The sequence below is a fragment of the Canis lupus genome, chromosome 9 (genome assembly GCF_048164855.1).
Source record: "Canis lupus baileyi chromosome 9, mCanLup2.hap1, whole genome shotgun sequence".
In the NCBI taxonomy this organism is placed as follows: Eukaryota; Metazoa; Chordata; class Mammalia; order Carnivora; family Canidae; genus Canis; species Canis lupus.
Window position 1 is genome coordinate 44,082,697 of NC_132846.1, and position 231,441 is coordinate 44,314,137.

A 231,441-nucleotide genomic window follows, 5' to 3' on the forward strand; every position below is an offset into this window, starting at 1 on the left:
TAAAAATAGCTTTGTCTGGTCCATCGAGATCAGACCCAGGAGACAGGCGCCTGCTATTCTAATCTCGGTTTCACAAATAGCTCTCTATGGGCTCAAGCATCTATCAACACTTCCAGGGGTCTCTAGTCATAAAACAGGTCCAGGCCTTGGTACCTAGAAAGGTAGGCTCTACTTGACTCTCCTGAGCCGTCTAGGAAGTCAACGTGAGGCCTACACAGTCCTGTTCCCGCTATGGACCACCAACTGTGGCTTGAAACTGGGAAGCAGTTAAGAGCATCCCCCACACTTAGGGTATCCTGCATTTCCCAGGCCAGAACCTACAAAAGCTTCCCTCAAACAAGGCTGGTAAACAGGCTGCCCATCCCCCTCTTCCCCCCACCTCTCCCCCATGCTGTCCCCTCAACCCCCACCCCCAAGCCCATCTTGTACTCTGTGAAAGACCATAGACCCTGCCGTTGCCAAGGGAACCAAGCCTTTTATTCCATCCCAGTGACTGGCTGGTTGAGGCTGAGGAGTAGGGTAACAACTGGTGCCCAGGCCTCTGCAAGCCCCCCCAACAGACCCCCCCTTTTTCTCAGAGGGGGAGGGGTGGACTGTGCCCCCAGTGCCTTTTCCCCCACCCCAGCTGGGTGGGACGGAGCCCCTGGGCTCTCAGGAACTCGCTGACTGCGAGCTAGGGGAGACCAGTGCTCCCCCAGCCCTCCTCTGGCCCTGGCCCTTTCCAGAGGACAATAGCCTCCATGCAAGGAAGAATTCCATCGCCCAGGGTTCAAGTCTCCAAGGAGCTGCCGGGGCCTCTGTTTGGCCTGGAGTGGGCTCTGAGGAGCCGCTGCAGCTGCCTGGCTTGTTTTCCCCCTTGCTGTGTTTTATTTTTAACCCCTGAGCTGCCAGGGATTGTTTTCCCCCCAGTCAGTGCCTGGGAACTGAGGGAGGAAAGAAATAACGCTTTGTTCCCTTTGGGGAACTAATTGGGAGAGACAGGCGTTATGGCCAGCTCAGTCCCATTAGGGTGTGAGGCTCCCACCACCCCGACACACAGGGTCCGCTTCGGCCCATGTCCACCCCAGGGGGCTCGGAGAGGGGGTGCCACGAAGGAGGCCCCAGGGCCTGGGGCACAGGCAGATTCCAAAAGCAGCCCAGAGCCACGTTTTGGAACTCAGAAGACATTCAGGATAGAGGGATACTGGGAACTGGAAAGGTCTACTCTTTCCCATTTCCTAACCCCAAACCAACCAACTCCCACTTTTCTCTCCCTGCCGTTTCTACCCAGATCTGCATCAAAAAACTCTGGAAGAAAAGTAAAGGACCTCGGAGAGAGAGAGAGAGAAAAAAGGAAAATCAGGACATGATGCTTTCAAACACTAGGTTAATAAATGGGAAACACCACTAGCAGTCCCACTTTTAAGTTCACCAAAAATTATTTTTACTCAGGAATTTCGTTTCATCGCAAATCAGTTTAAAATCAACGAAAACTTGGTCCATTGTCATTTTGTTTTACTATGGAATGGATTCTGGGCAACCCGGGTGGCTCAGTGGTTTAGCACCTGCCTTCAACCCGGGGCATGGTCCTGGAGACCAGGGATTGAGTCCCACGTCGGGCTCCCTGCATGGAGCCTGCTTCTCCCTCTACCTGTGTCTCTGCCTCTCTCTCTGTGTGTCTCTCATGAATTAAAAAAAAAATTATATATATATATATAGAATGGATCCCAAGCAGGGATCAAAAAAAATTTAAGGATTATTTTGATCCCATTTAGAAACAGAGCACATTTTCTTCTTTTTCTTGTCTGTGGGGGGGGAGGGGTCATAATTATTTGTATTTATTGAATACTAGCTTTGTGCCATGTGTGTGTATGTAGGGGGCAGGTTTCCCAGTCTTACTGAGATGTAATTGGGGGCACCTGGATGGCTCAGTGGTTGAGCAACTGCCTTTGGCTCAGGTCATGATCCTGGAGTCCTGGGATCGAGTCCCGCATCAGGCTCCCTGCATGGAGCCTGCTTCTCCCTCTGCCTATATCTCTGGCCTCTCTGTGTCTATCATGAATAAATAAATAAATAAATTTTAAAAAGAGATGTAATTGATATCAGAGCAAATTTTTCAGAAATCATCAACCTCCTCCAATTCTAGCAACCCAAGTAATTATTATGCATCCAGGTACATTCGAGGAAGGACAGCTCATCTATCCACCAAGAGTAGGTGAGAAAAGAAAACGATCTGGTGGCACAGCAGAACACAAGCCAGGCCTAAGCCGTGGCTAGATGCAGGGGATGGTCTGCAATAGGTATCTCAGTACTGGGCACGTGTGCTTCACTCCCTGACAGAGGGTCCCCAACCCTGGTGTGTCAGCAGGTGGGGAAGAGGACAGAGACAAAAGGTTACATTGACATTGGAGGAATGCAGATTGGTGCCTAATGCATAGACACATGCAATAGAAATAACAATTTTATTAAAACTTCGGCCTTGTTAACTTCACACATGCAGCTGCAGCTCTGGCTTCCCCTATTAAATCCTGCTGACTCAGGGTCCCCACACTGTGGATGACCTATCCTTCCTCCAGTGTAGCAAGACTACATTTTCAGGAAGCTGTTAGGCCCAGTGAAGCAACTCAGAGCTCAGGAAAAGAGTATCATGCCTTGTAGAGCTGGGGTTTAACCATCCCCCAGGAATTTCCCAGCATACAGACAAAGGCTTTGGAGTGAGAGCAGCAGATGGAGGGGTGAGTCAAGCTGAGACCCTGCACCCCTAAGTCTGGCTGAGACTCCCCTCACATCCTCCCATGCGCCATGTCTGCATCTGGTCTAAGTTCATGGAGCCCCAAAATCCTGCACCTCAATCTGCATTCTCCACGACATCAGTGGCCACGCCTGGGATGGCTCCAGGGCCCACCACACCACTCATTCATTCATTGTCTTTGAGGAGCTGCTTGCAGCCCTGCACCAGGCCTCCTCAGACCCCCGGCTCCCTGATACATATAGCCTGTCTACAAAGGCTATATGCCCCCAACAGTATTGACTGTGCATTTGAACCATCTGTATTTTTTTTCAGATTTTTAAAAAAGATTTTATTTATTTATTCATGAGAGACACACAGAGAGAGTCAGAGACACAGTCAGAGGGAGAAGCAGGCTCCATGCAGGGGGCCCAAATGGGGACTCGATCCTAAAACCCTTGGATCACGACCTGAGCCAAAGGCAGATGCTCAACCACTGAGCCACCCAGGTACCCTTTGTCAGATTTTCTTAACTGACAAACTGGCAAACTACTGGCCACTCAGAGACTGGCCAGGAATAAGATGGCACCTCAATGTGGCCATTTTCACAACAAAACCCATGGCTGGTGCCAAATTCTTGAATCAAATAGGAAGGAGGAACCCATGAGAATAATAATAACTAAAAGTTACAGAGGAGTGGCACACCAAGACTGTCCTGGATGTGCCTTCTGTGTTTTAATTTATTTTCATCTCATGACAACCCTATAAGTGAAAGACTATTGTTTTTCTATTGTATGGCTGAGGGAATCAAAGCGAGGTTGCAAACCAGGTGATCCCAAGTGCAGTAGCCTCCCAGGAAAGCCCTATCAGGAAGCCTGGACTATGTGCCCAGGGTCCCTCCCAGCATGCCCATGTTCGTCCCCCTCCTCTGCCCCCCCACCCCGCTGCAACATCACCTGGCTTCTGTACTACAAGAAAGATGCAAGGGGCCCCTCCAGAAGCTTAAGGAGATAGGCGTGTGGTTTAAGTGAGCAAATGTGGCTGGAGAGCCAGGAGAGCCGGGGCCCATCCGCTTTGGCCCTGATGCATAGGAACACTGGCAGCTGTTCTGGCTCTTATGCTCACGCTCCCCCTCGGGCAGCCACAGGCCTCCCAGCCCTCCCGGGTGCCCACCGGCCTCACATGCTACGCAGAACCATGACAGGCCGCACGTGTCGGCGCGAGGGCGGCCCCAGACAGCGCAAACCTGACAAATAACCACTCGCCTCACACGTGAGCCTTATGGTGCACTTTTCAGTGTTTGGGGAACTATGTGTTCTTTTGAAATGTGTCTGTTTGGGCCATGAGTAAGTATTGGGGGAGAGGGGACGGGTGCCTTTTTCCAGTTAATGAAGAAGATTTCATGGAAGAAGAAGATTTTCTTAGTCACATTTCCTGTTTCACAGTGACCTTTTAAAAGGAAACCCACAAATAAAGCTGTGCCAAGGCCTGCTTACAAGATCTACCCACAGGTATAATAAAGATGATCTAAATAAAGACTACAGTGGGCCAGGCTTACCCTGAATCAGTGGAAATAATAAGACACTAAAGAGATATGATGAGCCAAGGTAGAGGGGATGGTGGTGCTCTGTAAACTGCAAAAAAAAAAAAAAAAAAAACCACAACAACAACATCTAAGAGACTGGCCTGAGTGTTCAACAGGGATCCGAGCAAGGAAGGAGAGAAACTGCATGGTGATCTTTTCACAGGTCTCTATGTACTTAGGGCTTAGCCTCTTGTTATAAAACAGAGGCTTGAGATATGGAGAGATGCTCCGAGTGATTTCCAAAGAAGTGTGATGACTGGGTTGTAAAATCGGCAATGGGAATCGAGATCATTTAGTCCGGCAAGGAAAGAAACAAGAGATCACTGAAGAAGTGTAAAGTTGGCCAGCCCTGATTGTTCAACAGGCGACGGTAGAGGTGCATTTCTCTAGCTACTGGGTGCAGATGGACAGGTCCAGACGGGAGCATCCACGTGGAATGTTCAAGAACGCACTGAAGATGACTGGAGTGTGGAGCAGGTTACCACAGCTAGGGATGGCCTTACCTTCTCCAGGAGAGTTGGACAATCAGATTTCAGAGCCTCAGTCCTGATGGGATGAAAGGGACCAACTATTGCCAACGTTTATATGTAGTCAAGAACAATTCCACAGAGATTTTAGGCTTGGAAACCTTTGTTTTGCTTTAACGATGGAGGCCTGGAATCGGGCTCAGGTTGAAAATCAAGCAAGGAAAGCCATGAAAACGTTAGCAAAAATGGAGTAGGAGCAGAGAGAGGAGAGGCAGCTGATGACCTTAGAGTTAGAGGGTTTGGTTGTTGATTTGAGGGTTTGGATTGGTTGGGTTTTTTGTCAAAAATAAAAAAGTATATTTTTATTTTATTTTTTGGATAGGTAATATAACCACAGGATCAGAAATAAAAACACAGAAGGGCACCTGGGTGACTCAATCAGGTAAGCATCCGACTCTTGATTTCAGCTCAAGTCATGATCTCAGGGTTATGAGTTCAAGGCCCGCATTGGGCTCTGTGCCGGGTGTGGAGCCTGCTTAACATTCTCTATCGCCTGAGTGGCTCAGCAGTTGAGGGTCTGCCTTTGGCTGAGGGCGTGATCCCAGTCCAGGGATCGAGTCCCACATCAGGCTCCCTGTGAGGAGCCTGCTTCTCCCTCTGCCTGTGTCTCTGCCTCTCTCTGTGTGTCTCTCATGAATAAATAAATAAATAATCTTAAAAAAATACAAAAGGATTCTCTCTCTCCCTCTCCCTCTGCCCCTCTCTCCACCTCACTCTAAAAAAAAAAAAAAGAAAGAAAAACGCAGAAGGTAATAGGTCATGTCTTCCTCCTATCTTGTCCCCCATCTGTCCAGTTCTTATACCCACATCCCTATCTTTATTCATTTCTTACATATTTTGCTTGTGTAGTTACAAGCAAATACGATTACAGATAATTCCTTTTACATTCCTTTTTTTTTGCACTGAGGTAGCATAATACCATGTATACATGGTATTGTGCCCCAGGCTTTTTCACCCAACAAAGTATTCCAGAATTCTTACCCTATCAGTAGGTAGGGAGCTTTCTGATGCCTTTCTGCTCAGGGAGAGAGCGCGAGAGCCCTGAGGTGTTTCTGACTGGAATACCTCCGCGTTTCTACCAGCTTCCATGTCTCTCGCCCAATCAACTCCATTCCTAGAATTTTCATCCAAACCGAGTTCTTTTGAAATCCTCCACCGGCCTCAAGTCTTCTTCAACCCTTCTGTCCACCCCAGCAGATTTTGCACGCAGGCACCATATCCGGCAAAATCCCTGTAAAATTTAAAACAGTCTGCTTGACAGAGAAGAAAGTGATGTTGCAGAGAGAGAACTGTCAGGCCTCTGTGTCCCCAGAGGGCCCCTGGACCTTCGCCACCAGGATGGCACCTTCCTCTGCCAGAACTCAAGCTTCAGGTGGCCCCTCACTGTGGGGCTCTGTGCCACAAAAGCTGAAGCCCAGGGCCTCACTCATCATGAGGAAAACCGCCCCCCTTCTGGGCTGCCCCCCCCACCCCTTGTGTCCTCAGTGCCCTCCTCAGTTCTGTCAGACTCGGCTGCCCTCTTCCCACACCTGACGTCCCAGGTTGCTTCCTGTCCTCCTCCAGCCCCAGTCAGCCTGGAAGTGGAGCCCAGGGGATGCCGTCTTGGGGATCTGGAGGCTTCTCTCTGCCAGCCTCAGGCGGGGGAGGCCTGAGAGCTGGTCAGATGGTGACTACAGAGCCCGCGCTCCTCAGCAGAGCGTGGTTGAGAAGGAGGGAAGGCAGGAAGGAACTCTGCTGGGCCACCATGCCGCATCTCACCGGGCCCATAGGGTTATTCCCAGGCCCATACTCTTCGAGACCACCCTTCAACTGCTTCATGTTCCCAGGGGGTCTCCATCTGCTGGTCCGTAGCTCTCCTTGAAAGAACATTTTGAAAGGTGGCCTGTGTGGTGGCTATGAGCCCTGGGTTTAGGGTCAGGCAGACGCAGGTTTGTGTCCTGGCTCTGCCCCTAACAGCAATGTGACCTGCCCATTAACCTCTTAGAGATTGAGTTTCCTTATCTCCAAAACGGGAATAATACCTGTTTCAAAGGATTACTATGGGAATTAAACTAAGGTGGTTCTAGGAAAAGTCTCAGTCTGGCATATCACCTGCTCAGAGAGTGGTCACAGTCATCTCTCTCCTGCCCCTGAGCACTGGTGACAAGTGAACCCCTGGTCATGGGCACAGGCTGACTTTGAGGAGCCTCACACAGGTGGCAGCTGCAGGTGAAGGAGAGCATCAGGTGGCCAGTAAGTTGGCAATCTCAGTATGGGCCCCTCCATCCTAAATTTCAAGGGACAGAAAAGGACCTTCTGCTTCTCGCTTGGTGTCTCCAAAAGCATCACCACTAAAATAAAAATAAAAATAAAAATAAATAAAAATTAAAAAAAAAAAAGCATCACCACTGCCGGAACCCATGAGGCTCAGATGTCAATTTAGAGGGGGCCCCTCAGACAGCCCGAGTGGCTCAGCGGTTTAGCGCCGCCTTCAGCCCAGGGTGTGATCCTGGAGACCTGAGATCGAGTCCCGCATCAGACTCCCTGCATGGAGCCTGCTTCTCCCTCTGCCTGTGTCTGTGCCTCTCTCTCTCTCTCTCTCTCTCTCATGAATAAATAAATAAAATATTTAAAAAAAAATAGAGGAGGCCCCTCCTTCTATACACAGCCACGACCTGCTCAGCCAGCTAGTTTTTTCTGTAGCCCTGACATGCAGGTCTCGAGGACGATCAAGCCTGCTATGGTATGGCCACTCTGATGGGGAGCAAGGGGCCATGCTCCTCTGGCACCCATGATATCCCTCCTCTGCTGAGCCACCCAGAGGTTGTGAGGTCATATGCTGGCAGGGTCTTTACCCTGCCCATGCCCTGCGCCCAGACCAGACCCTACATAAAACAAAACAAAACAAAAGTACCTACAGTGCTCATATCCTACCACAGTTAGATAAAGTAGCCCCAGGAATGCATCCCCATCCAGGATCCTCCCTATCACAGCCTCTTTAGCAAGTGAGAATGGAGAGAGACCCACAACAATCTAATGCATGAGCACTGCCAGGGTTTGCCCAGGATAGGAGTCAGGAGGACCCCCAGTCCAGCTGTCTCCCCACAGGGTCACTCCAACATGCTGTACGTCCAGGGCTGTAACTGGACTGGATGGTAGGGAAGCTCCAACAGAATCTGAACAGAATAAATTCATGTGAACCCCAGCCATTTTTATCCTTGGATTCTTGCTTCGTACATTTACAAGTTACCTTAGCTTAATCAATTCTGTACCATTTTAAGATCCGCAAGGAGAATTGGCAATGCAAGATGGTAACAGGCCAGACCCATTAGACTCCCTGAGCTCCCGAGGGCAAGGATGCAGGGTAAACCCACCCCAGGGTCCAGCACCTTTTACAGCTTCCCTACCATGGCCCTTGAGACCTCTGACAGGACCCTACCCACTTACCAGTCTCATCTTGAGTCACACCCCCTGGGCTCCACCCACAGGACCCTCCCTCAGTTACTCTGGGTGTTTCCTCTTACCCTGGATAGGCAACCCTCCCTTCACCTGGCTAACCACTAATCCACCCTGTACATACACATTTGGATTTGAAACCTAAGTGCAGGATTTAGATTCATTTTAGCCACTTGAGATCTTCAGGATGCTGACCCCAGCCCCCTATGTCCTGCCTCAGTATTTCAATGTGTGATGCCCACAATTTTTTTATTTTCAATAAATAATACATTTTATTATTTATTTACTTTATTTATTTATTTGAGAGCCAGAGAGCACAAGCAGGGGGAGTGGCAGAGGGAAAGGGAGAAATAGGCTCCCCACTGAGCATGAAGCCTAATATGGGGCTTGATCCTAGGACCCTGGGATCATGACCTGAGCTGAAGGCAGATGCTTAACCAGCTGAGATACCCAGGTACCCCATGATGCCCACAACTTTCAAATGATCCTTCTGTTGTTTTTACTGTTGCGGCTGTTGTGGCTCCCTGTAAGTCGTCACTAAAGAGGTTGGATAGGAATGGGTTCTGTAGCCTGCTACTAGAGACTTCCCTCCTAGAAGCTGACATTGATCTCCTCATCTTCATGCTAATGGCAGAAGGACATGGTGGTTTTCCAGTTTGCTATGGAACAAACCACCTCAAACTTAGTGATATAAAATGCCAACCATTTTATTATGCTCACAGATTCTGTGAGCCAGGAATTTGGACAGAACATACCAGAGATGGGGCGCCTGTGTGGTTTGGTTGGTTAGACATCTGCCTTGGCTCAGGTCACAATCCCAGAGTCCTGAGATCGAGCCCCATGTTGGACTCCCTGCTCAGTGGGGAGTCTGCTTCTCCCTCTCCCTCTGTGTGCTCTCTCTCTCTCTCTGATAAATAAATAAATCTAAAAAAAAAAAAAAAAGAACATATCAGATATGGCTTTTCTCAGCTCCAGCTGGGCAAAGTAGACTACAAGGGGAGGGAGGGTGACCTAAACAGTTGGAGGCTAGAGTTATCTAAAGGCTTCTTTGGGAGGGTAGGAGGATAAGGAAAATAGGTGAAAGGGATTAAAAGGTACAAACCTCCTGTTATAAAATAAGCAAATCACAGAAGAAAGTACAGTCAATTATATTGTAATAACTCTGTGTTATACTACACTTATATACATTATGAAATGTTCGCTATAATTGTCAAGTCACTATGTTGTATGCCTGAAACTAATATGTGTCAACTAAAATTTAAATTGTTAATGTTTTTAATAAATCCAAATGAACAAAATATCGATAAAAATAAAAGCAATTTGTATACTAAGGAAGGAAGAAGGCAGAAGATAGGCTTCTTTGTTCACATCTTGTACCAGTGTTGGGATGACCTAAAGACTCAGCTAGAACCGATCCACTTAGACCTGCGTGTGGCTTCTCCATGTGGCTCGGGTGTCTCACAGCGTAGCAGCTGGTCTCTAAGAGCAAGTATTCCAGAAGCTGTGGGACCTTTTATGAACCAAGCCTTGGAAGTCAGAGTATCACTTTCTGCATCCTCTACTGATCAGAGTCATCCAAGACTATCAGATTCAACGGGAGGACCATAGACCCCACCTCTGGGTGGAAATAATGTCAGAGAACTTTAGAGCAACTACAGCAGCCCTGGAAGCCTACACTCGGCTGCAGAAGTACTTACAGTCAGTACTCTCTCGTCAAGGGGCAGCCCGGGGGGCTCAGCGGTTTAGCACCGCCTTCAGCCCAGGGCCTGATCCTGGAGACCCGGGATGGAGTCCCACGTCGGGCTCCCTGCATGGAGCCTGCTTCTCCCTCTGCCTGTGTCTCTGCCTCTGTGTGTGTGTGTGTGTTTCTCATGAATAGATAAATAAAATCTTTAAAAAAAGTACTCTCTCGGGATCCCTGGGTGGCACAGTGGTTTTGCGCCTGCCTTTGGCCCAGGGCGCGATCCTGGAGACCCGGGATCGAATCCCACATCAGGCTCCCGGTGCATGGAGCCTGCTTCTCCCTCTGCCTGTGTCTCTGCCTCTCTTTCTCTCTCTCTGTGACTATCATAAATAAATAAAAATTAAAAAAAAAATACTCTCTCATCAAGTCAGGGCGCACGTTCTAGCCAGCAGGCTACTCAATGGCGATAAGTAATCGAGGAGAAGCAATATTCTAAAAGCTCTGACATTCTTGCCGAGAGGAATAAAGGCCAGGCTACCATGATAAGAACCCTCTAATAGAGCAGAGATTCTAGGTGGATACTGAGTCCTGGAAAATGCAGAATCCCAGTTATCACAACTGGGACGTGCACAGAGTCAGACCAGTGTCATGTGACACGATGCTATCATACGGGTCCAGCTGAGCACTTCAGTTCCTCTCCTGAAAGTGCATGAGAGCTTATGACATGCCCGTGCTGGAACTTAAAAATATATCTAGGGCTCATTCCTGATCTGATAATTCAGACATTGTATCAAAAAAAGGGAAGGGGACCAAGGTTTGTTCTTGGTGAACCCATGCGAGCTCCTAGTGATCACTATGCCTTTTAACGATTATTATTATTATTATTATTATTTTATATATATATATATATATATATATTTTTTTTTTTAGGGACACCAGGGTGGCTCAGTGGTTGAGCATCTGCCTCCAGCTCAGATTGTGATACCAGGGTCCTGGGATCGAGTCCCTCATCAAGTCCCACATCGGGCTCCCCACAGGGAACCTGCTTCTCCATCTGCCTATGTCTCTGCCTCTCTCTCTGTGTCTCTTGTGAATAAATAAATAAAATCTTTAAAAAAAAAAAGATATTTTAAAACTAATCTCTATACCCAATGTGGGGCTCGAACTCACAACCCCAAGATCAAGTGTTGCCAGCCAGGTACCCCTCACCATGCCTTTTAAATGCACATGCACCATCTTTACTCATCTCAGCTGGAGCAGTGCTGATGGATCCCATTACACTGGGAAGGGGAGTGGGAAGTACACAGATCAAGAGAGAAATAGGAGAAAGCAAATGGAGGAGGTCTTTAGAGTTATTTCTAAATCCCTCTTAGAGATGCTAGAGGGAAGGTGGGATCCCAGGGCCCAGTGCTTCCAGGGGGTCCCAGCTGGCCAGCAGCCTGGCTATCAGCTCTTCATCAATGTCCTACTTCAAGACAGGCCTCATTTCTCTCAGAAAGCAAAACATTGATGTGGGGGTCACCCATAGGCCTTCTTACCGCACAGACTGAAGAATCTGGGACTGCATGGAGGAGCAACAGAGGTGGTCTGGGAGACAGTAAGGTAAGTGAAATTGACTTTTTTGGAGGGTGGGATACAGTCCTTCCCGTGGAAGGTTGTGTGCAGTAGCCCAGGGTACTAACACTCACCATAGGTCAAGTTCTGGGGAATCTGGCTTGAATAATCCCAGAAGGCCAGAGCTGGATGATGCCCACTCAGAGGTCCTGTAGTCCAACTCTCTCACTCGAGAGATGAGGAAACCATGAAGAGTCCATTTGCGTTCACTGAAATCCATGTGCTCCCCTGCATTTCTCAGTCTTCCTTGCAGAGGGGTAGGAATTGTGTGATTAATTAAAGCCAACAGACTATTTCTGACGTGTATCACTTCTGGACCCAAACAATTAAGAGATCATGTGTCTCCTCCATCCCTCTCTCTCCCCACCATTGTGAACTTACAGCCCACAGGCTTTGACAGTGTGGTGACAAGGTGGAAAAGATTTGATGCATGCTCATCAAAGCAAGAAATAACGTTTCATTGTGTTAAACCATTAAAACTTGGATGTTTTAAAACTTGGATGGGGATCCCTGGGTGGCTCAGCGGTTTGGCGCCTGCCTTTGGCCCAGGGCGCGATCCTGGAGTCCCGGGATCGAGTCCCACGTCAGGCTCCCGGCATGGAGCCTGCTTCTCCCTCCTCCTGTGTCTCTACCTCTTTCTCTCTCTCTCTCTCTCATAAATAAATAAATAAATAAATAAATAAATAAATCTTAAAAAAAAAAAAAAAACTCAGATGCTTCTTTGTCACTGCAGCATGGCCTGGCTTAGCCTAACACAGAAATTGAGGCCTAGAGAAAGGAAGTATGGATTGAGTAACCCTGAACGATGTCCATCAGATCCCTCCTCCACCAGGAAAGAAGAATCAGTGCAGGTGAGATGGTAGGATTTTCTGCTCTGGGGGGATGATCAGCAGTACGGATCCCTTGCCTTTGTGTAATGCCTCATAATTTACAAAGCGAGTTCATGGAGCCCATCTTGCTTAGTCCTCCCAGCAGCCTTGGCAGGACCATCTTTAGCCCTACCTTATTAGAACTTTAAGAGACATGTCCAAAGTCACACAGTGAGGAAATTGTTGGAGCCATTTTTTTGAATGGATGACAATTTTGGGGCGCCTGGGTGGCTCAGTCTGCTAAGCATTTAACTCTTGGTTTCAGCCCAGGTCACAATCTCAGAGTCATGAGATAAAGCCTCTCATTGGGCTCTAAGTTCAGCAGAGAGTCTACCTGAGATTCTTTTCCCTCCTCCTTTTCCACCTCCCTGCTCCTGCTCTCTCTCTCAAATAAATAAATAAATAAATAAATAAATAAATAAATAAATAAAATCTTTTTTAAAAAATGGATGACAGTTTTTAGAATACTGGCATCTTTAAAAAAAAAAAATTAAGTAGGCTCCATGCCCAATGTGAGGCTTGAAATCACAACCCTAAGATCAAGAATTGTGGGGCACGGGGATCCCTGGGTGGCGCCTGCCTTTGGCCCAGGGCGCGATCCTGGAGTCCCAGGATGGAGTCCCACGTCAGGCTCCCTGCATGGAGCCTGCTTCTCCCTCTGCCTGTGTCTCTGCCCCACTCTCTCTCTCTCTCTCTCTCTCTCTTTCACTCTCTCTCTTTCTCTCTCTCTCTCTATCATGAATAAATAAATTAAATCTTAAAAAAAAAAAAAAAGAATTGTGGGGCACCTGGGTGACTCAGTGGTTGCACATCAGCCTTTGGCTTAGGTCATGATCCCGGTGTCCTGGGATTGAGTCCTGCATTGAGCTCCCAGCAGGGAATCTGCTTCTCCCTCTGCCTATGTTTCTGCTTCTTTCTGTGTGTCTCTCATGAAAAAATAAATAACATCTTAAAAAATATATATCAAGAGTTGCATGCTCCACCAACTGAGCCAGCCAGGCACCCCTAGAATACTGACATCTTTTTTTAAAAAAAACTATAACTCTCTCCCCTTCTCCAAGGAAATGCTGGTTGGTATAAGTTTTATTTCTTTCTATAGGCCTATTTTTGCAATAAGTTTATTTCAATATTTAAATTTTGCCTTAAGAAGATTCTAGTAGCCCTGGAGATAACTAGAGGCATCCCAAGAAGTCACAGAGCCAGGGCTGGGAAACTCCAGCCCTCAGAGGTCCCTGGCTGAGAGAGTCCCCTTGGCCAGTCCCTGAGGAGACACAGCTACCATAGTCCTGGTTAGGCCAGCAAATGAAGAAGTTGAATTGGTCCACGTAAAGCAAGACTTCTTAAAAAACTCCAAATAGATCCAGGTTCCTCTTCTTCCCACCACAGAGAGTGGGTAAAGGGGATCTTCTAGGGCTGCTTCCTCTTTCAACAGAAAGTGGAATGGCTGCAAGCCTAAGGGTGGCCACTTATGCCTGGGAGAAGGTGACAAATTAAAGGCCAAGGTTAGGGATCCAGGCTCTCTGGGACCCTGTGCTCTCCAAACTGCAGCCTCAGCCATAGGGAGCCCAGACTCCCCTCAAAGGTCCAACCACTCTACAGCCCCCAACCCTGTCTATCCACCTGAACCTACCTGATCTGGATGTCACTTCAGACCCTCACCTGTCTTCCCCTCCTTATCAACACCCAGATGGATAACCCAGTCCTGAGGTACCCTTTTCCCTCCAGCCATTCCCTCCTTGGGCCTCCATAATCTGAGTTCCAGTTTTACCTTGATTCTGAAACTGTTCCCACTAAGGCAATACCAAGAGGCCACTAGAAACTAAGAACCCAAGCTTGGAACCAGGCCCCATCACTTACAAATCTGTGATCTTGTGCAAGTTATTTACTTTCTCTGGTTTCAGTTTTCTCATCTGCAAAATGGCAATAATAATAGGACCTGTCTCGTAGGGCTGCTGTAAGGATGAAGTGAGGTAATGTGGGGAAAGCACTTGGCAAAATACCTGGGTCACATGGTCTACCATGTGATGAATATAGGTTATCAACCCTTCATCCAAACCCCTGGGCCCAGGACACCTGGGTGGCTCAGCGGTTGAGCAGTTCTAGGATCGAGTCCCACATCAGGCTGACTCCATGGAGCCTGCTTCTCCCTCTGCCTGTGTCTCTGCCTCTCTCTTTCTGTGTCTGTCGTGAATAAATAAATAAAATCTTTTAAAAAATGTGGATCATAAAAGAAAACATATAGCTTAAAAAAAAAAAAACCCTTGGACCCAAAGATCATTTTTCTTTCTTTTTTTCTAATTGAGCTATAATTGACATAGAACGTAGTATTAGTTTTAAGTAAACAATAAAATCATTTGTATATGTCTATATTGTGAAATGAGTACTACAGTAAGTTCAGCTAACATCCATCTCCACACACAGTTACAATTTTTTTTCTTGTGATGAGAGCTTTTAAGATCTACTCTTAGCAACTTTCAAATGTACAGTATAGTATTGTTAACTATAGTTACCCTGCTGTACCCTACATCCCCAGGATTTGTTTATTGTATAACTGAAAATTTGTATCTTTTGACCACCTTCCCCCACTGTGCTTGCCTCCAAACCCCTAGTTCTGGCAACCACAAATCTGTTCTCTGCATCTATGAGTTTGGTTTGGTTTTTGGTGTTTTGAACTTTTAGTTTCCCCATGTAAGATCATACAGTATTTGTCTTTCCTTGTCTCACTGATTTCACTTATTTTTTCTTATTTTAGGAAGTCATGGTGCAGAACCATCTCTAACATACCCCTCTCAGTGGCCCCTGCGGCATTGCCCCACAGTGAGACATGTTTCATGATTCTGCAGTGAACACATCAACAACCACTTGGAGGGGCTTAAGTAAAAACAGTAAAGAGCCTCTCCAGTTCAGGTCAAGTTCTGCTGCCAGGTAAGATTTGGTCCAAAACAATAACAACAACACATAAATAAGTAAAACTTTTTAGGGGGAGGGAGTGTGTGCCTGAGTGGCTCAGTCCATTAAGTGGCTACCTTTGGCTCAGGTCATGATTCAGCGGGTCTGGGTCTGGGGATTGAGTTCATGCTCAGCAGGGAGTTTGCTTTTATCTCTCCCTCTGCCCCTCCCCCAACTCATCCTCACGTGCCTGTACTGTCTCCCAAAAAACTAAATAAAATCTTTTTTTAAAAAAACTTTTTTCTTTGAATTTCAGCCTTGCAATGTAGGGATTGTGACTTTGTACTAATATTGTTTATATTTACACATTTGGGTTTTTCTATCTTAATGTACTGTATGCTGGATGACTCCTTCCCAGGAAGTCCTGGCTCCAGAAGCCTTCCACTATCTCACCCGACACTGAGTTGCTCCCTCTGTACCTTGTAGCCCATGAGCCCATGATGTGGATGCTGTCCAGTCTGAGATCCTTTGAGATCGATATCTGCTGCTTAGCCCCACATAAGTAAGTCATCTCTTTGAGGGCAGGAATAGTGTTTTCTACTTATCTGATCTTAGAAATGAGCACAGAGTATACAGCTGGTGCTTAATACATGTGCCCTGCGTGAACTCTGCTGACTACTATGATACTCCTTCTAGTCTTGTCTTACATGGCACTAGAGGAGAGGACATGTGGTGTAAGGATAACAAGACCTGCTCAAATCCCCACTTCAAGTCTTTGGGGTACATACCCAGGCATGGAATTGCTGGATCATATGGTAACTTTATGTTTCATTTTTTTGAAGAACCTCCACACTGTTTTCCACAGTGGCTTCAAGACATTTTAGTTGTTATTATTTCTTCATCCATTCATTCATCAGACAAATAATGAATGAGTGTCATCTAGGTGTAGGCACCGTGCTAGGTTCTGGGGATACACAGGGAGGCCACAGACTGGCAGCACATAGTAGGCCCACAGGAACTGGCAACCACCGTTAACTTCACCTGATAACTCCTCCTTTTCCTCTCTGCAGCTCTCCACCAGTTGGATGACCCTTCCCAGCATGGTTCTCTCTTGCCCGTCACCTCTGAAAAAGAGGGAAGTTCCTTCTCAGACTCCCCTTGCTCCAGTCTCTCTTCTTGCCTTAAGACCTCTTTGAATCAAATCCCTGTCCCTGAAGTTCATGGAAGCTCTTGGAATCTCTCAACTATTATCAAACTCCAACTTGCCAATCGTAGATTTCCAACCTCTCTTTACCATTTGGCCCCCTAAGCACCCCGCAAGCATCCTCACAGACCCCCCTGGCTGGCCCTCGGTGCCTCCATCCTGGCATCTTCCCAGCTGCCCAAGAGTCCTTGCGGGGCCCTGCCAGCCTTCAACGTACAACAAAAGTTGGATTTTCCAATCCAGAAATGAGAAACCCAAGTTACATGCTTTTGTAAAGTCTTTCCAGATGGATTCTACCCTGGAGCTACAGGTTCTTCCCATTTTACCAAATCAATTTGGACTTAACCAATTTCTGTACATGAGTCCTCTCTCACCACCTATTTCCATTATAAACTGGAAGTCTGATCTGAAATAAAATGAACTCATGATCACCGGATGTGAACTAACTAGAATTAAAATTAAAACTTAAAAGAAAATGAGTTCACAGGAGGCCTCCCAATGTTCTGTTGGAGCAGCTATGGGACTTTATCCCAGTGACCTGGAGGGTCCTTTTCAGGCCCCTTTTCCACAGGTGGGAGGGCTTCAGGAGGAGTCAAGCTCAGCCTCCCAGAGGGGGAACACCAGCCCCTGCCTGGAGGTGAATGGGTCCTTGATCCTCTTCTCCTACTGTGTGGCTAGAGAGACCTTCTGACGGGGCTGTTCACTGCTTTCAGCCCTTTGAAAGCCAACTTGCCTCTGGATGGTTAATGGATACATTCCCTTCTGATGTCTCCAGCTCACAGCAAATCACATGGTTTCCTAAATCCCGGTTTTCTCAAACTGAAACAATGGGGAACTTCTGTTTTCCCTTCTACTCTCCACCCCCTACTCGGTTCCCACAGCTTCCTCGCAGGCCCCTCGCCCCATAACTGGCTGGGAATTCAGGCTCAGCCAGCCGGAAACATTAGCATACCTAAAACCCACATTTACATTTTATTACTTTGTAGGAAGACGACTTACAATACAACCTACAATAAATTGGAGAAAGGAGAAATTGACAGCAAGTTCTCCGGGGCAGAGGGTAGGGGATACCTACCTATGTATTATTTTTGAGACTTTTTTTTTTTACATGAGAAAGTGGTTAATGAAGTAAGCAGGCCTGTGGTGCGCCGGGTGTCTTATAGCGTGGTGTTTCTGCCTCATTTACCCAATTCTCTCTCCTTTTTTTTTTTTTTTTTTAAACCAGAGGAATGTTTCCCTAATGGGGAATTCCCTGATTTTGCATTCAAAGCTCTCCAAACGCAGTTCCTCCCCTCCTTTTGTCCAGTGTATTTCTCTGCCTAACGCAGCCAGGCTGAGAAGGTAGACTTTGGGGTGCTGGTCTGGAACCCGTAGTGCTCAACGTGGGCTAGACATTTCCTAAGTCCAGACCCTGGAGAAGAGTCGATCGCCCCAGGGCACCGATTGGCCAATTTTATGCATTAGAAACTGCACAGTAAGTTTAAGTAAACTTGCTGGAATTGGGTTCACAGCTATCTTGTTTGTCCAATGAGCTGATGCTATGTGTCCCTCGAGTCTATTACATGACAGCAGGGATTCCCAGGGCCCCTGATTAGCAAGGGCCACACAAGTCTTCGAGAAAACTCCCCTTGGTTGGTGCGGCTAACTCTCTCCTACTCACTGGGCTCACAGCTCTGCAAGGATACAACCAAGACTGTCAGCTCCTCTGACTTCAGCCTACAATGTCAGCAAAAGGCTGGTGACACTCGGGGACAGGACTGTGCTGCTCCGGAGGGGAGGCTCTTCCAAGGTCTGCTCCTGTTGACTCGGGAAGGCTGCAGGGGGCAGTGGCCTTCAGCCTACCTGCAGGGGTCCCTGCGGAACAGCCCTGCACTCTACCTGGACTCCATCCGCTCACCTGCCCCACCTGCCCCGGGGGCGGCAGCGTCACCGTGTCCTGGGTACACGAGCCTGCCCTGTGCGCATGTGTATTTCACTACCTCTGGCTTATAAAAAGAAAAAATCCTTAGGGACAAGGTCATTCTTCAGGCACCATCATATTTGTCTTCTTCCTTTTAGGGTAAAATTCCTCAAAATAACTATTGATTTCATGGTCACTACTTCTCTCTTCTCCTTTTTTCTTGAAGCTTTAACCATGGGACTTTGCTCCCACAATTCTCCTCTTGCCAAGGGTTTACAAAGGTTCATGCTAGTTACTTCTCGGTCCTCATCCTCCCACCAGTCAGCAGCACTTGGCCAGGTGAAAAGCTCCCTCCATCCAGAAATACTTCCTTCCCTGCCCCCCACCTGTCTGCCTGCCTATTGTTTTCAGACCACTTGGCTAAGTCTTCCTTAACTCCAGCCTCCGTCTAAGTCTTCTCTTTCTCTGGGCCTGTGCTCACACCCAGAGAGACCTCAATCGCTGGTCTCAAAACAGACCTGTTTTGAGAACCAGCCATATGCTAACGAGTGTCCATCTAGGTTCTGATCTGTCCTAGGTGGGTGACCTTGGACAAGTCATTTAACCTCTCTGTGCCTGAAGCTCTTCATCCGTAAAATGAGGCTAATAATAGCACGGATTCATAGGGTTGTTATAAGGATTAAGTGAGTTGGTATTTGTAAAGCCTGGTGGATTTATGTAAATGCACTTTCCATTCCTTTGCCTGGCCAAATTCAGCTCACCCATTAGGTTTCTAGATTTCGGTGCACCTTCTTCTCATCACACTCATAAAAGTGTGATCCATGCATTTCCTCTGTGACTGTTGACTTTAGCTGCTGCCTGGTTAGCCGATGGAGAACAAGAACAGTGCCTTCCTTCATTACTGCTTTATCCCCAGCACCCAGAGTGGGGGACAGGAGGGCGGCTTCAATAAACAGTCCCTAGACGAATGAATGAATCACAGAACACATGAATAGATGGATTCTAAGTGGCTGCTGTGGCCCCTTGGGGCTTAAAGGGTGAGCCTCTCTAAAGAAAGGGGCCACAGAAGGGTCTCCATCAGGACACGCTGAAAGGCCTGGGCCATGGAGGAGGCTGCAAACTCACTTCCATGACCCCTACAGAGCCCTCTCTGTCCCTCTGTGCCTGGCTTCTGTACCCTGAATGACACAGCTTTATCCCACAGCAGTGCTGCTTCTGAGCCACCTGACGTTCAAGTTAACCAGTAAGGGGTGGGAGCCGGGAGTTCTCTTTATACTTTGGCCTTAAAACTTGATGATGGGTTGATGTCCATGACATGGACTCACTCCCGCCAACATGATGCCATGGAGGCAGTGAGCAAAATACGGTCAGGTGGACCTGTGATTTGGTCCTGGCTCTGCCCCGGATCACCTACGTGACCCTGAGAAGAAATGCTTGGAACTCTGGCTCTTCAATTATAAAATAGCAATACTCTTTGTGCCTTTGGGAAGGTAAAATGAAGCTGAATGTTTAGCACATTGTAGAAGTGCACAGTTTTACTTCCCTCTCTCCAACATGGAATACAAGTTTTCCATAGGTAATGAAAATGCAGAAATTAAGAAGCTCCAGGTAGGGGATGATGCCTGGGTGGCTCAGTGGTTGAGCATCTGCCTTTGGCTCAGGTAGGGATCCTGGGTCCTGGGATTGAGTCCCACATAGGGCTCCCCCTGGGGAACCTGCTTCTCCCTCTGCCTGTGTCTCTGCCTCTCTCTGTGTGTCTCATAAATAAATAAATTGAATCTTAAAAAAAAAGTTTTAGGAAGGAGAAAAACGTTTGCTCATGAATCATACATATTTAACCTTGGATAGAGTGAAGACAAGCATGATTCGATTCAATTCAACTCAACTCCATGAAAAACCGTTTATGAGAACCCTATGATGGGCATGGATATATAGCAAAATTCCAATTTCACACTTCTCTCTTTTCATTTTTCTAGAACTTTGCATATAAAGCAATAAAGGACTTCTTAAAGTCTTTAAAGTCTTGCCCTGTCAAACCCATGATTCAGATAGAACAAGCTTCTAACGAGGGGAGGAAATTAATATTGCTTGAGTACCAACACTGTCAGATGCCTTCACATGCTTTTTTAGTGAAATCCCCACCACCACCCTGTGATGTAGTTATTCTGAACACATCACTGAAACGAAGCCCCATCTCAAGAATCCCAGCAGGCAGGGACCTCCATGAAAGACTGGAAAATCCCAGAGCCTCAGAGCACACTTAATCTGCCATGACTTGGGGGTGGGAGAAAATGCCAGAGGAGCAGATTCAGACCGATTCCTAAGCCCTCAACATATGGCACCATCTGTGATGGGATTCCAGATAAAAACACTATGAACTTACAAAATGAAAAACGTGCATATGTTCAGAAATAAAAATTGCTTCTTTCTATATGTTTCCAAACATGATATTCTGGATAACTTTATCAGAACTGTGGGTTTTTTTTCCCCCTCATTGCTTTGGGGCCCCAGACTTACTGGTATCCTAATGAGGCAACTCAGTCTGCCTCCCGGGTTGGGCAGCAGCCAGTGTGTGCTGTGTCCTCACAAGATCAGGGGTGAATGAGCTTAGGCAAGGCCAGCCTTCCCCGCTGATAAGGAGTTGATTGACTCTAAGCATTTCATAGGGGCACCCCCTTATAAGCACTATTTAGAGAAGCGGAAAAACCAATCAGATGAGATAGACAGATAGCTAGAGAACTATTTCAAGGTCAGGAGTTTGGTTAGATGCTCAAACTTGTCTTCATTTCTTTTCTCCTCTCTCATATGAAAAGAAAGACATGAGCTTCTCTGTGGGTCCATGCAGGAACCAGGTTCAGGTAGAAAATCCAGGGCCCCCCTGAATAAGCTCCCAGTGCTCAGAGGTCTCCTTGAGAAACTGACAATCGCTCTGGTCTTGCACTGAGCAGCTTCTCTCCAATAGGCTTTGCAATTGTGATTTTTCTTTTCTTAGATGTTCTTTTTTTTTTTTTTTTAAGATTTTATTTATTTATTCATGAGAGACACGCAGAGAAAGACAGAGACACAGGAAGAGAGAGAAGCAGGCTCCTCACAGGGAGCCTGATGCGGGACTCGATCCCGGGACTCCAGGATCACGCACAAGCCGAAGGCAGACGCTCAACCACTGAGCCACCCAAGAGTCCCACAATCATGATTTTGAAAACTTCTGGGAAGATATTGAAAGAATAGTCTCAAAAAAATAGGCAGCCTTGACATTCCAGAGAAAGCATGGCAAAAAGAGCATAATGTCTATTGTTGGCAAGGTTATGGGGAAATACAAATTCTCAGAAACTCCGTTGGAGAAAGTGTAAATTGATACAATGTTTCTTTGGAGAGTAATTTACAAAACTTACTGAAATTTTAAATGTGTAAATACCCCTTTTGAGTCGTTTACTTCATGTTTAGAATTTCATCCTATAGAGGTCCATTCACACTCAAAGTGCTCAAAGATATTCACCACAGTTGTTTTTGTCACATCTTTTAAAACCAGGAATAACTTAAATGTCCACTAATGAAGGAATGGTTAATTAACACATAGTATATCCGTTTTATAGTATACTATGCAGTGCTTTAAAAAAATTAGGTTTAAGCTCCATCTGCATGAAATGACATGGAAAAGAAGGCCACAATTATCCTTTAAGTTAAAAACACAAGTTTTCAAACAGTATGAACCAAATTATCATTTTTTGAAGTATACATACATATTTTATAAGCATAGGAAACACAGGAAGATAGTAAGTCACTGGGTAGGAGCCCAGGGGTTATCTCCAGATGGTAGGAAGGAGATAGAATGATAGGGAAAGGGGGATTTTGGTTTTGTTTTTTTGTTTTTTGTTTTTTGTTTTGTTTTTTTTTGGAAAGGGGGATTTTGATTTGTTGTTTGCCTATATCCAATTTATAAATTTTCATATAAGAAACATGTGTGACTTTCATAATAAGGTGGGTTTTTGTTTTTGTTTTTGTTTTTTTAACAATGTCGAGGGGCCTTTGATAAGGTTGGTGCTTTATCGACAAACATATGCCTCGATCAGAGTCAAGACTGCCTCACCTTCTTGAACGCTCTTTCTGAGCATGACTGAACCCAGAGCGTTCAGAGAGAGACTCACGCCCACCTGCTGCCAGTGAGACGGGGTGTTCACTGCACTGTCTGCTTGGTGGGGATAGAAAGAGCTTTGCAGTTCACACAGCACCTCCATTACCTTATCTCCAACAGCCTGAGAGAGAGACAGGACAGGAGTTTTTATTCCCATTTCTACAGGGGAAGTTTGGAGAGGTTCCTCAACAGCCCCCGCTCAGGTGATTGGAAAGCCTAACAACTGGACTGGGATAGAAGCAGATTAACTGGTCTGTGGCCCTTACTTACAGCAGTGCTAGCACATTGATGCATGCACCTCTCAGAAAACAACTGTGCTAGCCTGATCTCCAGCACCCTGGGAGAGGACTTGGCCATCCTGTACAAATCCTAATAGCATCTAAAATATTCTCAAGAGACCTGCGTTGACATGGTCCAGCTCAGGATCCCCGGGGTGGCTCAGCGGTTTAACACCTGCCTTGGGCCCAGGGCATGATCCTGGAGACTGGGGATCAAGTCCCATGTTGGGCTCCCTGCATGGAGCCTGCTTCTCCCTCTGCCTGTGTCTCTGCCTCTCTCTCGGTGTCTCTCATGAATAAATAAATAAAATCTTAAAAAAAAAGAAAAAGAAATGGTCCAGCTCTGCAAAATAACCCACCAAACCATCTCATGCTAAGAATTGCTTCAGGTGGAAACTCTTAACAATGACTGGAGGGGGCAGGGGACAAGTGTGTGCTGGATAACTCTAGAAGTTTATTAACTGTCCGTAGGTGAAGCCTGGTGGTAAGCACTTCCAAGAAGTGACTGGGCCCTCAGAAGATGAAGAACCTGGCACTGCTTTGCTTCAGGCCCTCAGTCTGTTTACAGACAAAATGAAACCACTTGGCATATGTATCCCCTCAAAATAGAGAGCCCCTTAATTCGTTGCAAAAAGGACAGTTTCTGTTTTAAAAGTATAGGTTTATGGGATTTATGATAAAACTAATACTCAGTTTTAGAAGTTTTGGAAAGTATAAAAAAATGAAAAAAAGAAGAAAATCGCCATAACTCTACCAGCTCTGAGACTGCCTCTGTTTACATTTTTATACATTTTTGCTTTGTTTTACAAAGTTTTGTTTCATAATTGGATGCAGAGTTATATATACAGTCTTGCATACTTTTTTATTTTAAAGCATTCCTCCATGTTATTATAATCTCTCTATAAACATCATTTTAAATAACTGCAAAATATCCCATTACGTTGATCAGTTTTCTCAAATGTGAACTGCAGAACATCTGCATTGGAATTATATGGGGTATGTTAAAAATGCAGATTTCTGGATCTTATCCCAGACCCATTAAATCAATCTCCAGGGGTGGAGGCTGGGAATCCTCATCTTAATAGGTTTCCCAAGCAATTCATAAAGCTACAAAAAATTGAAAACCACTGGAACTCATGTAACCATAGTTTTATATCATGTTACCCTAAATCCTGGACATTTTGGTTGTTTGCAATTTTTCCTTTTATAAATAACTATATGAAGAACATCTTTGTGCATAAAGCACTTTGTAAATTTCATAGCATTTCCTTAGAAATAATTTCCCAGAAGTGATATTAGTTTGAAAGATGTGAACATTTTAAAGGTTCTTGACAGATACCCAACACACCTACACACACATTTAACCACACAGTCTGCTCAGGTTTCAGGGCGAAAGTGTTGCCAATTACTTATTTTTGGTTTATGCCAGCTTTTATTTTCCAGCTTTCTTTTCATAGTGTTCTATCTTTACTACTGGAAATATTGAGTTGGGTCATACCAAAGTAGGCAAAAAACAAGCAGACGGTCAATAAAATGTCCTTTTTATTTTATTTTATTTTATTTTATTTTATTTTTAAGATTTTACTTATTTATGAGAGAGAGAGAGAGAGAAGCAGGGTCCCCGCATGGAGCCCGAATGTGGGACTCGATCCCCAGACAGGGATCATGCCCTGAGCCCTGAGCCAAAGACAGATGCTCAACCGCTGAGCCACCCAGGTGTCCTTAAAATGTCCTTTCTTGATGCGTACAAGACTCTGGCCTAACTTCATGGCAAACCAGGACAGCAAATATCCCCAGGCACTCCGAGGATTCCAGACACTAACCAGAACCTAAAATGGACCCTGCAGCTCCCCAACGCACCCTTGTCTCACCTGCCACAGTGAGAACAGTGAGCCCACAAACAGGGGTCTCCTGGGTTCAAGGTAACGCCCAGTATGGGAAGGCAGATGCCCAATGAGGGTGGGTATAGGTAGAGGCTGGTTTCACCCTCCCTGATGAGGAGGAATCACCTTTTCTTTTTTTTTAAAGATTTTATTTATTTATTCATGAGAGACAGAGAGAGAGAGAGAGAGCAGCAGCAGAGACATAGGCAGAAGGAGCAGGCTCCATGCTGGGAGCCTGAAGTGGGACTCAATCCCGGGTCTCCAGGATCGCGCCCTGGGCCAAAGGCAGGCACCAAACCGCTGAGCCACCCAGGGTGCCCAAGGAATCACCTTTCAAGGAACAAAGAACACAGCAGCTGTCAAGATTTGGGGATCCTAGCGCCGCCTTCAACCCGGGGCCTGATCCCAGGGACCTGGGATCAAGTCCCACATTGGGCTCCCTGCATGGAGCCTGCTTCTCCCTCTGCCTGTGTCTCTGCCTCTCTCTCTGTGTCTCTATGAATAAATAAATAAAAATCTTTAAAAAATTAAAAAATTTAAAAAAAGATTTGGGGATCCTGATGAGGCAAATTGGTTCAGAGTCATGGTGGGCTCAGGGTAGGGTAGCTTGCAAGCTGCCAAGAAAGAGCCATGCAATGAAATACCAAAAGCATGGAAAACAGTGTGTTTCGACTGTGTATTCAAATGGCTTGGGGGAGAGGAAATATTATAAAGATCTAGGCAACCTAAAGCAGCCCATTCTGCCCCTGGATCAGGGCACTGAGAACCCATTCGTGTGTTTAACCTCCCTTTATACGGCATTTACCATGATCTAGGAAGGCATTGGCCAAAAAGCTTTACAAACTTCTTCAAACCCCACAGTCAAGTCTATAAAAGATAATCCCACCCATTCTACAGATGAAGGAAACTGAGACACAGAGAGGTTAAGTAACTTGTCCAAAGTCACACAGCTAGTAAGTAATGGAGCCAGTATTTAAATCCAAGCCATGTGGTTCCAGAGTCCAGGCTTTCGGCCACCACTCTATTCTGCCTCGGGGGACAGGACTAAGATGCTCGGGAATCCAGCCTACAGAAAGAACAGCGAGCGGCGAATACAGCCAAAGCCGTAGTCAACTGGAGCAGCCAGCATTCAGAGCAGAGGTGCTGTCTGCCGGCCCTCACACGCCAGCACATTCTAGAAAATTCAGATGGCTCATTACAAACAAGCCTCTCCACACTGTCTTCTCCTGCCCCCACCCGCCCCACACCTTTGGTCACCCCGCCTGCTCGCCCAGCCTGGGGCGCCCTCTCCCTAGTACAGAACTTCCCTTAGGGATCGCCTCTGCATTTTATATGAAGGACTGCAAAATCCATCATTGGAACCCCTCGGTCCTTGCCTCCAAGGCCTTCCACCGCTGCAACTAATTACTGGTGCTGCAAAGCCGCATGTGGAAACAATCTCCAGGATTTCCCATCAAACCTGGCTGGCTGGCAGCTCACACGCCTAGGCTGGAGCGGGCCTGCCTCCCCTTTTAAACAAACACATCGAGTTAATAACAACACCGACCACGTTTACTAATTAATTCTCATTTGTTCCTTCTGTTAGGAAGGGGGTAGGACTTGCCCAGTTTACAGAACTGGGACGTCAAACCGATTTCTCTTAAGGTGGCGCCACAAAGTTATTGGAGAATTTGAGAACCTTCCTCCCGGCTGGCCTTGCCCTCTGAACTGGTGGCCCTGCGTCCCTTGAACCGAAGCTCCCCCAGAGCCCACGTGTGAGATGGAGCCGATCCTAGAACCTCCCCCTGCTCACTCCAGGTGGCAGGTGGTGGCCAGCCCTGCCCTGTGACATGAGTGTGGGCTGCCACTCACAACCACCCCTTCCATTCACCAGGTGGTACGAATGCACACACGGTGATCTCATTTCCAACCTCACAAACTTTCCCAGGGAGGATTGATTATGCTTCCTGGCACAGATGTGCAACCCTGGTGGGGAGATCAAATGACACGCTCAAGGTCACACAGCTCAGAAGCGGTGAGACCTATTTGCCTCACCCTTTGCCCAGGGATGATTGGTTAAGAAATTTGTTCCAGTTGACGTAACAAGCAGCTTCCAGGAGAACAGAAGTCCCCGTGCCGGCCTTAGGCTCCGACCCCAGAGCCGGCCGTTTCTCCCCTTACTTGCCGCCAAAGGCCTTAGGGCTCTGAGGGTTCAGGCTCAGAGGGAGGGAGGGAGGGCAGATCTCCCCAAGAAGATGCTCCTGCTCCACCCGCTGTCTCTTTGATCCCAATAACTTTATCCACGAATTCCCACTGCCTGGGCCCGACACCCCCAGACTGGTGCCTACAACCATGTCTTCGGGTGCCCTCTGGACTTCCCCCAAGGTCGCGGCACCGCACCACTGGGAAGGTCGTCTGTCCACTCCTCGTGCCCTCCTGTCTTCTCTCCCCTCCCTACCAGTTAGTGAGCATTTTCAATGTGCTCAATGTTCCACCGGGACCGCCAACCTTCTAGATCGTGTTTAGTTTTTGCGACCATCCTATGAGGCATGTATTATTATTAGAGTGCTGGCTTTACAGATGTGAAACCTGAGGCAGAGAGCTTTTTTGTGTGACAAAGGTCGCATGGCTGGCGTGCAGCCTACGGGGATCTGCCTTCTGACTCAGGTTCAAACACTTGTCTCCAGCTGATAGGAGGCGCCTTCCACGAGCCCCCACCTCTTACCCTCTCATCACCGAGGGTGCTGACCTCTCAGGGCCAATGGCCCCACAGTCAACATTTTTCAGCTGGTGATGGCCTTTGTGGCTGGTTGGAGACGTGTGTCATTTTCCGAGAAGACTCGGGGGCTCCCATGCAGAAACCAACCACCCCCCAACTCTCTCCCGGCTGCCAGGCCAGGGGAATCAGCTGACTCCAAGGGCCGAGAGCCCTAGGTTTCTGAGGCTGTACTAAGAAAAAAAGAAAGTGCACTTGGCTTCCTGCTCAGTGTGAGCCTGGCTAACCACGTCCCACCTGGGACCAGCATGGTGGCCAGGACCTAATGAGTAAGAACACCACTGAGATATACTTGAGCCTCAAACCTCCATATTTTCCTAGGGCCTCATTAACGACCCACAGCTCTGTGACCAATAGGATCTCAAGTATCCTCATGCTACCCTCTTGAGCCAGAGTGAGAAGGTGGCCAAAAGGACCCTTCTCCTTCTTTAAAAGATGGAGAACTGAAACTCAGGTCCCATTATTTGAGAAGAGGCCATAGCCACAAGACCCCTCCACTCTGCACTTCGGTCCAAGAAAAAAATGAATAAGTTTCTAGGCCTCTCAGGCAGCTGGACTAGAGGTGGCTCCAGAGCACTTGTTTCAAGAAAGGCAGTGGCCCTAATGGGAAAGAGCCCAGAGAGCTGGAGTGAACAGTTTGGCCATTATCTACAGGCTGGCCTGCCTCCCTCAACCCCTTTCCCTCTCCCTTAACTGCCTTGCCTCAAGATAACTGCCGAGCCCTCCTATGGCCACCGCCTTTCCTCCATGCTGGGATCCAAACGCCAGATAGCGAAGATGCTGTTTGCCTAGGGAGAGCTTGGTTTTAACCCTGTGCTAGCCTGGTGGTGCTGGCCTGCACAGCAAGCTCCAGCTGGGGCATTTGTCGCCTCCCGGCCTGCCTCAGACAGATCCGCTCAGCAGAAAGCAAGTCAGGCAGGCCTGCAGAGGCAAAGGGGCCTGTCTCACTGTAGCTGGCTCCAGCCTCCCTAGGGGATCTCCCCAGGCTGTCTCGGGGGCCTTAGAGCCTCCTCTGAGATAGCCCAGCAGGATGAGCAAGGCCTGAGGGGGTAGCCAGGTGTTCTGAGTCCCTCTTCACAGCCCTGGCTCCTAACTCTGCCCTTCCAGGCCCTCTCCCCCGATCTCCTTCCCTCCCTCCACTGGCTTCTCTGACCCCCTGCCCACCCATTCGGTCCCCTCATTCGGGCCCATCCAGGCAAGACCTTAGGCTTCACTGTCCTCTCAGGCTTCCCAGTGCACCCCTGGTGGGTGGCTTCTGTAGAGAACACTAGAGCTGGAAGGACCCCAAAAAGCCACCATGAGCCTTTTCTATATGAGGAAACTGTGACCCAGAGAGAGAGGCTAAGTGACAGGTCCAGGGCCACCTTTTGATAACAGCAGAGCCAGACTGGTTTCCAGGAATTCAAGAAATGTTTGTTCCACCAACCTGCACACAGAAAATCAAATTAAGGTAATTGGGACGGCAGGTGGGGGGAGAGTGGAGAATAAGGCTTATCCATTTACAGATGAGGATACTGAGGCCCAGAGAGGAGAATGGGGCTTCCCAAGGCCCACATTCACACTGTTTGTTAGGGTCATCTCTTAGATACACACTAAATGGATAAGAGGCCCCTAATCCAATTGGTGACAGCTGATGTCCAGACAGTGTGATTTTGTAACCTCAATTAGTCACCTATTAACAAGCAGCTCTGAAAATCCTTCTTCAGGGCTGCCACAAATCCCTCTGGCTGTGTAGTACTGTATGTATCTCTGTCCTCTGTCCCCAGACAACTCTCCCATGGGGACTCCGTTCCTAAGTCCAAAAAGAAGCTAATGAATCTGAAAAGGAATAAGAGCCAGATAGTACTTTCATCTTTTAAAAATTCTGATGAAGAAAGTTCTAAATTATTTGAGTGGCCAATCACTAGTTGCCTGGAATACCCCCGCTCATTGTTCAGCTGTGGGTACCTTGGCACTAGAAGGCCTGGCTTGACATCCCAGCTCAGGAACTATGTGCACTTAGTCAAGTTTCTTAGCCCCCTTGAGCCTCAGTTTTGTCAGCTGTCAAATAGGAATATTACTTCTCTTCCCGCCTCTTTGTGAGATTGGAATTAGAAAATGGTTGTAAAAGAATGCTATAATTTCTAAAATGTTTTACAAACCAAAAATTATTCGTTTTTTTAGAAGGGGGCAGTGACAGAAGGAGAGGGAGGGAAAGAATCTTAGGCAGGATCCACACCCAGTGTGGAGCCTGACATGGGGCTCCATCTCATGACCCTGAGATTATGACTTGAGCCAAAATCAAGTCAGATGCACAACTGACCAAGCCACCCAGGCACCCCATAAAACTATTCATTATTAATGTAATATTCTCCTGGTGTCTGAGAAAGGCCTTTGTGGGGCAAGTGGAGGGGGACTTAGGCAACTCAGCCAGGTTGCTCCCATCAGCCTGATTTATTTATTTTTTTTAGTATTTTTAAGATTTTATTTATTTATTCATCACAGAAAGAGAATGAGAGAGAGAGAGGCAGAAGCAGGCTCCATGCAGGGAGCCTGACATGGGACTTGATCCCGGGTCTTCAGAATCACACCCTGGGCTGAAGGTGGCACTAAACTGCTGAACCACCTGGGTTGCCCCCCATCAGCCTGATTTAATGAGCCCTAAAACCCCAGTCATGGAAGCTTCTCTCTCATCATGCTTGGCTCCTTCCATCCACTCATTTGGAACACTGTGACCCACCCCCCGGCTCACCCGCCAGTACATGCCACAGTTCTTCTCCCCAACTCCCCAATAGTTGTTAGGCCACTGTGACCGTAGAGGATGGAGCCCCCAGTGGCTCTCAGAAAGTGTTTCCTCCTTGCCTTCTTCTCACTCCCAGGTCCCTTCCACTGGGCCAGCTGGGGAAGCTGGCTTGGTCCAGTCCTTCCCTGCACTGATGTTAGAGAAAGAACTAGAGGGTGGCTGACCCCCTCTACTTTTTTTTTTCAAAGAACCCTGTTTTTTTTTTTTTTAACATTTTATTTATTTATTCATAGAGACACAGAGAGAGAGAGAGAGAGAGAGAGAGAGAGAGAGAGAGGCAGAGACACAGGCAGAGGGAGAAGCAGGCTCCATGCATGGAGACTGGTATGGGACTCGATCCCGGGACTCTGGGATCACGCCCGGGGCTGGAGGCGGCGCTAAACCCGCTGAGCCACCTGGGCTGCCCGACCCCCTCTACTTCTTTAAAGCAAAGTAGTTTCCAGTCCTTTTAGGTAGACTGGGGGCTTCCTGTGGGAAGGCTGGAGGTAGGCTTGGGCCAGCCTGGGGGCAATTACCCCTTTGTACCTCTCATTTTTCTGAACCCCACACTACATCAGAGGGAAGGGTAAGAACTAGCATTTGCTGTCCTCTGTTACGTGCTGGGCATTTTGCCCATGTTAGCACTACTTCCCATAACCCAGAGAGGATATTATCATCTCCGTCGAACAGATGAGGAGAAACAGGTTCCAAGATGCTATCCACAATCTCACAAGATGGAAGGGACGGAACGGAATGTAAATCCAGCATTCTCACATCTCAGCGTGGATATGGGGGTGGATTGCATACACCGCGGTCATTTCCTGAGTCTATATATAGCAGATTTACTGGAGTAGATGGAAAGAAAAGAGAGCCTAAAGTTCTATGGACTTGTGGATTTTTTTTAAATTATGATCTCATGATAAATACTGGAAGTGAATATAAAAATAGTTGCTGTTAGCATAGATATCTTTAATTTTGTTGTGTTATCGTCTCAGCAAAGAACACCAAAAAGATCCCCTCCTAACAATTTCCTGTTTCAAAGTAAGCAGCTGATGTAAACAGTAGTAACTGATATTCAGTGATGAACTGTGCACTTATGGCGCACAAAGCCTTATACAGGAATCTCTCCTTTGATCCACCAACAGCCTAGGCAATAGGTCCTATTGTTACCTGTTTTACAGATTAGGAAACTGAGGTGTAAAAGTGATTTCCTCCATGTCACTGGGGTGGTTAGAAAATTTGAACCCTCGAGAGGAGGGGGTGGGGTGACAGGGTGACAGGCTCTAAGGAGGGCACTTGATGGGATGACCACTGGGTGTTATACTATATGTTGGCAAATTGAATTTAAATTTTAAAATGTTTTTAAAAAGAAAATATGAACCCTCGTGGTTTGATATTGGATCCTGTACCCTGACCCATTAAACTTAATGTTACTAGCTCTGGGGCTTCCTGGACTGAGACTAGAGCTCAAGCCAGTGAAGCTACCCAGAGTGTGCTAATTCCAGAGAGTCAATAAGCACTCAATAATCATTGAAGGAGAGAGAAGAAAGGAAGGGATAAGTAGGGAGCAAATGGGTGATTTGCTGATGGGTCTTGGGGGTGACTCACACACATGAGTTGAGTTGGCCATTAGCGAGATATTCTGGATCCTTCTAACTGCTGCTCTATGAGGGCAAGTAGGGATGGTAGGTGGATATAGACAGCTTCAGAGGAATTGGGCCCTATCTGGGTGAGCTGCTTCAGAGATGCTGACCACTCAGGACAGCATCACAAGTCTGGTGTTATCTCACACCACCCGGGGCTAGCCTGAGGGACCAGAAAGATGCCTACCACAGATGAGCCTGAGGCCAAGAGGAACATCCATGGGAGGCAGCCCCAAACCCACAAGCATTTGGGGAGTGCTGACACTGGAAGGCAACCAGCTGAGGCTGGCGAGGGCTCTGCCCCAGGAGTTACCAGCCAAGAGTATCTCAGAAATGACTGTGGTTCTCATTTCTCTGTAGAGGAAAGTCTCCTGGAGTCTTCCTACCTCCCACCCCAACCAGTCTACATTGCTCCCACTCTTTTCCTCTCCCCAGGTCCCACTTCTTCCTTCTTTCTGCCCTCCATGACCCACCCCCGCCTGCCTCTGCAGCCCCATCTCTCACTACTGCTTCCTTCCCGTTTTGGGGCTCTTGAAACACCACTACTTTCTTTTTCCCCCAAATACCCCACTTTCTTTCTCCTCCCCAGTGCTTCCATCTGCAGTATTTCCTCTGCCTGGGATGCTCTTCCTCTGGACCTCCTTCAGTTGTCGAGCCAATCCTGCTCACACTTCAGAAAGTCTTTCCCAACCATCAGAAAGGTTAGGCGTCTGCTATGTGCTTCCGTAGCACATCCTGCCTTGGCCCGTGATTCATAGAATCACTCAAGTGCTTTGAATCTCCATGAGGGCATGGATTGTGTCTGTTTTGTTGTTTTTTTTTTTTTTTAAGATTTTATTTATTTATTTGTGAGAGACATGGAGAGAGAGGGAGAGACCTAGGCAGAGGGAGAAGCAGGTTCCCTGCAGGGAGCCCGATGCAGGCAGGACTCAATCCCAGGACCCCGGGATCAGGGCCTGAGCCAAAGCCAGACACTCAGGTGCCAGCCAGGTACCTGAACTGTGTCTATTTTATTCATTACTCTGTGCCTATTCCCTACCACATAGCAACTGCTCTTTGATGGTTTTCAGCTCCTCAGATAATGGTACAGTTCAGACTCCATTTCCTTCAGGGAGGCTGAGGAATGCAGTGCAGAAAAAGCAAGGCAGGGAATATTTGGATTAGCTCAAGCGTGTTACCATACAGCTTGTTGGGGCTGGAGATCTTTACTCAGGTGCCCAGACACCAAGGAGGCCAGGTAAGAGACAGAGTCACCATGCCCTCTGCTTTTTGGGTGAGAGGCCCCACTCCAAGGGTGGAAAGCCTTGTATTTCAGCTCAAGCCATTGTCTAGCTGGCTTCTTGCAGGAAGTCTGGGAGTGGGGCTGGGAGGTAAGGGGGAGGTCTATAAGCCATCCGCAGACTTCAACCAGCTGAATGCAAATCTTAGGCCAGGAACCTTGCACTGCCTTCTACGCACACAGCTCCTTCACCGGGCCCCCAGGGACCAGCAAGAACCCAAGCTTAGGGAAACAAGGCCACAGGAAAGCAAGCATCCTTATCTGTTATCAGTTTTCTTTCTCCAGCTCAGCCACTTGGCTGGAACAGCAACCAGGAGATGGGAGCTGACCAGACTCCTCCCCTTCTCTCCCTTATCTTTTCTCCCTGGCCAAGCCTCTCCTCCCCCAGGACTTGAGCTCCCTGGGGTCAGTGCTCCTACCAGCTGGAGAAGAGAGGCAGTCCTATCATAACAACCCAAGTCAAGGCCGAGTCTCTGATTGTACTGGGGAGGCTCACTCCTCCCTCCTTCCTTCCCCCGGGTCCCCTCAGGATGGGGTCACAGATGTGTTTATCTTGCTGGAGGCGATGGGGAGGGGTAGCAGGCAGCAGTCTGGAAGTTGAAGGATAGGATGCGGAGTGCCCATGGGGTCTGCAGCCCTGCCTTTAACACCTAGGGCAAAAGGGCTGCATTTTGGTCCTCATGGTGTTCAAATCTCCAGTTGGAACCAGATGGAGGAGAGGTCATTACGTACAAGATCTCTTCCTGGTCTAGAATTCTGTGACAACCAGCTAGAAGGCTGCGAGGGGGGAAGGTTGTTGCCCAGGGTGAGTCTGACTGTCTCCCTGTTTCCTCTTTGGACTTCTAATTACATAAGCCTGGTACTGACCCAGAAAGAAGGGGTAGCTGCTAATACTCTCCAGACTGTCACATTATACTGGAGGCATTCCAGCCTGAAAGAAAAAAAAAAATCTGTGACTCTGGGGCATCAGGTTCCATGAAATGAAAATATCTGAGCCATATCCCTAAGAAAATAGATTCCTGTGCTTCTCAGACCAGCTGACCTGTGAGGAGAGAGGTGAGGTCCTCCTCGTCACCCAGCCACATGCCCTGCTCTTCCCCCACAGTAGTCCAGGGGTCCGGGGAGCAAGTCAAACAGGGAGAGTGGGCACATGCCCCAAAAGCAAGACGAGTGAGGATGCCGATAGAGTGGAACATCTGGGATTTACAACAGCGCAGTGAGAGCCAAAACCTGGCCAGGTCAGGCTGTTGCGGGAGAGACATGCTCCCTGGACGAAAATAAACCAAAGCCCTGAACATCCCAACCAGACATCAAGAGGATTCAAAGCTATAGTGTCGTGGCACTTCATTTTCTGGAGATGAGAGTGATAAATGCATGCCTCTAAAATGGTCCTGAAAAGGACACTGGGGAAAGGAATGGCTTGAGAAGCCAGCTTTGCGGCTAGACTAGGCGTGGGCAAATGACCACCCCCCAGCCAATCCTGGCCCACTGCCTGTCTTCGCAAATAAAGTTTTCTTGGAACATAGCCACACTCAATCATTTACACGCAGTCTATGGGTGCTTTGCACCACAACACACTTGCATAGTTGTGACTGAGGCCATATGATGCCTGCAAAGCCTAAAATATTTAATGTCTGCCCTTTATAGACAGTCTACTGACTCTTGGGCTGGACACACAGCATCTCAAAGAAGAAGATGAAGTCCTGACTCACCTGGTTCTCTGACCATGTCCATCTCTATACCCAAAGATATCACAACATGGGACACAGATACTCCTTGGCTGAGGCAGGAAGGATCTTATTGCTTCTTGAACTCATTTATAATTCATGCGGCAATAAAGATATGATGAGGGACCTGCTCGTAGCCTTTGGGATATACCAGTGAATGAAATACACTTGTCCCTCCGGGAGCTTATACTCCTGCGACTGGTCTATAACTCCAACTTAAGACAATTGTTCACAACTGGATTCTTAAGTCTCTATATCTCATAAGAATTAGTGAGGCCGGACCCCAATATAGCCTATAGCAGAAACTGACTTTTAGGGCCTTTTTTTACGGTAGACTTTATTACTGTTCATTAGAGGAGAATTATCCTTTACTCTCCCAGGGGGAGTTTAGGCTCAGCCATATGACTTGCATCAGCCAATGAAACATGAGCAGAAATGACAGGTGTCACTTCCAGACAGAAGTTTTAAGGATCAGTGAGTGATTCATCGTGTCTCTCTTCCCTCTGCTATGAAACCATCAGAGTCCCAGATCGAAAAGTCCCAACATTTGTCCATCAGTTGAGGGGTGAAAACCGCTGAGCAGACCTACAGCCAACACACAAAAGACACGTGGTACAAGTGAAAAATAACCTTTGTTATCATGAGCCACCAAGATTTTGTGGTTATTACCACAGCATAACCGCACATACCCTGACTTTGTTTTTGCACACTAGATGTGTCCCAGCCAAGCTGACTATATGTTTTTCTTCTAGTTCCCCACTGACTCTCATTGGGGAAGTGATCACCTGATTCCAGTGGATGACATCAAATTCTTCAGACTGCAGTACCTTCCACCACTCTGCCCATGCAGCGCGGCTCTCCCCATAAGGCTTCTCATTGTGCTTGGGGCGCCTGGGGGGCTCAGCCGGCTAAGCATCTGACTCCTGATTTCCGCTCAGGTCATGATCTCCGTTGTGAGATCGAGTCCCCACCCCCACCCCTGCCCCTGTGGAGCCCCGCATTGGGCTCTGAGTCAGGCTCTGGGCTGAGCATGGAGGCTGCTTAAGGTTCTCCATCTCCCTCCCCTCTGACCCTTCTCCCCACTTCTCATTATGCTTGACTGTTACACTCATGATACCCCATACTTCTGTTTGTGACTCCTAAGGGACAATGTCTTGTGGATCTGGGTTGCAACAGGACATTTTTTTAAATAGGTGGGACCATCCAATGCACTTTTATGTCCTAGCCTGAAAATTCTAGGTGAGTCCACTGGATGTGCAAAGAACACATCCATGTCCTGATCTGCCAGTCTTGATAGTTCAGGATCATAGACATCAAATTTATTTGTGCTTTCTATGTAGCCAGACCAGATCTGCACATCTGGGCTCAGCCGACTTTCCTCTTCCTCACACGACACTCTAAGCTCACAGTGTTTCATGTTGGCTTCTTTGCCCCATCAGGAGGCAATTCTCCCCTGTGGTCAACCATTCTTGTTCTTTGATACATGCGCCTGTTTTCTTGTCAAAAACATTTGTCTTCTGGGCTTCTGCAAACCTTTCCTCTGCCTCTGTTACAGCCCTGGCCAGATCAGGGCAGACCACAGGTGCTGGTTGAAGTTTCTGAAGCTAGAATCCCCAAGTTGGAAAGATCAGTATGCTTGTGGAGGAGTATCGGAGCACTTACCAAGCCCAGGATTGGGGCTGCCACGTGTGCTATTTGTCAGGAAGGAAGCTGAGATCTGAGTCAGTGTGGGAAACAGGTGCTGACCTGTGGGGCTGACAGAGCCACAGAGCCACTGGCAGAGCAAGATGGAAAGCCATGGGTGTACCTAGAAGTTAGAACAGGTGAGGAAAGAAGGAAAGAAACAGATTATCGTGATGCCAATAAGGTGCCAGAAGCTCCGGTCTCCTCCTAGCCCCATCTCTTCCCTTCTGGGAGTCACAGAAAGAGGAACCAACCTACCTTTCCTTCCTGGGAACCCAGGAAAGCCAGGTGTGGGAGCACCTGCCTCTGGGAAGGGGCAGGGGCAGGATTAAAGAAGAGGAGGTGGGGCTGCTCTAAGGAGCACCCCTGCAGAGCCTTGTCCCCGCTGCTCTCACCTTGCTCGAAATCTACTAGAGACAGTACATCCAGGACTAGTGCTCAGTCCTGGAAAGAGGCAGGAGAAATGAGAGGATCAGGGTTAAGGGCCTCCGGGAAGTGGATGGGGTAGAGGAAACTGAAACTCTCCACCCTCTCCCTGTTCCTGAGCTAGTAGGTGTGAAAGCTCTCTGTAAACTGGGAAACACCACTCACGTTGAAGCACTGCCATGGCCAGTATTATTCATTCTCCCTTTTTACCCCAGGGACCAGCTCAGGTCTGCCAACCCGGGGACACAGGGTGTGGCCGCATCCCCAGGCTTGTAGGAAGCCCTGTGGCCTGTGGCATTCTGAGTTCTTGCCTCCCCGCATCACTCCTGGCTTGGAGGCTCATCCTTTGGTTGTGCACACTCAAGCCCCCATTTGTCCTGAAACCACATCTCCTTCACACTTCTCCTGGACCCTCTCCCATCCAGCTGGAGGTCAGCAGAGGCGCACTAGGTCTGACACAAAGAGAGGGGCCACATGGGGGATTCCGGGGATGGTTGTCAACCAAGCTCTGACGTCAGCCAATTGTCTTCCTTGTTTCCAGGGCTTTCTTCCCGGGCTACTACCTCCTCTGGTTGTCCCCAGCACTGAGTTCCACTGCCTCGCCCCACTCTGGAGCCCACTTTCCTTAGGCAACACCCCAATCGCCAGCCCTTTATCAGCTTCCTCAAAACCTACCAACCCTGTGCCCCATCCTCTCGAGCTCTGCTCCCCCCTTAGAGGCTGCCACCCGACTACTACAGGGCCTCAGAGGATGCTTAAGAAGTATCCAGCACCGTGCTAAGTGATGCGTGGCTACCACGTGGGACATAATCCTCCCCGTCCAGGGAGTTCAAGAAATAAGCACGTACCTGGGAAAGATAGTCATTCATGGTCTCCGCGGCCAGGAGTGGAGCTCTATGGTCTATTCGTGGAGGTCTATGCAGTCTGTGGAGCTCAGACGTGGGGCCCAGTCCTTCATGGAAGATGAATTTCATCTGGACAGAGAGGACGGTAGGCCTCGCAGCCCTAACACATTCCAGAGAGATGAAACCCTATCCTGTTTGGGAAAGACCTCCAGGGCTGAAGTTTTCACGGCAGCCCAATAATGAGCAGGCGGCTTGCCTCTGGCCTCCCCCAGATAGGGCCGCCTGCTGCAGCCTGGCTCCCCGCGTGGCTCCAGGAGAGGCCCGGCAGCTGCTCACAGCCCCAGGCCCATCGCCCTCGTGCCCGTGCCCGTGCCCGAGAGGACAGGCGGTGGAGGAGCTGCTGTGCTGAGCAGAGGAAACCAGCCTAGAAGGGCCTTTCGGGAAAAGGCTGAGTGAACAGTCATCTGATATCTGCCTCTGGTTTCTGTGACTGACAGACACTTAATTAACCACTAGACCAACAAGAGGGTGGGAGGTGTTTGGGGTTCTGCTGGAGACAAGAGAATCCCAAGTGTTCTGGGTTAGTGAGGACGGTTAGGAATGAAAACATGGCCCGGTCGTGGGAGGAGGTGGCCCCACAATCCCGGAGCCGGTGAAGTTAAGCCTCCACACTGAGGAGCTGCAAAATGCGCTGTCGTGGTTCTGTCGTGGCCACGGGCACGGACCCAGCCAGTGCCACCGAAGGCCAGGCCCATTCAAGCGAAGGAGCAGGGAGGGTGCCCCTGGGGGGCTGCAGCTCCCCGCCCCAGGACCGGGCTTCCTAAGAAAAACACGGAAAGAACCAAGTGGGAAAGGATGTCATCTTCCTGTCTCCCCGCCCCCCCACAGGCTCATGCAAGCCTGTCACAGGCCAATGTTTACTGAGCACTTGCCGCGTGCTCCTCATCGTGCGGAGACCTCATCTGACCCTCCCCTAACTCATGGCAACTCTGCTAAATGGGTCAGACACATAACCCCCACTGCAGACGTGAGCAAAGCTCAGGAGTCTGGTGGTGCCTTCCTTGCCATCCCCCACATCAGGAGCACAGAAACAGCCTATTTCTCCCCAAAAAGGAGTCCCCCTTCTCTGAGGGTAAGGTGATCTGTAACGTGAAAATACACTCGGGGGAAACACAGCCCCGTATGCGCCACGCGACAGTGCTCCTGTAGACACAGGTGTGAGCCTGGCGAGCACAGAGAGGAGTAGCACCTCGCCCCACACGACTAAGTGGACTTGGCACTCCAGCCACTCTTCTAACTTCAAAACCGGATCCCTTTTTTTTTTTAAGATTTTATTTATTTATTCATGAGAGACAGAGAGAGGCAGAGACACAGGCAGAGGGAGAAGCAGGCTCCATGCAGGGAGCCTGACGTGGGACTCGATCCCAGGTCTCCAGGATCACACCCCGGGCTGCAGGCAGCGCTAAACCGCTGCGCCACCGGGGCTGCCCAACGGATCCCTTTTTAATGTCATGTGGGCATGGAGGCATCGGTGAGTGGGATAGCACCACGTTGCCTTCTTTATGGCCTATTACGGGTTCATTGTTCCTGGGTGGGGAGAAAAGTGGTGCCTTGGTAAAGCAGAAGGTCACATATACCAAGAGGCTGTGTTCACAGACACCAACACACGGTCACACGACAGACAAGGTGCCGTAAGAGAGACACAGTTTATGCAAAGGGAGGCAGAGGAGCTGCAGGAATGTACCTGGACCTCTGAGGGAGCAAGGTGGCTAGTAGGGGCCCAGCCTGGGAAGTGTGGGGAGGGCCTCGTTTTCCAACTTGCCACCCTCACACTCCCTATACTCTTTCTGAAACAGTCTCTTCAACCCAGGGAGGTCCACCTGACTCAGCCATGAGACAGTGGCACAAGAGGAAGCCAAAGAGAGAGACAGATCTGTAACCAAGGGCCAGCTCCTCTCCAAATCCCCCCAGCCCACAAAGGGTGTAAGGACTGGCTCTGTTTCCCAAGCTCCTGCACGCCCTCTCCCTGCATGCCCCCAGTACTCCCGGGGGGTATGAGTGGGGGGACACGGGTCGGGGAGGGTCCCAGCATGGCTTTGAGGTCCAATAGAGACAGGTGCAGCGGAGGCAGAGAGGGGGCACCTGGGGAAGAACTGCTTGGGCAGAAAAAAGCAAACTGTGGCCAGGCCTGGCCTCTGTCCTGCACCTTGCTAAAACAAGGCGGAGAAGCACCCTGGGCTCCCCAGAAGCCCGTCACCTGCAGGACTCTACTGCGAGTCTGAACCAGTGTCCTCCCTTCGCCTGTCCCTCTCAGGAGGGTTAAAAGCCACATTTCTCCCTCTGTGATTTCTTATGCCTTAGTCTCTAAGGCTTTTCTTACTTATTTCATTATCCCAAGTAATCTCTATACCCAACGTGGGGCTCGAACTCAACTCTAAGATCAAAAGTCCACACTCCTCCAACTGAGCTAGCCCAGGTGCCCCAGTCTCTAAGGCTTTTATCCCTTGGACCGTCATTTGACTCTCTGTGCCTGTTTGTGTCTGAGAGGGAAGGGCTGGATTGTATTCATAGCTGCATCCCCCGTAACACCCACAGGCACATAGTAGGTCTCAGCAGTAACTCAGCGAGCTCCTGTACCGGCAAGTGAGGCCCCGTCCCGTGTTCCCTGCTCTCTCCCCACACCCCTACCACGGCACCACACCCACAGCATCTTATGTCTCGGTTCGTTTCTTTGCCTCTGCAGAGTCCTCAACTCTTGTCCACCCCTGTTGGGACCTTCCTTGCCTAGCACAGTGCCTGTCACACAATGCTATGAGTGTTTATTCACTTACCATTTATTCCAATCCTTCCACCATTTATGTCTTATGTACTTTGTACACATTTCTTTGACTTTTTAAAAAGATTTTATTTATTTGAGAGAGAGAGAGAAAGAAAGCACAAGCAGGGGAAGGGGAAGAGGGAGAGGAAGAAGCAAGCTCCCTGCTGAGCAGGAAGCCCGATGCAGGGCTCCATCCCAGGACCCCAGAATCATGACCCAAGCCGAAGGCAATGCTTAACTGACTGCGCCACCCAGGTGCCCCCATTTCTTTGACTTTTAAGCCCCAAGTCTGTAAGACTCCATTAGTTGGGTATTCTCCCATTTTACAGATGGAAAAACTGAAATTCAGAGAAGTTAGTAGAGGACACCCAGCTTACAAGAGGCAGAGGTGAGATTCAAACCCAGGTCTGCCTGGTTAGCAAAGCCAAGCTCCCTTCCTTCCGGGCCCACTGCCTCCTCAGCCCCAGGGCAATAGCCTCTGTCCTCAGCCCCTTCAGGCCCTGTGGGCGACAGAGGCATGTCACCCCCCTCAGGGAGCCTATTTCTCCAGGGACCCAGGGAGAGGTCTCGGAGCTCAAGCCTGGAGCTTTCCACCGCTGGTGCTGGGAGTATGGGAAGCGGGTGTTTTTCTTCCTTGCGGGCCGGCGTGGCTGATTCCTACAATGTATCCGCCCTGGAGAATGACCGGAAGAAGTGGCATCCGGCTGGTGCAGGGAGGAGCCGGCCTCTTCCCGCCCCACAGAGGAGGGAGTTTTGCTCCAAAGCACCAGCTGCAGCTATCTCTCAGGTGCCCTCAGACAGGGAAGACAAGAGGGTTTGGGTGCAGGGGCTGGATTCTGACCCTTGCCTCCTCGGGGGCCCGGCCAGCTTTAGGATCCACCATCTGAAAAGTTGAAAGGCCTCTATGCCTTCTGACACTTGATCTAGAAGCTCCCAAGGAAAATGACACGGGACCCCAAGACACCTTCTAGGTGGGGGGCTGCAGGAGCTGGTCATTCATGATCACTAAGCATCTTCTAGGTACTAGCGATTTTCCAAGAGGGACCTCTGGCTTTGCCACATACCAGCTGTGTGACCTTGAGAAAGGTACTTCATTGTGCTGAGGCTATTTCCCCAACTGAAAACGGGAGAAAAACAATCCTTATCTCAGTGAGTTGCTGGAACACCACTAAGAAAATATAAGCAAGGGGCTAGAACAATGCTTGGCACATCATGAGTGCTCAGCAAACGTTCACAAGCTATGTGTTCAACAGCGTGTGATGGATACAGCGGACACTGCCACCAGTGGCAATATGCTCGTCTATGCATCGCTCCCAATGTGCAAATGAGAAAACAAACACAGATAGCTGGGGTGAAGCCAGGACTTGAATCCGGGGTTCTCTTCACCACCCTTCCATTCTCCAGAGGGCTCCTCACTCCTTAGCTCTCACGGAACAGCGAAGGCACACAGCTGCCAAGTGGCAGAGCCAGGATTCCCTCCCAATCGTGGGGGATCAGACCTAGAAAGGGTTGGCCTGGGGGTACTTACTACATTTGCTTCTGATATAATTTATTTAATTAATTATGGTTGTCTCATTGACTATTTAATGATGGCTGTTTAACAGCTGACTCACAGAATTCCCGGGAATTTAGCAATTGGCCAATACTCTTGAACCAATACTCTACGTGACCGGTCACGGCCTCAGGGCTGTAGGAAAAGTAAAGGAGATAAAGTGAGTGTCAGACAATAGTGTGCTGGAACCAGCTGTGGGATCCTGAGCAAGTTTCTTAACCATCGTGTGCTTTAGATTTTCCCTACCCGTAAAATGAGTCTGTTGTGACAAAATACATGAGAAAATGTCTTCAAAGAACCAGGCAGGGCTGGACCAACAAGAGACCAGGAACCTATGGTACAAAATTCAACAAGGCCCTCTCTCTCAGGGTCCTGCTAGGTATAAGGTTGTTACCGGGTACGCCCCTGAGTTTTCTATACTAGGTACCTTGGTGGCCTCAGCCTTGTCCCAGCCCTACTCCGGGCACATAGTAGGTACTTGCTGTTACTACTACAAAAGCTTCAAAGTGGGTGTAACCTAACAGGATAGACTAGAAGAGTTATCTAACAATGCATGAGAAACACAAGAACTCAGTACATTGTCCTGGGGCATCTGGTAGACACCTTACAAGCCTTTCAGATAATGAGGGTTGTATTTCTGCAAATAACCCCCACAGTCTGCCAAGGAGACTGGGCTGTCTTTAGAAGGTCCAGGGCTATCTCTGGATACAGTTGCTGCAAGCAAGAATTTCTTTGCATTAACTTGAGAGATAAAAAAACACTCGTCTTCAAAGTAGACTTTCTCCTGCTGAGGCGGATATATATTGTAGTAGTAGTCTCCCCTCCAAAACTTTTCCAGTGAAGTTGACATCAGTGGAAGATGGATTTGCTGACCTGTAGTATCCCACTCCCCATTGCGCACTCAGAGGTAATGATGGGGGGAGGGAAGGGTACTGAGACACCCGCCATACACATCAGCAGAAGGAAAGCCGGGGTGAGTGGGAGGCAATGAGAACAGTGTGTTTGCAGAGCATATGGGGAAGGGGAACTGAGGTTTGTATTAGGGTCTCCAGAGAAACAGAATCAATAGGATACATGGAGATATAGAGAAAGAGACTTATTACCAGGGATTGGCTCACAGGATTATGGGGGCTGAGAAGTCCCACCATCTGTCACCTGCAAGCAAAAGGCCAGGAAAACCAACAGTATAGTTCTAATCCAAACCCAAAGGCCTGAACCAGGGGAGCTGATGGTGTAAAGTTCTGGTCCTGGTCTGAGTCCAAAGGCCTGAGAACTGGGGAGCCAATGGTGTAAACCCCAGCCCTGGTCTGAAGGCCTGAGAGCAAAAGCATCAAAGTCTAAGGGCAGGAGACGATAGATGGTCCAACTCAAACAAAGAGCAGGGTTTTTTGTTTTATTCTGGCTCTCATTGAATATTATGATGGGCACCTGCATTGGTGAGGGCATTCTTCTTTCCTGGGACTACCAATTCAAAGGTTAATCCCTTCTAGAAACACCTTAACAGACACACCCAGAAATCATGTTCTATCAGCTATGTGAGCATCTCTTAGCCTAGTCAGGTTGACACATAAAATTAACCATCACTGAAGTGACATCACAAAAAGGTGACCGGAACATTCCTGATGTGTATAACATTTGGAAGGAAGACTACTAACAAATCTCTAAGTCACTTCTCTTCAATGCAGTATTTGAGCAAATTCGAGATTAAAACAGTGAGGTATTATGATAAGAACATTGGATTTGGAATTAAAAGACTTGATTTCCACTCCTTACCACCTCCGTAAACTTGGCCAAACCATTTGATCTCTAGAAGCCTCAGTTTCTGTAAAAAGTCCCTGTAAAACAGGGACTGAGATGAAGAGCAAGTGGAAGGAGAGCACTTCAAGGCAAAGAGTTTCTACATAAATGTTCACAAAGGCCATGGGCTGGTTGACTGAGTATCCCCAGTCAGTGGCACCAAGGGCCAAAAAGAAGTTTCCTTTGGTTTCCAGGATGCACAGTGAGAACCGCAGGTGAGGGCCCCTCACACAGATTCATCTTCACCCATGAATATTGGAACTGCACATGCTCAGTTCGCACCCAGCTGGTCCCACGTGGAGATACTGCAAGAGCAGTCTGCCTCCTGGGGTGGAAGGAGGGGCTTCCATTACAACCACCGCAGATTTGATGTGTTAATATCAAAGTGTTCTGCACCCTTCAGCAAAACCCACACCACCAGTGAACGGGCATGGGCCAGAGCCTCTCAGTCTTTCTTCACACAGTAGTCTAGCTCTCCAGGCTGGATCACCTCCCTCTGGAGGCAAGTTGGCCTGGGGTGTCTCTCCCAGGACCCTGCCCCCTCTGTAGACCCAGCCCTTGGAACAACACCTGAATTTGCTCTCTTTGGAGACTGACGGTGCCACAGGAACACAATGGGGTTCTACACGGCAGCTCAGGTAACTCAGGAAGAGCAGTGCGGGGAAGGAGAAAAGGCCAGGGACCTGCGAGAGGCACTTTACCTGGGTGATGGTGGGGAGGTGAGTAACCCAAAAGTGAAGTTATGACCCCAGGCAGCCCAAGAAGCATTACTGATAGGCAGCTACCCTCCCTCACCCATGTCTTGACAAGAACTATCATTCCACCCAAGATAACCAGCAGGGCCATATTGTACATTGTTTGGATGTTCTCTGACTTGCCTTTTGTAAGTGTATTTCTTTTGCATTTTATGTAGGAAGGTGAATTAATAACCTCCTGGCGATGCCTACATTTGAAATAACTGCCCAATTTCTCTATGCTACATTTGAAATAACTGCCCAATTTCTCTATGCTCAAACGTAAACTTTCTTTAAGGGTTGATAAACCAAGAGAAGCAGTAATATCCTATGTGATCCACTCAACCATGGTTTTTCTCTAAAAGTATCTTCTATTAAGGAAAAAAATTTTGCTTATTAGCTAAGCAGGTACCAGACCTTAAATAATACATGTTCTTTACTCAACTTTGCTGTTGTAACATGTCCCCGTCCAACTCTGGATGCTCTTCAGAGGAAAATAAATGAATTTCATACTCTGTCCTTTGACTCGGGGATCCTCAGCTATGCTTCACATCACCCCCTACAGCCACCTCTGGCCTTCCACCAAGTCTCAGACATTTATGTCTGGCTCCAGGGCTCCAAACAGGAAGCACACTATGTCTCATATCTGCCCCTCTCTCTCAGAGGGCTATCCCTCAGTTTTTCAACTGGCTTCTTAAAAGGGCACAACTTTTATCTTCTGAAAAAATTGTTTGAAACTAATAGAGTGTCACATGCTTTCAAAAACAGCCAGTTTTCTTTTTCAGTTCCCAATGGGGCCACATGGGGCAAATTAGTGACATAAGAACCAGTTTCTCCTGTTAACTTCCCCCACTCCCGCCCCCTCCACCCTGACCATATAAGTTAGAGTTTCTTATCTGCAAGCAACAGAAATAAGGTCTAGCCGATTCAAGCAAAATAGAAACTCACTAAACGGCTACTTCACACACTTTACATAATCTGTGGAAGAGCTAAGGAACCAAGTTTGAGACTCTGTAGCCAGAATCTATTCCCCTAAAACACACCGCAGAACTTGTGAGGACACCCCAGCCACAGGCACTGGGCACAGTGGCTTATGCCACCGGTATACTAGCCCTGGACACTGGACCCAGCTCCTAGGCCCAAGGACACACTACCCAGGAACTCAGACCGCCTCCAGAGAGTTTGCTGATCCCCACTTCTTCACATCCCTAGCTCCTCCTTCTGAGCACGAGGGCAAGTGTGTTTGAATGGCAGAGCCCAGGTCATAAGCCCGTGCCCTGGCTGCAAAGGGAGACCAGGCGAGGGAATACAAGGCCCTTTCATCTTCTGAAGTGGCGGGCTCTGCTGCCACCCAGTAGGACTAGGATGGTAGGCATTCCCTAAACATGGGGAGAGGTTCAGACAATGGCCCGAAGTAAAGCAAACATAGTTTATGTTCTCCACACCCACTCAGCTCATTGCTGCCTCTCCCACCCACATGGAACCACTGCTGCAGTACATAGACGCTTAATGTGCTATCCCTCAGAAATAATTGCTTTCCTAAAGATGACCGAAGAAAGGACAACGTTAAGCAGAAAGCAGAAGTGGAGGAGATATTACAGGACAGAGACTTTCCCACACTTGATCCAGACAGCTTCAGACTCCTACTATGTCTACAAGAGTAGAACAAACACTGGTTTTGATTGTCCACCAGACCACAAGATGCCTAAAGGCATGGGACATATGATAGATCATTTGTAAAAATGGCTACAAACGTTCCTATCCTCCTAAACGTGACTTTGCAGCTCCTCCCACGGAGAGGCAGAGTCTCTTTTCCCAGCCCCTTGAATCTGGACAAGCCCGATGACTTGCTTTGACCAACAGAAGGCGGTGGAAGTGATGCCGTGTCAGTTCCAAGCCTAGGCTTCCAGAGCCCTTGCCCGCCGACGCCCATTCCCTTGGAGCGCAGCCACGGCCGTGAGAGCGAGCCTCGGCTAGCCTGCCACGGACCAGAGACTGTCAGAGACCGGCCGGCCCCCAGCCCACCTTCCAGCTGGCCACAGACACACGAGCAAGCACAGCTGAGGCCAGAATGACCCAGCTAAGCCCAGCCCAACTTGCCACCCCACCGAATTGTGAGCTAAATAAACGATTGCTATTTTAAGCCACTAACTTTGGAGGAAGTCTGTTACGTAGCAAAAGCTGATGATACAGGACAGGTGTAGAACCTCTACAAAGCACCCCAAGCTCCAGCCATGATGCTCCACCTACATGGTCAGAAGGGGAGTGAGGGGGGATTGCTGCCCACCCACGTCCCCTCGCCCTCCCCACTTCCGCACACGCCTGTCCGACTGCCAATTGTAGCACCTGTATCTCCACCTGGGGACTCTCTCTGGCCACCGGAGCCCCCCTGCCCACTCCCACGCCAAGCGAGAAGGACCAAGTGACTCTCAACCCACAACTGAGGGATTGTTATGTGCGTACCCAGCTCCCTTGCCCCGTGCATGTGCTTCTCTGAGGCATGTGTCCTTTACTGGCTCCTAGATCATCCCGGCAAGATCAAGGTCCAGCCACCCCCAGTGATAACAAACTTGAAAACAAACCCTTTGTTGGCTGCCTTCCCTCCTCTGACTCATTTCCCCAAGCTCCTATTGGGGCTTCCTGGGATCACCTCTCAAGTTAACTACTAGCGCTCAAACCCTTATCTTGGGGTTTAGTTCTAAGCAAGGAAGACCAGTAGGCACTGAGCAGGGGCTTCCACACGGGACCACTGCTGCTGTCAGCCTCGTAGCTCTGCTTCCACGGCTTCCTCCACTCCCGTCAGGGAGCCAGCTGCATAGACACTGCCCTCTAACCCACACCCACGGCCCCTGTGCACACACACCCCAGGACAGCCCCTCACGGGGCCTCAGTGGCTTGGAGAACCATCTCCTTCACCATCTGGCTTTGTCAACAGTTGCTGCTTTGGCCTTCACTCTGCCAGCCACCAACTGTCTCATCTCGCGGTCTAGGGGGTGAAGGCAGGTGGAGGTGGAAAGACTTACAGAACAGGAGGAGCCAGTCTTGGAAAAGCAAGGTATGGAGCAGGTGGGGCTATCCTGCCTGTCTCTTTTACCCTGCCCATAGCTGGCAGGAGGCCCAACCTGAGCCCCCAGCAGGATGTGGTTCTCAGAGGAACAAGTTCAGCAAACAGCCCCAGCCCCCGGGGGCCTCAGGAACCACCTGCCCAGCGCACACATTCAGAGAGATTGACTGCGAGCTTCTTAGCTGCCAAGACTGCTCTGGGTACGGAGACAGTGCACGCACGTACATGTCACCACGCAACATGTATCTATCACCCCGGCCAGGGGTAGCTGTCTTAGGGCCCCGCAGCACAGAGGAAGCAGCGGTAGGAATGGGGTCTGGGGTGAAGCAGACCCATACCCAAATCCTGTCCCCACCCTCAAGTAGCTGTGTGACCTTGGGCACATTGGGTAACCTCTCTGTCTCCCCACTCTGAGATGGAGATAGCAGTACGTCTCTCGTGGGGTTGTTGGGAAGGTTAAGCGAGGTAGCCTCTGACACCCATAGCCCTTAATAAACCTCAGCTAGGGGATCCCTGGGTGGCTCAGTGGTTCAGCGCCTGCCTTTGGCCCAGGGCGCGATCCTGGAGTCCCTGGATCGAGTCCCGCGTCGGGCTCCCTGCTTGGAGCCTGCGTCTCCCTCTGCCTGTGTCTCTGCCTCTTTCTGTGTGTGTCTCTCATGAATAAATAAATAAAATCTTAAAAATAAATAAATAAAATAAACCTCAGCTAGTAGGACGACTGGTAAGGCGGTGCCTCTCTGTTATTCAATCGTCCGTGTTTCCCGCAAACTCCACTGGCACAGGGCCCAGCAGGAATGTACATGAGGGAGGCCGGTGGGCTAAACTCCTCCAACAGTGCTGCCGTTTGTTTGCACGTTCTTCGTTTCTATGAAGGATGGGGCTTTTTCCTGTTGCTTTTTTTTTTTTTAAACACACAGCCCTCTTGGGCTTTTATTTTTCCTACTCTTAGTGGAGATGGGAGTACAGAGAAATATTTCTCTGCCACTGGAGCAAAAGGGGTAGAAGGTCTTGGAGACTAACAGGGAGAAGTGGGGACACGGACAACCCAGACAGCACAAGCCCTGTCTTAAAAGATGCTACTTAGATCCACATGACAGGCATCTCAATCGATGCCAAAAGGGGCTATGAATCTTCCATGGCCAGATATACCAATGTTTCAAGAGATGCCAGAAAACTTGATTATAATTTTTTAATCTCTTGATTTTTTTAAATGTTGGCTCAAAATATTTAGAAATACCATGTAAGGCACGGTACATGTTAACGGACCCAAGGGCTGAACCAGATCATGGATGGTGACCTTGAGACAGCTCCATCTTTTTTACCATCTCTACGTCTCTGCAATCTGAGCTCTTCATGATTCAGGGCCACCATGCCACACCGCTCCAGTGGGTGCCACTCACATTCAATTCCTTGAGATCGATGGCTTAGAGCAGTTGCAGGGTCCCTCCCGTACCCCCAGAACCAGGCCACGGTGGAGCTGCAAGCAAGCCTCTCTCCAGACAGACACTGGCCCTTGCCAACCTCTCCCTCCTCTGACTTATTGGCACTAAACGTACCACCCAATTCACAGAGGATCACAAGCTGCACCATCCCCTCATTATCTCAAGCTCTTGTATCAGTGCGGAATGCCATCAAAGCACAAAACCCAGTCTCATTCAGGATGGCATCATTAATGTACGCCTTACCTCCCCAACTGAAATGCAAACTCTTTATGAACAAGGATCACATCCTATATCTTTTCGAACCGTGTAGCACCTTTTACACCCTATTCGTATCCAATACCTATCTATGTGTTGATGGATTCGACACAGAGGGAATCCTGAATTAATTGCTGTTACGGGTGGCATGTGGATTAACACTTTGGGATACAGAAGAAATCTCTTTCCAAAGAAAGAGGACTATGTAGGGAAGAAAGAGGAATATGCAAAGGCTAGTCCCAAATTTATCTATCAACGAAAAATGAGCCATCTCTGTGGCTTGCCTATCAGCACATGCCAGCAGCCAGAAACAGCCGCAGGGGGCTGCTTTCATGATATCACGAAGAGTAGCTTATTTTTCATTTTCTCACCAGTAAAATGGAAACATCCAAGCTTCCTCGCCATCTCCTAGAGAGGCCAAAGAGAAGGAAGAATGTATAAACCTCTTTATAAAGTATATTTCAATAAATCAGAGATTATTAGGTGTGTCACAGCTGAGCGCCCTGTTAGGTGGCTAAAGTATATCAGGAAAAAAACATTCTCAGTTGTTAATTTGTGACTGGGTTGAACTATCTATATTTAACCTGAGGATTATTTAATTAAATAGTTTCCTTGGGGACTACCTGCAGTCCTTGTGATTTGTTATGTGGAATAAAACAATCCATTTGCACTTGTATTTACTCTTCACTTCCCAAGGCTACTTAGTTGGGGTTGGTTTTTTTCTTTTTCTGTTTTAATAGCCCTAGAACCCCTAATAAAAGGGAGTTGAACAAACAGTTTGAGAACAGAGGAGTGAGTACAAACACAGAGTACTTGAATCACAAGGTGGTCCAGCTGGAGTCAGCCTTGAGATGACTGAATCCAACCCGTTCCTTTTACAGATGAGGCCACCAAAACCCCAAAAGTTTGGGTGACTCCCCTAAGGATAGGGCCAGCGAGAGAGTCTCTGCCCTCGCCATCCCCAGTGATTGCTTGCTCTGCCCTCCCTCAGCTCCTTCCAACATCTGGAACCATGCTCCTGAGAGGCCTAATCCCGTAGGATGAGGGAGGGGCTCATAGGATCAGAAGCTATAAAGCCTATACCAATAGCAAAATTGTACCCAGTATGTGCTGCGTGTCTGCTAAGTGCCAGGAGGCCAAACACCGGAGACAGAGTGGGGAACCAGGGCCCGGGTGCCTGCTTTGCCAGATTGACCTTGGAGTTTGGCAAGATGCTGAAGGAGAAAAATAAATAAATAAATGGGTGTGACACCTTCAGAGAGTGACAAGTTCTAAAGCAGTAAGCCAGGATGGTAGGACAGGGTGAGGAGGAGGGGGCTGCTTGGGATAGGGGGTCAGGGAACCTGACTGGTGGGCAGGAGGGCACTGTGGGGGCCGGGGTGGGAGGTTGGTAAGCCCCTGGCATTGGTTTGAACATCACAGCTGATGGGAAATTCCCTACCTCCAAAGGCCAGCTTGGCTTGGGCAAAAGCCCTTTCCTGAAATGAGCTGAAATCTTCCTCCCTGGGACTTCAAATTTCAGTAACTCATTCTCCCAAGTGTCACAGAAACCAGGCAGCGAATGATGTTAAGCAGTGTGTTCAAATGCAAAGCACCATCCCAAAATAAGACAGTTGTTTCAGTGTTTTGATTTTAAATGGTGTGTTTGGGAAAATACAACATACCAAGGAGATGACTTACATGTTCTCATTCAAGCTCCAGTTCATAAAAGTGTTTCAGACCACCACTTCAAAGGAGGCTCAGACAATCCACTTCTAGAGTCCCGGATCTGTCCTCGTGAGTCACCTGACATCATTAACAAGACCCATCAGGTCCCTTCTGCTAGAACTGTAGTTGGGGCTTTAGAGCATCAGCCGTGCGGCTCCATTGCCCCATCATTTGGCATGGCAAAGGAACCTTGGCTCTGTGCGTTCTGCTTTCTAAGATATTCATGGAATCATAGGACTAAGGACTCATCTGGTCCAAACCTCTTATTTCAAAGACAAGGAAATGAAAGGCTGGAAATGAGAAGTGGCTACTCAGGTTCACAGCAAATTATGGCCAAGGTGGGACTTGTCTTCTCCAGTCCCCAAACCAGGCGAGCCACAGCTGGGCAGTGGTCCTACTATAGAACTCTCGGGGTCACTTGCACGTTGGCATGGACTTCTGATCCTCCGGTGATTTTTAACGTATGTTTAAGAAGAGAAAGCCTAGATTCCTAAAGCCCTCTCAGCATGTGGACCTACAGCCTAGGAGTCCTCCTGAGCATCTGACTGTGCGCCGAAGGGGCCAGGCCCCCTATTCGGCTCTGATGTGCGTTGGCCAGTGCGCAGGGACCATGCGTGGTGCGGGCAGACTCAGCTCCAGCCCCAAACCAGGGCAGAAACTGCAGGATAGAAGGAAAGAAGCAGAGGCAAGGACAACACAGAAACCCAAAGTATGTTGGCTTTTACCTGAGTCCAAACCAACTGCCTGGCGGCCCACAACGCCTCAGGGCACTCAAGGCTGGGCAGCAAAAGGACCAGGAACACAGGGAGAAAGAGGCCTGAGGAAACAGGCCTCTCGGAGCCGGTCACGGAAGCGGCCTGCGCCCTGCCCTCCTGCCTCCAGCTTGAGGCGGGAGCTGATGGGCAAGCGCCTCCTTCCTTTGCTTCAGGGACTGGCTGGAGCTCAAGGGCCTACAGTTTTTCTCCCTCTGACCGCTGCACTAGCAGGAAGACATGAGAGGTGAACCGGGAATGCTGGAGTGCGGGCAACATCTCTCAGCAAAGGGTGCACCCCAAGAAGGCACACCAGTTCGAGCAACCATCCAGTGCCTTCCAGAGAAGGCCCACCCAGGTCCCCCCTTCAGGTGGACAGGAAGCCCGCTTAGACAGGGATCACCCTGGCCCTTAGGGGGCTCCTGCAAGAGCCTGGATTTCTCCATCACCATTAGGCAGGATGACACCCCTCTGAGGGCTAAAATATTATTCCTTCCACCGCTGGCCAGGTGGCAGCACAGCCCCCCCACCCCCACCCCGGGGACTTGGTTTTCAAGGCGGCTGCTGCACTTGAGGGTGATCCCCAGGCACTCCCCACTATTATATTGTATCTCAGTTTCCCCATTTACAAAAGAGGCAGAAAACAAGCATACCCTCTGCTCACCACTCTGATCCCCTGGGCTGTGGAGAGGGTAACCAGACGGGATGGCAACATCCCAAGAAAGGACAGGCTGAGGGGGACACATATTCTCCTCCATGCCTGTGGGTCCCCAGAGGAGGATGAATATTAGAAACCCAGATCTGCTGAGTGACCCCAGTGCCATCTGACATCTGCCTCCCGATTGGAGTGTGGGGGATGAGCTTGTGTGGTGTGGGGTCAGACACACTAGGTACAACTATGTGATTGGGAATACAGACTTTGTCCTGAGCTTGACTTTCCCCATCTGTAAAATGGGTCTAGCAAAAGTACTTGCTCATAGGTGCTATCAAATGAGACTGTGTGACGGAGGGCTGAATCCAGCACCACGCATGCATGGTAAGTCTCCACAAACACTGAGCCGTGTTAGTATGCTTATTAGGTAAATTTTGAAGAATCACCTACAACATATACACCACCCATGAATTTAAGGCAGGACAACCAGAAGGTGAGCCACAGCAGCCAAGCGCACCAGGTTGTGACACTAAACATCTGCAGAGAAGGGGCTCTGTCCCTCCAGAGGGCCACAAGCTACTCTCACACTCTCAATGCCACCTCTGTCCAGGGGCTTTCATTCCCAAAACTCCTTCCTCTCCACCTCATCTGATCCTCACCACAGCCCTATAAGGTGGGCAGGGTAGGGTGTGTTTCCTGTACCCATGCTTAGAGGAGGAAAATGAGGCTCAGAGAGGCAAAGTGATTTGCCCAAGGTCACACAGCTTGTAAGTGCCTGAGCAGGGTTACACATCCAGGCCTGCCTGACAGGGTGCCAAGAGTGAGGTGCCAAGCGTGCCTAGTTTAAGGAGGCACTCGCTTGCCCCACCCTGAGAGTGAACATCTTATCTTCTGCCCTACTGCCTGAGCCCACTAAGCAGCCTCGGGCCCTTCCCAGGGCACTGAGACTACTGTCTCCACACGCTGCCCTGGCAGATCAACCCTGCAAGAACCTGCCCCCAGACCTTCGGGTGGACAGATCTCCTGGCTGAACTAGGTGTCTCCCTCAGTCAGGATCCAAGAACATTTCCCAAAGCCTCAATACGAGAGCCACGTCCCAAAAGAATGGAATGGAACAGAGGTCAAAGGTGGTACCCTGACAGCCACGTGAGGCTTCCATGCACCCTTGAGGCTGAGGGCCAGGGCAGGCAGGCTGGGGCTGGGCCAGCCAGGCCCCTCGGAGGCCTCACAGCCCCCATCAGCCTTCAGGAGAGACGGGCCTGGACAGGCAGGCCACACGGGTGAATCCCGGGACAGGGATGCTGGCCTGCCCAGCCACGCCCTCCTCTCCGCAGCCCCTCAGAGCTCAGCCAGGCTCCAGCTTGGCCTCCCTCTACCCCACACAAAGTGTGGGAGGTAACAACTAGCCACAGGAAATTAATTTTGAATCCGCAAAGTAAAAAACTCTTTTCTAAATGCAGATGATTATATTTACTAATTAATTTTTTTTTAATTTACTAATTAGCTTGCTGGAGTCTGGATTACTCTGTATTGAGCTTTTCTAAGGAAGCAACACCTGTGCACTGAGGGGCATCTAGGGTAGTGAGCAGCTGTGTGGGCTTAAAAGCCGACGTGCTGGAATGCAAATCCCACTTTGCGTAGACAAGTTGCTCAGCTGCTCTGAACCCATTCCCTCCTTCTATAAAAAGGGAGCAGGACTGCTATCCCTCAGGTCGTGGCTACTACAAAAACCAGCCACAAGGTACTAAGTGCCTACCATGGGCCAAGTCTTCGTTTCATTTCATTTTTCCCTTTTTTTTTTTTTACGAATTTCACTTTTCCTGAATGTATATGAGCACTTAAAATAACACTATAGGAGCTTACATTTACGTGTAACTTACACTCAGTAAAGTACATACATCTCCAGCATGCAGCTCCATGAACTTCCGTGTGTACCCACTCTATCTTCTAATGGAACCTCTATCATCGTAGCTGTTTTGCCTGCTTATGAACCTCATATAAATGAACTTATACAACCTGCACTCTTTTTGACTGGCTTCTTTCTCTTAACCTTATGAGGTTTTAAAATTTTTTTTAACAGAGACACCTGGGTGGCTCAGCATTGAGCGTCTGCCTTTGGCTCAGGGTGTGATCTCGTGGTCCCGGGATCGAATGCGTGCATGGAGCCTGTTTCTCCTTCTGCCTCTGTCTGCGTCTCTCTCTGTGTGTCTCTCATGAATAAATAAATAAAATCTTTCTTAAAACATTTTTAACAAAAGATTTTATTTATTTATTTATTTATTTTTGAGAGAGAGAGAGAGAGCAGTGAGGAGGAATAGAGGAAGAAGGAGAAGTAGAATAAGAAATGGGGCTTGATCCCACCACCTGGAGATCATGACCTGCACCGAAATTCAGAGTTGGTCACTTAACTGACTGCTACCCAGGTGCACCCCTCCCCTTTATGTTTTTGTGATTCATCCATGTTGCTGTGTTTACCTGTCACTTGTTTTTGTTTTTTTTTTTTTGTTTTTTTTTTTAATTTTTAAGGTATTTATTTATTTATTTATTTATGATAGTCACAGAGAGAGAGAGAGAGGCAGAGACACAGGCAGAGGGAGAAGCAGGCCCCATGCACCGGGAGCCCGATGTGGGACTCGATCCCGGGTCTCCAGGATCGCGCCCTGGGCCAAAGGCAGGCGCCAAACCACTGCGCCATCCAGGGATCCCTGTCACTTGTTTTTGTATATGGCTGCATAGTACTCCATTGTGTGACTGTGCCAAAGCTCACCCATAGATGTAGTTAGCATCATCTCCTTGTCCTCATCCCATCTTGCAAATGGGGAAGCTGGGGATCTAAGCTGCTCGCTAAGTTTTTAAAAAAGCCAGAGGTCGCAGAGTGAGGATGACCCTGAGCAGGGATTTGAACCCATGGCTCTCTGACTCCAAAACCAGCTCCTCACCTGGGGCAGCAGAGCCTCTCATCCCCCTGAGCACTGGGGTGGGCAGAAATGATGAACTCTGTCCCATCTGGTCATGACCTCCTTCTGCCTGGGGTACAACTGGGAGTCAGAGGGACAGCTACCCGACTGGCCCCAGATAGTGAGAAAATTGCCTCAGATTTGGCCATGGCCAATATTTATTTTCACTGTACCCCAAGCTGATGGCGTAGGTACAGTTGTCACTCCCAGCTCTGTACCTTGAGACCTGGTCTTCGCCAACATGTCGAAATAACTGCAAACATCCTAAACGTGGTGGGAACATCCTCATCCCCTGACCAGCAGCTGGCTCTCATGGGCAGGAGGGAACGTGGCCTGGCATGTGGACAGCTCTTGCCCTGGCTCCTCAGAGATTAGTTTCCCACAACAGTAACTCAGAGGTAACCCTTTGTGACTTCTGCAAAAGGAGTATAGGCCCTTAGACCAGAAGGTTTTCTGTAATCCAAGCTTTACCCACCAAAAGGTGGGTCACCACAGGAACTCCAAGAGCTAGCCTGACCTCAAAGAAAGGCCAAGGTTTTGTCCTGCTTCCCAATGCTCAAGGTACCTACTTGTGCCCAGCAGACCAGAAACCTGCCTGAGAAAGGCCATCCAAAAGGCAGCAGGGGGAGGTGAGGAGCCTGGGTAGTATCTCCCCTCCCCCTCTGAACTCAGGCACTGTTTCAGGCAGTCCAGCCAGACGTGATTAAATGGTTGGCTACGTGCAGGGGAGTGAGATCCCAGGGGAAGAAGGGCACAGGGCCAACTCTCCAGGTGGCCCTGGGGCACCCTTTGCTCTGTTGATCATTAACAGGAGCCACCCCATGGCAGGCAGGAAAGGGGAAAGTCCAAGGGGGTGGCCCGCCCCTCCTCCCAGGCACCATCCTCCAAACATGCCAACTCCAGGCCGCATGGGACATGAGATCATGATACTGGAGGGGTGTGTGCAGAGTCATCTAATCCAACTGGCTGCTTCTTGTGTCCCTACAAAGTCTCCACGGGCCAAGGGAGACAGGAACTGACACCGGTCGATTTGCAGTTACTATGTGCCAGGGACTGTGCCAAATGTACTCAGTATGCCAGCCTGTGATATGGTGGTGAAGTGCAATGAGGGAGCTGGCCTGCCTGGGTTCAAATCCCAACACTGCTAGCTGTGTGACAAATTAGTGAACTTCTCTGCACCCCAATTTCTCCATAAGGAAAATGAGAATGTCGAAGTGCCCCCTCCATGGGGTGATATGAGCATTTGATGAGTTAACACACACAAAGTTCTCAGACTACCTGCCACTTATGAAGAGTTGTCATTGCTAATGTTCACTTGATCCTCAGTCACCTCTTGAGATATAGATGAGAAATCCAAGGTTGTGTCACCTGCCCAAGGCACAGCTGACACAAAAGTAGCTGGGATCTGAACCCAGGTCAAAGGGTTCCATTTCCCTTCTTCTTCCTATCATGACTCTCTCTGTCCCTTTGACAACCAGGGCTTCACGATCCAGTGGACTGAGAAACCTTTCTCATGTCTGCTTCCTGGTCTCTCAAAGGCCCTCTTTTCACCAGAGTGCCAATAAGCTGCAGTATGCCCCTAACCTTCCTCCTGAAGATGAGGCTTCCCGGCCTGGGGAAGTAAGTCATTGCTCAGTGGCCAGAATAGCTTGCTTCTTTTTGCTGCTCCAAGAGAAAAAGACCTGTAGCCAAAGGGCCAGACCATGAGTTGCCAGGTCAACAGCCACGGAGGCCCTGCCCTTATGCAGGCCCCCAAACCAGAGATGCCCCAAGGCCAGGGACAGGAGTGAGGAAGTAGTGGTTGTGCCCAAAGAACTTGCTGACAAAGTCAGACCTGGCCTTTCCTGTTCCATTTCTTTAGTGTAAGCCTTACCTCCAGCTATCTGCATGGCTCCTGTCCTCCCCATTTTAGAGGCACCCAGGCATGGAGGTCTCCTGCCAGCTCTGGGCTCATACCTTCCTGGACTTCTGCCATCCTAGAGCACAGGCTCATTGCCAAGGTCCTTCCATCTTCTAACATCCTAGAAGGAAAGGCCCAAAAGTTTCCTGCTAGGTCCTTTTCCACAGAGCTTTGGATCTATCTCCTCCCATACCCGGAAGACCTAGATGGCAAAAAATCCAACTTTGTGGTGATAACCATGCATGGGCCTGAGCAGCTGAATTCGCAGCCCATGTAGACACTTAGGTGGGGTAAAGCATCAAAGTTTGGGGACAGGGAACTTCCCAAGGCCATAGGGAGCCTCCCCTTGCCTGTACAGGCAACCCCTACCCTCCAGGAGACCATGCTTCTACCTTTGGTATCACTCAAGGGATCGACTCCAACTGAAGCAATTCTGGGCAGGCCAGTGGGTATCCTTAGCCCCTGTGAACCCAACCCTTGTTACCATGAGCTACAGAACTAGAAAGATGTCTGCCGTATGTTCATCTATGCCTGCACGGAATGAGCTCAAGGTAACCATTAAATGTCTTTGCCTTTAGTCAGTGAGGAAGATCACATGCCCCAACCACCACCATCACCACCCAACACACACACACACACACACCTCATTCCCTCCTTCAGGGATGAGTAGCTTAGGTTCACTCCAGTCCCAAGAAGGGCTGCTTTTCCCTTACCTCCACTGGCAGCCCCTGCTCTAGGAAAGGTCATTGTCCTTTTTTCTCCATCATGCCTCTGCCCCCCAGCTGGAACCTGCTGTCCAGGGAGGTAAAGTTGGGTAGGTAAGGTGGGTCTTCCCAAGCCCCAAGGGCAGTCCAGCCCATGTCTGCTGCAGATCTGCCTTTGGGAGAGGTCAGGTGGAGTCAAGGTAGAAATTCAACTTACTCCCTGCACACACACCCCAACTCACTGAGTGCAAGGAAACAAAGGCAGCCTCAAATAGCAATATCCATCCCTGCCTCTCCAAAAAAGAACTGCTCTCGAGACCCAGATTCAGGGTCTTCTTCAGGCTGGATCCTTTTCACAGGCTGGATCCTTTTCAGTAGGATCCAGCCTCACGGGCAGGCAAAACAACCCCTTCAGAGTGGTTATCTGGCCTTAGCTGCAGTGCTTCTAGGCCAAGGGGAGCCCACTCTTCCCAAGATGACAACCCACGTATTCCACTTGACATTAGAGATGTAACAAGAGTAAGGGGTTGGGAACTCCTAAGGACTTCCTATTAATGACTGACCGTTCTCATAGCTGCTTCTCCTTAACCAGCCTTCCAGATATGGGAGTACATGTCAGCTCCCTGTGGAACCACCCCAATCCCCAGTGCTGTGGTTTGGGCCCCTAGCCATCTTAGCTGCCCCTCACCAAGTCTGCAATGCCTCATCATGCCTACCCCAGGCAGGCGTTGAGAGGCTAGAGATTCAGGTTGATTTCATGTGAGAAAAATGAGACTGGAAACACTCAAAAGAACTCATTCAAACCCAGAATGGCTGAAGTACCAGGTGCTAGGTTCCCCTTCCACCATTTTGGGACTCCAATCACCACCCAGAGGATTGAAGACCACAGACTGGAGAAGACTGGCAAACCATGGGCCTCATCAGCTCTTCTGAATAACCTCCAAAGCTGCCCCGGTGCCCAAGGCTGGTCCCGTCAAGAACCAACACTCTGGGAGGATAACAGAGAAGCCCGGGGTTCCTTTGCAATAAGTTTCCATCCCATCCCTTCTAAGCTGAGACTTCCAGCATCAACAGAGGGAGCTACAGCCCTGAATTTAGCTGTAAGGAAGGGGGGAAAAAAAGCAACCAGGGCCCCCCCACTTCTCCCCAGCACCTGCATCCCATACAAAGAAAGGACAAACCTACAGGCAAAGTGAAACCACAAATGAAGTAAAACTAGCTTCACCATCCATGTTTCTTGAAAAAAAACGGGGTTTATTGATTTTTAAACTGCAAATAGTCGTTACAAAAAAGTTTTTTTTTCTTTTAAATAAATTCACACAAAGAAAGAGAAATAGGAAGCGACGGTAGTGACCAGCAAGAGGAATAATTACATTCATCTTAATGTGTGTGTGCCAGTTCTGTTTGCATTAACATTGGAGAACTCCAAGCCTGGAATCCAGAACCTCAAATCTGCAATCGGAATGTCTTGAGATGGGCACGTGGAAGTCAAAGGGTTTCTTTTTTTTTTTTCCCTTTTAGAAGCCATACATAAAAGTTGTTTTCCTTCTGTACTGTCACAGAACTTTTACATACATTCTCAGTCCTAGTTGTGGAAAGGCCTAAAGAAGAAGAAACTCAATTTGCAGTCCAACACAAAGGGGGGAAATTTCTAAAATAAATAATCCAACAGTTTTTTGCATTTTTTTAAATTAATTTTTCATTTTTTTAAAATAAAATAACCAAAAAAAGTGTAAAGTTACAAAAAATGTCGTTGAAGAATAATATATTAAAACTGTGGAAAAAAAAGGAAAAAGACACGTCACAAAATTTTAAGATTAATATGAAGATCATAATTTAACATAAAAGAATATATTCTATGGATTTGTCATCCCGATAAATATGAACAAAATTAACAAAAAAAAAGCATAGTTTTGGCAATAAATACGTTTTGATAAGTTAAATAAGCTTTTTTATATTGATGTGCAGTGACAAGCAAAATTTTTGCTCTCCAATTTCTGAAAGTTATATGAAGTTTAAAACCCAGGGAAAAAAGCATGGCGTGAGTGCTCTAAGGATAGACCTACGGTATTCTAGAGCAAAAACCATTAAAGCTACTTCTACAGGAAATCGTTTTACACAGATATTGTATGTGGAATGAATACCATTAACTGCTCACCCCTTACATGTTTTTTTAGCTTTTCTCTCTTTTTTTTGTTATTTTTTTGCTGTTGTTGTTTAAAGATGTCACATATGAACTGGGGAACTTTAGCACCAAAATCAAGTCTCTCATAGTCCATCTAGCTTCCCCATCCTCCCCACTTAAAAAAAAAAAAAAAAAAAAAAAAAAGACAAAAAATTAAATCACAAAGTCCCACTATGTCACAATCTTCATCCACTTTTTCAGTCTTCCTTCCTGTAGACCTACACGAACCCAGGCAAGATTAGTCATCAGAGGTTCAGGTCGGGAAGAAAAAGGTTTTGAATGTCAAGAAAGGTTTCCCCAAAAACCCGAGTCTGGCAACAACGCTCCCAAGAAGGGTGTGGGGGTCATGGGGAGAGGGAGGAGGAAGTGTGTGGGAGGCTGAAATAAGGGAAGGTGCAGTTGGGTCGCCAGTGGAGGGAGCTGCTGGTTCTGGGTCCCCTCCCCCTCCCCATGGGCAGAGGCTCCGGGAGGCCCACGGGTGCCCTCTGGCGCTGAAGAGGTAATGTAGTCACAGTGACAAAGTTAGATTACAAGGCACTAAATTGCTTCTGTAAACTGTTACTGCTTTTTCTTTTGTGATTTGGCACTTAAGGCTTAAGCCGGGGGGAAAAGGCATCTACTGACAAATATGGGACTTGTCTGTTATGCGTGGTAAGTGGACTATAAAATCGAGGAGAGGGGGTTTCAAGCCAGAGGAAGCTACTGACAAATTGACTTGTCCTTATGTTAGGGAAAGGGGGTGGGGGTTATGAGGGGGGAGGGGGCATTCCAAGGTTCTGGGGCAAAGGGGTTGAGCTTAACCTTGTTAACGTTGGGGTTGTCAGGATGTTGGGAATGGCTGGGTAGGGAGGTGAGGGTAGGGATGGGAGGGGTGGAGTAGGCAGGGGGTCCCTCCCTACCCTGGTTTAGTCATCTGAGATGGAAAGTCTGCTGAAAATGGGCAGGCGTCTTGAGTTGTCCAAGGTGGGGGAATCTGAGCCACTGTGGCTGCTGCTGGAGCTGCTCAGATAGCCCTCCTGGTCCGAGAGAGAATCCTGAGGGCTGGGGGGAGAGTCAAACATGTGGGGGGACTCGGACACGGGCCGGTAGAGGAAGGTGGTTGGGGAGCCACCCCCAGGCAGCCCCACACTAGGGGCAAAGAGGCTCGCCAGCTCCTGGCTGGAGAAGGCGAAGGGGTTATTGGTGCCATCGGGCAGGGTGGGTGAGCCCAAGAGGTCATCGGCGCTCAGGATGGGGGGTGGGGTGATGGACGTGGGGCTGTCCAGCAGCCCCGTGGCGGCAGCGGTGGCGGCGGCACTGGGAAACCCAGCAAAGCTAAAGCTATGCTGGAGGCGGGGACGGTCGGCGGAGAGGTCCCGGGCCCCAGCCAGGGCGCGGCGCTCCTCAGCGTTGTGGATGAAGTGGCAGCGGGGCCCGTAGGGGCAAAAGCCGATGGTGTGGAAGGTGCGGCACAGCTCCGTCTTGTACTTGGGGTGGCGGGTCAGACTTCGGAGCTCGTGGATGCCGTGTGCGAACTGGCACTTGTCCCCGTACTTACAGGCGCCGTTCTCCTCGAAGGGGCGGCACAGCTCGGTCTTGTAGCGGCTGGAGTTGACCTGGCCGCTCCCCGGCTGCTTCTGCGTGGGCAGCAGCCGCTCGCCCCCTTCGGAGAAAGAGCGGTCTCGGAAGCGGCTGTCGCGGGAGCTCAGAGCTGGGGCCGGCTCGCCCTTGAGGCTGCTGAGGAGCTGGTTCTGGTGGAACTTGGAGCTGGGGAGGGTGACCGAGTGCCTCCGGGGGAAGCCCCCACCGGCGGGGGTGCCCACCGCCTTCCTGTCCAGCAGGCAGCCCCCTGCACTGGGAGTATTGTAGTTGAGCATCTTGTTACCCTGGAGGAAAGAGAGGGAAGAGACAGGATGGTTAGTGACAACGGCCATCCACCAGGGCCAAGAAGGTACCACTAAGGGCAGCCCCCTCCAAAAGCTGCAATGCCCCTTGTATCTCTAAGGAACCATCTCTAACTCTGCCTCTGGTATGCCCCCTCCCCCTCTTTCTCCCAAAGACAGGCCACCTAGCTTTACTTTGGCCCCATACAAAAGAAACCACAAAATCCCAATCCATATGGAACTGTTATATGTGCACCCTACTCTCTGCAGACCCCTGGGATGTGCCCCCATATCCTGTTCCCGAAGGTACCACTTTTATCCACAAAATCTAACTTCTTTACCTCCCAAATGGATTCCTTAGCTCAAAAGATCTCAGATAACTCAGACTTCTCTAGATTCCCCTTACCCCTAAACAAAACCAGGTAAATCTCAGGAGACTAGGAGTACCTCCCTTTTCATCAGTCCCTCCTTCATGGACACTCCATACACACACACACACACACACACACACACACAGGACCTGGCCTAAGACTCTCAACTTCCTCCTTTAGAAGTGTTCCCTTCCTTTGGCAAAAGGTTTCCAGACTGCCTTGGCTTTATCTTGCTTAGGGGAGGAGAGGAAGGGGCAGAACACTTTGGTCAGAGGTAGGGGTCAGGGCCAGGAGAAGGATGGGATTCCAAAAAACAAAATTCATTGCCCCATGCTTAGGGAAGGGGTGTCTCCTACAGTGATCTCCCCACCATTCCCAGCCCACCCCACCCCCTCCCCTGGGAAGATGCCTTTGCAGTTAGTCTTCTGGCTGCAAGGGCAGGCTTGGATAAGAGTGCCAGTGTTTAATCTTTAACGCAAAGCTGCAGGTGGGAAGGAAAAGGAAGGCATTACATTCCCCCCACCCGCCTCCTAGTCAATAGTGGATTTAGGGGGGAGGGCAGCAGAGCCACCACAGATAGGTTTCTGTTCCAGTGGGACCCTGGTCACCTGCCCAACCCGTACCCAAGATTTGGAAAGGGTGCAAGCCGGGGACCTGGGAGTTGGCTCCCAGCCCATGTGGGTGTCATTGTGCAAATTCTAAAGTTGGTCCCTTAGGATCAGCTGCAGGGGATCGGGAATCTGTAACAGCAACCACCCCACAGAGCGGATTACAGGAACCAAGTTGAGAGCTGGTTCCCAACAATAAGGTTCATTTAAAAAGTCCTGGGGGGGGTGGGTTGGTGGCAGGGGTGTGCAGAGAGTGGAAAAAAAGAGAAATAGATCAAAGAAAGAGAGAGAGAAAGCCGGGAAAAGAAGTAAGAAGTGTAGGTTGAGTTCAGGCCCCCCGCCAGGGCAGCTGGAGTCTGGGAAAGCCAAGGAGGGAAGGAAGCTGAAATTTCAAACTTTTTTTTGATGTTGCTCTTCAGCTCCTCGGAGTCCCTGCACCCCAACCCTGCAGCCCTGGGGCCCTGGCAGCTGGGCCGACTGGAGAAGCAAGCTGAGAAAAGAGAGCGACATGACCCGACGTGTTTAAAAGAAGGCCAAACACTTTAGCAATTAAAAGCAGCCTAGCAGCTCCCTGCTCTCAAACTGGGGCGAGGGGGCGAAAATAACTTAACATCCATCGACTTTTGCTGTGTACACTTAAACCACACGCCTGGAACATTCAGTGTTTAAAATCTGCCTTTTTTCCACACCGGCTGGCAAGCTACACCTCTTAAGGAGGCCCCATTAAATCCTTCCTTGCAGAGCCCCTCGAGCTCGGTCCGGCATTTTGTTGTCGAGTGCCCCCACCGCCTCGGAAAACAACCCTAGTCCCATTTTCACCCCAAAGTTTGCAGCACTGGAGGCTCTCACGGCAGGAAGCCGGACCGCGCTGGGACGAACTGCAAACCCCACTGCAAACCCGTCTTGCAACATCCTTTTGAATTACAACTCTTGGTCTTTTTCGCGCTGATCCCCAGCACTCAGATTCGACATCAGAGAGGGCAATCTCCCAGCAAAACGCCCTCCCGAGACTCGCTAACCCCAAAGGCTGGCGGTGTGGCTGGAGAGACTCGAACCCCTCCCGGCGGCGGCGGCGGCGAGACCCAGAGCGCACGGGGCAACCCGGCTGCAGCAGCTCAGGAGGGACGGCGGGATCAGCGTGCAACTGCCCCGGTCCCGGCCAATGCCCCGCGTCCCCGGGACAGCCCCGTCACTCAAACTTCGCCCCCCAAAACTCTGGTCTCCAAATTCCCATGCAGTCGCCGCGAGGACCTGTTGAAACTCAGAGTGGAAAGGAGAGAGCCACATTCCTTTAAACTGGGGGGTGAAATGAGGCTGGAAAAAAAAATAAAAACCCTATCTCGCCTCCCCCTCCTCTCCTCCCTGCCTTCCAAGCCCTAAACTTTTGGGAGGATCTTTCTTTAGGCGAAAAAAGGAAACTTTGAAAAGCAAACCCTCCGCCGCACTTTACCTTGCATAAAACTTCGCTCAAGTCGAAGATGGTGGCAGACACGAGGGTGGTGGTCATCCTGGGCGCTCGCACGGGGCAGGGACGAGGATCTGGCGTGTCGCGAAGGTCTCGGTGCGGGGAAGGCGCAGCCTCCGGCTCTCCGGTCTGGAGTCCCACACGCCCGCTCCCGGCGCCCCTCGCCTTTCTGACTCTCCCCGGCTGCGGCGCGCGAAGCCCAATTTATAAAGTTCAGATTTGGTGGGCCGGGGAAGGAGGAGCTTTAAACTTATTTAAATGAGGAAGAGGAGGGGAAAAAAAAAGTTGATTGACACTGAAGTTGAATCAGCCATGCGGTCAAACTCGGGAAAGAAAAAAAAAAAAAAAAAAAGAAACTTTCAAAAGGAAGAAGGGGGAGGGGAAACGAGGAAAGAAGCCGAAGGGGGGGGGAAAAAAAAAACCAACTGCGAGCCGCGCACAACTTTTTTTTTTTCTTAAAGAGGAAAAGTTTCGAGTCCGCTCGCTTGGCTACCCGGCGCTTGGGGCGCCCCTCTCTCCGGGGCCGCCGGCGCGAGGGGGAGGGGCGCCCCCCTTTGTCAGCCTGCGAGCGCGGCTCTGTGACATCACTCATTCCACCCTCTTCGGGGTTCTTGTTGTTGTGTTGTTGTTGTTTTTTGTCGGGCAGGAAGGCGGGCTCGACTTTCTCTTTTTGCAAGCTGGAGCAGAAAGAAGCCCGTCCTTAGCGCCCGGGCTGCGGTTTCCATCTTGAGCAGATCCCCCCCCAAACTTCTCCAAGTGTCCCCCACACCTTACTTTCCCCGAGTTCTCCTCCTCACTCGGCCGCCTTCCGCAAACCAGGCAAGGCCAGGAGATCGGGAGTTTGGGACGCACAAAGCATTCAGGTCTAGGGGGTTCGGGTTTTTTTTTTTGTTTATTTTCCAGCAGGACGTGGCGGAGGTGGAGTGGTAGGGGAAACCAGGGAGACCTTTTCCCCCCGGGGAGGGCTCGGCCCGGCGGGACGAGCCCAGCACGATTTCGCGCGCCGCACGCGACTTTACCCTCCTGCGCTTTGCAGCCAGACGGCGGGAGGGGAAGTCGCGGAAAAGACCACCGCCCGGGCGGATTGCTTGTTTGTTTAACAGGCCTGGGAGTGGGATTTGTTTGACACATCCAACCTTAAAAGTTTTTCATAAAGAAAACCCGAATCTTCATGAATGCCCTTTGCCAATCCGCCCCCCTCCCCGCCCAATTAAAAATCATTAACGCACAGCTCTCCACGCTCGCTCTGAACTAGGACACACACACACACACACACACACACACACACCTCTCGATGCTTGAACAATGAATAAAAAAGTTACTTTGGCAAAAGAAAGAAGGTAAAGAAATGGGGGAGGCGACACTTTTAAGTTATTGTTGCTTCTCCCCCGCCCCCACGGGAATGGAACATATGGCTTGTCACGCTGCGCTGTTTTGGCGGGATGGGGGGAGGGGGGGCATGGGATCCTCGAAACCGAAAGCCCTCTCCCCCATAGATTACTCCGTTTAAGACTGTAATATAGATAGATGATAGATAGATAGATAGATGCTGTTAGGTTGGGATGCTTCTCCATCCACCCAAATAAAAAGTTGCGAACGTGTCGCCCACGGCCCCCCGGGTGCTGGAGCGAAGACCCAGGCGGAAATCGCGGGGCTGTGTTTCTTTCCTATTTCCCCGCGTGCCCGGCCGCCTCCTCAGCCCTCGCACGTTTCTTCCCAGCACTCGAGGCCGCCGGGTCTGTTATGAAACCCCGTGCGCTGAGTGGCTAAGAGCGGGTTCCATTGCGATGTAATTAGGTCACCCCATTATGAGCACGTTTCTTTGGAAAGGACAGGGCGGGCGGAGCAGAGCGCTCGAGTCGCGCTCTCACCACCACCACCCACCCACCCACACACACACACACGCATTTTTATTACATTTCTGATGTATTCGTCAACCTCCGAGCGGACTCAGGGAAACCTTTCAAATCACAACGAAAGGAACCGGTTTTTCTTTTTCTTTTTTTTTAATCTTTGCGAAACACACCACTTTTGCTGCAGCCACGAATCTACGTGATCCCAGCGGCTCTGCTTTTATTTGGCCCCTCTGACTTACACTGATGGCTCCCATTTCTAACCTGGCTGCTGCCCCCTCTGCCTTTCCTTCTGCTGCTGTCCAACCTCCTGTTGCTTCCCTCCCCCTGCTCTTTTTTTTTTTTTTTTTTTTCAGCTTTTCTTGAAATCTGGCAAGCGCCAGAAAGGGAAATAACTTCCATCCACCTTAATTTAAATCATTCAAGTGTAGGTTTCTTTCTTAAAGGGGTGTTTGCTAGCTCCTTTCCCCAGCTCCAAGGCGGGGAGGGGGCCATCGTGCAGTTTCTGGGTGATGAGGTAATGAGTTCCAGATTTCAGGACAGACCAGGCCGCGCGTTAAAACCACAAGGTTAGTCTGCGTCCTGATGTGAAGCTATTTGGTCTTTTTATCTCCCTCCCCCTCCACCACCAAAAAAGGCCCGTTGGTCTTTAACCCTGGAGGGTTCGCGAAGCTCTGCTGGGGGCTCGGAGGAGGGGTGGAGCAGCGAGGGAGAAGGGGGACCAGGAGCGGGTGGGGCCCCCCTCCCGGCTGCAGGCCCAGCCCGCACCCGCGGGCCCGCACCCGCTGTCCCCCCGCGGCTGCAGGACCGGCCAGATGAACCGTCACGCGGGCCCGGCGCCGCAGGCTAGCTAAAAAGTCTTTTTTCTTTTCCTCCCTACCCCCCCGCCCCGCAAGGAGAACGCCGATTCCTCGAATTTCCTCCGCTTTTCCAACTCGCGGCCGCCGCTCCCCTCCCCCGCTCCCGGGCGCGGGCTCCGCGGGGCGGCGGCCGGCCTGGCCCGCTCGCTCCGGAGTTGTTTACCGGCCCCGCCGACCCGCCGAGTTTGTTCCAGCTCCCAGAGCCTGTCTCTATAATTAAACTCTCTTTTAATTGTCGGGTTGAAACGTCATTTCGGGGACTTTCCAAGGGTGAGGGAGCCGAGGGGAGGGAGCGAGCCTCCTTAACCCTTCGCTGACCCGGCGGCCCTGGGAGCGGCGTCCGGCGGGGCCGAGGAGGGCTGGGAGTCCCGGGGTGCGGCCGCCCCGCGCCGGCCGGCCGAGCTCCGCAGGTGCCCGACGGCGGCGGGGAGGGCCGCGAGCGCCGACCCCGGCAGGAAGCCGGGCCGACGCCGTGCGCCGCCCTCCCCGCCGCCTCGGCGAGGCAGGCAGCGCTCCGGTTCCTTCCCGCGCCGGTGGGGAGAGGCCGCGCCTTCACCTGCACCGCCGCCTGCGGACCGGGAGGCGATCTGCCCCCCCGTCCTCCGTCCCAGGCCCGACTTCCGGGCCCTGCTGGCTCCCTGGGAGCCGATCCCTTCGCCAGGAGGGGCTAGCCTAAGGTATTTTTGGCTTGGAGGTGACAGGTTTTGTTCAAGGAGGAAAGTGAAAGTCTTCGGAATTAGGGAAGCGCGATGGACATATTCATGGGCCAATCTGGACCGTGGGCGCACCTCGCAGCAGGTGAGAGACAGTGGGGGCGCCGGGCCCCTAATGGGCTGGGCCTTGTCATCAGCGCCCTCCAAGGCACCCCTTCCTGGGATCCCCTCCTGGCCTGGTTGCAACACAGGACCTGCCATCCCAGAGCCCTTCAGGCTTCAGGTCACTTGCACAAGCTCCCAAATTATTTGGATGGGGCCTCGCCCTGCCCACCCCAACTTCTTCTACCTGAGACCCTGGGACTGCTGCAGGGTCTCTGGATTAGAGGGGGAGGTGTGGCCAAGTGCAGCCTGAGAGTTACCTGGCTTAGATCCACCTGTAGTGTTTGTAGAATGCATATTCCTCTGTTTGGACCCCGGCCCAGTGAATCAGATGCCCTGGGGTGGGGTAAAGAATCTGTATTTTCAGTTATTTCCTGCCAGTGACTCAGACATTAAGGTTTAAGAATCAGTGGTCCAAGACTTGGAAGTTGGGCCATTCGGGATCCAAATCTTGGCTCTGCCATTTTCTAGCTGTGTGACTTTTCAAGACCATGACCAAAGCCTCTGTTTTCTCACCCCTAGAGTATGGATAATAAGACTGCCTAAAATTGGCTGATAAAGTACTTAGTTTCAAACCTCACAGAACTGTTTTATATGCCTAGCCATTATATGTAAACTAAACAGTTTTGGGGGGGCCTTATTACACCACAGATCATATTCTGAGGAGTATTCACTTTGCAAAAGGATTCTGCGTAATAAACATCCATGAAATGGTCCAGCTAACAACTTTGGCCACTGCTGTACCTCCTCCTTTTTTGCCTGGGCCTGCCTAGAGACACAAGAAAGCCCATGAGTTTTCAGCCACCTAAACTTTGATGGGAAGCCCAACTCTGCCAGCTGGCCACTGCTTGCACAACATCTAGCAGGTCACTTAGCCTCTGGGATGGTGGGGAAGGTTAAACTCTTCCAGCCAGTGCTTAGCCCAGACAGCCACTTGCCCTCCAGTCACTCCAAACTGCTAGCAGTTGCTGGTGGTTGCTGCACACCCCTCCCTGGGGCTTTGCTCAAGAGGTTCCTTCTGTCGGGATTTCAGGCAGCGCCCGAGCTGGCAAAATGCCTCTCTCCCAGCCCTGCCACTCTAGCATTCGGCTGCATTTGATGGGAATTAATCCGCTTATTTCCCCTGGACTGTAAACTCCTCGAGGACGGGCAGCTCTATTACTCAGGCCTCAGGAGTAAGTCCTGGCACGCAGTACTTTTTTTTCAATTTTTACTGAACCTTGCTGTTGAAACCATTTGGACACATCAGTCACCCTAAATTTGGCAATGGGATAGAAGGATGGCAGAGGTTCCAGGAGTGGCAGAAAGGGAGGGCTTGGGCTCTGCCATAAGGGGAGATGGCAGTCTTACTTACCACTGGGAGGTTCAGAAAGCCAGAGCTGGTAATTCAGGGAAGCAGGGCTTCCACAGCTGGCCCAGGGCATGTTCTATGCAGCTGTTAAGAAGTAATACTCTTAAAAAAAAAAAAAAAAAAAAGATTTTACTTATTTTTTTGAGAGAGAGAGCGTGAGCACAAGTAGGGGGAGGGGCAGAGGAAGAGGAACAAGCAGACTCCCTGCTGAGCTGAGAGCCCCACTCAGGGCTGGATCCCAGGACTCTGAGATCATGAGCTGAGCAGAAAGCAGATGCTTAACCACTTAATCCGCTATGCCACCCAGGCGCCCCAAGAGGTGATATAGTCTAATGGACTGAGCACTGGTCTAGGAGTCAGGAATCTTGGATTCTAGAACTACTCTGCTTCTAGTTTAGTAGGTCATTCTCTACCCTGGGCTTCCCTGTTCTGCTCTGTGGATAGAGAGTGTTGGACTGGACAGGTGATACTCAAATAATCACTCTGAGCTGAATTGTCTGGGGAGCTATACAGATGCCCTGCCCCACCCCATCCCACCCCACCCCACCCCCAAAAGATTCCACTTCAGTTGGTCTGGGGTGAGGCCCAGCCTATGCATCTTCTAAGCCCCCCAGATGATTCTACTAGGAAGCCAGAAACACTGGATTTGTTTCTTTTTGAGCAATAGTTCTCAACCGGGAATTATTTTGTCCTGCAGTAAACATTTGGCAATGTCTAGATACATTTTTGGTTGTCACTATTGGAGGAAGGAAGGAAGGCCAGAGCTATTGGCATCTGGAAAGTAGAGTTCAGATATGCTACTAAACATCCACACAACAGCCCCCAAAACAAAACTTATCTGGCCCCAAATGTGGAGAGTACCAAAACTGAGAAACCTGGTTTTCCTTTTTTAGGATATTATTTATTTATTCATCAGAGACACACAGAGAGAGGCAGAGACATAGGCAGAGGGAGAAGCAGGTTCCCCATGGGGAGCCCGATGTGGGACTTGATCCCAGGAGTCCGGGATCATGACCTGAGCTAAAGACAGACACTCAACCACTGAGCCACCCAGCTACCCTGAGAAACCCAGTTTTGGAGGTTCTTTCCACCTCCAAGATTCCTGTGTACTTACTTAAGCTCTATCCCTGCTCTCCCGAAAACCCCTCAAATTAGGGCAGCCCAAGAGATTTTTCAAAACGAAGATCTGATCTTGTGGCGAACTTGCCTACAGCCCCATCTAAAAAGGATGGGATCCTTTTAGAATAAAGCCATCCCCTCAGTCCAGCAAAATCTGACTTTTTGTTCCAGCCTGGACTCTTATACCCCTCCCTCCCCATTACCACCTCTCCCATCCCACCAGGGCACTCCCTGTGCTCTGGTCAGTTTCAGATGAAAATAAAGGATACTTCCTTCTGCCCTAGGTCCTTGACACTTATTTCTTCTATCTGAATTGACCTGCCTTTGGCCCAAGTAAGTTCTAAACCATCCTTTAGAATCCAGCTCAGGGGGAAGCCTGGGTGGCTTAGTGGTTGAGCATCTGCCTTCCGCCCAGGGTGTGATCTTGGGAGTCCCAGGATAGAGTCCCACATGAGGCTCCCTGCATGGAGTCTGCTTCTCCCTCTGCCTGTGTGTGTGTGTGTGTGTGTGTGTGTGTGTGTGTGTGTCATAAATAAAATCTAGAAAAAAAAAAAGAAAAAAAAAAAAAAAGCTCAAGCATCACTTCCTTAACCATTCTTGGAGTCCCCCTCCCCCTCAACTCAGCCAGGTATCTGTCTTCACTCTTATGTCCTCATGCCATGTTCATTTCCTTCAGAGTAATTATTTTGGTTTATGTATAATATTCATTCCTGTAACCATTTTTTTTTATTTTTAAATTTCACATACAGAAAAATTGACCTCCATTTGGTGTACAGACTTTTAGCATCAATAGATTCATGTAACCACCACCATGATCAGGAAACAGAATAGCTCTGTCACCCTCAAAAACCTCCCTCATGCTACTGCCTTGTAGTCATGCTCTTCCTTGTCCTTTAGTCTGTAGCCACTGATCTATTCCCTATACTTTAGTTTGATCTTTTCCAGAATGCCATATAAGTAGTACCACATAGTATGTATGGTTTCACAGGACATAAAGCCTTCTAGATTTATCTGTGCTGTCACATGTATCAATAGTTCATTCCTTTCTTAGAAGAATACTGTTTCACTGTATGGGTACACCATTGTTTATTCACCTGTTGAAGGGCACTGGATTTCCAGTTCAGAGCCATTATGAATAGAGCTGCAGTAAACATTTGTGTACAGATTTTTGTGTGAACACAGTGCCTATTTCTCTAGGGTATATAGGTAGGAGTGGGACTGCTGGGCCAAATGGGAAGTCTATGTGGAGATTAAGAAACAACTGCCGAACTGTTTTCCAGAATGGATATACCATTATGCATCTCCAAAAGCAATATATCAGAGTTTCTGATTGCTCTGCATCCTCACCAACACTTATAATTGTCAGTATTTTTTACTTTAGTCATTCCAATAGGTATGTAGTGGTATTAATTTGCATTTAATTCATGGCTAATGATGTTAAACATCTTTTCATGTGTGTACTTGCTAACTGTGTGTCCTCTTTGGTAAAGTATCTGTTCAAGTGTCTTTTACCCATTTTTTTTTTAACTGGGTCATTTGTTTTCTTACTGTTGAGTTTTGAGAGTTCTTTACCTATTCTGGCTACAGTTGCTTTGTGGGATGTGTAATTTGCAAATATTTTTTGCAGTCTGCCCCTTATCTTTTCATTCTCTGCGCAAAATTTTTTTCAGAGAGCAGAGGTTTTTAATTTGGATGAAGTTTAATTTTTCAGTTTTATCTTTTGTGGATCATGCTTTTAGTGGCACATCCAGGACTCTTTGCCTGACCCTGTATCATTAAGATTTTGTTTTCTTCTAAAATTTAATAGTTTTATGTTTTACACTTAGATCTATGATATATTGGGAGTCAGTTTCTATATACGATGGGAAATTTAGGTTGAAGTTCATTTTTTTTGCCTATATGTGTCCAATCCCAACACTGTTTATTAAAGAGACTATCATTTCTCCATTGAATTCTTTGTACCTGTCCAAAAATCAGTTTGCCATAGTTGTGTGAGTCTCTTGATTCTGTCCATTGATCTGCGTGTTCGTTTCTTTGCCAGTACTACACTGTCTTGATTATTGTAGCTTTATGGCAAGTCCTAAAATCAGTATAATTCCTCCAACTTTTTTCTTATTTCTCAAAATCGTTTTACCTATTCTAGTTCCTTTGCTTTTTCATATAAATTTCAGAATCAGCTTGTCTATATCTACAAAAAAAATAGTACGAGGAATTTTATTAGAGTTGCATTAAATCTACAGATCAATTCAGGAAGAAATGACATCTTTACTGTGTAGAGTCTTCTAATCTACACACATGATATGTCTATTTATTGAGGTCTTTGATTTCTCTAATCAGTGTTGTATAGTTTTTAGCACATGATTCTATACATGTTTTGTTAGATTTATACCTAGTATTTCCCTCTTGGTGGGGGGGAACTTTTAATTTGTTTCTAATTTTTTCATGACTAATTTGTAGAAATACAGTTTTGTGTACATTGGCCTTATATCCTGTGATCTTACAAAAGTCACTTTAATTGTAAGGCTTTTTTGGTAGATTCCTTAAGTTTTGTTTTCTGTGTGTTTGTTGAGAGAGAGAGAGAGAGAGAGAGAGAGAGAGCATGCGAGTGAGCAGGGGCAGTGGCAGAGGGAGAGGAAAGAGAGAATCTTAAACAGGCTCCACGCCCAGAACAGAGCTTAATCTCATGACCCTCAGAAGATCATGACCTGAGAGGAAATCAAAAGTCAGACACCCAAACAAGTGAGCCACCCAGGTGCCCCTGTGTGTTTGTTGTTGTTGTTTTGTTTTTGACATAGACAATCATGTTATCTGCAAATGGGAAGAGCTTGATTTCCTCCTTTCCAATCTTATGCATCCTGTTTCTTTTTCTTGCCTTATTGCTCTGTCTAGGACTTACGGTATGCTATTGAATAGGCACAGTGAGAGTAGACACTGTAACCTGATCCCAATCTTAGGGGAAAGCATTCAGTCTTTGACTATTAAGTACAACGTTACTTGCAAGTGTTTTGTTTTTTTTTTTTTTAATATAGTCATTTAACTTTTTGACATCTCCCCTTCCCACTAGGATGCATGCTCCATGAGAGAGCAGTCTCTCTCTGCTCTCAACCTGCAGTGCCTGGAACAGGACCTATCGCGCAGCAGGCTCTCAATAAGTAACTCTCTACTTTAGGGACTTAGCCCGCTATAACCGCTGCCCCTCTCACAGACAGCAGAGGGACTTGGCTGAACGTTCAGACATCCTGAAGAATAATCTTACAATAAATACCCCAGTGGATCCACTGAGGCATTAGCCCCGTAGAGTTGACTATTTGAAACTGCAGTGCATCTGCAGATAAGCTTTCTAGCAAGCCATACTGTGTCAAAGTCATAGTCATCAACGAGGAATAGGTGACTGCAGGACAGTAATTATTTCAGACTGAGAGCGTTCCGTTCCCAAAGGGAATTTAAACAAAAAGCTCTCAGCTCTGAAAAACAGGGGCTTTCAGGGTATAAAAGTCACACTGCTCTGAAATCTTAGGCCCTCAGACGGGTGGGGTTGTTTCGCTAAATTTATTTCAGCCGCTTATAGAAACACAAGGAGGAAGGGGGGTGGGTGGCTGCTTGCACACCAGCCCTGGCTCTGGAGTATTAATATCTGCCGGGTCAGGCTTTTATTTGGGTTTTGTTTCACCTTTTGGGGGTGGGGAGGCAGGCAGGCTGGCAGGCAGCAGGAATATCTCGCAGCTGCAGAGCTTCTGAGCTGCAGTCTCCCACCTTTCTCCCTGTGTCTTCCCCAGCAGGCCAGACCTGGCTCCCTGCCCCCTCACTTGAGGGGGCTGTCTACCCCCTAAACACCAAGCAGTCTCATCCAGGCCCCTTTGACCTCTGCTCTTCTCCCATTCCCAGAAGGGGTCTGAGCACCCCAAAGGAGTGAGTGATTGAACCTGGTTGCTTACTTGCTGGTGCAAGTGTGACAAGAGAAAGATAGGGCCCTGTGTCTGGGAACTTGGTGCCATGCAGCCCGCTCTCTGAGGACAGAAAAAGAGACACACAAGGAAGCTAAAAAATCTTCTGGGCTTATGACTCAAATAATTACATGAGAATATGGGGAAGTACCTCACACGGTTCTCCACCCATGGGAACCCAACAAATGCCAGTCTCACTCCTTAGCAAACTGTTGCTTTCAGGGTCACCAGGGAAGATGGGGTAAGGAGAGTTGTCCTCTCCACTCCCCAGCCCCCAGGTAGAAAGACTGAACAGGTAGAAAGACTGGTGGCAGGGAGGGAGGGTGGCCTGGGGCAGGAGGCCGGGAGAGGCCTGACATGAAGATTCTCCAAGGGATTCTTGCTCTGAACTGGGGTGGCTGCTTCAGGAAGAATAAAGGGTACAGATATACTTAGAAATTGGAAAGGGCTCACAAGTAAACAAAGTTTCTCTTTTGTCCTAGCACCATCCAGTTTGCTTTGGAATTACCTTCCAGCCCTCTCCAGCAAAGCCCAGCCCAGAAATGGATCAAGCCCACCCCTGGGAGCTGTTCCTTTGGGAAGCAGGACCTCCCCCCTCCCCAGCCACAGCAGCCATCAGACAGTTCTTGGAGGGTCATCACATGGGCAGCCAGAGAGAGAGGATGGATTTTTGCCACAGCCCTGTGACTTTCTCGGAGCTGAATTTCTACTGCCAACTGCACTCTCCACCCCGCGGGAACCACGGGCCCCCAAACCAGGGCCTACCCTGGTCTGACCAAAGGCAACCAGATCTGCTGCAGCTGTTCAGAAAGAGAACAAGCTCTCCCAGAGACGGTGGAAGCAGGGAGGGAAAGATTCTTGCCAGCCTGGGGGTGTAAATATTTATACAACGCGGTATGTGGGAAGAGGAAAGGCAGAGGGAGGTGCTGAGACCACAGAGTAGGAGCTTGCTCAGGTGGGAATCAGGTAGAAAGGGCAAGAGGCTACTAGGATCCTAATGCCCCCGTCCCCCCACCAAACTGCTATATCAGAGAGGCTGATCTTTGCCCCCATCCTTCGTTCGAGAGCTAAGAGAAGACCTTAGAAAAAAGTTCACCATCTTTCCCATTAGTCCCCTAACCAGAGGCTCTGCCTTCAGCCAGAGAGACAAAGCAGGTCCACAGGGCTCAAGAGTAAGGACCTGTGGGCTCCTGCAGCTTCTGGTTCTAGACTCTTAAAGGATGCTGGACCCCAAGAGTTGGACTCTAGGGCTGAAGGCTTAGAAAACAGAGGTAAAACATAAAATAAGCAAAGATCTTTCTCAAGCATCTATGTCCTCAACGATATTTTTCTGAAGTAGCAGTAATGTTGGACATGGATGAAGATGAAGAGGAACTGATGGGACCTGGCAGGAGAGCAAGGGGTGGAGAAGGTGAGGGAGCCTTCGATGGTGCTTCCAGAGCAGCGTATGGCCCCCATCGCCACAGGGCTTAGGAAAAGGCAGTGCAGCCCCATGGACATCCACCTGGGGAGCACCCCAAGATGCAGCTCAGCTTCAGGTGCATATTGACCCAGGCACTCCTTATCTAGGCCCGCCAAGAGCTCAGCCAGGCCCCAGTGGCACCAATGTCCCAGGGTGGGAGACAAGCATGGGTGGGGGCGGTGGGGGACGGCCAGATGGACTCCAGTCGATCTGCCTCAGACAGCTGGGGAGCAGAGCCAGGATGCGCCTCTTCCCCCTCCCCTGTCACTTCACACAGGAGGGGTGCAGCTGCGACTTCTAGGGTTTCTCTGCCACCGCACCCTTCAAGAAGTGCCACCTGCTTCTATCAGTATGGGGCTGACCCTCAGGGCCTCCCACAGGTGAGTCTGTGTTGCAACCACCCTTAAGACACCTTGAAATGATCAGCCACTATTTGCATTCTCCTTGTGCTCTAAAAAACACCCCCTGGCTGGGCTGGGGGTATTGGGAGGGTAGGGCCTTCTGCTGGAAGGCTGCCTCAGGTCTTTGGCCATAGAGCTAGTATCAAAGCACACCTAGATTCCCCCAAGAGGCAGCCCCCTATGCTGCAAGGCCCCCACCCACAGCACAGAGCTTTGCAAGTAATACATTCCCAGTGTGTGCAGCGCCTCCCCTGAGCTCCAGCCTTTAGCGTGCAACCTGATGAATCCCCCACCTGTCCACTCAGAGAGGAATGGGACCCAGGCCCACACACCATGGAGGAAACACCATCTGCCCCAACCCTCGGCCCCAGCCTGGCAATGAACGCTCACAGGAGGACAGCCTCACTGTCCCTAAGCCCCCCTCTCCAGAAGTGAGCTCCTCTTCCAGGGATACCAGGGCTAGAGGAGACTCTTCAGATGCTCGGGTCCTCTCCTGCCACCATGGCCCTGCCTGCCGGCTGTGGCCTCCTTCTTGCCAGCACTGCTGAAACAGATGAGCAAGAATAAAAGCCTGTGTGGCCCAAGGAAAGCTTTAGGGGAATGAACTGACGCTGAAGGAAAAGAAGGGGAAGAGGAGAGGAAGGGAGTTCAGGAAACTGACAAAGTAAACCATCCGGGAATCCAGATGTAAAATAAGGCAGGCCAAAAGAAAAGAAAAATTATGCTAAGAAGGCAGAGTCGGGTGGGGAAGGGAATTGAGAATGAAAAAGAGGGTGAATGTTATAAATATTCTGAAAAGGAAGAAGAATGTGAAAGCAAACAACATGAGAAAAAAAAAAAAAAAAAAGACCCAGGAGGGAAAGAGGGGCAGCAATGAGTTTAAAACTGCTTTGACCCTCAACCAACCACACTCAGTAATGTTCTGAGTCTTACTGCACTTGTGGATTTCAGACTCTTCTAACACTGAGCAGAGGATGCCCTAGAAAACAAGCCTTCCTGTGTGCCCATGTTTTTCCTATGAGTCCCCCAGCTCACCCCACCGTTGGTCCTTCTCAGGAGGAGAGGTCATCTTCCTGGGGCAAGGCTGAAAACCATTGCCGTTCGCCCCAGAGCCGAGTGGCTTCCATCATGGTGCCCTCTGGAGGGCCCACTGGGGAAACTGAGCTGGAGGAGCCCTGGCATGGAGAAGCACTGGGTGTGATGCAGCTGTACCATCAGCTTTTCATCTTCCAGCTCCACCTGTCTGTCGATGGACCAGGGCTAGCCCAAGCCTCAGACCCAAGGTGCCTGGAACAGCAGGGGTTCCTGGAAGATGGCATACCCAATTCTGTGCAGAGCCTGAGGAGTCCCAACAAATGCAACTTTTGGAAACAACTTAGACGATTTAAATGCCCTTCCAGGCATTCCCAAGGGGACTGAAATAGCTACAGTTTTCTCATTGCTAAGGTGGCAAACAGCTTAGCTTTTTGAAATTCACCTTCCATGCCTCCAATTCATGTATCAGCAAAGAAGGCTTGCAGAAGATGCTGGTTCCTCTCCCTTTGTCTGCCTGGCCTTTCAGCCTTCGATTGCCCCTCTTCCTGTGAGTCAGCCAGGGCCTCTCCTCTGTGTCTGCTTAGGTCGCTCGTTTCCCTTACTTCATCACACCCACCTCTGCCCACTAGTCCATTTTTCTATGAGCGCAGCAGGAGTCTGGAGAAAGCTAAAGCAAAATCGAGAAGCAAAGGAAGTAAGAAATGCAAGTTTGGTTTAAGCGCCCAGCGTTGGCGTGCCCAGGCTGTCTGGAGGCAGGCTCCTGGTAGACAGGGGTCCGAGCCTCACCAGGCCACCTAAAAATTCTCTCCCAGAGTTCAGCTGAAGGGAAGCCACACAGCGTGATGAGGACAAAGGAAACAGTGCCCACACTGGCCCTTCTCCCCAAGAATTCTTAAATACTTCAACCTGGTTCTGTACATTCCAAAAGTCTTATTTTTTTCTATAAAAAACCTAAGAGATGTGGCAAAATGTACAGCAGGTATCACGGTAGGTTGTAGCCTTGGATACTCAACCCATTTTCTTCTCATCCCTCCTAACCTTCCAATCTGCCACAGTCGTATAATCTATGACTCAAACTATTATTTAACCGTGAAAAAAAAAAAGACAAACCAGGAAATTAGAGGCTGAATGACCTAAAATTTATTCCATTCAACTGAGCTAATCTCCTAATAAGGGTGTGTATAATAATAAGTCATGCTATATCTGTTCTGGAAGATGTGAACATCGCAGGGAAGAGTGCATGGTGATTGCAGATCCCAACTTGTTGAGATTTGTCCTCAAAAGGGTAAGTGCCTGGTCCTGGGCCAAACTGCCGTGCAGTTTGCCAAACAAGTCTTAATGTTTGCCCGAGTTAGGCCTGACCACTTTCAGATCCCCGGCACTGCCACCGCCTAGGCAGACAAGGGACTTACCTGCCTTTTCCGTCTCCTCCGCTATGAAATGGCAGTGACAGCAATCCCCATCTCCTGGGGCTGCTGCTGTGAGGACAGATGAGCAAGGCGCTTGGCACATGTGAGCAGCTCCCCTCCCTAAAAGCACCCCCCTAGTCAACTGTTGCTGTATGTTCTGCAGCGAATTGGCAAGACCAAGGAGGAGGCTGGAGGCCCCACAAAGTGGGGTTCCACGGAGTCATTGGAACGCGGTCAAGTATCCCGAGCAAGAGAGAGAGAAGAGGGTCCCAGAGGAGGCCCAGGCAGCTGGCGGGTGGAGACTGCAGGGAGAGCCAAGGACAGCCACTCACAGCGTGGGTGGGAGGACGCAGGGGGCTGCGCTCCAGTCCTCCCGCATTAGCTCAACTCGTCAGTGTCCCCACCCTTGCATGTGTTCATCCTTCCATGGACCCCAGCGTGTAGTTACCTAGCACCCACTATGTGCACCGCACAAGCCAGGCCAAGGGCCATCGTTGGGGAGCAAGCTTGAGCAGGGATCACAGGCCTCAGAGAGTTAATACCCGGGCCTTTCTGCCCAAATTCAGAGATCTGTCCTTTTAGGAGCTAGCCTGCGAGGATATGACCAAATGCTGAGAAATTCTTATTTCAGGGCCAATTTTCTTTCTTAAAGTAGAAAGGCAAAGAGTTCAAAAATGTTCTGGAAATGTGAATGCTAACTGAATCTTGTTAACATTTAAGGGGTATTATTAATTTTTAGGTGAAATAAAGACAGTGTGACAAAGTGTAACCAGCCCTTTTCTTTCGAGGTACATACTAAAATACTAGCAGATAAAACAGTGTGCCCTGATATATAGGATTTACTTCAGTATGATATGGGAGGTGGGGAGGCAGATGGTGGAGTCAGTGGACAAGCCTGACCAGGAGTTGCCGATGTTGGTGATGGGTATGGGGGATTCATCGTACTATTCTGTCTTCTGTATATTTTTGACATTTTCCATAATAAAATGTCTTAAGTTCATAAAGGCTGAACCATCTTAAACTCAGGGATTCTTGTCTTATTGGTTCTTGCAACATGATATGTTACTTCCTGAGGACATGTGCTCTCAGACAAGAGATGAGGCTATGGGAGACCTGCCAGGAGTGGGGAGAGCTGGGGAAGAGGCAGGAAGACCACCACCCAGGGGGCAGGAAGGCACCCCAAGCCCACCTCCCCGCACACACAGGAGACCCAAGAGTGGTGTCCCATCACTCAGGGCCTCCCAGGCTAGGAAGAAACATTCAAAGAGACTGGTGTTCATTTGGCACTGCTTTTAAACTCAGTGAAAACTGTTCTTAGGTTGGTTTCAATGTATTTTAAAACACAATGCATTTTTTTCCCCCAGCAGATAGCGATTATAGCAGAGTGGACAACTTCCCTAACCTCAAATGGAAAATGAGGTGAATCAGACGTGCCCCACTTCCAAGATCGTGAGGCTACATGAGATTAAGGTACGTGAAGTGTCTTGGTACTAGTAAGCACTGATGAAGAATGGGTAGGATTTGAGGAGTTATTGGCAAATGTCAGTATTTAGCCTCTCAGGACCCTAGTGGAGGCACCCCATCTTAAGTGTTCTATTTGAACTGCAGTGGCCTCACTTAAACACTGAAATTAGTTACAAGTCAAGGCACACATACTCTGAGACCTCTCTGGCCAAGAATCCTACTGGGTGTCACAGAAGCCACTGCTGTCCTCTCCCTCTTCAGAAGGGCCTCCTGCTCTGAGAAGAACGGGCCACCTGGAATGGAGCCCCCACTTCCTCTCTCTTTGAAGAATTAATTGAAAAATGAGGACTAGGGCACTCTGCACTTGGGGGCCGTGGCTTTGAATGGCAAGATGGGTCGGTCCTAAGAAGGCAGACGTTCAGCAGTTCATCTTATTTCCAAATACAGGGGCAAGGAGTTCAGGATACACAGATGGACAGCAGGCCCTGTGCTCTGCAGCGCTCCCCAGCAGGGAACTCCTGAAACCTTCCCCAGCTGAGTTATAGGCAAGTGGTCATGAAGGCCGCCAGACCCCAGGGAGCAGCAGAACACAGTTTCCCAGGTCAGAGGGACGAGGTGCCAAATGGCTGGGCAAGGTGACCGAACCACTGACACCCTTCTAAGAACAAAATTAAATAGCCATGGCATCCAGAGGCAGGGATCCCAGAAGAGGCGGGTGGCCCACAGAGCCAGTTCATAAGTCTTTGCCACTTGTCCCCAGGCAACTGGTTAAGTGGCTTCCTAGAGACAAGAACCAGTAAGGAGGAGGTGTTCATGAGGCAAACGGGACTGGAAAGCACAAGGGGACAGAGCAGAAGGCAGTCCTGTTGCTGAGAAAGCAGCCACCCCAAGTCCTTAGATTCTTGCTCTGTGGCCTCCTACCAAGCGGTGATAGTGTTTGTCCTATCCCAATCTGCTCATGCCCCAGGCTCTCCTTTATACCATTGTCTGCCCAACCTGGCTGCATGTTCTTTGCACCTTCTTCCCTAGAAGAAACCAGAACGGAGGGAGGTATCCCTACACAGAATGTGAACACTCTCAAAATGTCCTTGGGCATTCACAGGATTATTCTAAACTCTATGAAAGTGTCCTGGCTCCAGAGAAGAGAGCAATCTCTGTTGTGAGACCTTGAAGGGGGCGGAAAGTGGGGGGAGGGGAGACTAAGAGCAGAGCACAGCCTTTGGAGCCTCCATGCCTGAGTTCGAATTCCAGCTCTGCTACTTATCAACCCTGTAGCAACGGACAAGGTGCTTAGCCCTCTGAGCCTCAGTCTTCTCTGTGAAATGAAGATAACAAGTGGCTCTATAGGGCAGAGCTAGGGCTTACAATGATGGCTAAACAGAAAAGGCCCTCAGTATACATCAGCAAGGGTTCCTCCTCAGCCTGGTGGGGATGCATTACTGACAGCCCCACGTTTCCTGGAAGAAATAACTGTGCTACAAGGTGGGAAAGTATCTGAAGGAAGCGTAAAGTCTTCATAGAAAGTAGCTCAGGGACATGCACAGAGTGCTGCAAATCAGAAGCCCCAAATATCTGTGCGTCCTGCCATCTGAATGCACCTCCTAGAAGCCACCAGCTTCGGAAGGCTGCCTGGAGGAGGGGCCCTGAGTCTGGAGTAGAAATGATACCTAGTGTTGTCTGTGGACAGGTAGAGAAGGAAAGGAATACCCAGTGGGTGCAGCCCTCCTGTGGCCACTTTGACTTTTGTGCTGGACAAGCAGAAAACATCACTTGACTCTAAGCGGGGCTTATTAAACTTATCAGCCAGAGACTGAGAGGCAGGCAGGCTGCCCCATGGGGAACAGGCCCACCTGGCCAGGCCTGGGGAGAGCGAGCCTTGCCCTTGCCGATGCCAGCCTGCACCATAGGGTTGGGCTTCCCTGGGATGGGAAGGAAAGAGTTAAAACGACTCTGGGCTTCAGGAGGGCGGCTCTGCAGCTATAAACAGTGAGCCAAGGGAGGGAGGGAGCTGACACAGGATGTGGCCAGGGCTCGAGCTGTCTGATTATTAACTTCACTTTTATTTGGAGGGGGATTCGATTCTCTGTTTTACTTCCCATCAAGGAAGTGAAAGCCCAGGTCTCAGAGGGGCCTGGTTTCAAATTGTTTTGTCACAGCTCATTCATTTTTCCTCTTAAATAAATAAACAAAACCACCTCTTTGTTTTCCCCTTAATGAGCGTTCAGCAAATCATCTGTGGGTGAGGCATGAAAGGGGTTTTCTGGAGTCCTTCATGAAGCATTTGGCTTATTCTTTTAAAAGGAAAAAGGATTCTTCCTGTAGCTTCAGCCTCCTCCAAGACTCTCCAGGCACTTTCCTTTCTGCATCCTGTGGGACCTCAGCCCAAATACCACCTCAAGCCCTGCTTAGACCTTTCTTGGCTGGCCCCTGGGGCCTGACCTGCAGACTGGGCATCCCTGTCACAGGATCCCACCCCGAGGCCACACAGGGGAAGCAACATCCCAGGACTCAGTGGTTAGTCTTCTTGGTCAACTCAGCTCCATGGTGTTTGTTCCTATGACACCCTGACATTTCCACTAAAAATAACTTAAAGCAATTAAAAACACAAAAGGATTCCATTACAGGGCTTAAGAAAACACCATTATATGTTCCTTTGCCCAAGGTTCAAAACGTTTGAGAACTTTGTTTCCAAAGCCAAAACCCATTCAATAATTTCATGATTGTCTGGCAACAACCCTTTACTGAATGACCTACATGGGTGAGGTGCTGTTGTCAGGGACACTAAGACCACTGCTATCTCATGGTCTCTCCCCTCAAGGTGCCCATAATTTAGTGGGGGAAGACAAACACAAGGAAGAAAACAGAGTCCTGTTAGCAAAGGCTAATGGTACCACCCGTGGGCAGAGAAGGAGGGACAGAGTCTGCTGACAGCAAAGAGAGGGAAACTGAGGAAGGCTTCCTGCTGGAGCTGATATATAAGTTAGAGCTTGAAAGACTGATGATATTAAGAATATTCTAGGAGCACGTGGGTGGCTCAGTATTTGAGCATTTGCCTTTGGCTCAGGTCCTGATCCTGGGTTCCTGGGATCCTGCCCTGCATCAGGTTCCCTGCATGAAGCCTGCTTCTCCCTCTGCTTATGTCTCTGCCTTGCTCTCTGTGTCTCTCATGAGTAAATAAATAAAATATTTTTTTAAAAAAGAAAGAATATTTTAGAAGCTGAAAAATCCCAAATGACAAGAGAGAGAGAGTGTGGATGAGTGAACCAGGTCAGATGGAAGACAACAGGTGTGGTGTGGCCTGCAGGCCTGAGGCTCCTGGAGGGGCATTCGGAATGGCACTGAAAGTCCTCATGGTGGAGAGGGTCGGAGAGGAGACTGGCACTCAGATTCAGACCCAGGCTGCCGGTCCTTGACCCTTGGCTCGGACACCCGGACACCCGTGTGGCCTGGGGAGGAGCGGCACTCCATGCTGTGAGCACCAAGACACGCACTTGGCTGCAGCTCGCCTCGGATCCGATCCGACTGCAGACCAACACCTGCTGGCCGCAGGAGCCGCTTCACCGCCTCTGTAGGCTCTTCTAACCCCGGGCGAGGAGGAGGAGGTGCGCCGCAAGGGGCCCGCTGCGCTTCGCAGAGGCCTCGGGGGCTGGGGCTGCCCGGGCCCAGGCGCCGCCCCCCCCGCCCCTCCCCCGCCCGCCCGCCCGCCAAGATGGCCGACTTGTTTTGCAGGCCGGAGGGGTCACGCGGGAGGCTGCCCTTTGCCTTGGGGAGGCTGTCAAGGTCCCGCCGCCCTCTCTGGCGCTGTGCCCCAGGCGGCCTGACGGCATCTCCTCCCCTGCGCGTCCTGCAGTCCCGCCGAAACTTCCAGGCCCACGGCGAGCCACACTGGCCACCAGGCCGGCACCGGACGGCGAGCAGGGAGGGCCGTCGGGAGCCGGAGGACGGGGTGCGCGCGCCTGCGCCCTCCGCCCCGAGGGACGCCGGGGGCCGCGGTCGGCACCGGCTCGCCCCCATCTCCCTCCCCGCCCCGGGCTGTAGCCGCCCAGCGGGTCCGGGCGGCCTCCAGGGCTGCTCCCGCCCCGCCGCAGCCTTGGCACGGGCGCCGTCAACGTGGCCGCACTGCCCTCCAGCGGCCAGCCCGCCAAACGGCGCGCGGGGCCGGCGTCCCCCTCGCCTGCCTCCTGCGGGAGGGGCCGCCCCTCCGCGGGGTTGGACCCTGTGGCTTTGCTCACCCCCGTGCCTCTTCTGGAGGCCCACGCTGCCGTCTGCCACGGGGCACGCCGGTGGAAGGGCAGGGGATCTGCTTCCTCCAGGGGTTCTCAAACTTCAGTACGCACCAGGGTGCCGGGACAATAGGTTCAAACCCACTGTTGCTGGGTCCCACACCTCAGATCAGAGAATTTGCATCTCTGACCAGTTCCCAGGGGCTGCTGCTGCCACTGCTCCTGGGACCACATTTACAGAACCGGCTCAGTTGGCTCATCCTGTCCTAGCGATTCTGGCATCAGTCGTGAATAGATAATGCACCTGCTGGGCCCTAAGGACAAGAAGTGACCCATGACCAAGTTTCCACCCTTGTGGGGCCTATTCTCACAGAGTAGACAGTCTTGTTTTGAACAAATAATCTCATAAATGTAAGATTCCATTTGAAAAGTTTTCGAATTCCTGTGAAGAAAAAGAATAAAGTGCTCCAAGAACATATATATAGGGAAACTCGTTTCAAATTGGGATGGGCTGTTGGAGAAGGCCTGAAGAAACCCTTAAGCTGAGGCCAGAAGGAGGAGAGAGATCTGGGTAGGAGGGGTGAGGCTGCAGGTAGAGCAGGGAGACGCTGCAGAGTCCAAGGGAAGTGCAGAAGCTGGAGGGGCAGAGCTGGGGGGCAGGCACCCAGAGACCTGACCCTTCAGAAACGTCAACACTCAGAGGGGAAGAAGAGAGAAGGTGGTTATTGAGCATTTAGCCATCCCCTCAGCACCCAAGAAGGGTGTCCCACCTGTGGGAACCTCAGCTAAGTGCCTGTGGCCCAACTTACTGCTGCCCAAACCAGATTTGCTTAGGCCCCTTCCTAACATCTAAAGGAGAGCCACATTTGATGGATCCAGTTCATCCAGCAATGGGGAGAAGACATGGCGTACCCTCCTAACCTTCTGTACATTCCACACTTCATCTCCCGCACTGTGGGTCCAGGACACAGCCATTTCTCCAATGACCATTTTTAAGTACCTACTGTGGGTCTGTAGTAGAGTCCCTCCAGTGACATGTCAAGCATACCACAAGGGGGAGGCCTGCCCTGGACTGCACCTTGCGGGGCAGCAGATGAAGTACCATCCCCCGCCCCCAGTCTCGGTCCCTAACCTGTAGCATGAGACCCCTATCCCACCTACACATCACTTGGGCAGCTCCTCTGGCTAGGACAGCTGGGTAAAAGGAGGCCATTCTGGTGTAAGGATGCTCTTGACTTGGTGTCAATGTGTTTAATGGGAGCAGGAAAGGCATCTTCCCATTAGGCCCATCCTCTTGCACAGTCACTGCCCTCCCCCATTTCCTCATCTGAAAAATGGGGGGCAGGGATGATCCCCAAGGTGTCTGAGTGCAAGCCTGGCTCACCTGCACACTACGGGGGTGATAGATGAGTAAAAGCCCCTGCTCAGTGACCCGCAACTATGCAAAGGAAGGCCTTTGGGGTGTAATAGCCTCAAGAGGAGGGAGGAAAGAGCACCTGAAAAGCAACATGCAGTTTTATTTTTTTTTAATATTTTATTTATTTATTCATGAGAGACACAGAGAGAATGAGAGGCAGAGACATAGGCAGAGGGAGAAGCAGGCTCCATGCAGGGAGCCCAATGTGGGACTCGATCCCAGGTCTCCAGGATCACGAACTGGGCTGAAGGCGGCGCTAAACTACTGAGCCACCCGGGCTGCCCAACATGCAGTTTTAGAGTCAAACTAATCCAGGTCAAATTCTAGCTCTGCTTCCCACTCACTGTGTGATCTCCAGCAAGTGGCTTAACTTCTCTGGGCCTCAGCTTCCTCTTCTGAGAAATGAGGATAATACAGTACCTACCTCACATGGTGGCTCTGAAGATTAATAGTACTAGCTACCATTTACCAAGTGTTTATTCCACGGGAAGCACTGCGCTAAGGGCTTCCTATCAGTTCCATGAGGTCCTTTGTGAAGCACTGGCCCCTGTGGCACAAGGAGGAAGGTTTGATAATGGGAGTCCCGGGATCCCTGGGTGGCGCAGCGGTTTGGCGCCTGCCTTTGGCCCAGGGCACGATCCTGGAGACCCGGGATCGAATCCCACGTCGGGCTCCCGGTGCATGGAGCCTGCTTCTCCCTCTGCCTGTGTCTCTGCCTCTCTCTCTCTCTGTGTGTGACTATCATAAATAAAAAAATAAATTAAAAAAAAAAAAAAAAGAATTCTTGCCTTAAAAAAAAAAAAAAAAAAAGATAATGGGAGTCCCATGGTTCTCATTTCACAATGGCCCCCACTGCTGTGTGCACACATGGCTACATCCAACAGAAGGGGCTTAGCCAGCCCTTGGAACATGGTAAGCACTCAATAAATGGTGACCTTCATGATCAGCCAGAGAAAGGGGACCCTTGTGAAGAGGTCTGGTGGCAAAGAGAAACATGAAGGGGTAAGTGACCCACGTGGTGGTGCGCCCACTTCTCCCTGGGAGGGCCAGCCCCAGCTCTAGTTAGCCAATGCCCATGCTGGGATGTCAGCTCTTACTCACTCTTCCCAGAGAGCAGCTAATTAGCCTCCCCACAGCCAGGAGCTCCCCAGATGAAAGGTGCTTAATACAAATGCAAGGTGTGACCCCCGTATTTATAACCAAGGTTCCCTTGGGTGAGGAAAGCCTGGGGGTGGAGAGACAGGCCAGATCAGGGCCTCGCCCTCTTTATGACAGTGATTCTCAGGGAAGGAAGCTGGGCTGAGGTGGTTGTGAGCCTGAGAAAAAGGCTCCAGGGCGGTGAATGTGGGGCCGCCCAGGTCCTGGGTGTGGGAGGTGCCAGCTGGCTGAGGAGGCAGGAGATGCTCCAGGCCCCAGGCTGCCCTCTAGACCAGGAGCTCTGAGGGTAGGAGACAGCCTACTAGGGTGGGTCACAGTGAGGACTCTGATGCCGGCCTGCTGGGTGGAAATCCCAGCTCTATGGTGGCTGTCCCATGTCCCAGCGCCTCAGCTTCCTTATCTGCAAAGTGGGCATGACAACAACCCGGACCTAGTCATGAACAAAACAGATCACGTATCTACTTCTGTGGAACTTGCATTCTTTTTTTTTTTTTTTTTTAATTTATTCACAAGAGACACAGAGAGAGGCAGAGACATAGGCAGAGGGAGGATAAGCAGGCTCCATGCAGGGAGCCCTACGTGGGACTTGATCCTGGGACTCCAGGACCACGCCCTGAGCCGAAGGCAGCCGCTCAACTGCTGAGCCACCCAGGCGTCCCTCTTTTCTTTTTTTAAGATTTCATTTATTTCAGAAAGAGAGAGAGAGCATGCGCATGACCAGGGGGAGGGGCAGAGGGAGGAGGAGGAGCAAACTTCCTGCTGAGCAGGACCCTGGGATCAGGACCTGAGCTGAAGGCAGATGCTTAACCGAATGAGCCACCCAGGTGCCTCAGAACTTGCATTCTATGTGGAAGACACATGATAAACACAACCAAGAGGTTCCTAATACATTGTCCGACAATGGTGTACACTGTGAAGAAGATGGGAGTTGGGCCACAGTGATGTGACAAGGGTGATATGTCCAATACAGTGGCCACATACTTTCCAAGGCAGGCAGAGGCAGGTATGAGCAGATTGAGAAATGGGCCAGGGTTGAAGGGCCAGCCCAAAGCTGCCCAGCAAATCGGAGGCTGGAGCCTGGGTCTGGAGCATAGGAACCTGGACCACAGCTGGTGAAGTTCCCTTTTCCCTTGGCTGAGGGGATAGGCCTGGCTAGGCCCCCTGCCCTCACCTCCACCTGGGCCTCTGTGTCAGACCCCACAGTCCAGGGCAGAGCAAGGAAGGGAACTGGTAGTATGGCCGCCAGGGTGATGCGGCTTCTGTTCCCAATTGCCAGCATCCAGCCAGGGCTCTCACGCACCCGCTCCCCAGATGCTCCCAACCCCCTAGTGAGGTCAGCAGCAAGCCCATCATTTTTACCAAGGTGACATTTACGCGACAGAAAGTGAGCCGTTTTAAAGTGCACAATTCAGTGGCATTTAGCATGTGCACAACGTTGTGCAACCATGACCTCTCTATCTTGCCATGAATCAGGTTTCCCCCAAAAGGGGACTTGCAGCCGTTAAGCAGTAGCTCCCCATTGCCTGGTCCCCACCAGTCCCTGGAAACCACCAATGTGCTGTCTCTATGGACTTGCCTATTCTGATACTTCATGAGCCCAGACCTTGTGTCTGTCTTCTTTCATTGAGCACATTTTCAAGGTTCATCCATACTTTAGCACGGATTGGTATTCCATTTCTTTTTACGGCAGCATAGTGCTCCATGGTGTGGAAGCACCTCCATTTTACAGACAAGGAAATGGACTCAGGACAAGCAAGCAACACCCAAAGGTCACAGCCAGTAGCCAGTAGCCAAGCAGGATTTGGTCACAGCCGGAGCCCCACGGTGGAGACATGGCATGTGAGCATGCCTGTTCCCCAGGGGGCCCCATCCTGGCACTACAGTCCCAAGAGGAGGGCTCACTGGTGTGGCTAAGGTGACCTCCCAGTCACCCTGCTCCAGGCCAGGCCAGAGGATGGTAGAAGAGGCCACCTCCTCAGGGGAAATTCCAGTTCTTGGCCAACCTCCTGGGGTTCAAGCCATCTGTCTCCACTGGGTATGAAACTGGGTGGTGCCACAGCCCTGGGGCTAGCCTACTGGGCAGGCCAGGTCATGAGCACGGTCCCTGGCCAGCTCCCTGGGCAGAGCTCCCAGGCCCAGCCGGCAAGTGTATGCCTCAATGGACAAGTGTTTCTTAAGCACCCATTCTATGTCAGGTGCCATGTGGGCCCTGCCTTTAAAGCACTCCCTTTCTGAAGAGGGTGCCCAAGCTCCAAATAGGAAGTGGGTGTTAGGACCCAGGAACAGGACAGAGGAAATCCCTGAGCTCACCAAGAAGGCTGCACACATGCCAGGCCTGTCAGCCTCCCACATCAGTACAGGTAGAGAGCACAGGGCAGGTGGTGCCCAGGCCTCTAGAAGACCTGCCTGAGGTGCCCACCTTGGCTCACTCGATGCCTGACAAGACATGGTAGTCACTGTCCCTTTACCCTGTTCTGACCATGTGCCTGCCTAGTGGTCTTTCATTTCATTCAGTCCGTCAGAGCCAGTCACACTATGAGGCAACAAGAAGACTGAGGTTTAAAGAAAAAAAAGCCCTTGTCCTTTAGAAGCTTCAAATTGTGAACGAGGGTGCCTGGGAAGCTTAGTTAAATGTCCAAGTTTTGATTTCAGCTCAGGTCATGATCTCAGGGCCATGAGATGAAGCCCCACACCGGCTTCCATGCTCAACACAGAGTCTGCTTGAGATTATCTCCCTCTCTCTCTGCCCCTCCCCCCACTCACTCGATAAATAAATAAATAAATAAATAAATAAATAAATAAATAAATAAATAAAATCTTTTAAAAAAACTCAGTGAACTAAACACACTAATACTGACCACGTTGCCAGGGGCGAGGAGCCCAGAGGCGGGGCCCCAACCCCATGGGCAGCGGCAGCTGAAGTGTGGCTGTGCATCTGCTTGCATGGGTCCCACAGCTGAGCCCATCTTTAGAGTATAACCCCCTAGGCAGGTCCATTCAGTAATGGGCTTTGGGCTCCTTAACCACCACCCCCTCCCCACCACCAGCACCCCCATCCAGGATGCAAAAAGCTTCTCCCAACAAGGAAAGGTGCTCCAGAGATCTGGCTGAGGGGAGAGATAGGCTCTGTCTGAGCACTAACAGGACCCCATCTCACACTCCAGAAGGCAGCTGTAGGTAGGGGTGCTGGGCTGAGTCAAATGGCCAGGGGACACCAGACTGGTATACTGCCATTGCCCACAGCGGCTGCCCCTGATGTCAGAGCACTTCCCAGGTGCCAGGCTCATCTCAGGCTCAGCACATAACAGGAATTTCTCCCCAACTCCCAGGGAGGGGCAGAAGGAGAGAGAGAATCTTAAGCAGAAGCCTGCCTCAGGGCTCCATCTCACAAGCCTAAGATAATGACCTGAGCTGAAATCAAGAGTCAGACAGTTAACCAAATGAACCACCCAGGCTTAAACCACTGAGATTTTACTGGTGACTTGCTCAATGTCACAAGGCTTGTAAAGGATTTACATTCTTGTCTAACCCACTCCAAAGTCCACATCCACAGTTCTACACGTCTCCCCCAGCCAAAGCTAGCGTGCCACACTCCCCCATGTACTGTGCAGCCTCCTGGCCAGGCTGTCTAGGGGCAGGGGCAGGGGTAGGGGTGGGGAGGTGGGGAAGAAATCCCTCAGACAGAGCTTCATTTCAACCATGCTCCTGTCTTCTCCCATCTTCCCACCCTTCCAGCTCAGCCAATTTTTCTGCAGCCAGGAAGCATCTTCTAACCCCAAGGAGCCCCCAGAGCAGCTGAAGGGAAGAGTCCACAACAGGCCTGAGAAGGGAACAGGGTAGGGGCTAAGTCCTGGCCAGGTATAGGCCTCAGACAGGAGGGGAAATGACCCCTCAAGGGATCAGATGCTCTAGGCCTGTCTCCACCCCCCACAGCTGTCATGGAGAACTAGGCAGCAAAAAGGGAAGGAGCAAGCTGGATCTTCCAGGTGTTTGGCTGACCTGACGCAACCCCTGAGTGCCCCGTGGGCAAGAAGGCAGAGTGAAGGTTGTGTGGGAAGGCAGTGATTATCGCCTTCCATTTCAAGGCTGAAGGAACATAGTCTGGCTGAGAGGCAGGGATGAGATGGGGTAGCCATGGGGAAATAGGCCAAAGGCAAACCCCATGGCCAGGACATGGCCCCTGAGAGGTCCAGTAACCACAGCTCCAGTTCCCAGCCTGTGGTCAAAGCACTTGAATTAATCCTGAAGCTAATTTTCAAACCCACCCTGGGAGGAAGAAGACGCATGGGGTCTCTATTTTATAGATGAGGAGACTGGCACTCAGAAATTTGAGAATGTGCCCCCACAGTCATGTGGCCAGGAAATACTACAACCAGGAGTCACAACTGGTCCCTCTGACCACGGAGGTTCTGCCCTTCACCACTTAGCACTTCCCTGCTGGCTGTTCCTAGCACTGGACTGGCACCTGATGTATTCAGACAGTCACTGGACAAGAGAGGGAGTGGACAAGCAAGTAGACAAGTGGACTAGCACAGGGATGAATGAGAGGACCAGTGCACAAGTGGACAAGTAAACTAGTAAACCTGTAGTTGTATGGTTAATGGCCCAGCCGGAGGGGAAAACAGTAGCTGCTCTGTCACATGGCCTCTGGGAGACAAGAAGGAATGTGGCTTCTGAGAAACTGGGTGGCCCACTACGTGATGGCTCACCATGAATTCCCCCCAGGTCTCCTTCCCTAGACAGCAAGTCTCCAGAATAAGGGGCTCTAGAGGCCCCGGGGCCCCTGCCTGCCGGACACATGCACGTTCGGTGACCAAGTAACAGGTTGGCCTGGTCAATCATCGACTGGCCACTGAGAGCTCTATTGCTTAAGAGGACCCTGGGCCAGGAGGTATCGACCTGCCCACCTCTGCTGGGAGGAAAAGAGGAGCAAGAGATCCATTGGCCCTGCCTGAGGTGGAGGTGGGGGTGGGTGGCCAAGAGGCCTCACTACTGCCCTGTATAGGCAGGTAAGGCCAGGCCAGGATAGCACCCCTGCCCACTGTCCACTGGGCCCTGGGGTCAGTACCCTAGCCTGTTTGCCCAAGGGGGTGGGTTCGAGCTGGCATGGAAGTGGCTTACCAAGGGCTTACTGCCATGGCCGAGGAGAACCAAGGGCCCCTCCTTCTGGGGTAAGTCCCCACTTGGGCTCTGGACTGGAGGTGGGGCAGACTAGATGGTGCCAGGAGTAAGGATAATGTGTCAGAAACTGGGTGATGAGGAAACTGCTGCTCAAATGTGGGGCCGTGTACCTTAGAATTGGAGGGAGGGGCACCTATGGGTCTACGAACTCACCACCCCCCCCAATACCTTCCATGAAGCACAAAGGGAAAGTAACTGGACCAAGTCAAGGGCTATTCTGTACATTAAAGGGCACACAGAGAGACTCCCCACCCCCACCCCCAGCCAAGTTTCTAGAGGAGACGAAGCAAGTAAAGGGCAGGGGGGAGCCCGAGAATCTCCAGAGAACAACTGCCAGGTACTCCACAACTTTGAGACAGAGGAAGCCAAAGAGGAGACTAGAGTCATGCCTGGTCAGGCACAGGCCTGCCTTGCCATGAGTTGTTATCCCTACCTCCACCAGAGTGTGTGGGGGTATGTGTGGCATGTGGTCCAGAGGGTGTTACCAAAGGGGGTGTGAAGGGTGTATGTGTAGGGGGGTTCACAGCAAGCTGCTCAAGGGCTTGGCTCCCCCCGTGCCCTCGGGCCCTGCATGAACCCCCTGATCCAAGGAAACCTTCCAGGGGAGTAAGACCAACACTGCCCTCCCCAGCTTTCCTGTGCAGGGTCCCGTGGGATAGTTGGCCCCCATCTCCAAATGGGGACCTTCTGGAGATTACACTCCATCCTCAATTGGACACGGAGCAGGTGGCAGTGGGAAGCTGAGTTTGGGGCTGGGGACCTCCCAGTCTCCGCACGGGGGAGGGGGGGAGGGGGGTGGAGGGGGGGCCCTCTGGTGGCTCCTTGTGGCACAGGCGCATAGAGCTGCACTCCCCAGATGGGACTCCTGGGAGCACAACCTCAAGGCAGCCTCCTACAGGCTCCTGGAGCATCTTCTAAGCAACCAGCAACTGCCTAAAACCAAAACAGAAGGTGACACAACTTACATCAAAGGGTCACCGTGAGGAGTGCCCAGCATCTGCAGCCCTCTCAGCATACCGTTCTGCAAATAATAACAACACCAAGAGTAAGAGTTGTTTTAATCCTCACAATGACTGGGCTGAGGTAGGTGTTGTTTCCAGTTTCCAGATGCAATAAGGACTTGCCCAAGAGCATACAGAAAGTATCTGGCCGAATGTGGACTGGACCCTACATGTGATAACCAAGCCTGTACTGTTTTAGGTGCTCCTCTATAACACTCAGATCTCAGCCAGAGAGGCCACCTCCAGCCAAGGGGTAGCTTTTTCTCTCTAGTCTCCTGCTCCCAAGACACACTGCACTGTTGGAGAAAGGGTCCTTTCTCCTGTCGTGATTACAGGGTCAATGATAAACCTCTGCTTATCTTGTTATACTTTACAAAGGACTTTTACCCATGTTCTCTCATACCCTGCACAGGAAGGCCGGGGAGGGTGGTGTTGGTCTCACTCCCCTGGAAGGTTTCCTTGGATCAGGGCGTTCATGCAGGGACCGAAGGCACAGGGAAGGGAGCCAAGCCCTTGAGCAGCTTGCTGTGCACCCACCCGCACCCTTCACACCCCCCTGTGGTAACACCCTCTGGACCGCATGTCACACCAGCACTTTGAGGGAGGGACTCGCAGCCCCAGAGGAAGAGCAACCCCAAAGCCAGTGGTCCACTCCCACTCTGCTTCCAGCCACACAACCACACCAGCCCCACCTGGAGCCAAACCCAATAGCCAAGATTCCTGTAAAACTCCACTCACAGAAAATATTTGCAAAACATATCTGACAGGGGACCAGTATCCAGGATATAGAAATAACTCATACAACTCAAGTTGTAAAAAGACAAATAACGCCGTTTTTAATTGGGCAAAATATTTAAACAAAAGGTTTCAAAAGAAGACATGCCAATGGGGGATCCCTGGGTGGCTCAGCGGTTTAGCGCCTGCCTTTGGCCCAGGGCGCTGTCCTGGAGTCCCCGGATGCAGTCCAATGTCGGGCTCCCGGCATGGAGCCTGCTTCTCTCTCTGCCTGTGTCTCTGCCTCTCTCTGTGTCATCATGAATAAATAAAATGTTTAAATAAACAAACAAACAAAAAGACAAAGACCTGCGAATGGCCAATAAACATACAAAAAAAAAAGACAGCGATCCATTACTAGTCCTTATCAGGAAGCGCAAAATAAAACCAGAGCAAGACACTCTCACACACGCACCAAAATGGTCAAAAACTAAAAAACCTGACAAGACCAAATGCTAATGTGACTGTTCGGTCACACTTTGTTGCTGAAAGTATAAAATGGTACAACCGCTCTGGAAAAGATCTAGCGGGGGCAGCCCAGGTGGCTCTGCCTTTTAGCACCGCCTTCCGCCCAGGGTGTGACCCTGGAGACCTGGGTCGAGCCCCACACCTCGAGGCCCACGTCGGGCTCCCCGTGGGGAACCTGCTTCTCCCTCTGCCTATGTCTCTGCCTCTCTCTGTGTGTCTCTCGTGAATAAATAAGTAAAACCTTAAAAAAAAAAAAAAAAAAAGATCTAGCGGCTTCTTTTAAAGCTAAGCACACACCTCCCCTAGGACCTAGCAAGTCCACCTCCTACGTACGTTATCTGCCCAAGAGACCCGAGGGCCTATGTTCACAAGAAGACTCACACGGGAATGCCTCTGGCAGCCTTACTCCTCAGGAGCCCCAGTCAGAGGCAACCTAGCGGATACTCAGGCCGGCGAGCAGCTGCAACAGAACACAACTCCATGAGGAAAAGGGACGTGTCTCAGGTACACACGACGCCGAGCGTGTTACCGCCGTTAGCCTGACGGAAACAAGTATTGCCAGGAGACCGGCCGCGCCGTTCTGTTTCTATGCGGTTCTGAAGTGGGAAGAGAGGGGCACGTGGGGGGCCCAGTGGTTGGCCACGTGCCTCCCGCTCGCTCGGGTCGTGATCGCGGGGTCCTGGGATCCGGTCTCGGATGGGCCTCCGCGCGGGGAGCCTGCTTCTCCCTCGGCCTGTGTCTGCCTCTCTCTCTCTCTCTGCGTCTCTCGTGAATAAATAAAATCTTTCAAATAAAGCTGGCAAAACCAGGGGCAGCCCGGGGGGCTCAGCGGTTTGGCGCCGCCCTCAACCCAGGGCGTGACCCTGGAGTCCCGGGATCCAGTCCCACGTCGGGCTCCCTGCACGGAGCCTGCTTCTCCCTCTGCCTGTGTCTCTGCCTCTCTCTCTGTGTCTCTCATGAATAAATGAATAAAATCTTAAAAAAAAAAAAAAAAAAACTAGCAAAACTAGCCTTGGCGGGAAAGAAATCCGAATGAGGCTGCCTCCGAGGGGCCGGGGCCCAGGCACGGGGGAACTTACCGGCTGCTGGTAACGTCCGAGATCTTGGTCGGAGTCTGGTTTCATCGGAAGACGCGTTTGTCGGAACTCACAGGGGCAGCAGGTACGTGCATCTCACCGCGTCGGAGTCTCGCCTCCCAGGGCGGGGAACCGGAAACAGACGCCGAGCCCAAAGCGCCGCGTGCACGTGGAGGTACGCAAGGGGCCGCGTGCTGATGGGCCCCAGCCCGGCTCTCCACCTGCCCCTGAGTCGCGGCGCGACGCCGCCCCGCGGCCGCCAACGTGCAAACAGAGCGTCCGCACACGGCCTGACGCACGGAACATTCTGAGTCAGAGGGCCTGGGCTGGGGCCCAAGCGTGTGCGTGTCTGACGAGCTCCAGGTGCCGCCGCCGCTCCTCGGGCTACGCCTGCAGGAGCGGACGAGGACGCAGGCCAGGCCCTTCGGAGGAAGGGAACTCGCGTGTGGCGGGCCCACAAAATGGCGGCTGCCGCACGGCGCGGAGCCCGTCACAAACCTAAACGACGTCAGAACGTCAGGACGCCAGAACAGGAAGTGCGTCACTATGAGGAACCCGAACGTTAACCAATCACAGTCCTCCCCCCGGGCGCCCCCTTACCTGACCCTGGCGGTAGGACGCGCTAGCCACTTAAGGGAATCAGCCCCCTCCCCGCCAATCACGCCCTGTTTCCGCGAAAAACTCTTGCCCCAAATCCCAGGGAAAGCCTGCCCCGCGCTTGGGAGGCGCTATACTCCCCCCGCACCCCCAGGGACGGTTTTTCCTCAAAAGACACCGAACTCATTGCTAAATTGCTCTGCCTTGCCCACCCCATGACTTGGCTTCTGCGTGCCCATCCGCATCTTAACCTTTGCCCATCCTTCCTCTTCCAGCAGATGACAACAGTCATGACGATGATGATGATAAATGATAGCAACAAACACCATTTGAGACTGTACCAGGTGCCAGGGGCGGTGCTCCGTGCTTTACAAGCATGATTTTGTGTTTCACCCTTTTGTAAAAAGCAGCCCAATGAGGTGGCTGCCAATATTGTTGCCATTTTGCAGATAAGGCAACTGAGGTACAGAGAGGCTAAGTATTTGCCCAAGGTCACACAGTCTTGGCCATCTGGATGCTTCCTTTGGTTCTAATTACTGACAGCCTTAGTGACAAGTGCCACCACCACCATCACCACCACCACCCCCCAGTTCCAAGCTCCCTACTCTCCCCCACTGATGGGTTGTAGCTGGCTCTCCTGCTGTGCGGGCCTTTCTAGGCCATCCTCTCTGGTTCAGAGCACTTCCTCCAGTCTTTAATCTCAAGGTGTCCAGAATCTAAGGCGACTGACCTGGGTGCCCTGACTGGGAGGAGACCCTAGCAACAAGGCTGCTCTGCTTCCACCCATAACTGGGGGCTCTGTGAAGACAGGACCAGACCCACCTTGTCACAGCTGCATCTCCAGTGACATTTGCTCACTGTAGATGGGGGGCGGGGGGGGGGGGGGTCAGTCTCCTGCACTGGCCTGGTCCCCATAGGTCTGAGCCGGGCTCAAGCATGAGACCCCTTCCTCACCCAGCCCAAGTAATGCTGCCACTCTTCAGTATCTCCATCACCCTCCCACCTAAACCCAGAGACTGACAGGTTGGGGACTGATGTCCTCAGATCCGAGGCACTTCCCACCCACCCGAGCCCTAACTCCGCTCCTGCAGTTCCCAGCCCTCCCTCCCCACCCCTCCCTCCCAAAGGCCTTTGGTGGTTTCTCTCCACCCCCCAAGACCGCTTAGGGAGGATATTTTACTTTCCCAGTCAAGCTCGGGGATGCAATTTCTCCTCCTAAGAGGTTAGGCTAATTGCTCTTCCCAGAAGAAAATCCTCCGAGGTTTTCCTTGTGGTGGGATAGGAGGTTTGAAAATTATACGTTCAGGGCAACATCGGGTTACTATATTAAGGCCTGTTTCACAGCGGGGCGGCCACTGGGGAGCACAGGCGCCATCTGCTGGCCAGAAGCAGGATTGCGGCTAGGTCCTCCCAGCTAGCCTCGATTTTTCTCATTAAAAAAAAAAAAAAAAACCCGAACAAAAAGATAAAATAAAATAAAATAAAAAATAAAAAACCCCGAACAACAGCGATGTCTAATTTATTGGCCCCCACATACGTTAACTGTGTGATTTCCAGGGATGGAGAGACTTAAAAGGTGTCAGACACAAGCGCATCAACTTGTGTACGTTAAATACCCACAGCTTTCTATGTATCAACCAGACCTCAATAAAGCAGTGTATTTAAAAAATCCCAGGCACATAATTTATAAACCTTAGGCAATGAAAAGATTATATGTTTGTATATATACACACACACACACACACACACAAAAAAAATACGCTGACATCTAATTGATGCTGATCCCTACCACTTTTTATATCAAATTAGTTATGCAGCTTTTATCCTATTTATCCTATTAGATTGCCCTAAGCTCATCTTTAAACAAATGGGCTCTCTCAAACATTAAGGTGGGAACATAAATGAAAGGTAGTTTTTAGGCTATTTAGGCTAAAAGCACATACTCATCAATGCTGCAATCCCATTACTGGTAATGAGGCTTACAGACACATCTGCATTCATGGGTACAAAGATCATGTTCAGGGGGTTCCTCTGTAGCTTCATTGATAACAGCAACACACCGGGAAGTGTCCCGCTAATTCTAAAACTCATACTCTTCAATTAAAAAAAAAAAACTATTGTACATTTTCCAAAGGAAACCACTTTTCTAGGTGTCCAAGTACCCAGAATAAACTGGGGTCAGGGTTAGGGTTTCAGAGTGCACTGAGGAACTCCATGGGATTGGTCAATAGTTTTTGAAATGCAGATATAATTTTCATACAGAAAAACAAAACTACCAACCATTTAGCCAAGATATCTCAAAACAACAACAAAAATATTTTGGAAACAAATTTTTGCTTCAGAGCCATCAGCCTTACCTTAAGAGTGTAGCAAAAGGGGAGTGAAGTTGTGAGTTGTGCATGAAAAGAAAACATTTGACAGGACAGAACTGACAGGAAAGTCAAATCGGGGCATGTTTCCAGGTGGCATCAGGCTCAGGGACTGCCACATGCCTGCATCAGCCCCTAGGGCACAAATGGTCAGTGCTGCGACTCTAGGGAGCCCGTGGCCTGTTTTACTGTATCTTAAACTTCTGCATGCTGTAGCTGGGAGAAATCATATAAGCATGTCAGCCTCCCGAAATGTGGGAGACCCATGCGGGCAGTGGATATGGCCCTAGGAGGCTAGAAAGTCCTGGACACAGTGTGAGCTACCGCAGACCCTGACTTCCTGGGCCCCTTGAGACTGATGTCAAGAGGGACATTCAAGCAGCCAGAAACCACGTGCATCATCCAGCCCCCAAGCACCAGTCCAGAGAGGGCAGTAGTGTTTTTGGAGGGAAAGAGAACAGAAGATCTGAAACTATTTCTCCAGGCCAGCTGGGGGTGGGGTTTTTGCACTCTATAATATTCCAAAGGCAGAAAAGTCCTGAAGCATAAAAATCACAGATGAGAAGAAAAAAAGAACGACATTTCATCAGGGCTAAGATGGACTTTTTTTTTTCATATTTTATTATCTCTGGAATCTGGGCATATCTTACAATGGATGGCAGGTCAGTTTATTTGGTAGCTTTGTTTTCTTTCTTAGAAAAGTATAAAGATGACTTTATGTTTTCAATTGAAGACAAACTGACAGATAAAATCGTGAGATATTTAAAGTGTACGAGATGCATGTACATGTTATAAAAGCATTCTCCCCCAAAAGATGGACTCTTAAAATTGGTGGCATTCAATAATATCTCAGTAAACTGAGAAAAAAAATGATGACATGTTAGGTTCATTGAAATCCAATATTATTTATTGAACACTAATTATATTGCTGGCACCATGTTAGTCAGTTATCATACGTGATTACACAACCCTGGGAGCCTTATCTCACAGATGAGCGACGAGACCCAGGGTAAACAGCCTCCCCAAGGCCACAAAGCTAGTAAGCAGCAGAAGCAGAATTCAAATCCAGGTTTGCGGGCCCCTATGCTTCCCTGTATGTAGCCCAAGTCTCTTGCCTTCTAGCTAAAGTGAGAGAGGCAAGAGCAAAGTCAGTTTGTCATTTCTGTCTTCAGGCTCTGGCTAATTCTCCAGGGTAGGTAGGTCATTCTCATCTGCTTTTATTTTTTTAAAGATTTGTGTGTTTATTTATTTGAGAGAGAGAGAGAGAGAGAGCACATAAGCAGGGGAGAGAGGCAGAGAGAGAGGGAGAAGCATCAAGCAAGGAGCCCAGTGCAGGGTTTGATCCCAGGATCCCGAGATCATGACTTGAGCCGAAGGCAGATGCTCAACAGACTGAGCCACCCAGGCACCCCCATCTGCTCTTTTTGAATCCTTAATATGCAGAAGTGCATATTAAGTGCAGAAGTGCAGAAGCTTCTGGAAGGCCTGGTTCATGGCTCCCAGCTCACCTGGTTCTGCAGCGGCTCAGTGAACTTGGCCTCCTGGCCTGTCTCTACCTCCCATCCTACCAGGCTCTTAGTGTGAGTTTCCTGTTGCCCTCCCAGCCCCACTGGGGCTTTACAGACCCCGCTTACTTCCTGCTTCTCTCCTCAGGCCCTGGAGAAAGAGGCTGCAGGAGCTCCCGAAGGTGGCAGTTTGGGGAAAGGAACTGATTGCAAGTTCTCTCGTCAAACTAGAACTAACAGGATACCAGGTCAGGGCTCCCATGTTTAAAATAGCTGGTGGGCCACTGGCAGGTTCTGTCTGGGTTTCAGCTTTGGGGGTAGGGAGGGCCAGTGGGATAGCAGATCACACTAGGATCGCTGTTCCCCAGAGACTGAGGGACACCTCTCCTTTCTCCTCCTCTATGCTGCAGCCACCTGCTTCCCAAAGACCTGACATTCCCCCACATTCCCCCTTTACCCCAATCAGTTTTTATTCTTGCTGACCCCCTGTATGTTCAGTTTCTCCCTGCCAGGCCTGGTGGATTCACAGTTAATGCTTGAAGACTCAGGTCTCGGCCAGAAAACTACCTCTAGGTAGTCTTTAGCTCTCCCAGGCCCATGGGTCCCCTTCCCCTCAGCCCAGGCACATCTTGACAACAGTTCTCAACTCTACAACCACCATGGTTTTACTACTCTCATTGGCTCAACAAATATTTGCACTCACGAAGAGGGGACACTGCCAAGTGCTGAGATGACAGGACACCACAGAGGGGCCGCAAGCAGCAGCAGACACAGTAGAGCACAGCAGGTGTTACAGGGCAGTGCCGCGCAGAGCCAGCTCACACCACCCTGAGAGCCAGCAGTGGGCACCTCCTCTCTGCCTTGTGGATCAGGGACATCGCGTTGGTGGATGGAGGTCAGCCTGGTGGGGTACTTACACCACAGAAATCCGCAAACACTGCAAACCAGAGCTTTTCATATTTGCTGGACAGCAAGACGTTAAACGTGGACTTGTGTGCCACTGAAGAAGCACCATACCAGGGGCTCTGGGCCCAGGGAGGGCCACTGGCTTGGTTTGAGTTTTCCCTAAACGCACACCCCAAGTCAGGGATTTAAGAATAAGGGGTTTATTTGGAAGATGATCATAAGAAGCAGCAGTGCTAGGGCCCCCAATATGAGCAAGCTGGCCTCCCTCCTCCCAGCCTACTGTGAGGTTTCATGCTGTCTGGTTCCTCCACTGACCACATGGACTTCTTCCTCGCAGAGGATGTGTCCTGGTTTGATAGCACTCTGTGGCTCATATGAAAAGCACCCCCACAGTGACTGGGACTTGGTTCCCAAATGGTCTGTTATGGGGCCTTATCTCCCCACTCCCACCCCCAGGGCCTGTCCCAGGGATTAGCTGCTTCAGATACCAGGATTGATGCCCCATCCCCCCCCACCGGTGACACCTGGGGCAGCTGCTCCATAGGCCCCACAAGCCCCCCTCAAGCCCGCTCGGGGCAGTTGGGGCATTCCAGCTCAACAACACTACCTGCACTCACTCTGGGCCTCTGCCAGATGATGCAAATGTCCCCAGCAACATCAAGGTGCTTCATTTCCATGGGGGCGTAGGGGAAGGAAAAAAAAAAACCTTTTTTTTCCCCTCTACTCAGCTCAGGTTCATTGGCTGGGGGCACTGTAAGTTAGCCTAACCAAAGACAGATTTCAGAAGTACTTTCCATTTTATCTAGAACTACTTCTATAATAGCAAATGTAATATTAGAACAAAAACTTTCTTCCGAGTTTTGTTTCCACGGGTATTGGGACTTAGAATCTCAAAAAAACAACAAATACTTCACAAATTTGAAAAAAAGTTAACAAGTGATACATCTTCTGGAATGACTCAGATATTTGTCTATTCTATCATTGATTTACTTACTTACTTAATTATTTATTTATTATTTTTTTAAGTAGGCTCTATGCCCAGTGTGGAGCTCAACATGGGGCTTGAACTCATGACTGTGAGATCAAGACCTGAGCTGATATCATCAGACACGTAACCAACTTGAGCTTCCTAGGCACCCCTATTCTACCTTTTAATTTATTTCTGCCCCTGTCTATTTTATTTATTTTTAAAAATATTTATGTATGTATGTATGTATGTATGTATGTATGTATTTATTTATTTATTTATTTATTTATTAGTTTACATGGGAGACACAGAAAGAGGCAGAGACATAGGCAGAGGGAGCAGTCTCCCTAAGGGGAGAGCCTGATGTGGGACTCGATCCCAGGACCCCAGGATCATGACCTGAGCCAAAAGCAGAAGCTCGGGATCCCTGGGTGGCACAGCGGTTTGGCGCCTGCCTTTGGCCCAGGGCGCGATCCTAGAGACCTGGGATCGAATCCCACGTCGGGCTCCCGGTGCATGGAGCCTGCTTCTCCCTCTGCCTGTGTCTCTGCCTCTCTCTCTCTCTGTGTGACTATCATAAATAAATTAAAAAATTAAAAAAAAAAAAGCAGAAGCTCAAACACTAAGCCACGCAGGTGCCCCTTGCCTATTTTAAGTGGTAGATCATCTCTAAATAAGGTGGATGATTATTGATTCAAGCCATATTTCTCTGTGAAAATCATCAATCTGTAATAATGATCACTGTACTTCAGAGGAAAAGCCTCAAAATGGAAGGAATTCACTTACTGCTTTCAAAGAGAGATAAGGAAAATTGAGATAATTTTTCATCTTCGTTAACTTATTAATATACCAAGTTATCCTTCACTTCGAAGTACCAAATGAAGTAAAAGTACATTAATGACAAAGGGTGGAGTTTTGATGAAAAAAAAGATCAACAAGGAGACACAGGATGGCTCAGTGTTTGAGCATCTACCTTAGCTCAGGGCGTGATCACGGAGTCCCAGGATCGAGTCCTACATCAGGCTCCCTGCGTGGAGCCTGCTTCTCCCTCTGCCTGTGTCTCTGCCTCTGTCTCTCTCTGTGTCTCTCATGAATAAATAAATAAAATCTTTTAAAAAAAAGAAAAGAAAAGAAGATCAACAAGAGAAAAACAAACAGAAGTTTATTAACACGTTCCTCCCACATATGCATGGGAGCGCTCAGAGTTGAATGACTCAGAAGGGTGGTTAGAACTTGGGCTCATACAGCATCTTGGCAGAAGAACAATACATTTTTAGAGAAGCAAGACAAAGGAAAAAAACCGTTTCTAGGGCAGCAAATGGGAAATTAATGGGAACCAAGGGCTAGTTCTAGCAATGTTGGTTATGGAGCCTCCTCAGGTGCCATTGTGGGCAGAGTATAGAGTTCTCTCTGGTGACCAACTTCTGTTGTTCCTAGTAGAGGGGAGAAGGGGACCCTTACACAGCCTCATGTCCTGCTTTCCAGGATATAAGAGGAGGACAGGATATCTTTCTTGTATCTGCTTCTGGATCACCTTCCTTTCAAAAGAATGCCTATGCACAAGTGGCCTGTTCTGGAGGGCCTCCGGGGGACCCACTGTAAACACTTAGTGGAATGCTGAATGAAAGGAATCTCCAAGAACAAGAAAGCAGGGAGAAGGGGCTTGTCTCTCGGAGGCATCGAGGCACCGTCATCTGCACACCGGGGACACTGACCTCCCAAGGTTACCAAGGAAGGGAACATGGACTGTGTTCATGAGAGCACCTATCAAAATTCACAGCATGCAGACATGAATTGAATCATCAGATATGACTAGAAATTTCTTTCTTGGGGTATCTGGGTGGCTCAGTTGGTTAAGTGTCTGCCTTCGGCCCAGGTCATGATCTCAGGGTCCTGAGATTGAGCCTGGGGCATTGTGCTCCCCGTTCAGTGGGGAGTCTGCTTCTCCCTCTCCTTCTGCCTCTCCCTCTGGTTCACTCTCTCTCTCTCTGTCTCTCAAATGAATAAATAAAATCTAAAAGAAAGGAAAAAAGAAAAAAAAAAGAGAAAGTTCTTTCTTGTATCCAGACAAAATCTCCCTTCTGGCAATGATGAGATTTTATTTTGGTGCTTCCCAAAATGCGGCCTGTGAACCTCCTTGGATTACTTACTGGGTTCTACCCAGAATGTCCTAAGGACAGACTCCCAGTTGTCTTTTCTCCTTAGACTCCACTTGGTCATGTTTTCAAGGGACAGAGCCCTGGGCTCTGCATCTCTGACAGCCTTCCCAAACAATTCTTTTTTTTTTTTTTTTTTTTAAAGATTTATTTATTTATTTATTCATGAGAGACAGAGAGAGAGAGAGAGGCAGAGACACAGGCCACAGAGACAGAGGCCAGGCAGACACACAGGAGAGCCATTGTTTTTCTCCTGCTAAGTGTACCCAGTTGCTCCTGCTGTCCCTCTGTGGCACAGGCCAGGATCCCTCATCATCCCAGAAATTCCCCAGGTGAGACACGTTGGGAGCAGGGCAAATGGAAGCAGGGGAGGATGTCCCGGTGAGAGCGTTGGGCTTGAGCTCCCTGCTGCAATCCGTGATACACTGTGAGGAAACGCTTGGCCACTGGGGGGCAGCATCCGCCTAGCTCATTTTAACAACAGCTTTCTCCGCATTATCACGCTGTAGCGTTAGAAGGGTCGAAGCCTTAACGGGGTCTTACTGGACTCCGGGTTAGGTGCTTTACCTAACATCCACCCTCCTCCAGGCAGCGCTTAGTGAACAGATGTGGCCTAAATATCACCTATAAAGAAACGTTTTGCATAAAGAACCCTGTTTTCCCATTACCTTGAATTATAAAATGGGAATTTTGCTCCTAAACCTGGAGTCTCCCACTGGGGAGGCGCCCAGTGACAGTTTTCTGAGTGTCCATATGCCTGACCACCAGGATTCCTCATTCCTCTCAAGCACACCGGAGGCTCCTCCAACCAGCAGGCCCAAGTGCTGTAGGACGATGTTTGGCCGGGACATAGGACTCCCTGCATACCCATCTCAAGGGTCTAAACGGAGGCCACCAGGTAGTCACTCTGCCTGCAGGTCCCTGAGAATAGGCTGTGTGTGCATTAGGGCTATCCCCAAAGCCACCACTGGGTGGCTGGCTGCTTATGCCACAAGCTCTGGGCAGCTGGATTCAATCCTGTGGGACGGACAATGCTATGAAACAGTGCAAACCCCCAGGCTCAGAATAATGCCGTCCGAGGGGTGTGGAAGCTGGTATGCATTCTCCCTAGAAGCTGCTTCCTGGCAGCCTGCCTTACCCTCAGGCAGAGTGGCCTTCGGTGGTTCTGGGGGGGAATGTCTGCAGCACAGAGATGCAAGAACTCTAGGTGGAAGTTTGCTGGGGATGAGCAGGGCCGTGACAGTGGTATGACTGTTGCCTCTGACTTGGGTGCTGGCCACCCATCGTCCCAACCCTAATTCCCCTTGCCTCCAGCCACAGCCCCTGATCTAGGATGGGAATCCATTCCTTCCTACTTTCTTAGATGATGTCATGTTTGCTGGCTGGCCAGCATCAGCTTCTGGAGAGCCCATTCCTTATGAGTTTTGGGGGCAGGCAGAGTCTTCTGTGTTGCTTGCAATAAAGAGTCCCGACACACTCACTCCAAGTCCAGGTGGCCTGGGTGGGGCTGCACCCTCCACTCCAGAATGAGCACATAGGCCAGGCCAAAGCCAATGAGCAAACCCCATTGCCTTGGCTGAGGCCATCATGTTACCTACCTCTAGGGAATGTCATTCTCTCCCAGAGTCTCTCTGCTAGATTCAGAATTGTAAAGCTGGAGCCTTTGGCCACTTTGTCAACTCGGAGGGAGAGCCTATTTGAGAATGCAGTCAATCCCGAAAAAGCATGTCCTGGTGGCATTGTGTGAGTCCCTGCCCCAGGCACCTGGGAAGCCAGCATTACCTCTGGACACTTCAGTTATCCAAGTCTCTAAGGTGGGTCACTGACATCAAGGAAGCTACCAGGCTTCCCAGAGGCCTGGACAACCTTGCAGGTGTTAGTTTCCTATGGCTGCTATGACAAATTACCACAAACATAGTGGCTTAAAACGGATTTATTATCTTATACAGGCATCTAGTTCGGAGCTGCTGCAGGTTCTGTTCCAGACCACTGCAATAGAGCAAACATCACAATAAAGCAAGCCAAATGAAGTCTTTGGCTCCTTACTGCATATAAAATTATGTTTACACTTTACTGGAGCCTATTAAGTGTGCGATAACATTATGTCAAAAAAAAGTGATGCACACACCTCAGTTTTAAAATACTTTATTGACACAGAGACATGAAGTGAGCAAACGTTGTTGGAAAAATAGACTTGCTCAACTCAGGGTGGCCAGGAACCTTCAATTTGTAAAAAACACATGATCTGGGTAGTGCCATAAAACAAGGAGTGCCTATGGTTCTGTAGGCCCAAAGTCAGAAACCCAAAGTCAGTCAGCAGGGCTGTATTTCTGGAAACTCTGGGGGAGAATCCGTCTCTTTGCCTGTCCTAGCTTCTACAGGCCATCCCCATTCCTTGGCTTATGGCCCTCAGTGCTCCAACCTTTACCTACGTTACCTCTCCTTCTTGGACTTTGACACTCTGGCCTACCTCTTTATGAAGGCCCACCCAGATCACCCAGAATAATCTTCCCATCTCCAGATCCTTAATCACACCTGCAAAGTCCCATCTGCCATGTAAAATAACCTCATCACAGGCTCCGGGATTAGGACATGGACTGTGGGGACCACTATTCAGCCCACTACAGAGCTCAAAGACTTAAGAGGACTCTTCTTACTAGTATTTTCCTAGTCAGTCCTTTTCCCTTAAGAATAAAGTAGCTTAACAAAGCACAGTTAATTAAAAAAAAAAAAAAACTATATTAATACTGTTATCTATTGAATGCCTACCATGTGCCAGGCACAGAAGGAAAAAAACATTATTGACACCATGTGAGGAGGTTATTTGCCCAGTTGGGAAGCAACAGGGCACACCCGAGCCCACGTGTCTCCCTTGAAAGGCACTGATGTCCGAAGAGGTTGTATGTCTTCCCTTAGTGACAGGAAGGCAGACCCTAGTCTAGGACTGGGTTGAGATGGGACACCTCAGAGGCACTCTGCACCCTGGACGCTACCCTTGGACACCCTCCATGCTGAGCAGCCTCACCCTTTGGCACAGAGAACTGACAAAGCCTCTGATCTCCTTACAACCTAAGGAAATCTTATCTGTTCTCAGTTCTGGTAACTCCCCCACCCTACTGACTGTACCCTTTGGGCACTGGTCCTGTATCCAGGGGACGGTTCTGAGCTGGCCCAATGAGAGGACACAGCGGACTCCTGAGACAGGCCTGGGATTTGGAGTGGTTGTAGGATTTTACCAAAGGCTTGACAGGCTAGAGAAAGAAGAGCTATATTTATAGATTGGCCTTCCCCAGACTTGTCAACAAATTCCCTCCAAATGCATGTGTAGAGGCAGATAAAAATACAAAAGAAACGTATGCCCTACATAGGCAAGAAAGAGATTTGATGAGTTCACCCCCCTGCTGCAAGAACAATCAACCACCACTACATCAGGGAAGAGAATTTCATCTTCCCAATCATTTAAAGCAAGTTGGAATTGTTTATGATGAAAAGTGGCCAACGGTGAAATAAAAAACATGACCGGCAAGGGAGTGAGGTGACAAGCTGCAGAAGAAGCGCCAGAGGAGGGGCCTGAGCTCAGGGACCCTGGTGACACAGCAAACAACGTTGGACTCTTAAGAGTCGATGCCATGAGTTCACCGGTGTCTTGAGTGAAATCTAGAAGTGGATGATCACCTCTTCTTGTGTCCTAGTTTGGAATCTCCACGTGATGTATGTCCTAATTCTCAACCTGCCACCCTGAAAACCTAGCAATGAGTGACAGCAGGACTTGATGTCACCTATGTAGAAAGAAGTACATGGATGAAGTAAATCTAATTCTCAGTATGAAGATTTCAGCAGTTTTGTACTCATGACAACCTGTGGATTAATTTAAGGAGCTTGAACACACAAGCGAACCCAGCATATATTCGCGTTGGGGTTTTTATCTGGAATGCGGAATTGAAATTAGATGCGTGATTTTCATTTTGGAGATATAAGAGAATTGTTAGTAAACAGCTTTGAACTGCTCCAGAGAACTTCATTTACATTTATAATATTCCAATTGCTTTGTGCTGAGCAAGAATCTGCTGCTTCAATTTGAATTTGCCTCAAATGGGAGTCTATGTACTGAAAAGAATTATTAAAATCTGCAAATATGTTTAAAATAGTTACAGGAATTAATTATTTAAATGGGGAGATTTAAATAGGATTGTTTGGGGGGTGGTTAACTGTTACATGTATGATTGATTAGGGCAAGCAAGAATGTTTTTATTTTTACAGAAAAAATGACATTGTCAATATAATAAGACATATGTGATGACCTAAAATGCTTAAGAAATAGATTTTTAAATTTTTACCTCTTTAACAGATTGAATTTTTAAAGTAACTATAGCCATTTGCACACATACGAGCACACTTGAATACTGAAAATATCCAATCAGGGTATTTCTCTAAAGAATGGGCTCAATAAGCACACTTTCATTCAAATGAACCTCAACAATTCTTTTCTAAAGTGAGCAGTGAAAAAGTCGATTGATCATACCTCTAGAAACTGTGCGTTGGGGACACCTGAGTGGCTCAGTGATTGAGTGTCTGCCTTTGGCTCAGCATGTGATCCTGGGGTCCTGGGATGGAGTCCTTCATCGGGCTCCCTGCACGGAGCCTGCTCCTTCCTCTGTCTGTCTCTGCCTCTCTCTCTGTGTCTCTCATGAATAAATAAATAAAATCTTAAAAACAACTATGGGATGGTAAAGAGCTTGTACCTGGTACCCAGGAAACTTTCTGGCTGGAACAATTTCTCTCTCTCCTCAACTCTTATAGCACTGTGCCCTTGGTTGGACTCATCTGTAAATAGCTAAAATAGGGCATCTTGTGTATTAGCCTTTCTCAAAAGGACTTTGACCCTGAGACCAGGCTCTGGCCTTGTTCCACAGCAGATGGACACTGAGCATTCACTGGATATATTTTACCAGCCAGTGGTAAAACCAGTGTCATTTCCCAAAGCAAATGCCAACCTCTACCTCCATGTCCTTACTTCTGAACAGTCCTCTTGCCTCTTTCCCTGGACAAGTGAGTATTCTAGAATGTTCTAAGATTCTAGGAGCTCTGTATTACTGCATTGGCTTTCCCTTTTTAAAAAAAAAAAAAAAAGATTTTATTTGAGAGAGAGAGAGAATACAAGGTGGGGGGAGGGGCAGAGGGAGAGGAAGAAGCAAGCTCCCTATTTGGGAAGCCTGACGCAGGGCTGTATCCCAGGACCCTGAGATCATGACCCGAGCTAAAGGTAGACGCTTAACTGACTGAACCACCCAGGCTGAACCACCCCAACAGCAGAACATTTTGAATAGCAAGGGCCGAGGGGACTCTTACTGAGACAGTTCAGTGTGTTCCCCTGTAGCAAAAAATAAAAGGAAGGAGGGCACACAGATGTCACCGAGCTGTCCAATGCCAGAGAAAACAAAAGCAGGGCTTATCATTAGAGTCCCTTCCTTACACATCCATGACCTCATCTTCAACTCATAGGAGCCTTCTGAGGAAATCACCTTATCTTGTTTAAAATACTGATAGCAGGGCAGCCCCGGGGGCTCAGCGGTTTAGCACCTGCCTTCGGCCCAAGGCCTGGTCCTGGAGACCAAGGATTGAGTCCCACGTCGGGCTCCCTGCATGGAGCCTGCTTCTCCCTCTGCCTGTGTCTCTGCCTCTCTCTCTCTCTCTCTCTCTCTCTCTCGCTCTCATGAATAAATAATTTTTTAAAAGTCTTTAAAAAAAGGAGATAGCAAAGTGTAAATGAGGGATGAATGCGCCAGGGTCAAAAACCTTTTAGGGTTGGGTACAGGTGCCCCATATCATCCTTGACCCGACGCACACTTCTGGGAAACGGTAAGCAAGGAGCAAGGCAAGAGCCATCATGGGAGTGCTGTTGCTTTAATATGGTGTGTGACAAGCAATATCAAAGTTATCCACACTCTCCAATCTCATTCTGACCATTTCTAATCGGTAATATTAAAACTAAAGGGGGAAAAAAGTGTGTGCTAACCATACCTCTGGACTTAAAAATGAGAAGATAAGACACATAAATTCTCTTCCTTAAAAACAGCCATTTCAAAAGATTTTCTTTAATATCATAAAATATTTTCATGGACAAGTGAGCTAGCAAACACACATGCACCAATGTGCCTTCTGACAAGATCCCCCCTGACCCCCACCCTCCCACCCCCACATCAAGGTGGACATGAGATTGGAGAAATGAATACAGCAGATGATACAGAGAGAGAAAAAAAATCGATAAAAAGTACGGAATAGAACATTGTGCTTGGTTATTTTCCTATGTCACAACAAAACAAAACGTTTCGGTGCAAACAGTTAATTTTTCCTCTTTTCCATTTAAGTCTGGTGGAGAAAAAAATACTTTTTCTATAATAAAATATGTGGGTTTTTTTGTTTTTTGTTTTTGTTTTTGTTTTTTTTTACTTTTTTTAACATAACTTTTTTTTTTTCTTTTTTGCAGAAAATAATTTTGTAAACTGTCACTTGGCGGGCGGGGAGGCTCGATGCCACGTGGGGTCCCGGCTGGTGCCCGGCTGGAGGCTGAGCGAGGAGACCTAACCCGGGCGGGAGAGGGGGGCAGCGGGGGGCGCAGGGCGGGGGGCGCACAGCGGGCAATGAGGGCGCTGGCCGGGGGCGGGTTAGAGGTCGCTCTCGCCGTACAGCGCCGTGGAGAAGGACATGTAGTCCAGAGCACCCGGCACGGCGTCGGGGCCCGAGTAGGGGGCCATCCGCGCGATGCAGTACTCGGCCTGGTCGGGGGGCAGCTCTCGGCGCAGCTCGTCCACGGTGATGTAGTTCTGCGGAGAAAGCGCAGGGTGGCCGCGGCCACCATCGGGTCACTGGAGGCAGCGGTACCCCAACCGGACCCCGTCCCCTCCCTTCTGCTTCTGGTTAGAGAGGGGTGTGCGCACACACATCCACAGGTGTATCACGTACGCACAGGTTTAGGAGGCAGACACACGCACACCTACACGTGTGTATTTACAAAATATACATTCATTTTAAATCTCCTGTTTGCCATGTCCACACATATGCTGGCCTGCTTCTGAGCTAATCCAAGTGCTAACTGCACCTCTAATTTCATGTATGACTCTAGTCTGCAGTAGCCACGGACTAAAGCAACACCAGCAGGTACTGTGGTGAAACATAGTGGGACCCCGCACCGGCTCAAGCGAGTGCTCTGGAGGTCGTGTAATTTCAGCAAAAACGGTGAGCATCCAAGTGGGACATCACCAGGCAGACAGCTGTGTCAACCATGTTTATAAGATGTGGGCCTGCCCCCACCTGGCCTCGCTCCCAGTCCCAGTCTCTGCTTGCCCATGGCAGGTCTACTGGGGGGTTGCTTATTTTGGGAGTTTTAGGCTCCAGAAGTGCTCAATCGGAGGCTCTGACCCACAGGGTGGCCTCCAACCCCATGGCCTACCTCTGCCAGAGTCCCCTAGGAACCGGTGGGACTCTGGCAGAGTCCCAAGTCTCAAGAAGGTGGGGTTGCCCTCAGGTCACTCCAAAAGTCAGGCAACTAGGCTCCTTTCTAAGGGCCTCCGAGACCCAGAGTCAGGTCAAGCAGGTGGCTTCTGAGGGTCATTCTGGCTCCAAGGGCTAGGGCTCTACTAGGGTGTCCTTGAACTTAAATCAGACCTTTAGAAACCTCCATAGGTTGTCTTTTTCCCTTATAGATCGACACATTTCAGAAATTAATGCTCCCCACTGGCTTTTGCTTTTTATTAACTGAATCTTTTCAGTCTGAAGGAAGGATGGCATAAGGATCACCCTATGGATTTTGCACAACGGAAATATGGCCTCTAGACATCCCCCGCTTGGCCAGTTTCCCCCGGTGTTCCCACTTTCCCATGGCCAGGCAGTGCTTTGCGGGGAACTTGGGAAACTGAACTGACTGCAGCTCCAGATCGACAAATGAGAGACATGCTTCCCTCCTGCTCCCCGCCATCCTTCCACGCCGGTGCCCAGAGTGATGTAAGGGTGAAGTCTGAGTTCTCCGATCGCCCTTCCATCACTAGGGTACATACCCACTCCCCTCTACCCAGCTCTACTCTCATCACTCCATCCCACAAGTGAAGGAGTCCCGCACCCTGGCTGGAGACCCCTTTAAGCTCATATTGTGTCCTAACACCTTAGCTGATCCTAAAGCATTACAAAAATTGATAGAGGTGGACGGCCATGGGAGGCCCAGTGGGAGGAAGGGGCCACAGTGAGGGGAGGATCCGACCTCCCCTCCAGATGCAAGTAGCCCCTGCACAGCGCCCACGCCATGGTAGACCCACCTTGTCCCCAGCCAGGATCTTGAAGGAGGCCATGACTTGGTCGGCTGTGTCTGTGTCGGCTGTCTCCCGAGACATAAAGTCGATGAAGGCCTGGAACGTCACTACCCCCAGGCGGTTGGGATCCACGATGCTCATGATGCGGGCAAATTCTGCCTCTCCCTGGAGAGAAGAGCCAACCCAAGCCTGTCATCCTCTCAGCGACAGCCTGCTGGGAATCTCTCATATGGACCTGAAGCCGCTGGGGCTCAGGCTGTTAGGCTGTTAGGGGGAGCACAGCAGCCCCCTGACCTAGCCTGGGCTGTCCTGAGGGCATCACAGGGACAAGACACCCAAGAATGAAGACTTAGTTCAGGCCTCCCAGCCCCACTCACAGGTTCCCTCAGGAGCAAAGAGTGACAATGCTGACCACAGCTATCATGGCTGCCAGCGCACAGCACGTACTGGTGCAAGAGGCGCTCTTCCAGCTGCTGCATGTGTTTCATTTTATTTCACCCTCCCCACCACCTTATGACGCAAGTCATTATTATTTCCATCAGGTTTCCAGATAAGAAACCTGAGGCCCAGACAGGCTTGGTGACTCATTCAAGGTCACACAGCCAGTAGGCAATAGAGTTGGGATTTACACTTGGATGGTCTGGCTCCAAGGCCTGTGTCCTCCTTACCATGCTGTACTCCCTGTGTGTCAGACACATGTGCGGCACCCATGCAAGTTCCTTCATTTAACCCTGACCACAGTCCTGCAGGGTTCCCCTCACCTCATCCCGGTCCCCAAGCTGGGGGTGGCAGGGCTAGGACCTACTCCTGGGTTCACTGTGTCTAGAGCCTGTGCCCTTGCCCTGCCCTGGGCAGCCCACAAGCTCTGCATTTTGCACCATGGCCCAGGAGTTGCCTGGCTGCCCAGCTCAGGCCCCTGCTCTGCTCTGCTTAGAAGGCCTGCCTGAGGGCAGACAACTGAGAAGGTTGTGAAGGCCAAGGAGTGACAGGTGGGGCTGGAGCCACCACCAGGGCAGAGGCAGAAATCTGTGTGCCTCATAAAAGATGGAAGTAGAGTCAAACCCGACCCAGGAAGTCCAAACCACCAGTCCTTACTGTTAGCCTTGGAGCCAGCCCTGCTATCCACCACGTCAGTGAAAAAGCCCATCTCCACAGTAAGTACCAAAAAATACGCCAGCAGAGACCAAGGTGAGAAGGCCAGACCTCTGGGACACACACAGGCCACGAGGCTGGGCCCCGCCTTCGGGGGTCATCTTCCCACAGACCGGAATCTTGAGGCCCCTCCAGGGAGAGCAGCCCCTAACTTGAGAGCTTCCAGCCTGCCCTGGCCTGGACTTGGCCTCTCTGGCCAGCTGGCTGGCCCTCGTCAGAACAGAGGGTGGGGTTTACATTACCATGTTGTAACCCATGGAGATAAGGCAGGCGCGGAAATCATCCGTGTCCATCATGCCTGTCTTCTTCTGTGGGGGCAGTGGCACCAAGACACAGGAGGGTCAGAGGCAGGAGGAGGAAGGGCCAGCCCAGGGCCAGAAGACAGGGCACAGAAGGCCGGAAGGGGAAGTCGAAGTGTATGGTTGGGGGGTTAGGAAGGGAAAGAAACACAGGAGACACATCCACAGGGAGGAGAGAGGAGGGAGATGCAGAAGTCCGTCCACAGGATGGAGAGTGACGAGGAGAGAGGGAGGTGGGCCCCGAGCAGGTTCCCACGAAAGACGATCGAGGGCAGAAGTCAGAGGTTGAAGCAGTGGGAAGAGGAGCCCGACATGGGCCCGGTGGGGACAGTGGGAGAGGATGAGCCCCAAGGCCCACAGGAAAGGGGAGACAGGGAGATCCAGACAGAGAGAGAAAAGAAAAAGGAGAAACGCGTTATTTCTCGCCCCGGATGCCACCCCTGAGTGTGCTCCATGCAGGAGGCGAGTACCTGGGGGTCGTTGCCAATATCATAACCCAAGCTGATGAGGCAGGCTTTGAACTCCTCGGGACCCAGCGTGCCGGAGTGATCCTGAGGCCGCCGTGCGCCAGGCAGCGAGCCATGCGGTGCCAGGGAGGTGGAGGCCGTGAGGGGAGGGGGGTGGGCCATGCCCCGGGTGGAGGGTGGCGTGTGTGGGGAGACACAGGGACAAAGGCATGCGGATGGAGAGGGTGGAGGGTGGAAAGGGCAGGGGAGGAGGGGAAATAAAAGTGCACACGGTTAGACACACAGACGTGGTCCAGAGGGTGCCCTCTCCCTGGCACACACAGCCCTGCTCCGGGAAGCAGGCCAGAAGGGAGCATGGTGAGCCATGGGGGTGAGAAGCTCCCCCAGAAGTGCCCAGCCCACCCCAGTCCCAATGCCCTGACCCGACTTTCCAAGAGGGCTTCACCCACCCAGGAGGCTGGAGGACGGTGAAGCAGGCAGGGGTGGTGGGCAGCACCTAACCCCATGCTCCTACCCCTCTGGCTACCCAGAAGCCCCAGGGCACTGAGAGGACAGACAGCCCATGTAAAGCCCAGCCTGTCCCAGAGCTAGAATGAAATCCCAGGACTAACACCATCGATGTCCCCACGGAGTCTCCCAAAGGCTGCTGGGGGGTGGGGGCAGGGGAGGGAGGCTCTGCTCCTCTGCCCTGAGGCAAAGGCAAGCATTAGTTCCCAAAGCCAGGGGACAGCAGGCCTGCCCTTGAGGCTATGGTAGCCTTGCTCCCAAGGGCCAACTCCTCAGACAGGAGAGCAAGTGCCAGGGGCCAAAGATCCTCGCTCCGCTCATTACATGAGTTCTTGCTCCAGAAAAGCAGGGAAATTCACAGGACACCAGGACAGGCTTCCTAAGGCCAGTTGTGAGGTGCGAAGAGTCAGAGCAGGATGATAGCACTTCTCGCTCTCCCTCCTCCTCCTCCTCCTCCTCCTCTGCCTCCTCCTCCCTTGCCTAGGAACTGGCCCAGCACGGCTGCCCGTCTCCTGGGTAGTGCCCCCCAGGGCTTTGGGGCAGGGGCCAGGGACTGCTCCAAGTGTAGGGGGAGGGGGCTCTCACCCGGTCAAAGTGGTTGAAGGAGGCCCGAAATTCATTCATTTGCTCCTGGCTGATGCCCTTGGCATCTCGGGTCAGGATCTGATTCTCCACTTCGTTGATGGTCCTGGCGATGGTGGTGAGGAGCTGCTCCCAGCCCACACGGATGTGCTGGGGATGGTGGTGATTGAGGAGCCTGTCAGCCAGGGGCCCCAGGCCTGGGCCTAGGCTGTTCCTGGCTATTCCTCCCCCAACTATTGAAATGGCCTAAGCAATCAGAGCCGGACTTCATCCAGATTGACAGCATCACCAGGACAAGGACAACACATCAGGACAGAGGACCCAGATGATGAAAGGGGAAGCATGGGCAGAGTGGTGGCCTCTGCCTGAGACAGCAGAGACCAAAACTGACAGCATGGGCCAGGTCAGGAAGTAAGCCAAGTTTGGTAGGCGGAAGGATTAAAGAATGAAGCTTGTGTAAGTCCCTGTATATCCCACTCTAGAGCCACACACACAAGCCTTCATGACCCAAATAATTCACCACTTGGAAAGCAGATGCCTCAGTCAGTGTTTGGAGGCCACCCGCATTGAATCGCCAGGATGCTTGTTAAAAATTTAGATTCCTCAGCCCCATCCCAGACCTAGTGAATCAAATTCTGGAGATGGAGTCTGAAAATCTGCATTCTCAAGACAAGCTCCCTGGGAGAGTCAGAAGGAACTGAAGACCCAGAGCTCCAGGGGTGAGGAGCAGTGAGTAGCTCCTCACTCCCAAGTGAGAGTTTGTCCTCCTATGACCACTTTCCTTAGAAGATGAATAAGTCCCAGTCCAGGGGATAGGGGACAGAAGGGGATCTGGAGCTCCCTTCCTGGAGAAGCAAGGTGGGTGCCACCCACCTCCATGGTGTAGTTGGTGTGCTTGTTGTCAAAGATGAGTGCCTCCTGGATGAGCTGGTGGTCACCCTCGAGCTGGTCGATCTTGGGCTTATAGTTGACGATGCTCTTCTCGTACTGTCGCAGGTGGCTGAGCTGGTCCTCCAGCGTCCCGTGCATCTCAATGGAGATCCGCCCTATCTCCTGCTCACCCAGAAGGAAGCCCTTGTCAGACTGCCCCACTCTGTCCCTGGGGTAGGGGCTGGGGAACCCAGGTCATTGATCAGCCCCTCAGAGGCTTCTCATTTCCCATCCCAGCACCAGGAAACCCATCACTGGTAATTAATCGAGAACAAGCAGGGATACACCTTGGTGTGGAAACAGCATCATAGAGGGGTATGGGAGGCATCGTTACACCTCTTGGGTACCTGTCAACCTCAGAAAGGGGCTGCATGTTCAGTTCCTAACCTAAATGTTCACTCCTCTGCTTGCCATTCTAACTCCCAGTGTGAGCCTGTTCCCAACTATCACCCATCCTGGGGACTCTCTCTCTGCCCACAGAGCCAGCTTCCTTGCAGCCTCAGAACACCTGACTTGCCTCCTCCGTGGTCATGCACCTGCTGTCCTGCTCCTAGGGTACCTGCCTCAGCCTGCCTAAATCCTACATGCCCCATGGGCCAGGCCTCTCAGCACCGCTTCTGTCTATACCTCATCCATGTAAACAAAACTTGCTTGTAAAAGCCCTTTCTGTGCACTTGATTGGACCCAGCAGATATTTCCTGAGCACCTACTATGCACCATGTGCTAAGCAGGTGGGGTGGGTGTGAGAGACACACGAATATGAACTGGACATAGTCTCTGCCCTCAGGGAGCTTAGAGGGACACCATGCTCTAACCCAAGCAGTGCCCCTTCCCTCATCTACAGCACCCCAATACCTGGCCCAACAGTTCAACAAAAAATTCCATGCTTGCCCAAAGCTCAGTTCTTTCTGGAAAGATCATTCTTTTTGACAAAGCTCTCTGCTCAGGAGGCAGGGAGACGTGGTCAGCCAAATGAGCCAAAGGATAAATAAGCTAGTCAGTTCCCCAGGCACTCATCCTTCTATGGGACTTTCTCATGTGGCTCTTCAGTGACATCTGGGTGTGGGTCTTTGCTCCCAAACCAGAGATTGGAATCAATCCACTGGCCTAGTCTACAGGCTACACACCCTCTGTAGAGCAGCAGACCAATTGTGGGCTTAGGATCGGCATTCCTCCCTGGGTCCTGCCTAGGAGGAGACAGGGCAAGCCTGATGGGCTGGGATGGTGCTGGTAAGGGGTGGAAGCCCCATCCCTGCCTCCGGTATTGGGACCCACCTCCATCTTGGTCTGAATCCAGGGCCCGATGACATTGGCCTGGGCTGCAAACTGCTTACGTAGCCTCTCATTGTGCTGTTGGCGAGCGTGCTCCTCCGTCAGGGCCTGGTCCCTCCGTGGCACCAACTGCCGCACCTGGGGTGGGAACAATCGTGGGCCATTGGGGATGGGCCAGCCACCTGCCCCATACTTCAGATGAGGAAATGGAGGAGCCATGAAGGGAAGGAGCCAGTCAGTACTAGAACAGGAGTCAACAAGTTGACCTGTTCCAGAAATTCCATCATTCCTTAACTTGACAGATGAGTGCTAACCATGTGATAATGAAAAAAATAGAATCAATGAAAATCAATAAAAATCAACCAAAAAAGGGACAAAATCCCTGCCCTTATAAAACTCACAATGGCAGCCAATGCCCCCCCAGCCCTTGGACTCACGTGGTCCCATTTGCCATTGATCTCCTGAGGAGTGATGGTTGTGTAGGGGTTGGTGCCTGCCATGTTGACGTGGTAGGTCTGGACAATCTTGGACACCTCGTTGTGGATACCTAGGATGGCCAGGCGCTCCTTGTCGGCATCAGGGAGGGTGGCCTTGAACTGCTCATGGGCTGTGGTCAGTCCCTGGAGGCAAGAGAAGTACAGTGAATGGTGTCTCCTGTGGGCAAGATGAACTAAGGGAGCCCTACAGGTCCCAGGATAGAGGTGGGCAGAAAGGCCACTGAGGCTTGGCCCCATACCAGCTAGGAGACCCAGAGGCATCAACCAAGGATGCTCATGGCTGAGAACCAGGTGACTGGGGCTGGCCATGGGGAGGTGAGGGCAGAGCCATCAAAGCAACAGATTCATGGTTAGGGCTGGTGAAGTCAGGAGCAACTACCCTAGAGTGTGCACTACCCCAGTCAGGTCAGGGACAGGGGTGCCCCGTGTTTCCTCCCCAGGTAACCTCCCGCAACCTAGGCTTCCTTTACAGAATCTTTTAAATCTAATCCCCTGTAGCCATATAAAAGAATAAGGGGGATCCCTGGGTGGCGCAGCGGTTTGGCGCAGCGGTTTGGCGCCTGCCTTTGGCCCAGGGCGCGATCCTGGAGACCCGGGATCGAGTCCCACATCAGGCTCCCGGTGCATGGAGCCTGCTTCTCCCTCTGCCTGTGTCTCTCTGCCTCTCTCTCTCTCTGTGACTATCATGAATAAATAAATAAAATCTTAAAAAAAAAAAAAAAAAAAAAAAAGAATAAGGAAGCTGTTTATTGCTATGCAATGAGATCCAAAACATTAAGTTAAAAAGAAAGGTTTAGAATACAGTATATAATAAAAAATGCTTTTTGTCTTAAAAAGGAGTATGAGGAGGGCAGCCCCAGTGGCTCAGCGATTTAGCGCCACCTTCAGCCCAGGGCATGATCCTGGAGACCCAGGATCGAGTCCCGCATTGGGCTCCCTGCATGGAGCCTGCTTCTCCCTCTGCCTGTGTCTCTGCCTCCCTCCTTCCCCCCCTCTCTCTCTCTATCTGTCTCTCATGAATAAATAAAATCTTTAAAAAAAAAAATAAAAAGGAGTGTGGGGAAGAAGGCATTAATAAGTAAATATATTTGCTTGCATATGCAGAGACTATGTGGGCATACTGCTTCCCTCTAGGGAGGGCCCTAGGGTTGGAGGGAGAATTTATGGCATATCCTTTTTATCTTCTAGATTTTATACCATCTGTATATATTACCTAATCATAAATAAATAAAATGTAATTCTTTTGATGTATAAAATCTTTGGATGCTCCCCCCATCCATCTATCCTCTCCCTACACAACAGTCCTGCCAGAGTGAGGTTTACAAGGTGAGGTTTCCACAGGTGCCTGGGGAAGTCGGCCTTCACTGGTGTGGGGTTTGCAGCACACCTGGATCTCCTCAATGGTGTGCACGATGAAGGTGTCCTGTAGATCTTCCATGGCCCCCTCCATCCAGTTGTTGAAAGGTGCAGCCCGCTTGGCATACTCCAAGTACAGCTGGTCAATGGTCTCCAGCAATTTCTCTGTCCGCTGGGAGTGACAGTTGAGGGGAAGGGGTGGACAGGGAGATATTCAGCAGAGTCATATTTAAAATCACCACTCCCTGTCCACCCCCAGAGACTCCAAGGTCCTCCCAGCCAGACTCAAGACTTCAGTCTAAGTCTAGAAGCACCAGACTAAGTTCTCCGAGACACTGGTTCTTAATATAGGGTCTATCACCATCCCACATTGGGATCACCCAGCCTGACCCCCATCTGATCTGTAGAATAGGAAAGTTCTCAAATGGCTGGGGTTGCACTGCAAAGTATACTAAACCAGGGGGATGAGGTATGGTTAGGGCCAGAGACAAGGCATCTCCATCAATGCAATGCCCAATGCAGTGCCAGAGTGAATCCTCAACAGTCAGGCCAGAGCAGTTCCAGGGAACACAGTGGAGCCTTTTGGCCCAAAGCAAAGGGAATCACAAAGCAGGAAGAGGCAGGCACGCAAAGCTGCTAGAGGCAGGTCTCCCATCTCCCTCAGGGGTCCTTACCTCCAGAGCTTCCCTCCGCTTCTGGGTTAGCGCTCCCAGATTGTCCCACTGGTCACAAATCTTTTGGCACCGGGCATTGACACTGGGTGAGTCGTAATAGTCCAGCTCACTAAAAGGGAAGAGACAGGAAGAATCAGGTGACCCGGGGGGGTTACCTGCATGGCCTACTCTCCTCTCCCTGGGTCTGGGGATGTGAGTGGTACACGGAGGCTGGGCGTGCTCCCTTCATTAAGACCTTCCAGGTGCGCCTCCCACCCCTAACTCCTTGGCTTTCAGAAGATTGCTGGGCCAGTTCTCTCTAAGGGCCCCTGCCACACCTCAGCTGGAGGCGATGCCAGTCTTGACCTCAGTGCCCAATGGCAACGAGCCACTGAGACCTAGCAAGAGCTATGGGCAAACCTGGTCATCCTCTGGTCCTGTGCTAGTTACAGGTGACTGGATGCCCTCAACGGTAGGGTCATGGGCTCACTCTCCATCTGGGGGGACACTCATAATCTTCTGCATTGACGCCCTTCCCACCCAAGTGTCCACTGTACCCATCACCCTCCTCACTCTTCATAGCTACACTCCACTTCCCACCACTGCCCCAACCCTTGCCAGGCCATGCCTACTTGAGCTCCTGTGCGATGGCGGCAATCTGCTCCACACGGTCCTGGTGGGCAGCCAGGTCACTCTCAAAGGCCTCGTGCTTCTTGAGCAGGGCCTTGATCTCCGAGAGAGTGGCAGTCTCATAATCCTTCTGCCGTAGCATAGCCTCTTTGCCTGGATTCGGAGAGAGGGGGTACAAGGCTGAGCAGAAGCTAGAGGCCCCATGTTCTTGGCCCCAGGAGCCCCATTTCCGGGGTTATGTCCCCAGATGTCCATCCTACAGCAATCAGTCATCTGCAGTTTGAGAAAGCATCCACTGTGAGGCTGGCTCAGGGAAGTTACTACCTTCTATGGAACATGTGTAGGGCCATGAGGAGTAGTTACATACAAAGGCTATGCAGGACTAAGCCCTGTGGCATAGCCAGGAAAAAACAAGCCAGGCACCGCAGGGATACCCCATCTTTTAGCGTTTCTCCAGCTACTGTTGCTAGCTCCCAGCAGCCCTGCAGGGACTGCTCCCCTTAATTACTCTCAGGATGGGGTCAGCATGTCCAGTGCACTCTACACCTGATCCATCAGTGGCCATGACCTCCTCTGACTGATAGGGGCACTGCCCTCTCTTTCGGAGCAAGGCTTGCATTTCTTGGATTGCAGTTTCCCAGGAGGAAATGGGATGAGGAATGAACCTCCTGGGACTACTGATATATGAATGTCTGCCAGCTGTCATGTGAAGCACCTGGTACAGGACAGGGGCTGCCCTGGCTCTGCCCACATGTGCACCCTCTACATCTGGGCCTGTCAGGGATGCTCAACCCTGCTCAGGCTCTGGAGGCGGAAAGACTGTGCCCAATGTGGCCTTTCTTTCCTTCCCTCTACTTTCTTTCTTTTTTTTTTTTTAAGATTTTATTTATTCATGAGAGACACACAGAGAGAGGCAGAGACACAAGCAGAGGGAGAAGCAGGCTCCATGTAGGGAGCCCCATGTGGGACTCGATCCCAGAACTCCAGGATCATACCCTGAGTGGAAGGCAGACTCTCAACCGCTGAGCCACCCAGGCATTCCTTTCTTTTCTTTTCTTTTTTTTTTTTTTTTTTTTTTTAAGGATTTCATTTTTAAGTCATCTCTACGCCCAAGGCAAGGCTCAAACTCACAACCCCAAGACCAAGAGTCTTCTGACGGAGCCAGTTGGGCACCTCTCTACTTTTTTTTCTTTAGGTCAGAATATTAATATGACAGGTTTAGGAGGAAAAAATTATAGATGAGCCTATTTATCAACTCCTTTCCAGTCTTTCCTTGTACGGCTGCTGTGTTAAAACCAGAAGATATATGTAAGTTGTGTTTCCTGCTTTTCAAACATTCAGCAGCACGTCATCAGAGTCTCTGCTCTGGCTCCAGGTTTCATGTGTGCCTCCCCCGGAGGCTGAGCCACCACTGGCATGACCACTTGCCACCCTCTTGTGGGGTGTTCAGGCCTCTCCACTTATGCTGTTAGAGAGGGTCTCACAGCGAATATCTCTAGACATGTGATTTCCCCACATTTAAGATGAATGCTTTAGACAGCCTCAAGAACTCCTGGGTCAGCAGGCAATAACACTGTTAGGCATGCATAGCCAGATCGCTTTGCCCAGAGGCTGTGCCAGCAATGACTGCCAGCATGTCAGCAATGCTCATGTCCTAGCTGGTGGCTTGCTGGCTGATGGGGCCAGTCCCTGCTCTGCACCTTCCTGTGAGCTGTGCCTTGGCCCCAGAGAGGCCATGATAGAAGCACATGGGTGAACTGGGGCAATCTCCACTTCCATTCTGCACCATGCACACCTAGATACGGAATTTCATACATGTGCAATGGGCTGGGTAGCAGCGACCTCTCATCATTGTGTCCTCATGGCATGGAGCTGAACCGGCCCGCTCAGGCTGAGTCAAGCCCACTTCCATCCCCTACCAAGCCACACTGCTCCCAAGTGGCCACAGGGTATACCTGTCCCTAACCGTCTCCAGCCTAGGATCTGAAGAGCACAATGGAGGCTAATGGGGGAGTGTGGAGACATTGCATCCATCCGCCAGGAGGGTCTGCCGAGGCTCCAGCTGAAGTGGCTGGAGGACCCCAGCAGACGAGCAGTGTGGATCCCACTCCAGCCCTTGCCCGGGTTCTGAGGAAAAGACTATCAGGAAGAGGGAAGGCAGTGGAGCAAAAATCCTCAGAGCTCCCATTCACGGAGTGTGTTCTACGTGCTGGGCACTCAGTGAAGCATGAAATGCACTTATCATATTTACTCCTACAACAACCCTATGAGGAGATATGCCCAGTTGAACAGTGTCCCCTTGAAACTCATGCCAACCCAGAACTTCAGAATCTGACTTTATTTGAAAATAGGGTCTTTATAGATGCAATGAGTTAAAATGAGATCATATTAAGACTAGGGAGGGCCCCAAATCCAATGACTGGAGTTTTTATGAGAAAAAGAAGGAGAGGGCACCCAGGTGGCTCAATTGGTTAAGGTCTCCCTACGGCTCAAGTCATGATCCTGGGGTCCTGGGATCGAGCCCCATGTCGGGCTCACTGCTCAGTGGGGACCTGCTTCTCCCTCTCCCTCTGCCCCCTGCCCTGCTCGTGCTCTCTCTCTAATAAATAAATAAAATCTTTAAAACAAAGAAACAAAAAAACTAACAGTGAATTACACACACAGCACTGTCATGTGCCAGGAATCCTTCTCAACGCTTCGGATGTACTCATTCATTCCATTCTCATAAACCCAGCAAGTTGGCTCTGTGATCATCCCCACTTTACAGACGAGGAAGCAGAGATGACCAAAAGGCTAATGGACTTGTCTAATGACAAGGAACTAGTAAGAGACAAAGCAAAACAAAGAGCAGGAGAGAAAGGAGCTGTGTGGCTGGCGGTCCAGCTGGCAGAGCGCGAAAGCGGAACCCCCGGGGCGGCGGGCGGCTGGGCTGGCCTTACCGTCCGTCCAGGCCTCGTGGATGGAAGCCTTCTGCCGGAACTTCTCTGCCAGGTGGTCGAGCCGCTCCAGCCTCCGGATTTCATTCAGCAGCCACTCCTCGTAGCCTTTCTCAGCCTGCTCTAGACAGCCCCAGGCATTGTTGATGTCCTGAAGGGATGGGAAGCACAGGGTCAGCCCCTCCTGGCCCCCGAGGCCCCCCACAACTGCCCTGTGCCTTCTAGAAGAAGCCCCTTCCCCATCTCAGCCATACACTGGTGTTCCCTGAGCTCCTGGACACCAGCCTCCTGGGCAGGGAGTGAGGCCCAAGTCCACATGGGCCAGCCAGCTACAGGGCTTTGGGCGTGTAGGCCTGTGGGGAAAGAGCCCGACCCCTCTGTGGCCCAGGATTCCAACCAATCACAGAGGATGTAGGATAAGGCAGGGGAAAAGAGCAACTAACGAACAAGGCAGGCAGGCATGGGAGCCTCCCAGGCTCCCCCACATTTCTGGATCTGCTCTCGGGCTTTGGGCAGTAGCCTGGAGCCTGCAGGGACCCTGGTCTGGGCAAGCTGGCCAAGCACCTGAGAGAGTGACAGCTGCTGAGCACAAACCCACGGCCCTTTAGACAGGAAGCCACCCACAGGGTCACTCCTGCAATTAGCACAGGGTGCGTGCTGGGCAGATATGGGCTGAACTGGCCTGTGTGCCATCCGGGGGCCCCAGGGACAGGCTGCCTCCACCCAGAGTAGGGGGTGCTTCTAACTCACAGAGCACCCGCCCGGTAGTGGGGCTCTAGCCACCTAAGACCTACTGTTTCAGCCTGAAATCTGTAAAAAGACTACAATTTTCCAAAGTGCATACACAACAGGGCCTGTTTCCTCTCCTCCAGGGTCCCCCAGGATCCTGCCTCCTTACAACGCCGTCTGCCTGCTTTGCCCATTCCCTGCCCTTCCCACCTTATATGCCCACACCTCATAACTTCTCATTCACTTTGGTGAATTTTTAAATTTTCTTTTGCATGTTTCTCTGGCTCACAACATTTCTCCCCAAGTCTGAGGGTAAGGTAAGGGGGAAGGAGAAAACATAAGTAACCTAAATTTAACAACTTGGAAAGCCATTCACAATATAATTTTAGTTTTTTTTTTTTTAAGCAGCTTATTAAATAAAACATGCTTTAGGATTTCCTTAAAAATTATACTTACGTAGACTAAAAGAATCTTTTCTAAAAAGCTTTTTTTCTTAAGTAGACTCCATGCCCAGCATGGAGCCCAAGTAGACTCCATGCATGGAGTTCACAGCCTGAACTCACAACCCTGAGACCAAGGCCTGAGCGGAGATTAAGAGTTGGACGCCCAAACAACTAAGCCACCCAGGCATCCGGTAAAAAACATTTTTAAGTTGATATTGGGCAGTTAAGATTATGAGTAATTTTTATTTTCTGTATCTTGCCTATTTGTATCTTTGAAATACCCTACCCCCCTCCAAAATCCCTTAACTTGCCTAAGATAACACATTTTTAAAAAGTGCTTTAAAAAGATTCTACAGCAGTAAAAATTATCCTAATTGCTACTGAATTGTGGCCTGTTTGGTTCAATATGTCAAGAGGCATTTTGAGGGACACCTGGGTGGTTCAGTGGTTGAGCATTTGCCTTTGGCTCAGGGCATGATCCTGGGGTCCTGGGATCGAGTCCCACATTGGGCTCCCCGCATGGAGCCTGCTTCTCCCTCTGTCTGTGTCTCTGCCTCTCTCCCTCTCTGCGTCACTATAAATAAACAAATAAAATCTTAAAAAAAAAAAAGAGGCATTTTGTTTGCAAAGATGATTTTCAGAGGGGTGGGGGAGGAGGCGGTGCTAGAGGTCCAGGTGGGAGTCTGGCAGGGTGAGTCTGGCCTAGAATAGTCGGGGCGGGGGGTGCTTGAGCCTGGGGGGCAATCTGGACGGGAGAAACGATCTCCGGAGCAGTGTAGCAGACGGAGAAGACACGTCCCGCCCTGAGCAGGAGCAGCCCAGGGGCTGGAGGCAGTCCAGCGGGGCTGTGGGGGCCTGGGCTCCCCGGCGCTCACCGAGACCATCCTGCCCTCCGAGGGCATGAAGGCGGGCCTGTTGCTGAGGCGCAGCTTGGTCTGCAGCGTGTTGAAGTTGATCTCCAGCTGGCACTTCTCCTGCACCTTGGGCGGCTTGTGCAGGCGCCGGTAGTCCCGGAAGTCCTCCAGCTTCTGCTGCATGGCATGCATGGTGTTCTCTGGCGCCCGGTTCTCCAGCCACGGGATGGTGCGGCGGATCCACTCCAACAGCTGGAGGAGGGGAGGGCAGCAAGGGTTGTTCCCCTCTCCTCCTGATGGCCTTTTGGCCCTTCCCCCCCGGGGGAGCTGGCGGACGTCTGTCCCCGCAGCACACACTGTCCCAACTACCACTCCCTGGCTGCAAGGCCAGGTTCCAGGGTGTTCCCTCTTAGAATCACAGGCTTCATGCAGCCTGGCCATCAGCCTCCTCTCTGCCAGCAGAAGTTGTTAACTCAACCTCCCTGCTCTGTCTGCTGGGGGCAGAACCGCAGACCTGCTAGGAAGTCAGCTCGACCAGGAGACCCGAGCTCTGGTTCCAGCTCTACCACCTGGCTGGGCCTCTGTGTCCTTGTCTGTACCAGGGAGGGGGTTAACAGTTGTTTCCTGAGGCTCTTGTCACCTGGCCATCTAGAATTCTAGAATGAGGATCTCGAACTCAGAAAGGAAGTGGCTGGCTTCTGGGGACACAGGCAGGGAACAGCCTGGATGAAGGGATGACAGTGGAGAAGCTGGAGGAGGAGTGTTGGTGGTCACAGGAAATAAAATGAGCGCCTGTAGGGTGTCAGCTTGTCCCCCAGATTAACTCACTGGGATGATGACAGGAACCCCAGGGGGCCATATGCTATGATCCTCCCCTAGGTTGCAGAGGGGTGACTGAGGCACCATGAGGTTATGTGACCTGCCAAAGTGACAAGCTGGAATGGCAGAGCAGGGGTTAAACCTGGCACCTGGGTTCTTACTATGCTGGATGGCAGATCCACCAAGAGGCCGGGCTGAGCTGTTCAGAAGACTGAATTCTTTTAAGGAAGAAGCAAGTAGAGCCTTAACCCAAATATAGTCAGTGGCAAAACAGCAAACCCAGCTCTGTGTCCTGTCCCCTGGGTGGGCCCAGCTGCTAAGCTAGCTTGAGCCAGCCCAGGTCCATCTCCAGTTCCTATCATCTCAGAACCAGGTGTTCTCCTTTTCTAGCCCAACCAACTCACAGAACAACAGTGTACCAGGCTAGAAAGGCCCCTCAGAGGTCTTGGCTTAGTTCTTACTTGACAAGTGAAAAAAACCAAGACCCAGACAGGTGATGAGTTTGCCAGGCTCACTGTTGGTTGGTGAGAAAAAAAGCCAGAGACTCGGCCCTCTGGGGCCCAGAGATCGGCCCTGTCTCTGCCTTCTAGGAGAGCCAGAGAGGAGCCGAAGCTGCCCTGGACTTGCTGTGCTGGGACCAAGGACTATGCCCAGCCTTAGACTGCACCCCAGGGATGGGTTTGGAGGTACAGGTTCTGGGGGCTCCCACTTGCCCCAGGGTGGAGTAGGAGAGCCTTGCTGGAGCCAGGCCAGGAGAACCCAGGAGGTACCCACATCGCTGGCCAGCTTCTCATAGTCTTCCATGAGCTGCTCGTTCTCCTGGTTGACGGCCAGCACCTTGCAGATGCGATTGGCTGCTGTCTCCGCCTGGCAACAAGAAAGGGGGGGTGGTGGTCACGGTCAGCCCGGGGCAGCAGGAGCTGCCACCCCTGCAGCTCCATGTGGCAGGAAGGCAGCTTCCAAGGTTTCGAATCCATATCTTCCTTGTCAGCCTCTGCCAGCCCATGCTGGGTCCCAAGGATCAAGTGAGCTCAAAGAGAGATCTTGGTGGCTGAACTCGGGGCCCCTGGAGAAGGATCTGAGCTTGAGGCCAACCATGCATGTTGGGAAGACACTAGCGTGATGACTGATACAATCAAAAGGGTCAGCTCAAGTGAAGAGGTGAGTCTAGAACCCAAAGTGCAGGCCCTGGGATTCCCAAGGCTCATGCTCTCAGGCTGGATTTGCCAGGATCTTGGGAGATGCAGAAATTCAAAGCTGGGAGTCTGGAATAAGGTGCAGAGGGGCCTCTCGGGATCCCTACAGAATCTGCTCCTACCTAGCTCAAAGCCCAAAGAACATCACAGAAGATTCAGGGACCCTCTACGGCATAAAGTGCAAGACTTTAAGGATCAACCAAACACGGGCAGAATGTGCAGGAAGCACAGGCGGGAAAGCTAAGCACAGGTGTGTGCTGAGTGAGAGCTAGGCTAGCAGACGCCGGACATGAGTCCTGGGGACAAGAGAAATGAAAGGGGACTGACTCAGATGCAAAGGCCTGGAAACTCCAGGGCATACCGCCTTCTCAGGCCATGGAGGGTGTTGTGGAATCAACACCAGCAAGGGCCAGACGGTCCTATATCACCTGCCACTCCGGTGATTTTTAAATTCATCTGTTCACATAATGACCCAACTCCAAGGGGAAGGGAACTCAAAGCCTTTTTGGGGTCCTGGGATAGAAAGACAGCCTAGGGATGGGAGCAGATAATGCCGATGAACAAACAGATATGAATCCTGGGGCTCTAGAGAAGGGTGACCCTGCAGATATCAAGGGCTTAAGGGATAGAAAGATGGGACCCACAACTGGTTGATGAACAAGACAAAATCTTATTGCTGCAAGATAAACAGAGGCTAGACATAAGGGAGAACTTCCTGAGAATGAAGGTGCTTTGAACTGAAAAGAAGTAATTCAGATGTAAATGTTTTCTCTTTGAAGAACTTTCCAAATAGGACACACGCCCACTGAATTGTGTGACTGGGAGTGACTGCTGGGATGTGTGTGTGTGTGAGGGGACAGAATGAGCATAAAGGTCCTTTCAGGCTCAAAGTCAAGAGATTGCACCCTCCAGGGCAAGACTTCAGAGTAAGAAGGCCTCCACCAGGTCCAACTGTGGGATTGGCCAGAGGGCCTCCACGATGGGATGGGTCCTTTGAGTCCCAGGTCTCAAGAAACGGAGGCAAGGAATCTAATCCTTAGACCCTTACCCATTTGCCTTCCAGCCTAACTGCCCTGGAGATGCCATGGCCACTTCTCACATGGAGCTCCTGATTGATCATCCTTCCTCTTAAGAGCCAACAGGTAACCACAGGGAATCCCAAAAGGTGACAAGGAGGGACATTCCTTCCTTGTGGGGCTCTGGAAAGAGGAAAGTCATAGGAAACAGACCAACTGCCCCACGAGGAGGGCTGGGGTAGCAATCCACCTGAAGTCACCAGGGCCACTTCCTGAGGCTGAGGCAAGGGACACAGGGGGCCAGTGGTCTCTGTGTGGACACAGGTAAGCTATCCCCAGCATGATGACCCAAGTGGGTAAGAATCAGAGATGGCCCACATCCTAGGCAAGAAGCAGCTCCCACTGTGATGTCTGATGGATAAAGCCCTCCTTGGCCTTGTTATCCTCCTGATTCATCTTGAAATCCTGGGCTCAGTGGTCATAAGCTTTGACTTGTGTGTCAATGTCAAACTGGTAAACTAAATGAGGCCTGTGTTCATTTTAAGAATTTTAAGAGATCTGTCCTGTGAGCCACAGGAGCCTCCCCCATCCCTCAGAGACTGTTGGCTGTTTCAGGGTCAACAGAGGCTCCTTCTGGATGAAGTCTGGCAGGGGGGAGGGGAGTCCCAAGTGGGCCACCTGGGAATTTTTCAGAGACCTGCCTCTTTCCCAAGCCAGCAACTCAGCCTGCCTACACCCAGGTGGCTTCACCCAGAGAGACTGAGAAAACCCATCATTACAACCAGGAAATCTGCCTTTGGAAAGAAAGGATAGGCATTACGGAGCAAGAGTACTTTCTTTCAAAAAGGCAATGGCCTGTCTGCAAACTCCATCAGGGTTGCCTCTGCCCTCAAGGGACAGCCCAGCTCCCACAGTTACCTTTAGGAAAGAAACAGGCTCCTGGAATCCAGATTTTATTTTATGGGGAAGACAGGTAGAAACTTCAAGGCCTTGATCTATTTCTTTTGCTCACTGCTTAACTCCCCTAGGCTGGCAGCCACCCTGCTGCAGAAGCCTACTACGTGACACTTGCTTCCACATTGGTCCTTTTACAAAGAATGGTTCAGCCATCCAGCACCCCCAGCCCAGGAGGTCACAGAGACCACGAAGGAAAGTAAGGTCTATAGGACATAATTGCTGGGGTGGAAGGCAAGTGAGACTTTTGAGGGTGGGATTGAAGCCTACCCTAATTGTCCCACTCATTTTCTAGAAATGGTTTCTCCTGTGGCTACAAGAACTCCATCATGATGGGGGATTTAGGAGAGAGGTACCCAGCACCACCATGTCATAAAGAGACTGCTCAAGGGAGACATTGGTTCTAGGGGAGGAAAGACTCAATCTCTTAGAGAAACAGAAATTGAAACACCATCAGAAGAACAACCCTAGAAAAGTCCTGGCCTTAGGCTGTTCTGGCAAGAGGAGATGGGGTGCTTTGGACCCCAAGAAGCAAAACCAGACTGCCCAAGACCTTTCTGATGTTGACAGGATTTGCATGAAATCAGGGACATGAGTGAAAATAACAGGAACAGGCTGAGAAAATATTCCATAACACTGGGCAAAAGGATCACTTCTAAATGCCAAAGGAAGACTTCTAGATATTTGTGTATACCTTCCCTTGGTTTATTTTTCATGACTTACATTCAACTGTATTATTATGCAGCTTAACACAGAACAATCTGGTTTTATGTTAGAGTTGTTTTTTAAGTTATGGACTATTATTCCTGGAATACTAATAACTTAGCTATCCCAAGCCAAACTGCTGTTCTAAGAAGCAACATCAAATTCACCGGTACAGGTAGTGACGTCTACCATCCAAAGTGCATCCAAGTGACGCACAATGGCTCTGCCTTCCACCACTCACAGATTCACATGAATGCCACAAAAATGTCACCTGTGACCTTTTTAGTCAAAAATCTCCCAAATTCTATCTAGAATTGCCCATTTCCTTCCTCCCACAGCCTTTCCCAGAGTCTAAATCAGCAGCCAGCCCCAGTGTCCCTGCCGGTGGGGCCCGCAGGCCAAGGGGCTCAGCATGCTCCCCAGCAGCCATCATCTCCAGCTTCACTCGTGTGCCTCGCGCTGGGCAGCGGGAGGGCCCTGGCACCACTGTTAACTCACCCTCCCCTCACAGGCTGCACCGTCACACCTTGAAGCTGTCACACAAGCTGAGACTGCCTTCCCAACCCTTGCCACACCTTCACTAGAGGACTCCTATTCAACCCTTAGGCCCCCAAGCTCCAGGGCCTCTCATTCAAGAAAGCTGTCGTGTCGTGCAGCCCCACAGCCCTCTGATCCACTTGTCCCCTGCTCAGCTCTGTGGCAGAGCAGGCGCTGATCAGATGGCAGCCAAGGCTGGCTTCTGGGTGGAAGGGCTCCCCCAAGTGGACTGTGCATTCCTCGAGGGCAAGAATGGTGGTTCCCTCCAAGAGGAGATTCATGATGTGAAAAAGCAACCGACGGGCCAACAGGGCAGGTGCAGACATCACCATCAACTCCTGAAAGCAACCAGAAACACCTACCGCAGAGCTGGTCAGGGCCAGCTCATTATTTCTCACAAGCATCCCCAACAGACCATGAACTTCAAAGCACAGATTACATAAACAAAATCCGCTGCTTTCTGATGATTCTAAATCGACACAGGGGAAGGGGAGGAGTGAAGAAAACGGAGAAAGAACCAGAACCCAAACCACCATTTCAAACAGAAGTGGGTCTTTGTCTGACCAGGAAAACCAACGACGTGCACTCGCGTGCTACATGCCTGTTTATGGGTCCATGGACTGTGACACACACTCGCCCGCACACGTGTACACACGTGCATGCATGCAAGACACTCTGCCGTCTTTCTAGTTCCACTGTCCACGGCTTGACAAGGGAAAGACAGTGGAGAGGATGCAGGGCGTTGGGCATGGGTTTCAGCATATTTCCCCCCACTGGCACCAGACACGGAGACAGTCAAGACAAGAAGAGAGTATGAGTCTGAAAGAATCCTCCTTCTTCCATAGGGGAGGGGGAGACCTCCCCTACCCCTGGCCCACTTGGCTCTAAGCAGTTGCCTGAATCCTTAGAAGTAGTTGGGGCCAACTCCGGGAGAGGCCCCTGACCTGGGACATGAGAATGCACCACCACCTCCACCCACTAGTGACCTTGTCCTTCAATGTGGACAAAAGTAGCATGAAATGATTGCAACAAGGATGAGAGGGAAGGAAGAGGGCATGGGCGGGGGCCGGGAGCGGGGGGGCGGGGGGAGGTGGCATGAGACCCGGGAGGGAAGAAAGCAGGCTGCTACATGCACACGCACATATGCACATGTGAGCACATACTCTCGCACACACTCCCGTCCGAGCATGATCATCAGCCAGGACACAGGGAAGGCCAGTGTCAGCAGGCATGAAGCCCAGGAGAGAACCCTTGGAGGAGCAGGGGAGAAAGAGGAAGAGCTGGAAAGAGGAAACCCTCCCTCACCCACCCCAGCTGTGGCTGCAAGCAGGCAGGGCTGGGAGCCCACCCGAGAAGTAGACAGATGCTGCTTACACCCTGGCTGAGAGGTGGGGGGTCAGAGGAGCCAGAAGAAGGTGACAAGAGAGCAGCAGCAGAGATGGGATAGAGAAAGGAAGCAAGAAGCAGACCAGAGAAGAGGCTGGAAGGGGCTGGAGGGGGGTGGAGGGCCAGGACACCTGTGAGGCAGCCTGCACACGGGACAGCTCTCCAGTCTCAGGGGGGACAAGGTGAGGCCCGGAAGGGAGGCAGGGAGAGTTCTGGGTGCCCATCTGGCCAGGAAACAGGGCTGCTACTAGCTCACACGGTGTTTCTGTGTGATTGAGAGGCGCCTCTTCCCAAGGCACCTCTATTGGAAAACTATCATACTGCTGTGTTTGAGAATGTTTCTACTGCCATCTGCAGGAGGACCTCAGTGACAAATATTCAAATCTCCACGGTCTACAGTGGACACAGGGTCCCGCTGCGGAGCGTGCGGCCTGCACCACGTCCGTGGCAGGCCCGGCTGGGAAGGGCTCTGAGCCTCCGGCCCGGACGCCAGGAAGACGGCAGGAAGATTTCTCCCTGCCCGTCTGCTGGGTCATTTGAGAGGATGGGCTGGCCAAAGCAGGGAGGGGAGAAGAGGAAGGAGTCCTGAACCTTTAGGGGAACAGTCAGGAAGCACAGCCAAGAGCTGTACTCTCGGGATAAGGGCTCCTGACTCAGGCTCCAGGGAAGGAGCGGAGACCGCAGGCTTCGTTCCCATCCGCGGCCGCCAGCGCGTACGGACAGAAACACGGGGGCCGGCCAGAGGCTGGGGCTCTCCGGCACCTTCCGGCGTCCCGGCCAAGGTTCAGAGAGCACCCTGCCCTCCTCCAAGAGGCAGAGGGGCTTCTCCAGCCCCTCCTGTCACTGCAGGGCTGTGGCCCCACGGGGCGTTGCCAGAGCATCCAGGGAAGACTGAAGAGGCGGGCGGAGGGTGGCGGGGAGAGCGGACGAGGCCGAGGGGGAGCTCACCTTCCGCGCACCCGAGAAGGCGTGGCAGTGACATGAAACAATAGGGCACATGGCCTTCCCCTCCGGCCTTAGCGTGCCTACACATCTGCACAGAGAAGGAGAAGAGGTTGAGGAGAAAGGGCGGCGGCAGCAAGAATAAACCCAAACAGCCGTGGTGGACGGAGAGGACACAGGACAGTTGCATGGGCAGCAAATGAGGGAATGGCAGAAAGAGGAAAAATGAGATGGTGGGAGGAGTAAGGGGAGGGGAGGGAGCACAAGCTAAGACAGGGAAGGGGGAGGAAGAGCAGAGGGGAAGGCTGGGCGGAGGTGGGGGGAGCACCCCCATCATGCATTTGGAGACAGGTCACTCAGACTCCATGCAGAGGGTGAGGAATTTGCCTAGCACATCCATGTGATGTGACAAGTCCACAGCCCCAAATCATGAAGGCCCGGCCTGCGGTCTGTGGTCATGTCGACCTGCATGTTGTGTTTCCAGGGTCCTGCCTGTGAGACGGGTCTAGGAGAGGGGCTTCTGCTGCCTGAGCTAAGCTTCACAACAAAACATTCAAATCTTTAATGTCTGTGGTGTGAACAGTGCTCTTTAGTTGTGGTACCCTTGTGCAGTGCAGAACCTGCACAACCAGACTTTGAACTCAGGCCTCCCTCCCTGAGCAAAACTGAGCCAGGGTATTTGAAGGGGTTCACAGCTGCCCACCTCCTCCCTCCCCCCACCTCCAAGGAGGGGATATAGAAGGATATAGAAGGTACCAGGAACCCACAAGAAGCTGTGGACAGATTTGCTAAATCATGCCCATGAGTGGGAGAAAGGTGGGAACTTTGTGACACGTTTGTAAAATAGGTCAGTGAAGACAGGAGATGCCTCTCCAGGAGAAGCCCTGCGGCTCTTTTAATGCTTGTAGCTTCAACGAAGGTGAGCACAGAGGAGCTGCTGCCCACTGCGCCTTGCAGGCATCCAGAACCCCCAGGCTGACTTCACACAGGCAGCTCTTCCTGCTTAAGCCAGCCCTCTGGGCCCCAGAAGGCGAGCTCTAGCCCAGTCTTCTCAGAGACTGCAGAGGAAGAGGAGAGAAGGAGCAGAGATGCAGGGTGGGAGAGGAGCCGAGCAAGAGCAGCACGCCACGTTGGCACCGGGAGCTAACTCTACCAAAGAGACAGACCATCCAGACCCTGTTGCCGGGGAGAGGCGGGTGGGGCAGGGGCGCATGGTTTGGGGCCCGGCATGAGGTGTGCTGCGCAAGGAAGGGGCAGGGGCCCTGGTACCTTCTGGGCTCCAGAGAAGGCATGGTAGAAGCTGGACACGTAAGTCATGATGGCTTTCTCATCCGGTCGGGCGGTTCCGACGATATCTGTCAAGAAAAATCTGGAGTTAAAAGCCAGCTGGTGAACACATGATGCACTTCCTGATGTGACGTGGAGAGTTTATAGAACCACCAAGTCCTCTTGCCCAAATGTTGAGCCTGAGTCCTACGGGCTTCTGGCATCAATCTCCATGTACAGGAACATGAGAGATAGACAGTGGAGAAAAATAGTGCCCCAGGGAAACAAACAACAGACCCTGAATATGGAACGTTCCATGAACGGCTGGCCCGGTGTCTGTAGCAAGTTCAATGGCAGGAGGAAAAAGGAACGGAAGGAGGAGGGAAGTGCTACAGATGGGAAAAGACAGAAGAAATAGAACTAAACGCCACATGCAGACCTTATTTGGATCCTGATTAAAACAAACTAACTCGCAAAAGAAATGACTGGAAAAAATTTGATTTTGAATTGGGCAGTAGATATATCAAGGGATAACAGTCAACTTGCTAAGCATGAAATTTGTTTCATGGTTGCATAAGAAAATACCCATATTTTTAAGGTATGTATTCTGAAGTATGTAGTAGTGAAATGCTGTGATGTCTGCGATTTGTTTTCAAATACTTCACCTAAGGGATCCCTGGATGGCTCAGCAGTTTAGCGCCTGCCTTCCACCCAGGGCGTGATCCCATAGTCCCGGGATCGAGTCCCACATCAGGCTTCCTGCATGGAGCCTGCTTCTCCCTCTGCCTGTGTCTCTGCCTCTCTCTCTCGGTCTCTCATGAATGAATAAATAAAATCTTTTTAAAAATAAAATAAAAATAAAATAAAATACTTCACCTAAGAAAACAAAAGGGGAAAAGAAGTGGCAAAGTCTATAATTGTTTTATTGGGATGATGGGTATATGGAAGTTCATAGACTAGTCTTCCAGCTTTGGCATATATTTGAAAATGGTCCCAGACAGACATTGTCACACACTATCACCTCTCCCTCCTATTCTCCCCTAAGGGCCCATTCATCTTTCTAAAAAGTACTTTGCTTTTCCATAAATGCTGGTTGTCCCTTCCCTCTCCCCTACAAGTCAGGTGTGGATATAGACCCCAAACTCCTAACCACCCTGTGAAGTACCCTGAGAGCTCTCATGTGTATGGACATGTGAACAGACTTCTGTTTGCTTTTCTCTTGTTAATCTGTCTTTTGCCAGTCTAATTCACAGGATCCCAGCTGGAGAGCCGGAGAGGGTAGGGGAAAGGAGTTCTTCCCTCCCCTACAACAACAAGGAAATGCTGTGTTCCATCCCAGCACCCACTACCCCGATTCCAAGATGGAGACGAGAACCACCCTGAGGCGGTCAGTACAGAGCAGCCTCAAAGGCACCAGCCAGCACCCATCGCCAGCTAGCCTCCTCTCCAAACCCCAGGGAACTGAGGAATCCCTGACAGGCGGGTGCCCCTTGCCCCGGGCTCTCCAGATGAGGTCCCAGAGCCAGGCCTCTTCCCTTCCCATGTCAGGCCGTTGAGGCCCATCCCTCTTCTCTCTGACAGGTGAGAGAAGAGCCAGAGGCACAGAAGGAGAACACCTTTTACCTTCAGCATCCAACATCTTGGGGATGTCCAGGTACTTCTCTGCCACATCAAAGGCTGTGTTCAGATTTGTGAGTGGGTCGTCCTAGAGGAAGAAGAGGATGAAGGCATGGGGGGAGGGCCTAAGAAGTCACCGGTAACCCACATCTGGTGGTCAAAGATGGGGGCACAGAGAGGACTTCCATGGTCCCCTCTCCCCCAGGGCTTGCTGGGTGGGCATTTACAATACCAGTTTTCCTTCTCCAGGCCTCATGTGTCAGAGAAACAGGGTGAAGAACACTGGCCTACAGCCCAAGAAGGAACAGCTCAGATATACACACTGGAAGAGTCCACAGGCCTGGGCACTGTTGGTCTTGACTTCCAGTTGCAGCTCTCCCAGCAGCTGGCAGGGGTGGGGCGGGGCTGGTCAGTAACCCAGCCTCCACTTCCCCTCTGGTATTAGGAGGTGCATTGGGAAACCTCAAGCCCCTCTGCTGCTTCATGGTCCATGAAATGTGGGGGCTCCTTCAAACGGCCACAGCCTTTGGACTATTCTGGCTTCTGGCACCATCTCTAGAACACAGACTGGGGACTGAGAAGGATGCGGAGGAATGAGAGCCCGTGGGCACCATGGGTGGGACAGGTAAACCAGTGCAGCTGCCATGGAACATTAACACAGGAGGGAGGGTCCTCAAGTTAAACCAGGACTGCCGCATGACTCAGCAATCCCACCTCTAGGTACATATCCCAAAGAATGGAAAGCAGGGACTGCAGGAGATAGCTGGACGCCCCTATTCACAGCAGCGTTATTCACAAGAGCCGCGGGGTGCAAACAGCACAACTGCCCAGTGACAGATGAGCAGACTAACCAGGGTGGTGTCCACACAGTGGACCATTATCCTGCCTTCAAAAGGAAGGACATTCTGACACATGCTACCACCTGGGTCAACCTGGAAAACTTCAGCTCAGTGAAACAAGCCAGACACAAATACTGTACAATTCACTTATATATGAGGCGTCTAGATGACTCAAACCCGTCGACTCAGAAAGTAGGATGGTGGCTGCTGGGGGCTGGCAGTGTGGGGAGTGGGGCATGATGGTTTCGTGAGTTTGGAGGCCCCATGGTACAGGATGAAGAGCTGAGGAGACAACCTATGGGAATGCATCCCTGCCACCACCCTGGACACCTCAGCATGGCTTGGGTTTTTACATCATATATGTTTTGTGTTTTCATGTACGTTACCTTTTACGTTACGTGTGCTTCACAACGATTAAAAGAATTTCTTCTAACGTGGGGAAAAAACCACCACGTAGGGATGGGAGCTCCTTGCTAGGTCTCCCGCACTATTTCCTGGCTCTCTAGAATAACCTAAAGCAACCTGGTTTTGTCAGCCCAGGACTCAGTTTCCTCATTTGCTAAGATGAGAATCACAAGGTTACAAAGAAATAAATAACATTCATCCAGGATGCTTTCAGGAAGAAACTACTCAAAATAGAGAAGGTGGAGTCCTTCTGGGAAAGTTTCTGACGGCTTCCAGAATGATTAAAAAAAAAAAAAAAAAAGACAATGCCAAGCAGTGAAAGTCACTTCCGTCCAGGACCTCAAGTAGCCCTCAGGCCCCGGGCTACACCCACAAGCCACACTCAATTTCCAGGGACAGCCAGGCTCCCTTGCCCACGTAAGGCCACAGCGGGAAGGAAGAGCTTCCCAGCCAGAGCCCCACAGCTCTCTCCTGTGTCCAAATGCCAGCTAGCTCTGGCAACCCATGCTTTCTGGAAAGCATTCACAATTCAGTGAGACCAGGTCTGTGCTAGGATTTGGGCTGGATTTTGCTGATGCAACTAAATTAAGGAGAGGAGAGACAGACGCAGTGAAACAGGGAAAAAAGATAAGACACACAGGGTGGGCAGCTGGCCGAGTAGCAAAGGCGCCTAGGCTCTCACCCCCCAGATGACTAAGACCCCTGCAGTCCGTGGAACGGGGGAAGGGACTGAACAGCCACAGGCAGCAGGGCCCCACTTTATAGGGGGTGGCAAATGGCTATGGATTCACTGGCTGCCACCACATCGACACAGGGATGCCCACCGTCACTGAAGTGCATCAGGCAAACAGTATGAAGGTATGGGATGCCGCCTCTGGAAGAAAAGTAATTACCACTTCTAGGGTTTCCTGCCTCGGCTCTGTTTGATTTGGCCACACAGCTCTCAGGTAAGTCAGGAGCTTCTCAACCTCATTTTCTTCCTTGCCAGGCAGCTGAGCTAGAGTGCAGGGACCCTCCCACCCACTAAGACAGTGGCCTGGGAAGTCAGGCGAGCACACGTACCTTCCGCAGCTTCCCGTAGTCAATCAGCTCAGGCCGGTGTCGATGGATCAAGGCACAGAAACCGAGGCCGTCCTTCCAGCTGTCCGAGGGAGAGAGAAGGTGGGAGGCAAGCTGGTGAGTGGGGCTGGACAGAACTCTAAAAGAGGGGAAATCCCTAAAAGAGAATTGGGGGGGGGTCCTCCTTTTTTCCACAGAGTGCTTTGGAGCAGGAATGAGGGGAAGACAGGATGAGAAGAAACATTTCTTCCGGCCACAATCCCAGGCACTGGGGTCAGGATCCTGTGGGGCCTGAGAAGCTGAGACACCTACCACATCCAACTTAGTCTCCACCAAGGTCTCTGTCTGTGCCCCCCCTGCTCTATTCCAGTGCCCCAGGCTGGAACTTCCTGGACAGTCCCCTTGGGAAGCTCCCCAGTAGCTCCAGCATCAAGCAAAAGCATACACAGCAGCACAACCACATCAAAGGCACTGCTGGGAGAGAAGGAGTGTTGTGGGGGCAGGGGCTGTGGACCTCCCCTAGAAAGCCACTTCTTCCCCAAGGACCTCTGCTCTGTTCTAGAGCTGAGACTAACCCAGCCAAAGGGGGCCAAGGGGTCTTAGGGGAACAGCATAGGTTCTGCAAGAGCCCCTCAGCCCCCAGCCACTCACCTTATGTGGAAATTCTGGATGTTGACATTTTTGTAAGGGGCTGTCTTTCTTTGACACCACAAGAGCAGCCCTTCCTTCGCAGAAGTCTCTGTGAGGAGGGGGATGACGGGCGGAGAGGTCAGTGGGCTGGCTCAGCACAGAAAGGGGGTGTTGGCTCACAGGAAGCCCCACCAGGACCACGGGGTCCCGGCTTGTTCACATGAGGGGTCCCTACAAAGACCCCTAGATTCCAACCCTGGGGCTACCGGGCCACTAAGAGTTTCCTCAACAAGGTTTGAGAAGTTATTTGAGAAACAAAAAAGTAAGACAGGCAGCTTTTACGAGCTAGCCACATTACATTTAAATATTGAGGTAATGGCCTTTCAAACTTTCAGAATACCTCCCCCATCATTCCCCTTTATTCAAAGACATGTAGCACTACAAAATAAATCAGCAACCTATGTGAGGTCTATGTTTGATTGGTCTATAAAATCTAAAGTCCTGGAATCTCCACACAGGGGTCTACAAGCTGTGCAGAGTACACACAGCCGTGTGGGGCAAAAGCATTAGGATCATCTAAAAAAATAAAGTTCCTTTATATTTAATGCATGGATTGATACCATTGCTGTATGTGTGAAGCAGACCCGTGTCTGTAAAATAAAGCAAGGAGGTATCCGAGGGGACCCCAGGAGCTCCCAGCCCAGAAGGGCTGCAAACCACACTGCCCCCATGGGCTCACATCTGTGAACTGCAGATATGGTACCCAGCAAAGAGGGTTCCTGGGTGATCTCATTTACTCTCAATTTACAAAATGGACTTTTAAATGACATTAAATGATTTCTGCAAAGATAATGTTTCCAGCGCAAGCAAACAAAAAAATCAGCAAAGCTAATGCTTCTACTCAGCTCAAGCTCATCAGCTATATAAGATTAAAACAATGACAACAGCCCCAAAGAATCAAATTGATCTCATCAAGAAGGCAATTTGAAAGTGGATTTATATTCACCATCACTAACTAGCACCGTATATGAAGTGGACACCTTTTTAGCCACTTCCACCCTAAATACCATATATCTAGAATCCAAACTTCAGATGGCTGTATCATCATGTGTCAAACCAAAATTTCCATAAGAAAGTGATTTATTCTACATTCTTCCCATCAAAAAAATTACTTTGAATAAAAATCTTTTTAAGATTCACAGGACATGACCATGAACAAAAATATATTTTTTAGGTTACATATTTATTTTTTTGGTCTCTGCACCGGGTGTGGGGCTTGAACTCACAACCTCAAGATCAGGAGTCACACGTTCCACCAACTGAGCCAGCCAGGTGCCCCATGAATACAAAATATTTTAAAATATTATCTCCATCTCACCTTTTTAAAATTTGTTTTGGTGTGTATATTTCATAATATGAATATCAATATACTAATATAACTTATTACAAAATAAATACACACATATCAGATAGAAAGCTCAAAAACTGCTGGAGTGTGGAATCAAAAGTTTATTTATTTATTTATTTATTTTCTTTCCTTTTTTTTTTTTGGAACCAAAATTTAAAAAGATCCCAGCCCCAGACTACCATGGCCTCTCAAAGATCTGTGAAGTGGCCACCAGAGGGCACTATGGGAGCAAAGTGGAGACCCTGGAGTAGACTCGGAATCCTGAGACACTCTCTCCTGGTTACTAAGCTATTTCCCTACCCTTTTGGATTGAACAACCTAAAACCCAATACTTCCCACAGCACCTTAGTGTCCCAAAGTGAGGAGGATTCTCTGGGGCCAACATACCAGTGGGAACCAGCACCTAAGCAGTTCTGATTTCTTTACAGATGAGGGAGGCAGATGCCAGCGATGGGCCAGAAGCCCAGGATGTGGTCCACAATTAGGCCCCTGTTGCCAGGGGTCAGGGAATTCACCAGGCTGAGCTCAGGGAGGAGGATGGTGAGGGCAGGGGAGAGAAGGGAGCTTGGGAGACTAAAGGCACAGAGCAGAAGACCCACCTTCCACAGAGATGTCCTGGATGGCAAAGCGGAGGATGATGGTCCAGATCATGCCCAGAGTCATTTTCACATTCCCATCCACGATTTCTAGAGAAATGGCATCAGGACATGTTAGGATGGCTTTTAGCAGGGGCAGAGTTAAAATTCCCGGAGTGCCCACATCACTGAGAGTACAGAGACAGAAATCAAAGACCACACAGCTCCACCTCTAGGGAAAAGTAAGAATGTTTTTAAAAGTACTATTAGGCATCACAGGTGCCAGGAAAGAAGTCTATTTGGGGGTGATCCAGGACACAGGGTAGGTGTGACCAATTTCACTGGGTACATCAAGGAAGGCAAGAGAGAAGGGGGTGTCCTCACCAGCCTGACAGAGAAGAGGGAGAGGTTTCTAAATCATCACAAATGTTCTGGCAACTTTGTGAGTTGGGGAAGTCTGGGTAATCACAGCTCTCAAATTAGCCATCCACACGCAAAAAGCCAGTGTAGGGAACAGAAAGCAATCAATCCAACAAAGCTTTGTAAACTGACATCTTGAAGGATTTACTAACTCACAAATCAACCCCATGGCATTACTTGGGTATCAAAATACATATTTAAAAAAAAATCAAACAACAGCTTCCAGATCACAGTTAAGAGATAACCCACTAAATTCAGTCTAAGCAACACTTTAGATTTTTTTTAAAATGCTATAAATTCTATGAAGTAATTCTTTCCTTCCTTCCTTCCTTCCTTCCTTCCTTCCTTCCTTCCTTCCTTTCTTTTCTTTCCTTTCTTTCCTGCTTTCCTTCTTTCTTTCTTTCTTTCTTTCTTTCTTTCTGTATCAAGCCCAGAAGCAGGGAATACAAACATAAGTACCTGTCCTTAAGGAGCCCAAGACATGGAGTCCTTTATGGTCTTGGGGGCTAAGCCCATGACAATCAAATGCAGACTCCTTGCCTTCACCTGCTTCCAAACTAGGAGACAGTAACTCAGCCCCATGGCAAGGTACTCTCAGCTAACAGTCTGGCATCCAAAGAATATCGTATTTTTTCCAACCTGAAAAACTAACTATGGGAAAAAAAAACAAAAAGAACCATGAGAAGGGGTGACTTCCAGGAACTCCCGATATCCTGAGCCCATGTTCACTAGGGTCTGCTTCCAACAAGTGTCTTAAGCAAGAGTAGATTCCACTAAAGAAACTACATTCTAAGATCTCATCCCCTTTCTCAAAAGGGAGGGCAACACCGCATGCTGCTATATATCCAACAAGGTACAGAGCACTGCCGCTGCTTCCCGGTGAGGCAGGTGACTCTGCTGAGCCTGTGCTGGGGTGCTGAGGTGGACAGGTGACCACGTTGGACAGGAGACAGGATGTAACTCTTCCTGCTAACAAGGGCCTTTCAGAGCCCGTCCCAGAGCCCCAGACACCAGCAGGGCACAGATCTGAGTGGGAGGAATTGGATAAGACACAGAGAACAGAGTAGGGTACAACCGTCTTCTTGAAGATGTACAACAGCCAGGTAGCACATTGCAGAACATGCTGGGAGAACACAGAGGCAGGTAGTAGTTAAGAATCAGTTCATAAAGATTTTATTTGAGAGAGAGAATAAGCAAGGGGAGTGGCAGAAGGAGAGGGAGAAGCAGATTCCATGCTGAGCAAGGAGCCCAATCCCAGGACCTGGGATCATGACCTGAGCCAAAGGCTGACACACAACCCACTAAGCTACCCAGGTGCCCCATGATTTGGTTTTTTAAAAATTCCCTTTCATTTGTAACTTCCAATGGTTTCGTATCTATAACATTTAAACAGTTTATATAAATTCATAAGGAAAAAAGCCTAAATTCCTAATAGGCAAAGAACCTGAATAAATACTTCACAAAACACAAAATATAACCAATTTATAAGTATGCTCAATCTCCCTTGTAATTAAAGAAGATATTTCCCCAGCTATTAAATTAGCAAAGTTAAAAACTCTTTAATGTGTGTTGATGGTAACAAGCTACGACACTGTGGCTAGAAGTGTAAATTGGTTTCAAAAAACAAAAAACAAAAAAACAAAAAACGGGCAGCCCAGGTGGCTCAGTGGTTTAGCGCCACCTTCAGCCGAGGGCGTGATCCTGGAGACCTGGGATCAAGTCCCACATCAGGCTCTCTGCATGGAGCCTGCTTCTCCCTCTGCCTGTGTCTGTGCCTCTCTCTCTCTCTCTCTCTGTGTGTATGTGTGTGTGTGTGTGTGTCTCATGAGTAAATAAAATCTTTAAAAAACAAAAAAACACTCTCTGGGGGTGCCTGAGTGGTACAGTCGCTTAAGCGGCAGTCTCTTGGTTTCAGCTCAGGTCATGACCGTAGGGTCGTGAAATAAAATCCCATGTGGGCTCCATGCTCAGTGCAGAGTCTGCTCTGGATTCTCTCTCCCTTCCCTCTGCCCCTCTCACTCATGCATGCTCACAGGCTCGCTTGCTCTCTAATAAATAAATCTTATTAAAAACAAAAAACAAAAATACACTTTCTGGGAAATAATTTGGCAACAGGATCAAGCATCTTGAAGTTGTTTGACTTTTTGACAGTGAAATCTACCTCTACGAATCTATGCCTAGCCAATAATCTGACATGCAGGGTACGGCTGCCATATAAAAGAGCCTGTCATGGCCCCAAGCTGGAAACCACGAATATACCAAGTACCAGTGTGACGGAGTAAATCCCCTGCCCCCATCACTCCTCTGCTCAGAACCCCCATGGCTTCCCATCTTACTCAGAGTCAAAGCCAATGGCCAGTGAGGCTCTGATAGTGGAGGGGGGCCCCACCTCCTCCAGTTACACGGCCTCCCTGTAGCTCTCTCTTCCCTGGGTATCCACTGTCCCTCACCTCCCTCCATCTGCTCTTCATCTGCTCCTGGAAACCTCCCACTTTACTCCCTGCTTGACTCTTCTCCATCTGACACGTGTGTGTGTGCGTGCATGCGTGTGTATTTTCTCTCTCCCCACTTCTAGAACATAAGCTCCGTGAGGGGAACAATTTTTTTGTTTTACATCACTGCTTAGAGCCCAGCATAGCTCCTGGCACAAAGAAAACCTTCCATCAACATCTGTTGAATAAATGAATGAACGAATGAATACCGGAGGGCACTACACATGTGTAGGCAGAGGTTACCCAGGCCTGTGGCTGGGAGAACAGAGCGGCACTCAGGCTCCTCCAGGGAAGGACTCGGGTCTGGAACAGAGCACAGCTGTGCTCTACAATTAACACAGCCACTAAAAATGACATTCACACATTTTTAATGACTTGGAGAAATCTTTATGATATGAAGAGTAGAAAATGCAAGAATTAAATTTCATGGACATTTTCAATACAGGAGGCATCTTTTTAAGGTCTAAAAGAGGCATGAAAAAAATGGGGCCACCGGACCTTTCCAAGAGTGTGACTGCAGCCCCAGCCCCCGCCTGTGCCCCCATCCTGTGGTCCCCTCTTCTGCCCTACTTTCGAAGGCCAAATACCTGGGCCTCCTGCTGGCCTTGGGCTCACAGCCCTCCCCAGCACTAAGGGAGACAGTGGCTTCTTTTTTGGGTCTTGCGTACTTATTCCTCTCTCCCTTCCCCAGAAACCGCCAGGATTTTTGCTCACTGAATTCTCACTCATACCAGATCCTGCAAGAAACAGGAGAGCCAAGTACAGGCAAAAAGAGTGGGGTGTGTTGACACCCACGCCCTACCCTAGCCTCAGGGCCCACTGGCTCCTTGTCCCACACCCAGAGCGTAGCCCCCCAAGCGACCCCCAGGACAAATCCTTTTCCCAGGCATCTATGTCTGGAGCAGGGACACACCATCTCCCAGCAGCTTATGTCAGGGGGCAGGCATGCTGAGTCTAAAGGAAGGTCCCACGGCCACAGCTGGGCCATGTGAAAGAAACATGAGGATAGACTACAATGTCTGATGTGGGTGCGGGAAGAAGGCAGCGGGGGTCGGGGGGCATGTTTCTGCCATTCCTGGTCTATAGCCAGCCAAGAAGCTGTTGGCATCCTGTATTTACCCCCTGCCCCCACTCCAGGGGTGCAGTCACCTGCACATGATTCAGAGAATGAAGACATTCCCCCTCAACAGAAACCAGAACCAGACCCCTGGGTTCCCCCTCAACAGAAACCAGACCCCCCGGGTTAACCAGCTTGCAGACCAATGCTCTAGCTACTGCACCACCGTCCCTCCGCCCTGAGGACAGGGGATAAATCTTCAAGACCACACCCAGGCTCTTGGCACCCAGAGCCATCAGACTTTCCCCACCCAAAGATGGTAGGATAAAAAAATCCTTCCTGGTCCTCTCACCTAGTTAAATCCCAACCTCTCACCTAGGTCAGGTCTCAATTCCACTAAGTCTAGACATTCTAAATCAAGTGCAGTACAGGAAAGCCCAAGGATCTACTCTAATCCCTCCTGGATGTACGGAGGTCCCTTGCTCTCAGCCTCCACCTGAACACCTTCAGGAACAGGGGCCATATACCCCTCCAGGGCACCCATTCCATTCCATGCCCATAGGTCCTTCCCGTCATCCAGAATCAGCCTGCCCATGGGCTCTCCCGGGCCTGGTGCTGCCCCTCAGGGGCTCATGAGAGTCTAGTCCTGCACCGTGTGATAATCCCCCTGTGATAATCCCACCGTGAGGTCTTGCCCACGCTGGGCCTGCTTCCCTCAGCCCAGAATGTTCTTCAGGGTAACCAGCAGCATCTCTCCCCGCCCCAACCCCTATGAGAGCTCATTCCAAGTGATCTGCTCCACTGCCTTTTATTTTATAGTCTAGAGCAGTAAACTTCATTTCATTAAAATAAACAAAACCCATTTGTGGCCTCATCCAGTTTCCTGGCACAGCAGAGCAGTCACCCCAGCATGATCTTAGCGCTCAGTATGAAACGGGAGAGGTGATTTCAAAGCGGAAGGCTCAGCCTAACGCACAGACTCCCTAGGGCAGTGAGAAGAGAAGGATTATCTCATTTTGAAGGAGCCTTTCCAAATCTTTAGAGAAGCGAGGCCTGTGTGAAAAAGAAAAAAAATTAGAAAGCCGTGGCCAGCTAAGCTGACTTTCCGGAAGGTCGAGGTGCTGCATGGAGTTTATGCCCAGACCTGTCTTTGCTCCTCACCCTCTGCTGGAGCAAGCGTAGCCAAGCTGACCCGCCACTCCGTGGCTGAGGAAAAAGCAGACAGGAAAGTCTTGTCCTCAGCCCCCACGCACCACATCTGGAGTGATGGGAAGAGGTTCAGACCCCAGCTCCAGAGCCCAGACTCCCAGGTTCAGCCTGGCTCTGCCACGTGGAAGCAGTCTGGCCCAGAGCCCGTGCTCAACCACACCACGTGCTTCCACCCTAGCGACTATTCTAAACCTCGGCTGCCTTGATTATAAAATGTGGCTGGTGATGGTCACCCTACAGGCCTGCTCACAAGTAGACGGGGACAGCATCCTGTCTAGCCAGACAAAGAGCTGGAACCAAGTGCTATTCTCTCTCACCTTCCCCTTTGGACTTCAGTTTTGTTTTTGTTTTTAATTTGTGAGTAGCTATTTAATTTTTCTTTCTAAAAATCTGGATTTCTGGCTTCTTTTGAAAAACTGGAAGATCTAGCAATGCTGGACCTGTATTCCCAACAGATGATTAGATCTGCATGGCAGGTGCCCCACTTAGGACGTGCTACCCCCAGTTCTCCACAATCCCTACCCATCCCTACCACCACCCCTGCCCCCCCCCCATACATCCTTTACTTCCCTGCCCCTGTGGGCATGTGAGCTTGCACCAGACCAGCTGAGCGCCACCTTCTTTGGTTTCCCAACCCTGCTTAGTTGAAACTTTTTCAGCCAAGTCTTTAATCTTCCCTAACAGAGCAAACTACTCTTTTCTTCTTATTAAGAAGCAGAGAATATGTCCCCACTCACAAAACAAGTACCCTGCTATGTGTGCGTCCTTTGAACATTTTCTGAGCACCTGCTGTGTGTGTCACACTGTTAGGAGCTGGCGCCACACAGACGTGGAAGGCATCAGCTTCAGCTGAAGGTGTGCTGGGACACATGGGGCACCACCCATGACTGCTCAAGTGTTAGCTTGTGTCCCCAGTAAGGTAGGGGTTGGCAAATTTTTTTCTGCAAAAGTGTGATAGGAAATATTTTCAGCTTTGCAGGCCATTCGGTCACTGTCTCAACTATCCTGCCAATAGTAGCAGGAAAGCAGATAATTTTTATGAAAACCCATGCCAGCTGAATTTGACACCACGGCCTATCGTTTGCCAATACTGTGCTAAAATTTGTGTTTGATGTAGCAACATAAAATCCCTCAATTTCTAGGAAGAAAGGGGGGCAAGGGAGGGCTTTAAACTCATCAACCAGAAAACAGATCTGCTCCTATGATTTACTGGAGCAAGTCCTCCACCGTCTTCAAGAGGCCACTTTTCAGGGGCATTTCTTTGGTATCATACAGACCTGAGTTCTGGCTTTGCCACTTACCAACACTGGGATCTTAAGTAAGTTATTTCATCTTGTTAGGCATGTGTTTCCTTTTCATTAAATGAGGATAATAATTAGAGCCACCAGAGAGTCTGTGAGAGGGTTCCAGGAGATCGCTGGTACAAAGGGCTTTGGCACAGTACCTGCCACAGCCTGTGTGCTCAGGGATCACAGCCGTGCACATACCTCCAATGATGAACGAACGGATAGAAACTTGTACTTTCTCTAGATTTCTGACACCACACAGCAGGTGCCCAGTGAGTCTCGTCTGAATCCATGGGGTGCAGTCCTGACACGGCCTGGCCACGACGTTCCGTTCTAATCACCTCCACCCTCCCCAAATCCTTCAGTGCCATCACACTGCACACAAGACTGCCTCTTTTAAATAAGAACAAACTAACAACGATTTATATTGAGCTTTAAAAAAAAAATTCAAATGAAGGAAAAGAGAGTCAAGAAGCTAATCTGCAGAGAAATGTTATGAAGATTGTTCCTGAAGGCTTCTGGACATTGGTCTTCCCGGGGCTCCGTGGGGCCTCAGGGCAGCCTTCACCCTCCACCCAGCCCGTGTCTGACACTCTCCAGGCAACAGAATTCCCTGCCTCGGGCAGCAAAGCAGACAGGCCTGTGGGTGAGGGAGGTGGCATGCCACTCTCACAGGATCTCATGGCACCAGGATTTGGTTGGAGGCGTTGGGCATCGAGGTGAGAACCGGAGAGCCAGCCCTTGCTTTTCCAGGGAAGAAGTTGTGGAATAGTCAGGAAGGGCCTCTGAGTGGGAGGGCAGCCAGGCTGAGGCAGCAGAGAGTGATGGTCAAGGCAGAAGGAACTGCACATGCAAAGGCACCCAACCCCTTCTAATCCATACTGCTTGGCCTGGGGAGATGTGTGGGCACTTTAGATGTGGGGGGTGCTGAGACTAGATGGGAATCGTAGTTGTTACATGAAGAATCCACAGGTCGACCAGATGGAGGTGCTAGCAGCCCCACTTCCAAATGCACCCGGGGGGTGTGGGAACCCAGGAGTCAGGGCAGAAAAGGCCAAGAGAACAGGGAGCAGGATATGAGGTGTGGTGTAGCAGCCAGAGAAGGCCTCACTCACCTTCAGCTCCAATGGACACAAGCTTGACACCCTTGCTGGCTATGAAATCCAGGGCCTTGTTGACGTTGGAGATCTTGTGCACTCTCATTTTGCCTCTCTCCGGCTTGGCCAAGCGCTCCCCTGAATACAGACCAAGAGGGAGGGTGGGGGGGAGGTCAGATGCTGTTTCCCAGGAGTGGGGCTGCTCTCATGATACTTTCACCCAGGTGCAGCTGAGTGCCCCCCCCCCACCACCACCACCACCAGCAGGGACCAACAGGGAGAGTGGACCCTGCCTTTCCTGCCACTTCTCAAACCTACCACTTGCCTCCACCCAAAAGATCTGTAATCAGCCCCACATGTCAGGGACTTGGCTGGGCGCTAGGAATACAGGGGTGAGCAAAACAGTTCCCTGCCTCCATGCGCTTACGGACCAGGAGGAGACAGACCTTCAACAGAGAGACACACAAATGTACGCACATGAACAAACACCAAGAAAGATAAATGCTTAAAAAGAGGATGCAGAGGAGGGCAGGTGGGGGATGAAGGAGTTGTGGAATAGTCAGGAAGGGCCTCTGAGTGGGAGGGCAGCCAGGCTGAGGCAGCAGGGAGTGATGGTCAAGGCAGAAGGAACTGCACACGCAAAGGCATCCAATCCCTTCTAATCCATACTGTTTGGCCTGGGGAGATGTGTGGGCACTTTAGAATATTCTGAAAAAGTTCCCTAGTGTTTACGTGGAGCTGCCCACAGTGTTCCTCTCTTACTCGAGAACTGCTGCCTCTCGTGGGCATCCTTGGCTCAGCTCTAAGACAACTCTCCACCAGCAGCCCACCCCCTCCTCCAACTCAGGTTCCAGGACCAGAAGCTGCAGGCAAAGAGCCAGTTCTCCAAACACCCCAGCAAGGGTGAGCACTTCCAGCTTACAACAGAGGCCCTCAGGGACCCTTTTTAAACTAAAACTAAGGGGCAGGCTCCCTGCTCAGCGGGGAGTCTGCTTCTCCCTCTGCCCCTCCCCCTGGTCCTTCTCTCTCTCAAATAAATAAAACCTTTTAAAAAATAAATAAATAAATAAACTAAAACTAAAAATGGGTTACATGCGTGCCCATAGCCGGGGAAGGGGCACATAGCTTTAGAGTCTCTAAAAGGCCAGACTCCAAAATGCTAAGAACTATCATCCTGGAGTCCGAGACTCAGGACCCTTGCACCTGCCACAGTCTCCAGCCCCACCTAACCACACGTCCCCTCCCCGCCACACCCAGCACATTAGTAGCCTGGCTGAGAGCAGGGCAGCCACAATGTGGGAGCAGCACTTCTCCAGGGGGCCTCCCAGCCCCCCAACTTCTAGAGAACAGACTTCCTGCCGCAGATATGATTAGGCCTGGCAGCTCCAGGGAAGCACAGCTGGGGTTTTATGATTAAATTAAGACTTTCCACTAGTGGTTCTCCCAAGGCTGTGGTCATTGCTTGGCCTCCCCAACAAGGTACTCTACCAAGCTCCTGGGCAGATGAAATGCCACAGGGACTCCCTCTCATAGGATGGATAAGGTGACACCCCATCCCGCTCCCCCACCTTGCAGCCTGAAGGCTCTTCTGCTGAAGCCCCAGCCCTTAGTCCTGCCAAGCACGGGCTCCCTAGCCAGCCCCCAACTGTACACACTGGCCAGCACAGGACTTCATTGGGACAGGGGAGGCAGCAGGCCAGCAGTTCTCAAACTTCAGATACCCAGCCCCCTCTCCCTGCCTCCTAAGTTTTTGATTTAGGAAGTTTGGGGTGAATGTGCAGGTGGAGAAGCGGTCCCGCAGGTTCTGGTGTCAGTAGTCCAGGGACACCACTTAGAGGACCTTGAGGGGCAGCCATCCCTTCCTTCTGTCATTCTACCCACCTCAAAGATGTTCGAGGATGAAATGGCAACATCTTAGTGACTCAATGTCCCCCACTCCAGGGAAAGAGACAAGCCCCCTTCACAGACGTGCACAGGTCCCCCTTGGGCACAGGCCCACCTGTTCAGTGGTGGTTATGCAGAAAAGCCCACTTCAGGGCATCTGGTCACTCTGATATTTGTTGAGCATCACATACATGCCAAGTACAATCCTGAGCACTTGGGACACAGAGATGAGACCATCCCGTCCCCCCAAGCAGCTCAGGGTGAGATGGGGAAAAGAACAAATGGGCCAAAAATGATCATGCTGTGGGAAAACTGACATAACCAAAGAATTAATGGGATGTTACAGGAGCCCAGAGTTGAGCAGCCACTCTTATGGGGAAAGCTTTCCTGGACGGAAACCCTGAGCTGAGTTTTAAAGAATGAAAAAGAATACTAGGTTTGTTTAAACTAAGAAATGTTGGAAAAGGAGGCAGTGAAGGACATTCTAAAAGGAAAGGCAGTTAGAGGAAAACAGTATGGCAGTAGCTAAAAAATATTAAACACAGAATTACTATATGATCCAGCAATTCCACTTCTGGGTTTATACCCAAAAGACTTGAAAGCAGGGGCTCAAACAGGTAGATGTACACCCATGTTCACAGCAGCACTTTTCGCAATAACCACAAGATAGAAGCAGCACAAACGTCCACGAGAAGATGAATGGATAAACAGAATGCGGTATGCACCTGCAACGAGTATTAGCCTTAAAAAGGAAGGAGAGCCTGCACGTGGATGACCCTGCAAGACGTCACGATGAAATAAGTCACAAAAGGACATATACTGGATGAGTCCACTCATACGAGGTGCTGAGAACAGTCAAACAGACTAAGAGAAGGGTGACTGCCAGGGGCTCAAGGGAGAAGGGAATGGGCAGTCGCTGTTTCCAGGGCACGGAGTCTCCGTGCGGGATGACAGAGAGGTCTGCAGATGGTTGGCGGTGGCTGCACAGCAATGTGAATGTACTTAGTACTTAGTGAAATCGAAAATGTTCAAAATGCTAAGTTTCATGTTCAGTAGATTTCTACCACGCACACACAACCCCCCAGCCCTACCCCCACCCCACAACACACAGATTTCACCTGCAAGAGGATATTTCAAAGTGTTGGGGAACAAGTCAATTGGAGCTTCTGCAGAAGTGCAGAGAGCGTGTCCTTGGTGAGGACTGCCTGTCTCTTGGGGTGGCAGAGGGCCTGAGGTCTGATACCTTTTTGGGAAGTCAGTTGAACACAAAACAGGTGCCAGCTCACAAAGGATCCTGCAAGCTATACTAAGGAATGTGGGCTGCAGGCTTCGAGCCCTGAGGAGGCTCTGAAGGGTTCTAAGCAGGGAACAGCGAGACCATATTTGGGCCGTCAGATGGCCCCTCTGGCTGCGGTGTGGGTGATGGGACTGTGGCGGTGTAGAAGGAACTGGGAGGGGGTCAAAGGCCTCTGCGGATCATTGGGGTAGAGCTGATGTAGGCCCACACTGACACCACGCAGCAGAGGTCAAAAGGTAACAGAAGAAGGAAATAGAATGAACATAACCTGAATGCCAAGTTGGCAAGCAAAGCAGAGGAAGAGCTGTCTCTAATTCCTACATTAGGTTTGGGAGAAGAAGATTAAGATAATAGGAGGAGGGACGCCTGGGTGGCTCAGCGGTTGAGCATCTTCCTTCATCTCCAGGCCTGATCCCAGGTCCGAGGATAGAGTCCCACAACAGGCTCTCTGTGAGGAGCCTGCTTCTCCCTCTGCCTGTGTCTCTACCTCTCTCTGTATCTCTCATGAATAAACAAATACGATCTTGGGGAAAAAAAAGATTATAGGAGGAAAGAGATCTGTCAGGGCCAGGGGTAGTCTTGGGCATGCTGGGGAGCAGGGGGTGCTGAGGGACATCTGGGTCTATATGGGGCCTGAGGGAAAAGGCTGGACTGCGAGGAGGTCTGGGACTCACTGGCATCAAGGCAGAAGGTAAAGTGAAGAGAGTAGCTAAGATCACCCAGTGTATAAACCAAGATGAGAATGTTGGAACTACCAACCTCTAAGGAATGGTGGAGGAAAGGTATTCATAAGAAAGAGGAGCTCTGCATTCAAGAGGAGCTGTCCCTCCAGATTTCTGGACATCCAGATTCTACACTGGGGGCCAGATAAGGAAGCCGGATCCTCTAGATAAAGGGAGAGAGGGACTAGTGAAGCCACAGTTTAGAGATGGTCAGTCATGGTTACATGACGACCATGCAGTCCTAGCACTCTGGAGGGGAAGGGACCTCTGAGACTACCCTTCAAACTGCCTCTTTGTGCAAATGAGAGTGCTGAGGCAAAAAGGAAGTGACTTGTCCAAGGACGTGTGGATGGCTGGCAGCAGAGCTGGGACCAAACCCAGCCTCCTAGTCTGAATTCACACATGTCGCCCACAACTTCTTTCAAGAGACCCAAAGCTCACCATGACCAAAGGCAGAGCAGAAGCAGAGATGTCAGAGCAGCATTCCCAAAGTGGCCGAACCCAGCAGGCAGCACCTCGTCCTCGGCCAGGGTGGCCCACCTCACCTGAGATGACCTCCAGCAGCAGCATGAGCTTCAGTCCATCCCGGAAGTCCTCCTCGATGTTCTCGATCTGCGTGCCCGCCTTGCGGAGGTGGGAGTTGCACCATGCCGTGAACGTCTGGGCAAAGGAAAGAAGAGCAAGCAGTTAGGCTCCCCATGAGTCACATGGTCTCTGAGCCCTCACAGGGACCCCAGTGGGTCTCCAGGACCTACCTGCCTCATGCCCTCTCCAATTGCTGTGTGTAAGGCGTGGGTGGGCACGCGTGGGATGGACAATGCAATACCCTCTAGTGACTCCCCTCCCACAGTTCGAAGGGCCAGCAATTTACCTCTTCAATAAGGCTTCATTTCCATCATCACAGTTACAAAAACCCCAGAGGTAACAGATTAAGCCTTTATTAATTAATCAGGGCAAATTCATTCATTAAATCTTGGTCCATTTGGCAGCTGGCTAAGGGAAAGAATTAGTTAAGTCCTGCTGGACTCAAGAGTTCAGAGGCCCAGAATCAGGACAAGGAGAGAAAGGTGAGGATCCCAATGCGCACTATGTGGGTCTGGCATCAGGATGCAAAGCACCTCAAGCTGCAAAGGTGTGAGGAAGAATTCCAGAAAGGGCATCTAAGGAGACTAAATGAAAGACCATCTCTACTGTGACTTTCTAGTCTGCAGGATAGGGGGTAGAGGGTGGGGATAGGGGGCAGCAATGGCTGAAATGGCTTCTGGATAAACCAAGCAGTCCCATGCCAACAGCACCACCTCGTGGCTCACACAAGGAACAGGGCGACTCAAAAAACAGAAACAAAAGCCTGTGCTTTCCCAGGCTTTTCCCAGGCCCACCCAAAATGTGGGCAGGGGTTGCTCCCCTGCTGTCACGTTCCATGGGAAACAGAAAGAAGGGCTCTCTAGCTTCAGAACCAAACTACTTCTTGGCAACTCCAGGCATCTATGTACCAAATGTCACTCTCAACTACACAGGGGCTCAAGAGCTCGTGTCCGGCTCTCCTCCCACCCGCCCCACAAAGTTGCAATGGTGAGCAGCGAGTTACTCAAGCAGTAGCAGCCACCCCAGAACTCCCCCTCCTCCTAAGAAAGGTCATCAGACACATGACCCCCTTCCCCCACCACTTCCTCTTGCCCTGGGGAACAAAGGGAAGTGGCAAAGAACAGGCAGGAGGGAGGAACACCATACCATTAGGGGTAAAGAAATGGCTGCTTAGGTTTATAAGCAAGAGTTGAAGAGCCTGTGGGCAAGAAGAGATGGTATCAGTCCATCAGGTGTGGAGGAGGAGGCAGCATTAGGATACCCCCAAGTCTGGGCCTCATCTTTAAATCATGCTTCACGGGCAGCCTGGGTGGCTCAGCGGTTTAACGCCGCCTTCAGCCCAGGGTGTGATCCTGCATGGAGCCTGCTTCTCCCTCTGCCTGTGTCTCTGCCTCTCTCTCTGTCTCTGTGTCTGTCATGAATAAATAAAATCTTTTAAAAATCAATCAATCAATCATGCTTCACTAAGAATTCACCAACATAGGTGACTTCTCTCTCCTGACAAATACTGTTCCAACTCTGTGGATCAGTCTGCTCCCGTGACAGCAGAGGCATGTGTATGCTATACAAAAGCTTCGGGAAGACTGGCATACAGACTGAGGGTGGGCAGGGGATATACACTCATCCTCAACCTGGAATGTCCTCCATGTCATGCTTGGCTAGCTCACTCTCATCTTCCAAGATCAGGCTAAGATATCACCTCCTCCTGGAAGCCTTCCTAAAAGCCAGCCATGACAACATCTGGGTTGGGAGCACAGAACCCAAAGCACTCTGTGCCCACTCCATCATTGCCCATATCCCACCATTGCATGGTGCTTGCTGACCACTTGTCAGAATGGGAGCTCCTGAGGGTGTGAACTCAGTGCTCTTCTTAGAGTCCCAGAGCACAGAGTCAGGCACACAGCAGTGAACAAAAAAGCAAAACCCCTGTCCTATGCAGCAGACATTCTAGTGGGTGGAAAAATTGGGTAACTGGGTGAAGGAGCCAGTGAGGAATTCATGCAAAGTCAGGGGTGAGGGGGTCCTGGAAGCCCCAACTACACCTGTGGATGATGCCAGATGGTTATCGGGGCAAGGGGTTGGTGGACCAAATAGCACCCTCGGGGACCCTCCAGAAGTGTAAGCTCAGAGGAAGAATACTTACTGGGTGACCTTCCTCTAGTGTTGGCACTGTAACCTGGCAGAAGACCAGAGGTTACTTAGCCTCTCTTTTCATTTTGTTAAGACTTTTTTTATTGCAAAAAATATTAGAGGGGCGCCTGGGTGTCTCAGGTGGTTAAGTGTCTGCCTTCAGCTCAGGGTCCTGGGACTGAACCCCACGTCAGGCTCCCAGCTCAATGGGGAGTCTGCTTCTCCCCATTGCTCGTGCTCTCTGTCTCATCATTTCTCTAATAAAATCTTTTAAAAATATATTAAGAGAATTTATCTTGAAGAGAATTTATTTTGTGGTTCCATATTCTCTCCCAGCTGGGACCTACCCCGGTGTCAACATGCTGTATATATCTGGGGGGAGGGTGGCTTTTCTCATTTACCACCATCTGGAATTTCCACAGCGCTTGCCCTCCTCTCCCTTCCAGGCCCGCACTCAGCCTCTGCCCGAGGTTTTCTACACACTCAAGGTGAATTGGACCCCCGCTTGCACCCCTCCCTTCCCCACAGCAGGGAATAGTTTCAGGTCCCATCTGGCCAAGGTCCTGGTGGGAATCACCTGCATCTTGGCCCAGCGGGGAGCTGTGAAATCTGTTTATCACTCAGTTGTGGAGAGGGGCTGGGGACAAGAGGAAGAAGAGGCAGGTTTTGAAAAATATATACTGGTTTTGCAAGAGGAAAATGCTGCTGAAAGCAGCCAGCCGCATTTCCTGGGGAAGCCAGGCTCCAAGCTCTGGAAGACAAAAATGCACCTGTGTTTGCTCACGGCTCCCGCACAAAGGCCTGCTTCTGAGGCCTCCAGCTGCACGGCACTGCACTGGGTTAAATCCCTGGGTCTCCTATCCTCGGCCCGCAGGGGACTGCCTTGAAGGGGAGGGTGAGCACCTCCCATGCAGCTCAAGCAGAGGTAGGGCACAGTGGAGATAACCGGGTCACTGAGAACATGCCTGTCGGGGCGCACCAGATCTGGGTTTGATGCCCAAATCGACCATGTGCCAGCTGAGTGACTTTGAGATTACCCTCCCTAAACTTTAGCTCCCTGACCAGTGAAAGGGAGACAGTGAAAGCACTTTATAAACCCAAGAGGATTAGCTAGAAAACACTCATGAAGTGCCTGTCATTTAGAAAGCGGGGAAGGAAAAGCAGCTCCCCTGAAACCTACCGGTGGTTTCACTGCTCTGCGCCCCCCAGCCTGCAGCCGCCTCCCTGTCCTAAGCCACCAAACTCTGTCTGGGTCCCACTCCGAAACTAGTGCCCGAGCTCCACGATGACACCCAGTGTGTCTGAGACTCTGATGTGTTATGGGGAAGGACTAAAATTGTGGTATGCAGTACAGAACACCTGTGATTTGGCTTTCTCCGCAACAGAGAAGAAACCAAAGGGGCAACGGAGTGGGGAGGAGCGATGTGGGCTTCCAGGCACACCACGCAGCTATCTCCTCTCGTCCCCACCTGTTGTGTCTGAGACTGAAGATTCATGGTTCCCTGGCCGGGGCAGTCCTCCACAAGCTCCTCAGTAAAGAGCTTAATAAACTGGATTCACAGCATAGAGATCAAGTAATTTCCACCAGAAACGCAAAGGGTGGAGATGTCCCAGTTGCTCGTGAAGATGCACGAACAGGGGATCCCTGGGTGGCGCAGCGGTTTAGCGCCTGCCTTTGGCCCAGGGCGCGATCCTGGAGACCCGGGATCAAGTCCCACATCGGGCTCCCGGTGCATGGAGCCTGCTTCTCCCTCTGCCTGTGTCTCTGCCTCTGTATCTCTCATGAATAAATAAATAAAATCTTAAAAAAAAAAAAAAGAAAAAATGGGTCACTGTTAAGTGACACTACCGATCAAGTGGAATCTGGGTGACCGGTCAGCATTGGCACAGAGTCTGAGTTGCTGGAGCATCGGGAGAGCTGGCGTGGGATGGGCAGCCTCTCTAGAGGCAGCATGGGGGAGGGAGGTGAGGAGAGCAGGGCCAGGAAGCAGACAGGTGGTTACCAAGACATAGGAGAGCATTCTGGATGGTGAGCAGATCAGAAACATGTCTTTGCAGGTAACTCTGAGACCTGGGGCTCTCTGATCAGAGGACAGAAGAGAGGACTCAGCAGCTTACCTCAAAGATTTGAAAGACCTTCCTGTGAATGAGGAAATAAGCTTGTTAGGTACAGCCCCAGGCAGGACAAGGCAGGAAGCAAAGTGAGAAACATAGATTCTAGAGCAAGATTGACCCAGATCCAGTCTCAGCTCTGCTGCTGAGTGATCTTAGGCAAGTGACTTTACTTAATCTCCACATCTGTAAAATGGGTGTAAGAATAGAACCTGGTCAGCCTGGGTGGCTCAGCAGTTTAGCGCCGTCTTCAGCTCAGGGTGTGATCCCAGGGTCCAGCATTGAGTCTCACATCGGGCTCCCTGCAGGAAGCCTGCTTCTCCCTCTGCCTATATGTCTCTGCCTCTCTCTGTATCTCTCATTGGGAAAAAAAAAAAAAAAGAATAGAACCCACCTCAAAAGATGGCGAGGAGCAATGCTGCAAATACATGTCAACTACTGAGTACAATCACCCACACATAAGGCTCAATGAATGGTGGCTACCATTATTAGGAAAGTGCCGGGAACACTAGAGTTCAATGTAATAAACAGACCAAATGTTGTATGTACAGTGTGCAATCTGCCAAAGGCACGTGCTTGGTGAGGGTGCTGGGAAGGGATCCACATAACCCTGGGGGCTGAGCTAAGTCCCTTATGATGCTGATTCTTTAAGAGACCAAGACAGTCCTTAAAAATGTTACTTTAGAGATGTGTTTAAAGAGCTCAGTTACCAAGAGTCACACTTAAACGTGTGAGCAGGGCTTCTCAACCTCCGTACTATTGATATTTGAGGTTGGTTTCTTGTCAGGGGTCAGGGGGCCTGTCCTGTGCATCACAGGATGTTCAGCAGCAACCCTGGACCCTCCCATGAGATGCCACTAACATCTCCTCATTTCACGTGGTGACAACCAAAGACCACCACCAGTCAAGAACCTAGAGGAGATAAACATATGCCATATAAAAGAACAGTATTAGTGGCTAACATCTACTAAGCACTTGGTGTATACAAGACCCTCTTCTGAGTGCTCTAACCCCTTTAACTCATATATCTTCATAACAACACTGTGAGCCAGGCGCTATCATTCTGCCTTATTTTACAGATGAGGAAATGAAGCCTCAAAGAGGTTTTTTTTTTTTTTTTTTTTTTAAGATTTCATTTATTTATTCACGAGAGACACGAGAGAGAAGCAGAGACACAGGCAGAGGAAGTGCTTCTTAATCAGGCTCCATGCAGGGAGCCTGATGTGGGACTCAATCTCCGGTCTCCAGGATTAGGCCCTGGGCTGAAGGCAGGCGCCAAACCGCTGAGCCACCCGGGCTGCCTCTCAAAGAGGTTTAATAAGTGAGCAGAAGGAACAAGCGTAAGGAGAGTGGGGCTGGGGCTCCTGGCTGGCTCGGTCCATAGAGCATGTGATGCTTGATCTCAGGGGCTGTGAGCTGGAGCCCTACGTTGGGTGTAGAGAGTACTTAGAAATTAGAAGTTATTTTAAATTAAAAAAATAAAAGGCCCTTAGAGTCTCTGGCTCTACTGTGGGAAAACATGAAGTCTTTTTTTTTTTTAATACTTTATTTATTTGACAGAGAGAGAGAGCACAAGCAGGGGGAGCTGCAGAGGGAAAGGGAGAAGCAGGCTCCCCCCTGAGCAGGGAGCCCAATGCAGGGCTCAATCCCAGGACACTAGGATCATGACCTGTGCCCGAGGCAGATGCTTAACCGACTGAGCCACCCAGGCGCCCCACATGAAATCTTTCTAAGTCTCCTAACAAAAAAAAGTGGCACACATAGGAACATACAATGTGTTGACACGAGCACTGAGCACAAGACAGTGCTTAGCACAGGTACCCCTCCTAACACCACAGCTGCCACCAGCCATCTAGGGATCTGGGAGCAAAAGCTGACAGGACTTCCTGCCAGGAGTAGTGGGGCCTCCCCTCATTAGGGCTTGATCGAGGACTGATAACCTGGCACCAGGGTCAATTAGATGTGCCACACACACTGCCATACTTTGTGAACTGAAACAAAGGTACCAATTTTCATTCGTTACCTTTGCAAAAAATAAGTTCCTGCTAATTCCCACTGCAGGGTAGGTATAGGGACAAGGCCTGCAGCATGTCACAGCAGGCAGGCCAATGTGATACCCCCCTGGGGAAAGCTACTCACCACGGGGAACTGAACTGCACACAAGCCCTAGCCCAGTGCTGGGGCGCTGCTCTGGGTAAGTAATGCTAAATAAAAGGCATGAGTATGAAAATGTTCTTGTCAGCCTTACTGGAGAGGAAAAAATTAGAAATGGCCTGAAATTATATTAATAGAGCATTAGTAAAGTAAATTATGATTCATCCACTTAATGGAACATTACACGATCACAATGAGGCGTTCTGAAACTATATATTATTAGGGAAAAAAAACCTTAAATATAATTAACAAAAAAGGCAAGATATAGAACTGTTATGTACTGCAGGTTCAAAATTAAGTGAGTGATCACAGGAACATGAAAAGCACCTGAAAAAAAAAAAAAAACCATCCACACGTGAACAGTGCTGGTTCCCCAGGAACCAGAGGTCCACAGCTTTCTCTGCTTCCCTTGTTCAGGCACCTGCAAATATGGCCGGTGTTAACCATCTGCTCCCTCACCCTTCTCCCTGCTAGCACTTTCCTTTTTGATGTTTACTCGCCACCGAGCACAATCCAGGCCATCCACTCTTGGCTGACCTCACCAGAGAAGCCTCCGTTGACAAAGGTGCCTTTTCTATTGGTCACACAACAGAGTAAACAAGATAACCCACCTGCAGCCAAATAAGACGGGTTGGCAGTGGGGGAAGGACAGGAGCGCCACCTCACTCATCCACGGGGCCCCAGGCTCACGTGCTGACCACACCTCTCCCAGTCACATCCTCCCACTCCTCTGGGATCCTTCCAGGGGAGCTATTGTTCAGGAGGCAGGGGTCAGGGAACCTGAGCCCTGCTCTGCCTCAGCCAGGTGTTCGTGTGATCCCAGATAAATCACCTCGACCCCTTCCAGCTATGTAACCCCAAATATGTCCCTCATTCCTTGCAGGCTGGAATCGAGCAACTTTTCCCGTCAAAACATGCCTAATTAAAAGACAGCACAGACGTGAGCAACGCTTGTGGTGAGCATAGCATACTGCACAGAATTGTCGAGAATCACTACTGTACACCTGAAATTAATGGAATGCCACGTGTCAACTATACTTCATTAAAAAAAAAAAAAAAAGACACAACCAAAGGACAATCTTTTGTTCCTTGTAGGGTTGATTCTGATTCGTAGGCTCTGCTCCTAATCAAAAGAGGCCAATAAATTCCATAGGGACAGTTTCATCTCTATGAACTCAAAGATCTGTGTTTCAGTGTTAAGACTGCCAGCTCCTGCCCTCACAACCAGACACCTGCTAGTAGTTTGCTGATCATCCACAAAAGCTAGATGTCAAAATATCCCTGGAAGGACATACAGGGACCTGAAAGAGTGGCTGCCTCCAGGGAAGGGAGTGGGGCCTCCTGACAGAGGGGGGGAAGGACATTTGCTTTTTTACAGAATGCCCTTTTGTTTCTTTGGAATTTTACGCCCCATACAGTCATCACCTAGTTAACAACAACAAAAAAGCTACACAAATATAAGAAAAGCTGGGGTACCTGGGTGGCTCAGTGGTTGAGCTTCTGCCTTCAGCTCAGAGTGTGATCCCTGAGACCCAGGATCGAGTCCCCCATCGGGCTCCCTGCATGGAGCCTGTTTCTCCCTCTGCCTGTGTCTCTGCCGGTCTCTCTGTCTCTCATGAACAAATAAAGTCTTTAAAATATAAAGTCTATCTGCAAGCATATACATTTATTTAAGTCAGACCTCTGCGATGGGATACAGGAAACTTCCCATTTGTTTGGGAATTTTTTTGTAGGGGTGAGGGATCAGTGCTCATATAGTATCGGGGGTGGGAGGGAAACAGCTGTTTCCAAAATAAAAAAAGGAAAAAAAAATTCAACCCATCTCCTTAAAAGAATTAGTAAGAGAATCAAATAAGATATTTTATAGAGAAAGGGTTGTGGAAAACTTTAAAGTGCCTTATCAGTGTAGAATATTACAAGAAAGTCATAATTAGGAGCCAGGGCATGAGGATAAATCAGTCATTGTGCGCATGCGCACACACACGCGTGCATGCACACACACACACACACACACACCCCTACTCCAATAGTTAGTAAACTACTAACTGTGGGGGAAGATGAAAAGCACTACCCCCTGGCCAAGTAGCTCCAGAAAAACCCCAACCTAGCTTCTAAACCTCATGAAAGTGGTACATGGCTGCTCATTCTCAATGCCCCTCCCTGGAATAGAGCAACCCAGACTAGATTCATCAAGTAAAAAATCAGTTCTCCGGCTGCCAGTCCCCAACACCCCTTCCAGTGGGTGCTCTGCTGTGGCTGCCAGTCAGAGCGCAGCACGTCCCTGGTGGTGCCACTGGCTGCGGTGGGTGGCCATCAGATCAGGGGCCCCTAACGGGGCCGGGCCAGCACGTGTGTGCAGGGCTTTGTTCTCCCAGCACCTGCTGGCCCAGCCAGGGTGCCTTCTCTCTCCCTCAGGCCACCCTGGAGACCCTCTCGTCCCCACACACATGGCCAGTCGAGCTAGGGTGTGGGCGCTAGGTGGTTTGTCTAGGCAGAGAGCTGCCCAGAAGTGATCTCAGATGCCCGCTGCTCTCATAACATAAACAGGAGTATCTGGTTAACTTATCGAGGGCACACTGCCAGCCTTTCAAAGCAAGCTGTCAGCTGGCTCGTTCAAAGATGAAAAGCAGAGTCCTCAAGAACATCTCCACCCAGATCTATTTACTTTCCCCCAACCTGGGAGTGGTTGCTGACAAAGTTGAGAGCCGCCAGGCAGTTTCCTCTGTTTGGAAACGGCACCTCTCTAACAGCTTGCCCCCCAGGCTACATGAATGCTGGGATCCTGGAAAGTCAGGGTGCAGGTGGCTGGGGCGCCCGGCAGAGCCAGGCTTTGGAACTGGACAGGGCTGGAGTTGCAGTCCCACCCACACCTCTCACCAGCTCTGTCAGGACAGGACTCTCAGTCTCGGCCTCTGGATGCCCACCTATAAAATGGGGATAGTAAGGCCTACACAGCACAGCATGAGAAAGGACCAAATGAGATCTTACATTCTTAATTAAAGACCATCTGCTGCTGTGTCCATAGCAGACACTTTAAAAGTCTTAATCCAGCCTCTGTCCCTCTATGTGACCTTAATTAACCTGTCCAGGCCTCAATCGCTTCATCTGACAAATGGGATACATAATACCCCTGCTTTGCAGGTTGTTGTCAAAATGAGGCCAATGGAAGCAAACAGAACAGAGCAGGAGCCCATAAACGTCCGTTGCCATACTGCTCTCACTTCCCAAGCCTTTCTGTTGAATCAAGGTTAATTATTCACAGAGCTCTACAGGCTGGAAAGAAAGACATCCTGTTTTTTCTTTCCCCCCACTAATGAGGAAATCTTGAGATCAGCCTCCCAGCCAGGTTGGGAGACTAGGTGGGGAGCAAGGGCCTGTGTGTGTTTCCTGGTTTATGTCCACCTGCAGCCCATGTTGGGAGACAAAAGGGTGGCCAAGAGCAGGGGACTGAATGGCTGGCTCATCCTGGTCGGCGGTTGGACCTAATGAACATGCTCGAGTTGGAGAGAGCTCCAGGAGCATCCTTCTTGACAAGGCCCTCAGAAAGCAGACCAAGGCCTGGGCAGCTCGGTGCCTTCCTGCCATGTAGGTGGCACTTGCAAGCTCCTGAGAGACCTGGGGACCATTTTAAAAGACAGGTGGCGTGTGATCCCTGTGAAGAAGCAAAGGCTGTCCTGTTAGCTCCCGGCCAGTGAGAGTCAGCTGCCTCCACCAACCTCCACCTCCACAGCCAGAGACCAAAGAACAGCAATGGCTGGCAGCCATGGGCAGGCTCCGTCAACTGTGGCCTCTGTGATCCCGGTCCACTGGGCCTCAGCTGTCACATCAGTAAGACGAAGACAAACATGAGCATCTATTCCACACGGTTGTTGTGTGGGAGTGTTGCCTGAGCTGATGCGAAGGGCTTAGCCCAGTGCTGCACTCAGATTAAATGCTCGCTAGATGTTAAAATCCAAAAAGCTATCTACAGAGACAGAAAGTAGAGTCCTGGTTGCTTAGGGCTGGAAGCAGGGGAGAGAGAGGGCCCAGCTAAGGGACATGGGGTTTTTTTTTGAAGTGATGAACATGTTCTCCAACTGACTGCGAGGATGGTTGCACAGCTGTGAGTGTACTAACCACCATTTGACCATATCCTTTAAATGGGTGAAGTGTATGTAAATTTTATTTCCAAAAAGTGATTCTAAAAACAAACAACTAAACTAAAATGTTCCAGGACCCCACTAAGCCTCTTACCATGGTTTCATTGTTGTTGTTCACCCATTAGTCTCACTGGCAAGAAACCAGCCAAAAAAGCAGGCTCTGGACCCTCCCCGGCTCCAAGCCCCAGCTCCACTGCCTGAACTAACTACCCAGCTACTGACTGTGGCCCAAACGCAAGCTAACTCGAGGATTCCAAGGCGACAGGGACCGCTCTCCCCTTTGGTCACATGGAGCACTGGAGCCAGGCCTGAACTGTGAGCTGGAGGTACCACTGGCCTTCTCGAGGCCTCCCTGAGGAGTAGCCACTTTGAAGGTCAGGTCACAGCCCAGGACCTCTGCTCCTCTGGCCACACCCCACAGCAGGGCGACATCTTGCTCTGGAGACCAGCATGAGAAGGACCCACTGACCACTGCCGACTTTGGGCTGCTCCCACCTGGAACACCGCCCCCACGTCTGGAGTCCAGCTCTGGCCCCTGCAGGTCTGATAGCACACAGGCCTCGGCAGGCTGTAGCTCACAGGAGTAGCCCACATTCCTTTTCCAAAGAAGGAAAAGCCACCCAAAAGTGAGGTCATTTGGTTTTTCTGGCAAGGACGTGCACAGCTATCGGCCACTCAGTTACACAGAAAACTTCCCTGGATGACAAGGATTTGGCCCAGCCTGGTATTCATAAAATTTGGGGACTTGTGGTCTGGCCAACTTGACCCTAACTAGACTTCCCTGTGTAGCAGAGGTGTGACCCTTAACTTTACATCTCGAAGCCCCAATCTGTGAAAGCACATTGAGTAGAAACGGTCCTGCAAGAGCATACGAACTGTGTGTATGACATGGTCAGCAGGCTCCATGCAGGAGTTATGGAGGTTGCCTTGGTGCCTGGTGTCTTCCTGAGCCTGGGCCAGCATGCTCCAGCAGGCCCTGCACCCCACCTCCTCCAGCCCTGGACTCCTTGACCCTGCCACAGACACATGACCAATAGGAACTCAGCACCAGTCTGGCCCAGCCTGAAGCCAACACCACGACGGCACCCACCTCCCACCTGAGGGACTGCCATGCAGCAGCCACATGACCTCACACCAAATACAGGTAGAAACATAGCCTCCTGAGGGCAAGTTCAAAGCTCCAGGGAACCCAGAGGCACCCCATGCAGAAAGCAGGGGTGGCGGCACGAGCTGGGATTCCAAGAACTGGAAGCATCACAAGCCGGGAGGAATTTCCCCGGTGCCTGGTGGTGGGGGAGCACAAACTTCCCGAACAGTATATAGGTAAGGTATAGACCGTACCTATAAACTGGTGCTCCTTGGGGCACAGGGGCTTTCTGTAGAAGACCTCCACAGCTCTCATCGATGACAGCAACTACCCCGTGCCTAGGAGCAAGTTTCTGGTTCCTGGAGCACTGAGTGGAGAAGGGAACTGAGGCTGAGACCCCTCCAGTGAAGCCTTCTACCTTCACTCAGAGTGGGAAATAATGGGGCACCAGCCAGCATCACCCACCCAACCACCCAGCTCCACCCGCACCAGTCCTGGATCTAAGAGCCACAGGGGCAACTGGCCTCAGGCAGTCCCTGGCCTGGATCAGGGAGGGAAGCTAAAGGGCAGCCCAGGACACTGGGCTAAGAGTCACCCCCAGGGCTCATATCCTGCCACGAGAGAAAGTCCTGGAGCTGGTGGCTCCCTAGGGATATAGAATGGGCCGGGCAGGTTTTTCTTCTAAGTCTCAGTTTTAGGGAGGTGGAAACAGGGTTTGAACTCTTGTCTCTTTTGGCTTTCTGAACACAAAGCCCATTGAGAGAGATCAGGAATAAATTAAAGGGGCAGCCAAGTTGGGGATGTGTATGCCAAAGTGTGGGCCACTGGCTTGTTTGGGCTTGGATTGGTCTGATGTCAGCAGCCTCCCCCAGAGTGGTCCACAGCAGATGCTCCTGACTTGCCTGGCTCCAGGATCCCCTGCCTGTGAGCTGGATTCACATGGGACTTGAGGTCAACACGATGGGCTCCGAAATCAAGGCATGACAAATGTTAATCAAAGACTCATATAAATAACGGTGTATGTGCTGAGTTTAAATGTATATATGAATTGTTCTGGAAGGTATGAGGCTAAAACAGGCCCCTAACTTGGTCATGTGTGTGTGTTCAGGCGTGCATGCATACCCACACCTGACTGCTGCTCTGAGGAAGTCGATGAATTTTTTTTTAAGACTTACTTATTTTAGAGAGGGAGAGAGCACACACATGAAGAACAAAGGGAAAGGGAGAGAGAATCTCAGGCAGACTCCATGCTGAGTGCAGAGACTGATTGATACAAGACTGGATCATGTCCTGAGTCTGAGATCATGACCAGAGCCGAAACTAAGAGTTGGACACTTAACTGACTGCACCAGCCAGGTGCCCCAGTCAGTGAATTTTTAAAGCTGAGGAATTTTAATTAGGTGATAAGACTGTAAATGTGAAGGGGAGGCCATATAATTTATCATCCAAATCAGGGCACTTCAAAATAAGAGGAGGTGCTATTAATAATTACATCAGGGCATCCACTGATCAATGAGTATACACACACACACACACACACACACACACACATATACACACACACATAGGATATTACTCAGCTATCCAAAAAATGAAATCTTGCCATTTGCAATGACATGGATGGAACTAGAGGGTATTACGCGGAGTGAAATAAGTCAATCAGAGAAAGACAATTATATGATTTCACTCATATGTGGAATTTAAGAAACAAAACAGAGGAGAGTTGAGGAAGGGAGGGAAAAATAAGGCAAGATGTAATTAGAGAGGGAAACAAACCAGAAGAGACTCTTAACCATAGGAAACAAACAGGGTTGCTAGAGGGTAGGTAGATAGGGGATGGGGTATTTGGGTGACGGGCATTAAAGAGGGCACTTGATGGGCACCTGGGTGGCTCAGGTCGTGATCCCGAGGTCCTGGGATTGAGTCCCACATCGGGATCCCCTCAGGGAGCCTGCTTCTCCTTCTGCCTGTGTCTCTGCCTCTCTCTCTGTGTCTCTCATGAATAAATAAATAAAATCTTAAAAAAAAAAAAGGGCACTTGATGTAATGAGCACTGGGTTTTATATGCAACTGATGAATCACTGAACTCTACCTCTGAAACTAATGATACACTATATGTTAATTGAATTTAAATTTTAAAAAATATAAATACATCAGGACAACAGGTGCAAACCAAGCCATATGGTCACCTTATGCACATGTGTGGGGTAGGGTGTGGTCAGGAGGGCGAGGCCACCCAAGCGGAGGGAATCAGTCCTCAGGCACAAGGGAATGAAGCCTTGGACCACTGGACAATGGTGCAGGAGGAAGGCGGGGGGGCAGAGGCTGAGGTCAGCCGACCACAGGGGTTTGAGGCTCATACGCAAGGTTAGGATGGTTTCTCCTGAGAACAAACGGAAGCCACTGCAGAGGTCTGTTTGACTTCAGTGGAGTGTCGGAAAGGGTGAGGATGAGGGGGGTGCAGGGATCAGGTGTTGGATGATACATAATTACACCTGCATCTTGGAAAGAGATTCCTAATTTTGGTGTGAAGAACAGATCAGAGGTGGGCAAGAACGTCAGCAGAGAACAGTCAGGAGACCAAACAAAGGTCCAGGCAAGAGATAAAAGAGGCTTAGCCCAGGGCTAAGTGGAGACAGAGAGGTGGGTGGACGCAAGTACACCTGGGGGTCAAGGAGGGATCAGAGGTCACCCTCAGATTTTGTACCTGAGCCAAGAGATGGATGAATGGATGAAGGTGCCACCACCGGAAGCCAGCTTTCCACCACACGCCCCTGACCAGCCAGACACCCGCAGCACCTCACTGCGGCTGCAAAGGAGGGTCTACAGGCCTCAGCCTGACAATCTAATGTGAAAGTCAGCGTGGAAGGATCTGAGCGGCCAGGACGCCCTCCCAAGCCCACCGGCCACTGCTCTGTCAGTCCTCCCCACCTCCCTGTGAGGTAGGCTCTACCACTGATCCCATCTTACAGGTGACAAAGCAGACACGGAGCCCACAAAGTCACTCAAGGTCACATCAAACAGTACGTGGAGGAGCCAGAATTTAGGCTGCAGAGCCCAAGCTTCTAATCACAGGCTCGGCCAGCCTGGACCGACCCACCCGAGGGCCCAGCAGCAGGGCACGGGCACCAGCCCCGCATGAGGCTCCCCCCCCGCCCCGCACTGCCCACGGGCCCCCTGTCACCCCGACCCAGGCAGATCACCCTCCAGGAGTGGAGCCGGGGAAAGGCGGTCGTACTGTGCAGAAGGGACGGACAGCCTTGGTCTCAGAACAGCCTAAAGGAGCAGGTCCAGGGCCACCCTCCCGCCCTCCCCAAGCCTTTCCACCAAAACCCAGAGAAAACCTGGTTGAAATCATTAAGAGCCTTCTAAAGGGAAACTGGAAAGGGCTTTCCTTTATGGACCAGGCCAACCTTGGGAACAAGAAAGCAGGTGAGGCAGTGGAGCCCTGTACTGGGAAGGGCCGGCTGACCCTGGCAGCAGCCCCTCCTCACTTCTCACACACTCTGAGCAGGGGGCTCACCCCGCCTCTGCTTCGAGAAGGCTTCCCAGACCTAACCATACAGGGTAGAGGGGCAGGAGAGGTGGACACTAGCTACCCACAGGACTTCGACGATTCCACCAACAGCCCTGAGATGATATTTGAGCCCTGTCCACCTGGCCCATGCCACCTCCCTATCCTCCTTCTATCTATGGACCCACAGTGGCCGTGAGACAAAACCCACGGCTTATCATGCTCAGCTGGGCCTGGCTTTCAGAAAGCACACCTGGGGAAGTGTCCCCAGCTGAGTGGGTGTCAGGGCTCCCAGCCGGCCACCACCCTACCACCTATTCACTATGGCTGGTCTCTCTCTGCAGGCCTCCCTCATGGGGCAGCAGAAAGACGCCACTGTTCCCCCTCTGCCACCACCACAACCATGATACTCACCTCCTTCTTGTCACCCCACCTCTCTCCATCCCCCACCTTTTCCATGCTTCAGTAGAATGTTTGCAGGGACAATGGACACATGGCACTGGGAGATCCAAGTTCTAATTCTGGTTCCACCACAAGGGAGCACAGGGCCCCAGACTGTCCCAGAAGCTTCACGGTCTCCTCACCTAGAACATCTTCCACTTTAGGGGGGGCCACACCTGCCTCATAGCTGTCTCAGTGGACTCTTGTGAAATCAAATGACACAGCCACTAGGACAGCAATCTGAGGGCAGCAAATGCGAGAGTTTCCAAAATTGGCCTCATTATAAAACATGCTGAAAAGGCAGATCCTAGGGATCCCTGGGCGTCTCCGCGGTTTAGCACCTCCCTTCAGCCTGGGGCATGATCCTGGAGACCCAGGATCAAGTCCCGCGTCAGGCTCCCTGCATGGAGCCTGCTTCTCCCTCTGCCTGTGTCTCTGCCTCTCTCTCTCTTTGTGTCTCTCATGAATAAATAAATAAAATCTTTAAAAAAAAATGAAAAGGCAGATCCCACCCCCAACGACCGGCATTCTGGTTCAGGAGTTCTGGGGTGGGACCCATGAATCAGAATTTTTAACAAGTATCAAGTACTCCAAGTGAACCCTATAATCAAGCAAGTTGGTGCAACTCTAGTCTCCGAGAAACATAGAGGAAGTCTTACCACCTTGCCTGTGCAGAGAAGGGCAAGAGGCGTTTGCTAGAAGCGCTCCTTGGCTCTGTGCACACATAGGAGATAACAATCCCTGCCCACACTTAGGGGGCCACCAGGTCCGGGACATCAACCGGAGTGGTTGACATCCTTCGTCTCATTTAGTCTTGGCAGGGACCCTGCAGGATAGATTGCCTTCTTTAGACAGAAAAAGAAACTAAAGCTCAGCATAAGGATCTGCTCAAGGACACAAGGCTAAGATGGCAGAGCTTCCCTTCACCCCAGAACTGGCACCACCAAAGCTTGAGTTCTTCTCAACACACTGCAGCCTGGCAAGAGGAACTGTCCTGCAGATGGGGCAGGACAGTTCCAAGGAGAAGACAGCGGCAAGTAGGACCACCCTTCTGTTCCCTCCCCCGAGCCTGGATGGGGTCCCAGTCATCCTATCCTGCAGGACAAACGGGGACCCCACTTCATGGACACGGAGGCTGCTATTTCCTGTCTTCAAATATAAGGGAGACAGGGGTCCGGGAGCCGGCAATCCATGAAGGTAGGCGGGACCCAGCGTGGAGAGTCCTGAGCCAGAATGCCTGGAGTTGAAGTGAGGGTCTGGCAGGAGAGGGTGCAGGGATCCAAGAACATGTAGCATTGGAATGAAGCCCAAGGTACCCTGGACCCCTTCTTCCCCCAAACACATAATCCCTGCTAAGTGGGTGGCAGCAACCCCATGACAATGCATGGAGAGGAAGCTGCAGCCACCCAGCCAGAGAGCTTCACACCACCCCTTCCTCCTCCCATCCAGCCTCTCCCGGGGGGCTCGGCCTGGGACCAGGCAACAGAGCAGCACAGGGAAAGCACAGGGCAGTCCCCAAACCTCACCTTCCAGCACCAAGTCCTCACCTGGGCCTGGTGGCTGGTGCCTCCCCTCCCACTTGAAGGGCACAGCAATGACCACAGCTGACAATCAGTGACATTTATTTACCATACAAGCACTTTGTACCGGTTATCACACATACTCTTTGCAACAACTTTAAGAGTTAGATTTTGACCCCCATTTCAGAGATGGAAAAACTGAGGCTCCAGAGGGTTAAGCACCCCAGCTGGCAAAGAACAAGCCCTCAACCAAAAACCAGGAGTTCTGAGACACCAAATTCCACAGTTCCTTCCCCTGCTTTCTCCTCCCTCACTGGGCATCTACTGAGCACAGGGTACCAAACCAGCTACTACCAGAAAAAGAGATGGCCCCACTCCAGGGAGCCCCAGCGGAGCTGACGGATGGATGTGGCTCATGGTGGAGCCAGCAAGCAGGCAGAAACCAGTTTGCTCTGTGTGGGGCTCCAGGTGCAGCCATACTTGGCAGCCTGGCTTGAGACAGTGGTCAACTGCAGATGCAGCAGATGTGGTGAGAACAGAAATCGGGAGAGGACATTCTGCTCTGTTATCTAGAAACAGACAGAACTTCTCTCCAAAGGAAGCTAGGAAATTTTACATCAGTCTCTGTAACTCAGTGGCCAAAAATCTATCTCACAATTACCCTCCAGGAGAGCCTCTGGCACAGAAACAGCCTGGAACAGGAAGATCGGGAGAGGGGCAGAGTGGGAGGCATGGAGAAGAGTGGGGCCCTGCTGGTTCTGGGGACCCCACTCCTCTCCAGAGTGCCCAGGAGGCTGCAGTCCCCTTCCCAGGATCTGTAGCAGGAAAAAGGCTGGGACCTGGCCCCAAAAGATGCCAGAGCTTCTCATTAACTTGGTGGCTCAAGACTTCCCCAGAGCTGTGCCACAGCCAGCACCAGCCATGGTAACCCCATAGTGATCCCATGGTGACCCAGCTGGCCAGCCCGCCCACCTCTGTAGGCAGCTACTGGGGCAAGCCCAACTGACCAGGGACCTGGCCCTGGGGGGAGGAAAAAGAGGTGGTATCCAGAACCGTCTGTGGACCTATCAATCCTGCCTTGGGGGCTCAAAGTGCCTGAAAAGCATAAACAGTCAATACACAATACATAGCAATTGCACTTCTGAGTAGTCACAGAAAAGAACTGAAAGCAAGGACTCAAAGAGATATATGTACACCCATGTTCACAGCAGTATTATGCAGAATAGCCAAAAGGTGGAAGCAATCCGAATGTCCATCAAAAGATGAATGGGGGCACCTGGGTGGCTCAGTGGTTGAGCATCTGCCTTTGGCTCAGGTTGTGATCCCAGGGTCCTGGGATCGAGTCAGCATCAGGCTCCCCTCAGGGAGCCTGCTTCTCCCTCTGCCTATGTCTCTGCCTCTCTCTGTGCCACTCATGAATAAATAAATAAAATCTTTTTTTTAAAAAAGATGGATGGATAAACAATGTGGTGTATGCATACAACGGAATATTGGTGAACCATAAAAAGGAAGGCAATGCTAACAGAGGGCACAACACAGATGAACGTAGAGGACATGATGCTAAGTGAATAAGCCAGATACAAAAGCACAAAAAATGTACAATCCCCCCCTTTTTTATATATTTTATTTATTCAGGAGAGAGAGAGAGAGAGGCAGAGACACAGGCAGAGGGAGAAGCAGGCTCCACGCAGGGAGCCCGACGTGGGACTGGATCCCGGGACTCCAGGATCATGCCCTGGGCTGAAGGTGGCGCTAAACCGCTGAGCCACCCAGGGATCCCCATACAATCCCACTTTAATGCAGCACCCAAAGCAGTCAAATTCACAGAGAAGACAGTAGAAGAGTGATTGTCTTGGGCTCGGGGAGGAGGGAATACGGAGTTTGTGTTTAACGGGGACAGTTTCAGTCTTGCCAGATGACAAGAGCTCTAGACCTGGACGGTGGTGATGGTTGCACAATGCTGTGAATGCACTTAATGTCATTGAACTGCACACTTCAAAATGGTAAAAATGGGGGTGGGGGGGCACCTGGGTAGGTCAATCAGTTAAGCCTCTGCCTTCAGCTCAGGTCATGATCCCGGGGTCCTGGGATCCAGCCCCAAGTTGGGGTCCTTGCTCAGTGAGGGGGAGAGGCGGTCAACTTCTTCCTCTGCCTCTCCCCCCACTCGTGTTCACACACTCTCATGCTTTCTCTCTAAAATTAATTTAAAAATTTTTTTTTAAATGGTAAAAATGGGGGGCATCTGGGTGGCTCAGTGGTTGAGTATCTGCCTTTGGCTCAGGGTGTGATCCTGGGGTCCTGGAATCATGTCTTCATCAGGTTCCCTGCAGGGAGCCTGCTTCTCCCTCTGCCTATGTCTCTGCCTCGCTCTGTGTGTCTTTCATGAATAAAAAAATAAAAATCTTAAAAAAAGGTAAAAATGGTAAATTTTATGTTATGTCTAGTTTACCACAAACAATCTCTATTTTTAAGTATATAGGGACGCAGATTAAACACAAAACCTTTTATGTGTGGCATAGAAAAAAATAACCATATTACATGCAGGGAAATTTTTTTTAACCATAAGCAAGTCATACTCTCATAATAAAACAGAACAGACACTGAAGACTTATCAACCCAAAACATTTCAAATCGTGATCCATGCAAGTGTTTAAGAACTGCCCACTCTATGCAGCAGGGCAATGCCATCGCCTGGCTCCTCTCCTTGCCACCAACGCCAGTCTGCCCGGCACTAAAGATGAGAGACACCTGCCCCACCCCCACCCCCCTTGGCAGGAAAGGTGGACTTGAGGTGGGGGGCCAGCTATAATGCACAGGACCTCCCCGGCCCTACACCCCTCATGAAAACAGCAACGGGGGAGTGCCCCCAGGGCCAGAGGTGATGGGGAACCAGGGTGCCGCCCCTCCCTGGGCACAGACTCCATGGTGACTCCGGCTTTGGAAGGAAATGAGCCAGTGTGCCCCATTTCCCCTTCTAGGAAGGCACGAGGGAATGACTTAGCCCAGTCCCTGCCTGGGAGGGCTCTGGGGAAACCTTGTCCCAGTTCACTCCCATCCCCTCCCCCTCAGGAGGACAGGAAGCTGCAGGGAAGAGGGAGAAGCACAAAGGCCAAGATGGGCCTTTCCTCCTCCTGCCCTCAGTTCCCACCAAGGAGGATGCAGACTTGGGGCTCCGGCGTGGATGCTCCCACCGATGAGCTGTGTGGCCCTGCCTCAGGTTCCTTATCTGTGACTCAAAAGGGTGGGATGCTTGCTATCAGTGGCTCCTTTTGGCTCTGAAACCGTAGGCTTCTGTACCAGCTGGGCGAGATTGCAGAACTGGGAAAGGACTGGGGAAGACAAGACAGGGCCTTGGAACAAGGAGAGCCTGGCTCCAGGGACCCGAGCCCGGTACCCCCCCCCCCCCCCCCGCCCGAAGCAATGCATCTGACTGGAGCACCAGCACCCCCGCCCTCAGACCACACCACTCGGTCATTCAATTCATGTTTCCCAAGCTCTCGGCCGGTGCCAGGGGCCGTGCGAGCCCAGACCGCCCAGGCCGCCCAGGCCGGAGGCATCACAGCCTCCCAGACGTCTCTACCCCGAGCCAGCCCTCTGGGAAAGCAGGGCCTGGAAGAGTAATACAAGCAGCAGGCAGAAGGGGAAGCCGTACGGGGCCCCGAAAAGAGCACCAAACCAAACTGAGAGCCAGGGAAGTGTGGTCTGAATCCCACGTCTGCTGCTGATTTGCTGTGTGAGGACCCTGGACTAGCTTCTTCAGTCCTCTCTGCCTCAGTTTCCAGATCTGCCAAGAGGGGACTGGGGCCGGTGTCTGCAGGCCCTTCCGGCTCTGGCAGCTCGGAACACCTCATCCCGGGATCCCGGGATCCCAGCAGCACTGCTGACCCCTGACCATCCGGGCCCCAAGGACTCCAGACAAGCCGAGCTGACAGTCGGCCAGCTCCGGGGGAGTTCTGAGGCACCAGGGACGGAGCCGAGCCCCGCCAGGCCCAGCTGCTGGAGGCCGTCTGAAGGCAAACATCTGCTGGAGGTCCACGGATACAGTGGATGCCGCAGATTTCTCAAGGCTGGAACTCGGGATGGGGTCAGAGGACCAGAAGGAAGCTTTGTGCATTCTCGGCGCCCCAGTGCCTGGCAGGGCAAAGTGGTGCCCCCCCATCCCCATCTCTGCCGGATTTGAACCATAAACACAGCCCTTTTCTGAAGGGAACGGCTTAACACAAACCAGATGTGGTAGGGACTTTCCCCCACCCCCTCCTGGCCCTAAAATTAAACATTCAGTGTCTCCTCTGCCAAATTCACTTGAAGGCCGAGCCTTAAAGAGCCAGCACCTCCGGTTCTCACCCTCACACGTTCTCAATCACATCCCTGCTTAAACAAAATGTCAAAATCCCCAAATGGCAAGTGTGGATGGGGCGGCCCCCCAGGAGTGCCTGGCACCCATGCGGGCCAGGGACAGACTGAAAAGAAAAGGTCACTGGAGAAGAAATGTGGATCCTCTACCACCAGCCCCAAAGGGACCAAAAGGGCAGTCTTCCAGAGGTGGTTCCTAAGCCTGGGGAGCACCAGCCCTGTCCCTAGAAGACTCTGGAGATTTCCTGAAAAGTCCATTTCCAGGACTAGAGTTTACAGTCTGTAAAAATGGGATGAATAACAGGCATCTTATTTATCTCTGATCTCATGCAGGGCTGTGAGGATCCAGACAGAGTCCATCCACCTCAAGAGAACTGGACTCTACTGGGCTGCCAGGCTGGTTGCTCCCCTGTCCTGAAAGATCTTTCCAACCCCAACAAAAGGCCCAGACATCCACCTATCTGTCCTCACCTCCCCATGCTGCCCCCACCCGTGCTAGGGCCATGCCTCAGCACCTAGCACTAATCAGCTGGCCCAGTGGAGGCACATCTTACCTCCCCAGCAAGAGGACACGTTCCCTCTCCTACTCTTTAACTCAGGAAACCATGTCTTATACCTTCTGTGTACTCCACAGCACCTAGCAGTACACAGCACACACACTGAGCATGCTCAGGACAGACGGTTAAATCTCACGTAGCCACCAAGCAAAAAATATAAATAAATAAATAAATAAATAAATAAATGAATGAATGAATAAATAAATAAATAAATATTCAGAGAAGGATAGTGCTTCAGATAGAAATTACCTGACTTGCTATAAAATTTAAATACAATTTTTTTAAAGATTTTATTTATTTGACAGAGAGAGAACACACAAACGGGGGGAGCAGCAGGCAGAGGGAGAGGGAGAAACAGGTTCCCCACTGAGCAGGGAGCCCAATACAGGGCTTGATCCCAGGACGTGGGGATCATGACCTGAGCAGAAGACAAGGTGCTTAACCAACTGAGCCACCCAGGTGCCCCTAAATACAATTTTTTCTTAAGAAGTATTTCATCTTACAACCTCAAAACAGACGTTTTCATTTTTGCTTATCATCTTTCTGTTTACACTGGTTTTGACAGTTGCAGCTGATTATAATGCACATACCATATAGTGTTAACATTCAACAAACTACTGAATATTTCATTCCTGTATAATCTTTATAAATGTCATTTTAAAGGCTTGAAAAAATATGTTCTATCACTATCAGGTAGGTTCATGAAATGTACGCCCCCTCCCCATGTTACTTAGACATTGGAAACAAATTTCTAGATAGCCCAGAGAATATTCTTAGACATTTCTATTCTGTTGGACAGTCCTCTGCAGGCAAAATCCTGGAGGCTGGGGGAGTAGAATTACCAGGCCAAAGGGTATAAACATTTTCACAGCTTTTGCTACATAGATGAGCCATGATGCTGGTCCACAGGCTGCACCAATCCCAAGTGCCTTTAGAACACAGTGCAACTAGAACTTTGTTCAACTAGAACCTTTCCTGATTGGACTGTCTTTTATAAAACTGTTTCTCAGTGAAGTTGTATTGACTGGTAGATTTCATCAACTCTAGGCTTCCAGAATAAGTGCTCTAAGGATCCTTTTTCTTGGATCTTTGCTCCAAGCCCCACCTTTTCTATACTAACCCTGGTAACCCTAGTCCGTTCTATATCAATGGCTAGTTGTAGAGCTGAGGCCTCCTCTACCAAACTCAGTCTCCCCCATTTCTGAGATCCCTGATCCCCTTCTATACTGTGGCCCCCACAGTACCACATCCGTAGAGAAACTCCTGATAGTCTGAGAGGCAACCAGGGGGTGCTTGACCTAGAGCCCCCAAAATGATGCCCAGGGATGTTGCATTGCACTTAAAGATTTAAACTGAATCTCACGGGCCTTCTAGGCTCCTGGTTGCCTGGGTCCATCATCAGGGGCCTGAGTCTGTGCCAATAAAACACACTGCTGCTAGCAGACCCCAGGCTGAAAAGACCCAGGAGCGTGACAATGAGGCGGCACTCCCAGTCTAGAGCCAACCCCAAACTCCTGTTGTCACGCTGTCTGCACGAAAGCTAGAACCCAGACAATAGTTCACAGTCCAAATTTGGCTCAATGGACACTAGAAGTTCAGAGGTCACTAAGGTGCGACAGGGTGGGGTACAGGGCGAGGCAGGATACAGAATGCTGAAAAGCCCTCTCTCCACAGGAAACTAAATAACAGAGCTGGATGTTCACTGAAAGACACAGATGTTTGTGCTCAGTAAGCAGGCAGGGCCACCTGTGTGTTAGAGACGGCCCTTCGGAATGCCCAGGATGAGAAGAGCGTGGCCCCCAACATTAGCACTGCAGTATTGCTTTAAAACAGCCTTGCACAAAAAAAAAAAAAAAAAAAAAAAAAAAAAAAACAGCCTTGCAGGGGCGCCTGTCAAAAGAGCATGACAAGTCTAAATCTCAGGGTCATGAGTTCAAGCCCCACCTTGTGCATGGAACCTCCTTAAAAAAAAAAAAAAAAAAAGAATTTAATTAAAAAATAAAACAGCCTTGCAGACAGTCAACTGGCCCAAAACAATGCACCATCAGAGAAGCAAAAACAGATTTTCTTTCCTTTCCTTACTTTCCCTCTACATAATGTGGGTTTAGGATCCAGAAGAGACATTTGGTTCACATTTGCGGGAAACTCCTACCATTCAGACTGAAGCAACAATATTCTCCATGTAAACCTTCATAGAGGTCTCTAGCATTATCTAAACATTAAGTAGGGAGCTTGCTAGAAATGCAGATTTCTGGGCCCTGAACCCAGAGCATTTGGTTCAGCAGGTCTGGGAAAGGCTCTGGACGCTACAGTTCGTATATGAACCCTAGATGGGCCTTGGACCACCCTTTAGTAAATATGGCATCGGAGGGAAACTCTCCACATGGGTGGCAGAGAGCAGACAAGCCCACTGGGACCAGAATACCTACAGGAAAGTTGTGGCCACCTGGAGTGGGTGCCCGATTAACAAAGTGCGGGCAGGAGGTCCTTAATTGCTATGTGCCTCCACTCCTCTGGGCAAAGGAACCTCTCCCTCACAGAGCAAAGCATAAGTCACTGTCTCCTCAGGAGTCCCTCTCTCCTTCCCAATTACCGTGAGTCTTAATTGGACCAGTCTTTATAGTCCTTGTGGTTTTCTGGGTGGGGAGAGGCAAAGAAGGTAGAGTGTCTAGCAAGCCAGACAGAACAAATCAATCCCAGCCTGTCCACATGGCCGCCAGCTGGAGCACCATGAGGCCGACAGGGAGCTCTTTACCCAAACAACACGAACAGCAGCTGAGACATTCCAGTGGCTTCCCCCTTCGGTGCCCCCAAGGAAATGTCCCAACACTGAGAATCCCTCTGGCAAATCCCACAGCTCCAAAATTCTGGTCATCCACAGCCCCTGGACATTGGAAGACTGTCCACAACTGTGTCAGATGGGCTGGGCTGGCCATAGAACACTCCTCAGATTAGGATACTCAGCATTAGCATCCTCTAGATGCACCTCCAAGACAGCCTGAAGGTTCCAGTTCCAAGATACCAACATGTAAGCACCGTCTCTTCCTCCCCCAAGAAACACTGTGGACCTCCAGGTATGGTCCCTGACCAAAGCACACTCAACTCCATGCATCTAGCACTAGATTACAATGAAAAAGTGGGAGAGCCAGAGCTGCAGGAGAAAGGGACCCTCTGTGCCTCACCTCTTCCATATTGAAAATGACGCAAACGTCCAGGTGTGTCACTAGTGTTCGCACAGCACCAAGTGTTCCAAATGCATTCACCCATGTTGGCATTTGAAGCCACCTAAAAAATCTTTAGTTGGCTCCTAAGAGTTCCCAGGAACAGAGGCCTCATTCCCTATTTCAGGTCAAGTCATTTCATGAGCAGCCCAACTTCCTCTTCCCACCACAGCATCTGGGAGATTCGGTCAGATACGTAACTGTTCGGGTGACTGGAGCTGCCCAGTGACAGAAGTTAACACTGCGGAGGGGCGGGGGAGCAGGCTGTACCCCAGTCAAGAGTTCAGCAAGGGCCCAGCCGGCACAGGAAGTGGGCTCTCCTACCCAGAGGCTTCCTCCTACAGATGGGGGACAGGACAGCGTCGCCCGGGCCATGGACTGTTCGGTTCAGGGAAGTGAAGGGGGGTGTAGTGAGAACAGGACACAGAGTCGGCAGCTTTAGGTTCTTATATAGGACTTCTCCCGCTTCCCTTCAATTTTATCAGACAAGCCTCACAGACAGACAGGAACTGGGAGGATGTGGTCAGCAGTCAGGTTTTGGGTAAAATTTTCCCCAACATGGATCCCACGTCTTGACTACTTTTCCACCGACCCTCATCAGCCTTGTGTCCCTGCCACTTAGGCCCTACCTGGCATGTGGTAGCTACTGAAGAATCTGCTAAGTTGTCACTGGGGGATAATATTTCACATTTTCCTCCCAAATATTTCAGTCCCGACAGTTCTCTGCACCACCTTCTATGCATCTAGCACTAGATTAAAATGTTAGCAAGGACTTCAGATTAGAAATGTAAACCCACAGCCAGGTGGACCAGTGGCTAAGGTACTTTGGGTCAGAAGAAAATCGGGTGCCCCCTTCCAGGGAGGGGGTACCTGGGACGGCTATGCGGGGGGGGGGGGGGGGGGGGGGGAGACTGCCACAGACCACAGCTCCAACCCCTGCCTGACAAGAGGCAGTGGGTTCGCTACAGCAGCACCCAAAACCAACACCTCATACTCTTAGTATGTTAGAATTCCAGGTAATCTTTCTTCTCTTCCTTATACTTTGCTGCATTTTCCACAATAAGCATCACTTTCCATTCTAATAAGCTAAAAAAATTGGTTGTGTATTGCTGGTGGCACATTACGCCAGTCTATCTTATTTTTTTTTAAGATTTTATTTATTTATTCATGAGACACACACACACACACAGAGAGAGAGAGAGACAAAGAGAGACATAAGCAGAGACACAGGCAGAAGGGGAAGCAGGCTCCATGCAGGGAGCCTGATGTAGAACTCGATCCCGGGTCTTCAGGATCAGACCCTGGGCGGAAGGTGGCGCTAAACCGCTGAGCCACCCAGGCTGCCCTAAGTCAGTCTATCTTATGAAGGCAACCGATGAATATGTAAAATGGTCATCTCCCTCGACCAATTCATTCAGATCCCCAGATACTAACCTAAAATGCAGGAAAGTGTCCGGATGAAAGTAATATATATATATAGTGGCATTACCTAGGATAGCCCCAAACTGGAAACCATGGAAATGTCCACCCCTGGGAGAATTAAGAGAATATCTGTCACCTCACTGAGGAGTAAAGCAGCCGGTAAAGCTCCCATGCTAGGCCCAGCCCCAGCGGGCAAGCCATTTCCTTCCAGGAGGGCCTCGTCCCTGCTCTGGGCCAGAGCGCCTGGCTGAGACATAGAGCAAATCCAAAAGTGCTTCTGGAGGATATCCTTGGCCTCCACTGCCTTCCTTCTGAAAAGGCAGATGGGCCAAACTCTCGTTTTCCTACCAAAACTTTGGTCCTCACATGCCTAGTACCTAAAGCAAACAGTCCTCTTCTCTGTAAAGGTCTTGGAAAACCTCTAATAAATACAGGGCCCGGGAGTCCACACAGATGGCTCTCCAGCCCCAAGCATCTGCAAGGAGTGAGGTCTTGGCCTAGGCTGAACCTCTAGAAGCAGGAGGATGAGATTTCATTATTCAGCTTCTCACAGAAATGCCTTCATATAACTGTGACTTAACATCCTGTCTACTGGGGGTTGATTTAAGTACCAATATGCAGGGGCACCAGCTGGCTCAGGTAGAGCATGTGACTCTTGATCTCAGGGTTGTAAATTCAAGCCCCATGCTGGGTGTAGAGATGACTTAAAAATTAAAATCTTGGTCAGCCCCGGTGGCTCAGCGGTTTAGCGCTGCCTTCAGTCCAGGGTGTGATCCTAGAGACCCAGAATCGAGTCCCACGTCAGGCTTCTTGCATGGAGCCTGCTTCTCCCTCTGCCTCTCTGTGTCTCTCATTAATAAATAAATAAAATATTTTTTAAAAATTAAAATCTTAAAAAAAAAAGAAAAAAGAACCCATATGCAAAAAAGGTCTCTGTATGTTCCATGAAACCACTACTGACGGTATCATCCATCACACCACTCTCCTAAAATGGAAAAACCCTGGTGTTCAGTACTTACAATGTCTCTCCCATGAACTGATATACTTCCTTTTATTAGAAAACAAACGTATGATAATTCCAATTTCCCCTTTTCTTTGGCTACCAGGAAGCTCAGAACTAGGGTCAAGGCAAACTTACAAAAAAAAACTAACCTCTTATAACACTGTTTTCTCAACTACTTCATCCATACCCTGACAAAGCTCAGAGCTTGCAACTTTAAAACTTTGTTATACATGAGCCTTTTTTTTTTTTTTTTTTATACATGAGCCTTTTAATGTGTTCTCCTAAAAGCTTTTTGGAAAAAAGCAAAACAGTACAAATAAAAAAATATTCATGAAACAAAGTCTATACTTGGATCTCACTTTCTCCAGAGAAGGAACACAAAGGCTGTGCAACTATATATGAAAATTTAAAAAAACAAACTTTGATAAAATGCCATGTGGAGAAATAAAAAAGCAGAACTAAAACTATACATACTATGATTACCACTATCAAAATAATACACTTATGAGTATAAACATAAAAATAGGTTTCTAAACCTATAAATTGTGTGTTTAGGTCAAAGGGTTAAAATGAGCATATCCACCCCCCTCACCAAAGTTGTTTGTCTTCTCAAATGGAAACAGAAGCCCATGCAAGCGAAATAAGCAGGCAAGCAGAAGCCAGACTTCCCTGGCCTTTCCAGTGTCACCCCCAAGGCTGCCACACTGGGGGGAGGGGACAGGCTCCCTAGGGACTGGAACCCAGTGTGGGGGGTGGGAGGCTGGATTTCTTAGGGTCTTGAAGAAGACCTGGACCCATGGCCTTGGAGAGGGGCAGGAGCCATCAGCCATGACCCCTGACCTCCAAATGCCTAGGACTTGACTGGCAAACTAGTGCCCCCTCAGCCTTCCCACTCAAATCTCACCCTCATCCATATCCAGAAACTCCCCTCAGGCCTGACTGACGGACATTCACAACCGGCCTGCACACCTCCTTCCACCACCACCCTGCGCCCACACACCTGCAACCACGTCCTCCATGTCCGTCCAGCCCAGGGGACTGCAAGCCCAAGGCCAGCACAGCTGTACTTGGTGCCCAGGCGACATGAGCCAAGTGGCCAGCAGACGGGACAGGTCAGCCCCTGCTGAGGGCCAAGGTTTGGGCAACTGGACTAGAGGCTTCCTCCTGCCTCCTCTGAAGTCAGCCCCCACCCCCCCCAACCAGGGCCGCCAGCCAAGCTCTTTGCCTGGCCCACCTCCTCACCTTTTGCCACCATCCCCCTTTACCTGGCTCACCCAGACATACTCCAGATTGGACTTTTAGCTCACTCTATCACTTCCTCCAGCCTCTACTGTGTCCATCTTTCCTCCAGTGACAACAGCCCACATCGGGGCAGGAAGCCTCAGGGGTCTGTGGAGCGAGCAACCAGGCCCTGGAGAGCAAGAGGGAGGCTGACTCATCACCTCGCAGGTGGAGTGAGCTCATTCCCATCCAGGGCATCCTCAACCAGAAACTCACAGCAGAGGTGGTTCCCATGGCAACGGGCCAGCGCCTCCTCCACAGAGGCTTCCCTGGCGTGTACCCACCGCCTGTGCCAGGGGTCACTTACCCCGCCCTCAACCCTGACAACAGAGTGAGCGGGGGCCTTGGGGACCAGGCGAGGCAGAGCTTCTCCCTCCACACCCCCACCAGCCTCAACCAGTCTACCCGAACGCACTTGAGACCAGGAAACACATGACCCCACAGTTCATTCCTTCTCTGGAAAGTTTGATGATTAGATATTCTGAGCTAGACTCCATCTCCCACACAACTCCCACCAGTACTACTTCTCTCCCTCGGGCCTCGCAACGTGGCCTGGAGCCTTCTCGACACAGTCAGGTTCCCCCCACTACTCCTCACATGGCTCCCACCCTCCCCACCAGACTGTGTGGCTCCCCAACCGTCCCCTCAATGCGCAGTGTCCAGCGCAGGCAGCCGCGCGCTGAGCAGGCCTCAGGACACGCCCAGAGCCCACTGCTGCCCTGAAGACGGCCGAGCTGGTCCCTCTGCTGACTCACCCAGGGCGCTGTCACCCACCCCCAGGTCTCTTTCTCTTCAGCTGCTCCCAGCCCACGCCTTCTCACGCATCCCGTACCCCACCCTTCCCAGAGCTTGATACTCACTGTTCATGCCTCTGGTCACACTCTTTGCCTGGCCCACCTCCTCACCATTAGCCACCATCCCCCTTTGCCTGACTCACCCAGACATACTCCAGATTTGATTTTTAGCTCACTTTATCACTTCCTCCAGGAACTCCTCCAAGGTAGGTTGAGGCCTTCCTAGGGCTCCCTTCACTGTACGGCGTGTGACATCTTTGACCGTGACAAAGAAATGCCTGTTCATGGGCCTGTCACCCACTGGCCTCTCAAGCACCTGACCCTGATCTGCAAAAAAGCAGTACTTATTATTTGTTAAATCTCAGTGGTGAGCACATGGGTCTTTGTTGTGCTATTCTCCATACTTTTTCTTAGATTTAAAATGTCCTTAAAAAGAGACCCCCTGAGTGGCTCAGTAGTTGAGCATCAGCCATTGGCTCAGGGCGTGATTCCAGGGTCCTGGGACCATGTCCTGCATCAGGCTCCCTGCAGGGAGCCTGCTTCTCTCCCTCTGCCTATGTCTCTGCCTCTATCTCTGATGAATAAATAAATAAAATATTTTTTAAGAGTGTCATTAAAAAAGATGAAATGACCCGACCTCCCCTTCCCCCCCCAGGAAATGTGAACTGAGTGGATAGACTTTTGTTGGCTGCGGTGCCCCTGGCCCCATATGTCTAATCACCTCAAATATCTGGCTGGACTCATCCTTTGGAAACTTTCCTCCCACCCTGGGGCTGGAGTGGTGCCATGTGGCCAGTTACCAAGTCATTCAAACCTTCTGGAGCACTGCACCATGCCTGGCACAGTGGTGACATGGCCACACAAGGGTGAGTTTGCATTAGAACTATAATATCATGCCATCCCTGGAGGCTTGTCCTTTTTACAAGTGAGAAGAGCAGTTCACATGGGTGCACTAATCTCACCGTAAACTAGCCCAGATGGCTAAATATGACAGGGAGGCTTCACTGCTAAGGGTTGAAGCTGGGTAATGGGTACATTGGGATTCATTATGCTATTCTCTACTCCTGTACTTGAATTTTCCATAATGAGGTTTTTCTTTTTTAACTTATTCATGCAATGAACATTCCCTAAGTGCCTACCACATGCCAGGCATGGTGGATAAAGAGAGAAATAAGAACCTCCTCCTCTACCAGCCATGAATTGAAACCCTTTTTTCCCTTTTTGTTTATTTAGTTATTCATGAGAAACACACACAGAGAGAGAGAGAGAGAGGCACAGACATAGGCTGAGGGAGAAGCAGGCTCCCTGCAGGGAGCCCAGTGCCGAACTCGATCCCAGGACCCTGGGATCATGACCTAAGCCAAAGGCAGACACTCAACCTCTGAGCCACCCAGGGATCCCCATGAGTTGAAAACCTGATTAAATTCTAAATTATCTGCTATCTGGGATCCCTGGGTGGCGCAGCGGTTTGGCGCCTGCCTTTGGCCCAGGGCGCGATCCTGGAGACCCGGGATCGAATCCCACATCAGGCTCCCGGTGCATGGAGCCTGCTTCTCCCTCTGCCTATGTCTCTGCCTCTCTCTCTCTCTCTCTGTGACTATCATAAATAAATAAAAATTTAAAAAAAAAAATTTTAATAAAAAATAAATAAATAAATAAATAAATAAATAAATTATCTGCTATCTTACCTCGCCCAGAAAATTAAACACCTGATGGCACTTGTGACATGAAGACAATACCGATTTCCCCAAAGGGAAGAAGAGCTAATGAGGGGCTTTGGACACCGTGTCTCCTGGGCTTATCTCCCCAGCCTTGCCTCCTCCACCTATCCTTGGGGTCTCCCTCTGTACAGGGGTGCCCCCCCATTTAGTAAGTGGCTGCAGGACACCAAGGGTGGGCCTCAGGGCTGCTGCCCATCTCACAAGCCCACAGGAAGCCAGGACAGGATACCTGCAGAAGCCAGCTTTCCCTCAAAGGGCAGGACCCAAACACCCGTCATCCTACCATTACAACTTGTCCTAAAGCTTCTCAGTAACAGGTGCTAGGCCAGCTTGGGAGATTGAAATAAAGGCCACATGGAGGTCCCTGATTTTAAGGGAATCATGGTCCTATTGACTGGAAAGCCTTGGATTCGAATCCTAGCTCTGCCACTTACTAGCTGCAGGACTTTGGGTGAATTACTAAACCTGGGCAGCCCCGGTGGCGCAGCGGTTTAGCGCCGCCTGCAGCCCGGGGTGTGATCCTGGAGACCCAGGATCAAGTCCCACGTCGGGCTCCTTGCACAGAGCCTGCTTCTCCCTCTGCCTGTGTCTCTGCCTCTCTCTCTCTCTCTCTCTCTCTCTCTCTGAATAAATAAATAAATAAATCTTTAAAAAAAAAAAAAAAGAGAGAATTACTAAACCTCTCTGGGCCTCAGTTTTCCCATGTGTAAAATAAGGATACTAGTGCCCACCTGACAGGGCTATTGTGCAGATTTCATAGGTCAGGGCTTAGATGTAAAAAAGCTAAGAACAGTGCCAGGCACACAGCATTCAAAGAGTTAATTCATATGACTCCTGCATTAGTGTTATTCACCAGGCTCCCACGGCCTATGAACAGGTCTAGATGACGATGTAGCTTGAAATGCAAAGAAAAAAAATCACAGAGTCAAGGCCAGATTCAAGAGACAGGCTCAGACTGGCTCTCGCTGTCCTTGCACCACGATGTTCACCCGCCTGAGCTCTTCTGAGCGATGTCCCAGCCCCAGCCTAATGGGTAAGTGGTGCCTGCGAACCTGGGAATGCTCTCCATCTGGCCTCTTCTCTGCGAGGAAGCCAGCAATGCCTCTTCTCCCCAACCTGCCCTCACCCAGGACCCTGTAGCCAGGCTGAGCAGTGGTTCCTTGTTGTTTGAGGTTTGTGCTTTTGTCTTCTTGAGGCAGCTGCCAATTTCTGTTCGCTCCGGGCACTGCAGCCCCCAAGGACCCAGCGTGAATCTGTATGCAGCATGCGAGCCTCAGTGGGCTATTTGACTTCTCGGGGTTTTGACCCCCTCACCTGTAAAAAGAGCTAATGCCTCCTCCCTTGTTGTGGGGATAATGGGAGGGCGTGATATGAACCAGCCACACAGGGCCTATACCCACCATGACTGTGTCAGCAGGTGGAGCCTGAAGCACTTCCAGAGACACAGGCCCCCCCAACCCTGACATGGCCAGGAAGGTGCCACACTCTGAAGTAGCCAGTAAAGGCATGGCCAGCACCCCTATGCTCCCCGGAAGGCCTGACAGTCTGCCTCTCCCCAGAGGCAAGGCCCAGGCCAGCCTCCTCCAAGAACAGCCTTGGGGATGGCCAGTGCCTGGGGTGCCGCACACGGCAAGCGGGAAACAGAAAAGACGTGGGGAGGAAAGAAGAGGCCCAAGAGAAGCCGCCATCTTGCCCTGAGCTGCCTGACAGGGCACTGGGCCCTACAGGGGCAGGGACCAGAACCCCAGCAGCTTTCACAACGGAGCACCCCCACCAACCTATCACTCAGCACCCCCCATGTTATAGGTGAGAAGCAGGTGTCTTGTCCAGCATCACACAGCAGTCATAGGCAGCTCTAAAAACAGACCACTTCCAGGTTCCGCAGGAATGTGTAAGAATGTCTGTGTCAGAAGAAAGGCATTTGGGACCCAAGGAGGTGGAGACCCAGTTCCATCTCTCGTGAGGGGCTCCCGGTCTCCAGTCAGGCCAGTGGTGAGGATCACGGGCTCGGATCTGGGAGCCTGGGGTTCAAAGGCCAGAATACCACTCACGAGCTATGTGGGTTGGGGCAAATTATTTAATCTCACTGAAGCTCAAATTCTTGTGTAAAGTGGAGATGAAAATGGAATAGTATCTACACTGCACAGTGTGGTTATGAGGATTCATGGATATAAAGCACATCACAGACTTAGCGCAGGGCTGGGCACGTGGTAATAAGTGTTCACTGTTAGTGTCAGGACCGTGACCACTTGCACCACCGGCACCACCCGCCTTGACCCTCTGGCTCATCTCTCACTCCCCTCCTCAACTGCAATCTCAGGAGCCAGTCCCGGGGACATCCGAGTACAATAACAGCCATACAAGGACCCACCTGTCCTCCACCACCTCCAACGTGGCAAAGCACAGCTGCTGTCATGTGTGAAATGCACCTGAACCTGACCACCCACACACCAGCCGGAACCCCAGCAGCTCCATCCATCTGCCTTCAGAGCACAGAGGCTCAGGCTGCCTGTCTGTCCGCAGGTGTTCTGGAGCCCACCCGCAAGGATGACCTCAGAAGACGGTTTATATGTGCTTGAATAAACACTCCTTCCCTAAACCAGCCCCGCCAGGAATGAACCCATGGCAGAGCATCCTTGGACAAGTCAGATCACCATTATGGACCTCAGTCTCTTCATCTAAGGGGGGAGGACCAGGTGACAGTATCGTTCCCTTTGGGCTCTGGCATTCTATGGTTTGATTTCTTCAAACCGCTACAAGGGAAAGAAGGGCTAGAGCAGCGCTCTGGAAATAAACACAGTGAAGGACAAGGCTGCCTATTGACACCAGTCCCTTGGGCAGATTCCAGGCTGAAATCCTTGCTCCCTGGCTCAGGCTGGAGTTTCTCCTACCTCGCACCAGCCCTGTGACGCAGCTAAGCCTACACAAAGGACCGATTATGAACGGTCCACCTTGCAGTGGGGTAGAGATGCTCTCCTCACCCCCGGACCACACCCTGACTAGATAGAAGGCAGAGCTAAGGGACCCTTCACCAATCCCAAATAAGGCTCCCTAACCCTCCACAGGCACCTGGCTTCCCAAGTGGCCACACCCCAAGCAGGCATTTGCAGAATAAGAGTGCATAGAGGGCCCAAGATGCAGAGCACAGCTGGATCCATAAGGAAAACTCACTCACCTGGCCCCACCCACACACTCCCTAGAGGGTGGGAACAAATTCCTGAAAGCTGAGGACACAGAAGACTTCTAAAGATAAGAGTCTTGTGTTAGCAAAATAGCTAGTCTCAAGGCCAGGCTGGTAAGCCCAGGAAATCAACTTCAAGATCACCTCTAGAAGTGCTTGGCTCTACTGAGCAACCCCCACCAAGAGGACAGAAAAGGGGCACCTGGGTGGCTCAGTGGTTGAGTTTCTGCCTTTAGCTCAGGTCGTGATCCCGGGGTCCTGGGATAGAGTCCCGCGTCAGGCTCCCCACGGGGAGCCTGCTTCTCCCTCTGCCTATATCTCTGCCTCTCTCTGCGTCTCTTATGAATAAATTTTTTAAATCTTAAAAAAAAAAAAAAGAGGACAGAAACACAGAATGCTGGCACTGACCCAGACCTTAGAGATCATCTCCATGTGATAATCCAGGTAAGGCATTCACAACACAGCACTCCTATCGTCCTATAACCCAGCCCCCGTCCCGCACCCCAGTGTTACAGGCAAGGATCAGGCATGGCTTGTCCAGCATCACGCTGCAGCCACAGGCAGCTCTAAGAGCAAACCGCAGGTCCCCTGTGGCCCTGCTACATAATGCACGACTGTTCTCCTTGTTCCAAGGGGAAAGAACAGGGTCCCCCCAAGCACTGCCAAGCTCTCTGAACTGACAGTTCAAAGAGGATGGTTTTTCCACACCCACTCCTCTCCTAAATGCCACCCCCCAGGGTCCCAACAGAAAGGGAGGCAGGGGGGAGCAAGGTCCTGCTGGACCCCACATGCTGGTAAGCTGGAGGGCCTTAAGTTTCTGTCTGGTTCCACACCCCAAGGCCGCTGTGGCTAAAGACAACAGGCTGCTGCCATCCACCACTTGAGAGAGAACCCTCAGGGCTGGGGCCAGAAGGAGGTTTTACTTCCTCTGAGGCCCCCAAAGCCACACGAGAGGACCAGAAACTCCCTAGGATTTTTCTGAAGTAGGGGGCCTAGCCAAATGCAACAGGAGCCAGGAGCAGAGACGTGTCAGTAAGGCCAGTACCTCGGGAGAGGGATCTGAAGGGGGCCGCTGGCCAAAAGAGAACACACAGCTGGTCTGCCTAACAGGGAGCTGGAGGGGGGCAGCAGGGCGGGGGCGGGGGCTGTGCACGGGCTCCAGGCCACCCTGCAATCAGACGCCCTGTGTGGGGCGTGTAGCAGGGCCTGAGGTCATCCTAGGCTCAGACTCCATCTCAAGCATTAAGGCCGGCTTCCCTGACCTCTGGCCTCCTCCAGACTCCAGGGCACACCTATGAGGCTGGGGAGCCAGCCTGGGCTCTGCTCTGGGACCTGGAATCAGCCCCATAACTGCTGTGGCCCTTGGTGACTTGGACTGGAGCCACACAACACCTCAGCATCTGTCAGACATCTCCTGCTGGACTATGGCCACCACACCCCCTCCAAAGGCACCCAGCATCACCGTTCAGCACATCTAGTATTTGGTGGGCACCTATATCGTGCTAACAGGAGACCCCTGAGGAGCCACCCTGCTCAGGGTACAGGAGCACAGTTCTGTCCCCAGGCCTGCCACCCAAACTGAGAAAGAACACAGCTTTCCCTTATTTGGGAGGGGGAGGAGGAGGCACGAGGTTGTAAAAATCGTCAGTCACCATCTACGTCAAGACTTCTACAGTAGGTGGCAAAAGCAGCCCCAGTTCTTCACCCCTGCCTGTGTCTACCTCCCTTGCTAGTAGCTTTGAGGTGTCTGCTCACTCTTTAAAAATGCAAATTCTCAGGCCCCACCCCAGACCGATACAAACCCTGAAGATGGAGGCCAGCATCTGTATTTTAACAAGCCTTCTGGGTGATTCGGATGCCCAGTCACGTTTAAGAACCACCCTTCTAGGCCTCAAGGCTCTGGGATGAGGTGACATGAGTGTGTCTGGATCACAGTAGCAGAGCCTCCAGGAGCCCCAGATAAAAAATCTCTACCAGAGGGGCTCCCGAGACCTCCAATCATCCAAGGAGCCCCAAGTCATTCATAGATCAGTGACATCCCCTGAGAACCCTCCAAATGTCCTCAGAGCCAAGAGTTTCACAATGCCCGAAGCGAGGGTGATGAGGACTGCCAAGAGGCTGCCAACACGCCTGTCCTTTCCAGCTCCCTCCTGCCCATCCTCTACCCAGGCGCTAAGTGAGCGAGGCAAGCGCTGAGTGGCTAAGAGCCAGCAGAGAAGGAAGAAAAGGCCAGAGCCGGGAAACCAAGCAGGGGCAGGGAGGCATAACTGGAATCCCACCGGCTGCCCCTGGGGCCCAGCCAAGAAGGACTCAGCTGTGGCTCCCCACCTCGGCCTCTTCCAAAACTCTCTGTGCAGAGAACGACTAACTTCCAAATGTTGCAGGATGCCACTGTGAGACATAAAATGCAAACTCATTTAGAAGCATTCCCAAATTCACAGTAGCTTTCTGTCATTACATATTTGCTTCATCAAGAAGCAATAAAAGCATAACTGCTACCCTGGGAGGAGAAAAACTGGCAAGGCAGCAAGTCCCTAAGAAGCTGACTCTCGGAGGCCCGGAAAAAGAGGGCAGCAGGCAAGGGTGTAGGTGCACCTCCACCCCCCCACCCAGGAAATGTGAGCCAGGTACCAAAAAACTCGTGGCAACAAAGAAAAGAAGAAACTGAGGCTGGCTGCTCCTGTCCTCCCTCCTCAAATACCAGGGAGTCTTTGAACCCAGTGCAGTGGGGGGTGGGGGATGGGGGCACAGGGCCACAGGTGCCATACACAGAGCAACCCGCAGAGGCAGGAAACCCAGCTTCTGGTCCCCCTGCCACCTGTAAGAGTGACCCAGACAAGTTCCTCAAGTCCCCCGGCCCCTCCAGGCCTCAGCCAGGGTCTCATCCATGAACAGGAGCCAGTCCAACCACCACAGCTCCAGGGCACAGGAAAGGACAGGGTGCGTGCAGGGTGCTATGTCGGTGTGACACCATTTAACATACAACTACACAGGCAGGGACTGTATGAACACAGGCTGAGGACAGAAGGCACCGAACCAAAAGCCAGTTACTCCCAGGAAGGAAGGGAACAGCACGGGGCAGAGCACGCCAGCACCCCACCTCTGCCTGTAACACACGTGGTCTTTGTGCACTGGCCTCCAGAGCAGAAAACCCTAGAAATACCAGCTGGAACCGCCTGAGCCTCTGCAGGCCTTTCATTTATTCTTTCCCTGCAGCTAAGTCATCTCATAACGGTGATGTAAAGACTAAATGAATTCATAGCTGGGAACCCCTTGACAGTGCCTAGCCCACAGCACCCTACAGGGTCGGCACACACTGCAGGAGGGGCAGGAGACAGGGGCAGATGCTCAGCTCCATAGTCCCAGATACCTTCCCTGGGCCAGGGCCTTGCTGGGCCTTCTGAGCCAGCAGCTCCCCTAGAAAGGGAATCAGGGGCAGGTCCCCGAGCCTGGCACCCCTGTGCCCCACTGTGACCTTACTGCTTGTGCCAAGCAGCTCCATTACAAGGGCTCTAGACAGGCCCACTGAACTGAGACCCTAGTGCAGCATTCCTTCATTTTTTTTTCCTTACCTACAATGAACCTCTAAATTAACTACTGTTTAACTTAACACAAACAAACAAAAAGATTGGCTTTCACTGAGACTTAAGTTTGGGGAAACATCTAAATTAAAAAGAGGCCTCAGGGTTTCACACATGCAAAGATACCTCCAGACAGTCCCAGCCAGGATCCAGGATAAAGGGCAGGAAACCAGGGGTCTGGCCCCGCTTCCCCTGCTACGGGAAAGCAGGATTCGTGAGCCGCCTCCTCCATCTCCCAGCTCCCAGAGCCAAGTCTGGAAAAGCACTACGGGTTCCTGGAAAGAAAGGCCTTTCCGAAATATCGGGAACACCACTGGAGAGTGCCATTATATATTATCTGGAGGATGTCTGCGGTGTTTGAAAGGGAGCCACTCCTCTGCCGAAGTCAAGGCAGTGGCCAAAATCAACACAGGGGCTCCTGAAAGCCAGAGAGACACACACGCATGAGTGCCTGCACTCACACGTATGCACAGCCTGCACACCCGCACTCACTCACAGCCCAGGCCAGACACAAAGGTCAAGACTGCGGGTACCTCCGCAAAAGCTGCTGCCTCCCTTGCAGAGCCCACGCTGGGGGGCGGCAAGGATCTTCTCCCCTGGTGTCGGGACTTGGAAGAATGAAAAGCTCCACTTCTCTCCATCCCCAAGCCATAGGCTGGGACGGTGCACATCCCCACAGTGGACACAAGGAGAGACGGTGGGGTGGGACTGTAACAGGCCCCTGCCTGCCCACGCACAGGGCTTGCGGCCTGGCCTGGCCTCCGAGCCTGTCCTCCGAGCTGGAAAGCCAAGTTCCATTAGGAGACCTGCCCGAAGGAGGCCACCCACCTCGACGTCCCCACCCCTCCTGTCGTTTCACCTCCAGACGATTTGAAAATAGAGCTCAACACCCCTCACCCCTCCATTCTATTCCCACCCATTTATAATCAGCTTTGCAGGTGGCTTTTAAAAAATAACTCTTTGGGCTCATAAAAAATGCTCGCCTGCAAGCCCCGGCCTGGCCTCAAATCGCAGGCCCGTGTCTGTGCTCTGAACAGGCCCACGGTACCAACCACCACGAAACAGGAAAAACAAGGCAGAGAGGAGGCAGCTCAAAAGCTCCCTTCCCCCACCCACTGCTTTTCCGCCTCAGCTGAACCACTTGGGGCCTCTGATTTTGAGGTCAAAGGTTCAACACTTGGGGGCAGGAAGGGCGCCATCCTACCCCGAGGCCTGTCCTCTGGCCTGGCTCACAGCACTGAAAAGCTAGAACTGCTTGTTCCGACCTAAGCCCCCAACGATCCCTCACCAACTTTCTTAACAATCTCAAAGCTTAAACAGGAACCTCAGGCATTGTGTTTCATTGGAAACCAAAATAAAAAGGGAGCCTCAGCTACCTGGTTCAAAGCCTGCTCAGTTCCCCTGGTGACCAAACAAAGGGAAAGATGAGCAAGGGAAGCGGGAGGGAACCAGAGCAGGAGAGGAGGGACAGGGCTGAGTCTTAAAGTTGGGACTCCAGTTCCCAAAAACTGGGCTCTAGGACTCGGGGGGCCCTGCAGCTTCTGGGGGACCTGAGTCTATCCTGTCAGTTACTCCTATTGAATAGTGTGGAGAAATACAAGTAGAACACTCTCCTACCTTTTCAACCTGGGGAGTAACTTCAGATAGGCCCTGCTCCCCTGGCTTCGCCTATCAGACCCTCCAGGCAAAGACCTGAACTCAAAACCAACTCCGCCCCATCCAGGTTGAGAGGCCCTGGTAAAGTCATTTAACTTTTTCTGAGTCTTACCTGCCCTGTCTATAAAAAAGGGGTAAGCCCTCACAAGTTTGCTCATCATGATTAATGAAGACAAAACCACATGTGAAAGCATCAAAAATCGTAAATCATGGGGCACCTGGCTGGTTCGGTCAGTAGAACATGCAACTCTTAATCTCGGGATCATGAGATCAAGCCCCACATTGGGAATAGAGTTACTTAAAAAAACAGAAACCAGAAACATGAGTCCTGGGACGCCTGGGTGGCTCAGTTGGTTAAGTATCAGAGTCTTGGTTTTGGCTCAAATCATGATCTCAGGGTTGTGAGATGGAGCCCTGCATTGGGCTCCATGCTCAGCTGGAAGTCGGCTTGCAATTCTCTCTCACTCTCTTTGCCCCTCCCACTCATGTTCTCTCTCTCAAATAAATCAATCTTAAAAAAAATGAATTCTATAATGAGTACTTGATTATAAGTCATCTTTAGTTGTTCCTTATGATTTTATTTACGTAAGCCTTGTCTCTCAAAATATAAACTAAGAATAGCAGAAGGTTCGGAAACTGAGGAGGGCACTTGATGGGATGAGCACTGGGTGTTATACTATATGTTGGCAAATTGAATTTAAATAAAATATTTTTTAAAAAAGGAAGAGCAAAAGGTTTGTACTTCTTAAGAGTTGAGTTCAGAGGTCGATCAGCCTGGGCTCATTCATAACCTGGCCTACTAGCTGGTTGATCTTGGGCAAGATACTTAACCTCTCTGAGCCTCAGGTTCCTTGTCTGTAACAAGGAAAATAACAGTACCTTCCTCATAGATTTGACAGATTTAAGTAATGCAAACCATACAATCATGAGATAGTAAACGATCAGTCGTTTTACTTATTTGGGGAACCAAGACAATCTTAATAAATAGTGGCTGGCTGCATAAAGCAGAAAACACTCCTCTCCAGCCTTCCCTCTCTCATCCTCTCTTCCGTCCCCAGGAGGTTGACAATGTTTACATCACCTCCCAGATCTTGGGCTTGGGAAATGCTTTAAACCAAAAGGTTCCCCTTAAGCACCCAGGGCACCAGCACCTTCCTCCCCTTCTCACTTTGCAGCTGTTGACCACCTTACACTCCCATCTCCCAGCTTGAGGTTTTCATCTGTCAAGAGGAATCATCCCATGTCCCTTCCAAGGCTGTCATGGATGCTAAACGAGGCCACCGACAGAACATGCCTAACAGGCAAGCCATGTACAAGAGGGGTTTCTCGGTGACCCCCACCCCCCAGGCCAGGAGAGGACCCCATCACCTCTCAATAAAGAACAGACCCCAGCCCCAAAGTAGCCCATTACAGCCAAGGACCAAGCAGTCAGTTTCCAGGGTAACAGCATCCTCTGCATCTACTCCCAATTTCCATCCCCGGCTGCTTTTCATTCTCTTCCCGCCTCTGTAGTGGGCTAAGTCACCTCTTCCCACTATTGCTAGGCAACCCTGAGAGCAGGCAGCTGCCTCCTGGGGGAGGACCCTGAGCCCCCTCCCCTTCCCAGGGCTCAGGCCCTGGGGAAAGCTGCCCCAGGTGGACACTTCCACCCCCACCCCATTAAGGCTGGGGCTGCAGAGATGGGAAGCATGCCAGACCAACAGGGTTTAGAGGTGCATATGCAGGCGGACTTGGCCTTGGGTAAATGAGGAGAGCCACCCCCTGCTTCCCCACCCCAGCCTTCTTTCTACTTGCCTGTGCTCATCTGTGATCTATTCTTAAGCAGTTTCCAAGCACAGGGTAACATCATCAAGCTTTTGATGAAAGGCACCCCTCTTGATTATCTTCCTCTTCTGTGGCTCTCCCACTCACTCACCATGAACCTGGATCCCTGATCTTCAACAGCGAGCAAGAGAGAACAGGTAAACACCAGTGAGGAAGAGGAGCAAGGAGGCAGAGCACCAGAAACTCCTGTGAGGTTGCTTAGCTCCGAAGGTGGGAGGACAGGCAATTGTCATTTTCTTCTCTGCATCGCTTAGCATGTTCTCAGGTTTTTTAAATTAAGATAGAATTATACCATAAAAGTCACCCATTTGAGGTTTTGGTACATTTATATATATAATATATATTATATATAATATATATTATATTTACATATATTAGACTGTCTTTACATATATTTCATGTATACATATTTTGAGCAAGTTTTAGTATATTTAGTATATAATTTTCAGTGCATTCACAAGGTTGTGCCATCATCACCACTATCTATCTAACTCCGGAATGTTTTAATCCCTGGGTTTTTGTTTCATAGATGTTTGTCTCCAGTGAAATGGTCCTAGATAACACAAGTACTTTTCTTTCTTTTTAAGATTTTATTTATTTATTCATGAGAGACACAGAGAGAGAGGCAGAGATGCAGGCTCCCCAGGGGGAGCCTGATGCAGGACTCGATCCCAGGACCCCGGGATCACGACCTGAGGCGAAGGCAGACGCTCAATCACTGAGCCACCCAGGTGTCCCAAGCACTTCTTTCATAAGCCGCAAAGTGGCGAGGAGGCAAACACTGGATCCACGCTGCCTGGCTGCAGATCCAGGTCCACCTCTTACTGGCTGTGTGATCTTGGAAGTTAGGCAGCTGCTCTGAGCCAGCTACCTCATCTGTAAAATGGGAATAAAGTGCCCACCTCATGGGATCAGATGTGCTAATGTAACAGAGAGTCCCCGACACAGTGCCTGACACTTAGCCTGTGCTCAGAAGGGTGAGCCACTATGAATATGATGAGAAAAAGAATTGTTTTTTAAGTACAGTTCTGCTCCCGGCTTGGCTTTGGGAAGATGACTGTGCCCAGGCTGTTGGGGACTGCCATTATTTTTGCTTATTTGTCTGGAAGGGCTGAATTGGGCACACAAAAGCAGCAAGTTGGTGTCATGACAGTTGCCCGCGTGGCTTTGGGGCCTATGCATCACCATACCAGACTCGAGGTACCCAGCATGTTGAGAATCGCCAGATAGTCCCCAGCTCCAGGACATGGGAGCAAGGGCTACGGCAGGCAAGGCAGAGAAGAGAGCACCTGACCAGCCCTCTCTGTAAAAATGTATCCCCTACCCACTGAGAAGGAAGGTTTCTGGGAACTTGAACTTAATGCCTAGACTGGGACCCAGGGAGAAACCTTGAGGTGTTAAGAGGAAGTAGGAACGCCTGGCTGGCTCAATCAATGGAGCATGTGAGTCCTGAACTCAGAGTCGTGAGTTCAAGCCACATGTTGGGTATAGAGATTACTAAAAAATTAAATCTATTTAAAAAAAAAAAAAAGAGGAAGGTGGGCTTTCAGGATGGCTCTAAGCCCTGATTTGCTGGGTCTCCTGTGCCCACCACTCCCAAAGCCCCTTGCCTCCAACAGGGCCAGGTTGGGCAATTCATGCTGACTTAGCAGGACACTAGTGCCCCAACAATGAGGCAGAACCTTGGGCCTGAATCAGGAGTCCGGCAGGCTGACCCCATGTGGCCAGAACAGTGGTTTCCTCTGCCCGTGGCCCCCGAGCCATGACCTCCTGCGAAGCTGCAGATTACACGGTCCAAACCAGCTGGTGGGTTCTGGGACCTCTCCGGTGAGCCCAGCTCCCCAGGCCCTTGCAGAGATGTGTGCCCACTGAGCATACTCACAGGGGAAAAGTTTTCAATCAGCAATAATTGCGCCTGAGATAAACCTCAGTGGCTACGATACTGCCACTGCGCAAAACTCTCATGGGGGAAAAGCAGGGCTGGTGGGGAAGCTGCCTGAGACCGCGGCTGGTTGGCTGCATACCCTGTCCTAGGAAAAGCTTGTGTGGGCTACAGGTGAGGGCAGTTCAGGCGGGGTTCACTGGTGGGGATGGTCCCAACAACACCTGCACAGGCGTGGGGCTCAAAAGCCCCACCTGTGAGCTGTACACACAGCCTGGCCTCTCAGAAAGGTGAGAGGTCAGCTCTGGGAGCAAGAACAATGGGAGGGGGTGTCCCCGGCCGGCAGCAGCTTACACTTTGTTGCCCTCCAGTCTGCCCTTCCACACTTCTCCTTGCTCCTTCCTGTCCTGCCCTCCCTTATAACACACACACACATCGCCTTCCCAGCAGAATCTTCAAATCCTGCCTATCCTCCAAGATGCAGCTCAAATGCCATCAGCTCCTCCCCTTCTCCACCCTTGCAGGCAGCAGTGCTGGCTCCTGCCCTACAGCAGCCAACACCACACCTCTGGCCATTTTTGGCACTGCCTCGTGTGACTTTTCTATCTTCCTGGTTCCCCCTCCACCTAAACCATGATTTGCAAGACCCTAGGTGGGTGGAGCATCTAGGGTACAATGCTCACTGATGGGCTCCACCGGGAGAAATTGTTGAAGTTCTTACACTAAGAAGGGACTAGAAGGTAGAGGACAGAGAAACACGGACTCTTCTCTTGAGACACACAGTAGCAGATCTCATGTCTCAGGCTTGGGCTGCCCCACCCTGGTTCCAGAACCACAGGAGGCACCAGGTCTTGTGCGACAAGTCCTCAAGCCAGGCTTACGGTTTGTGGCCACTGGCCAGGTGCCCAGCCCCAGGCCTTCCTGGAGAAGGAAAAGAGAGTTCCAAATCCCGACCACAAACAACAAACTACAGGATGCCCATTTGGTTTGACCTCCTCACCCTCAGCCCTGCCTGTAAGAGGGGCCCAGGGGTCCAAGCCTCCCCCCACCCGCACCCCCAACTCAACTGAGCACAGCCTTAGCAGATCCTCCTCAAGAAGCCAGCTTCAGGAAATGACTTTCCTCCTTTTCCTTTTGAAAAGGCTGGTGACCACCGACCCTGCAGGAGCCTGCGAGCCTATGACTTCGACAAGCCCATCTCCAGTGACCAAAAGCCCCTCAAGAGCTCATCATGCCTCAAAACTGGACAACTGGGTGTTCAGTGAACTCCAGGCCTTCCTGCATCTGTGCTAGAGCAGCCTAGATGGCAGCCAGAGGCAGCCCCGCAGCCCTGACGCTCCAAGGCCCCCTGTCCACCTCTCCTTCAGGTTTTGTTGATCATTTTGCCAAACCATGGGGCACGTGTCCTCAGAGCACCCGTATGAGACAGGTTTGGAAGAGGAAGCAGCTGTGACCAGTCCTAGAGCAAGGCAGGGCTGGCGGGTCACCAGGAGGCGTGGGCAGGGCCCAAAGAATGCCCTCAGCTACTTGACAGTGGGACCTGAAGACATTCCAGGCTGTATCCCCTTGAAGAAATCCGTACTTTGAGGTCATTTTAGCTGTACCATAACCAAGTGACAAAGCTTTTGAGCACTTCACATTCATCTCTTCATGCAGGATACCCAGGAGGTAGGTAAAGGGTAGACAAGGGATTCGACACCATTCTGCAGTGAGGGGGCTGAGCTATCAAAAAAGTCAAGTGACACAGAACGAGCCAGAGTTTACTTCAGGGTCCAAGATCAAGGAGAACACAACTCCATATCCTCCTAGCCAACGAGATGTTGGCTCACTCTAAGACGTGTTTATATACTCCACCTTATCTCCAAGAACATGGGGAAAGGCCACAGAAATCCTGGCACCTCAAAAGAGTTAACATTTATTTATTGAGCCCTCAGTGTCAGGTGCTATGCTAAATTCCCTACACACATTACTTGGTTTAAACCTCCACTCAACTATTATCAGGCAGGAATGATTAATTTCCTCATTTCCCCATTGGCATCATCAGGCACAGAGCAAGTAAGTGACTCACTGAAGATCACGTAAGAAGTCGGTGGAGAGGTGAAGATTTGAACGCCGTGTGCCCAGAGCACATCTATCTGCAGAGGCTGGAGCCAGGATACAGCCCCAGGATGGGTGGTTTGTCTGGAATGTAAAGCATTCCATCCCTGTCCCCACCACCCATCCCGGAGTTGGGAGCCATGCATGATGTTATTTATCCAATTATTCAGCGTTACTTCTTGACCACCTACAACAGGACTTGCCCTGTGCTAGCCACCAGGCATTCAGCAGAGAACAGAAGAGGCTGGGCCCTGCGCCCACGCCACCGGCATGAGGTGAAGCAGGCAGGAGCACAGAACAGTGAAGGGTAGGAGGGCCGGAACGAGAGTCCATTCTCTCCTCCTGCACGTTTTACTTCCACAAGGCATCGCTCTGGTTTTTGCAGCCCTAACCTTCATGGCAGGTGGATGTCCTGGTCCTCCCCCAGTAAACCCCTCCCTGGTAGGTCTCCGCCCCCCCACCCCACCCCCGCCGCTGCTCCCCCCCACACACCGGCGGCCTTGGCCAGCTCCTGCAATGGTCCTGCATCCAGCAGGGAGTATAAACAAGGTGACCCATCTTCCTGTGACCTGGCATGATGTGGGTGCAGACTCAGGACCTGGGCCTATTTACAACCACCTTTATTCACCTGCCAGGTGAATGCCGATTTCAATACCATCAGCTCAACAAATATTGACTAAGGTCTTCTATGAAAAAAAACAAAAACAAAAACCACCGGGGCTGGCATCTGTGAGATCTGTTAAACCTGAGCCTCCATGATTCAAGTAAGAAGCGAGAATAGAATGTAATAGCTGAAAACTACCATTCTCCAAATCTTCATCAACCCAGCAGGTGGGGGTATTAGCTCCTTTTTCTAAAGAAGGAATCGGAAGCTGAGAAGTTACAGTAACTTGCCCCAGGTCGCAAGCCTGAAATTGTAGAGTCAGGGTGCTGCTACTCAGAGTCCCTGCTCTCCCCGGCTGGCTTGGGCCCCAGCGGGCACACACACGAGGGTGTGCAGGAGACGCACGTGACGGAATAAACGGAGGGCTATCGTCATCCTGAGAAGATGGGTGTTCAGGCCTCCCTTCGAAAAGGCAGCACTGGAGCTCAGCCTGAGGCAAGTCCGGAAGATTGTGAAGGCCCGCAAACTCCCTAAGCCACCGCATTCTGGGTCGGAGTCCAGCCCACAGCATCCCTTGAAGAAGGGACAAGCCACAGCCAAACGCTGCAGGTTCTTGAGTCATGCCTCCGGTCCACACAGACGTCGACCTGCATCTGCAGAGGCCTAACCAGTCGCCAAGGAAGTACTTCCTACCACATCATTTCACCGCTGCCTGGAAGAGCCCCGCGGGATGGGCAGGGCAGGCCAGGAATGCAGCCCGGAACGGAGGAGGGAGCAGCGGAAGCACCTGTCTGCGGCACTCAGCCCTCCAGCCTCAGCGCTCGGGACTGGGCCTGGGCCTGCCAGCGTAGGTGCTCGGAAAGCATTTGTCGAGTGATCTAATTAAAGCCCAGAGAAATGAAACGACTTGCCCGAAGTCTCTCAAACTGTTGTGACTGCACTACAGCTAAAAACAGGGCCCTCTGCCTCCCCCCGGAGGCCTTCGTATCCCACCGCAGTGTCCTCCCACCCAGCCACCGACACTCACCCTCCTGCCTCCATCCGAAATGGCCAGCCTCCTCTGTCCACTCGTCCGCTCTCATCCCCCTCATCCCTCACCTCCCACGGTCAGCAGGGAAGCAGTCAAAAGCAACAAGTTGGGGCGCCTGGGTGGCACAGTCGGTTAAGCATCCAACTCGTGGTTTTGGCTCAGGTGGTGATCTCAGCATCACGAGATCAAGCCCTGGTTCAGGCTCCGCGCTCAGCATGGAGTCTGCCTGGGATTCTCTCCCCCTCGCCCTCTGTCCCTCCCACTTGTGCTTGTGTGCTCTCACTCTCTCTCAAATAAATAAGTCAGTTAAAAAAAAAAAAAGGCAACAAGTAACTTTAGGTCTGATCCCCACCACCCCACTGAGAACTAGGTGAAATTTTCTTTCAGACGCTATGGTCCATGCAAGGTAACAGAATTAACAGCAGGAAAAAAAAAAAAAAAAACTTGGATTTTCAGTCAGGCCCAGAGCTTGTGCCACGCCCCCACCTCCTCCATCAAGCCCTGCCAAAGCAGACTTTGGCTCCCCTTGGTCCAGAGATCCATGAAGGCTCTGGATGCCAAGCTCAACTTTCCTGCCTTCCTCACCTCCCAGGGACAAGTGAGGGAAAGTTCCCTGCCCCTAATACGGCTGCATTCCAGCCTCCCCCCACCCCACCCATGCACCATTTGGGATTCGGGGCTGGTTACTTCCCCCTCTGCCCCTCATCTCCTCCACATCAGGTGTGCCAGGCTCACATTAGCCAATGCCAGCTCTTGCAACTGTTGAGTTTGCTCCTTAGATAACCAGATCTTGCAGATGACCCTGTTCCCACCTGGCTGTGCAGAAGCCTGGAACACACCCACCACCACCCCGCAGAGTTTTATGCATCTATGTGTGTATACACAGAGAAAGAGGCAATATAATTTTTCTCCCCAACTATATTTAATGTATTCATTCATTCATTTGATAATATGGAATACTATGAGCAGGTCCAGTGACGTGACGTGACCAACACTGGGGAGACAAGAGTTTCTGCCCTTCCAGGAACTTTATCCCCCAGTCCTGTTCACTCCTGCCCCAAGTAGGCATACAATAGGTGCTCTGTAAACAGGGATGTCTCCTCTCTTCCCCATGGAAGATCCCAAGACATTCACCGCCCTAATCCCACCCCCTCCTATCCAACTTAAAATCTCATCTGAAAAAGGCCTCACCCTGAAATTTTAAAAAGGCGACCCTGCCTTGCCCACATGAGAAATCTCCAAATTACCCACTCCATTCTCAGCTCCACCAACAGCCCAATTGTCCCAGGAAATAAGCCTGGTGAGTGAGGGACTGTCACAGCCTCTCCCCCAGCATCCCCCCCATAGGGAGGAGGGGGGCAACAGGAAGAGGAGGAGGGATGTTTAAGTAACTGCCACACTGCAAGTCAGCTCCCCTCCTGCCATTGCCCTATAGGGCCTGGGTCACAGGTCCCCCCCGCTTTGAGGAAGCCCTTTGTGCGTGTGTTTTAAATTACCTCTGCTTGTCTGATGAAGTGAGTAAAAGGGCGCCGATTCAGGGCTTAGGATTCCTGAGTGAGCTAATACAGGATGCCTTTGGCTGGAAAAAAAACTTCAGTCGGCTCCCTAAACTCCCCCCCTTTTAAGTTTAAAAAAGGGAATGAATGTTACCATTTTTGGACATGAGCGTTCTCCCTCAAGCCCAGCCCTAACCGCACTATCCAAAGGGACGCGCCATCCTGCCCCCCCCCCCCCATTCCCAGATCAGCCGGGGGTGGGGGGGGGGATGAAATGAGGAGGGACCGGATGGGAGCGGACAGCGGAGGAGCGGGGGGAGAGGAGGGTGTGCAGGGTACGTGGCCGCCTGGGGCAAGAGCTCACAGCGCAGGCAGGAAGCAGAGGCAGGGTTGGGGCGCCCTCCCCTCCTCCCCCACTGGAGTGGTTTCTGACCTCTTCCTGCCACCGGCCACTGTGCCCGGGTCCCACCGCCAGCTCCGAGCGCAGCCCCCGTGACGAGGTGCGCGCCCTGCACACCGCGTCTGGGACGCCTGCGGACGGTGGCCAGGCAGGGGTTCGTTGGGGAACCCCAACGACTGACCCCAAGTATCCCAGGGAACAACCTCTTGTCCTGGAGCCCTGCAACTCAGATCAAGTTGCCCCCAAATCGCCTTCTCCCAGGAATAAGCGGGTGTCGGAGAGGCAGGACGCAGAGGCAAGCCCGCAGCTGAGTTAAGCAATAAAACGGTTTGCCGTCCTGACCCCGCCTCCACAGGGCCGGCTGGGGACCGGCTGGGGACCGGCTGGGGACCGGCTGGGGACCGGCTGATGCCCCTGGTTTCGCGGCCCCAGCCGCACTCCAGCAGGTCCACCTCCAGGCCGACCTGGAGGCGGCGGCCCGTCCCCGTGCCCCCCCCCCGCGCCCCGGCCCCCGGCTGGGGCTGGAAGGTGCAGGTCCCGCGCAGCCTGCAGCCTGTCCCCGCAGGTCCCGAGCCCAGGGCGGCCCAGGAAGCGCGCTGCCGCCGCACGCCACACGGAGAGGCGGCCAGGCAGGGGGCGATCCCGAGCGAGCAGCCGCCTCGCCGGCGGCTCGGCCCAGCCGCCCCAGCACCGCCCCCCACGCGGCCCACGCGGGGACGGCGCGGCCGCAGCCGGGTGGCCGGAGCCGCGGACCCAGGGCGACCTGCCCGCCGGCCGCCCCACCTCCCCGCGCTCGCGCTCGCGCTCGGCGTTCGCGGGCTCCGGGAACAGGGCTCGCCCCCTTCCGCCCGCGCCTGTAACCCAACACCCCACCGCGCGGCGGCCGCGCATCCCCCGCCCCCGCCCCCGCCCCCGCCCGTGCGCGCCGGGAACCCGTGCGGAGCCCGGAGCCCGGAGCCCGGAGCCGGGAGCGAGGCGGGCGGCGCTGGCCGGGCCGGGGGGCTGCGGGAGGCTGCGGGGGGCTGCGGGGGGCTGCGGGGGGCCGGGGCGGGGGCTGCTGACCTTTCTCTGCTGCTTCTCCCAGGCCGGGTCCAGGAGCAGGTCCCGATCCCAGTCCTCTTCGGGCTGCATGTAGTCGTTGGTTTGCTGGGAATCATAATGGTCCATGATGGTGCGCGCGTGCTACGAGCTGGATTTCTTCCTCCACCTTCTCTCCGGGCGGCGGCGGCGGCGGCGGCGGCGTGGGGAGGGGGCCGGGCGGGCCGGGCCGGGCTGGGCTGGGCTGGGCTGCGCGGGCGTGGCCGGCCTGGCTCCCGGCGCCGGTTCCGCGGCGGCGCTGCTCGCGGAGCTGCTGGCGGCCGGAGCTCGCGGACCGCCTGCCCGGGACTGAGCTCCACGCACAGTGAGCGGGGCGGACACCCTCGCGCTGCGGGAGCCGGGGCGGGCGGGGGCGGCGGGGCGGGGGGAGCCTCCCGAGGCTCTCCATTGGCCAGGCCGACTTGCCCAAACTTCCCCCCACCGCCTTTCATTGGGAATTCCTGGCATCCGTCAGGCGGGCCGCGGCCATATAGGTGGACCGGGCGGCCCCCTCCCCGCGGCGCTCGCCCCCGCCCCCGCCCCCGCCCCCGCCCGGGCTCCCACTCCCCCGCCGCTCATGTGACACCAGCTTAAGCCGAACGGGACCCGAGCGGGGGACGCCGCGCCGAGCTCTGCGACCGAGCGGCAGCGCGCCCCGAGCCCCAGCCGCCGCCGGGGGCCCGACCGCGCCCCGCCCGCGGGCAGGCGGCGGACTCGGGGGCGCCGGCCCCGCTGGACCCCCACGCGCCGCGAGCCCCCGGCGGCCGGGGCTGGAGAGGGGACGAGAGCACACCGGGACAGCGTTTCACGTCCCCGCTCCTGGGGTCCGAGGAGTCAGCGCCCAAGGAACGGGGGCAGGGAACGCCGGAATGGGAAGGCATTTCCCGGGAATTTCCTGACTCCGTCCCTCCCGCCCCGCCCGCGGGACCCAGCCGACCCCTGCCCCCGAGAGCCCGGTGTCCGGGGCGGGCGGCGTTCGGGGGCCACGGAGCTTTCCCGCCTCGCCGCACGGCCCTTTCTGGCCGGACCTCCGGCTGGGGGAGCGCTCTGCCCGAGGGCTTCCCGGGGTCCCCTGCCGGCCCCCCGCAGGCGGGCAGGCCGGCTCTAGCCCCTTGCACAGGCAGGCAGCACCCTGAAAACTGGGAGGGAGGGCCCAGAGTGGTCTGTCCACTCCTCCGCGCCCCGCCCCCAACACACCTGACAGAGGAGCACTCTGAGGCTCAAAGGCTAGAGCTGGAGAAGGGATTTAGCAGGTTTTCAGGACCCCAAGGCCAAGCCCATAACCTCAGGCCTAACAAACAAAGCCTTATTGTTTTTGGAGGAGGAAGGAGAGTAAGATTGGCCAAGCACCTCTAAGCTCTTGGTGGCCAGCCTGGGCTTCCTTCCCCAGGCCTAGTAAGGAGAGTCTAAACACACTGCCCCAGCTGTGACAGACACTGGGAAGAGGTAGGCCTGACCTCCTGGTGCACTCCTCTAAGGGATGCTGGCCTGAAGAACAGTAGTAGCAAGTGGACCTCCAACAGGTCCTGCACATAGTCCTAGGACTGCTTTCGTATTTGTGTCCCAAGGGCCGGTGAGCCAGCTGCAGAAACTCCAGTGCACCAAATGGAGGTGAGTGAGGAGTTATAAGAAGAGTGCACGGCCAGAAAGGGCCATACTTGAAAGGCCCCAGATGGAAAAGGTGAAGAAAGTGCCTCTGACTCTCAGAACAGCCACCCGGTGCTGTTGTAAGCAGATATCTGTTATGTTGCCGCTCCCCGCGTCATTAGTCAACCTCACATTTATGCAAGTGTTACCGGTCAGTGCTGGGGCCTGCCACAGGCCCTGGCTGAGGAAGCCCTGCCTCTGAGCCAGAGAGAGTAGATTTACAGACTATTTTATAACCATCTCATAAACATGGCTCTAAACCTAACATAGAAGGTAATATGTGCTGTAGCCATTCATTCACTCATATATTTGCTGAGCACCCCCTGTGTGTCAGGGTATAAGCTAGACGTTATGTATGTAGAGATGAAAAGACACAATGTCTTCCCCATGCAGCCCAGCAGAGACAGATACAGAAACAAAAATACAGGGCAAGGAGACAGCTCTGACCGAGGAAAGCTCTGACCACGGAGCCCAGCAGGGGGAAGGAGGCTCCAGGTGTAACTTTTTGGAGTAGGTGAAATTCAAGTGAACCTTGAAAATAAAAGCATCTGCAGAGTGTGGGAGGTTATGCCAGGCAGAAGAATCGGTGTGAGTACATGGGGGCAGGAAACTGCATGGTATAAAAGGAATGCCACACGTTTCAACGCGGCTAGACTAGAAATTCAAGGCCAGGAGGGGCAAGAGATGCGGCTGCGGAGGTGGGCGCCTCCGGACCGCGAAGGCCTGGTGTGCCGTGGGAAGTGTGGATCCGAGGGGAACGAGGCTGTACAGAAGCTACGAGAACCAGATGCAGAGCAGTGTCAATAATCTGGGTAGGAATGGTGTCCTGGTCCATTTGGACCACTGTCACAGAGTACTGTAGACCAGGTGGCTTCAACAAGAACGTGTGTTTCTCTCAGTTCCGGAAGCTGGAAGTCCAAGGTTAGACTCAGTGTGGTGAGAGCCGACGTCCTAGTTGCTAAAAGCCATCTTCTGTGTCCTCACGTGGTGGAAGGGGCTCTGCCCTCGGACCTTCTCATTCTCCTAATACCATCACGCTGGGGGTTAGATGGCAACATATGAATTTGGGCAGGATGTAAACATTCAATCTATTGCAAATGGAGAAGAGTGGGTAGACAAGAAAGACATACTTGGAATATAAAACTGAGAGGAAGGGGATCCCTGGGTGGCTCAGCAGTTTGGCACCTGCCTTTGGCCCAGGGTATGATCCTGGAGACCCGGGATCGAGTCCCAGATCGGGCTCCCTGCATGGAGCCTGATTCTCCCTCTGCCTGTTGTGTCTCTGCTTCTCTCTCTCTCTCTCTGTATCTCTCATGAATAAATAAATAAAATCTTTAAAAAAAAAAAAACTGAAAGGGGCACCTGGGTGGCTCAGTGGTTGAGCATCTGCCTTTGGCTCAGATTGTGATCCCAGGGTCCTGGGATCAAGTCCCATATCAGGCTCCCCACAGGAAGTCTGTTTCTTCCTCTTCCTATGTCTCTGTGTCTCTCATGAATAAATAAATAAATAAATAAATAAATAAATAAATAAATAAATAAATAACTTTTAAAAATGAATATAAAACTGAGAGGCCTCAGCATTTCAATGTGAGGACAGAGAGGAGTCTTTGCTCCTCTCACCCAATGTCCCATAGGGGACAGACCATACACTTCATCTACATGAGCTATGTAAGCTCCACCTATGAGACGAGAACTGTTTCCACCTTACAGAGAAAACCAGCCAAGCCTCAGGGAGGTAGCTAACTCATGCAAGGTTACACATGGATTTGTGACTCCTAGACCCATGCATTGGACCAGTGTTTCTTAACCCTGAGACAGTTAAAAAAAAAAAAAAAAAAAAAAAAAAAAACCCTGGGACAGTTTGACACCCTCCCTCCCAGGTATCTGGCAATGTCTAGAGACATTTCTTAGTTGTCACAGCTGGTGGGTTACTATTGACACACAGTGGATAGAGGCCAGTCCTGCTGCTGAACATCTACAATGAGTGGGACAAACAGGACAGTCTCCTCACAACAAAGAATGATCCAGCCCCAAATATCCACAGTCCTAGGGTTGAGAACCCCTGCCTTCATTATTGGTTTCCAGTTTGGATGATCTGGTGAATGGTGGCAGTAGAACCAATTGAGATACAGAATTTCAGATACGGGAGTGGAACTCTGGATTGAGTTTGAACTCCTTGAACTTGAAGTGCTCTGAGAAATTTTCAGACTCAGTTATCCAGCAATCACATGGCCCTGAACTCAGGGGAAACAGATCCAAGAGTCAGTGGTAGACAGATGGTATTGACAACCATGAGACCATGCATGAAGAATGCCTAAGGGGGTGGGGGGGAGCCCCTAGGGGGGTCAGTTGGTTAAGCATCTGCCTTCCGCTGGGGTCATGCCGCTCAGGCTCTCCGCTAGGTGGGGAGTCTGCCTCTCCCTCTGCCTGCCACTCCCCCTGCACATGCTCTCTCTGTGTCAAATGAATAAATAAACTCTCAAAAAAAAAAAAAAAAAAAGAACGCCTAGGTGGGGCTGGAAAGGGGACCAAGGGTGGAAGCAGCATTTAGAAGGGAGCATAAAGAACAAGATCCCCTGACCTGAAGGAGACAGAAAGGGGTCAGCAAGAACACAGAGAGCCTGAACCACATGGTGCTGTGAAAGTCAAAGGTACAAAGTTTCACAATGAGGGGAATCATCAGCCTCAGATATATCAGAAAAATAAGGCCTAACAGTCTTCTTTCCGTGTGATCATTGAAAATTCACTGGTGTCCTTTGCTTGTGGAATTTTAGTAGTGTGGCCAAAGCTGTGAATTTAAGAGACACTAGGCAGTGAATAAAGGACAACAGTGAATATAGAAGGGGAAAAATAAATATACATACACACACACACACACACACACACACACACACACACACACATATATATGGCATTCCTAGAGGGGATCCAAAAGAGGTGCTTTTGTTTGTTTGTTTGTTTGTTTTTTGAATAGGAGAAACTTGAGCTGTTTGTAGTCTGAGAAGGATTCAGTTGAGAGGAAAGAACTGAAAATGCACACAAGAGAAAGGTGAGAGATGGCACAGTTCTTGAGGAGACAGGACCATGTAGGTCAAGGACACAGGCTAAAGGATAGCCAATAAAGAGAGGAAGTGGGGAGTGGGGGGGTGGTACCTGGCTGGCTCAGTCAGTAGAGCATGTGACTCTTGAGCTTGGGGTTGTGAGTTCAAGCCCTACATTGGGTGGACAGATTATTTAAAAATAAAATCTTTTTTTTTCTTTTTTTTTTTAAGATTTTATTTAGTCATTCATGACAGACAGAGAGAGAGAGAGGCAGAGACACAGGCAGAGGGAGAAGCAGGTTCCATGCAGGGAGCCTGACATGGGACTTGATCCCAGAACTCCAGGATCATGCCCTGGGCCGAAGGCAGGTGCTAAACCACTGAGCCACCCAGGGATCCCCCTAAAAATAAAATCTTTTTTTTTTTTTTTTAAAGATTTTATTTATTTATTCATGATAGTCACAGAGAGAGAGAGAGAGAGGCAGAGACACAGGCAGAGGGAGAAGCAGACTCCATGCACCGGGAGCCCGACGTGGGATTCGATCCCGGGTCTCCAGGATCGCGCCCCGGGCCAAAGGCAGGCGCCAAACCGCTGCGCCACCCAGGGATCCCCTAAAAATAAAATCTTAAAAAATAAATTTTAAAAAAAGAAAGGCCCAGGGATCCCTGGGTGGCGCAGTGGTTTGGCGCCTGCCTTTGGCCCGGGGCGCGATCCTGGAGACCCGGGATCGAATCCCACGTCGGGCTCCCGGTGCATGGAGTCTGCTTCTCCCTCTGCCTGTGTCTCTGCCTCTCTCTCTCTCTGTGACTATCATGAAAAAAAAAAAAAAAAAAAAAGAAAGGCCCAGATGCTCTAAGATGGGGGGAAGTGTTCCCAAGATGGGCATGGGTGTCCATAGTGATTGGGAAGAGGGTAAGGGAGTAGGTTGAAGCAACAACTGATGATCTTGGTCTTCTCAACAGGGAGGAGGCCCTGAAGAATGGACTGAAGGTGATGAATTGACCAGTCTTTTCATCCAGGACTCACTAGGGGCCAACACTGGTGATCATGGTCCCATATAACACCACCTTCTATAGAGAGAACAGAATTACTCAACATGTTAATTTTTTAGGGATACTAAGATATATGCATGTGTATAATGTCCATTCTTTGTTTTCCATTGGGGTCTAACATACAGGAGCACCTGGCTGGCTCAGTTAGTGGAGCATGTGACTCTTGATCTCGGGGTTGTGAGTTTGAGCCTGATGTTGGGTGTTGAGGGTCCTTAAAAAGATAAAATCTTTTTTTTAATTTGGGGTATAACATACACTAAAACACATTCCCCCAGGGTGCTAATCTTCAGCATATAGCTCCATGAAATTTTTCCTGGGTTTATACCCATGAAACTACTACCCAGGTCAAGGGAAAACATTTTCAGGGATGCTTGGGTGGCTCAGCAGTTGAGCATCTGCCTTTGGCTCAGGGTGTGATCCCAGTCCCAGGATTGAGTCCCACATTGGGCTCCCTGTGAGGAGCCTGCTTTTCTCTCTGCCTGTGTCTCTGCCTTTCTGTGTAACTCCCATGAATAAATAAATAAAATCTTAAAAAAAAAAAAATTCAGCACCTCAGATTCATGCCCCCTCCCTGCCTGTGTCTCTGCCTTTCTGTGTAACTCCCATGAATAAATAAATAAAATCTTAAAAAAAAAAATTCAGCACCTCAGATTCATGCCCCCTCCCAGTCTGTGCCCCCAGTCCACATAGGAACCCATTATTCTGACTTCCTACTGCTAATAACTGTTCTTGTTTTGGAATTTCATAAAAATGGAACCATACAGGATGTACACTTTGATTTCTGGATTTTTCACTCAATGTAATATCTATGAGATTTGTTTATGTTGTGATTTTTATCAGTAATTTGCTTTTAGTTTTCTGTTTTTGCTGTATATATAGTATTTCATTGTATAAGCATATCCTTAGTAATTTATCCACTCTCTTAGTGATGGGCACTTGCCTTGTTTCCAGTTTGGAGCTAACTATGAACAAAACTGCCATGAACAGTTTTTTGTTGTTGTTGTTGTTGTTTGTTTGTTTGTTTTTAAGTAGGCTCCACACCCAACATGGAGCCCAACATGGGGCTTCAACTCACAACCCTGAGATCAAGACCTGAGTTGAGATCAGGAGTCAGATGCTTAACTGAGCACCACCCAGGCACCCCTGCCATGAACATTATTATGTGCATTTTGGTGAACATATGCATTCCTTTCCCTTGGGTATATACCTAGGAATGGAACTATTGTGTCATAGGGTGGGTCTATGTTTCATTTAAGTAGATATTGCCAAATATTTTTTCAAATTGGCTCTAACAATTGACTCTGCAGCAGCAGGGTGTGAGAAATCCAGTTGCTCAATATCCCCCTACCACCAGGTATTATAAAAAAAGTTTTGTTTTTTTTTTTTTAATTTCAGCCATTACAGTAGGTGAGGAGTGGTCTCTTTTTGTGGGTTTAATCTTACCATAGGCTTATCAACCTTTTGAATAAAAAGACTACCATTCCTGCTGCCATTTGTTTGTTTGTTTGTTTTTTTAAGATTTTATTATTTATGAGAGAGGGAGAGAGAGAGAGAGGCAGAGACACAGGCAGAGGGAGAAGCAGGCTCCATGCAGGGGGCCCGATGTGTGATTCGATCCTAAGACTCCAGGATCACGCCCTGGGCCAAGGCAGGTACCAAACCACTGAGCCACCCAGGGATCCCCTGCCATTTGTTTTAATAGCAATTCATTCATTCATTTTTTTTTAATATTTTATTTACTTATTCACGAGAGACACAGAGAGAGAAGTAGAGACACGGAGGGTGTAGTGGGCTCCTTGTAGGGAGTCTGATGTACACCCTGAGCCCAAGGCAGATGCTCAACCACTGAGCCACCCAGGCATCCCAATAACAATCGATTCTTAATGTGTTAACCGCTTGAGAGGCACTTGGGTGGTTCAGGCAGTTAAGCATCCAAGTCTTGATTTCACCCCAGGTCTTGATCTCAGGGTCATGAGTTCAAGCCCTGTGTTGGGCTCCACATCCACGGGTGTGGAGGCTACTTAAAAAAAAAAAAAAAGTATTAGCTGCTTGAGTTAAGGGACAATGGCATGCATATTACATCAATTTCCCCCCATTTTTTTAAAGATTTATTTATTTATTTATTTATTTATTTATTTATTTATTTATTCATAGAGACACACACACACACAGAGGCAGAGACACAGGGAGAGGGAGAAGCAGGCTCCAGGCAGAGAGCCTGACATGGGACTCGATCCTCGGTCTCCAGGATCACGCCCTGGGCTGCAGGCAGTGCTAAACCGCTGCGCCACCGGGGCTGCCCAATTTCCCCAAATTTAATTCATTCAATATTTAGCAAGCAATGCTCTATGCCCAACACCTTACTGGATAAAGATGCATGACTGGTCATGTCCCTCTTACAATAGACAGTAGATGCTTAATAAATATTCCATGAATGATTGTTTGGGGAGGCTGTGTGGCCCCCAATGGGAGCTGGGTTTTTGGGGGGTTTGTTTTGGAAGGAAGCTGGAGCATGTCCATTTCTTTTTTTTTTTTTAAGATTTTTTTTTTAAATAAATTTTTATTTATTTATGATAGTCACAGAGAGAGAAAGAGAGGCAGAGACACAGGCAGAGAGAAGCAGGCTCCATGCACCAGGAGCCCGACGTGGGAATTGATCCTGGGTCTCCAGGATCGCGCCCTAGGCCAAAGGCAGGCGCCAAACTGCTGCGCCACCCAGGGATCCCAAGATTTTATTTATTTATTCATGAGACACACACAGAGAGAGAGAGAGAGAGAGAGAGAGAGGCAGAGACACAGGCAGAGGGAGAAGCAGGCTCCATGCAGGGAGCCTGACGTGGGACTGGATCCCAGGTCTCCAGGATCAGGCCCTGGGCTGAAGGCAGCACTAAACCACTGAGCCACCCAGGGATCCAGCATGTCCATTTCATATGACTTTTCAACTAAAAGTTTGAGAGAAAACAGCTCTTCAAAAACAAAACAAAACAAAATACCTGGTGTCATGTGGGCAGCCAAAAATGGAGTAAGATCATGAAAGAAAACGGGAGGATTCATCTGGGAAGCAGTCCTGACTCCTGTCTTTCCAGAGGCTCAGCCTCCATTGCCCTTTTTCCATTCATCCTTTGCATTTCTTCGGGTGCAACAACAAAGGAATCAAGACTGGGCAGAGTTCTTGCCATGCTACAGGCCAGTGGGCAGGACCTGAGGCTCCAGAAGTTTGCTCAAGTCAAGGCAGGGAAGACAACAGTGATGTTTCTTCAGGCCCCAATCGGGCCTCTCCCTGGAGATTTCCTGACTCACCAGCAGCAAGCTCGGAGACTATGAGACTAGCCTAGTCCATCACCAGCTCTGTGGGCAGTTGTTTCTGCACCAATCCAGTTGGTGATGAATCACCCAGAAAGCCATAGGTGCTTTCTATCAAAAGAACCTGACTCTAGAGCAGATGACCTGGTTTCCTTGGAAAGAGGAAGGAATTCTCATGTCTGTGAGCTCTGGGAGCACTTACTGGGTCCCCCACTCTGTGCCAAGCAGAATGCTGGGACACACAGAAGAGCCCTATTCCCCCAAAACTTCTGGCCTCACTGGGAGCAAACAATGGCCTTCCTCTCCTAGTATTCATCATCTAACAGATACTTGCTGACAGCAACAGACTAAGAGAATAGTAGTGAATCGGATGCCACAGGAGGTGATAGAAAGAATGGAGGGTACCAGACCAGTGCTTGCATGCAGTGGGCCTCTTAGATGCACAGAAATTCCTTCTTCTTACCCTACTATGTGTCATTGGCCATGTGAGTCCCTGTGGGGAAACAGAAAGAATAGGATCTGCAAGACTGTGGAAACTAAAAGTACCATGGACCTCCCAGCCCAGAGATCTCAGGGATTTCCTTCATCGTGTCCTGAAATCTCTACCCTTACACCCTGATGGGGAGAGGCTCCTTATCGGCCCTTCCTAAGAGAGCTAGGGGAGCAGTAGTATTTGTAGAAGGCTAGTAGGAGAGAGGGAGATTCACCACGGTTTCTTGGGTTTCTAGCTCAGTTGGTCAGAGACCTTAGTTTTGTTGCCAGTCCCAAAAGCAATCTCATTCATAAACACTCTTTCCCCTGAAAGAGGGCATCATGGACACCATTTATGACTGAGATAACATACTCTGCTTTCTTGTGTTCCTTTGTCCACGTTTTATTTCCTACTATCCCTGTGTGCTCTCATCCCTCTTCCTTCCCCCCACGCAGTCTAGAACACTAGACTGGGTGGTCCAGTCAACCTTGGGAGGTCCAGTTCAACCTTTACTAAATAAAAAATGTCATTAGGCAGATTCCATCTCTGTGCCTCAGTTTCCCTCATCAAGCTGTGGGAGGCCCTGGAAGGCCAGTCCTTTGACGTAGTCCATGGAAGTATTGTTTAGGTCTTTGACCACCCAAGAAGCCAGTGCTGGAGACACTGACTTGACCTGACCATCTTGCTCACAGGCTTTAGCCAGCAGCTCCCAGTCCTCCCAGGCCCCAGTCTTCACCACCAGAGAAAGGTTGTTTGCCTCAAGGCTAGTTCCTGTCCCTCCCACCACAGGCTGCTCGGGGGAGGAGGGACAGGCAGTTTGCCTCTTGCAGGGTCTCCAGTCAAGGACTGGCCTGCAGCAGGCAGAGAGTGGTTTTGGTTTCCAAGCTCTGCCCAGGTCTCTGGTCTTGGATGTCAGGTGATGGAACATCCGGCCACTCTGGTGCCCTCTTTTTCATCTTTTTGCATATATCTCTACCACAAATTCCAGGGGTCAGATCCAAGCAGGGCCCTCAGAAAGCCCAGCTCAGAGAGTTATCCTGAGGTCAGCTCTGTGCAAGAGATAGTCCTGTCTGATAGCTGCCCAACCTGAATCCTCCAAGGAGGGGTGTGAGCTCTCCCCCAGCTAGCTCTAGTTCCCAGCAAATACCAGAACAAAACACCCACATCATGGCTGGGAAATTCCTGTTGAGTAATACACTCCCCTGCCCCATTTTAGGAGCTGGCAGGCAGACTCCAGGCTGGGGGGCGTGAGTTGTAGGGAAGCCTGATTAACCTCAGCTTCCCCCTCTTAGCAGCTGGGTCCCACTGGTCTTTGGAAGCTCAACCCTAAGGGCCAGCCCAGGGCACTTTCTAAAAGTGATAGAATATCTTGGGTGGGGAGTGCAGGGGAGACCCACCTGCCTGGCTCAGTCAGAGGAGCGTGACATTCTTGATCTCAGAGTTGTGAGTTCAAGGCCCATGTCAGGTGCAGAGATGATTTCAATAAATAAAACTATACAAAAAAAAAAAAATCTATCTATCTATCATCTATCTATCTATCTATCTATCTATCTATCTATCTATCATCATCTTCTGGAGGACAGATGTCCTTATCTGGGCAGCAGGGTAATATCAAAGACTCTTGGGGCCAGGGGACCTGTGCTCCCTGGGCCTCGTTTTATTCAGCTGCACAGTAAGAGGGCTCGATGGTCATTAAGCCTTGAGCCCATGGGACGCCTGGGTGGTTCAGCGGTTTAGCACCTGCCTTCGTCCCAGAGCGTAACCCTGGTGACCCGGGATCGAGTCCCATGTCAGGTTCCCTGCACAGAGCCTGCTTCTCCCTCTGCCTGCGTCTCTGCCTCTCTCTCATTTTGTGTCTCTCATGAATAAATAAATAAAATCTTAAAAAAAAAAAAAAAGAAAAAGGCCTTGAGCCTGTCTTAAAAACATCCTTCTCAGGCTGCTTCTCTCTACCACCAATGAATGACAAGAGGGTTTGAGTCTTCTGAAACAGTACTTCTCAATATTGAATATAAGGAAGTTCCTCTATAAAGGATACAAATTCTCACAAAGTTAATTTTTGTTTTAATGTTGCTCAAATGCTTACAAACATAAAACTAGATACAAACTTCTTAAGGTTTTAGGTTTAAGATTAAAGTCAAAACAAGCTTACAAATTCCTGTCTAAAAGAAACTATAAAACCAGTAAGACTCAAATTAGCTACCTTAATTTAAATGTGACTGTTGCTATTTGTCGAAATGAAACTGCTACTCCCAGCGTGACTGAAGTTCTGACTGTGATAGAGCAGGTGGTTCCTCGCGTTCAGGACGCCTGCATTACCATGTGCCAGCCGATGACTCAGTTCTCCTACTACTTTCTCTATTTGAACCACTGCATCAGGGCACCATTTAACCTTCACTTGGTGGGAACACACTGTAATGCGTTAAGTTCCCCTCTGCTGTGTTCTAATTAGCACTCAACAATTAAAGGTTTCTTTTCTTTTTCTTTTCTTTCTTTTTTTTTTTTTTTTTGAGTTCTTTTTAATATTTTTGCCGACAGGATCCTTCTCTCAAGTTTCAATATCCTGGGGGAGGGATAGGCAAAATAGGTGAAGGGGAGGAAGAGGTCCACACTCTCAGTTATAAAATAAATAAATCACAGGATAGGGAATATGTGTGATGACAGATGCTAGCTACACTTATTGTGGTGAGTATATTGTAATGTTTATAATTGTTGAGTCCCTATGTCATATACCTTAAACTAATATAATGTTATATGTAAACTGTACTTCAATTAAAAAATTTTTTTTATAATTTTGGGGTGCCCAGCTGGCTCACTCCATAGAGTGTACTACTCTTGCTCTCAGAGTCCCACGTTGAGGGTAGTCTACTTTAAAAAAATTTTTTTTAGTCTAAAAAAAGTTTCAATACCCTTATCTATAAGAGAAGAAATATCACCAGGGTGCCTTGGTGGCTCAGTTGGTTAAGTATCTGACTCTTGATTTTGGATCAGGTCATGATCCCACAGGTCATGGGTTGGAGCCCCACTTCAGGCTCCATGCTCAACAAGGAGTCTGCTTGAAATTCTTCCTCTGCACCACCACACACCCCTTGCCCTCACCTGTGCGCACACACACACACTCTCTCTCAAATCAATCAATCTTAAAAAGAGAGAGAGGAGAATCACCTTGATTCTGTCTACTTTACAGAATGACTGGGAACATACATTCATTCATCCATCATTATTTATTGAGTACCCAGTATGTGCCACACAATGTTCTAGGCACACAGGGTATAGCAGTGACCAAAATGGACAAAAATCCCTGCCCTGTGGAGGTGACATTCCAATATGGGAGACTGATAATAAGATAAATGATGAAAATAGTATGATAGTATTAAGAAAAAAATAATAAAGCAGGGAAGGGAATAGTGGATGGAGATCTGCTATGCGGGTTTTTGACATCACCAAGGTGATGTCACCAACAGGGTGTCCAATAACTGAACTCCATTCCATCACTGTCTACCCGGTGCCAGCATTGAGCCCCACTGGTTAAGTACCCCTATCTGCAAGATTTCAGATGCTAATCACAAGTCTAGGATGTCACCTCCACTTTGGACTGACTGGCTATAGACCCCAGGTTCCCACAGCCCCCTCCATGGGTTCGATTAATTTACCAGAGTGGCTCACAAAATTCAAAGAAATGCTTTACTTATGAGAAGACTGGTTTATTATAAAAGGATATTATTCAGAACAGCCAGATGGAAGAGATGCCTATGGGGACAGGGTGCCACTCTCCTAGGTTCTCCACATGTTCACCAACCCAGAAGCTTCCCAAAGCCCATCCTTTTTTTGGGTGTTTATAGAGGATTCATTACACAGGCATGACAGATTAAATCATTGCCCACTGTAATTGATCCAACCTCCCATCCCTCTCCTCTCCTTGAAGGTCAGGGAGATGGGACTGAATGTTCTAACCCTTCCATTACATACTTAGCTCTCCTGCAACCAGTGCCACCAATGCTTTCCAAAAGTCACCTTATTAACATAAACTCAGGTGTTAAGAGGGTTCTTCTTATCACATAGGAAATTCCAAGGGTTTTAGGAGATTTGCCCCCAGAAATGGGCACAAAGACCAAATATTTCTTGTTATAAGTCACAAGATTAGGGGCACATGATAGCTGGCTCAGATGGCTAATGTCTGCCTTTGGTTCAGGTCATGATCTCAAGGTCCCAGGATTGAGTCCCACATCAAGTTCCCTGCTCAGTGGGGAGTCTGCTTCTCCCTCCGCTTCTGCTTCTCCCCCCACACCCCACTTGTGCTTTCTCTCTCTCTCTCTTACTTTCTCAAATAAATAAAATTTAAAAAAAATAATAAGTCACAATATCTGGGCACCTACATGGCTCAGTCAGAAAAGCATGTGACTCTTGATTTCAGGGTCATGAATTCAAGCCCCACACTGGGTATAGAGATTATTTAAAATTAAAAAAAAACAAAAAACAAAAAACTGCTGAGTGAAGTAAGTCAATCGGAGAAGGACAAACATTATATGTTCTCATTCATGTGGGGAATATAAATAATAGTGAAAGGGAACATAAGGGAAGGGAGAAGAAATGTGTGGGAAATATCAGAAAGGGAGACAGAACGTAAAGACTGCTAACTCTGGGAAACGAACTAGGGGTGGTGGAAGGGGAGGAGGGCGGGGGGTGGGAGTGATTGGGTGATGGGTACTGGGGGTTATTCTGTATGTTGGTAAATTGAACACCAATAAAAAAAAAACTTTTAAAAATTGCAATATCTTTTTTTTTTAAGATTTTATTTATTTATTCATGAGAGACACACACACAGAGAGAGAGGTAGAGACACAGGCAGAGGGAGAAGCAGGCTCCATGCAGGGAGCCTGACGTGGGACTCAATCCTGGGTTTCCAGGATCACGCCCTGGACCGAAAGCGGTGCTAAACCGCTGAGCCACCCGGGCTGCCCAAAAACTGCAATATCTTAATGGAGAAGTAGAGGGATGTTACATTTTAAGAATGGCATGTTTAGGGCAAGTTTCACTGAGTAGGAAACATTTAAGACCTACATGGGATGGAGGAAGCTAAAGCATTTGAGGAACAGCCAGGAGAAGGTCAGGTGTCCAATGTGGAATAACACACAGCAGACACAAACACACACACACACACACACACACACACAGAAAAGTACAATGCAAATATGGGTATAATAGATACCCATTGTTTCACTGCCCAGCAACCATTTCCCCTCCTGGCAACTGGACTATGATTTTCCTCTAGGGAGGCACCTCCCCTGCCCCAGGCCCCATCCTGCTGGTAAGGTGGCCCCACCCGTAACTACCAGGAATGGCCAGGGGACCCAATCAGAAAGAGTGACACACAATGGGACTTTTGCTGTCACCCTTGGGAGAGGGACACACACCATCTTTTCCCCACCTCCCTACCCCCAGGAGATCCGAGCAGTGAAGATGATAGGAGCCTGGAGTTTTCAGGAGCCACCACATGGAACCTGAGAAAAAAGCCAGTGTTGAGAAAGACAGATCTAAGGGGTGAAAAGAAACTGAATCCAGGAGACCTATTTTGATCCCGTGTATCAAATTGTAACTACTTTAGAACTTCTCAGTTCATGTGTACCAATTCACTCCCTGCTTTGTTTTGTTGCATAACTTAGTATATTAATTATCTTTTGCTGCACAATAAATTACTGCAAAATGTGGTGGCTGAAAAGAATATCTTTTATCTCACACTTTCTGTAGGTCGGGGATTTGAGAGTCCTCTAAGCTGAATGGTTCTGGTTCAGAGTCTCTTATAGGATTTCAGTCTGGGTATTAGCAAGGACTCTTAGGGTCTGATTGGGCCTGAAGGATGTGCTTTCACAGTGGCTTGCCCTGTGGCTGGTGGCAGGAGCCCTCAGCTCCATGTCTTGTGGGCTTTCTAGGGGCTGAATGTCTGCACAATATGGCAGCTGACCTCCCCCAGGATGAGATGTCCAGGGCAAGTGAGGCGTGCCTTTTATGAACTAGTCTCTGAAGTGTGCATTGTCACTTCCACTTACTCTATTTGTGAGGAGTTACTACGTCAAGCCTACACTTAAAGGGAGGTGAATCGGGCCCCTCCTCTCAAAGGAAGGAAGATCAAAGAATTGGTGGACCCAGCTGAAAACCACCACACCTAGGTCGATTTTGGTTTTGTCACTTGCAACCAATAGAGCTCTGACAATTATTCAGGAGTTTATTACTATTGTATTATTGCTATTACAAAATGGCTCTTGGCAAAACAAAAAACCAGCAGTCAATAAAATGCTAACAAAATATATCTTATAAATGCCAATTTGATCCTGTACTATGTAAGCTCAAAAAACTCCAATGGCCCTCATTGTCCAAAAGTTCAAATTTCTTTACCTGGAGCACGTGGCCCACCAGCTTGTTCCCAGAGAGCTCTCTCTACCCCTCTCCCACAAACTCCCTGCTTCTGACTCTTCAGACTGCTGGCTCCTCTCTGGATCTGCCATATTTCTGCATCTCCATGCCTTGTCCATGCCACTCTAACTTCTCCCTGTAAGGCTCTGCTCAAAACTCAATTCAAATGTTACCTCTCCTGTGAAGATGCTCTGACTTCACTCCAAAATTGAAGATACTACTTTATTGATGGTAACTGATCATTATGCCCTTCATATTTATGATGTCCAAATCATAAATCCATAACCCTGAATTTATGTGCTTTCTGTATTATCCCAGTATACAAGTAAGAAGATTCAGGCCCCTCTAAATAGGTGGAGGCCCTCTAAATAGGTGGAGGAACTTGCTCGTGGTCATCCAGCTGGCAAGCAGCAGGGTAACCAGGGTACCCCCTGGTTAGTTAGGCATTCCTTCCTCTGCTCCCAACACTGTGTTCATGTGCATATAGTTATTGATGAATCTGGCTCCCTGAGAGACCAAGAACTTCTCCAGGGCCAGGCCCTCGTCTTATTTAGCCACCTTTCATGGAGCACTCACTGTATGTGTTAGGCACAGGGATTAATGTTGCCCATTTTGCAGATGAGGAAATCAAGGCTCAGAAGGATTAAATGACCAAGGTCTGACTCCGAACTCCATGCCCTCATCCTCCACGTGCTAGCAGTGCAAGAGACCTAGTAGGTGCTCAATATGCTTTTGTCAGAAGGCCTGACGGGAGTGAATGAGAGTTGGGTGGCCCCAGGTTCCCCATTCCCCACCATGTCCAGCTGGAGGCTTCAAGGCTGCTGTTTACCTGCCTCTGGTGGGGTGGTGGGGGCAAGGGGAGCTGCAGACAGGTGGAGTGGAGATACTCTGGGCCAGAAGCCAAGGGCCCTAGCTTCTGGTCCTGGCTCAGCCTCCATCTCACTATGTGACCTTGGGCAGGTCTCAATGCCAGGTGGGTTTGAGATGACTCCAGATAAAAGGGGCAGCCCAGACCCCTGTGGCTGTAGCAGCTGCTCAGGAGGCTGGAGCCTGCAGCCTCTCTACAGCAGGCATGTTCTAGTGACCAAGGCAAGCCTCTGCCCTGAACAGGGCGATTGCCCACTCCCTGTCAGGACCTCACCCCCGAGTCCTCATAAAAGAAGCGGAGATGAGCTTTCACTCCTTGTGCCTTACCTTGAGTGGGCTCAGGTTAAAGTTTAGCCACTGTCCTCGCCTGGGACACACAGGAGATTAACTGCATCTGGAGTTTCTCACAGGTCTCTTGGCCGGCCAGCTGAAACGTGTCTGGATCGACAACAAACTTCATCAGCTCATTTCCGCCTCCAACCCTCACTAAATGGATTAGGCAACAGGAGCCCCAGGGTTGACCTTTGCAGCATCCATTGTCATGGCTGTTATTGCAGACAGAAATAATAGCCAGGATAATAATTCGTGGTTAATGGTCCTTTAACCAGAGGGCTAGAGAGCTCTGGGAACATTACTTCATGGCCCTCTTGGCACGCCCTCCACAAGCCTTTTCTTCTATCCCAATTTCATGATCCCGCCTTCTGGAAAGCCGTCCTCCACATTCCCTAACTGCATTGTGGTACAGCTGATCACCCTGCCCCCTGGTTCCCGTCTTGAGAAGCCTCACTGAGGCCTCACCGAGAACACCGCCAGGCCTGGGAGATCTTGTCTCCCACCTAGGTCAACTGTCTGAGCAACCCCCTCCACCGACCTGTTTCTCTGTATGTTCAGAAGGAAGAAGAATTGATGTGTCAAAGTGTTTTTGGATAGAGATAGGCAAATAGAATCTTGTGGTTGGTATCTGGCTTGCCGTGGTTATTGGTACCCCCTGTTTCTGGTTGGCCAGAGGCTGAGTTATCTGCAAGTACAAGCTGTTCTTACAGAATGATTACCATATTGTGCATATAAATTTGGCTGTTGGGTGTTACTATTGGTTTCTTTCCTCTCCTTTGTTCTTCCTTTCTTTCCTTCCTTTCTACCATTTTAAAGTCAGAATACATTTGCGGTAGCACAAAAATTATCCGGCCTATAGCCAAGAAGAAGCTAAGCTACCCCCTAGATTTTGCGAAAACACAGCAGGTCAAAATGTATGGGCCGGTCAAACACCTTTCCTTGAGTTGTTTTGGAAATAAACCTGCAGGCAGGAGGAGATTATCTGGAGTGAGAAAGGAATGTGTAAAGAGGTGGGGAAAGAAATGGAGATTAGGCACAGTCTCCAGGAAATATAGCCTCCTCTCCAAAACAATGATGTGGCTTGACAACCAAATGGAATCATGTGGGTCCTGAAATATTTCCAACTGTTTAAAAAGGAAGTAACTGCAGAACCAGCGAAGACCAGCAAGTGTGTTTTAACTCCCCCAGGAATATCTTGCCTATGAAAGAAGCAGGGAAGAATCACAGATCCTAGATCCAGGCACAGTGGTGGCCCAGGTGGGCCAGCTGTCTAGGCAGAGCTTCCACCTAGACAAGGTGAGCGGGATGTATAGACATGGGGTGAGGGGGGCAGGAGGAGAGCAGAACTGGAGTGAGTGGGATCAAGATGGTGCTGCTAGAGGGCAGGGCAGTGTACACCTGAGTGGGTGGTGGTGACCCTTTTTTCCGTCTGTAAAATGGGAATATTAGGAACATCTGTGAGGCAAGGTACATTGGTCAGGGTCTCCAGAGAAACAGAACCAGTAGGATGTATATATAGAGAAAGAGATTTATTATAAGGAATTAGCTCACCTGATTATAGAGGTGGGCAAGTCCCAGGATCCACAGGGTAAGTTGGTAAGCTGGAGACTCAGGAGAGGCAGCAGGGTAATTCTAGTGTGAGTCTGAATGTCTGAGAAGCAGGAGAGCCTATATTGTAGTTCCAGTGCTAAGGCTGACAGGTTCAGGACCCAGAAAAAGCCAGTGTTTCTGTTCAGTTCAAGTCCAAAGGCAGGAAAAAAGCAGACATGCCAATTCAAAGGCCATCCGACAAGAAGAATTCTCCCTTAGTTGGGGGAGGGTCAGCTTTTTGCTCTATTCAGACCTTCAACTGATTAGTTGAGGCCCAGCCACATTAAGGAGAGCAGTCTGCTTCACTCAGTCTACTGATGGATGGATGGATGGATGGATGGATGGATGGATTTTAAAGATTTTATTTATTTATTCATGAGAGACACAGAGAGAGAAAGGCAGAGACACAGGCAGAGGGAGAAGCAGGCTCCACGCAGGGAGCCCGACGTGGGACTTGATCCCGGGTCTCCAGATCACGCCCTGAACCAAAGGCAGACGCCCAACTGCTGAGCCACGCAGGCATCCCCAGTCTACTGATTTAGATGTTGATCTCATCCAGAAGCACCCAGCATAATGTATGACCAAATATACAGGCGTCCATGGCTCAATCAAGGAGACCCATAAAATCAACTATCATACAAGGTTATTTTGATGGCAGATCACATGAAATCACTGTGTCTGTGGAAGCGGTTCATTTGTAATCATGTAAATAGCTGGTTGGCATTTGATTAATCACTACACCCATCCCTTGCTCTTGGCCTGAAATTCCCTCCTGTTGTTTCCAAGTCTTTGACTTGAGGGAAGGGAGTTGAGACAGCCATGGAAGGGAAATGGACAAGTAGTAGCAGCCAGATAGAGGTTTCTGTTAGCAGCAGAGAGCTGGGGCCAGACATCTTGGGAAATTTGTGGCTTAAGAAAGAAAGACTGCTGGAGAGGCTGAAATACGGGGCTACAGAGAGAGGGACCAAGGAGGCAAGGCTTGGTTAGTGGGCAGACTCCCAGAGGAGCTGCAGTAGAGGCAACCCCAGCCCACCCCTGCCTCAGTTCACTTAGGCCTGTTATTCCTATTAGTCTCAGGGCCAGCACCAGGAAGCCGGTCCTTCCTCATGTCCCCAGCTCAAGGTTATGGGTACTGAAGCTACACTCAATCCCTGTAAGGTGAGGTTAAATTAAATTAGGTAAGGTCTCAAAATCTTCTCAGATGAAAGGGAGCAATAGAGGTAAACCTCGCTCCATAGCTTCCTTTGACCCTCAGGATTCTGGAGGTGGGGAGGAGTGCCTGCCAGCCTTCATCCGTAGGAGGTAAGATCTCACCGGAAAGGTGGATTTCTTACCCTGTTACAATAGAGCTTACATCATAGTTCTAGAGGAATGCACTTCTAATAATTCAGGGCAATCAAGAGAAATGGTTCTGGACCCAACTCATGTCACTAAGGCTACAACCTCACATGGGGGCTAAGCAGAGTCAGAACCCAGAAGTACCTGTGCATTATCTGCATCCAGCTTTGCAGCATTCCAGACAGCACATCCCACACAGATGCCTTTGAACAAGGAATTAGACATTGTCAGGGGTGATGAGCACCATCTTCAGAACGGGACACACTGCAGAGATTGTTTCTCCCTTGTGCCTGCTGGGAGTCCAAGCTCAGGGAACCCTTGCAGGTCAAGAAGGGTGGGCATGTCCAGAGAAAGCAAGGGCCAGTTGGGTGGTGACTTGATGCTCAACTCTGGGGCATGGTTCCTGTGAAACCTTGGACTAGACACTGAGCTGTTCTGGGTTTAAATTCTCTCTTCTTAACTCAGTGTTTCTCAAGCCTATGTTAAAGTCACTTGATAAACTTCAAAAAAACAACTATGCTTTTATCCCTCAGGCTGTTGGATTAAGCTGGACTCTCCAGTGTAGGTCAGAGATGTCCCAGGTGATTCTCATGTACATGTCCATATTTTCTAATTCACTGCTTCTAATCTGCCTGGGTTGCAACCAGATAACCAAGCTTGTTAGTACAGAGTAGGGCATGGAGAGTGCTGGTGATGAGGCTGAGTCTTTGTGGCTCCAGGATTCAAACTAGAGCCACAGGAGCAAATTACAAGGAGGCAGATTTGGGTTCAGATGAGAAAGAAATTTCTAACCATTCCTGAAACAACTTTTCTGGAATTGCCTTCATGACCTAGATTATGAACCCCACAAGACGATGAGTCTTATGTAAATTTATACTGAACACGTCTAATTTTGCCAAGTTGGATAAATTATATAGTAGACTTTGCTCCAAAGAGCTTTTGGCTGTTTCAAAAAAATTAAGTCCATTCTCAAGAGTAATCGAAGTGCCACATCCTGCAAGTTCCTTAACCTCTCTGAATGTCCCTGGCTTCCTCAAGAAGACCACTGAGATGAGTGGCCGCATGCCTCAGGGTGGTGAGATTTCAATAACCTAATGAAAGAATGTGAAAGTTCCTGATTCCTGGGGCTGAACCTGAGTGAAAGTGAATCCTCACACAATCAGTGAGGATCTGAAAAGACAGCATACATTCCGGGCAGCCCAGGTGGCTCAGCGGTTTAGCTCTGCCTTCGGCCTGGGGCGTAATCCGGGAGACCCGGATCAGTACACATCAGGTTCCCTGCATGGAGCCTGCTTCTCCCTCTACCTGTGTCTCTGCTTCTCTCTCTGTGTGTCTCTCATGAATAAATAAATAAAATCCTTAAAAAAAAAAAAAAAAAAGAACAGCATACATTCCAAGTTTTCAACATCATTCTAACCTTTGGAGTGGAGAACTTTGGGCCATGGTTTGACTCCCAGCTTTACTACCTAGTGGTCACATGACCTGATCTCTCTTAACCTTAGTTTTCTCATGTGGTAATGGGATCGTGAGGGTCAAATGAGAAATACCCATAAGGTTTTTAGCACAGAACCTAACATTTGGTAAATGCTTCATAAATGTTGATACTTTGCTATTATATCACCTTGGATATAAATCTGTAACCCACCTAGGTTACCATGTTGAAGGGAACGACACTCACTTGGATGTGTAGGTCTGGAAGGTTCATTATGAAGGCAGTCCCACCACTCTGTGGTCATAGCTCATGGATGGGCTTGTTGACTTCCATTCAAATTCAAGTCTCAGGTCCTTGGCTCAGGAGCTCCACTCCCATAGAGCACGTCTGAGCGTGAGAACAGAAGCCAAGACAAGTGTTTTCTTTGGAACAAAGAAGGGACAAGGATGGATTTCTGGAGGTGTTCGCCATTTTAGAGCAGAGTCATCTGTTTCTCATAAGATGGAGTGCAGACAGTGGAATACATCTTTCTGACCTCTCTAGGATAGCTCATTACTTGTCTGGCCACAGCTCCTATGGGTCAGGAGAGTGGCCAAAATAGGACCAGGCCCTACCATAGCCAGGACCCGACTTTGAAAATAGACTTGAGTTTCTTCTGAGTCTTTAAAGTTTCAGCTAAAAGCATTTCTGAGTTGTTCCCATCCTCTTCTCCATAACTAGACGTGGAGGTGGGGGTGGATCTCAGTGGGGAAGGTATCCAGGTGAGCAATCCTGAATCATTGACTTTGGGAAATCCTGCCATTGCACTGATTTAAATTCCTAAGAGTGTTTTAACCTCTCTTGTCCCTCACTGTGGGATTCAAGAAATTGCTGTCCTGAGGCACCTGAAAGTATCAGTCCAGTTGCAGGAGCCACCAGGCAGAGCCACACCCCGGACAAACCCAGCCACCATTAACAAGGGAAAGGTGCTTTACCTGCTGGGCTTTGGTTTCTCCCCATTGAACTCTCAGGCTCATGTTCTGCTCCTTGCACCACCCTTTCATTAAAACTTTCCTCTTTGAAAAAAGAAAAAAGGTACTTGCAGCTCAGAGGTTTGTTTTCATTTTATTTAAATTAAATATAAAATTAAAAATAAAAATTATGCTGTTGTTAGTAGTGTCAAGACATAAACTAAACTAAGTGAGGCACAGAGGCCCTACAGATGCCTATTTCTTCCCTGTCCCACAGGGGACAGTTCATGGTAAATGAGGAAGGCTCCCTCCCCACCCTACCCCTACCTACTCAGTTCCTGCCCCACCCCCCCACCCCCCCACCCCCCACTCCCCCCACCCCTGCAAGATGGCAGCAGCTGGTGGTGGTGGTGGGGAGGAAGTGCAGCTGCCACAGCTTGTTGCAAGTGGAAGGTGGACATCAGAAGCTGTCAGTACCACATCTCTCAACAACCCCAAATTACCACCGCACGATTTACATGGAAGGAACCAGGAAGTTGGAGAGACAGAACTCATGATACCTGCTGTTTAGTAAGGACTGTGAACCTACTTCCATAAGGAGCTATTGACTCACTGTTAACCCCCACCATGCTCAGGAAGGTCTGGTCAGGTGGCCTGGTTTCCCTTTGCCAAGAAAGAGCATCTTGCTAGGGAAGGGCAAGAAGCAAACACTTAGTGAGCTCTTTCCGTGAGCCAATGTTGAGCTTAGAATCTGACACCCATTCTCTCATTCCATCTTTACTACAACCAGGTTGAATAGGTGTCATTCCCCTAGAGGAGGGGAAGTTTAGTCTCAGTTTATGTGTTAGGCTAGGCTAGACTGTGCTGTAGCAACAATCTCAAGCATCTCCGGGGTTTTATGCAGTTAGAGTGCATTTCCTACTCATGCAGCAGCCTTCCGTGTGGTCACTCAGTGATCCTGGCTACTTTGACCTTGGAGCACACCGTGTCAACACAAGGCCTCCTGTACAATTGTGCCGTGGCAGGACAGGAGAGAGTCTGGACAACCAGGCATGTGTTGTTCACTCAGCTTGGAAGTGAGCTTTCTCGGTCACTTCATTTGCCAGAACCGGTCCCATGGCCCCACAGAACTGCAAGAGGGCTGAGTCTTCCATGCTCTGGGAAGGGGAGAAGGCCTGGATATTGGTGAACAGAGAGTCCGTTGACCATAGGGACATTTAATGGCTTGCAGGCAGCAAATGGCAGAACAAAGGTGTAAACTGCCCCACAGCTCAAGACAACTGAAGCAGGGAGGTGAAAAGACTTGACATGCTCAGAGCTAGTCACTGAAGTACTCAGATAGTTCTTCCAAAGCCTAATCTGAAGCTCTTCCCAACACATACAACTCTCTGTAAAAGACCACTCTTTCCCCCAAATTATCTCCTCTCTACCCACTCACTAATGCCTCAGATCCCACTATCAGAACATGGTGTCTTCATGGGGCCCTTCTCCAGAGGAGGTCATCATCAATGCATACAAAACCATTGAAGTGTCACATTGTGTAGCCTTAGGATTAAGAACATTCTGGACAGAATTAAGAGAATGGAGACCTCAGGGTGAATGGGGGAGTCCAGGAAGGCAGTACTAAGAAGCCACTGGCAGGAATCCATCCCCAATGAAAATTCCTTCCCAATTCTGTTTCCTCCTTCATTCTATTCCATTGCATTTAAAAATCTATAGAAGGGCAACCTAGGTGGCTAGTTGGACTGGTTGGGAGTCCAACTCTTGATTTCAGCTCAGGTCATGATCTCAGGGTCCTGGGATAGAGCCCAGATTGGGCTCCCTGCTTGACATGGAGTCTGCTCGTCCCTCTTTTAAATAAATAAATAAAATCTAAAAAAAAAAAAAAAAAAGAAAGAAAAAGATTCTCTCTCTCTCTCCCTCTCCTTCCACCTCCCTCAAATAAATAAATATTTTTTAAAATATTTTATTTATTTATTCATGAGATACACAGAGAGAGAGAGAGGTAGAGATACAGGCAGAGGGAAAAGTAGGCTCCATGCACGGAGCCCAACGTGGGACTTGATCCCCGGTCTCCAGGATCACGCCCTGGGCTAAAGGCAGCACTAAACTGCTGAGCCACTCAGGCTGCCCTAAATAAATAAACCTTAAAAAAATAAAAATTTGCAGAGTCCCTTCCATTTACTACTTTATTTAACTTCCTGAACATTTCTTTTTTTTTTTTTTTAAGATTTTATTTATTTATTTATGAGAGACATAGAGAGAGAGGCAGAGACACAGGCAGGGGGAGAAGCAGGCTCCATGCAGGGAGCCCAATGTGGGACTCGATCTTAGGACCCCAGGATTACACCCTGGGCCGAAGGCAGCGCTAAACCGCTGAGCCACTCGGGCTGCTCACCTGTACATTTCTGTTAGGGAATTGAGAGGTTAGTCAGATCTTTCTTTCCATTTAACAAAAAACCTGAAACTTACAGAGTATAAAGTAGGTTATCTAACATCAGAGCAAACCAGAGCCTAAACTTGAATTAAAAAGCAAAAAGGTTAAAAAGGAATAATCATTAATCTTTGTGTGTATGTGGTGAAACTGTTAATTTAAAGCTACCTGGTGGCATGTAGATTAATACATTTTATAAAAGTCATGTTTTTGGTATGAATATTTCATATTCATAATGGAAGTCGTGTAATACATATAGGACATATAAATATCATTTTTTTGTTGTTGTTAAAGATTTTATTTTATTTATTCATGAGAGACACAGAGAGAGAGGGGCAGAGACACAGGCAGAGGGAGAAGCAGGCTCCATGCAGGGAGACCGATGTGGGACAATCCTGGGACTCCAGGACCACGCCCTGGGCCGAAGGCAGGCACCAAACCGCTGAGCCATCCAGGGATCCTGACATCTAAATATTATAATAAAACACTGTACCTACCACCCTGTTTATTACCAATGTTCTAAAACATTAGGCCACTTTAAATTTTACAAATGATTTATAACAAAATATATAGCCAAAATTCAAATCAGGCAGAAGATGGAAATGTTAAAGCCCCTTTTCTCATCATGTCAACCTCTGAATCCTACGTCCCAGGAATAACAACTATTAGAAATTGGACACATGGGCAGCCCCGGTTGCTTAGCGGTTTGGCGCCGCCTTCAGCCCGGGTCGTGATCCTGGAGACCCGGGATCGAGTCCCACGTCTGGCTCCCTGCATGGAGCCTGCTTCTCCCTCTGCCTGTGTCTCTGCCTCTCTCTCTCTCTCTCTCTGTGTGTGTGTGTGTGTGTATCTCATGAGTAAATAAATAAAGTCTTTAAAAAAAAAAACAGAAATTGGACACATGATCTTATATATGTTCATTTTGGAAAACAAGCCAGCCATAAACATGTATGTGTGTGTGTGTGTCAAAAGTCATAAAGATGTCATAAGCGGGGAGCCTGGGTAGCTTAGTCAGTTGAGAGTCCAACTCTTGGTTTTGGCTTGGGTCATGATCTCAGGGTTGTGGGATGGAGCCCTGCATGGGGCTCTGTGCTGGGTGTGGAATCGGCTTAAGATTCTCTCTCTCTCCCTGTCTCTCTGCCCTTCTCTTTGCTCTTTCTCTCTCTCTCTCTCTCTCTCTCAAACAAACAAATAAATAAAATCTTTAAAACAAAAATGTCTATAACCTTTGGTCCTGTTACCCCACTACGGGAATTTATCCCAGGAAAAGACCTCCCAGTTTACCATCTTTCTTAGAAATGACCAAGCTCATTCCTATACGAGTCTTTTTTCTTGTTGTTTCCTCTGGAACTCTATTACCCCAGATTTGCTTATGGTTGGATGTCCATTCAAAGTCTCAGCTCATACGCTGTCACCTCCGAGAGCCTGCCCACGGTCACCTGTCTAGACTTGCTCCTTCTCCTCACAAAACCTCCTGGCATGCGTTAGGAATGCACATTTTCATCCAGAGGACAAATGCCCACTCGTGAAACCGCACCTGGTCTACTTGGGGAAGGGATGTTATTCGTCTTACCTGGGAACCCTGGCAGCTACTTCTGCCAAGAAAGAGTTCTTGCTGGCTTTCAAGACTCTAAAAAAACCGGCTGAGTGGGAAGTCAGGCCAGCCTGGGGCCAATCTGACTGTCATTTCTTCCAGCAGTCTTTCAGATGCAGATACTGCAGGTGGGAGAGTTGCCCTCCCCCCTAGCGTTTTCCTTCTTGGCTTCTAAAACAAAGAAGAGGTAAAGAAAATTCAATGGGTGAGAGTCTCTGTCAAAATAACACCTAGGCAACACTTAATTAAGATGAATAATTTCAACACTCTCAAGTCAGACAATGGAAATATTAAGAGTTTCCACCAAAACATAAACTGGGCCAAGTGGGTGGGGTCTCCAGAAGCTTCTGTGAATATTCCCAGTTGGGGGAGTCAGGGAGCAGCTTCTTGCTTAGGGGTGGAGGGAATTAATTAATGACTTGGTTATTTCTTGCCTCATGTCTATGCATTTGTACTCCAGATGTGCCTTTTCCAGCAGACACTGATGATGACTGCCTGCCTGGGAGCCTTTCCATCCCTCTTTTCCATTTTTTGCTTCCCTCTATGGACAGTGAAAAACCTCAAAATTCACTTTTCCAGTCTCCACAGCAGCTAAAGGTGACCTGTCTTTGCCCAACGAGAACCAAGGGGACATCTGTTGCAAGGATCTAAGAATGTTTTCTCCCCACTTGACAAAAGGAGGGAAGTCAAAAAACTTGAGGTGCATTGACCCTGCACCTCATTACCAACATTTGATTCCTGTCATGTGGGTGAGTGATTCCAGGAGCTATGGCAGCCATCTTGCAACCATGAGGTGATAAGCCTAAGGATCAAAAAACTCTAATAATGGCTTATCCTCAATTACATCAGGGGGGTTGCTGAATCTACCCTGGAGTTACCTTGAATCTAACTCACAAAATAAATACCTTTACAGTTTAAGTTAGTGGTTCTCAAAATTAGTGGTTAAGTTAGCATGTTAGAATAACCTGGGAAGCTTTTAAAATTCCCTATGCCAAAGCCATAGCCCTACCAGTAAAAGCAACATTTCTGGGAGGACTGCGTAAGATAGGGTGGTATTAAAAAATCAGTACTTTTAAACATCTGGTGATGCTAAGGTGTAGCAAGTTTGAGAACCAGTAGCATAAGCCAGTGGTTCTCAAACTTTAATATGCTTACAAATCACCTGGGAATTCATTAAACTAAGACAGATTTGTCAGGTCTGAGGTTCTATATTTTTAGTGATCCCAGTTGACATTGATGCTGCTGGTTCAGGGACCATACTTTGAGTATCAAGCATCACTGTTACATTGGCTTAAGGCACCCTAACTGGTACATCCCTTTTCTAGGTGCAAAAGTTATCCTCATTATTTCACTGGTGTGGGTGGAAGAAGCCCTTTGGGAATGATGAGACAACAGAAAGGACTTCTCCCTGCCAGAGGTCTGTTAGCCCCTCTGTGTCACCAGGCCCCCAGCCAGAGCTGACTGGTTTTTAAGTGAATGCCTCATCCAGTAGTAAGCAAAACCCTGGGCTGTGAGGCTGTAGGC

At 50.3% G+C, this 231,441-nt stretch overlaps 2 protein-coding genes, 4 long non-coding RNA genes and 1 pseudogene across 15 annotated transcripts; 1 reads left to right on the top strand and 6 right to left on the bottom strand.

Moving 5' to 3' along the window:
• Nucleotides 1-35,182: 35,182 nt before the first annotated feature.
• Nucleotides 35,183-38,250, bottom strand: LOC140640148 (uncharacterized). 2 transcript variants are annotated; one of them, XR_012036818.1, is made up of 4 exons: nt 37,830-38,206; nt 36,814-36,999; nt 36,535-36,679; nt 35,193-35,457 (listed from the first exon to the last, which is right to left on the bottom strand). It is a non-coding gene; the product is annotated as an uncharacterized lncRNA (long non-coding RNA). The 2 variants fall into 2 exon arrangements; XR_012036817.1 differs by lacking the exon at nt 36,814-36,999 and having other exon boundaries at nt 35,183-35,457; nt 37,830-38,250.
• Nucleotides 38,251-59,393: 21,143 nt separating this feature from the next.
• Nucleotides 59,394-95,864, bottom strand: ZFP36L1 (ZFP36 ring finger protein like 1). Its single transcript, XM_072839052.1, has 4 exons — nt 95,666-95,864; nt 69,534-69,632; nt 64,637-64,900; nt 59,394-62,210 (listed from the first exon to the last, which is right to left on the bottom strand). Exons 3-4 carry the CDS (start codon nt 64,691-64,693, stop codon nt 61,251-61,253), a joined length of 1,017 nt encoding a protein of 338 aa, XP_072695153.1. The 5' UTR covers nt 64,694-64,900; nt 69,534-69,632; nt 95,666-95,864; the 3' UTR covers nt 59,394-61,250.
• On the top strand, nt 60,857-84,045 carry LOC140640150 (uncharacterized). Of its 4 annotated transcripts, none has more exons than XR_012036819.1 (5): nt 60,857-60,996; nt 63,606-67,073; nt 67,401-68,162; nt 75,076-83,343; nt 83,569-84,045. It is a non-coding gene; the product is annotated as an uncharacterized lncRNA (long non-coding RNA). The 4 variants fall into 4 exon arrangements; XR_012036821.1 differs by having other exon boundaries at nt 75,076-80,370; nt 83,565-84,044; XR_012036822.1 differs by having other exon boundaries at nt 75,076-80,370; nt 83,183-83,589.
• Nucleotides 95,865-106,291: 10,427 nt separating the features above from the next.
• On the bottom strand, nt 106,292-203,631 carry ACTN1 (actinin alpha 1). 6 transcript variants are annotated; one of them, XR_012036824.1, is made up of 23 exons: nt 203,438-203,631; nt 153,136-153,250; nt 148,706-148,825; nt 141,151-141,237; nt 139,165-139,252; nt 138,517-138,595; nt 136,217-136,298; nt 134,597-134,682; nt 127,366-127,458; nt 125,794-126,024; nt 123,750-123,897; nt 120,813-120,963; nt 120,202-120,310; nt 119,559-119,699; nt 118,112-118,294; nt 117,678-117,812; nt 116,346-116,525; nt 115,476-115,622; nt 114,387-114,467; nt 113,860-113,925; nt 112,472-112,630; nt 109,177-110,986; nt 106,292-107,941 (listed from the first exon to the last, which is right to left on the bottom strand). XR_012036824.1 is itself a non-coding variant. In XM_072839053.1 (22 exons), the coding sequence occupies exons 1-22, from the start codon at nt 203,540-203,542 to the stop codon at nt 110,828-110,830; spliced, it is 2,745 nt and encodes a 914-aa protein (XP_072695154.1). In that variant the 5' UTR covers nt 203,543-203,631; the 3' UTR covers nt 106,292-110,827. The 6 variants fall into 6 exon arrangements, 4 of the variants coding, with proteins under 4 accessions (XP_072695154.1, XP_072695155.1, XP_072695157.1 ...); XR_012036823.1 differs by having other exon boundaries at nt 108,685-110,986; XM_072839053.1 differs by having other exon boundaries at nt 106,292-110,986.
• Nucleotides 195,477-202,846, bottom strand: LOC140640152 (uncharacterized). Its single transcript, XR_012036825.1, has 3 exons — nt 202,409-202,846; nt 201,976-202,058; nt 195,477-195,742 (listed from the first exon to the last, which is right to left on the bottom strand). It is a non-coding gene; the product is annotated as an uncharacterized lncRNA (long non-coding RNA).
• LOC140640803 (U4 spliceosomal RNA) lies at nt 196,697-196,826 on the bottom strand (annotated as a pseudogene).
• Nucleotides 203,632-217,775: 14,144 nt separating the features above from the next.
• Nucleotides 217,776-225,988, bottom strand: LOC140640153 (uncharacterized). The gene is made up of 4 exons (XR_012036826.1): nt 225,186-225,988; nt 222,131-223,710; nt 220,574-220,791; nt 217,776-218,469 (listed from the first exon to the last, which is right to left on the bottom strand). It is a non-coding gene; the product is annotated as an uncharacterized lncRNA (long non-coding RNA).
• Nucleotides 225,989-231,441: the final 5,453 nt, after the last annotated feature.

Bases quoted from the DNA above. Each gene is read 5' to 3' on its own strand.
- ACTN1 (XM_072839053.1), bottom strand. From the start codon at position 203,542: ATGGACCATTATGATTCCCAGCAAACCAACGACTACATGCAGCCCGAA. The intron at 139,253-141,150 runs GTGGGTCTTCTG...CCCTCCTCACAG, and splicing joins CCAGGACATCTCTGTGGAAG to AGACTTCTGCGAAGGAAGGG. The intron at 110,987-112,471 runs GTGGGTCTACCA...CTTTCTCCGCAG, and splicing joins AGATCCTGGCTGGGGACAAG to AACTACATCACCGTGGACGA.
- ZFP36L1 (XM_072839052.1), bottom strand. From the start codon at position 64,693: ATGACCACCACCCTCGTGTCTGCCACCATCTTCGACTTGAGCGAAGTT. The intron at 62,211-64,636 runs GTAAAGTGCGGC...TCTTTCCTCCAG, and splicing joins TGAGCGAAGTTTTATGCAAG to GGTAACAAGATGCTCAACTA.